This window comes from Vespa mandarinia, chromosome 3, assembly GCF_050613455.1.
Source record: "Vespa mandarinia isolate Hongniang chromosome 3, ASM5061345v1, whole genome shotgun sequence".
Classification (NCBI taxonomy): Eukaryota; Metazoa; Arthropoda; class Insecta; order Hymenoptera; family Vespidae; genus Vespa; species Vespa mandarinia.
The window spans coordinates 6,595,479-6,877,081 of record NC_140812.1 but is presented as its reverse complement, the minus strand read 5'-3'; the positions used below and the strand labels follow the sequence as shown (position 1 = coordinate 6,877,081).

The following is a 281,603-nucleotide window of genomic DNA, read 5'->3' as shown; positions in this document are numbered from 1 at the left end:
AGAGTCCTAGTTAAAAGGAGTGCAACAACTAGTAGATAGATAATGTCTACGTAACATAAATCCAATGTAAAATCAATTCGATCGTTATTCCTTAGGAAAATTATCGATCCTTCTTTAATATCCAAAATCAACCCTGAATCTCGTAAATAAATATGATGATATCTACAAAATCTGTGTATACACACACATGCATATATATATATATATATATATATATATATATATAGTTATATGTATATAGTATATATGTATATATAAATGCTTCAACAAATTTGACCCAAATTTTCGCAGACCTATAATAGTAAATTATATGAATAATTTATAGGTCGAAGAAACTAACTGTTTGTTCTGATATTAAAAGACGTTTATTACTTTGCACTTTTGGCATTAGCCTGTTTGTTCCTAGTCGACTATAAGTGAACTAACGATAACTATACCTTCTATTTACAGTTTTAAAGCGAACTCGATATAATATTGTCACATTGATGTCTACAATATTATTTTATCTTCTTTCTTTTTATTTTATACACATACGCACACACAGAGGGAGAGAGAGAGAAAGAGAGAATATTAAAAATATAATAAGAAAAGGTGTGGTGTCGATCCCTCTTGTGCTTACAATATCGAGAATAATAAAAGCATGCTTTAGTGTGCCAAAACACTCAACAAAGTTATGATATATATCGTTACGTGCCGACTAACTACTAAGAGTCAACAATGTAAGGAAGTACATTGCTAAGGAATCTGCGATAGAAGATACTTCGAGATATTGTCGATCTTTCTAAAATAAAATAATTTTCTATTTCTCGCCGTTCGTAGATTAGACAAAGATGAAAATTAATAAAAAGATTAATTGGAAGATACTTCGAGATATTGTCGTTCTTTCGAAAATAAAATAATTTCTTATTTCTCGCCGTTCGTAGATTAGACGAAGATGAAAATTAATAAAGAGATTAATTGTAAAACGAATAAAATGGAGAATTTCTTTCTTCAAATTTTTTACCCCAAATTCTTAATAACTTTGGATCTTCAGGGAAATTTCCAAAGGAATTTTCGTCTCGGTCGTGACGTCACAAACGTATTATTATTTGGCACGGTTAAAACGTGACGTCGCAGCTCGATGAAAGGCCGAACATCGAGAAAAAGAGAGAGAGAGAGAGAGAGAGAGAGAGAGAGAGATACAAAAAGAAAGAGAGAAAAAGAGAGAGACAGAGAGAAATAGAAAAAGAGAAAAAGAGAAAGAGAGAGAGAAAAAAAATATGATAGATGGACGTGCGTGGCGATCGACGTGTCAGAGTAGGAGGGATAATTGGATTTTTCAAAAGAACGTCTCTTTGGCAAGCCGAGAGCACTTCCTCGGCTCGAGACAAGCTTTGGCCGAGTTTGAGAAGCGTCGAGCTCGAGAACGAGTCATAATAATAACGTCTCATGCAAGGATTCCGCCGCTTGTGATTCCTATCTTAAATTTAAATAGAATAGTAGTGGTGGTGCCTGTTGGTGGTGCTGATGCTGTTGCTATTCCTACTGCTACTGCTGTTGGTGGTGATAGTGGTAGAAGTGATATTAGTAATAGTAATAGTAATAGTAGTAGTAGTAGTATTGATAGTAATAGTAAGATTACGAGTAGTAGTAATAATACTAGTATAGTAGTAGTAGTAATAGTAGTAGCAGTAGTAGTAGTAGTAGCAGCAGTAGTAGTAGTAATAGTAATAGTACTAGCAGTAGTAGTAGTAATAGTAGTAGTAGTAATAGTAATAGTAGTAGTAATAATGACGGTAGTGGCGGGTCATCGAGTAAAAGGTTAACCGCAAAATAAGATTACGAACTTGCAACTGGAGTTGAACTGAGCGTACATACATATGTATATACTTATATAAATGCTTGATATCTAATCGATTCTTTTCCTTTCTTTTCTCTTTTCCTTTCTGATTTCTTTTTTCTTGTTTTCTTTCTTTTTTTTATTGATCTTCTTTTATTAGTCTTCTTTTATTAATACAGTTCAAGTTCTCTCTCATGACATTTTTTAGTATAGAAATAATTAGTGGAACGAATTTGTTTTTCGCAAAATGATATTTCAAATAATGTTACTTCGTAACAATTGGCAGACTAAACGAATATACTTTTAGACTGCCAACTAAGGAATCATTAATTTATTTGACATTAGACGAATAGTTAATGCGATTACGATTTGGTCGACTAAGTATTCGAATTAGATTCGAGAACATTGACGGATCGTTTGAAAAATTATTACATTATAAATTATACATTATGTAATAAATAATTATAATTATATGAAGAATGAGGTACCGTTGTATTACTTATTAAAATTTACGTTATTTCTTTTCTTTTTTTCTTCATTCTCTCTCTCTCTCTCTCTCTCTCTCTCTCTCACTCTCTCTCTTTCTTTTTCTATTTTTTTAATAATAAATCCGAACTACACGTATATTTCAGAAATCATCGTTGAAATTTTCCTTATGCTCGCACGAATATATATTTACTTATTTTCGTTTATATCAAATTCAACATATTCCGTTTTTTTTTTCTTTTTTTTTTCGATAATTCGAGAGGACTTTGCAAAAGCTACAAAGATGGGAACGATACAATGTGCGGCTGGAATACTGCCAGTACCAACGAAAATCTGACGCTTCTAACGTATGATATTCTGTTATGCTCGTGGCTGATGCGAGCAATGTATAATACAAAAATATATATAAGAAAATGCATTGTACTCGCGAAAATAGATACTTAATGTGTCACAAAGAGATAAATTATAGTTGTATAATTTCAGAACTATGATGTTCTTAAACACATTTTCAAACTCCTTCATTGTAATAATCTTTCCCTTTTATTCTTATTTTTTTCGTCCTATTATTAGAAGATATAAAATAAATATATGCGATTATAAAAATAAGAAAATAAAAAAAAGAACCAAATGTGACAATACATGATCTTAACATCTATGAATTAATTATAACAAAAATAGAAGATCGTTCTTGATCATTGAAGATACTGACTGAAATAATAAATCCTGATCCAAAGATGTTATGATTAGGTACATCCAACTATCATAACGATTAGATGTGTAGATAAAACTGATTTACCTTGTAAACATTTTTCCGTTCCTAGCTATTTCCATGAATCGCAGAATATATCCGTTAAAATGAAAGATTTCAATCGAATATACTAAAAAATATCGAGGACTGGTATGGGCTCTATTGTTATCCGATTGACCAATAATAATTTGCGTCGATGTTAGGTCGCTTACCTCTGCTAAAGATATTTATAGAGACAAACTAACGATGTTTCAACGACAAGAAATATAATCATCATTTTTCATTTTGATAATATTAAAATGAAAGAAAAAAAAAAAAAAAAAAAAAAAAAGAAAAAAAGAAAAACATATTATTTTAAATATCTGTATGCATGTGACAGATATTACTTTTCTTTCTTCTCCTGGTATCACTTTTACAGCTGCTTACTTTAACTTTCTTTTATATTTATTACCAATCAAACGATAATCATTTTCTCGTAAACGGGCTCAAAGAATCGTAAGTTTCTCAAAATTCCAGGTCACCGTAGTTAAAACGTACGAAGAAGATATCACGTGCAACAAAGTAACAATTCGTAAATGCAACGACGAGTAGACGCGACTGCCCTTGGAGAGGATCCAAAATAGGTCTGCCACCTTGCTTCGAAACAGCTCCATACTAAAATATCAATTGCGTATTTAATACCTAATTATGTTTCTCTTCGATGCGCAAGACGGAATAAAATGAATTCGTAAGTAATACATAATACGTGTAAGCGAAGACATTGTTATCTTAAAAAAAAAAAAAAAAAAAAAAAAAAAAAAAAGATGAATTTTAAGCTCGTCTATGAATTTTCTTACCGTTAAACCCATCAATTAAATTCTTTTTAATGTCTATGAACCTGAATTTTTTTTATGTACGGAATCAACAAAAAAAAAATTGTATCTAAAATTTGAAAAATATTATTAAAAATTATTTAATAAAATTTTATTAATCACAATAATTTTTGCTCTAAGCATTTTTCAAAATAATTAAGATTTTAAACGTTAAAAATGTATATAGTGCACATTTCGATTTCTTGTAACGCGGATTTTATTATTAACATGGCGCCATCTAGCAACGAGTTTTTAGCTTTAACTTTTAATAGGCTTTGTTGATACATGATATGTAGAAATGCTAAAGTCAGCGTAAACTTTCATTATCATTTATCGATAAATTAATTAATTTTAAAAGATTATAGAGATATATATATATATATATATATATATATATATATAATAAAAAATATCTGTAATTCGAAAACATACGTGTTTTATTAGTCACTGATCAAATTAGTTACACCCATAAATACATGCATACATATATTATATATATATGTGTACATATATATATAAAATCTTATAAAACTACGTATTTTAAAAATGATTCTATATAGCACGAATTCAAATTTTAAAATCAATCGTGACAGATACGTGTGTTTTGTTAAGTATCTAATAATAAAATAGTTTTATTTATATAAAACTATTTATTAAAAATCTCTATATTATTATAGAGATCTCTATTAAAGAGATTTTGATATAGAACGATGAAACATCCAAGCTACAATTCCGCCGGATAAGAACGCGCTACCACTGTAATAAATATTTTTATGAATAATAAAATTAAATATCCATCTTTATAATTAATAACCAATATAATATATGTACTTACAAAATAAGGTACCTTATCGATGGAGAATGTTTTATGGGATTGTAAGGAACAATATATAATTCTTTGTTGTTTCGAAAATGATTTAAAATATCACGTGCACTATAAAAAAAAAGTTTGGAAAAAATGATATTGAACAATTATAAAATATGTGGTTAATTTAATTTTACGTAATAAAACTTTCGTTAAATGTAGATTCACCAACCTCCCATGACTCGCAACAGCTATGAAAGTACGATTACGCTTGAAAGGTTTTATATTAAAAGATCCAAAGGGAGCTAATTTCTTCGATATCTACATTTTTAGAAATTTAGAATTAAAAGATTTGGAATTAAAAAATTTTGAAGAATTATCTTATTCCATAATGTCTTAAATTAATTCAGTAAGATTTGGTGTACCTGATTTATATCAACATCGATTGGTGTTTTTACAAACAGTAATTGTGGTTTTTCTGTTTCTGGATCCTCACCATCTAGTTTCTAAGAAATTCATAACATTCGTTTTCTCATTAAACAGTTGTATTATTAAATATAATTTAAACAGAACAATTTTTTAATTTCAATTCAAAAAATATATTCTTACCAAATAAAAATTGGAATTATGTGGTAAATTTATGTAATTCATGAACTCTTTTATACCATACACTATACTGCATGGAAATCTAAAAATGATAGTAAAAAATTGTTGTTTAAAAACCATAAAGATAAGTTTCTTCTAATGCAATACACTTACGTTTTTTCTCCCTTTGAAATACTATATATATATGCCATTTTAATAAATATATATGCAGTTAAATATGAATCAAATCCTGCATCATGAGATTTATACACATCTGAAATAAATGATTATATTAAATAATAAATCTATGTCAAAATAAATTAATCAAAACGAACACTGATAGAAATAATTTTATAACTTTATCATAAAATTATTATGTAAATTACCTTTCATGCTGTAACCTGTTTCTATAGTTATTGATTTAGATATATGATTAGATCCTTTGCCTTCGCTAAAGAAGTAATAAAGAGAACCAAGTGTATGTGAAAGACACAAATCTGAAAAAGAACATTTTTATTAAGAATTAAATAATAATAATAATAATAATAGTAATAATAATATAATAATAATAATAATAATAATAATAATAATAATAATAATAATATAATAATAATAATAATAATAATAATAATAATAATAATAATAATATAATAATAATTATAATAATAATAATAATAATAATAATATTATTATTATTATTGTTATTATTATTATAGTTAAAATAATGAGGTTAGAGAAAAAAGGGCACTCCTATAGCAAATAATAAAAATGATTACCTTCTCTATTGTTATCTTTTAGCTGGTAACTTAAACATCTAGTATCAAAAATTTTAGGAAATAGTTTATGTATTTCAGTCTTGAACTCTTTATAGTTTTCTAGAATATAAAACATCTATATAATATTATTTAATAAAACATGATATTTAAGTTCTTAAAATAAAAATAAGTTCTTTTACTTGGTAAAGATTTATAAAATAATTTGTACATATACATCAGATCGAGTAAAGGATTATGTCCAACAATAGGTTTCTGTAGGTCTACCAAGAAATTAAATACTTTTGTAAATCCTTCATATGAATCCAACAAGGCTTCATCTAAGTTCTGTTCTTCTTCTTTTTCTAATATCTTTCGTACCTCCAATGTTACCATAAATATTGTTACCTACAAAAAAAAAGAAGAGAAAAAGAAAAAAAATAACTTTACAAATACATATGTATTTATGAAGATTAATAAATTATATTTTTTATTACTATTATTATAAAAATTGTTAGATGTACCTCTTTATCATTATTTGTTGTCCAGATTACTGGAAAACGATCTCTTAATACTTTCTGCAAAAAGTACTGTATATTATAAGAACTTGTATAAAGTTTTAAAACATCATCATTTTTATTATTATTTTCTAACCATTTAGCTACTTTATCAATGGCCCTTTTAATTTCATTATCATTTTTATATAACATATTATTTTCAACGTTTTTTAATAGCACATCATTTTCCAAATATTGTTTCAATATAACTTTTTCAGTTTTGTTAAGATATGAAATACCATTATAAATTACCTATACAAAGGAAAATTCCTATTATTCACTATATATATTTTATGCATTATTCATATATGACATTTATATAATTAATATATAAAAGATTATGTGTGATAAAAGATTTATATTTAGAAATAACATACCTTGTTAAAGTCGAAACAATAAGAAGATAAAAACTCTATTGCTCCAACCTGACATAAGAATCGTCTATTCTTTGTCGGAATAGACATGGGAAAAAGATAAAAATTGAAAGTTGCAGTCTTATATTTATCAGATTCCAATATTGTGACAGCGGTAATACCAAATTGAATAATTATAAATGATTCAGTAGTTTTTCGTAAATATTCATATTGCTCTTCAATAGTATTGAAATAACTGTGATAAATAGATGACATTATCAATAACTGTTGACTTAAATGATTATTCATAATAATTAAAATAATAATAATTGTTAATAAAAAGTTCCAATCTTATTACTAATATATACTTAATAGATGTAGATTATTTATTAATACTTTAATTAGTTGAATAGTTTTATAAATATCAATTAACCTTGAATTTATATCATCACTGCTCAAACCAGTAAATTCTGAATCAAAAGCAATAAAATCTGCTTCTTTTAAATCTTCCTTTACCATTGGTAATAGTTTCTCGAAATTTTTTTTTGTGACTTCGACCATGATAATAGCTTATTTATAATAATTATATTTATAAAAAATTAATACCAAGAAAGCTTCGTTTACCAGACGAAACCGAAGAAATTATAATTCTTACTAGTAACGTATATTACTTCAGCGACAAAATAACGAGTGTGGACAAAATAAGAACTACAAGTAAGATAGGAAAATATTGTTTCCATGAAATATTTCCCTATAATCAAGCTCTAATCAATCGAATTAGTGTGTAAAAGAAATGTTTGTATATAATAAAAAAATTTTGTATATAATAAAAAAACATTTGATAAAAGCAAGAAAAATATCATGTCAGATTATACTCCTCCGATGATAAACTAAATTGAAAAGTTCTTTACAACTTAATTGAATATTTATCGGGCGAAATACAAAAATAAAATTGAGCATTTCTCTGGATATATTTTGTTCTCTTTTATAATGTTAATGTTATGTAAATTATTTAATAAGTAAAGAAAGATTGAGAAAAAGAGATAATTTAGTAATTGTTTTAATATATTTATTTATTTACTAATATTATTATTATTATTATTATTATTATTATTATTAGCATTCATATTACGACGAAAAAAGTCGTATTGATTATACGAAATCTTAAAAATGCCGTAACTCTTGTTACGAGATACATGTATCTATTTATGCTAACAAGATTTCTTTTTATTGATTAAGCGATTATACAATATGGAAAAATCATCTAAAATTATACAAATAAACATTTCATCACTATCTAATATAGTTTGTTTAATATTTAACGTGGATAAAATAATGAATTTTAATTTATATTAATATACAAATCAAAAAAGCCAAAACAATTATCAGATTTTCATTTTTCATTATCTGATTTATATTGAAATAAATGTTTGAATTTTTTGATTTCAAAAGCATTTATTCACACATTCGTAAAGCATACGTACATTTTAACATGATTTCTCACACACAGGTACACAAAATGCACACATACTTTATTACATAATTTGTAATAATCTAATTATGCCTTTACTTTTAGACTTGCATATTTTTGCATTAAAAGCGATATTTTGGTTGCTGTAATAAGTACATGATTTTGCATTAAGAACACTTTGTCTTATTATTAACATTTTATGATAAATTAATTGATAAGAAAAAGGGGAGAAAGCTGTAGGAATGTACTTTAATATAAAATAATGTTATTAGTTTGGATCAACCTACAAACTGAGACTTTTAATATTATTTAAGTTTTATCGTAATCTGCAATTCTGCTGTTACGTACTTGATTTACTTTTCACTTGTATAGTATGTTTCTTTTTAATATATTCAAATTATTCTTCCACAATACTGAAAGTCTGAAAATACAAGTCATCATTATATTGACTATTGAGGCAATATCAATATAAATTGCAATCCCAATTAATTGGCAATAACTAAGAAAGAATTACATCTCCAGGGCACTTTTCATATTTAAAGGATTACATGAAAATGCAGAGTTCTATCTATTTTTAAGTCTATCACTTATTTCTATCTTCTTTTTTTTTTTTTTGCCTTATAATGATGCTTAATGCATATACTTATAATCATATTTCATTGCTTGACTAGATGTTGTCGGTTTTATTCTTGTTTCTGTCGATTTGCATTATCATTTGCATTTGACAAATCACCATTGGATTGCCGATTTTTTGCCTGTTGTCTCAACTGTGCTCTTTTTAAACTTGTCATTAATTGACTGGATTGATATAGCCAACTGGCCTACAACATTATAACAATTTAAAAGAATAAATATGTAGAGCTGGTTATTCGACATTGATAAAACTATTTTGGGAATCAAGAGTAAATACCTTTAAGATAGTAAAGTAAAAATTATTGGTAAAAAGGAAAAATTATTGATTTCACTTACCACCATGATCATGCAATTCATCAAAATAGGTGTAGAGAAAACTATTGATATAAATAATCCTTTAGAATCAAAGTACTGTTGCCTTGAGAAAACCCTATAAGAATATATAATATGAAACACAAATGATGTCTTATCACAGTTAACAATTCAATGCTTACATCCAATTTGTTGCAGCCACTTCATTGATGGTTTCAGTAAAGTAAACAAGAAGTACTAAAAGCATGACCAATAGTAACAACATTGACACAGATATATGTATATAAATGAAGACTATACTATCTACTCACATAATACAAGGAATAAAATGATTTGAAAATTAGCATGATTTCGTGTCATCAGAGCTGTCATTGTAACAGCAATATGAAAAGTTAATAACAAAGCCAGCCATGGATCTCTCCAATCGATCTGTAATATAAACAGTTGTCGATATAAAAGTGTATACGTATTGACAAAGTACATTTTTATTCAATAAATTGATAATTAATAAAAAGAAAATAGGTTGAAACAATTACCACAAGTATAAAAATGTTAACATTAAAGTATTATGAAATTACTGGAATATGATTCGTTCATGAATTTTCTAATATTTTTAATGAGCATAAAAAATTATTAACAGAATAAAGCAAAAGGGATAAAAGAAAAGAAGACATTCATGTAAAAATAAGATATATTTCAAATTAAAACGGTCGTGATATCAGAGTCGGTTTATATATATATATATATATATATATATATATATATATATATATATTAATAATTAATGCCTTCTTGTTAGACAACGAAAGACAATAGAATTATAATAAATTATATTGATGGGTGAATTACGACATATTAATGCACACCTATAATCAAACTGATCGTAAAACATTACGACTATTGGAAAATTGAGAAAATACGTTGACAATAAGTGTAACGATCGATAAAAATAATGATAACGATGATAAGAATTATAAAAATGGTGACGACGATGACGATGACGATTGGGGGAAAAAGAAAATATCAAGAAGTTAAAGGGTGGGAGAGTAATAAGAGAATTTATAAAGTAAACATTAACGTGATCGCCTTTCGCTTTCGAGAAGCGCGAATGCGAGAGAGAGAGAGGGGGGGAGAGAGGGAGGGAGGAAGAGGGAGAGAGAAAATAACGAGTGAAAGTGGATACAAATAAACTTACGCTCTTTAAAAATGGCCAGATTCCGTCGATCATGTCTGTGGCTATGGGATCTGACATCGTTTTTCACGGATTATTTGTACCGCAAAGAAGAGAAAGGCGCACATTCGCAAAATTACACGTTTATCCTCCACCTCCTTCTCCTCCTATTCGACTATTACCTCCTCCTTCTCCTCCTCTCCCTTTTCCGCCTCTGCCCCTACTTCTTCTTTCTCTTTTTTTTGCTATCCCCTAACACCCGTTCAAACCATCCAAATGTATGTGCTATGCACAGAAAAGACGGACGGATTATGTGTACTTACGAATAAATGACTTAACGCTAAATGCACATTGAGAGAGAGAGAGAGAGAGAGAGAGAGAGAGAGAGAGAGAGAGAGAGAGAGAGAGAGAGAGAGAGAGAGAGAGAGAGAGAGAGAGAGAGAGAGAGAGAGAGAGAGAGAGAGAGAGAGAGAGAGAGAGAGGCAGATAAACACGAACGTTTTAAAAAGAGGTAAAAAAAAAGGATATACTGATCAATTCAATAATGGAGGAAGTAAGAACGTTTTTCTTTACGTATATAATCGGTATGAATCGCAAAAATGAGGATAAAATAACGCTTACATTACTGACGTCGCCTGTATTGGCTATGAGCCTACGACGATGGCACGCGATAGGAGGACACGCATACTCTTTTTTACTTATACTATCGGAGCACTTCGGTAATCTTCGAGAAACCTCGGTGATCGTCAACAACAGTCGTTAAATTTCCCGCCGGACATACACTGTCCTCCTACGGTTATTATACGAACTATATTGACTTATCGGTATTACAGTTAACGTTGTAATCAATTACATTGTCAGCTAAATACAACGTGATATATCGTGATATATCCTCTATATATCTCATTCCTCGTTAGAAAGAGATAAAAATTGAAAGAATTCAGATCTTGTTTTATATATAAACTTTTATAACATGTTATTACAACACATCACTGCTTTCTGTTAAAAATATCTTTGATAAAATAAATGGAATTGGAATATGAGCACGATACGATTGAGGATTTAAATGAATGAGGCGTCGTACCGCGATACTATCCAGTGAGACGTATAATTCGAATGTTTTTGTTTTTTTTTCTGTTTTTTTCTTTCCTTTTTTTCTTCTCTTTTTTTCTTTACTTTTCTTTTTCTTTTTTTTTTTACAAGTTTCATGTTTACTCTAATATAGTCTTTCATTCCTTTTTTTTTTATTATCTACAAACAAAATGAATAATTATAAATGCATTATTTTAAATATCACGCATAATAAAGACCAATAAAGTATAATTTTTTTACGAAGCTAATAATACTTATCATTAATTATCTTTCAAACATTGAAAATTGAATTCAGTTTTTGTCCTATTAATTGTTATCATTTAATACTATATATGTATCTTTATATAAATTCGTGTACTTTGTATCCATTGATTCATTTCTTTTCATTATCCTATTACTCATTTGATTTGCACTATATGAAATAAAAAAAAAAAAAAAAAAAAAAAAAAGAAAGAAAGATAAAGAGATAATACACACATATATATATATATATATGTATATGTATATATTTGTACACATATATATATATATATGTATATGTATATATTTGTGTATAAATTCAAAGTTCTATAGATTTTTTTATTATCTAAGAAATGCATCTGTAATCATTTTTAATTATTCATATTTAAATACGAATTTAAAAATAACCAAACAAATTGAACGGTTAAAAATCGATAAATATTATTCAGACTCTTTCATTGTTTTCTTTCATTCATTAACGTACAAATAAAAATAAAAGATCGTCTGAGAACTTTATTTGAATTGATCAATGAAAAGCGTTCAATATCATTTTTAACGTCATATTTCTCAATGTCTTACAAGAAGAAGGCTGATTGAAGAAACAAAGAAATGACAGAGAGAGAGAGAGAGAAAGAGAGAAAGAGAGTAAAAGAGACAAAAAGAAAGAGACGTATCTTATAAAAAATAAGAGTAAAGTTTAGTCGAGTTTTTTATATTTATTTTCATATATGATGATTAAAATTTATACAAAGACAATAATGATAATAATGACATGATCCCATTATATTATAAATGAAGAAGGAGAAAGAAGAATGAAAATCAGTCATCAATGTTTGGAGCCGTCGGTAAGAATTAATAATGTGAAAAACATTAACAATAATCACGAGTAATGATGTCGCATCAAATCGTAAGTTTGTCGTTTGGACTTTGAACGGTCAAAGATTATATCATGTTGGTGGACACAAGAAGAGGCTTCCTTCTCCTCATGTAAAGATATATCGAGCCAGATATATCGTGCTCGTTCTTGCGTGAGGTGTGTTCTTTCCCATTTCTTCTACAATCTATTAAGGGATATTGATATCGTCGAAATTTTGTGGCTCGATAGAAAAGAGGGAAAGAGAGAGAGAGAGAGAGAGAGAGAGAGAGAGAGAGAGAGAGAGAGAGAGAGAGAGAAAGAAAATAACAAAGAGTTCGTCGATTGTTTTTATTTCGAAGAGAAAGAAAAGACACTTGAAGAATGTCCTTCGAATTAGAAGAATGCCCTATCGATTCGGATACCAAAGCTCTCGCAGTAAAAGAACTCAGAGAAACCGAGGAAAATGTGAAAGATGGTATCGAGACTTTGAGAAAGTATATCGAAGGTGAAATATATTTTAATTCTTCATTTTTCATTTTTAATTTTTCATTCTTAGTTTTATATTCATGTATGAATTAACAATTATTAATATTTGGAAATATGATTAAAACATAAGGTATCTTTGTTTTAAAAATAGAATCTATTAAAAGATTCGTTATTGTATACAATTCGTTCGGGCATAAATATTTACTCAATCCGTGATCTTAAACGAAATCGAATAGTAGAAAACAAATGTTTTCACATGGTCCACATATCAAAGATTAAAACAGGCAACACTTGATACGTTCGGAAATGAGGGGATCACAAATGTCCGAGATAAGAGCGTTATCATTGTATTTTTTTTTTCTCGTCTTATTATAACTCGGATCGTACTTGTAAGATATTTTTTTTATTATAAGAAATTTTTCGATTCTTCCTAAAGGAAAATATTTATCAGAAAGGACACGATTATGAAAATGATCATGTGGATTAATAAAAATTTTTTTCTAATTAATATCTATATATAACATAGAAAAACAGAATTTTTTTTGTACTATCTAGCATTATGATAAGACAATTAATTAATCTTTAATCGATGATCTTGATGTAGAAAACTGATAAAAGTTGGTTGATTTGTTTGATGAGATCGATTTTTAAACATCAGGATTTATTGACAATTAAAGGTATAAGAGCATATTATATGTCCAATACTCAAGCAATATGATAGTGTTATTATTATAAAATTAAATATAGTTTATCAATTTTATAGAATTGTATTTTTTGTTTTTTTTTTTGTTTTTTTATTATCGTTTCTTTTCTTGAATTCATTTGATAACGGACGAAGCTAATTTTTTTTTTGAAAATTTCCTCTAATCAAATTGACCGGGGTAATTTACAAACGGTTAAGGAAACATTTTCAATCACGCAATGCTATTTTACATCCTCTGTAATTGAAGCATAGCCAAGCGTAGTCGTTTCTTTTGATTCTTACAAAATTTCAATTCTTATTCTCAGAGGATAAAAAATTATACTTTAGAACGGATGACGAATTCCTTATAATCTTTCTTCGACCATGTAAATTTTATCCACAAAGTGCTTACGAATTGATAAAGAGAATCGCTGACTTTAAACAAAAGCAAGCTGCTCTTTTGGACAATTTAATACCTTCCGATGAAAAGAAATCTTTTCTCGAGTACAATGTTGTCAATGTGCTCAAAAATAGAGATGAAAAAAGACGAAGGGTATTGATACTTAATATCAACAAATATTGGGATCCTTCGAAAGTGAGTGCCGATCAATTATTTCGATTGCTTTATGTCATCCATGAGGCTGCTATGTTTGAACCTGAAACACAAGTATGATCACGGTCATTTATATTTTTTCTTTCTTTGTTTTCTATTTTTTGTCATTTGTTTCTCAATAAACTAGAATAATAAAATTTCGTTCTTTCTACAGGTACGCGGTTCCATCGTAATAATGGATTTCGATGGTCTCTCGATGAAACAAGTGATGGGTTTGACACCATCTTTTAATATAAGACTTCTAACTTTTATACAAGATGCCTTACCGTTTCGATTGAAGGAGGTTAGAATATAATCATGAATAATTCAAATAGATACGTCGTTTTTGTAACGTTATTATTCAGCCGTTTGTAAATTTTTTGGAAAAATTAATAACAATTTGCGTCATTATTAATGTCTTAGATTCATATTGTAAAACAGCCGTTTCTCTTCAATATGGTCTGGCAAATGTTTAAACCGTTCGTTCGTGAAAAATTAAAAAAACGTATATTTTTCCATGGCACGAAAATGTCCTCATTGCATAATTACATTGCCTCTAGTCATTTACCCAAAAATTATGGTGGTGAATTACCTGAAATCGATTATACCAGTGCCGATTGGTATCCGACAATTCTTCAATACGAAGATAGAATAAAAGGTAATAACTTTATTAACTAAACGTGAAAATAAAATGTGTTTTCATTTATGTATATAAATCACGATGTTTATCACTATAGGATGAGTATATTCATAAACCATTTTCTAATCAATTTTATTTAAAATTTTTCTTCGATTAATTATGTTTTTACATTTTATTTTTCAGAATGGAATTCATATGGGTATCGCAAAAATGAATAATCTCGATCTCCTATAGGGTATTTGTTTTCTTTTTCTCAAACAAAATCAAGTCTGGAATATTTTTTTTTATTAATCGTTGTTAATTAAAAAATAAATGTTAAAGATTATATATTTCACTCTGAATTTTATTCGAATTGCATATTTTATATTTTATATTTTATATTTTATATATATGACATATTTATTTAATCAAGTTCTTTTTTTTTTTTTAATACTTTCTCAGTGTGCGTATATATATATATATATATATATATATATATGTATGTACGTATGCATTTTATTAAACGTAATCGCCTCGCAAATTTATTAATTAGATTTACCTAATATATAAATATTATTGCATATGTATATGTACATATTATATACATATACACATATACATGTATATATAGGTTCTATACATATATAGTTCAAGCATAATTCGTTATCGTAGAAAATCTATACTGATTTATATATAATATATAATATATATTTTTACCAATATTGAAACATATTTTATTTTATAGATCTATTTTAGGACATTCTATTATATAAATCTCCAATTGTTGTATGATGAATAAATGCTCTATGAACTTTATCATGACTTGCACTTTTTCTACGATGTATAATAAGGTGCATGAACTGTCCTTTTGACTTGCAAATTAATGGAAATAATCAACAAAGTTACATTTTAATTTAAAATATAACGAATTATGAAAGATAGTACTTTCACTTTTAAAAGAAATAAAATTATGAAAATAAATATATTTTGTTTCTGGACAAAAGATGAAATTCGGGCGAATGTTATTCTCATGAATGACAATTTATTTGCGATTGAACGACAGAGTCCGCATCTGTGGTTCTTTAAATAAATAAAAAACGAAAAAAAGAAAAAAGAATACGAATTTCTATTACCGATTATTATCATGAGATATATTTCATAGATATGGCTTCTATAGAAACAAATATAGAGACGAAAGGGAAATACGTACACGTATATATTTGATTGGAAAAATATTTAGGTGACAATTGAATTTTAAATATTTATATTTAATTTTTATATTTTTATAGTAGAAGATTATAAATATTTAAACGAAGTATTTGTAATGAAATCACTATATATATATATATATATATATATATATATGTTAATAATAATGTCTAGTCATTGACTGTACTTGACATTTAGACCTTATTTTAAATAATGTTGATTTATATATTCATATAAGTTACCTTGAGATTTATACTTCATATAGAATTAATAAAAAGAAGTGGGAGATCGATGTAATCAATATTCAAATCCGATATTAACTCTACTCGTTGGTTCATCACTCTCAGTTTAACTTCGTATTCGAGCCGTACTTCATCTTGTCTTCCTGTTTTTGTTATTTTATATTCCTACCCAGAGTGATTAGAAAGTCTCTTGGTTAAATACATAAGAGATACACAGTCGGTTGTTTGATTTCTCTCGTGTATTATTAGTGAACGTTAAGAAAATCAGATCTACTCGACGAAACGACTTTTATGTTCGTTGATAAAAATTATAAAGATAACATCATTATATTTAGGTGAGAAATAATTAATTTAATTGTTATAATTTATTGTTAATTTAATTGTTTCTATCTCGTAGAATGAAAATAGAACATTTAAAATATCAAATATTACATATCGTCAAATCGAGAATTGATTTAATGATGTTTATTCAAAATAAATTATAAAAATAGAAAATAAATATTTATCATAGATACGATGTTTCGAATTAATATCAAAGAAAGTTAAAGGATAAAGATTAAATTTCCACAAGTATATTAGTTTTACGTAATACATCAGATAAAAAATTTTAAGCATTAAGATAAGGAAAATTTGATAATACAGATATATATTTTATTTAACAGATATATATATTTGTTATTTACTTATTTATTTGCATCGTCAAATAAATCGTATATAGAACAATAATGGAAAAATCAACGTCGTGTTCAACGAGAGAAAAAGATGAGTCAAGCAAAGAACTTTGTGACGAATTTCTCTCCGAGACTAAAAGTGAATTTCGCGAGGAAATTTTATCAAATGAATCAAGTAAAAAAGATTTTATAAGTCAAAATAAACTAAAGTTTGCGCCATATTTAAACGTGTATGGAAAAGAACTGAAGCCCCGAATTACCATCGATGATGAATTTATAGAAAAGGCTCGCAAGGAACTTCGTGAAACACCAGAAGTAGTTGCTGAAGCCCTGAAAACTATCAGGGAACTAGTAAAAGGTATTACAATGTTTTATTTTTATATTTCATTTGGTAAAAGATTATCTTCTCTTGAATATTATTTATATAATAATGAAAATTATCAGAAACATTTTACAGTTGGCTATTATAATGCATGTTGATTAATTTTATTAAAGAACATTAATTATATTAAAATTTCGAAAATGAAAGTTTCTCTGAAACGAAAGATATTAACTATATATATATAGTATACACAATGTGTAAAAATAACAATAATTAGATTAATTGTTCTATATTATAATCTTTAGTATAGAATAATTACTTTAGATTAATCGTAGCATATCGAAATGGATAATGAATGATAGATAAAAGAGAATATTATTTCTTTAATCGAAGTCACGCATCTCTTCATATGTTATGCAAAAATCAGACATTAGATAGATAAAACAAGCAAAGTAAACAGTCTAGCATGAGATAAAAAAAAAAATGCAAAGAAATGAAAAAATAACCAAGAAATTCTTCCAATGAGTGTATGTGTTCGTTATCTTCTGTCAATTCGATTATATCTGATTCAAGTCTTTTCATTCTCTTGCATTTTACACATATAGAAAGTGCTAGAAATTTTTATTTGATTCTTATCTATTTCGAGAAAAAACTGATATAATTTTAATCAAACTTAACGTAACACAATGATGAGAGATCATTTTTTTCTCTTAATATATACCTTCATTTTTCGTATAATATACTAGATTTTATTTAAGGATGATCATAGAAATTAATCAACAGGTTTGATCTTTTATTAAAGTATGATTAGTAATAATAACTAAATAAACAACCAAATGAGAAGATTGGTAGAACAAATTAAAAAAAAATAGACTTATTTCTTAGAAACTATACTTATTTAGGAGATAGCGACTTATTCATACCGGATCATGACGAATTCTTTACGATATTTTTACGACCATGTAAGTGGTATCCAACTAGTGCGTTTCACATGGTAAGTTTACTTGTTTAACCAGTAAGTTAAATCCTTAAATACAAGTTTTTTGATTATTTTCTCATTCCTTTTTTAATTTTACCTTATTCGTTTTATCCTTCAATATAGATGCAAAGATATTATAAATTTCGTTTAAATTACCCGTACATGATGCAGAACTTAACACCAATGAATATGAAGTATTGTTTTTGTGCGGATCTTTTGGTACCTCTTCCGATAGAATGTATTGACGGTAGTAGACTTCTGCTTATGTACGGTGGAGCAAAATGGAAACCAAAGGAATATAGTCCCTACGACTTATTAAAATGCTTAATGATTATGTTGGAACTTGTTATTAAGGAACCCGCAACGCAGGTAGATGCCTATTAAACGTTTTCTCTTACCTACTTGTTATACATTTCACAGATCTATCTGTAACTGTCATGTTTGTTATACGTTTCACAGATCTATCTGATCGTCTATATTTTTTTCAGATCGCCGGTATACAAATTATCATCGACGCGAAAAATTTACCATTAAGTCACGTGGCTTACATCACACCAAAATTTGCAGGTATTATGACGGAATGGATTCAAAGATGTGTGCCTTGTCGCCTGAAGAATATTCATATTATCAATCAGCCTTTCATAGCCAATGTCATCTTTACTATCTTCAAACCTTTTTTATCGGTAAAAAGAAAAAGAAGCAAAAAAAAAAATATAAGAAAAAAAAGAAAAAGAAAAATAGACGAATTAATTGAAAAGAGGAAATATCTTTACGAACTTTTTTTCATTTTGTGTAACAAATTTTTTTGTTCAGGAAAAATTCTATAAAAGGATTCTCTTTCACGGGACAAATAGAGAAAAGCTGATAAATATGATAGGTAGAAAAGCGTTGCCTAAAGAGTACGGCGGTTTGGAACTGTCTGAAAGTCCTATCGGTGAAGATGTCTGGAATTACTTCTGTCACTGGCAAAAAGAATACGAAGGTAATTGAATTTTTTTCATTAGTTTATATATAAACAAAAACATAGCAACATCATCTTCTTTTCAATATTTTGGCTTAAATCCTACGGATATATCGCATTTTAGATATTTTCGATTACGTTTTAAAATTGACAATGTGTATTTCCATTCGTAATTAAATAGTATAATAGGATTATTAGAATTAGAAGTTTATTATCAAAAAGAATTATCATTCTTGTTATAATGACTTTACTGATGATTCTCCTAACGGAACAATAAATCTTTTCTTTTTTTACAGATTCTCTTAAGTACGGATACATTAACAAGAAATGAGAAGAAATGTTAATTAATTTGAACGTTCATTTTCATTTTTGTCGTATCATTTTAATGCTACGTAAAATATTTTAATGAGAAACGTTCATCGAAACTATTTTATGCATATAATTTCTTTGTTTTTTGTTCTTTTCTTTTTTTTTTTTTTTTTTTTTAATGTTTTATATTACAACAATCTTTAAAGTTTGATTTATTAATTAATTCACCAATTATAAAAAGGAATATTAATTCGTAGTCAAATTTTGATTTATATATTCTCTTTTGATAAAAGTCTTATTATCTGTAATTTATCAAAGAATAAAAAACGACGACATTGTATATAGAGGAAATAATAATTTTTGTGATAAGCGATAAACGAACTCGCCGATTTCTCGCATTATCAGAAACTTTGCAATGCCAATGATTAACTGCGGTTTGTACACCAAAAAAGTTATTGTTGTTATATAAAAAGTGATTTTATATTTTGATGAGCGCACAATCAAATCGTTTTATAACATGATATAAACGAAGTGTAACATTAGTGAATGATCTAACAAAAAGGAAAGGTGAGTATAGAGAGAATAAAAAAAAATTAAAATTATAAATAAGACACTTATTACTCTCTTTGTGGATAATGACATCGACGAAAATCATGTAACTGTGATTTTCACAGCCGTCATTGTCGATCGAAAGTCATCGCCAAAGACGACTTCGGATCCGATACTTCTTTCTCTTTATACAAATCTTTCTTTTCTTATTATCTTTTCTAAGATTCATGGATCGTGCTACTTGTTGTATCCATACGAGTTTATAGCTGTAAAAGAAGAAAAGAAATTATGATTAAAAAGTGATCAATTGTATGATTTAGCAAAAATATAAACATATAATTTATCTTTATATAAAAATATAATAATATAATTATATAATAATATAATTTATCTTTTGAAATTTTAATTAACAAAAAAAGAAAAAGGAAAGAAAAAAGACAAGGCTGAATTTAATTTGCATTAAAAAATTATTTCATCAAAAATTAGTTAAACATTATAAATAAAAAAATTTATGTTTTATAATATTTTTTTTGATATATTTCATAATATTTTTTTTCTTTTTTAACGAAGCACGCAAATTAGCATTAACTCTGCAAAAAATCTGCTTTTTTTTTTGCAAACTCATGTAACAATAACGTTACATGACTTGCATATTCAAAATTATCGGTTTTAAACGAAACCTCTTATAAATTTATGAGTAACAATATTACCAAATCAACGTTTATTATCGAATTATTTCGTCATATTTAAATAAGCTACGATATTCAGACCGCTTGCAATTTAAAAAAAAAAAAAACGGAGAAAGTTTACAATTTTAATTTCAAATATATTCTACTCACCTTCGTACTCTTTATCACATAATGATAAAAGCTCTAACCATTGAGGTCCCGAAACTAGAGGAAGTTGTAGAGTGCCACCGTAACATTCAGGCAAACATTTTGGTTGTATATACTGATGTAAAGATTTACGATCAGTACCATGAAAGATTATCTGGAATAAAAAGCAAAACAAAAATAAACAATTTCGTGAACAATGAAATTTATCGAAGAGATAAATAGTATATTGACGTGTTTAATCGATTGGTAAAATAAAATACATAAATAAAATAATTATTTTAAAATAGTTTAGGGCTATTTATAGGCTATTTGTACGATAAGGCAACAGACTATTACAAGTTTAAGTATGTATCTCATATCGTTCATAGATATAATAATATATATGCTTTTAAAAAAGAATTACTAGTTAAAAAGAAAAATAAGAAATATATATATATATATAAATATATTATACTCGTATATATACACAACTCACTCTGCTTTTCAATTTTTCCCTGAGAAATGGTTTAAAGAGGGCGAAGACCATATTGAAAATATATGGCTGATTAATAATGTGAAGATTTTTTATTCTCAATGGCATGGCATCTTGAAGTAAATCAACCAATCTTTTTGCAAACGGTGGAGTAAATTGCCACGTCTGTTGTAGAGAGAGACCGTCCATATCGAAAATAACGACAGCACCGGCAACTTGTGTAGTTGGTTCTAACATAGCCGCTTCCAGGTAGAGCACACAACCTTTGTAGATCTCATCGAGACTGCATTTGTTGTGTTTCCATTTCTTTCCAAGTTGGACAATTAATATTCTTCTGCCGAATTGATCTCGATTTGGTAAAACTGTCAGAATGTTTTGTTCGAAGATATTTTTCTCATTGGTTGGCTTCAAGTTATCGTAGATGGCTGCATGTTTAATCTTGAAATTGTAATAATTCTTCACTAGTTTTGTAGCAGAATCAGGGTAATATTTACAAGGCCTAAGAAATCTAATGAGCCAGGCATCGTTATCCAAGGGACACTTTAACTCAGTTTCGGCTAAAAAAATTTTTAAAAGAAACGAAGAAAAATAGATTAAATTTAAAAATACTAAGATGTCATATATTTGAAGATATATTATTCAAATCGATAATACCTTTCAATAATTCTTTAAATCTTTCCATGGATTCCTTTTGAAGTTCCGATGTTTCTCTGAGTTCTTTTCTAGCGACTTCTTGCAATTCCGGGCTGAGTGGTCCAAGCTCGAATTCTAAAGTGAATTCGCCGAGCTTAATAGCCGGCAATTTATTCATAGTAGTAAGCATCACGTCTGAAAAATAATTTCGAAGAATATCGAGATTTTTTTTATCGACAAATAATTTCACATGAATTATTAAGCCTAAGAAGATCTTCCATTCGAATTACATAGGGACACTGGCTAATGTAATTAACTGTATTTAAGACAACAAAGTTATTCTTTTACATGTGCCAACATTGTTTGGTAATCAAATTATAGATTAGAATGAATCTAACCATATTATCAGACAATTTTCCTTCTATTTGTCAATGTTCATATCACGGGAAAACTCAGAAAATGCAAATCATCTTCGACATATTTTCTTCTTGAAGACAAAATAACCCAACTTTGTATTGTTATACTTTGTTATTTATAATAAGAAAAATTCGCATGTACATACATTTAAATTGAATAATCGCCGTAATTAATCAAAGTCTTCAAGACGGTAAGATATAATAAAGTAGAAAAAGAGAGCAGAAAATAATATTAAACAATGAATAGGAAAAGAAGAAAAATAAAAAAGAAATGATAGCTGTTACTGAAGGATCAAGGTTGCTGATTCGAGACAACTGATAATTACGGTAATCAACTTTTGATATTTTTGCTACTATAATCCGAGAAAAAACGAATAGAAATCCAATTGCGACATAAGAAAAGTGAATAATCATCTCTGTTTATATTCAACGAAAAACACAATATCGTAAGGTAACTTTATTTTAATCTTATATTTGCATACATATACTATTTGTATATAATTAAGAGTCGAGATGATTATTTATGTTCTGTCGAAAAAAAAAATATGAAGAATAAAAAGATAAAGAGAGAGAGAGAGAGAGAGAGAGAGAGAGAGAGAGAGAGAGAGAGGGAGGGAGAGAGAGAGGGAGAGAGAGAGAGAGAGAATGAGAGAGAGAAAGAGAGAAAAAGAGAGAAAGGGAGAGGGAGAGAGAGAGAGAGAATATATATATATATGCATCCATGTCCGATGGATTCACCAATGAGAGGTGGACATTCATTTTTACTTGTCTCTTTTTCTCAAGTAAACAATCCGGTCTTGTACCGAGAATTTAAAAGGTAATGGGCTACGAATAATCACGAAAATGTCACGAACGTTCGAACGATATTATATACTTGTTATTTCAAGAATGTTTTTTCTCAAGTAGATCAACTTTTCATTTGATATTATCATGGCCAGGTAAAAGATAGTGAGTTCAAAGAAGCCGGTTTTTCTCGATTCGAGGTGAACCTCTTCGTTGAACATTTTTGGATGAGCCTTCGCTTTCGAAAATGATGCCAAACGAGTCGTTTGAAAGTATGCGAAGCTCTACGTGAGCTGTATGGAAATATACTTAAGTGGTGAAAGGAATGTCGGTCAGGAGGACTTTATCGGTGTTCTTCTGTTAAGATGTATATGTAAGTACGTGTACGCGTTAGTTTTCTATCTTTTAAACTCGTATTTGATTTTCTATATAAAATTTGATTTCTTTTGAGTATTTCACTTTAATACATCTCGACGTGATATATAAATAATTATTAATAAAAAATAACTTCTCTTATTTTATCGTAAATTTACTTTATATTCGAAACGTTTTAATCTACATTGTATTTATTACCTACATTGTATTATTTTATTTATTACCTACATTGTATTATTGTATATTAAGATATTTATTTACCTTGGTTGATGTTCTTTATCATTATATTAATTGATGAACACTTAATAATTCGAAGAATATCAATCGTAAGGAGGAAAGAGAAATATATAATACGTACACTGAAAATATATAAACTCAAATAGAAACGCGAATTCAAACGACTTACTTATGTTCTAACAGTAGAAAGGCCGAGAAGCTACTGACAGATATCGTCCTCGTACAATTCTCACGTGACAAAGATTGAACATTTCTATATATTAGTGTACCCGGAATGGAAGTAAAATAGTAAAAGCGCCGATAGCAACGCCATCGAGCATACATTATAATAAAACTAAGTTTTCAATACTCGATTATTAATGCTGAATTTTGAAATAATAATTTTAATAAATTCATTATACGGCGTGTTGATTCATTTAACATCATTAAAATCATTACGTAACAAGTGTATTTATTTTTATTTTTGAAATTAATATGTATAAAATATTTCAAGATAAAGTTACTAAGCGGAAAATAATCATGAGATCATAAAATATATTGAGATGTTCTATCGCATTTTAATTTTACAATAATAATTTTTACAAAAATTTCAAAGAAATTAACAAATCATGAAATTTTTGATATAGCCACGATAAAATGTCATAATTAAGTTTATTAAAATTAATCTCACAAATAAATATCATAATATAATATTAACATAATAATTAAAAAATTTTAATATTAATATATTAACGAAAGAGAATTGTATTAACAGGATGAAATCTTTGCTATTCGTGATTACATTCTAATAAAAAAAAAAAAAGACGACATGATTAAAAAATCGAAAGTCGAAAAAGTCGAAAGTTTATTCTTTATTCTAAGCAAATATATATTTACTTACTGTTTTCTAAAGCCATACTGTTCTATGGAACACGTCAACACGTTATGATAATAAAAATATTATTCAAGACACAACTACGTTTGTTGAACAATCGAAACACTTAATTATATCGTAGAAATGTACGTCCTCGCTGTACCGAAAAGTTAACGAAAATGCAGAGGATACCGGTTGGCAGTCCCACTCTTATATGAACGAAGGCTATGAGTGGAGGACTCCCGAATATCTCCGATGCTTTTCCGACGGGAAGTACGTGATACAATATAATTTATATTTTGCGGTTAATCAACAGTTGCATATACGTTAATCAAATAAACAAAAATATATTTGTTTTATAATATGATATTTTTTATCCTCATGTTACCTTTCACAGCGATGAACCAGGAAGAGAAATACAGAATAATAGATAGAGAGAAAGAGAGAGGGAGAGAGTTGATCGTGTTAAAAGAATGTATGTGTGAAGTAGTTAGACCGTGAATTCAGCATAGTAATGTTTTACGGAAAATATATGCGTCATGTACTTTTATCACGAGGATTCGATATTAAACATACATATATACGAACGTGATTTATTAGAAACACATGAATATGAAGCTCGATTGATACAATACGTCTCGTACGATCGAACAATTTCATCCGAATGTTTGTCAAAAATATAATAGAAAAATACATACACATACATATATTATCGATTTGTAATTGTAATCACACAATATTTACAAAGAAAATATGATCGAACAATAAAGATCATATTTCATTAAAAGGTAAGTCTTCCATGAAATAAATTACATCATTCGATATGTGAAAAAACGATTTGATTAAATATTTTCAAAATAACGATGATTTGAATTTTTGTTTTATAATAATATATTTTAAAAGAACACTTTCACACTCACCGGTTAATGATTACAAGTCTTTTTCTCTTTTAACTTTCCTGCTTTTGCTTATACGCTAAGTAAGCTAATTTTTATTATGAAAACAAAATTGTTTGCGAATCAAATAATATGAAAATGACGATATGTACAATACAAAATATCACGTACAAATGAACGGTGAAGAAATAATGCCTTCGGTTCTTCTATATAAGCTAAAACCGGTTAATCTGTTATGTTTGAACTTTGACCTCCGTTGAAGGCTCCCCACTTTTCAACGCAATGCTCATTGCTTTTCGCCCTGATACATTCGATTATATCTCCCCACTTTTTCGATCGAGACTGGAGCAATTAAAAATCTTGTCATTTATCTACCTACGTATGTATATATGTATATATATGTATATACATAGAAATACAAGCGTGCATAAATATTGATATTTTCTTTCTGAGTCAATACGATCACGCCTATAATAGTCTCGTAAGAAATTTTCTATTTTTATTTATTCGTATTTGATTTTTTTTTTAAATAATATAAAAAATTCGCAACAACAATTGTTATAATATAATTATAACAAAGTATAATAATTATTAACTATATATATTTATCTTTCTATTCTTTTTTTTTAAATTAATTTTATTGTGTAATCAAATAGATACCTTATATTAACGAATGATGACAATCTATTCTAATGAAGTAGTTAAAATTCTCTATCGAATTTGTTCGCTTCATGAAATACGATGTGTCATGATAAATTTCTAAGGAAAATCACTCAACCGTCACGATCGTTGTAACGTGCCGGCAAAAAATAAAGATTTAATAGTATTAGAAAAGCGGCAATTGTAGCAATTACAATGTAGCAGGAGCGATGAGATTTACTTATATGTTTTGTAAGCTGTATTTAGACTAAGATACTTTAACTTCTTGATTGTTTGGCAAACAGTACTATATAAACGTGCGTATACTTTTAATGTAATGACAACACGACTATTTCGTGCCAATTGTAAGAAAATATTTTCGAACAGACGAAGGAATATATATGTATGAAGTAATTAACATATTAGAAAATTAATATATTTGATATATTTTTTATTAGGAATATAAATTTGATTCTGGATTCTCTATTTTGAGAATTTAGTTTTTCTTTTATATATATATATATATATATATATATATATATATATATATATATTCTGAAAGAAGATTTCTCTTGGCTTATATAATAAAAGTTCGTCACGCCCATAGTTAGATGTCTTTAGAATCAATTAAGGTTCGATTATGCTTTTAAATTCTGCATAAATATCATAAAAAGCTTCGAATATAAAACAAGCATGATCAACGAATATTTAAACCTGTTTATCAACTAAACCGTATAATTATTAATGTAAAATTAATCTTTGAACAGAACCATGTATTATTTGTTCCATAATATACATATGTAAGTACCTATACCACTCATTATTTTTTGTCAACTTTTCAAATCACCAACGAGATAAGAAAAGAAATATACGAAGGATCAAAGATCATCATAATATTCCAATGAATGACGTAAAGCGGAAAGGATCATCAATGTATATTTAAAGTTAATATTTTTTAAAAAATGAAAAATGTTTTAGACTTAATCTTTATTCATTATTAATATCTTTAAATCTTTATTTTTTCTCGTTAAAAAAGTATGAAATCAAATATTTTTTGTAACTATTTGATTGTGGTTTTGAAGTCATATTCCCGGAATTTTCATCTTCATATTGACGGAATAAATCTGAATAATTTTATAATCGAATTTCATAAACATTATATTTGGGTCAATTTCCATGGCGTTCAATATTTCTTCGTGCTCTATAGACATTTATATTTGGGTTAATTTCCATGATATTTAATATTACTTTCATATTTCTAATTTCTTTCCATACAACATTACAGGAATGATGTAAATTTTTTAATGATAGCAGGACTTTCCAAATGGTTTATCTCTTAACTTGGAAAAAAAGCGATGTACAGCATTCCGTGCTTGTTCTTATTATTAAAATTGAAATCTCGACATTTTGTAAGGTATCTACCAGAGATCTTTCTTGTAATTAAATAAGTTTTTAATAAAAATCTATTGCTAAAACGGTCTTCAACGGATATCGTAGCATGTCAATTTCATTCATGATGATAAAATAATTTAAATTTTATATGGTTATTTAACAAACTAATAATAATCTAAATCTAATTAAGCTGTTTTATTACTCCCTACAACATTAAATTTATGATAATATAAATCAAAATTAAGCTGTTTTATTACACCCTACAACATTAAATTTATGATAATATAAATCAAAATTCTTAGAGGCTTATTTCTTAAATAAAATTAACGTATATATAAATATATAATTATGAAGAATTAGAAGAATTAGAAGAATTGTTCGTTTAATATTATATTTAGAATAGTATAGGATAGTGACAACATGGAAATTAACTGTCTTATATATCATGGACTTTAACGGAACACGTGCTCAAGATAAACATTGCTTTTTGATAGCGACGATGGTGCAAGATTGGAAAATTCTACTAACAATTTTCTTTGGTAAGAAAGTAAAAGTTGTTCTTCCTGTATTGCGTCTACAACTTGTCTTTCATATATTAGTAATATATACAAACACGATCTCACCCATTCTCTTTCTCTTTCTCTCTCTCTCTTTTTTCTTTTTCCCTCATTGGCACATTCGCTTACCTAGTCATTCACTTATGTACACATAGTCTTTATGTACGGTAATAGTGTCGTATATATTTAAAACCCAGTCGTACTTCCGAGTTCAGATAAATCAGAGTTTAAGCATTGCCGAAGATTTCTCTTCCTATAACTCGATTCTATCAAATTATTATTTATCATTTTTTTTTCTCACTTTTTCTACGGAAATTCTCAACGAGATTTCTTATGCCTGTTTTTTTCTTTTCACTTAAAAAATAATCATTATAGCAGGAGTCAGCCATTGATAAGCAAGAACAAGAATTTTTACAAATAAGGCAGGATCACCTTGAACTCATCGTATTCATTATATTCTCCTTTAAATTTTTCTTTTTTTGACCATCATAAAATGAAAAAATGGCTTAAAGCTAAGCCTTGGTTTTATGGACCGTGAATAGACATTTACTCAATTGACATTTTGACATCGTGGATAGACATTTACCCAGTTTGATCGATTAACTTTTTTTTATTTTCTGCCGAAGAAAAGTCTCCGTTTTTCTCTCTCTCTTTCCTCTCTCTTTCTTATTGTCTCTTTTAAATCGTAGATCTAATAGATTTGTAATGTAATTAAGAAGTTCAATCGTATAAGTTACATCATCGAGTATACTAGGTCAAAATCGATTTGACTTTCCAATTACTCAGCATACTTGAAGTTTCATGAGAAGGCAGGGACAATCATAGCATGCGACGTGTTTAGAAAGTAATCTACTTGGAGAAGAACGCTCGCGTGTTACTGGCAACACAGCAACACCGTGGCCTGGTGAACTCGACGATAACGAACGTGAATTTAGTCGTGGTCTGGTTAACCGTTACTAATTATTTATTTTCTCTCGTATTTCTTTCTCTTTTTTTTTCCTTCTCTTAATGAATTCTTTTGTCTAAACAAATTCTGTTGAAACAAAAATAAAACGACCATCTGTATTCCCCTGAGAAAAATGTCAAGTCTTCCATAATGGTGAACTCTCGAACCGTTGAGAGAGGCGATTGTCCTAGACGCCGCATGCGGTCGTACAACTTTCTCGCGTGCGGAATTACAGACGCGGAAGAAGGTTGAAAGTGCTTGTAGCTTCGAGTGCTGCGATATCAGCGATGCATCGACAGTACACCTAGGATCGTTGCCTCGTGAGGTTCATATTTGTTTTTATCGAGGGAACTTTTCTCACAACACCTTTACGGTAAGTTTGCTCCATTCGGTCTCATTAGCGAGAACTTTGCAATGAAATCGAGAAAAAAAAATTTTTCCAAGAAGAAAAAAAAAAGGAACTCAAAAGATACAAATATGTCTATCTTGTTTCCACATATAATATTTAATTATACGTAGAATTTATCATTCGAATCGAAATATCTCAAAGTTCAATTCTCAATATATTTATCTTCCAAAGTCCGATTTCAAAGTTCGCTAGAGTTCGTTCATCAATAAATGTACTATTAATTGTGAATTTAATAAATTTCACTTATTTCATTCAAGATGGTTCTTCACACTTGAGTTCTTCAACTTTAACATAAAGCCTCAAGGTTAGGAAAATTCGGAATATTTCGCTATAAATCATAGTGAATAATGCATTTTCATTATATACAGCTCGTAATCATGATTGCCACGTCTCCGCTTTCAGTCCGGAGATTTCCAATTTTTTAATTAATAAATCTTTGGCGTCCACCGGTTTTATAAGAAAAATCTTTCAGATTGTAATAATTATACTTTCGTAATTTTCAAAACTTTAAGATATAATAAAAGTTTAAAATTATTTTTTTTTCTTTTTTTTAAATAATTCTTAATACGCATTGTGATTTGATAATTACGTCATTATCTTTCTGCAATGAGAAAATATTTTTCATACATTTTTGCTGACAAGTATTAAAATTTTGTTTCTGTAATAAATGATTTACCAATATTTATTGTTTTTGTTTGTTCGATATCTTTTTCTTTCTTTCTTTCTTTCCTTCTTTTTTTTTTCTTTTTTTTTCTTTTTGCTAATCAAAATCTTCGGGTTAATATTGATTAAAAAGGTCGCAAATCTGTTCATGACATACATATATGTCTGATATACTTATGTAAAGTAGAAATCTTTGATAAGTATAAATTATTATAATATGTTTTGTCTGATGAAACATTATAAGTAAGTATTAGCATGATGACATAATAGAACTCATGTTCTTTGTCTTTTGCGTAACGAACATCACGACAGAGAGAGAGAGAGAGAGAGGGAGAGAGAGAGAGAAAGAGAGAGAGGAGACGCTTGTTTGCTTTTTCATCTTCGATATAAATATAATAGAATACTTTTATAGCATTTTAAGGTATACATAAGTCTACAATATTTTATAGCGGATGTAATCATGTGAACTGTTCTCTATATTATCAATTTAAATGTATCACGTGTGAAAGAGCTACGATATTTTTCTCTCTTCCCCTTCCTCTCTCTTTCTCTTTCTCTTTCTCTCTCACTCACCCACTATTATCACTCGCATTTCCCATTGTTTTTCCTCGTACTATAGAAGTACAGATCAATTTCACGTCGAAGTAGGTCGAGCGATGAAACTATCCTTCCTTGAACGTTGCGCAATTGTATTACATTGCTTACAAATTCAAGGACACCCATTAAAAAGACAAATTTTTATTCATAGAGCTTATTATACAAATGAAATTGTATTCCTTATTCGTTTCATTTTATAAGATTTAATTTTGAACCGGGACAAATTTGAATCGATACATAGCCATTATTTAATTACAATTACATTCAATCACGAAGACTACTTATACCTTATTATTACAACGCGAAGCGAAACGAATGAAAGAAAATAAGATAAAAAAAAGAAAAAACAGAAATAAATGAAAAAAAAGAAGAACAAAGAAAAAAAAAAGAAAAAGAAAACGCACAACCGGAAGATGCAATTTTAAAAATGACCTACAAACTTGTAAAAGCGAATATAATTTTATGACTTCATACGAACGAATCCTGTATATATCATTAACGATAATAACAGCGAAAAAACAAAGAATTAAAATGGCATTCCGAAGTTACATTATTCGTGATGTAATTAGAAAATTTCTAGTAACTTTATTTAACCGCTTTCGAAAAGAAATATTAGGGTAATACGCAGGATATATTTTAAGATAATCGAAGAAGCATATCGGTCTTATTTTGCGAGTATTACCGCATATTAACCAGCATTACAGTTGTTAGTGAAAGCACAAAACCATAGAAGCAACAGGATGACCCTGACCACGTTTCGCAAGAGATATATATACGCTCTCTCCCTCTCTCTCTTTCTCTCGCTCTTTTGTTCTATCTCTCTCTCCTTTTCTCTGTCTGTCTGTCTAGCAGTCTGTCTGTCTATCTGTCTGTCTGTTTGTTTGCCTGTTCGTCTGTCTGTCTGTCTGTCTGTTTGTCTGTCTGTCTACCTGTCTACTTTTGTCTACTTCTATTTTTCACATGTAACGCTTAGATGAGACGTAAAAAACTTTTATTTTCATTAAAATCATTCAAGTCGTTGGACTCTGATCTGCAAGATAAAAGATGACAGAGCCAACTTCGTTACTTTTTATTTTTTCTTTTACGTTATTACTACAAAAATTATATCGCGGTGTGAAATGAGCTTAAACCTTGCGAATCGGCAGAAAGGAGGAAAAGAGAAGGAGGTTAGTTGTATATCATACGAGAGCGATAGTCGAAGATAAACGTGAAACGTGAAGTATTCGTTGTAGACGGCGAATGTGTCAGAGCGTCACTCTTGTGCGGTTGCCAATTTATCATAATTTTTTTTTTTTATAAGTTTGGAAATTTTAAACTTGTATTCAATGTAATTTTTATTAAGAGGAAGAAAAATGTATTCGTCTAACGATAGAAATTCAATTACGGCGCAGACTAACGACGAGAAGAATCTTAAGAAAGAGGATAAAAGGGAGGAAAAAGAAGAAGAAAAGAAGGACGGTGTCCACAATTTGTGTCATCAACGTTTGAACAAATTCGACGAAAGGAAGGACGAGGAACGACGGGAGTGCGTTAATGAGAGAGAAGATTCGAGGGCTTCCAAGATGCCGGAACTCAAGGACGAGCTAATAGAGCCCGACGACGAGATCGTTAACCTCGATCTCGATGAACCACCCCCTGATGTTATAGAGTATGCTAGGAGAGAAGTTGGCGAGACGGACGAGGTCAAATGTCAAACCTTGCAAGAATTACGCGACTTGATTTACGGTAAATTAATGTAAATTCTAAGATCGTCACAAAATTTCCTTAGAAAAACTTTTCTTCGAAAAGTTCGTATCCTACCGACGATCGATTAATTCATATTCTTTTTTCTTTTTATTTCATTTTTTTTTCCCGTTCCTCATTATGTTTCAATATTATAATCTTACCGAGAATTTTATGAATCATCTATATAATTTGAATAATATTAGTGAGTAACATAAATTGTTTGACCTTCTCGCTAATACTTGTATCTTTGCGGCGTATAAAAAAGGATTAATTAACGACTATCAACGATATTGCCTCATTAAAAATTTCATTGATCTTAATGCCAATCAGACATTAACGATTTGCAATCAGGCATTAATCGATTCACACACGATCTTTGTGATAATAGAAGTAACGTGTAAAAAATAATTTACATAAGCTCGAGGTTAAAAATTATAAAACCTCTAAGCAATCTTTAAGAGGTACATGGATAAAGCATTAAATGAATATGTCAGGAATGAACAAAACAATGATTATATGAGCTCATCGTATTCAATAGCTTTCAAAGAAGAAATTTTTTGAATATTCGAAGCTAGTCGAAGTTTCAAGCAAACTTATCAAAAGTATCCTAATCGTTTCTTCAAATAATCATACAAACTTTACTTTACTCGTTATCGCTTCTTTCATCGAGATAATTATCAAAAATTCAATTGATTTTCATTATTCTCACTTTTATAATATTTGAAATAAGTAAGTGTGAAGAGACGAAACTTATATTAAACTTTTAATGATTTTTTCCTCGATTTCACGTTTAGAACAAGGTGAATGCATACCGCATAGAATGGATGATGATTTTCTGATAAGATTTCTCCGTGCAAGACATTTCGACGTAAATCGTGCTCATCGACTGGTGAGTCATCGTTAAATGCTTATTTTTATTCTTTTAATATAACATAAACAATTACAAGTTGAATGATGATAGACCGAAGAAAGTTATTACGTAAAATAAATATTAAAATTTTTTATTAATTGTTTCTATTAAGAAAAATTACCTTTAAAAAAACGTCAATCAATATATATATACATACATATATATATATATATATATATATAATGTTTCTCGATACTGTCCTCTCTCTTTCTTTCCATGTTATCCGGATTAAAAAAAGAAACATTCGCCAGTGATTGTAGTTGAGCAATGATGCCAAGGCAAACCTATTGCTGACAGTAACGAGTAAAGATCGATGGCCTAATGTTACATGCTTTCTGTCGTTGCAACAAAAAAAAGAAATGCAATGCTTAGCAATTTTAACCAAACCGAGAATGTTCAACACGAAATCTGCAAGAAATCGATACTGCACGTTATTTCGTGTCTGTAATTTCTCTGGATCTTTCTCGTTATATATATATATATGCCATACGTATACATATATATATATATATATATATATATATATATATATACGTATAGCATACGTATATATATATATATATATATATATATATATATACGTATAGCATACGTATAGCACCAGACATGGACTCTGAAAATTCAATTTTCTTTTGTACATAAAAATTTATCCACTGAAATCCTTCGATAAAAGCATACTCTCTCCTATCTTACAAGAGAACGCGCTCACTACAATAGAAAAGTTTTCTCATGGCTGAGAATGTACGTGAAACTTTTTAAGGTCTTTTTCGTCGATTTACGCGATTCAGGTGTATCAGCCGTTTGTCTCATGGGATCTTTCGATAGGTAGTGAATTACTACAACTTCAAGGAAGAACATCCAGAGATACATCAGGATGTATGTCCAAACGAGATGTGCCATATAGGCGAGGACTATGTAGTTACTGTACCGGCTTATAGAACTGAATGTGGCAGACGGATGATGATTTATCGTATGGGTAATTGGGATCCTCGAAAGTACCCTGTCGAAGAGATTTTCAAGGCTACAGTTATTATACTCGAGCTAGGTATTCTCGAGCCAAGAGCTCAAATCTTAGGTGGCATCGTCGTTTTTGATCTCAAGGATATTACTATGTCGCATGTTTGGACGGTAACACCGCAGGTCTGATTCTTATTTTATCGCATTCATTTTTCTTTCCTCGCAGATTGAAGTTCTTTTTGAATTTTACAGGTTGCTAATATGGTCATGGCTCTGATGGTAACGGCCTTTCCCATAAAGACATACGCAATTCATATACTTCATCAATCCTGGATATTCGAAGCGATTTATGCTGTTTTCAAGCCACTTTTAAATACTCGAATGAAGAACAGAATCTTCTTTCATGGCGACGACATGCAGAGCTTTCATAAACACATTTCACCTAATTACTTGCCCAAGATGTATGGTGGGACTCGCGAAGAAGTACCTTATTACAAGTGGATTGAGTCATTGATAAAAGTACCGAAAATTGTTAAAGAAATGGAGCAGCTAGGATACGTAATACCGAAAGATTTTCAAATACCGAAGAGCTGAAGATTGATTCCGAAGGCATTTAACGATTCTGCAGTATCATTATTCTCATTGATTTTTCCTCTTTATTCTCACATTATAATCGTTGTATCATTAATTAATTTACGAGATAGCTCTTGATTAATATTAGCTATTAAAGCACATGGTATGAATTTTATAAAATTTCGTATTGTTCCAAATTTTTATTTCAAAGCGAAATGCTATTTAGGTCAATCCGTTTAATTATATTCGATATATTTCTTCCGTATCATTATATCCTAATTAACAATATCGATAATATTATGAAATATTCTATAGATATTGCTGAACTTATGTACACCCAATTACTTAAATATAGGCTCAAACAATTATTTTTCTACCAAAGTAGAAAAAAAAAGGGAGAAAAGAAAAACAAAGAATCTACTGACCCCGGTAGGAAAGAGCCGAATAAGAGAATCACACTGAGTTGAAGAAAAAAAAGAAATATTTAGACAAAAGCGAGTACATATGTAGGTACATAGGTATATGGTCGAGGAAAAGCGATAAGAGGATTTTGCGAGTGGAGATAAATAGGTCATTTGGCAAGAACGGCAGATAACCGGTAAATTCGAGTTACCGATTAGCATCTAATCTCAATCCATGTAGATACGTATTCAATACACATGATATTCTAATAACAATTAACCTAGGACAATTTATTGATCTATATCCTTTCTAATCCATAATTAAAGAATTAAACAATAATAATAAATTGATTGTTGGACTATATGAGTTAGGAAATTAAGAGAAATAATTTTTTATTGTGTTTCTTTTTTTTCGCGTAAGACAATGTTCCAGTTATCCTTTATAATTTTTCCCTCGGAATAGAGTTAGGTTTCTAAGTAGATAGGTAGGGCAGAAAGAGGCTCAGGTAGGACTCAGCGTCGACTGCTGGGTTTTGTGGTGGTTGATATCGACCCGAATCGCGAGGGTCGGAGCTGTCAGGGGTTCGCATGGCGCACGCCTAGACTCGATGCTTGGAAAGAGGTGGTAGTGAGAGAGGGTGCGCAGAGTGATAAAGAAAGAGAAAGAGAAAGAGCAAGAGAGAGAGAGTGAGTGCGAGGGTGAGAGAGAGAGAGAGAGAGAGAAAGAGTTTCCTCTAGCAGAGAGAAGAGAAGAGAAGAGAAGAGAAGTCGAGGAAAAGACAGGAACGGTAGTAGCAACCTGGGCAGTTCCCCGCGCGCGCGGGTGCAGGTGCACGTCGAAAAGGAGGCCGGCCCGGTGCCGTATGTGTGTGTCTGTGGGTGCATGATAATTCAGCGTGTGTGTTACTTGATTTTTTCGTCGATTGGTGCGTGAGTAGTTAATCAGAAGAACTAAAAAAAAAAGAATAAGAAAGGAAGGAAGGATAAAAAAAAATAGCCAAGACAGGAATATTAAAAGATTCGAGTCGAGTCAAGTGAACGAGTAAGAGAAACAGAAGAAAGAGCGCGCGCGCGAGAGAGAAAGAGAGAAAGAGAGAAAGAGAGAGAGAGAGAAATAGAGAGAGAAAGAGAGAGTGAGAGAGTGAGTAGGACTTGACCTCGCCCACCCTAAATCTAAGTAAGCTAGCGAGCGAGCTTTCCCAAGGAAGACAGCTCAATGAGAATCAACGAGAGGAGACCTTTAACTTACAATAGCAACGTATGACGACTGGAGTCGTCGATTACGTCCTTTTTATTGAGAAACGAAAGGGTGAAAGGACAGAAAGGAAAGAAAGATGCGGTGCGTCTGATAACGTGAACGATTCCCGGCGCCATGTCCCAAAGACTGGAGACCTCGAATGAGGAGTCTTACCTGAACTCCGGCAGGCCATCAAATTTGTTGAGAACCAACTTCAATAACGTCAAGCTCGAGCGACTCTATCGTGCTTCGTCCCTTCAACAGAGACGCGGTGGCCTTCAGTGCTTCCTTCTATCAGCTGTCCTTTACGGGGCTTATACGGTAGCCTCGCCTGAGCCGGAACTACCGGCTCGAGGACTCACCGCTGTCTTCCTCGGTCTGAACTTGGGTTTACTGGCATGGGCGGAACACGGAACACGGGCCAGAGACGGCTTGTGGGCCGCCGTTCCCCACGTGGCATGGTGGCTTTCTACGGGACAGTTGCTCGCTCAGCTGTTTCTCAAATCGAGCGAGGTCACGCCCAGGGACGGACTAGGATGGCTCCTGCTCTTCCTCTATCTCTTATTCGCTACTCTACCCCTTAGACTATCTTTCTGCTTCTTGTTGGCGATTGCTACGGCTGCGGCTTATATGGTCACCGTCTTTAGACTCTCCAGAATGTCGATCATCACGTTCATCGACGTTCTGGTAGGTTCTTAATAATGTCACCTTTTACCTTCATTTTTTCTTTTCTTTTTCTTTTCTGTTTTTCTTTTTTTTTCTTTTGTTTCCTTTTTTTTTTCTTTTATTTTCTCTTCGTCATATCGATCGTTACGAAAAATTACAAATAATTCCTTGTCTATTAAATACACTTGCCTATGTAATAGGGCAATTAAAACGAGAGAAGTAGAATGTAAACAGCGATAGCGTGCGTGTGTGAAACAACTGTTGCTCCCACTACTTCCTAATTTCTTATCAACCTACGCTAGTCTTATCTTTTGATCGATTACATATTCACCTTTATACATACCTCGTATGGAAATTTTAGGGAAGATCACGTATATACGTTGTAGATAGACTCTATTTACGTGCCACTAATCGGTCCCCTTACTTCATACTAATTTATGCGAGGTTGTACTTCGTTCATCGATCCAATCGCGAGTAGGGAGCTTCGCGTGAAGTCTGACGGAAGAGAAAAGAAAATATTATCATGCAGAGAGAGAGAGAGAGAGAGAGAAAGAGAGAGAGAGAGAGGGAGAGAGAGCGTCTATTCCTTGCAAAAAGAAGAAAAGTTTTAATAATTACTTCAAGGACGATAATCAACGTGCTAGATAATGAAACTTTAGAAAACATTGAAGAAAGTTCATTTATAAGATATATCGACTTAACGAAAGATAAGAAAATTATCGAGTAAAAATTTGAGAAAGTTGTTAGCATTAATCCTTATACTCGATATAACCAAATTGGATCAACATATCACTGTAATCTTATCTTATGCGTTCGTTTACCTTAAAGAGTTCTATGACCGATGGACGTAAAAGTATTATAGAAGGATCGACATAAAGTTACAAACTTGTTGTTCGTGGAGTACACGAAAGCGAAAGCTTCGGCATACACACGTGTGCACATGTGATGCTGTCGTTAGTGACACTCGAGTAGAGTTCGGTCAATGGTAGTTTAAAATAGAGAGATAGAAGCTCGCGCGCGAGACAGAGACGGACATATACGTGACATCGTCCAACGATGCGGCACCGTCGCCTTTCCATGCACGACATACCATCGTTTTTCAATGAGAACGACTAGTAGCCTTCATTGACGTGATATTCTGGACCGTCGGGAAGAATGGAACGTTGATTAAAAGCCCGTGAAACCTACGCTAACGTGTATTAAATTGTACAAATCGTTTCTATCGTCGTGAAAGTTCTCATTTTTTTTTTCTTTTTTCTTTTTTCTACGAAGGATATATCGACACGATCTTCGATACTCTCTTTTTCTCTCTCTTTCTCTTTCTTTCTCTCTCGTGAAGCTAAAAAAAAAAAAATAAAAATATCGAGAAAAACACTTGCCTTCTCATTAACGTTGTACCTGTTTGTTAACCCTTCGGTGCGCGACATTTTGCGGTTCGTATCTTTCCGGATGAGAAAACTGATCGACAAAGCGAGCATCGAAGGGTTATCCTTTTTGCTAATCGGTTAATTCCTGCGTTATTGAAAAGCTTGCAATCGTAAGAATTTAGCATGAAAACATCCTATAGATCCTGACGGTGACACTCTCGGCCGGCGTCGCTATTTTGGGTGCTTCCAGCTACTCCCTGGCGGAGTTCCAGCAACGTCGAGCCTTTCTCGAGACAAGACAAAGCTTGGAAGTACAGTTGGTGATCGAGGAACAAAGTGCTGAACAGGAGAGGCTACTTCTAAGTGTCCTGCCGGAACATGTGGCCGTTAAAATGCGACAGGATTTGGGAGCGTGCACGGACTCGCAGTTCAAGAAGATTTACATGTCAAGACACGAGAATGTTTCGATACTTTACGCCGATATAGTTGGTTTCACAGCAATATCATCGACCTATAGTGCGAGCGAATTGGTCAAAATACTTAACGAGCTGTTTGCACGATTCGATCAACTCAGCGAACGGTAATTACTACTTTTCCATGATATATTATTTTATCTACATTAAACAACCTATATAAATTCTAAACTGGCTTAATAAACTGGAACAGTACGATTGATCGATATCTCATTAGCTTTAAATTCTTCATTGCCATTCAAGTACATATATTATCTGGAAAAAAGAAATGTTCTGACTTGTCTCTCATTTGTTCTATAACGAGAAACTCATTTCCTCTTCGGAAATGATCGATCGGGGACTCTTAATGAGTATTCTTCAATATCTGTGCAAATTAGTGCCGCTTTTTCGTCTCCCCTTATTCTTTTTTCTCCTCGGGATATCCTTCGAGGTGACGATTATGAGAACACGTTGGACGATCGATAAATGTATTCAGGATGTTGATAGCGGCTTTCATTAAATCTCGTATTTGTCATCGTATATGTGTGTTCGCAGGTATGAACAGTTGCGCATCAAAATCCTTGGCGATTGCTATTATTGCATAAGTGGTGCACCCGTTGAGAGGCCGGACCATGCGATTCTTTGCGTGCACATGGGTCTCTCGATGGTCGAGGCAATAAAATACGTTCAACAGACAACCAACAGTCCCGTCGACATGAGAGTAGGCATACATACAGGCGCGGTCTTAGCTGGCGTTCTTGGTCAACGGCAATGGCAATTCGACGTTTACAGTAAAGACGTTGAACTTGCTAATAAAATGGAGAGCAGCGGAAGAGCCGGGTAAGATTTCTTCTTTTTCTTTTTATTTCTTTTTCTTTCTTTTTTCTTTCGAGTTCTATCGATAAAGATAATTATGTTAAAGACTTTGAGATAATGTCTATCACCCTTGTACGCGATACTGGTTTGGATCATTAAACGTGACCGGCGCAGTTAGGGTTCTTGAATCTCGGCACGTACCAAGGGAGCTATTCGTTCGAGCTTGCGTTCCTCTTAACCTAATTTATTCAGAGGCCCTTAGGTGGGGATAAACAGACAAGGGGCGCGACGAGAATTATGAGAACGAAAAAACTAACGTGTCTTTACTTTTTCAAAACTTCTCTTAACTTCTCGCGAAATTTCACCATGCAAGATGAAGATAATGATATCAAGTTCTTTGCGCGTATTTATAGAGATCGTTGATTATGTAGTGGAACGGGATTAATTATAAACGGTATAGGGAGCGGGAGGATATGTGTGATTAAACGTAATAAATTTGGTTATAATTAGAATAAAAATATGGGTGGGTTTATTTTAAGGAGAGTTCATGTTTCCAACGTGACACTGAGTTTCCTCAACGACGAATTTGAAATCGAGCCGGCGTTTGGGGAGAAAAGAGAGGAAGCACTTAAGAAGGCTGGAATCATCACCTACTTCATAGTCAGAGCCTTAAAACCTTTCAAACCGGCGATAACGAAAAGTCTGGCATCGTTGAACGATGAAACTTCTCGAAGAACAATGGATAATAGTCAGGATAGGAGAAACAACAAAGAGGACTCCGAGGAGTTCAGGCAAAGATTGAGAAAGGAACTTGATAGCAAAGGTAAGTGTTTATCGACCGTTTAGTGAGAATGCTTCGATATGAGAATAATCGATTCATGTAATCTCAACGTAGGTGGGGGTGCCGACCTGAAGGGTCACGCATCGTGGTTGACGTTGCGTTTTAAGGATCCAGTTATGGAAAGGGCCTTTCACAGGGCCGAGGAAGCCTTCTCACCTTTATCATTGTTAGGTGGACCTTTGGTAGTAATGTGTGCATCACCGGTATGGAGATTACAACCATGGGGACCTTTCACTTGGGGTGGTGTAGGCGTGGTTACACTCTTTGGAGTCGTTCTAGCAGGTGCCACGTGTCTTGGAAGTGCAGTAAGAGCGACATGGTTAAGGAGAACCCTTGCGTTGCTAATGATCTTCTCTCTCATCGATTTCTTAATTCTCGACATGGTATCACAATTTTTTTTCACAATTTAACTCATATATTATATATATATGAAAGGACTCGAGCGAATATTGTTCATTCAGGGTAACTGTGCGGTCATCGAAGACGTTGAACCAAAAGGAAACAATTCGAACTGGCCGCGTTGTCCTTATCCTTCCTATTATTCTTACATTGGTGTGCTTGCTCTGGTAGCGATCTCTATGCCAACCTATATTTGTTATCTTGGAAAGGCATCGCTGATGTATCTTCTGGCCAGTTTACAATGCTGTATCAATATAGTTTTCATCGCACCTAGCCTGGAAAGAGAGGATATGGTAGCGTCACCACCTGGTCCAGTCTCTTTTCCTTTAAAATATTCCTTGTCGGCTACACTGCTCACCATCGCTACTGCTTTGGTCATCGTAGCTAGATACGTAAGTAATTATTTCACTCGATTGAAATCGAACGAACGACCATGTCTCTTGGGTAATCGAAAGTTGATTATCCGGGGTTATGTGTGCAGAAGTTAACTGCTGCGTGAGGCGGGGCTAATCGAGTGGGGGCGGGGTTAATAGGTGCGGAGGATGGGTTATTTTCGCAGGCGCTAACAGCGCAGCTGTGGCGCTAACCGCCCAAGGAGAGTGGCAAATCCTAAGGGTGGGTGTGGCTAACCTAGTAGGGGGGCAAACTTTCTAGGTGTCGGGGCTTATCCAGAGGGGGGCGGAGCCAATTTCCCTAGGGGCGGAACTAACCAGGAAGGGGCGGGTTTAACCAGGGATGAGATTAATCCGGTGGGGCGGGACCAAACCACCAGAGGTGAGGGGCTAATCCGGCGGAGGCGGGGCCAAACTCCTCCGGGGCTTACCTAGTGGGGGCGTGGTTAATTCGACGGGGTCGTGACTTACCGACAGGAGGCGGGGCTAAACTCCTTCGGGGGCGTGGCTAACTACCAGGAGCGGGGTTATCCAGAAGGTGCTGGATTACCCAGAAGGGGCGGGGCTAAACTCCCAAGGGCGGTGTCAAACTCCCCTGAGGGCGGGTGTAACCTATTGGGGGCGTGGCTAAACTCCTCAAAGATGGGACCAAACTCCCCAGCGGGCGGGGCGAACACCTCAGGGAGGGGGGCTAAACTCCCCAGCTGGCGTGGCTAACCTAGAGGATCGAGCGAAAGCGTTGCATCTCCGTTCGATCCTCGGCGCGGCATGGAAACGTCCCATAACAATTTGCGGATTGCTAGTTTTTGGTGAGAAATTGAGTCGACTTTTATACGGAGCGATTCGAGGAAACTTTTATCCGTGATTTTAATCGACACGAAATTGTCACGTTAAACCTCTTTGATTTTATTTTCGATCAATACGAAAAAAATATTGTGGAAAAGTAAAATGAAAGAAGAAAGGGGTAAAATAAATGGGGGAAAAAGTGTGGAAGAAAAAAGAAAAAAGAAATAAATCGAATAAATTTCATTCGTTAGACCGAGAAAGCGAGGAGAATGCTGTATCTTCGTGGTCTAGAGGTAGAAGCTCAGAGAGAAAGAGCCGCCGATATGAAACGAAGAAATGGCGCGTTAATATACAATATTTTACCGCCTCACGTGGCAACCTATTTTCTCTCAAGGGCGAGGCATCACGATGATCTCTACAGTCAAAGTTACGCCGAAGTTGGTGTATTATTCGCTAGTATGCCAAACTTTGCCGATTTTTACAGCGAGGAAAGTATCAATAATCAAGGACTCGAGTGTTTAAGGTTCCTCAACGAAGTGATCTCCGACTTTGATGCTGTGAGTCGTATATGAAAATATTTCCGATATCGATAGAATATTTAATCAATATGTATATTCTTCTCTTTGATAGATCTTGGATCATAGTAAATTCAAGGACATCATTAAGATTAAAACAATAGGCTCAACCTATATGGCTGCTTCGGGTATAACAGAATCTATAAAGGCCGAAGATAGTCCAAGATGGGCTCATCTTTCAATCCTCGTAGAATTTGCTTTGGAATTAAAGAAGGCTCTTTCGAGTATCAATGAACAGAGCTTCAATCATTTCGTCCTAAAAATGGGTATCAATCATGGCCCGGTAACTGCCGGTGTTATTGGTGCTCGAAAGCCTCATTACGATATTTGGGGTAACACGGTAAACGTTGCTTCGCGAATGGAAAGTACAGGAAGGGTTGGATGTATTCAGGTAAAAATAACCATATTACATTTCTATTATATTCTTATATAGAGAGAGAGAACGATTATCAAGATTAAAAGTCAATCAATTGAATTCTAGGTTACAGACGAGACTAGAATGATTTTGGAACCGTTTGGATTCGGTTTCGAACAACGTGGCCTCGTCTTCGTCAAAGGAAAGGGTCAACTGCTCACGCACTATTTGGTATCTAAAGATGGAGTATCCCTCGAACTCGATAGCGACCTTCCTGTCGAGCCAACTCATCCGATTATTTATCAGTAACGAAATTGGAGGCACTAATGTCGTCAAAAATTGATCGTTCGTTGATCGTTCATCGATTGTTCCGAAAAAAACAAAGTTACAGGGATAGTGCATATCTGTTCCTTTCTCTTTTTCTCTTTTCTATATTCTCTCTCTCTTTCTCTCTCTCTCTCTCTCTCTCTCTCTCTCTCTATCTCCCTTTCTCTCTTTCTCTCTTCTACTTGTCTCTCTCGCTCTTTTTAATTCATTCTAGTCTTTCATTAGAACTTGTAATTCGTATTCGTGTTCATAAATAATTACGGTTTAAAATACTTAAACAAAAGGGTAAAAATCCCAATATAAAATAATCTCATTATTTAAAGAGACCGTAAACTCGAGCTTCCTCTAGCCGATGTAATTTATTTTTTTACACCCCAAATCGTCGAGTTTATCATAGCACAAAATGACACGAGTACGTGCAACGCACAGAGTATTACATTAAGGAGAAAAAATAGAAACAGAGAGACGGAGGGAGGGAGAGAAAGGGAGGAAGGGAGGGAGAGAGACAGAGATACAGAGAAGGGAGAAGAGATAGGAGAAGGTGAGAGGAAGAGGGTCGGAGAGTGAGCAGAGAAAAAGAGTGGGCGGAGGTGGGTGATTAAAGGACAAAAGCAGGTAATAGAAAGTTTGCAGGAAAAAAAGGAACGGTAAAGTACGGCCTAAGCGCGAACGAAGCGAATAATTAAAAAAAGAAAAAAGAAAAAATAGAATGATACTTGAAGAAAGAAAAATGTTAAAAAAAGAAAAAAAAAGAAAAAAAAAAGAGAGAAAAAAAAGAAAAAGAAAAAAAAGAGATGGTCGAGTTCTCCAGTAGAAAAATAACCTAAATTCCTGATTTATATGAATCGACTTCCTTCGAACGAATTCACGATTTTTCCGAATGGAACATCGTGACTCTTTTGCTGCTACTACGCTGACGATAAAAATTATTCTCTAAATACATTGTATTGTTTAAACGATCGAAACAATAATAGGAAAGGAAAAACAAAAAAAAGCGAAAAACAAAAAAAAAACATAAAAGTATAATAAAAAAAGGAAAGATTAAGAAGAATTGATCATACGAAAATTGATTGATTGACTTCGACGTTTCTCGTTGAGGTCATGCACGATGAGAAAATGAAAAAATACATACATACTTCCACGTTCTTTCACTGATCGCTCTCTTGTAAGCAGTCGATGACGTACATACATACATACATACATACATACATACATACATACATACATACATACATACATACATACATACATAGGTACATACAAAATATACACGTACATACATACAAGATGCGCTTATATCGCGCATAATGCGTCTGTACAAAAAAAGGAAAAAAAATAAAAAAACAAAAAAAAAGAAGAAACAAATGGACATGTAGGACAACACAAACGTACATATACATATACACAGTACACACATACGTATTACATGGAAACGTAATCGCGTGTGAAAGATACTTATGCCGGATTTCTGTAAAGTAGCAATAAATGGAGTTTCGTGTAAATAATCGATTTATCGATCGATATAGGTCGACGATTGAGATGGTGGTCGGAATATAAGTACATACTAGATGTCTTTCGATTTCGAAGGGAAGAATGTAATGAGAAAAAAAAAGAAAAAGAGTAAAAAAAAGAAAAAAAAAAAAGAAAGAGAAAATCTAAGAGCGAGACAAATTGTATGTATAATCATGTACGATCAATAAAATCACTGTAGATATATTAGCACCTTTAGATGTGGAGAAAAGATCGAAGATATGATCGAACACTTGTAATTTGAGATCCTCAGTATTATCGAGATGAGAAGGAAAATATGAGGTACGCATTCAAACACACACGTCATAACCGGATACAAAGATATATGTACACAGAGGTTGAAAATAGAGATCAACGGTGTGTAACAACCCCGTCTCTGAATCTGATTGAAATAAACAATATATTACCGGTATACAACAACAACAACAATAACAACAACAACAACAACAACGACGACGACAAATACAGCAAAAAAATAACAATAGCAAAAAGAACGATTACTTACGAGCATGTTAATCTCCTCTTCTTGTTTTTTTTATTCTTTTCCTTTATTTTTCCATCTTTTTTATAATTTTGTATTGTATTTTAATTTTTTACTTTTCCAAAACTCCATTCTATTTGACGTTCAATTTTCGTTTAATATTTTTATAAGATACAATTCGTTATTCTTAACATAAAAATCATATCGCCGATATATCGTAAACATATTCATATGAAATTTGTAGAAAAATATCTATGAGTTAAAATTATTCATCTTTGAAATCTCTATGATGCATTGTTGCGAAGGTATAGCCATTTAAAATGGATACTGCACATTGATTGTCATTAATGGATAAAATTATTACCTACCTCTACGTTGGATCACGTATATTTTTTGCGCAAATTTAAATTATCCAATCGAGGCTAATTAAGAAAAAAGAAATATGCCTAATTATAAAACTCGTCGCAGAAACGAAACTTCAAGACCTAGTCTTTCTATGTTAAAAAAGAAAAAAAAAGAAGATAAACAAGGAAAAAGAAAGAAGAAAAAAACATTCTTTCGTTTCTTCTAAAATACAGGGATGGGTATCGATTTTTGAAGCAAAGCCTGCTTGAGATTTTCTTATGACGTATATATTGTTATTTATAATAATAATAATATATATATATGATATATATATATATGTGTGTGTATCGAGGCAACGTCATTGCAACAACGACGTAATCGATTATAAACGAGACAGGATATTGGCACAGTGAAATTTAATTTCAATGTTCTCCAAGTTACCTCGTTCGATAAGATTTTCGATTTTTAAATGTGTCTTTTAGTAAGAGCTTTGCGATAGTATTTTATATGTTCGAACAATTTTTTAAGACACGATAACGCAAATAATTTCGTTATCACTTTTAAGTTCGTCCTATTAAAGATACAGAAAGGAAGAGAGATTTAAAGAAAACAATAATTAATTGTACTCAATAATACTTCAGAAATTAAAATTATCTTTAGAATGACGTTCTAAAAAATATATATATATATATATATCTATTATATTATCATACATGACAACGATAAAACCGACAAGATAAAGAGAGTAGCATTGTTACCAAGAGAAGAAATTTTACGAAAATTTCTTTACTTAAAAATTTCGTTGCTTTGTACAAAGCATTGTGTCGTGTAATATGGATCATGACACATCTTTGTATAATAACACTTCTATTTATTTGGCCAAAATTTTTATTAATTAACGGTAAGTATTTTGTTAAATAAATAATCAGTATGTATGAATACTTTGATCAGTACTTATAATAAAATATCAGTACATAATATAATTGGTCAATATAAATAATTAAATGTCAGAATTGCATATAAGTTTATTATAAATACCGACTATATATTTAAAATTGAGACAAATTATTTTATTTACAAATATTTTAATTAAAATATTGAGAGTTCATTTCGTAAATTAATCGGCTCAATATTAAATCACTTATATTATGTACTGATATTATATTATAAATATTGACCATTCATTTAAAATACTGATTAAAAATGATTGAAAATAATGGCCAAATAAATAGCAGCTGTATAATAATAATATTATACTTGTATGTACAAGATATACCTAACGTATATTAATTCTACAAGAGATGTATTTGAAAATTCGATCTCCTCCTGGTAAAACTTGGTCTTTCTTTTTCGTAATTCTTTTTTTCTTTTTTTTTTTTAAATCCATTCTAATAATCTGCGATCAAATTTACTCGAGATTAGAACAATGCTGATTTATCAAAGCGAAAGATAAATATGAGACAATATTCTTCGAGGGGACACTTCTCTCTTCTACTTCTTTATTTTATTTCTTCCTTCTCTTTGATTTTTCAGCGAGACATCAAACTAGTCGATAATATGACTCGAAGGTTATGCCTGTTAATAATGATGTCGACCGGATCGATCGGATTACTTTGAACTTATCGTAAAATCTTCTCCCATACTTTTTTGTTAAATATGTCTATGTACTTTCGTATCACCCTGTACATTCATGGAAAGTATATTATTATATGTACATATAGTAGATAATTATCATATGTGGTATCTCAATACTTTCGGTTTTTTTTTTTTGCCGATTCATTGTAATTTCTTATAGGAAAGATAATCTGTTTCGTGATACTTCGGATCGATTTTATGACGCTCTATTATATATGATTATCATTGAACGATTCCGCTTATCATTTTGTTCTTTCTTTCTTTTTTTATTTTTCATTTTTTTTCTCTTTTCTTTTTTTCTTTTTTTCTTTTTTTTTCTTTTAATTGATAAATCTTTCATTACTTGGAGACATAGAAGAAAAGATTTCACGTTCATTTAGAAACGTACATATGCACATACCTTATTGAAATCGACGTGTAATATGTTTTAGAATTTGCATGACGAAGACGCATTAACGCGTTCCGTGCGATTGTCATCGAGAAGTAATCGTATAAACTATAAAGCACTTGAAGAATTCTATTCCTTTTTTGTTTTATTTCTTTCTTTTCTTTTTTCCTCTTTTCTTTTTTTTTTTTTCTTATATTTGGGATCGTATTTCTTTTTGATAATATTTTGCGTGTACGCGTGCACATTCCTAATCTTCAATGCGAACATGCACGGACAAGGCACTGCAAAGCAATGAAGATGATTGAGTTGTCCCTTGATTATACTTTTTATTTTCTTTTTCTTTTTCTTTTTCTTTTTCTTTTTCTTTTTTTTTTCCTCCTAATTATTCTCACGCGATCGTCCAAAAGCCAGCGCTTCTAATTTTTTATGTAAAAAAATTCACTAACCCAAGAGGGGAAGATTCCAATACGAGGACCTTGTCCGAATCGTGATAAAATCGAAAACGAGGACGTAGTACGCATCGTTCCCGACAAGGAGGTGAATCATTTTCTTCTTCAAAAATCCTGAAATCTTTTAATATCGTATTCTTTATATCTTTATATCATACATATCGTTTACCGTTTGATCAAAATCTTAACGAATACCATGGATTTCTTCACGAAAGAAATTCCTCGTATCTTGAATTTCATTTAAATCGATTAAAATAACGCTTTCGCACGGAAGACGAAAACAAAAAAAAAATAGAAAGAAATGAAAAGAAATCGGTCATACCGATTATCACTTGTGCTTTTTTCGTTAAGAAGGCCTTATGGATACATTTAATGCTCGATTCATGTCAAAAGTCGCCAATAATTCGTCCTTACATCGAATCTTTGATAAGGAGGAAGGCTAGATTTTCGAATGGATCGGAAGAAAGAGATGCAATAGACGAAGAGAGAAAAAGAGAGTGTTAGAGAGAAAAGGAAGAAAAAAGAAAGAGATCTTTTGGCGAACTCCTGACATCAAGATTGATCAGGCATTATCGTCGTAAGACTCGCTGGCACCCAGCCGATTATTAAAGTCCTGATTGGAACCAGGATGTCGATCGGGTACCAGTAGCCATCCTCACGTCCTAGCGAATTTATAAACAACACCGAACACCAAGACGCTGACTAACATGAGGACGAGAGCTGTAACAACCTTGGCGAAGACATTCAGTCCACTTTCTGTATGTTGTTGAGGTCTTCTAGTAGGTACACTCTGTTTCGAAGCTAAACCACGAGCCAATGCGGGAAAAGCAAGACTTTGTGTGAACGTCAACTTGTGCAAGGATTCTGAAAGAGAATAGGGCCCTACCGAACCCCTAGCAGCGGCTCTCAAAAGAGCATATTCCAAGTCCAAAGCATCGAACATGCTGTATCTGTGAAAATAAAAGACGTATTTTTTTTTAAGATTTTAATTTATAAACAATGTATATATATATATATATACGTTTCATTAAACAGATGAGAACCAATAACGACGGTTATGATTAAAGGCGTAAATAAGAAAACGTCAAATATCATGCCGATAGACTCTTATGAAATTTAAGAAGACAGTACATTTTGCATCTTTGTCTTAATAAAAGCTGTGAAAATAATTAATGTCGACGTTTTCGTTAGTCGGCGTCCTATGATCGACGAAAGAAAGAAAAAAGGAAAAAAAAAGAAGAAAAAGAAAATAAAGGAACTGGGTCTTTGCCAAAAGCACTTCGACGCGCTAACTTTGATTAAGGACTAACAGCTAATCATCGCTATCGCTTTTATATTATTGTCGAATATTTTCGTTAAAAAATTCTAAAGCTTGAAATATTTCTGAGTTCCGAAATCGAAAGTTTTAATCTACTAGATCTAGTTTAATCTACTTTAATCTACGTTATTTCTCTTTCTCTCTCAATCTCTCTCTCTCTCTCTCTCTCTCTCTCTCTCTGTCTCTCTCTTTTTCTTGTTCATTGTAAAATGAATGGCCGGAGGTATCTCATTGGAATGCTCGATAATTTATAATCAAGTATACTTCGAGAAAGAAAGATCTTTGTTGCCGTGATCAAAGATTAAAAGAAATTGATTATAATTTAGTATTCTCGAGTATACTCTTCTTTAGTATTCTATGATGATGTTTCATTCAAAGAGAAAGAAAAACAAAAGGAAGAAAGGAAGTAATAATATTTTTAAGGAGGACGTGATACGAAAATGCAATTGGACGAACGATTGCACACGTCATAATGAGAATTTCGATCGCGCTAGATGTGCAATATTCCAAGATTGATATATGTACATAGGTATATTTACATTGTGCCAGGGTCGCTCCTTGACACGGTCGTCAAGAGATCGAAAACGAACAATTTGTCCAAAGATATCGTTCGAAGGGTTATTTCTGAGGCTATGAAATATCTCGAAACTCATGATATTAGATTCCTAAGAAAAAATCAAGGTAGAACATCGCATGAAGTTGGCATCGTACTCGTGCATGATCCCTATCGCATACTATATATATATGTGTGTGTGTGTGTGTGTGTGTGTGTGTATTCGTATTAAAATTATTTTAATTCATATCAAACTAGTAGATCAATGCGAAATTGGAGCGCGACTTTCACTTAATAATCTGAATTACCGATAAGCTTTAATTAATAGCGCCTTGTACTCCTTTTTGAACTTTTTTATTATCGAAAAATGAAAATAAGAAAAGGAAGAAAAGGAAAAAGAGAAAAGAGAGAAGGAAAAAATGCTCTACTTTTTCGCATTTTCTGTCGTCTTGACTACTACTGGATATCGTACTCGGTCACGGCAATTATCGGATCTTTCGAATAACGTCGGTAAAGGGTTGGTAATTTAATCATATAATCATTTCTTTGGATTTCATTTTCAAACATTAACACGCAAGATCTTAGAAAGAGAAAGGATTGAGGGAAGGAAAGGGAGGCAGAGGCAGAGGAAAAGAGAGAGAGAAAGAGAGAGAGAGAGAGAGAGAGAGAGAGAGAGAGAGAGAAAGTGAGTAGCAAGCTAACCAAGACCTGTTGATTCTCAAGAGACTTTATCACGTGGAAATGCAAAGAAGATAAGAATAATTGGTCCGATCACGTGTAATTCTTGATGCAGATTTACCTGCTGCTACGCCGTCTGTCTTGAGAATGCATAGATGCGATCGCTGAACTCGGCATCGATCGGAGACTACTCGTCGTCGTACTAGAAGGACTTGGAGGTACCGAGGGCGGATCTTCGTCGATCGATGTTCTATCTTGAGTCGGAGGACTTTTCGAGCCTGAATTATGGTGATTGTGATGTAAATGATGCAGATGAAGCCTCGCGTGATCCGGATGCAAAAGACTTGCGCGACGAGATTGTTGTGGTGTCGTCGCTGGACTGTTGCAAGCAGCTTTACACGGCGACGGCGATGCCTAATTAAAATTATTTCTAATATTTATTTATAATATTTCAAAGTCATAATGTAATCGTTAAAATCTAATCGTACCGTTAAAAAAATTATCTCTCTGATCCTATAGAAATATAGTGTTTATATATATATATATATATATATATATATAAATGTAACATATATATATATATATATATATATATATATATATATGTTCAAAATCGATAATACCAATCATTTTGATATAAAAAACGCATAATCTAATCAGTCGTATTAATAAAGAATATCCTATTCAAGTTGATACCTGGATGGACTCGATTCCACTGTCGTTAACGTTTTCCTGAACGTCCGGAAATACAAAAGCTTGTTCCTGACTATCGACCTCGCGTCTCGGCGAATCGCTTGGCCATACTTGCAAAAGCGGAAGTCCACCGCGTGTCTCGGTGCATACTTCCGCCGTCACAACGTTACTCTGGTCTTCTGTACCAAGGCACAATCGGCCGTATTCTCTCAGTGGCTTCTGCTAAACGGCAAAAGATTCATAGAGAAAAATGATTAAAATCTTCTTTTTTGTTATTCTTTTTTTCTTTTTTTTTTCCCTTTTTTTTCTTTTCCTTTTTTTACGGACTCGATCAAAGATGACCTATCGAACGAACAAATGATATATTATCCATGCCAATAAGCAGAATCTTGTGAATATTTTATTAAAGAAAAACAAAAAAAAATGGATTTTGTAAAAACTCTATATAATCTCTATAGTTATCTCTCGAATCTTGTTGTTCACCTTTCCACGCACGAGCGTCATGATTAGACGTCACGCTTGCATTATTAATTTAATACGAGAAGATAATAATACATGCCCATAATAATAATAATATTAATAATAACGCACAGTATTCAATATAAGGAAAAAGTAATTGCGATTTCACGGTGAGACGTGATGACAAGCTACGACGAGCCAACACTGAAATTTTTAACGGTTCACTGCTTCTAATGTAACAAGCGCAGAAAGGTCAATTCTGATCTTATACAAAAAAAAAAGAAAAAAGAAAATAAAAGAGGAGGCAAGACGGATGAAGTAAGCGATATACATGAAATCGATATCGCGTAGGTATTTAAGTTAAAAATATTCACGTAGCGATTTCGAATGAAATAATCGTAAGAAATCGAAATCGAAATTTTTTTGTTATTCCCTTGTTATTACGGCATTTAACGAAGATTTCATATTGCTTAGCAATATGTAAATAGGAAAATGTAAATTTTGACAATTTTTCATCACGAGAAAATTTATACGATCGGCATTAGCGTAACAGTAGGTCGTACAGTCAGGGTGTTCGTGACCGTGACAGAAGAATCTCACCTTCTTGCTTGGCCTTGGCACAGGCCGGTCGATGAAGGGAAGAAAAAGACGCGAATCGGTTCTCTGGCACGGTGCCTTTCCCATGTAAACACAAATACCATTAACAAGCTTCGCCCTTTATCTTCGTTACTTAAAAAAAAAAAAAGAAAAAAAAAGAAAAAGAAAAAAAAAAGAAAGAGAGAAAAGACAAGAGAAGAAAACTTGCATAAAAAAATTCTATTTATCGCGTAATAAAAACGATTAGGTTACAGAAACTTATCGTACACGTGTTTACCACTCTCTATACATTCACCTTCTATGTCTTCGCATATTATAAAAAGAAAAAAGTTTATTATTCCCTAACCATTGTCCAATGGAATATACATATTAATATCTATAAATAGATATATACTCATATAAATGTTTTATGAAAATCTCATAAAAGTTAGCCTATTCATATTTAATTACCGTGAAAAATTATTCATTTCAATGCATTCATTATCTGTCCTTGGCCCGGAAAATCTAAAACACTGTGAGACTCGGATACGCACAGTGCATTACTGTGTTAACATAATAAGCAATCTTCACGTCCGGTGTGTGATACCATTGTTTACAGATCAAGAAGATCAATTATCGGCGGTGTCAATCATCGCTAAAAGATCAGCAAGAACATTAGCAATGAGGAATGAATATCACATAGAAATCCAGAAAATTATATCTTAAAGTTTCGTTCAACTAAAGATCATCATCAACATCATATTTAAATAATAGAATGATTAAAGACCTAGTAAATAATATACAAACTTTTGGATTAGTCCGGTTGACGGATAAGGATTAACTTTGACTCGAGAGAAGAAAGGTAAACAAAAGAGCGAGTCCTATCCTATTCTTCGATGAAAAAGAAAAGGATAAGTTGGAAGCAAGAGGATGACCCACCTGCATGCTTCCGCCGGTCGCATGGTAGTAGACGACATTGGCACAGTCCAGCGAGGATGCCTCTTGGACGGAATCCAAATGTCAATTCTCAAATGCAAAAACTAATTGTTCTATTCTGATAAACTAGACCAGATATCGGCCTTGCTCGCGGCTCGGAGAGCGACTGCAACAAAATCCGGTCGGTGCCGATGACGGTGTCGAGTTGGTGGTAGTGATGGTGGTGGTAGAAGAGGGTGAGGATGAAAAAGAGGAGGAGGAGAACGCGTAGACGACGTGTGCGCGTTCGAGGCACCGGCGCGACGTGTTCGAGGTCGGACCTGTTTTCACCCGTTTTAGCTAAAACTCGCGAGCGAAGAATCAAAAGCGGAAAGGAAAGAAGGTGAGCATGATACTGAAGGGCGAAAGAAAATCAGTCGAGAGAAGACGGCGTCTAATCTAGTTGTAAGTAAATGACGAAAAGAGTAATGAAGTTGGTTATTCAAAAGCACGAGAAAGATAAGGAAGAAGAAAACGAATAAGAAGAAGAAGAGAAAGAGGGGAGGAGCCGAGAGGGCGTGACGCCGGCGCGAGAGGAACCCCCTAGGTCAAGGTCGCATAGTAGAAGCAGGAGAGAAAGGGTGCAGCAGCCTGGCGATACAGCCCTGAGCCCCATTTGGCCATCGGAGGCTCGTGCAGGACGATCTTCGTTTCACCTCTCCCATTCTCTGCCTCTCCCTCTCTCACTCTTTCTCTCCCTCTCTCTCTCTCTCTCTCTCACTCTCACTCTCTTGTTCTATACACACCTCAACCCCTTTTTCTGATCGATATACCTACCCCAGACACATTTTCTCTCTTCCTATCCTCGACAACCGATGGCTCGTTGAATTGTTCAATTAATAGAATAGTTAATTAAATGTTACTCAACTGATAATTAGGTCCTTACCATTAACCCATATCTATAATTATTTTAACCTTTAGTTTGTTAAATATGCTTACTTATCCTCTTACATATAATATATTTCATTCTTTTTTTTTCTATTTTTTTTCTATTTTTTTTCTACTTCTCTGTGAATAAAAATTTTTGTTTTTGAATTTTTCTTCTCTTTTTTGAGCTCTATATAATTTTCCTTTTTTGCTCTGTCAAAGCAGTCTATCCCAACAGACTATATATATATATACGCATCCCGCTCTTTTATACTCCCTGCGCCTTACTGCAGATTTCACTTTTGACATACCTCCTCCGTGAAAGTAGTAGTAAACATGTATAGTCCGACGAGCAGCTGGACATAGTAACTAGAATATATCCCTGCTCGGCCTCGGCCTTGCAATGATCAGCTAACTATTCTACTTTACCCCTTTGCACGTTTGTATTTTCGTTACACACTCCTTCAAGCTCCATTACGTCTTTGTATCTTCCTACGGTCTCTTTCCAAGCGACCTAATGACCAATGGATTTCCTAATAACTTTGTAATTGTCCGATCGCACCAACTCCTTAATTGTCCTCCATTCTATTATTCGTACTTTTTAGGAGATTTTCGTTTTATCAAGCTTAATTATCGTCAATTTAAGAATCCAGATTAAAAAAAAAGAAAGAGAGAGAGAGAGAGAGAAGGAGAAGAAGAAAAAGAGAAAAGAACTGAATGAAAATGTATTCGTGAACATTTTAAGACGATAACACGAAAAGTTTAATAATTACGAAATATCGAAAACAGAGAGATATGATTAGTTGCCTTCGTCATACTACGAATCATTCATGCCTATGATCAATTTTATCTTACGCTGTCCTTGTGAACATTAATACTTAAACGTACTAATAATAACGATGTAGAATAATATGTGGAGTCTGTGGTTAGAACGACGAAAGCGATATTACGTGATTGGAATGTCGTAAACCCTCTGGAGGCCTACTAAATTGAATTCCAAAGAAGGATGCGTAAATCCTTGAAGAAAAATATACAAACGAACTTTAGCTATCCTTGGATACAATTTTGGAAAATCATGTATACATATTGAATATCATATTACGTAAAGTATATGTATATATGCATGTATGTATGTATGTATGTATGTGTACACATAAATCCATAAAAGTTTGGCATTAGAAACGAACGCACAAGCTTTTATCGTTTTTCAGGACATTAGGAAGGGGAAAAAGAAAAATTGTAGACATATTCGCAACGTACGATTCGAGGATATAGAACGATCGTTAATGGAACGTAGATGTTCGATAAACGCTCGAGACAATAGTCGCTATCATCAACGACTTTGTTTTATCGTGATTCTATCGAAGCTCGAGAAATTTCTTCAGGTTCCATCGTATCATAGCGTCGCTTCGCACTTTACGTCGCTTCGTATTTTGCGTCATTATTGGTTTTACACTTTCATCTGATAGTTATCATTTACGTTTGAGAAATAAACATATGTATATACATTGTTATGATAGTTTAATAATTTCATATCGAACAACATTCTCACGATTGAATTGCAATCATTTATGTATGTATATATATATATATATATATATATATATATATATATATATATTCCAACGAGATATTATCTTGAAAGATTAAAAGGGATATAAAGGAAAAAGAAAAATAAAAAAAAAAAGAGAAAAAAAGATAATATGCGAAGGATAATCAATGTTTTTGATGTACCTTGAATTTATAAAACATATTAATATGATATAAGTAAGATATCGATTTCAGACCGCGAACTTTATCAAGGACAACTTGCTTCGCGTCTCTGCAGATGCAACAGATGCATACTCGGGAAGAAGAGCTTTCCCGATGACGTGCAACACGTGTTCTATAATCCTCTTGTAAACCTTGCCTTTTCTTTTTTATAAGACGGTAATGATATTCGCGATCGCATATCGACAAACGGTTAGCTTTATGCTCTCGTAATCATCCGATAAAAAGCCAGCTAAGCTTTTACGAGCCCTTTCGTAAAATCGATGCGTTTGCGAGGGGTAGTAGGGAGGAGGGAGTTTAGAGAGGAAAGAAAAAAAAATAGAGACCTCATCGGCGCGAGACTAAATTGAAAAAAAAAAGGGGAAAGGAAGACGTGTCGAAAGATGTTAAGAGAGGGCAGCAGTTATAAGCGCAATGACGTTTCATATCGACCTAACGCGATAAAATGGAATCGTTAATAATTTTTAAATTTCCCGGTTTATTCGTATCAACGAAGGTAACGATCTGATTGGGGATACGAAAGCGTGCAAATCAACAAGATTTAACGAAGGACTTATTTTAAAAAGTTAAGAAGGATAATTTAATTGAGCGTGAGATCAAAGTGAAAATTTGACTTAATTAGTTCTGTACTAATTAATCCAAAAGCCGAGAGCAGAACGAATCTATTTTATTTATTTTCAACCGATGATCTTATTGATTTAAGGAAAAGAAGAAAAAAAAAAAGAAAAAAAAAGAAAAAAAAGACAAAAAAAGGAGAAAAGATCCATCGTTACGATTTTTTTTTCGCAATCACACGTCAATTGATTTGTAATAAAAGTAACGTTGTTCATGATAGCTCGATCTACGCTCGATCGTTAATGAAATGATCATGATCGTTAACGGTGAACGACCGAAGTGATCGTTAAATCGGCGATAGATGGAGCCTACTGTATGCTATTGGCCGCGATCGATGGATTTTATTTTCTCGTGGCAGCGCTTGGCCGCGGGCAGGGAAAGCTTCTCTTCTTGGAGACTTCGCACGAGCACGGCGCCATTGCCATTCCTCTTTCGTTGATATTACCGCTACTACTGCCTCTTCTTCTTTTCCTTTCACCGAGGAGGCATATGTCACTGCAGGGCCGCACGATTTCTTCGAAACGATACCTCTTTCCTCACTTCCTACTCTACAAATATCTATTTATTCTTCTTCTTCTTCTTCAAAAAAAAAAAAAAAAAAAAAGAGAAAACCGTTCGTTGGTTCGTTCCTTTTCTTCTTTAATCAAATTAAAAATAAAAAGAAGAATCATGGTTAAAGCAAGAATTCGTATTTTGCAAATAATTTCTTTATCAAATATCTTATCAATTTCTACAAAAGAAAAAGGAAAAAAAGCGATGGCCCAACCATCTTGAAATGATATTTCGATTGCAAGATTTATTAAAAGGAAATCAACCAACTCCCGCTGCGATCGAAATTTATTCCTCGTTACCAACGACAAATAAATCTTTGATCTTGATAAAAGAGCGACCCGGTATGGTATAACAATTGTGGGTCATCGATGGAGAAAATAAAATGTTTCCCCGTGTATTCAACTTCGCTACGATTTAATAGAGGAATATGTATTTGAACTATGTATTTGAAATACACGACTAATATGTCAGAGATAGTCACGAGTTGTTGCCGATAGCTAGCAAAGGGTAAATTCCATCGGGCAAATTTCTCAATGGATTCGAGTTGAATAATCAAGCGTATTTTTTTAAATAAATTAAGAAACACTCATTATTGTAAATCCATTAAAAATTTTCGAACTGATCTACAATAATCAAAGAATCATAGCTGGAAATCTTCTTTACGATAATAAGAGACACACAATCCTTTAATAAATCTGTATGATAGACTCCGACACATAGTATTCGAATAAGGTTACACCCATGCTGAGTAGACGTTGTTCTGGCAAAGGAGTTGGAAGATTCGCAAGAGACTGGCATTCACTTCTCTTCTTCTCTCTTTATCTCTCTCTCTCTCTCTCTCTTTCTTTCTCTCTCCCTTTTTTCTCTCTTTTCTCACCGACCTCAGCGGGACACACGAGATGGTGCAATAATCGCGTTTTGCGTACACTAAAGTCGTTTACGTCGTCCAAAACTGGCAGATGGAAGTACTTCTTCCTCTTATCACTTTGACATTTGAAAAAAAGAAGAAGCCCATCTTCGAAATCGTCCTTAAGTCCCCATCACATTGAGATGTGATTCGATTAACAAACATGCCATATCAAAATTACATAATTTATATAAACGTTGTTTCTCTCTCTCTCTCTCTCTCTCTTTCTTTCTCCCTCTCCTTCTCTCGTTCTCTTCCTCAGTCACATGGACTCTTTCTTACTCGTTTCGCGGCCAGGATATTCAACGTGATCGATGAACGAACACGCGTCAGGTGACTCGAAACCTCGAACCTTGAAGTTCAAGAGTTAACAGGCGAGTCAAACAACGAATTGATAATTCAATCGTTGGTCATGCAATTTTTTTAAGTAGAACTCAATTATATAAACCCCACTGTGGATGGAATTACAATGAAAAAGGAAACTTTTGCGAATGAATAGTTATAGTAACTCTTGGCCTTCCAAAAGGGAGGAGGATCGGTCGAGTTGTTTGTACGTACCTGGATAAGAGTCGACAGGCAAGCAGAAAACGTGTGCGAAGCTAGAGAAAGAGGGGACCAGAAAGGATTGTAGTGGTGGTAGCAATATAAGGCCCAACGAGTGGCGGGCTTCAGCCAGTCCGTGAACGGTACCTACACCTTCAAGGTCCGCGTCCTTGAAGGCCATCGGCTCTTACCCTCGGAAATACGATCATCTTCAGGCGGTATCGTCGACCTTAGATCCTTTCGAGCGCCCGCGAGCGCCTCTAACAAACGTTTATTCCAATCCAAAACATCTTCAAATATCCCTCCTTTAACCTATTGATATCCTCAAGAATCATCAAACCAGAAGTGACCATCTTCAATCGAATCTAAGAAAACATTCATTATTCGCAACCCTCTCCTCCTCCAATTACTTCATTTCCGAAGTGATCGTGGCAGACAACAACAATAAAAGACAGAAAAACAAGAGGAAAGACAAATAGAATACAGAAGAAACGAAGGTGATAAAAGCTTGTGAAACGAAAGGACAAGGTTTTCCCCAGGAAGAATTTTACTGTGCTTTAGAGTTCGAGGATGAGGTCCTCGTTGGTTCTGTTCTTCGCAGTGGCAGTCTTCGCTTATGCCGGTGAGTTTGAATCGTCGATCAATGTGATTCGTGATAAACAAATAGGATCGATTTTTGATTAAGTAGACTAATTTAGGATGACGAACATCTGTTTGCTCGATCGGTGAATAGATTAATACTTTTAAGCAACGATAGATAGTCGGACGATTGTAAAACGTTAACTCGTTCACGATTTTCACTATTACCTTTTCGAAAGTTAACCATTTCTACGGGGAATATTGAGGAAACACTGACGCGAAACGCATCGTTTGGATTCAAAATGGCGGAAATAAGTATAGGAGTCAGTACCCTCTTTGAATTTCCCTGCACTTCGACGAAGTGACGCGTTCGAGCACTTTCCTGATCGCTCGCTCGGACTTTCCGGCTTCAATCGAGAACTCGAAAGCGAGAGAAAATATCTCGACGCGAATTCTGGCGAGTACAAGACGTTAAGTTGCATAAGAGATTAGAGCGTGAAAGCCTCGGTCGGTCCCGGATGGGTGACGTCACTGCCGTGCCCTGCCGTCTGAAAAAGCAGCAGTGGGGGACAACTTTCCCCGTTTGTCGCTTTGCCGTACGAGCTATACTCGAGAACTCGTGGAACCAAAAACGCGTAAAACGCGATACGTTCACCGTGGAAGGTCGCTTTACTTTCGGTTACGATCGAAACATTCTCACAAGGATTTTTCTAACGATTGTTATCATTATCGAAATACCTTAACCTTGAAATATCTTCGTAATAACGAACAAACGTTATTAATACCTCTATCTTTAGAGGGCTTCACTCGAGTGAAGAGACAGGAAGACAAAAAGGAAGAGAGTTTTGAAAACGAAATCTGCAAAGAAAAGGAGGCTGGAGAATGGTTCAGATTGGTAGCAGGCGAGGGCGACAACTGTCGGGACGTTATTCAATGCACGAGTTCCGGTCTCCAAGCTATACGATGTCCGGCTGGTCTTTACTTCGACATCGAGAAGCAAACATGCGATTGGAAGGACTCGGTGAATAACTGCAAGCTTAAAAATAAGGAGAGGAAATCGAAGCCGCTTCTCTACACCGAGGAACCTCTCTGCCAAGATGGATACTTGGCCTGTGCCGATCAATCCTGTATAGAGAGAGGATTGTTCTGTAACGGCGAAAAGGATTGTACCGATGGATCCGACGAAAATATTTGTGGTAAGCCTAAGTACTCGATTCTCTAATTAAACTGTTTTCTAACGGATCGAACGATGATCCTACGTCATTAATTTTTCATTCTTATCACAGACATGGACAACGATCCGAACAGCGCGCCTCCTTGTGACCCTGCCGTCTGCGTACTTCCCGATTGTTTCTGTTCCGAAGATGGAACAAGCATACCCGGTGATCTTCCGGCCAAGGACGTGCCGCAGATGATTACGATAACCTTCGACGATGCCATCAATAATAACAATATCGGTCTCTACAAAGAGATCTTCAACGGAAAACGCAAGAATCCTAATGGTTGCGACATCAAGGCTACCTTCTTCGTCTCTCACAAGTACACTAATTACTCGGCCGTGCAAGAGATGCACAGGAAAGGCCATGAGATTGCAGTACACTCGATCTCGTAAGCAAAAATACTTTTTCTAACCAACGACGATGCACGTTATAGTATCACCTGTAACTCGATGACCCCGATTGATTGCTAATAATTCTTTTTATTTTTTTAGTCACAACGATAACGAGCGCTTCTGGTCTAACGCTACGGTTGACGAATGGGCTAAAGAAATGGCTGGTATGAGAGTCATCGTCGAGAAGTTCGCCAACATAACTGACAATACCGTCGTTGGTGTCAGGGCACCGTATCTTCGAGTAGGTGGCAACAATCAGTTCACGATGATGGAAGAACAATCCTTCTTATACGATTCAACGATCACCGCGGCACTGAATAATCCACCACTCTGGCCTTACACTATGTACTTCAGGATGCCTCATCGTTGTCATGGAAATCTTCAGCATTGTCCGACGAGGTGAATTTTATATTTTATGAAAAATGATAACTTAAAAAAACAAAGGTAATAACAGAAAATATAATGAGTAAATGTTTATTCAGATCGCATGCTGTTTGGGAAATGGTGATGAACGAATTGGATCGTCGCGAGGACCCACAGAACGATGAATATCTTCCGGGATGCGCTATGGTCGACTCTTGCAGCAACATCTTGACCGGCGATCAATTCTTGGACTTCCTTAATCACAATTTCAATCGTCACTATCAACAAAACCGCGCGCCTCTTGGTCTCTATTTCCATGCTGCCTGGTTAAAGAATAATCCTGAATTTCTTGACGCTTTTCTTTATTGGATCGATGACATATTGGAAAATCAAAAAGACGTTTACTTCGTAACGATGACTCAAGTGATCCAATGGATCCAAAACCCTCGTACTATCTCAGAATCTAAAAACTTCGAGTCTTGGAAAGAGAAGTGTGTCGTCGATGGACCACCAGCTTGTTGGGTTCCGCATACTTGTAAATTGACCGCGAAAGACATCCCTGGGGAGACAATAAATCTTCAGACCTGCGTACGTTGTCCCAACAACTACCCCTGGATCGATGACCCCACAGGCGATGGTTTCTACTTGTAAACGAGTATCGTTTCCTCGTTCCTTCTTCTCGTCTAAGTCAATTCTTCTATCCCTTTCTTACGTTCGTCCCTACATATCCGTCCTAATTAGCTCGTTCCACATCGAATGTGCCTTGCCCTTTCCGAATTTCGTGATGGAACGTGTGGCATCTGGACGATCGCCGACTGACATCCCTGCGTGTTGAGACTCCTACTCCAAGATCAAACAATCACGAGATCATAATAATCGATTAACGATTGTAACATGGAATTCTTTTCAAAATCTCAGAAGAAAGAAAGAGATAAAGATAAAGATAGAGATGGTATCATCGAGAGAGATTAATCATCTTTCGATCGGCTACATTTTTTAATGCGCGCCAGCGTCAGAGATCTGTGATAAATCCTCGAACTCGTGTCCTTGAGATTTTTGGAAAGACCAAGACCAGGATATATAAAAGACGGCGACGAAGACAATGACGAGAGTATTTGCGGAATTCCAGCCACGTCGGCGACGCTAACATAATTTCTTTCCTCCCACCCTTCTTCTTGTTCTTCTTTTTGTCCACTTATCCAATATCCCAACCTCAGCGTCTTTCATAGTCTTGAAGAGAAACTGCGGACCCATTAAAACAGTTGGGCTCTACGGCAACGCTCGATGTATAATATAATAAGACGCACGTCCTTGTCTTTTCCTAAGAAATCCTTTATTTTCTTTATTCACTTCTCCCATCTTACATCTTTCGGAGAGAAGACCCACCCCCTTTCACTCTTTTTAATGGAACATCCTTACATTTTTCTAAGGGTCGACCAGATTATATATATACATATATATATATACATATGTATGTATATATATATAAATATTAAATATTATTGCGTATGTATATTTTTAAAGAAATAAGTGATAGTACCAACATCGTATACAAAAGAATAAACCTTTAATAAAAGATCCCGATAAATTTGAATGAGTCTACTTGCCGTCTCAACCCTTTCCCTTCGATACTTAGGCAAAACGCACGTGAGTGGATAAGGTCACCAACCAGCCTCGGCCTTAATTCCATCCTCCTGGTCAAAGAATAAATCGTATTAAGATCAAGGCCATTCTCTAACTAGGATGACTTATTAAAAATTGAAAATCACTTACGATCGCGGTTAGTAGGTAGTATTTGAAAAAAATTTCAATGAACTTTTTTTCTTTATTAAAGATACTTACGAAACAATAATTTTATCATTTGAATTCGCCCACGATTAAATAGAGATTAATAAGAATTCTAATGAATAAAATCCACGATAGAAACTCATTTCTTCGAGTTAAAAATATTATGCTCGATCATCGGCCAAGATTACCTCTCTTTTTTTTAAGTAGATAACTACCCACGATACATCTTATTATATTCTAAAATAAGATGTCTAATAAAGTAATTAATTATAATTATAATTATATTTTTATGAAATGAGTTACACATCATGTTGCGAAACCGGAGGAGTACAACATTCATTTGAACTCGCTTAAGACCGAGGATACCATGAATGCTTACATTACGCATTCCACAGAGATACTTGCATTCGTCTATCCTTAACAGCAACTATTTATTATTGTAATGTAGTACGCAAGGCACTACGGCACTTGTTATTACAATCTCTGAAAGTTGTCAAGTTATGGCTAATAAATGAACGTCTTAATAATCGATCATAACGTAAGAAATCAAAGCGTCTAGTCGTAGTTGTAAAACTCCTTATGTGGATAGAAAGGATAATCGTTGGTTCATCCGTATGGAATTCCATCACTCTCCATGCGAAGAGAAGAGATAGTTAAAGACAGAGAGAGAGAGAGAGAGAGAGAGAGAGAGAGAGAGAGAGAGAGAGAGAGAAAGACAAAGAGAAAGAGAGAGAGAGAGACAAAGAGAAAGAGAGAGAGAGAGAGAGAGTGGGAGAAAGAAAGAGAGAGTGAGAGGGAGATGACAGTGCGGATGAAGGTAGGACGAGAGAAAAAAATATCCGAGTAACTTCGTGAAATACCAACCAGCCGACACTGCTATGTAGTCTCACCAACGACGATTGCATTCCAATGCAGCCTTTCTTCTTTCGATCCTTTAAGCGCCATTTCCACATACAGGACACAAATAAGGTGTCTTTTAACATCCAACATTTTTTTTAAGTCTTCGCACGCGACCGACCCCGTTTTGTATGGTTCTATGTAACTTTGTAATTCTTTTGATCATCAATGTGAAAGAAAAAGAGAGGGAAAAAGAAGAGATAGAAAATTGTCTATCTAATATCTCTTGAATATATTTTACATATATATATATATATATATATATATATATGTATATATATATAATAAATGACAAGAGAGATGTAATAAACCTATATGATCATCTTCTCATCAATGCTAGCCATCCCGTGATACTCTCGTAATAGAAAGTTTCTCTCCGCGAAGTAGCGTTCTTCCGTTCGCACGCACTTACGTGACCATTGCAAATCGATTTTTCTTATCTCGTGCAAATGTGACATCCTACCCACGATGAAATTCCTTTCATGAGCCGACGCATAAATTTCATAACGTTATTCATTTTGCATCTCGATTGAATAGAAGCGGTAGTCATATTCCCTTTCTTTCGATCATTTTATATATGATATGATAATACAACTTTCTCATCTTTATTTGTTAATTAATAATACATAGAATTCACGTTAAGTTTCATTATATTTATAATTAATTGTAATATTCCCATTAAATAATTTTTCCAAGAGAAACTTATGCATGACTCGATGATTCGAATATTATTATTCGAATCAACTACGAATATGAAAAATAGCGAGCTAACGAAGCTCTCGCGGTATAGTCGGAGCAATGGTTACGGTTGGACCTGAAAATCTCGCGCAAGCGAAAGTAGAGAAAGCTGACTATCTTGGTATAACGGCAAGGCCGTTCCCGGTTATAAGTCGAAAGGCGCGTTCGAAGCCACTCGAGATGCCAAAGAGATCACGTGCGATGATCTGTTCTCATGCACCATCATTTATTGATTCTTCTTCTCTCATTTTATTGTTCACTTAGAACAAATTCGATTCTTTAAAATTCATCCGTAACCTTTCACAAAAGGGATATATTTAAAGGCTCGTATGTACTTAGAAAGTTAAAAAAAAAAAAAGAAAAAAGATTTTTCAAAAATATTTTTATCCGATAATATTATTCTTTCAAAATATTCATTAGGAAATTTTAAAAATTGACGAAGTTACAATTGACCCCGCCAAATTCGACATTAATAATGTATCTTAAATTTCAATAGCTGTTTTCTCAAAACTATTGTTATATGGAAACTACTGAAACGATTTCAAAATTGGTATGATTATTTTTCCATACGGAAATTTTTTTAAGGCTCGTAGATCTTTTTTAATCGTTAAAAAATAATGGAAATTTTTTATCAAAAATCATATGGTAAATTTGATCACTCAAGTTTTTTTTATTAAATACAAATATTAAACATCGTCTTTGTGAAGGACTGATTTTTTAATATATTTTAACAGCTTTTTGCTTGTTTTCATTTTTTGATAATACACAAAGAAGATTTTATTCTTATCGCAAAAGCCACAAATACAACTCTGCTTGGTTAAATATCGATTCCTCTAACAAGAGAACAGATAGTTTTAATTTTTTTTTTTTTTAAATATATTCCTCAAAATATGAACTATTAGAAATATTTAATATTTTGTTATTAATGAAATAAATTTTTAAAAAATCATAAAAATTGTCTTTCATATAGGTATATTTAACCTCTTAAAAAGCAATTGAGATCGAGGCAAATAATTTTCAATAATTACGTATGCATCTAAGATGCTACGTCGACATTCGTTGTGTCCCAGTCAAAATGTATGCCGGTGAAATTGACATTCTACTAGGTCAGTGGGTGACTGAAGTTACCTTTTATAGAAATTATAAAGGACAATTATAATATATTATATCTCTCCCCTTCTATAATCTTCATTTTTTGTCAAATTATACGAATAGACCACATGTATATTTACTTTATCTTTCAAACAGCCTCTATCTTATTGATTGAAAAAACAAATTTTATCATTTAAAAATATAATAATATTATATTTATATAATATATTAATAAGACTTATAGAATTAAATGAATATGACCATCGTGATTCTGTCTTTTGTAAAACAGTATAGATAATGAATATTTTATTAAAAAAATAAAAAAAATGAAAAATTGGAATAATATCAACAAAATAAAATTATTCCTAAACTAAGAGAGAACAAAATTTAAAAAAAAAAAATAAGTTTCCTTCGAGCCGGATTTGAACCAGCGACCTATGGATGTCCAATATCGATTAACCAACTACAGTCCACCGCTCTACCAACTGAGCTATCGAAGGCTTATGATTTCTGGTTGTAAGTTGACACATCATATGCAACGTTAACAATGTATAAAATAAAATAAAAAGAAATAATATAATTATTGTTTTGTAAGATAAAGAAAAAAATATCCTTCGAGCCGGATTTGAACCAGCGACCTATGGATTTCCATGCACACTTTATATATAAATTATATCGACTACAGTCCACCGCTCTACCAACTGAGCTATCGAAGGCTTATGATTATTCGATTTCATTCGTCTGTATTTTATTACAGAGAAGTAAAATAAAATATATATTTTTTTATGATTTAAATAAGAAAAATAATATCCTTCGAGCCAGACTCGAACCAGCGACCTGTGGATGCCTGTTCTAACACAAATATTGATTTTTCCAACTACAGTCCACCGCTCTACCAACTGAGCTATCGAAGGCTTGTTTATTAAACAGTTATTTCACCCCTAAGCCAGCATCTATGTTAAAATTAAAATAAATAAAAATGATTATATACTTACGCATTTTATTTCAAAATGTTTCTTCGAACTTTAATTCAAGCCAATGCAATGGATGTCTAATTATTATATATATATAATAATTTACTACATTCCACTGTTCTATCAAATGAACTATCGAAGAATGTTGTACAATTAATTTGATTTACTTCTCATTTTTGATTCATCAATTGGAGAACAGAATTCATGTATTCAACGTCTTAAGGATAAATTATATGAAATAACGATATCTTTAACGGCAATAGCATGAGTAATATCCTTTTCTTTTTTTTTTCCCCCATTTATACGATGTAATAATCGACAGAAATATAACGATTTTCATTTTGCTACCCGACATTTAACACAAAGTTCGTTCCACCTGGCCGAACATAAGTTCTCTTTTCACTGCACCTAATACAATAATACGATTGTCGAGCTCACTCGTGTAAAGTAACCACAAGAATGACCATTGCATCCGCTTCTCGGACTTAATGGAAAATAAATTACATGTGGGAAAAACAATTAGTTAAACATGTTTATAAATAAGTAAAATTTAAAAGATGAGATACACCAACGATCATTTTAATTAATATAGATACAAACTAAAAGGATTACAGTTTAAGACGTCAGTTATAACAAAAAAGAAAAAATAAAAAAAAGAAAATAAAAAACGTGAATTCGTTATTGTTGCTGAGGTTGGATTCAAGGAATCTGATTCTCTCATACAACCACCATTCATTTCTTTTTTGCATCCCCATAACCTTGAGACGATTTGAGAGGCCGACGAGTCACGTCCTTCATTATAAAAAACAAGAATCAAATTAACTCGTCCACCACAGACAGCATATCTGCAAGTCGAATTACCTTCGATAGAAATTCACCTTGATTATCGTGTAACCCAATTAAGTCATATAAAAAAGTAACGGAGTATATAAGTTCAAATTTCAAGAGTCTATTTCTTAAACCAAGCCAAAACTCTGTATTCAAGTAATTCGTTGCATTATTCTAGAGGTATGCACCACACCTCTTCTTACACCCACGCACATACCACTGCCTTTCCCTTCGAGGAAGTCATCCAAACGAGTTCCACTCATAGAGAAGAACTCGTCTTACTCCTATCACTGATCAATCATCGATTGATACAGAAGGATTTACGTATAATAGTGTAAAAAAAAAAAAAACAAGAAAAAAGAAAAGAACTCCTACTACATACAGTTGAGAAGTTTTCTATTTCATCAACGATCACACTAATCATTTTTAATAACCACAATATTTCTCGTAACGGGATATTTCAGCAATATTTTAAGACATTATCTCATTATCTCTGTGTATACGGGGCCATTCTCATCCTCACGCACCAGATTATATCTTCGCGAGATCGTAAATGAGAGTTCCCCTTCTCCCAAAAAAAAAAAAGAAAAAACCGACGATTCTGCATCCTCCCTCGCGAACCCGGCTTACATGACATACGATATTTGACAGTGAAAGTTATCTGCGTTTGGATATACAGTTGAAAAATAACACGTACATACGTACATAATACATATATGTACGTATACGTTATATTTACCAGTTTAATAATTTAGAACACTTATGACGAATAGTGAAATCATTATCATTCATCAGAGAACATGTTAATGCCTTTTAATCTCATAAGTTTCTTTTTATTATGTATAAATTAGTGAATTTATTACTAACCAATTAGTATAGGAGTATGTTAGATATCAAACTGAATTGGTAGTAGAGATTGCAGACAAGAGCCGAGTCCATTGGAAAACATGGAGCCAAGTATCCAAGCGGATACTAACCAACCGTCCGACCCTGTGGACGAAGAACCGGTGAAAGTGACAAGAGGCAAGGTCGTCCAAAGCGAGTCGTTACAAAATCAGGAATTCCTCGAAAACAAGCGATTCTCGTGCGATCTTAACCGATCGTTCGAATCCTAGCCTATCTTTCTATCACTCAACTGAACTTGTCTAAATGTCACAAATTAGAAATTACTAAACGATCTTTATCTACTTAACCTTTTCTCTTTCTGTCTTTTTCTGTCTGTCTCTCTCTTTTCTCTTTCTAAAAAACTTACATGTCTCCGAGCTATAAAAAAAAGAAAATCTAAATGCGAATTGATTTGCTAATATGGCGAGACAACAAAACGGAACAATTTTGAAAGATCTTTAGAGATTATAATAACGATGATTCGTCGGAGAAACGAAAAGAGAAGAAGTCTCGCAATGAGATTGCCGGAAGGAATGAAAGAAAGTCTTTTCAACCGACCCGAATTTTACGATACACCTTTCTAAATTGGCCTTCGAATTTTATTAATCGTTTGAAACATCAATAATTTGAAATTACAAAATTTCCAATTTTTCTTTGAAAATCTCACAAACTCGCGTTGCATCGATATTATTATCGATATTATAAAAGTTATTGGTATTGGGGAAGGAGAAATCGTAGGAGGAATTTTCTAAGAACTCTTTGAGCTGCAGAAAGTTTTACGAAGAAAATGAATAGATATAATACTTTCAAGGTAGCTAAAAGACGAGTCATCAGTTACTTAAAGTCTTTGCACATGTTGTATTTTATAGACATTTATTTGTATTTATTTTTTTATATTAAGATTTATTTGTTAGTTATATTGCGTCTGACCGTGATATCATTGATTACGAGGAATAACGGAAGGCTGTTTTCACAAGGTTAACCACATTTTTTCTCGCTTATGGACACATGTTATCGATTGGCTTAGCATATTAGACAGAATTTCTCTTATCGATAATTCTCCGGATGAACTGGCATTGTTTAATCTATTGTATGAACGATCTTGGACATTGTCGAGGTGACTATCTGAACGAGCAATCGTATTCGCGTATATTATTCATCACACCTTCGCTTTAAATATATCATACATTGTTGCACTTTACCATTCTAATTCCATTTCTAATCACGTCCATATAACGTGGACACACGGCTTCGCTCGAAAACGAATGCCACGGAGAAATAACGGGAAAAGTTACAACGGTAAATCGTTCTTTTACAAGGAATTAATATCCTTTTCCTTTTTTCTCTCTTTCTCACTTCCCCTATGCGTGACAAATCAATTGCTTTTTACGTAAACACGAAATGTAGAAATCGCGTATGTCTTTCAACTTAAGGAAAATCGTTCCGATGATAGTTACTAGATTTTAGTATAACTTTCGTAAACTTCTTTAAAAGAAACGAATGGATAAGCAATTATACAATATAAGCGACTCATCTCACGTAGCTAAAGAATTTCTCTTTCGATTAAAGTCAAAATCATGGAGACTACTACACGCTGAATAATTCAACAAACAAAATAAACGACCCTCAAATGTTATCGTTATGTTTTATATAACATTGTTTTAAATCATCAAAAATTTATCGTTTAAATTATTTGATCATGGTATATATCAATCTAGATAAACTTGTTCGTAAGAAGATTTATAAAATCACAATAATTAATATTAAAATCATTTGATCCTTTTTAAAAATATTAATTAAATAAGTTTCAACTCAACAATTTTTCTTGGTAGTTTTAAAATCGAAACAACGGAAGGCTGATTCTACAAGGCAAACCACCTTTCTTCTCAACAGTGATGGCATGCTGTAACGCGATGTTTAACTCAGCTACAAATAGTAATTCGATACAAGACTAATCGCAAACTAGTCAAGTATAGAATAGGGAGACATTTAATTCCATCGACACTCTTTACTCTTAGTGGGATCTCCGTACTCGTCATAATTGAGTTTCTCCTTGATTTTTTATCAGAAAATCTGTCGAGTCGAGGCAACGCGCTCTCGAAATGCAAAAGGCTACTTTCAGACTTTTTCCATGCTGTGAAGTCAATGTGAATTGAACAAATGCTCGAGAAAGTGAACAGAAGTGAGAATAATCGAATCCTCATCGTCGCATATACAGAATGTAAGAAATATGGTGAGTTGGGTATACCTATACAAACTTGTTTTACTCTCGTTGAATCGTTCCGAAATCGTATATACATAGATATAAAACAAAAAAAAAAAAAGAAAAAAGACAATAAAATCTTGCTAAAGTCGATCGACGTATGATAATTTGAATGAGTAGAACGTGTCGTACGTAAGCAGCCCACGATTTTGGTTACACTCTGTATACAAACGTTGTGTCGGCGAGAAAGAGGTAAGTTTCGAAATACGAGATGTGCATAATTATATTCGCCCACTTACATATTAGTATTATAGGTATTATACATGCATCAAGAATGTAACGAAGTTTCATTTATTTCTGACACGCCCTAAACTACCTGCTTATTCTATGGTGGTCACTCTTCACAACAGCTTTTTTAAGTTTGAATAAATATACTCTTTTATCCTCTCTCTTACTCTCTCTCTCTCTTTCTTTGTTTCTCGAAATACCATTCACGTCATCGAAGGAGCCTCGGCATTTCGATTCGTTCTCATACGATCGAGAAAATCTGAGGAAAGGCCAAGTAAACGGGTCAGATCGTTGTAGGTGATGAAACGAATCGATTCTATTCGAGTCACGCGACAGAAGCAGAGGACTCGTTCGCATGAGCGACTCGCAATGTCGTCAACATGATTTTCACCTTGACCGTGTACAGGTCATTGTCTGCTACTTTTCGATACTTTAAAGCGTTCATTAAAAGTCAAGCTCGAATGAAATTTGAAGCAAGTCATCACGTTGGAATATTGTTTAAAAGGACCATCGATCGACTGTATATCATTTGTCGATATAATCGATATAAAATATAATTGTCTCTAGAATTTATAAATATTTCCTTGTAGACGTATTGTAAAGAAATAAAGAAATGTATAAAAATTATTGAAGAGGAAAAAAGAAAAGAAGAAATAAATGTCCAAGCTAAAAAAAGTCTCATCTTAGGAAGAATAACAGGAGGTTAATGTGCCGTGGCAGTATGGCGCTTGCAAAGATGAAGTAGACACCATTTTAAAATGCCGACTGCCAATTGACATTTATCCTCTGCACGTAAGACTATCTACGTCGTCACCGTTTTGTCCTAGACAAGATAGTAACGTATCCTCGCGATCCACAAGATCTAATCCGTCTTTCGTAATAGCTCATCGGCCATGCTCTTTAACCAAGGCTCATGAGTTAGCATCTGGTGACTTTTAAAAAAAAAAGGAAGTAGTTACCAATACTACAAGGACCTCTCGCCTGACGAAATGAATGACGAAACTAAATGCGATTTCGACGCTTGATTGATTTTCGTACCGTTCAAATATTTAAACACTTTCAAATGATACTTTTGTGCGGTATCAATTTCATAAGTCATATAATAGATATATCTGTAATAATAGGCTCTCTTAATATTAACGAAATCTTTTGAAATCATCTTCAAGAGATCAAAGATAAAAATATCAGATATGTAATAACATAATAAAGTTTATTATGATGGAAAGAAGTTTACTTCTAAGGGTTCTTCTCTGTTAGATTCTCTGTGAGACTCTAAGATTCTGAAAATCATTCTCAGGCTCGTTAATAAGAATTCAACTAACGTTCGGATCAAGGTTTCACTATACTTTCTCGACTAGCGCGATTTTCGATGGTTTATGTCCTCTTATATCTTTCTCTTTCAACATAGGTCAAAAGAAAGAGATAGAAATGAATTTTGGATAATCAAATAAAGGTATATCGAAAGAGAAAAGAAAAAGCTATATATAAAGGCGAAAAAAAAGATGCTGGCTGGCTGAGAGAGAGAGAGAGAGAGAGAGAGAGAGAGAGAGAGAGAGAGAGAGAAACAGACAGAGAGAGAAAGAGAGAGAAACTGCACACAAATCACTGACTATTCGTGCTCTACGAAAACTGGTTTTCTGCTTCTCTTCGTGATTATTGTATGGTACGCCAGTGAACGTGTGCCCCCATTGGCATCCCGACGCGTGCATCGCGCCAAGGACTTCACGACACGCGTTTAGAAATGCCTCAAAGTTGAATCCTTATGGAACCGTATGCCTATTAACATATACTTATACTTTTCACTTACGAATCGTTGAACATTTATTGTCGAGTGAATTATTCAAAAGATTCCACGATATCTAACAATCAGATCGATTGGCATGCACTTCCTTTAATGAATCTTCCGCGTTCTGACATTGTTTTCTTTGAAATACTCTCGTAAAAGACGTCGAAAGAGAAATAGAGACAAATATGGTGTCTCTGGTCTTTGATATAAGCGTATCGAGTAATGCATATACGAGTATATCGTGTTGCAGTCTGGTAGCAGACGATAATTATCGATCAGGAAATAAGTATGTCTCTATGTATAGCCAACTCAATAACTATTCCCATATTTTTCTAACAATTCAATTTTATAGAATCATTGTTACTTTCGGAGTAATTTCTATGAACTTTACAAGTAACCAATGACATATTAAACACATTGAAACGTCTTAATCACAAATGTCGATATTGTTAAAAAAAGATATCAGTATGAATTAGATAGTATTCCATAACTTAATGTAAGAGAAAACAGCTGTCTCGTTTAACAAAACGTTGAAAATACGCTGCCTTTCGAGACATACCATCGCCGACAACGATGACCTTTATCAAGTAAGCTATAAATTTATTGACTGCTTGATCGTGTAACGTTTCTCGATAAGTGCGTTGCACGAGTATCGTGTCTTTTAACAAAGACTTCCTGAGTTTTCCATATTATGAGATTGGATCTTAGCTTTTCCATCAATCTTCCGATAGGAGATTGAACTTCATGAATTTTTAAAAAGGAAAAAAAAATTCATTTCCATTGTCTCTTTCCAAATTTATCCTTCGTTAAATCGTCTTGTCTACCTTCCCTCTTTATTCTTTTTGGTTACTTTGAAATGGAATACATTTCTTGAAACACCTCCGGCATATAATATATAAACGTTAATCCATATGTTAGCTAAAAGGCAGCTTTTATGGATATGGCCTCGATAATGAAATCGATTCCAACGCACACTCTCATAGTGTGGTCTGCTTTTTCATAGTGTGGATTCTGCTGCGCATCAATAATATCTTTCAAGCGTGAAAAAAAATGATTATCCACATTACAATGAACTAACATTGCTGGCTCGATACGATATAATTAACGACCAACACAAAGTTTTTGATAAATTCGATAAAAAACCTTCCAGATCTTTACGAAATATATTGACTATGTTATTTTCCACTCGTCCGTTATCTTATGCTATGTCTTTACAAAACTACAGCTCGATCGGACGTTTGCAATTACATTTGCTATAAAACGTTTTCTAAACCTCAAAATGAAAGGCAAATCTCTGTACAAAGCCTGTTTACGACATTAACAAGTAGTTTCTAATATTTTCGAACGATCTAGAAGCTAAAATGAAATTAAAATCACTAAACAGATACAGATGATGACCTTGTTTTAATTTTAGATAGAAGACTCACGATTCTTTCATTTTTTTTTTGTTTCTTTTTTGCACTCCGATTGTCCTTTCTGATATCCTTGAACGTTGATATCGCTGAACGTAGAATATTTTTGTAAATTAAAAAATCTATTCGGAAAATTGTCGTAAATCTCGACTGTACAATCTTTTCATGAGTTCAACACAAAGTTCGTTCAAAGAAGAGTACCATACATGAAATGTAAGCCAAGAATCTTAACAATATTTCTCGAATGCTAGCACGAAGGTGGCAGCACGATCCGGAAGGTGAAAGTTCTTACAAAGAAAAGGGAAGGAGTGGTGGTGCATATATAGAGGGGCGAGAGGGCGCGGCTTGTCCAGACGCTTTCCATCCTGACGACGACGACGACCACGACCACGACGACAACGACAACGAACAATGTCGCCGAGGTTGATATTCCTCTTAGGAACCCTCTGTCTATTCGCCGGTGAGTACACCTCGACATTTGTCATCATCCTTTACCAACACATACGTCCTCTCTGTTTCAAAAATCTCTCTTCGTGATCATCTTTTATCTTAAAACATTAATTTTTCTTAAAAAAAAAAAAAAGAAAAAATATGATCGTGAACATTTAAACCAATCTTTGAACTTCCCTCTTTTGTACTTTTCATCTTCATATACTGAGAAAATTAAATATCATCTCGAAGATAATTAAAGAAGCATAAGGATAATATTTTCCGATGGAGACTTTAACGAGTGGTAAAGACTCACTTCGATACTTTCCTCTTTCCGAATGATATTATCTATTCGTTTTATCGAGCTATAAAATAATGGAATATTTAATTGTTCAAACACGAGTATTATTTTTGTTGTTGTCTTTTATGATCCCTATTATTTCGATTAATAAACGTTTTACCGTCGCTCGTTAAAATATCGTTATCCTATCGAAAGAGATATGAAAAAATAGAGATAAAAATAAAGATAGATAGATAAATAGATAGAAAGAGAGAGAAAGAGAAAGAGAGAGAGAGAGAGAGAAAGAGAGAGGGAGAAGGTAAAAGAGAAGGAGAAAAGAACATACTTCGGATAACCACCATCGCTTTCCCCGTGCTCGCCCTGACATTTCCAAGACTTTCTACTTCAAGAGTTCGTCGACCTATCCCTAGCGTCTCCGATTTAAGAGTCGCACAACACGATCGCGACATTTTCCACAACTCTCGATCGTGATGTCTCCTACATACGAATGCCACGATATCGACGAAGAAATCGATATTCGTAACACGTATGTAAGTACGTTGAAAATAACAATGGAGAAGATGAGAAAGATGAAAAACAAAGGGACTTGAAGTTACAAAGGACATGTGCATGCCAATTAAAATTACTTCTCAGAATATTTTTATTATTTTATTCTTTTTCCTTTTTTCTTTTTCTTTTTTTCTTTTTCTTTTTTTGTTTTTTTAGATCAACTCAAGGGAAAATCAAAATCGTATCGAGTGTATAATTAAAATTTTGTTCATTTTTTTGCCGATTTGAAAAAAACACAATTACGTTTTCGTGACGTTTTTATAACAAAAAAAAAACAGGAAAAGAACTAATTAATCTACGATAAAGTTTCGATCGATAATTTTAATAGAGGATTTATTTGCTTCCAGGAGCACAAGTAAGAGCTCAAGATGACGAAGGAGCTGATGAACTCGACGCAAATGCCGAAGAACTTTGCCATGATAGACCAGGAGACGAGTACTTCCGGTTAAACGTTGGAGGAGACTGTCGCGATGTCGTCAGGTAAATTTATAAACACATTTATTAGTTCTATCTTGTAATAAACATTAGCTCGACAAGTGATTACATATCTGTGTACTGAATATTCGATGTTCTATGGACTCTTTTAAATCATAAATGTAGTCTTTATAAACTGTACCAAGTCGGAGAAAGTTTACGACTGATTATAACTTTCGAGATGGTAAAATATTAAAAAATCTTCAAGTAACATAAATCTTTGTTGAATTAATGAATCAATTGTGCAACATTAACGAACTATTTCAAATAGAAAGTATGATATACGAATTTAAACGAAATAATATTTTCTACGTGATTTTACACTTGTAAATAAAATACTGTTGCTTAATGTGTGATTTATCGATCGGCATCTAATACACGTAAAAATAAAATAAAGGAAGCTACAAACGAGTAAACTTACATAACATGACTATCCAAAGAAACTGAAATAACAGTTTATGTACTTGCTTTCCTTTTCACTTACGATTAATATCCGGTATATATGATGTTTCAAATAAAACTAAATAAATTTTGATTTCTCGAGCGAAGAAAATTTATAATATGTGTAGGATAACTTTTTCGAAAGATTTTCTCGAACAATTAAGACATAGTCGGCAACTGCCATTTGAAATTTGCAATTATGTCGCATGCAATCTCTTTGAATGAGCTTTCTACAAAAGATGTTGCGTGCACCGATTGCTTCATCGTGTAACGAATTCTACTTACGAGAGTTCACTGTAATCCGGAATAGACAAAGTTCTGAGAACATTGTATGATTACATTAAATATATTTATATATTTATATATATATATATATATTTCTCGAGTTTCTAATACCGAGTGGTTTTCTTTAAGTTATTTGATCTCCAAGATACAAGGGAGTTACGTTCTCAAGGACTCTAGATTAATTAATTATAGAAAGGAAACGAAAAATATATAATATTTCGAAAAAAAAAAGTATATCATCCTGTACAGGCCACCGCAATGATGATTTACATGTTTATGAGATATTTAAATAATGAACGTACTATTAAAATACGATTTGGGTAAAAATAATCGCAGGTGCGACAAAGCCAGTGAAATCGGCGTTACCAGGTTGGCAACAGTAAGATGTCCGACCGGTCTCGCTTTCGACATTGAACGGCAGACTTGCGACTGGAAGACAAATGTCAAGAACTGCGAACAACTGGAGAGTAAGCGAAATTCTTTTTATTTACCCCCTTAGACTGAAACGATTCCCTTTTCTGCGTTTGCCAGGTGTACAAGGTCCGGGCTGAAGCAAATCACGTGTCCCAGTGGGTTGGCCTTTGACTTGGACAAACAGACCTGTGACTGGAAGGGCAAAGTCACCAACTGTGACAAGCTCGAGAGTAAGTCGTAGAATCGGGTGGTGAGAATCGGAGCGACTTTATATTATTATGGTTCTTCATCTACGATGCATCGTGTCCCTTGTTTTATTTTATTTTATTCTCTTTTTTTTTCTTTTTTTTTCTTTTAACCTTATGTCAAAGTAAACACACTTTTCATTCGGGAAATTTTCTATCTATTCGAATTCACACTGAACTATCGTATCTTAGAAGTGTAGGATTAAAATATTATTGCAAAATACTTACCCACGATGGAATCGTTAACCTCTCTTGCGTAAGTCAATGAAAGGAACGCGAGAGAATCTGAAGAACCTAGAAAGCTCCGGTCTCTTTGTAGACTCATGACGTAGCACGCACTGAAAGATTACTAGCACTAACGCACTATAATCCTCGAATCTCTCGAGAATGATCAACGATCTTTCGATGACTCTAAGAAATTTTTTCCAAAAAAAATCTGAAAACCTACGTAAGAGATACATATATCATTTAATAAAATTTCGCAAGACGATAAAACAAACGATTAGAGCAACAAAGATCGGAGGAGATTCTCAAAACAAAACAAAAAAAAAAAAAAAGAAAACGAAAGAACAAAAAAGAAATATATAAACATCATAATAACGCATACTCTAAATTCATATTTACTATTTTCTACATCTTTCGTACAATCTTACTAAATCATGCTTAACACGACTAATCAGTAAGAAAGCATAAGATTACGATCATTTGTATCATAACTAACATTAGCTTGTCGTCGAAAAAAAAGTCGATGAAAAAGAAGTTACTCAATTCAATTGCGTGGCACTACTAAAGACGGAACGAAGAGTCAGACAAGATCGTTCGTGACTCTTCTCTTTGGACTTTGATCGCGTTACGAGTTTGTCGTGATTTCACGGCGAACGATCTAAATTAGCAGTGGCACGCAATGATTTTCTAACGTCGAACGGCGCACACAAACGCTCCTTTCTCCTCATGATCGCTCCAGGTACGAGGTAGCACGCACTTATTTACCGATCTGTCCCCCTCTCTCTTTCTCTATCTCTCTCTCTCTCTTTTTCTCTCTCACACATTCACTTACTCACTTACTCACTCTCCACCTCTATTTCCTGACATCCAGATCGGTTTCGCTCCGACGATTTGGCCTCCTTATAAAAGAGCTCGTCGTTACTCAGACACTTCGAGTTCGCTTTTACTTCATCGAAAATCCTCCTTCGTACACATCTGATCAATCATTAATCGAAGAATAATTTGACATCTGGTTCATCTGGACATTTCGTTCTCTCTTTCTCTCTCTCTCTCTCTCTCTCTATCTCTCTCTTTTTCGCAAACACGTTATTGCTCCAAATTGATTCTTCAATCTGACTCGAAATAATTCTCGAGCAACATTCGTTTCGTTGGATATCCAGCATGCACAATGTTTTCATAAGATCTTTAATATCATCAAAAAGGAATAGTCAAAAAAAAAAAAAAAAAAGAAAAATGGGGAGGAAATAACGTGTCAAGACAGCAAAGACCGCATGTCAAACAAAGCTTCTTCGTTCATGCATCGGACGCGAGAGAATATGTGATTAACACATCGTTCTCATCTGTGTGTGTGTCTCTCTCTTTCTCTCTCTCTATCTATCTATCTATCCATCTATCTATCTTATTTTCCATTTACTTTCTGTCTTCTTTTTTCTCTTTCATTTTTTTTCTCCACGACCTTTCTCATGAGAATACAAAATTCAAAGAACAGTCAAAAAGCTTGCGTGCGTCGTCGTGAGCCGACATAGCACTCGAATCACAACCACCTTCCTCTCGAGTGAAAAATAAATGCTTATGACTTTTGAAAAAGGACAAACGATATGACGAAAACACGAGACGAGACTTAAAGTCAAGGCTCTTTATATAGCTAGGATTTTATTTGAACGATTAAAAAGAGAAAGTAATAGGAATGTGAAATTTTTCGAAAGGAACCTGCCAGAAAAGAACAACCAAATCCTATGTATATATATACATAAACAAGTAAAATTAGTATTACTACTACTGCTAATGCTAATACTACCACAACCTGCAACGTTCTCCCTGGTTATATACATATATCGGATAATTATTTCTTTTCGTAAAATAATTGAAAACTGTCGGTAAAATTGTTTTCGGTAAAAGATAAGCTTTGGAAATGGGTTAGAATTAATTTAAGCACGATGTCTAAGCTTCGTAAAAATACAGACAAATATTTTGAAAGAACGGTATCCATGCCTATCGCCGCTCTACATCGAAGCGTCGATGCGTGTAAATATAAAATGGGAAGTACAAGTAGTATTGGGCCTTGATTACACACTTCTTACAACGATGTATTACACACTGGTGACCTAATTCGAAAGCCCGCCGCTGTAGATCGGACCTTTGAGTTCCCCTCTCGAGACATTATTAATCGAGAGTTACGTTTGCAGAGCCACGTAAGGTCTTACCCATCTTAAAAACCGACGAACCAGTTTGCCCAGATGGAAAGTTGTCCTGCGGAAACAAAGAGTGCATCGATAAGGAGCTCTTCTGTAACGGCAAGCCTGATTGTAAGGACGAGTCTGATGAAAATGCTTGCAGTAAGTAATAATTTCAAAAATTCCATTTATTCAAAATAAAATGAAAAAAGTGTGATCTAATCGAGATCGATGATTTCAGCCGTCGAAACTGATCCAAATCGTGCACCAGATTGTGATCCAACACAATGCGTTTTACCAGATTGTTATTGTTCCGCTGATGGTACTCGTATTCCTGGTAACATCGAACCCCAACAAGTTCCACAGATGATTACAATAACATTTAACGGAGCAGTAAATGTTGATAACATCGATCTTTACGAAGAAGTTTTCAATGGTCAACGACAGAATCCTAATGGTTGCCAAATACGTGGTACCTTCTTTGTCTCTCACAAATACACCAACTATTCAGCTGTTCAAGATCTTCATCGACGTGGTCATGAAATCGCAGTTTTCTCTCTCACTCACAAAGATGATCCACAATACTGGACTCAAGGTACCTACGACGACTGGTTGGCTGAGATGGCCGGAGCTAGACTTATCATCGAACGTTTCGCTAACATTACTGATGGATCCATCATCGGTATGAGGGCTCCATACCTCAGAGTAGGCGGTAACACGCAATTCGACATGATGGCCGATCAATTTTTCGTTTATGACGCCTCCATCACAGCTTCCCTAGGGCGTGTACCAATCTGGCCATATACTCTATATTTCCGTATGCCTCACAAATGTAACGGTAATGGTGGAAACTGTCCGTCGAGATCACATCCGGTTTGGGAAATGGTAATGAACGAGCTCGATCGTAGAGACGACCCAACCTTCGATGAATCTCTACCCGGTTGTCACATGGTCGATTCCTGTTCCAACATTCAAACTGGCGAACAATTCGGCAGACTTCTCAGGCACAACTTTAACAGGCATTTTAACAGCAACAGAGCACCACTCGGTCTACACTTCCACGCCTCGTGGTTAAAGAGCAAGAAGGAATACAAAGAAGAACTGATCAAATTCATCGAGGAAATGCTCGCTAGAAGCGACGTTTATTTTGTTACTATGGTTCAGGTGAGATATGAACGTAGTTTACAAAGTCAAATTTAGAAAAATAAATCTTTAGAGAGGAAATATCTTTTTTTTTTTGTTTTATGTTAACGAATCTCCTTTTGTTACTCAGGTTATTAAGTGGATGCAAACGCCGACCGAACTGTCGGCATTGAGAGACTTCCAAGATTGGAAGGAGACTTGTGATGAAAAGGGTCAACCTTATTGTTCCTTGCCAAATGCTTGTCCACTTACAACTAGAGAACTTCCAGGCGAAACTTTGCGTCTTTTTACTTGCATGGAGTGTCCTAACAATTATCCATGGTTACTCGATCCGACTGGCGATGGTTTTGCTGTAAAGAAATGAACAATGGACTGAAAGTTGCTCGATTTTGCGTCGAGACGCGCGATTTTTCAACGAACGAATGAAACAAAAAAAAAATAATAAATAGAAAAGTAATACAAGCAGGGAAAATAGGTCTCCGGAAGAATCTTCGTGTGCATTTGGAAGCAAGCTCCGGTCGACTCGGAACTCCCCTATAGCGAAGAAAGTTAAAAAACAAAACAAAAAACTCTCTCGTTGCATAAATACGAGACTATAGAAAGTTTTGACACAGGACATTTAGTTGAAACCATTCCGATCTCATCGAACTCGTGCGATCATCTTGCTCTTCTTGCCTGATCCGCGCCCTGGCTTCGTATTTTCGTACTTTTCCTCTTTTTTTTCTTCTTTCTTTCTATTTACGACATATCGTGCACAGTGTATCGATAAGTTAGCGAAGTGAAAAATTATTTGTTGAAAATAATATGTATTTATAATTGTACATCATCGTGAATAAAGCGTAAAATCAATTTCCTGTTATTTTATAAATAATGACTCGATGATTTTCTTTTGTACATTTTAAAATAAAATTTTATCGATCCATCGCGAAAATATTTTTGTTCGAATTAACTATATGAATGAACGAAATCCACGCAAAATACATACACGAATCTTTCATTATCTATCTGATATGAAAAGAATTTTAATCTTTATTATTTATTACTTAAGAATTTCAACGATGGCTTCATAACATTCATTTACATAATGGGTATAACTGATTAAAATAAAGGTTCTTCAAGAATTCGATAACGTCATCTCCATGTTTAAATTTTCATCTATAAAATAAAATCTTATTCATCAAAAGCGATGAAAAATTAGACCCATATTCATTGTTGACTGATTTCAATAGTTTTTATGAAAACTTTAATAAATGACAAATAATCAATCTACTGTTGACTTTCAAGTAATAATCATTGCAGCTATCTTATTTACTACTTACAGATCAAAATGAACAATACCTTCTATTATTCAACATTCATTTAAGATTTGCATAGCAATGTATTGTACTCTACTAATATAAATAATTACATAACAATAATTTTTAATAACTAGATCTATAAGATACAAATCGATTGTTCGTTTAATTGTAAGAATTTATTAATATAAATAAATAAATATATATATATATACAATCATATTAAATCAAAATTAATAAACAACATACCAGAATAAAAAAAGTCAATTCTTTTATTCTATTTCAAAAATATTTCTTGTTTGTGTATTGTCAACAAAATAATAACAGAACAATCGATAACTAAACATAGGCATACATATACATTTTAATGCTAGATAAAGTAAAATTCACATACGAAAAAAAGATCAAAAACATATATCCTTCAAGAACTTATATTTATCAATATTTTGTCCTATGATTTGTTTTTATTTTTTTTTTTTATAAAAGGATACTTTTCTTAGTAATTTCAAATATCTTAATGTACTACTTTTAAAATTCAGAAAGATTTTATGACGGTTCGTACTAGAACAGATTAAATTCCCCGAGATATTGAATAATTAAATTATTAATCCTTTCATATCGAAATCTAGGATATTCCTGACAATGTACTTTTATTATAGTGTCATTTGATAGAGGACGCGCCTGCGCATTCACTAATCCAGTATTACCAACATATAACTTTACACAACTGTTGAAAGATATTCGACAAGGATATTATTAACCTATAACAACTAAAGTTTTGACAGATTTAATCTAACTAACCATCATAAAGACGTATAAAACTTCAAAATGCCTATTTTGGACAAACGAAAAGGTGATGACATCTTAGCTTTGGTACCTGCTTCAAAAAGAACCAAAAATGAAGTCGTCTTCAGTAGCAGAGAAAAAGCAGTGGTTCAAAGCGTGAGTTTAATTTCATTATCTAATACTCTTATGTTCTCTTAGTTGATTTACTCAGATTTTCATTTAATATATGATTGTATAACTTTTAATGTAATTTTAAGGGACCACCACGAACATCATCGTTAATGGCTCCTATCATGCTTTTGGAAGGACATCAAGGCGATGTTTTTTCACTTGAGTTTCATCCAGAGGGCCAGTATCTTGCATCTACTGGATTTGATCGACAAATCTGTATATATACTGAATTATTATTTATTAAATATATATATATATATATAATATTATTTTAATGAATATACTAATATATTTTTCATTTTTATGCAGTTATTTGGAATGTTTATGGGGAATGTGAAAATATCTCTACAATGACTGGTCATAGTGGAGCAGTAATGGAATTGCATTTTAGTCCGGATGGAAGTAATTTGTATACGGCTAGCACAGATATGACTTTAGGTTTATGGGATATAGTGGTAGGCACAAGAATTAAGAAATTAAAAGGACATACATCTTTTGTTAATTCTGTATCTGGAGCTAGAAGAGGACCTACGCAATTATGTTCAGGTAGCGATGACAGTACAATACGCGTTTGGGATCCAAGAAAAAGAGGACAATGTTATACATTGAATAATACGTATCAGGTATTGTTTATTAAAATCTATTCAATATTATATAAAAGAGATTATATATTATTTGTAAAACTTATCTTATATCATCTGCAGGTAACTTCAGTAACATTTAATGATACGGCAGAACAAGTAATAAGCGGTGGAATTGACAATGATATTAAAGTATGGGATTTGAGAAAAAATTCAATCCTTTATAAATTGAAAGGACACTCCGAAACTATTACTGGATTAAGTCTTAGTCCCGATGGTTCGTATATTCTGTCAAACGCCATGGATAATACTTTAAGAATATGGGATGTAAGACCTTTTGCTCCATACGAACGTTGTGTCAAAATTCTGTCTGGTCATCAACATAATTTCGAAAAGGTATAAAAACGCAAGAACTATAAATGGTATATAGTTAATAAAAATAAAATTTGCTTAATTGAAATATTGATTTATAGAATCTTCAGAGATGTGCATGGTCTCCAGATGGTAGTAAAGTATCAGCCGGATCATCAGACAGATTTCAATATATTTGGGATACCACTAGTCGTAGAATATTATATAAATTACCTGGACATAATGGTTCTGTAAATGATGTTGATTTTCATCCAAAGGAACCAATAGGTAATATTTTATTTGATCATACACTTTAAAAGCATATATATATCAAAATATAGAACTATGTAACAAAGTAATTATATTTTTCAGTGTGTTCTGGATCAAGTGACAAACAGATATATATAGGAGAAATCGAAACATAATCAATATTTTATAAATTATACTTTTGTATATATAAACGAGTATTTCGATTTGTCTTTTATTGAAAAAAATAAACATAAATTAGTTATCATCGCATATAATATACATATTCGTCAGTCGATAATATTGTTTTCTTGTTTATCATCGGCGCAAAAATTTCGATTGAATGAATGTGATACTGACATCTGTAAACGTAGTTCTGTACCATACACTTTGAGCTTTATTGCATTTATTGTTATGTTGCTTAAGAAATAAAAATAATAATAGCCCCATAACATAGTCGAAACTTTAGAGTTTATATAACATGTGTTTTACCCATTAAGAGACATTATTCCTTTAGGAGACATTACAATGAAACATTACTTTGAGAAAAAATTGTTTCACTGCGATCGTATGAGACAAAATAGGATTGAATAGGATCGAATACGACAGAATAAGATCGCACAGAACCGAATAGATACGAACAGAGTCGAATAGATTTGAATAAGACCGAATAAAACCGCGTAGATCAAATGGGATCGAATAGGTTCTAATAGGATCTAATAGAATCAAATAAGACCAAATAGGATCAAATAGAGGCAAATAGAATCGAATAGGTTTGAAGAGGAGTGTTCAAACGTACAGGATAAATAGGACTGACTAGGATCGAATGGAATTGAATATGAACGATAAGAATTGAGTAAGTTTGAAAAATAGATACTGAAAAAATCGTCTCTGATCGGGATAGAATAACTTTGGCAATCTTCGAATATCTTTGACAATTTTGAGATAAGACTGACAGTACCCAAAGATTGCCGAAGATCCTAAATGCAACCTTAGACCAAACTCCGGATAAAACATTAGACAAAATCTAAAACCTCAGACAAAAATTCGGACAGAACGTGAATCGAATTTGATCGAGCCGGGCTAAGTTGAGTCAAATCGGGCCGAGTCAAATTAAGCTGAGTCAAGTCGAGCCTAGTAAAATCGGGCCGGATCGGACCAAATCAAACTGGGCTAAAATGAGCTGGGCTGGATCGGGCCGAATCAAATCGATCCGATTCAATTCAATCCGACTCGATCCGATTAATTTCGACCCGACCACAGAAAATTTTACGTCCTTTTCTTTGACTTGATACTATTAGCTTTTATTCGGTTCGATTGGGACTTATCCAATCCTATTTTGTCCTATTCGATTCTCTTCGATCCTATTCAATCTTATTCGGTATTATTTGATCCTATTCTATCCTCTTCAATTCTATTGGATCCTATTCGATCCTATTTGGTTTTATTCGCTGTTATTCGATTTAATTAGAGTCTGTTTGATTCAATTTGATTTTATTCAGTCCTATTCGATTTTGTTCTTTCTTGTTCCACATTTTTCGATCCTACACTTCCTTGTTCTATTTTGTTCAAGTATTATCCTGGATTTTTTTATTGGTTTTCAAGGAATTGTTTCCAAATATCACACTAAAAAAATATTTCTTTTTTGTACTTTTAATTCTTAATCTACCTTTCTGAGAACTATATGTAGCAGAACTAGCTTGTGGCTTTTTTGTTTTGTTTCGTTTAAATATCTTCAATAGTAAATGAGAAAAAATTGATAAAGTTTAGGATTTTATTTTTCATATTACTCTTAAAAGAAAGATTAAAGATTTGAAATTTTCTCAAAATGATGCTTTTGGCAAGGATCATTGTTAAAATAATGACAACAAAAATTGACCCAATCCACTTTTGCGTGCTAATCCTGTTAAACGATTTATAGATATTTTAACAATTAAAATATATGCAGTTTTTCAAGCGAATTTTTTAGTTTATTTTTTTTTTTTTTTTTTTTTTTTTTTTTTTTTAATATCATTATTATCAAAATTATATTCTAAAATGTTTTAAATTTACGAATATATTTTAGTTTTTATTGAAATTTTAATTTCAGTGAATAATGATGGAAGGCACTTTTTTTGCACATGATAAGTATACTTATCATAAAAAAAAAATTGCTATCACTTCATGACGAGTATACTCGTCAAACACGATGACAGCTGAAGTTTTGTCAATAATATAAACGAATTTAAACAATAAAATTATTAATTTTTTTAAAACACCAACTACCATTTTTTCATTATAATTGAATTCAATTTTACAATAGCTGCATATACTCTCTGTTTGACAAATATATTCCTCATCTTTTAATTTTTATACAACGTAGATACACATTTTTAAAATGCTATGCAGTTAATAGGTTAACCGAATTACATAGTTGAAATTATTAGATTGGTCAAATTTTCTATTCGATCTTTCATTTTTAATTGAATGTATAGATCATACACATTATAAAAACGTGCATTTCGAAGTACCTGTAACACTACGTGCATCAAATAGAGTCATGTGTTATTCACTATGGTACCTATTAATGACTACACGTATTCGAGGATCACGCGAAATTTCGAAGTGCCTTTTATTAACACTCGACGAATTCTCTTTCTATCTATCTCTCTCTATTTCTGGAATACGCAGTCGTTCATTATGCTTCTGAAATTATATATTTGTTGTTAGGAAAATGTAATTATTCATCGTTCAACGTCAAATCCCATGTAATGGACTCTACTCCATTCTTATGGGAAACTATCTTTCTACAGATTTGTCTAATGTTTGAATATATTGTAATTCTTTAATCATTCTGAACAAATATCTTGATCCTATGGTTCATTTCCGCGCTACAAGCCCTGGAACATCGTTATCCAAATCAATAAGTGTTCACTGAAAAATTATGAAAATTAATGTTATTTTATTATTTTCATGCTTTTTTTGTTACGTAATTAAAATTTTAAAATAAACATTCGTTTTGTTTTTTTAACTCATATTTACTTACTACATAAAAGCAATATATATACTAGCTATATCTATTTAATTAGTTATTATTAATATTTACCTACTCTATAAATTAATCAAAGTATTCCGTTAAAATTTTAGGATTTATAAAGTCATAGGAAAAGTTTAGGAAACTCTGCCCTAGAAAATCCAGATTTAACATATCAGATATAGGCTTTTCGACTGGATTTATGTGACCTTCAGTCGAATGTGCTTGCGCAAATGCGTACATGCGTACATGCGTATGTGTATGTATAAGTTTAATATATTTTGATACTATAGTTTATATCGAGTGTTCAAAATGAAATATTACAAATTTTTATATAATAATTTACATAATTTTTACATAAATTCCTATAAATTTTTATAAGAGTTTATATTTTTTATAATGGCAATTATAATGTTATTTATTCTACATAAAAAAAAAATAAATAAATAACTTCTGTTCGAAATTTATCCATTCTCAATTTTCTGAAATATTTGACAAAATATCTCACAATTTTTAAGAAAAAGTACAAAAGATAAAAAATGTTTCATATATAAACAAATTTCTTATATTTATTTATTTATACGCTTTAATGTTTACATTAACATGCACACACATGCATTTACATGACAAAAGTAGGAAATAATAAACACAAATTAAACACTTCGTGTTTCATATACAATAGTACACAGATAATCCTAAGAATTAAATTTATTAAATTTAATTATTTTAATTATATATATTATTAAAACATTTTTTATCTCTTGTACTTTTCTTTAAGAACTGTTGGTTATCGATATTTTTTAAATTTCAAAAGTGTGAAGATGTTTATTTGGTTAAATATCTCGAAAAATTAAAGGTGAACGAAAGAAGATATTTCAGAAAAAAACACGTTTTTTTTATGTAGAATATATGAAAGATGTAGATTCTAATGTAAAAAAAAAAAACAAATGAAGTTGATTCACAAATATTAATCTTATATTCTAAGATTTATTACTTATCAGATATTATCAGATTAGAAGAAATCTCGTACAAATAAAATCATTTTCATGTGATTATAGAAGGTTTTGCGATATGAACGTATTCTTCTTATCGCAACTCAAAATCGGAACAACTACATAAAACATCATATCTAACATTCTCCTTTAACACAATAAAATGAATAAATACTATTCAACACATAAGAAAGTCTGATCATTTTTTGATAAATAAATAAAAAAGAAAGAAAGCGAACTTCGGTCCCAAAGACAGAATGAAAGCATAACTACGTAGAATGAATAGGCGGGACGAGAGGTAGAGATTGGTGTCGTCGACAATTTGGAGGCTCGCCGTGTGTCTCCTTGATTGTACGACAAGATGATCGTAAAAGAAGAGAACGTAAATACTAGAAAATGCGAAGCAAAAGAAAGAAAAAGAAAGAGAGAGAGAAAGAGAGAGAGAGAGCGAAAGAGTGAGAGAGAGAGAGAATGTGTGTATGTGTGGACAAATAAGAGGGAGGAGTACGAAGAGGGTCGAAGTTACAGGATGCTCGAGGCGTTTGGGGCATTCGGGGCGCGCCGTGACGGCATGACGTATCGAGCGTGCGCGGCACGCAGTGTGACGTCATGATCACGGCCTCAGTCAGGTCGCGAGCACGTGAACAACACGCCTGTGATCACGCGTTGAACGACTGATCGGTCTTACAGGATTGGTCGAATATGGCGAGCCCCTCCACACTATTGGCCAACAAACTACACGGCCACATGATCAGACGCAACTAACTGAGCACACGTCGGGACTACCGACCTGAGAAAGCTTCATTGCGCTACCAGACGTCCGTTAGATTGAGTTTGCACTCTCATTTTGTACTACGCGAGCTCATTACATTTCCGTAAATGAGAAAACGTTGGTGCATTGCAGAATAAGCTTAGCGTTAATTTTGAACTTTATTATAAACGGAGCTAAGAAAAGATGGACGCAAATCAAACTCTCTTGTCTCCACCAGCCTCGCCCCAGTTTAAGCACGTAAGTCTAAGCAAAATTAAATATACCGCCGTATAATCTGTCGACCGATGCCCGCGAAATACGAACATGTTTCTGAAACACGTTTTCGATGTCGCGTAGTAATACGGATTTTCATTACTCCAACGATGTTGAATTTTATTAACGCTAATTTCATTAACTCATTTATTTTTTCCTCCTTGATATTTTTGTTGTATTTTATATATTCTGGTTAAACTATATATATTTTTATCCTGCGCTTATTTATTTCTAATGATTTTAAATCTCCTACATTTGATCAAATCGAGAAAAAAAACAAAATTTAAGATATATTCTTTTATTACTACGTAGAAAGAACTCGGGTAGATATAAATTTCTCTTTCGTCGTTTCTTTCTTCGTCGATAAAAAGAAGGAAATTAACTCGTAAGAAATGATAACTTATATTCCCATTTATTCTTGCAGATCGAGCCACTACAGTCGTCATTCAGTGTCGCAGCTTTGTTAGGAGACAAGCTATTGCAAAAGACGGCGATGACCGCAAAGGCGGAGGTGGCGAAGGCGGCGGAGGAGGCGGCAATGACGATGGCAACCGAAGCGAATGCGACAAAGCGCGATCATGAAAATCCGCAACTAAACTTGCCTCTTACTCCTCAGCCCTCCGATTCGGAGGAAGATGAGCCGCCACGGAAACGACGTTACGTTGAACAATGCGAATTGGCCAAGGTAAATATATATGTAAATTTAATAAATACACAAATGCTAATTCTTGATGTCCAAACATTTATTTGAACTTTGAATACATAAAGAAACTACTTTCTCTAAGATAAACTTTTATTCTTACAGTTGCTTCTTTATGGAACACCACCGCCCAGTCCCGAGGCAACTCGAGTGTCAGTCATAATGCGCGCCAATCGTGACGGAACTTGCAGTCCAGCCAGTATACCTACGAAGCTGCCCGATTCTTGCCCGTCTGAATGGGTACCGAGTACGATAATACAGCAACGTACCGTAGAAAGCAACAGTAAGAGTTCGGACGTGCGTCCGAGCGGTAACTCGACGGAAGTAAACGTCTTGAAAAGTCTCAAGTTTAAAATGAGCTTGAAAAAGGAGGAGATAATCGTGAATAACAAGAATACCGATCGTGAGATCGGTCAGACCAAGTTGCAACCACTTGCCCCAAAACCAGCACCAATCATGGTAACCGGAATTTTAGGATCATCATTGGTATTACCACAGACTCCGTTATTGTTGGTCACTGCGAGCACGTCAAATCGAGCTAATACCGTAGGAACAAGAGGAAATGTTCACTGCAATGAATCAGCGGCACGAAGACGCGTCTATGAATGTGAATATCCTGGCTGCGGCAAAAATTATTTCAAATCTTCTCATCTGAAGGCACACATGCGCACTCATACCGGAGAACGTCCCTTTCCCTGTCCATACGAGGACTGCAACAGACGTTTTTCACGCAGCGACGAACTCTCCAGACACAAAAGAACTCACACAGGAGAAAAAAAATTTGCTTGTACGATTTGCCAGAGAAGATTCATGAGGAGCGATCACTTAGCCAAACACGTTAAACGTCATACCAGGGAAAGGACTTCCTCCTCATCTTCGAATAGCAATGGTAGTAATCAAATACAAACGGCATCTGGTGTTAGGCTTAGTATCTTGCCTGTTATAGCACCAAGAATAACACCGCCGGCTCATCGAATTCTACCGCCACAGCTTGCAGCCTGACAGCAGCAAAGTTGATGTTTTGTTGGAATACTTTTTACAAAAAAAAAGAATCAAAGGGTAAAGAAACGTCGAATATGCGTTTCCTTCTTATCCCTCAAATGGAAGCTATTTGCAGATAGTGGTAACCTTTTCGGGTTACCTTCTTAAAGTTCAAAAATCTGACGTCGAAAAATCTTGTCGGATAATCTTTCTGACGTGCTTCTAAAAATCTTTCATTCGTGAAGGAATTATAAAATATGAGAAGATGTACTTAATGACGAAAGTCAGAGAAATATAGAAAGAGAGCGAAGTAGAGGAGAAGAGTATTGAACCAAGTACCTAAGTGTGTCTGTGATCTGTGATCGTTGTCTTTGACTGATCGTGAAATAAAGAGTATTTATTTAAAGGAAATAAACGATTTAAACGATACATGTAAATAACGGATATGTTAACGAGCTATGCCAATATTATGACTTTGTTAACGATCGTCGATAGGCATTATAATTATAGATTATATATCAGCGCCCAAGGAGAAGGTAATAAAATACCTTTTTTTCCTTGCAACAATGTAAGACTTCTTTAATATAAAGATAAAGAATTTTTATACACAAATGGAAATGAATTAAATTACTTCTATACTTTCATAAATCAATGTAGTTAAGGATTTTTTTTGCCGCACCTTATCCTGCTTTTTCCCAATCGATAGATCATTGTTTTCTTTCGATGATACTTTTAACTATACACTAGATAATGTATAAATTATCTCGTAAAATATTTTTGATGGAAATACAAAAACAATATTTTATTCTATTAAAAATCGTTTTGAAGTTTCCAAACAATCCAATATCTTCATGCAACTCCAGTAATATAAAAAAAAAATCTAAGATCCCCACGCCGTATACTTTCTTTACATATAATAAACACGTACGTCATCATTAGGTACATACATCATGAATAAGGAATATGCTAAATACATTTATAACATTCATTGATGATTCATAAAGAAGTTTGCCGTAGAAAAATAATTTCCCTTTTATTTTGTATCAGCCACGAAAAGTTTCCATCACGCGTTATGCGAACGATCAACAATTTTAACGCGCGTGGATACGTAGGTACTACATATGATATCGGACATCATCGATTAATATCCATATGACTCAAATTGAAGATATCCGAAAAAATGATCAAATTGAAAAAATACATAGTTATGCAATTATTTTCTTTCACAACTAGATACTAGTTAAAAATGTGCATTACACGCGTGAAACAAGTTTCGAAAGAATTTGATATTTCAAATAGAAACTTTCTCTTTATATATATATATTTTTTTTTGCTTTTATCTTCCTTTTTTTAATTATTTTTTGTTTTGTTATCAAGAGAATAGAAATACTTGTTATAAATACGAACGAATGTAAAAGTAACACGATACTATACCGAGCCAATGATAAGTTGTTGCGTACATATTTGTGCATATTAATAAATAACGCTGATAAAATCGTTCGATAACATTACATAACACGTAACACTAATCGAATTCGATTGTATATGTTGAGAGAAAAAGTATATTATTAATAGCATATAATCGCAAATATAAACAGAAGGTAGTACGAAAGTCAACATTTTTTCATTGATACGTGATCGGAATGACAGCTATTTTCGCCCCATAATCACTCATGTCTCCAGACCTTAAACAATGTCAATAGAATGTTATCAGACGATGGTGCGATAACAAGTACGAATACGTGTTAAATCTATTAATTGTATTATATTTCCATAAATCAACCGACATACGTCGAATTATTATATAAATTTCAGAAAGTATTTGCTTTAAACTGATCATTACTTCCTGATATTTCTAAACGACGGTGAATCACGATTATGTTCCGTTTTTGTCTTTAAAAGCTAATTACATATGTCTATAAATAATATGTTTTGGTGTTGATAATTACAGATCTTTTATCTTCTTGCAAGAGCTTGAAAACGAACGTAACGATAAAAGAAAATCGATAAATTATAGACTTCGGAATCTTTGGTAGTCGTCGAATCTATTTTACTCTTGATGTTCTTTAGTTTACTAGAATAGAGTAATAATTTACCGGTCAAACGAGAGAAATCTTATCAAAGGTATCTCATGAAATCTCCTGCTTTCTTGCATCAGCCAAGGACTTGGTCTCTTTTAACGTCGTATATATTATAACCAGGCACAGGAAACTTGTAGATGATGCAAAATGTCTTACCGATTACCTGTACACATTTATATATATATATATATATATATATATATATATAAAAATATATATATATATATAAAGATTTCTTTTTATAAAGGTTATCTGTAAGAAAAAAATTTATGTAAAAAAAAAAGCTTTCCATAGCGTTAACAGATTTTCGATGAATAAAATTATATACTTTGCAGATGTACCATACTAAAGAAAAATAGATATATAAATTAATATAATTGCTTAAAAAAGTGTTATATATATTAAAAAAAAAATTTTAACTGCAACATTTATTATAAGTACGAATAAACGAAAAAAAAACAGTTATTTACTCTTCCATAATTAATATTAACATTTAAGATAGGTAAAACGAGCTCTTCTTTTTAACAACGTGCACTTAATTATTCATGAAAACAAAAGTGCAATACTCTTCTGATGTTGCATCAAATTATATTTCCGTCTTTACGTATGTATATTCATACTGAGGAAGTAAAAAATATATACAAAACAGGTTTACTGACATTGCTATGCGATTAATAATTGATTCTCATTTACAAGCATAAAACATTTATAAGATATTGGTAGTGAATGCATTGAATAATCATATTTCTAATAATTATATAATAAAATAATAGTACTATATTTCATTAGAATATATTTTCAATAAACGTGTATATAGTTTATTAACTTTCTACAAGAATAAATTTATTATAATTTGTATATACACGTACATATGAAAAATACATAATAATATAAGATGATCATATAAAAATTACAAAAGATTTTATAAACTATATAACAGTATAAATTGCTTTGTTAGATAATAAAATAGCAACTATAATGTTTAAACATACTGTAAATAGTTTGGTAGTATGTAGTGCACATTTGGAAAATAAATACTCGTGTATTTAATTTTAAATAAATGTTAAAAGTATTAGACATTTTTATTATTTATAGAATTTTTTCGTCGAATCAGATGCCATATCATATAATGTTTGGCACGGTTTAAAAGCAAGGCCATAATGACTTTGGAATTCTTCCATTTTTTTCACCAAATTGTGTGCTCCATATGAATCTACCCATCTAAAAGGTCCTCCAGTGAACGGTGGAAAGCCTAATCCAAAGACAGCACCCACATCTCCTTCCAACTAGAAACGATTAAAGTTATGCGTTATCATATAAAACAAATAAAATCTTATAAATTATTAAAATTACTTACAGAATTTGCTAAAATATTCTCTTCTAAACAAAGTACCGCTTCGTTGACAAATCGAGACACCATTCTCATTTGACGATCTTCAAAGGAAGTACTTCCTTTAGATTCACTTGCATACTTTTTCAAAATATTTAATGCCTCAAGATTAATATCTTTGTTCTTCGTATTCTTTTCGTATACAAATATGCCTTTGCCCGATTTACGGCCTAGTAATAAAAAGATATTTTATAATTTAGTAAATTAATAATAAAATAACGATGAGCAAACAAATGTAAGCAATTACCAAGGAAACCAGCCTTGACCATATCTGACATGATATTTGGATTTCCTCCTGTAAAACGTTCACCCAAAGCTTTTCGTAAATACACACTAATATGTGCTCCTACATCGATACCCACTTCATCAGATAAAGTTGCTGCACCTACAGGAAATCCGAATGATTTGGTCAACTTATCCAAAACTACAGGATCAACACCTTCCTATATCCAAATATTACATTATTCATACAAACATTATTAATTAATTAATTAAATTAATTAAATTATATAGAATTTTTAAACAATTAAGCAAACAATAATATTTCTTCACCTGCATCAATCTAATTGCTTCTGAGATCATGGCAGATAGTATTCTTGTGGTATAAAATCCAGGTCCATCTCCAACCGTGATAACAGTCTTACCTTGTTTCAAACCAACTTCTACAGCTGTTTTTATAGTTTCATCTGCTGTACCTTTATGAGTAATTATTTCCAATAATTGCATCTTATCTACTGGTGAGAAATAATGCATGCCAATCACCTATATACAATAAATATATTATTATATATTAAATAAAAAACCATTTAACTTTATTTCATAATAATAATAATAGAAAGTATACTTTTTCTGGTCGACTACTTCCAGCAGCAATCTGCGTAATAGGAATCGCAGATGTATTCGTTGCGATAATACAATATTCTGGAGCATGAGCCTCAATTTCTTTTATGACTTTATGTTTAATAGCTATATCTTCAAATACTGCTTCAATAACTAGATCTGAATTTTTGAATGAATCATATTGTAATGTGGGCACAAGATTAGCCAAAAATTTATCCTTTTGAATTCTGAAAGATATGTTATATTTTTAAATTCTTATTATAAAATATTATTTATTTTTATACAAACTTTGTAAGACGGTGTCTTTTGACAGCATTATCTAAACCCTTCTGAATTTGACCCACTCCACGAAACAATCCAGCTTCATTAGTATCTTTCAAAATAACATCATATCCTTTATCAATGCTTACTTGTGCAATACCTGCACCCATCAAACCAGCACCAATAATGGATAATTTTCTGCGCATATATAATAAACATTATTCTCATAAATATGAAAACTAATTTATAAAATAAAGACGTACTTAACAGCATTCTTTGGTACTCCAAAACGATTTTTTTTACAAGCAGTCTGCCCGAAAAAGAGATTTGTAAGACCTTTGCACTGTGGAGTAATTGCTAATTGACCAAACGCCTTAGCTTCTGCTTCATAACCTACAGTTAATCCTTTATCTATACCCGCACGAACTACTTCTAAAATTTTCAAAGGTGCAGGATATAGTCCTCCTGATATTTTCATAACTTGATTTTTTGCTCTTTTAAATATTTGATCTTTTACAAACTCAAAAGTTAGAGCATAATCCATAATTTTTTTTTGTATTGATTTTGAATTACGATCAATTTTTAAATTTCCATTTGCTATATCTTTTGCAGCTTTTATAGCATTTTCTTCCAAATAATGTATAGTACTGTAATAAAGCATCCATAATCATTCATATTTTATATTAAGTTTAAATCATATATATTTAATAATATGCACAATTTATATATGTTTTATGACCTTCCAGTTATTTTCAACATACTTTTCTTCAGATGATGCCACACCTGGACCAAGGCGGTTAACCAGCATATCTACTAATCCAATTGTTTTAGCTTTCTTTGCTTTAAGAGTTTTGCCAGTAAGAGTCATATCAAGCGTGTTTGGAATAGAAATAAGTTTAGGCAAACGTTGTGTACCGCCTGCACCCGGAAGAAGGCCAACCATTACTTCTGGTAAACCTAGACCAGTTTTGGTATCATTAACAGCAATTCGATAATGACATGCCAATGCAACCTACATAAAAAAAAAAATTAAAATAAAAATTTCAACAAAATGTTTTCACAATCAATATTTTTTTCTATTTAATACAAACAAAAAAAACTATTAAATATACCTCTAAACCACCACCAAGACAACTTCCTTGAATAGCTGCTACAATTGGTTTTTTACTTTCTGCTATATTATTTAAAATTTGTTGACCAGTTTTAGATATATCGTAACCATCTTTTTCAGTTACACATTTTTGTAACATAGTCAAATCTGCACCTGCAATAAAACTACCTGGTTTTCCGCTTATCAAGACAGCAGATTTAACAGCACTGTTATTCTCTATGTCTTTCAAAATTGCAGTTATTTCTTCCATTACTTCTGAGTTTAATGTATTTACCTATTACAAATATCTAAATTATTAAAATATTTTAGTTAATTATTAAAAAATTATATAATACTAATTTAGTCTCCATTAAAAATTTATCATATCCTAAATTAATATAGTATTCGCAACTATATTTCATATATACCTTTAATATTTTTTTTAAATATTTGAATAAATTCTACAAAAAAATATAAGATACAATATGGTACCTTAGTTCCTGGGGAATCTAAAATAATAACTGCTACATTGTCAACAACTTTACATTTGAAATGCTTTTTGCTTGACATGCTTGTAAATGTTCTCAAAGGTTGTATTGTCGCTGCAAGAGTATTAAACAATAAATATAATTCATTCAAATACAAATATAAATATTTTTTTAATATATAAATATTAATTTATATTAATTATAAATATTAATTATATTAATTATATATACATATATTAATTTATGCAAAAATTTCTTCATTTTAATTTATTCATTAAATTAAAATGCACATCAAAAAATTTTCATTTCTCATAATCACCTGCATATGAAAGATTAATGTTTTTACGTGAAAAACGGGTAAGTGCTCCAAAAATTCTATAATTAGCCATGTTTTCTTATTCCAAACTGACTGTACTACTGCTATTCACAATCGTGCAAAACAAACACCAACAGCCCTAAGTACAAAGTTCAATGGAATTCAATTCTATATTGGTCTAGAACCTGCACGTAATTAAAAATGATATTACAACTGATAAAGAAATTTTTTTTTATACTATATACATAATCCACCGAACAACGATAAAATTTTCGTAGATAATAACGTGGCTTCGAATACTTTTATATTAGTTGATAACCGAAACATTAATTTTGTCCTAAATCAGAAATATGAATTATGAAATGATAAAATTTAATATCACTAGCATGATGTATGTCTGAATATATATGAAAATATCTATTTTATAGAAAATATACATTAAATATAAGCTTAGCTCTATACTATATTATTATATTATATTATTATATATAGATAAGAAATTTTATTATATTATTTATTTAAATATGGAATATTGACAATTCCGATATTATTTATTGATCATTCCAAAGGCTTAAAAAGATCAAACATAAAAAAAATAAATTGATATTAAAACTTCAAGATTTTATAATTTTTAAAGTATTATTAAATTTATAAAGTAATATTAAAAATTTTCTACAAATTTAAAAATTATACGATAATATAACAATAAATATACAATAAATATACACAATAAATAACATAACAATCGATGAAAAGTGATTAATAATTAAAAAAAAAGAATATTTATTGTTGTTAGTTTAGTTTTCTTTTGTATACCTTGATCAATTTATCTATATAAATTTATCTATAACAACTACTTTTCGATAAACATTCAAGAGAGATGATAAGAATATAGAATATTTATGAAATTCGTTGAAATAAGCATGCGAAAAGTATCTTTTAGATCGGTACAATAGATGGCGCCAGGACGGACTTGTCACCACGTTTCACATAAAATACAACTTTCACTCTCGTACACGTCGTTGATTAGCTGATCGAATGAACAGCGAGCAATGACCCTAGCCAATGATCAGTCCATTATTTATATAGGTTAGTAAAATAAAAGAGAAATAAACTAGTAAAAATAAAAAAGAAATAGGATAATAAAAATAAAACAAGTCCAATCGAATTAACGCCTTTATTTTAAATACATGCAACGATAGTATTTAAAGTATTGTAATTCATTTATATATTTTTGAAGTGAAATTTCTTAGATCACGATAATGCGAATTAATTAATTAGGAATTAGAATGAAACGAAAAATGAAACGCGTAGAAAAGTTCCACTCTTCAATATAGTGTATATGCTTGGTTTTATTTCATTTCATGGTTTTATTTCCATTTCATGCTACGCTTATCAATGAACTGGTATTTGAAAAGAGACAAACGTATTTCACATTTTTATTTCTTTCTCAGTTCGTCTCTACTTTATGTAAAGAGATAATAGAGCGAATTATATGCGTTTCGTGTAAAAATTTCTTTCCTGTATATTCTATTCAATCATACATTATATTATTTTCGATTTATATTAATTGGCAGAATTAAAGCATTCCATGAAAGATAGCGTGCCCAAAAACATCCCAAAAAACTTAAAAAAGTACCCTACAGCGTTTAAAGGGATTTCAAGCGCGCCAAAAGAAAAATAAAATTGCATTAACATTAACAATGTCAACCATTCAATCATACCTTTGTGTTATAACAAAATCACTCCAAATAAAAAACAAAAATATAGATTTGAAGCACCATTCAACAACAATCGCTAAACAACAATCTTAAAATCCATAATAAAAGAGGAACTCGGATTTGCCGAATATGTTCGATATTACATTTCTAAATTCGAAATTCAACTTTTATATGAATAACAATTCGATAATGTAGGACTATAATCAACGCAGTATTCACCAAATATTTAAATGATCTGAAATCTGCAATTTATATATCATATTTTACTTATCATAATCCAATACTCCCATTGTTTGATTATAAAAGAGTGAATATGTCCAAAACATAATAATATGTATAAAATATATTGTATAATGAAATATAAAAGAAATATGAAACTGGTATGTGTAAATAAATATTCTTATATTCAATTTAAATATTTTTATGAAAAAATAAATGTTAATTAAATTAATTAAATTGATTCTATAGATTTCACTTTTAATGCATGTATCATTTCTCTTAAGAGAGGCCACAATTAAGTAGATAAATACATTAGAAACGAACAGGCGCCATTCTTTATAAATTTCTGCCATTGACAGTATGTGGCTAGTTGCCACACTAACAAAAAAAAAATTAATAAGTGGCGCTACTTTTGATTTTCTTGTACTTTGGAGAAAGGAGAAAGAACTTTATTATCACATTATATATTTCTTTTATCAAAGTAACTGACTATGACAAATTCGTATATATATATATATAGACAATAAATATTATATATGTATAATAAATTAAAGAAAATGTTTAATTTCTAAATGTTAATAAAAAGTTATATAAATAGAACTTTTTTTTATATTTTTGACAGCTATTAATTAAAAAGTGTTTTAACTTCAACATCTTTTATCATTTTTTTCTAATTAATAGATTTAAATAATTTAAATCAGACGAGGAAAATGATATATTTATATATTTATAAAATAAGTAGAATAAAGAGTAAGACAATGTACCCAAAAAATTACATTTATTATTATTATATGTTATATAAATATATACATAATCATATATATATATGCATAAACAATTAAACATATTACATTTATATATACAAAAATAACTATTTGCAGATATTAAATATTTGTAAGCATTATTCTCTATTATTAACATTATTGTATAACACATTAAAATACTAATATTGCATACAGTACAAATGAACATTTAAATATGTATGATAACTACAAGTGACTGCATAAATTTGAAGAACTCCGAATTTTGAATGCTAATGTTGGCTGTTGTTGACTTTCTTAAGTGATATAAAATGGACGAAACCCGATAATTATGTATAGTACTTTTATTAAACAAAGATTATAAATATTATTTTACTATTGTTTTAAAATGAATAATTAAATTATTCTAACTATAAAACCTTTTTCTGAAAAATATAATAAAGGATGTATATACTAAGAAAGCGTTTCTACAATAATTACTTACTTATATTTGCATTAACTTTTGTTTTTGTATTGTTCTTTTGTGAATATTTTATATATTATATAGTGCTTACACAGGTTAGTGAAACTATATTACATGACAAACTTTTATTTGGTATTGCAAGTAAACTGAGTGATTTTTGTGAATTAGTGTAATTGGCCATCCTTAGACTCACATAAGACTGTTTCGTCTGTTGATTCATCAAAGCATAATGAACGTCCTGTACGAGCAATGTTTATTTCTGATACTCATTTACTTGGTCCAAAAAATGGTCACTGGTTTGATAAATTGAGAAGGTAATAAATAAGCATAATGTTTATGTTTATATATTGTTTATATAAGTTAATGTTTATATATTGCAACTTAATTTAAACATTTTATAAATTGTTAATAATTATAGATTGCACTTTTAATTGTTATTTTATCATTATTACCAAATAAATTTTTGATATTTAATATTATTATATTCAATAAAAAGTAAATAATTTGTTTTCAGAGAATGGCAAATGTATAGAGCATTTCAAACGTCAATAGCAATTCATAAACCCGATATAATTTTTATTTTAGGTACATAAAATATATATACTGGTATCAATAATCAAGTTATACATATAACTATTAACAACTATTATAGGTGATATATTTGATGAAGGTGATTGGTCTAATGATAAGGAATTTGACAATTATGTATCAAGATTTCGTTCACTGTTTTCTGTATCAAATGGCATTCGCCTTTATACTGTAGCTGGAAATCATGATATAGGATTTCATTATGGTATTTTTAATAATTACATTTTATGATAACTATTTACAATAATTACTTTTTAGAGCTACTTATATAGCGTTATTAAGTAATAATATTTTAATTTAAGTAAACTAAAATTTTTTTAGCCATAACACCTTACTCAAATCAAAGATTTGTAAATAAAATGAAAGCACCCAGTGTTCGAAGAATCAGCTCAAATGGTAATCATTTCATCTTAATCAATAGTATGGCACTAGAAGGAGATGGTTGTTTTCTGTGTAAATCTACAGAAATTGCAATAAATAAAGTTGCTGGTAAGCTTTATAAATTTATTATTATACTAATTAATTAAAAAATTTTAATTATTAGTAAATTTGGAAAACAAATAATACTTTTTTAGATCATTTAAAATGTGCGAAAGGAATACGTAATAATTGCACTAAAAGTGATGAATTATCCATATACAGTCGGCCTATTCTTCTTCAGGTTTATAATATATTTATGAATATACAAATGAAATTAATTTCAGTAGAAAATAAAAAAAAATTTTTTTTTTTGTTTATTACAGCATTATCCATTGTATCGTATATCTGACGAAATATGTAATGAACTTGATGAAGCACCACATAAAATAAAACGTTTACAATTTCGTGAACGATGGGAATGTTTGTCAAAGGAAGCATCTGAACAAGTAAATAAAAAATTCTAAATGTTATCTGTTTTATTCTTAAGTATATAAAATAGATGAATTTAAAGCTTTTAGATATTTTAAACCCAAGACTGGTTATTGGTGGTCATACTCACTATGGTTGCAGAAGAATACACAGAGATGATATTTTGGAATTTACAATCCCCTCTTTTAGCTGGAGAAATATCAATAATCCATCTTTCCTGTTGGTAAGTTTTGTAATATATCAAATATTTTGTTAAACATAATAGCTCTCCAAGAGTTATTTGAAATTTTGTTGTAGGGTATATTCACTCCAAGCAATTTTTCTGTATCAAAGTGTTACATGCCAGTTGAATCTACTGTGATCTTAATATATAGCATAAGTATAGTATGCTTTTTCGTATGTTTAATTATAAAATATATACCTAAAACAATTCTAATTGTATTTTTGAAGGTGAAATCATAATATTAATCTGATCTTTTATAAGTTCCTACATATTTATAATCCTATTGTTTCAATATTCTAAATAAAATACAGAGAAAGGAAATTTTATCTTTACATTGTTTAATAAATGTATGAATATAACCAACAGTATTAAAGAAATTATACATCAACACATGTCATGGGCAGATATGTTATTTACATCATTTATAGTATAAAAAAGAATTTTCTTTGAACTATACAAGTTAAGATATTTTACATATTGTTAATATCGAATATATGTTATTAAATATATTAAGCCATATTTATAAATTATAACAACTATATTATGAATAAAGATTTATATAATTTTAGTAAAAAAGATTATAAATTGCATTAATATTAAACAATAATTAAAATTATATATACTATTAGATTGCCCCAAAAGTTTCTTTTGTTTTATAAAAAAATAATAGATTAATAACAGTTTATCTTTTATATTATTTTATTGAATTACGTACGATCCATTTTGTTTTATTATCCATTTCTCTAAAAGCCGCATAATGTCATCTTTCCAGAACTTCTGGAATTTGCTAGCAAAATATCGTTCTAGCATTTTTATGTCATTTATTGTATTAAAATTTTTGTAAAAAATTTGGGGCTTGGCGTTATTGTGAAATTGCTTCCTTCAATTTGTCCAGTTGAGAACAATATTTCACTGAATTGATTGTTTCACCTTGTGGAAGGAATTCATAATAAATGATACTTGATTAGTTCCGTATTCATATTAGATAGGTGTTCTTCATTTTTCAAATTAAAATTACCAGTTACAAACCTTCTAAACCAACTGAGAACTGTCTGAACTTTTGTAACACCACTTCCACATACGGTGTAAATCTCAGTTGCGATATTTTTAGCACTGTTGTAATATTAAATATTGCAAATGTTTCCTTTGATTTACTATACTTAAAAGCGTATAAAAGACTAATGAAATGTGTTCTATGATAGCTAAACGATGATTAAAGATAATGGCCACAATGTTTGATAAATAACATTTCATGTTTGTATAAACACTGCTAAATAAAGCAGTTGCGTGCAGATAACTAAAAAAACTTTTGGGACAACTAAATACTATACTAATAACGAAAAATACATATGATGTGTATAAAATTATTAATAAACAAATCATATATAAATATTCATAATTATATATAAATTACCCATGACATATCAAATTTTTATACTAAAGACTAATAGTTCATATATATAATTAATTCAATCATGTATCATTACATTATAATAAATAATAACTAATGCATTTTTTCTTGATTTTCACAATTTACAAGGATTGACAAATAATACTTCCTCTGTTTCTATATATCCTAAGTATTCCTATTCCTAGTACTCCTATAAAAAATCTAAACAAATTAGGTTTGAAGGAAACTTAATACTTTTATAACATTTTTGTGATGCATGAAAAAAGTGTCGATTTTTACACTGAAAATAGCTTTATAGATTCATATACATATAATGCATGTCATATACACTATGTATAGTTTTTTATAAGTTATTAATAGCATTTTGTATTATGTATGTAAAAGTTGTATTATATGTATGTTTGCATGAATATACATACATATGGACATAAAATGAATTACTTCAGATTTTGTTAACTCTTATTTTGTTTCATAATTTAACAAGCAGATATACTGCTTTTCTCTTAATTTCATAATTAAAAAATAACCTAATACTCACAATGAACAAATAGATAAAGTTACATTCGCACAGCACTCAATGAGTTCATTTATGACAATTAGGACTAGTCTATTTAACTGCTGCATATATTTTTCGAATGAAAGCGTATGCAGCAAAAAAGCCAACTGTACCAGTCAACAACCAAAACGTAAGCACCATTAATGCTGTATATGCAAAATACATCAGCGTTGGAACCAATTCTGTTATTTCTAATTTGGTCATAAAGTAAAAAACCGAATATGCTAGCACATATATAGCTGATCCACCACTAACCATAAAACTTCTCCACCACCATCTGTAATCCTGTAATTAAATAAAAATTATGATTAATTATTAATTAAAAATATAAATATAAATATTACAAAATATGTTATAATATACATACTTCTGCACATAACTGCAAATATACCAGAAATACAGATATTTGAGCACATGAAATGAGAAGAATACAAAATACTAAAAATAAAAATCCAAAAAGATAGTAAAATTGATTTTCCCATAATGCAGTCAAAATGAAGAATAATTCTATGAACACCGCACCAAATGGTAGTATGCCTGCCATCAATGTACTGAAAAAAAAATGTAAATCTCTCTTCTACATTAACATTAAAAATATGATTATAATATAAAATACGTTTAAACTCTTACCAGAATATTGGATTCATATACCATAACTGATCTGGAATTTGCCTAGGAATTTGGTTTGTTCTCACAGGATGTGTAAATGGATGTTTACGATAACCAAAGAAATATCCAAGAAATACTAAAGGAAGTGAGATACCAAACCATAGACAAAGCAATGCTAACATAGTAGTAAATGGAACTGCTCCTGAACTGTGTTTTCCCCATATGAAGAAATTTAAGAAAAAACATGTAGTAAACACTATGCCAGGATAAAGTGTTGCTGTCTACAAATTTCATATAATAATTTGTCGACGAAATAAACCATATCATATTACTTATTATATTTTAACTTTATTATAAATTTTATAAATATATTTATCAACTTACCAACAGTGCAGCTCTTCTCCACTCTCGTCCTCGCACAGTTTTATAGAGACGTGCGGAAAAATATCCAGCGATTGATCCAGAAAATACAAATAAAAATATAGCACAAGTTCCTAATGCTCCTCTACTTGCTGGTGAAAGCATTCCAAGCATGGCAAAAACTGTAAATAGATAATATACATTTAACTGTAAACAAATTTTGCAGTAAATATATTTAAGACATTTATTATTATCTTACATATTGTAATTAGTGCCATAAAAAATATTTGAATGCCATTGCCTATTACTGCAGCGAACAAACGTGAATTAGGAGGTGGTCTGAAAACATCTCCATGAACTAATTTCCAACCAGTTTCTTCAGTAGTTTCATCTAAATTAGCTAGACTATCACTGTCACCTGCATTATAACGAGCTATATCTCTCTTAAGAATCCTTACCATGATCGTTGTAAGAATACCTGTCGATAAATTGTTTAAATATTATTAACGGATATCATCTTTAAAATTATAAGTTATAAAGTTATAAAATAAAAAACTAAAGTTATTTCATTTACCATATAGAAAAAAAACTACAAGGAGCGAATTTATAATAGAGAACCAATGAATTTCAACGTCATTCATTTCTAAATATGTGTCCCATCTGCTTGCCCAACTAACATCTGATCTTTTCCATTCCACAGAATATAAGAATAACAATCTAGTACTTTTAGGATTAACAAATTGTGGGCTTGCTTGAGAAGGTAATATACACGTATTTCCTTCATATTTCAATCGATTTATATCCACTGATCGAGCTTCCACTTCAAATTCTACTACTCTAAATTGATTTCTACAAAGAAGCATATAAACATTGATTTAGTATATGTACAAAATAAATTATATATGAAACAATATAAACAATACATACTCTCCATGTTCATGATATCCTAATTTCAATATCAAATGATTATTAATATAAACTTGATCATCTATAACACCTCCTAATCTATATCCATGATAAACTACTTCACTTTTAGTTCCCTTATGAAATTTCTTGGTAGCGGCTGGCAAATTATCTATTAATCTATATGTAACATGCAAAATATGACATAATAAATCAAAAATTGCTAAATGAACACAATATAAACGATGTAAACTTTATCTTACAAATGCACAGAATAATCATGCTGAATACGTTCTATTGCACATTGAGATTCTTCTTCATTCCAAGTCATTGGATTATTTTGTCCATGACATAAAAGTCTACAGCTTATATCTTGTTTCATCATAACTTCATATGGTGTATTTACAATCCTGGAATTAAAAACAAAAATTATTGTTAAATGTAACAAATATTTAACAAATTAATTTAAAAAAATTACATAATTCTTAAATTTTACCTATCACCACGTAATACTTCTCCTAAATTTTCTGATTTATAAATAAGTGTTCCATTCTTTGGTCTACAAAACTTAAGAGAATAATATTCATATGGTAATTGTGTATGAGTACTTGTCATTTTAACTGCTTTGACATCAATTTTTTGCCCTTTCTTAAATTCAACTGGTGCAACACCCGGTACATAAAAGCCATTTGTTTCAATTAAAAAAGATATTATCATAAGGATAGAAACATTCCTTTTTATTCTTCCCTGTTTGAATAAAGATTGATCTATAATATCATACTTAGATATAAAGGAAGAATTAACATTAACGAACATAAATTATATATATACACACACACACATATATATATATATATATATATATATATATTATATATTATACATATAACGTACAATGACATATAGAAAATATAATATTTTTCACATAATTATATATATATATATATATATATATATATATATATATATATAACTAATTAAAATAAGTGTCACTTCATTTTATTCGCAAATGCAATAAAATTTATAACAACACTTTGTTTATATACAATCAGCATAGGATTTTTAAAATTACAGATATCAAACAAAATTAAAAATATTATTATTATACATTGTGTTATCCTATATTAATATTTTCTAATAAAAGAAATATAATGTATATATGCGTCGTCTAATTTAAAGGGACGTTGCACAAAACCGTTCCTACCATTCCTATAACTTTATATTTATTAAAGGGGCGTCACGCCGCTCACAAACTTGGAACTTGCTTCTAACCACTCACACTATTCACTTTCACGTCAAAAATGATATTTACTTATACTTGAAGTTCTTCGCGAAACATCTGATAAGTAAGGCAACGATGAGAAATATTTTTATAAAAAAATCCCTAGAATTTGTTACTTTCCTAACCTTTAGTATATTGCAGTATTGCAGTATTGCCAAGTATCAGAAGAAGTGCGTAATATGATATATACTAATATTAAGAAGATATACGATTTATATATCAATGTACATAAGTATTTCAGAGATATTTCCGAAATTTATGTCTAAAGTCCAATATAAATATAAGAAAACATGTAACTACAAATATAAGGATCAAAATTAAAATCATCCTTTATCATAGATATTATTATATATTTGTATTTCTATTAAAACTGCTTCAATATCGCGTATTCCATTTCTGTATTTATTGAACTTACTTATATCAGGATCTTCTTGTATGTTTTTTAAAATTTTAGCTATGAAGATCATACTTTATTCGTGCATTATGTGGCAGTTTACTGTAACCATATCAAAAAAATTTTATAAACGTCTAGATTGAAATTCCCGCATTTTTTTAATACCCTTAGATGAAGGAAGTAGATTCAGCGTGAAGACACTTTATTATTTAAGTAGATAAAACATTTTGTTAATTGTATTGTATAAATTTATATTTTAGAATAGTATTTCTATGTTCGATAAGAGTTTATGTTTATGAAAAGTAATATTTATACGATTAATTACACAACAGTTGGTGTTTTGACCAGGCTTTTCCAAGAGAAAAAATATACCCAGGAAAAGTAAAATAACGTCCCACGTGGGGACTCGTTTAATTACAAGTTACGTTGTTTAGATATGCATTTATTCGTTTAATTTTTATTGCAGAACAATGGTACAAGTAAGTGCAAACTTTTGAACAAATTACATTGATGAATTTTTATTTCTTATTCCTAAATGAATGCATTTTTCTGTCAGTTCTATTGGGAATTCTTTATTGTTTTTTTTTTTCCGCTGTCATCCATTAGTAAATAGGAAAGATGGCAGCAGATTATTGCGCTTTTTTCCCATATATTCGCAAGGCAGACATTTTTCTAAAAACTAAGTGTTTACTTTAATATTTCTGTTACATTGTCTTTGAACATAGTGTACATCATAATTTCCTGGATGAAATTTTGCGCGGTTTTCATTTTTTAAATGGGATGTAGTGAATATTGAAATAAACATACAGTGAAATTAAAATTTTCAATTTTAATTATCTTTAACATAACGCGTGGTGTGTTCTAAAGGCGAAAAAATATTTATTAAAGTGTAAACAAACATATGTGAGATATGAAAGTACGTTTCTCATAACAAGATATACATATATATTATAACATATAATTTCTTTTTGTTAGTAATATAAAAACATTATGAACAAAGGGTTATTTTAAATATTGTTTTCAATATATTTTTTTTTTATAATTTTTATAATATTTATTAAATGTCAGTTTTAATTTAATTATTGAATGTTATAAATTGTATTTGTAGGCAATTGATGAAATGGAACAAAGGGATCTCCCACAGGCTTTTCGCCTGCTTGGGGAAATGAATGCTAATGTCCTACAAGTAAACCAACTTGTAGATAATATGTTGGTTCGTGTAAAAAATGGAGAAATTTCTACGGATAAGGGTCTTAGTTTCTTAGAAATGAAATATCATATGTTACTTTCATATCTTATTAATTTAACTTACGTAGTTTTAAGAAAATGTTCAGGTGAACGTATTGAAGGTGACCCCTCTATCGATCGCCTTATTGAAATCAGGACAGTCCTAGAAAAAATCCGACCAATAGATCACAAGCTAAAATATCAGATAGATAAACTTGTTAAGACTGCAGTAACTGGTACCACTAACAGTAATGATCCCACTAATTTTAAAGCAAATCCTGATGCAATAATTGCAAAAATTGATAGTTTTGATGAAGAGTCGGATAGTGATCAAGACGGTGATGAAGATGGTTTTAAATCATCTCAAAGCAGGAAATCAAATATCTATGTGCCACCAAAACTTGCTGCTGTTCACTATGGTTTGTAATAGTAGCCATTAATAATGTACTTTTTTTTCTTGATTTCTTCTATAATACAAAATCTTTGCTTTTATAGATGGAGATGAAACAGCAGCAGAAAAGATGCGTAAAGCTGGTGAAAGAGCCCGTAGACGTGCAGTCTCAGGTGCAGTGTTAAGGGAATTGAAAGAAGAATACCTAGATGCACCAATAGAGGATGCACAAGGCTTAATTGAAAAACAAGCTAGTTTGGGGCGTGAGAACAAACGAAAGATCGAATACGAAGAGAACTACATGACACGTTTACCTGTTACAAAACAAGAAAAACATAGACGCCGTCAGATAACAACTCTTGGTACTCTTGGTGATGAAATTACTAGTTTTGGAGAGACTTCATCTGTACCAACTAAAACAAGAAAAACTCAGAAAAAGGGAAAAGCTAAAAGAAGTAAAAAACTTTTTTTATATTTAATTATTAATTATAAGTGTATATTTTTTAACATAGAAGTTATATTGTCATGTATTTATAGGTTTTAAGAAAAAACGGCACCACTAAATCAGCTTTATAGTAACTTATAGAGCAGAGTTTCATACAGCATTAATTATTAAGGTAACGTGCAACAAAATTTACTTAACTTCTTCTTGACAACAGCAGATGCCACTAATACTCGTTTACTAAATAATGCTATAACTCATAACATCTAGTAATGAAAGACTACCATCGATGGTGAAGTAAAATAGCACGATGGTAATTTATTACTGTATAAGACATACTAATGGTCGTGTAATTAATACTTATAGTTAATACTGATTTTAACCTTTAACTGTTGTATGAAATCAATTTTTATCTGTGGAGTTGAAATATTCCATCAAAAAGAAGAAATAGTATATTGGTATGAGAGGAAACACAGTTCCAATAATATATGTGAGATACATACGAGCTTAATTTAATAAAACAAAGATTCTCATCATGTATATGGTTAAGAGACTAATGGATTTCGGCTCCAAGATCTAAAATTGTAAGTTAAGCATAAAAGTTGAAAGTAGGCAATGGGTCTGCTTTATTTTGAGATATTCTCCAGCTATAAATAATGGAATCAATAACATAGCAGGAGGAATGATATTGAATTAATTGTTACAAAAGCGTAAAAATCACAAGACATTCAGTGCAAAGTTACGAAATTCGTGTTTAACAAGGAAGAATACTGTTTAGGAACTGCAAAAATTTTGCAACTTCTACGAATAATGATTCATTGTATGATATCGCATGTCTTAGGATTTTCTCGCTGTCTAGTGTAGTAAAGTAGTTACTAGTTTAACTATTAAATGTATGTTTCGTTTGTGTTTTTCCCCTGGTGAACTGTTGAGGCTATTACATCTTGATGTGAATCATATTTTATGTTAAGTTTCTTTTGGCAATGTATTTATACATTGTAATTGTTATTTTAACTAAAAATTAATTTCATTAAGTGGTTAAACTTATATTAAATATAATATAAGGATAACATAATCGTGTCAAAATTCAAAATTGATATGGTAAATTTCTGTAGTACTGTTTAAGTTTGCAGTATTTAGTTTTTAAGGAGGGGGAACATGTCACGTCGAAGTACAAACTAATAAAGGAAGACTAGAGCGAAAATCACTTCTGCAATAGTGAATAAGACCTGTACAATCAAATCGCGGGATATATTTAGCTCTTGCGCTTGAATAGGTTCCATTTTTTAAATATTACTAAATGAGATTACAGGGTGACTTTTTCATATTAAAGGAGAACTACCTCCTTTAAAATAAAAGAAATGCAATATTGTGTAGATTTCTAACACAGTTCACGCTTGGGTATGAGTGTCCATTGCTCGTTCCTGCAGAAGTGGTCCGCATTACCTTTGAGAGTGTTAATTCGCTATATGCTAACCAAGAGCTCAACCATCCATAGATGTTATATTTTTTACAGAAGTGTTCATAGATTGAGCTATCTTGGTAAGGCATGATGTTACATGTGCCTCCTCTTTTCTAATCTGTGAAAATGATTAAAATGTGATAAATTATTCATGAAATAATATGTAAAAAAAAAAACTAACAAAATAGCACAATTGCTGGGCATTATTTACAAGTGCTAGCAAGCCTAATGTCAGCAGCCTTGTCGTATTTGGTAATGAAGTTGAAATACCGAATAGCGGAAAAATTTTGAGATAATTTGTGTTATAACACTTGCGTGTGAGCATGAATGATTGCAAGTGTATGTATAATGTTGCTCTACATTTTAAGGAAACAAAAGTATAAACGCAATTAGTTTCAAGATTTGTCCGTGATTTGGATTTTTCATACTCCATGCATAGACGATAATTTTCTAAGCACCCTTACAACTAAGAGATCTATGAGCCCAGAACAAATTTATAGTATACACAGTCTGTTTCAATCAATCAACTATTTTCATATCAACACAAACTATATATATATTATATATATATATATATATATATATATATATATATATATATATATATATAATATATATATTTATATATAATATATATATATTTACGCCGAAAGAAATATTATTTACAATAAAAATATAAACTGGGAGACTTGTAGAATAGTATAAATTCAATAAGTTTTGTTTTAAATACTAGCAATATAATCGTCAATGTTTTGGGCTTGTAGTAAGAGAGTATGGGTGTAAAAAAGATATTCATATGAGACACATATCCGCACACAACATATAGCAGCAAGATAATAGGATTATATTGAATACACTACCTCAAATCAATAGAAATATGGAGTTACAGTAATGAAACTGTAACAGTTTCGTTTACATCACTATGTCATTTTTTATTATTTAAATATTTACTAATACTGAGGTTTTTTTAGTAAAATTCTTCAGCTTGTTGTATTATATTTAAAAAATATATAAAGTTTATTCTATTTGAAATTGAATTCTTTTCATATGTTCTTGTATCTACATAGTAGATAGATATGATTGATCAATGTACAGAAAGACTTAAGGAATGTAAACGTTACTGTAAACAGTGATTTTAAAGTAGTTCTTCAAATCCAACAATGCTGCCGAATACAAAAGAAACAAAATATCTTTGCAGCAGAGTCAAGATAGGAATAATTTATTGACTACATTCATAGTCTGAGAAAATATAATGTTTCATTTATTGGTAAATTTTCTATAATTTATGTATTATGAAAATTCAACATGTAAGAGAGTTTACCTGTATATTACAAATGGTTATTATGAATGAATTATTATGGATTAATACTATCATTACTACTATTACTGCAACTACTATTACTACTATTACTACTTCTACTAATAATAATAATATTATTACTATTATTATCGTTTGATAATAATAGTAATTTATCATCGTCATCGTCATCAGCATCGTCATCGTCATCGTCATCAACGTCGTCGTCGTTGTCGTCATCGTCATCGTCATCAAATTGTCATCATCGTCATTGTCATCCCGTCATCGCCATCATCGCGCGATAAAGTCAAATCAAGTCATAAGTCATCGCCATTTTCATTGGCATCAGTATCATTATTATAATTATTATTACATTTTTATCAACATCAACATCATCGTTATCATCGTTTTCATTATTATTATTATTTTTCTTTTTTATTACTGTTCGTATTATTACGATCATCATGTAGAATGCTTCTTACAGACTGAATAAAATGTTTTCAATGTCATACTACGCATTTTATATACAAATACCTTCTATTAAAAAAAAAACATCCCGATTCATATGCATTTATATAAATTCAAAAGATTTTAAATATCTATTCTTTTTTTTAATAAGGACAATTAAACACAATTTGCCACGATTAATGTAATATTATATTACTAAATGTCGCAAGAGAACGATACATTTGACGTTACTTTGACATCAATATATTATAAAATACAAATTATATATAGTATTAACGCTACTTATAAATCGTTTTCATAATAGTTTAATTTTATATACATTTCTTTAACGTACCGAAATTCTATGTCAAAAATAAGAGGCTACGAAAATATTAATATTTTATTCCTGTACGTTAATTTATCCGGTAAGTTTTCTGTGTTATATTGGCATGCCTTCGCCAGTTGGCACTAACTTTTCGGTGGATGTCGACGACACGTCTTACCGATTTCTACGAACATACGATTTGCCCGTCGTTGATCCGTGGCACGAGAGAAAAGGTGGTAGGTGATTTACGATTAAAAAGTGTGAAGCGTGTGAAGTTTAACAATGTTTGTTGTATATTTAAAGAACAATTTATTCCTCTTCAAATGTCAAATGTTATTCCTCTCTTTCAATTTGACACATAGCTGAAGTTCTTTCTCCTAACTTGACACATTTTGTTCATTCTTAAATTTACCTAAAAAGGTTATATTATTTTTAAATAATTTAAGTAGATTTATAGTTACGTTTGTATAATTGTAAAATAAGGGTGAAGCTTTCTTCTCTTTCTCTCTTTTTATATCTCTCTCTCTCTTTCTCCTTCTCTCTCTCTCTCTCTCTCTCTCTTTCTCTTTCTCTCTCTCTCTCTATCTCTCTCTCTCCCCCCTAACTCTCTCTCTCTCTCTCTTTCTCTTTCTTTCTTATCTCCTTTGTCGACTCTCTACCCCTTCTCACTCTTAATCTTAATGGCTCGCCCCCACGATGTTCTCTCTTTCTCTCTCTCTCTCTCTCTCTCTCTCTCTCTCTCTCTCTCTCTCTTCTCTCTCTCTTTTTCTCTCTTTCTCCTGCTACATCGTGCATGCTTTCCCTCTCTCTTTCGTTTGCATCGCTCTCTTTCTTTTCTTCTGCATGTCATGGCCTCACACACATATGGTTGTAGCATAAATTATTTTTATCGTTACGTATACCTCAACGACTTACCCTATCTGCATAAAACAGTACATTTTATCGATGTTATATCATAGTTATCGGGAGCATGCGAGAAATAATCTAAGTTGACATATTTAACGAATATCTTTCTTTCTCCCATGCGTAATCGTTAATTCCTAAAACCAAAAGCGTTCTTGCGTTCCTCTTTTTCACGGTTATTTTTAAATCGCGCGCGACGCAGAAGTGCGTCGTCTAGAGTCGACTACGAAGACTAGATCTCGAATGCCGCCTTCGCATAAAAACGATCGTGTAATTCATTTTTCCTTCTCTCGATAATTTCTCTTTTTATTTTATTTCTTTTCGCTCATAATACAAAATAATTGACAATATCATAAAGCTTATAAATCGGTTTTTTTTTTAAATTGATAGAAATTTTATTAAAATTTTTACGAGTATTATTAGATTTCCTCGCAAAGTAAATAAAAATAAAAAAATATAAAAAAGGACAGATGTTTTTTTTATTTGTTGACTTTGACGTTTTCAATGTACCTTCGAATATATCGTTCAATTTAGATTAACAGTTAATTATTTGAAGGTAATAAACAATGGCCACGACACAACTGAATAGGGCACGAACAATCAAGAAAATCGAAAAACCTCGGCCACTCAAACTTAATCAGCGCCATACGACCGTCGATGGACGGATCACGACAGGTATACTCAACATTTTTTATATTTTTATTAAAATATAAAAGCTTTTTACATATATATTTAATATTTGAAATGTAACTCCAATTTAATAATATTTTAGTTTATATGCTAAGTTCTATATAAACAATAGTTTTTTGTTCTAAACTCTATATAAATATAATTTTATTTTTTATATCAAAAACATTCATATAATAAGTATTATGTATATGGAGATTTTGTAATTTTTAGTATTTATTGTAAAAAATTATATATTCTTCTAATAGTGGAGGACATAGTGTCCTTAATCGACAATGTTACGATGCAATTAACTAATGGCTTCCATGACCAAACGCTGCAAATGAATGTGATTACAATGTGTAATCATCTCAAACTTTATGCACATCAGTTAGAAGCTATTTACAAAGGTATAATTTTTCTTTTCACACTTTACTTTTTACTTTTTTTTTTTAATTCCTTATAAAAAAGATTGAAAAGGGAAAAGAAAGAATTTTTATTTTTAAATATTATTGTTGAATTAATTTTGAAATAGATAGTATATTTGTAATCTGTATTAAATATTTGTTGTTTGAAGATTGAACTACATATCTAAGTTTCTATTATTTCTTTGCATAATTTCTATTTTTAATGCTTGTAATATTTAGATCAGCTGGACAGAGCTTTTGTCGCAATAAGGAATGGAAGTCAAGACGAGAGACTAGATCTGACGACTAGGGTTCATTTGCTGGAACTTATAGAATTGCGAGCTAAACAATGGCGTCACACAGACTCTATGGATGTATATTATACTCATAAATTATCGCATCTTGATAATGTAATTGAATTACTTTTGCTATTTTTTAATAATATTCTAATCTCATATTTATAAACTGAAATTATATTTACAGACAGAAGGAACTCTAGAAACACTTGCGAATCCATTGGCTTCACCTTTGACGGTAGTTCCACCTACTGCTACATCTATTCTGGGTCCTGGTGAAGTAATAAAAAATAGTGGCAAATTTGCGAAGCCTACTCGGATTCCTGGTAAAAATTATTGCAAGGATGAAGTTGTTATACGTAACAGTGATTCTGGTAAAGGTAAATAAAATTCATGGTTTTCTAATATTCGTAATTATATATCAAAATTAAAAAATGGTATGCAACTGACTACAAATTTTATTCAAAAAATCAAAATTATGATTTATCATAGTTATTATATATCAATTGTAAGGTAATATGAGTATGTGCTGCTAGTAAAACGTATTATATGAGGATACCATGTTAGCTCTATTTAAAAAAAGACATTTTTTTAGGAATTTTCTTTTTTATTTTAAACAGTAGTATCTATTTTAGTTTAGTTTAAATATTACTTATTTTGCTTATTTTATTACAATTTTTAAGTTCAATTTTTCAAATTTAATTCTTAATATAGTTACAATTTAAATTAATTTCGTGCAGTTTATGTTTATCGATTCATTTTTAAATTATGTACGTAAAAATACAGTGATGGGAATAAAAGGGCGTCGTGTTCACATGATCGAAGAACTGAGCCAGACGATCATCTCCTTCCAGCGAGGTAAAGCAATGATCTGCGATTGGCTTATCAGCATTGTGCTCGTGCATTATAAGAATAATACTTGATGAATCAGATGACACCTAATTCCTTACCATATCCTAATATTCTAACATTTGTGAGTTTAATCACATGTATTTAGATTGCAATTATGAATAATTCAATCCTAATGTCTTATAAGCAGTTTGATAATTACTAATTTATCTTTAATTGCAAGCATACTACATGCATCATTTACTAAGAACAATTGCAATTTTGCAAATAGTTTTATGAAACAGATATATAGATTTCTGATAATATCAGATGTTCCGCATAACTACATAATGTATGTTTTAATCTAAAAATATCAAAGTTTTGATTGTTTTTATTTATTATTTATATAATATAAATTTTATTTTAGATTTACGACAAAGTTACATAAAATGATTTTTTAGCTTTGATGTGATCATCTTAGGTATATATGTATATACATTATTTTGCTGTAATATAATTATTAATTTCAAGCACGCTACCAAGTGAGTTGCTACCAAGTATTAATTACATTACAACGTTCAAGACTTGGATATCAAGATGTTCAAATCATTGATATATTGATTTGAAGGTCAAAAACATAAGGTTATCTGAAGGTCACAGTTATAAGGTATATAGAAAATTTGAACACGTTCTGCAGAAGCTTAATCTGTTACTATTTCTTTATCCTTTAAATCATCATGGCATGTGCCACTGTATGTTCAATGATGCAATATATAACTGTCATGCATTGTGCCTGCAGCTTTTTAAATAATGATTAATCAGAGTTATAATTATTGTGAGATACATATATTATTAGTAAAAGCTGGAAATAATCATTTGTCAATAAAGTTACATACATAGCAATATAATTACCATCACAAGAATGATTTAAAAATGTTATATTACTATCTGAAATATTAAAAATTTTTACAATAACATCAGTTATATAATATCTATATATCATAGCCAAATATACCACATTGTATTCATTTCAACAAATTTAATAACAGATCAATAATGACTTTGTATTTATAATATATCTGAGAAAAATTGTTAAAGCAATATTTAACACCAATAATTGATTATATTTTTGATTGGAGTTATATGATATGTTGTAGCATTTAAAATGTTACCATCTTGTAATTAACAATCTTGTATAAGTATAAGACAGAAGTTTTTAATTAATAGAATAAAACTTACATCCAAATCTAGTAATTATAATGTATATAATAATGTGTAAAATTTTTTTTTTTTAGTAAACCCTGGGGCTAAAGAACGACTTGTCCAAATAACTGGTACTTCCGAGGACAAGATACAGTGAGTTTATATATTTCACTGTTATAAAAATTCTTACAAATAATTATTATCTTTAATACATTTCTTTAAATAATGCCTATTTATACTAGTTATGCGAAGGATTTAATAAAGGATACGATTCAACGAAATGCATCTCCGGTACGGTTGGAGCAAGGTGGAGGAGAAAAAGGAGGTATAGGAGGTTCAAGCTCTTCTTTAAATAGTAGTGCATCTGAAGAAAGTAATCGATTGCAACAACACCAACAACAGAATTCTCGTTTGAGAAGTTCACTCCTTCATAGCTTCTCCACCAACGACGCCAGTATTGGCGAATATAAATATACAGTTACAGTCGATAATCAATCCCTTAAGATTACAGGAACAAATTTGGATCTTGTTAGGGTACGAATTTTTATTGTAATATTTGGATTTTATACATTTCTTTTTATGTATACTTAATATTGCATTTTTTACTTTTCTTAGACTGCAAAATTAGTGCTGGATGAATATTTCTTAGGAGATTCTGAACAATTTGGAAGTGGAATAGAATATTTTACCTTTGACGAAAAACCTGCTTCATCTGATAATAATTTGTCACAAACACCATTAACTCCAAGTAATACCGTTTCATTAGGACGAGAATTAAGTATGGATAGTGCAGCTACTTCTGAAAGTGAAGAAACATATAAATCACATCTTGCTACAGAACTTCAGTCATCTGATCAAGGTACTTAATAAGAGTTCAAAACTGTTTAAATAATTCATGTTTAATATTTTTTAAAGAAAAGTTAAGTTATAGTCAAATGATTTGAAATAAAATTTCAGATCCAGAAATCAGAGAACTCACTTATGAGTTCTTGCTGCTATGTTCCACAGGCCCTTATGCAAAACGGCCTCCTGCAGATTGGGCTCGTATACAGAAGGAATGCCCGAATATTGTTCGTAAGGTAGACATCTGTGATAGTAATGCTAATCATCTAATGTGCACTATTTTTAATGCTAATCTTGCTTGCAAGATGACTAATATTTAATATATCAATACTCTTTATGCATAGATTATTTTTCTTATAACAAGAAAGTGAAATTAACAATAAGACGATCGACATCTTTGTGTTATGTTTTGATGCACATTCTGTGTAAAATAATATGTAATATACGTTATATCATATATTATATATTATTAAATAATCTAATACATTAGATACTTAAATAGAGTCTATTACCATGGAAATAATTGCCAAAGTATCGCATTTAAGCCATTTTTCATAAAAGTAAAATAATTCAAAATATTATTCTCGTTAACTTTATTTGATTAATAATTTCATTGTTAATGAGCTTTTTGCTTTTAAAATACTATTGTTAAATTTAACATGTTAACATTAATATTATTTTATTATGTTATTAATACTCAAATTTATATTTTTGTTATATTTCATATCTTTATTTGATGCTTGGTTATGTAATGTCGATAAGGAACCATTATAAAACTGCTGCAGATATTACTCGATTTAGTAAATAATATTAAGCTAGATTTGACTTAAGCTATAATAAACTTCTGTGGCTAAATTAAGACTGATTATAAAACAGTAAATATTTTACGTTTCTATTTTTTCTTGTATTCCATGATAAATATTATTTACTGAGATTATAAAATTTTGTTGTTTCTTATTATAGTTATTGCTTGAAGATTGTTTAATGTTTATAATAAAAATAAATGCTTGTATCCAGTATGAAAGATATTAAAAACGAAATTAATAATGTGTGTAATATTATATAAAACCTAAAATTTCCATAATAATAATTAAACTTTAAAGTATAATAATTTTATGACAATAACAAATTATATATTATATATATGTAATAAAGTTATATTATTGTTTCATAATATATGAATAAAAATGAAGTGAAAAAATATTGATTCACTTCGTTTTTTAATCATAATATATTTAGAATTCTCTGTACCGTTTAAACCATACATATATATATATATATATATATATATATATATATATATATATATATATACATACAAATTAAAAACATAATTATAATACAAAAATATGTTTTGGATAAGTTCTTGAATTAGCATGATTATATTTGCATTGGCAGCATAACATTTAGTAAATTTAAAGCATGCTGCTTTTAGTATCATTTACAGGTAAGAACATATTTGTTTTATCCTACAATGGTTATTAAATATAATAATTTTATATTAATTTATGTAACCTTCACAGGCACCGATTCGCTGGTTCGAACCGGAGACATACAAAGCAAAAGTAGCAGCAGCTGGTGTCATTGCAATATTACCTGCTGGTGAAGGAGAAACAGATCCTGAGTGAGATTATATTTTCAAATCATCCTTATATACATTGCACATTTAGAGAAACAAAATCTTCCAGTTTATCTCGTGCCTTCTTGCGAATGCATTGTGATAATTAATATGATGGCAGTAACAAAGAACAACTGTAAGTTACACGTACTTTTACAATTGTATTAAAATATGTATTGTGATTTTATGGAAATTTTGCAGAAAATTTTCATTATTCAACATTTCATTACAACAAGATCACGTAGATATAGTTATACTAATAGTATGATGTTCTTATATACAAATGCAATTTTGAATCTTACAAAGCATTTATGCTTGGTACAGATATATCGGAACAATGCAAAGTTGTATACATAATAAAAATTCACAATTAGTTGGTCATAATTAATATGACACAATTTAGATTTGTAATAAATATCAAATCTAACTTGAATTGTCATCTGTGTTAGTAATACTATAAAAAAACACTATTAATGTGGACTGGCTGGGACCATGTCAAACTAATTACAGTGGAAAATTAAATATAAAAGATATTAAAAATAGTTTTCAATTACAAATATATATCACGTGATTGTTTCTATATTCTTTGTTGTTTAATTTTTGCATCATTAAAGCTTGTTAACACGAGTATTGCTATATCATTTAAAGCACTATAATATTTGTTTAATACAAACAAAATATATTTAAAACAGAAATTTTTTATATATGAATTAACATAATTTAACGAAATTTTGTGTATAATAATGAGAAATGGCAATACTTTGTGTGTTTATGTTATTTTTTTTCTTACTATTTTTATCTTGTTTATTGACAATATTGTGGCAGTTTGTTAATTACAATGATGATATTATATGATTTACACATAAATTTTGTACTATTAAATGAGATCATATTTGCAAATGTCCTTGTATTAGCAGAATATGTATAAAAATTATATCGTGTAAATCTTCTTTAGATAAACAAATCAAAATCTGCATTGTTGCAATTTGTCTGTGAATAGAAAGTAGAAATATCTTTGTTTCTGTGAACACATATTTTCTTGCTATGCAAAGAAAAAATGATCGTACAGAATAGTGATTTATCATAGTCTAGTCTATTTATCATATATAATGAAAAATACGTAGAAACAGAGTTTATTGATATAGTAATTATTTTGCTCTGACACATCAACCAAAATGTTTATAGTCATACAGATTTTACATTTTATAAACTAAAATGCTAATTATACTTGCAGTACTGATTATGTCAACGTACTAAAATATTTCATTGTCTCTCGAGTAATGCAGAAGAATTAGTATTAATATTATAATGTTACCAGAGAATGAAAATTATCTCTCTTTTATAAATATAGTAAATATATAATATATAGTGAGATAAATGAGTACCATTTATCGTACGTTTATAGTACGCAATGTAATCATGCTGCATAGTAATTATAATGCTTTGTTTATAAGTTTTTACACTATTTAATATTTATTATAAATTTGATGCACTTATTTTAAATAAATTATTATGAAGGAATATAATAAGGCATGTTAATTTAATTTTACAAATCTTAGCTACATCATTAGTATTTAATTATACTTCGACATTTAATAATAAAATAATAAAATAATAAAATAAGAGATACTGAATAATACATATTTTTACTGATTTCTGTTACAGATAAATATTAAAAATTTTCTATATTGTTATTTGTGAATATGACAATATAATAATACATATGTATTTATATTGCTTAGTATCATGTATTCTTTCCGTATATTCTACTGAATGAATTTAATGAATACAACCTGTTTCTTTCAATACTGTAGTTTTTTATTAGTTCAGTATTGTACAGAAATGATTGATAATGTTCAAAGATGTACATTCAAGACCTACACTTTTAATTTGTGCAGGCTCGGCTGTATTTTGAACGTCAATTATATTCTTATGTTTTGTAAAAGTTAAAAATTTTATATTATATATTATTGTGTACATAGAATCGGAAATCTATACACTGATTGCATTTTATAATTTGTCCTGACAGTGTCTTCTATATTGCAATTTTTTTCCAACATCTATGATTAAGTAATATAATATTATCTATATTCATATACAAATTAATCTAAAGAAATATTTTAGTCTGAAGTGTACATAAGCAGTCCCTCTCTCTATTTAATATTATATTAAAAAGAATCCTTATACTTGATGACATTAAATACAAAATAACGCATAAACAGTTACTATCTAAATGTGCAATTAATGATTAAATATAATGATTAAATATAAGAACGATAGAATGTACATGTACTTCGAGAAACTGTTATGTATGACTTAACAGACTAATTAATATGTAATTAACAAATAAATTGGCAGTTCTGCAAAGTCAGAATTGCTAATACATAGTTACTTAAATTGAGAAAATATTTCCTATATATTTAAGATATATATTGACACATTGCCACACTTCTTAAAATAGGAATTTGCAAAATTGTTCCATTTATTCCACATAATACCATTTGTATATTGCAATTTGCTGCTTAGATAAATTATAAATAACTAACTTTGTTTAATTGTGTTTAAAAGGAAAAAATATTGAGATAATTAGTCCTATATCAACTCTATTTAAATGAGATGCTCTTTTCATCAAAACAATTAAGAAATAGTCTTTTACAATCGTCATTACTTGAGTCCCATTATCTGTTATCCAGATATCAACATCTATCAAGTTTAAATTATGGAATTTTTTTTAATACAAATAAGTATGAAAACATGACGTTTTACAATATAATCTTGTAAAATATGAGTGGTGACACATATATGCTATATTTATGTATATGTAAATACACAGTGTCACTTAACTATATTAGGTCACGTGAAAAGAACACTTCCAACGTTAAATAGTAAAACTTATTTTTGTCAATGGACTATGAAGTATAAATAATGTTTTCATGCATTGCAGTCAATGTATTTTCTAGAATCATTGTCACCATTGTGCATAATGTTATCACGTATACAAATGATGTGAAAAATTAATCATACAGGCATACATTATGTTCACATTTATGATAATCTACGTTTTTTTCTTTTTTTCTTTTTTATAAAACATAGATCGCAAAAGCGATAATTTATTTAAATAGATCGCCATACCAATAGTTTCTTTAAGGGATTATATGCAAATCGTGTTTGCAGAGCAATTTTGCGTTCTAAATGTTATTTATACCAAAAAAATTAGCTTGTTCTACTAAAGTCTACTTTTCTAATTTATAATGAGAAAATGTTAATGACTTGAAATGACATTATTATATATGTACAAAAAAATCAAATGAAGAAAAGAAATATAAATTGTCTATTTGATAGCTGCATTTACATAAGTTTGATGCACTTAATTAATTGTGGCTGTCAACATTTTCGACAATATACTATTTACAGTGCTACAGCCCATACATAAAATATTTATCTAAACTTAGAGGTTAAAAGAAGATTATCTTATAAAAGCATCCGAAATATCCTCTAAATTTAGACTCCGCACAAATTTGATATTTGTCTAATTCACACGCATAAGAAATTGTCACCTAATATATCTTACTTTTTTATTTATCAAACTATTCATTTTTCTTGATTATTTACGAGACTAATTGAACGCTATACGCAGATATACAACGATCGCTAAAATTTTTATGCATGATTGCCAGGCGATCGATTTGATACTGCTATTAAGTATTAATTATATACTGAATATCAAGTCTCCTCACTACAATTTTAATATTCTATATAAAATGTGTCCAGCCGTTCTTATATTTATTTATGTAAATACAAAAAATTATATCATTCTTGTATTTCCCTAATAAAACAGAAATTCACTAAATACTCTTAACGAAAAATATGTCGTTACATAAAAGCAGTGTTTTATGGGGTTAAAAGACATAGTCTGGTCCAGCCATGTCTATCGCCCATCTGAATTTATCCCTTTGAGTTTTATTATAAATTTTTTCGATTGGGACATTATGTTTCTTGCACCTAAATAAAAAATAATTATTTTATATTTTTTTTTATCTAAAATATGCACTTATATATTATTATAAAACTCTAACATTTACCATGCAACAGAAATTCTTGGATCTAAATAATTAAGTTTAGAGGTTCCTAATGCAATTTCTTTATTTTCTTCTCTATCAGTTGCTTGAACCTCTAATTTCGTCAATTGTTCCTTCAAACGTTCTAATGTTTTCTTTTTCTTCTCATAAACACTATAGGGAAAAATAATACTTAAATATATATTCTTGATGTATATATATAAAGGAAAATATTACAAATAAAATATTACATACACTTTTTCTTTAATTGAACCATGTTTCGCATCACGTTTTGCATCTTTTACTTGTAATTCTGCTTCAGTTATAGCTTCTTTTTTAGCCTCTATTTTTGCTTTTAAATTTTCCATAGATTTTGCATGCGTTTTTGGCACAGAACGTTGATGATTACATAATATAGCAACAGCTCTATTAGCTCTATTATATGCCAAAATTTTTTCTGCTTCTGTGTCATCAGGATTTGTTAGCTTATCTAATTGTTGTTGCAACGTCCATGATGCATTGTATGTCCTAAATACTTTAGCAGTAAGACCTTCCATTAATTCATTCAGATGTTTATTCATGACTGTAGTGTTCAGTCGATCAAATAAATCATCATTAGGAGATTTATTTTCCATGAATAATTGCAGATTTTTGAAAACTCGTTTTTCTACTGGCACTTCGTTATAATATCTTATAGAATCTTTACCTAAAATAAAACGGAAAAAGGATGTATATAATTATACATTAAATATTATCATTAATATAAAAATTCTTACCTAAGAAATCAAATACAACTACATATTCTTTTCCATCTTTTTGTTCATGCAATGTGATATGCTCAACACGCAGAGAACAGCAACCTACAGTATCTGCTTGATCTTCATCTTTCTCATTACCAGCTCTAAGTGCTAACTTATCAATAAAATATAAAGCTACAGCTCTTTGTCTAATACGCATTTCTTTGCTTTTCCAGTCTTCTCTATATTCTGCACGAATTTTATCAATTGATGCTGCTAATTTTCTTGCAGTTTCATACTTTTGCCAATCTTTTTCACCTTTCAACTTACTTGAAGGATTAAGCATAACATACTTAACTTGTCCTTGGATATTTTCTGTCCAAGAAGCCAACCAAGTTACATTAGGATCGTGTCTAATTTCCTTCCACTTATGGCCATCTGGTGGTTTCGGAATATTAGAATCTTTCGAACAATTAATAAGAACATCTTCAGGCAAAACTCTCTTTTTTAACTTCCCCATTTTTGGATGTTCTCCCCGACCTCTAAAAAGTCCTGGAGGTTCTATTTTAAAATTACCTATTTTTTCTTTATGCCCATCAATAATACAGAAACCATATTCTTTTTGAATTTCCTCGTTTTGCTCTTTTATTTTCTTTTTTTCTTCTTTCGACATTGCTTTTCTTTCTTCACTTTTCTGAACAAAATATGCATGTAGTTCTTTAAAATTACATTTACTCAAATCAACAATTTTATTTCTTTCAGATTCTGTCATTACTTCTCGCCAATCATGAAAGAAATTGTTATTAAACGCTTCCTTGGTCGTATAATCATGATCCAACATGCGTGCATAAAATGTTGCAACTTCTTCTGCACCTTCACTTAATTTCATTTCTTTATTATTATAATAAAATTTAACACTAGGAGGAAGTGGTTCATATGGAGGTGCAAAAACTGGTCCTTTGTGTTCCAGAAAAGTCCATTTTGTTCCATCATTTTTCTTTTCTTCTTCCCACCTAAAATAATATTTTATTATTATTTCGTTTTATAAATCAAGTTGTGATTCTTTAATAATTTAAGTTATAATAATTTAAACAGAAATCAACGTTTCAATAAATGTGATCTAAATAAACATAACCTTAAAAGAGACTGAACATTTACACATTTAGATTTCTTGTAATAACGACTATTATTAAACGGAATTCTTATTGAATATAGCATCACTGTATGTATAAATCGTTTCATTTTAATATTATATATTAAATTAATAAACAGATAGATCAGTATTTTCATACTAACTAAAATCAATTAGTAATATTTCCCGTGAGATTAAACATACACGCGGAAAATACAACAGAAAGAGGTTAGGTGATCATATGATCATGCACCAAGAATAAACCAAACTAATTCGAAGAAATGTACCACATATTTTACCATTTCCAAACATCTTGTTCATCTTCTTGCTTTTTCTTTCTAGGACTAGTTGTTTCGCCTTTTATAGGTTTATTACTTTTCTTCTTTGGTTTCTATCAAACAATATATATTCAGTAATATAATACATAATACACATATATTATACATATCATATATATATACATATAATAGAAAATATTAATGAATAATTTACCTCATCTACTTCAGATTCTTCGTCTTCATGTTTCCGTTTCTTTCTTTTTATCTTTGAACCAGTTTTCTTGGTTTTTTTGCGGGTAGAGAGTGGAAGTTCTTCTTCATCATCTGATTCAACTTTTCTTTTAACATTTGGTGTGGACATTGATCTTGCAAACTATACACAAGTTAATATTTATGTGTGTTATTGTTATTATAGAAAATAAACTGTTATAAACTATTTCTTTATATAGTACATAAAATCTAATGTAAATATTATCGTATAAATTGGACAAAATTCATTGATGTATATATATTTAGATATATATCTTAATATTTAAATTAAGATTAATATGTTTACCAATGGTACATCTTCCTCAGATTCTTCTTCAGTTTTAAGAGTTGTATTATGAAGGTCTGAGAGTCTTGTGTCATTTCCATCTGTTGAATCCATACTAGCTTCATCTTTAATAGGTTCATCCTCATCTTCTTCCTTGATAAAAAGATGTGGTTCTTCACCACTATCATCATCATCATCATCTTGCTCCATTTGAGATATTTGTTCCTGATATATGTTAATGCAATATGTTAAAGAAATATGAAAGGAAAGAAAAGGAAAATTCTATTTTACCTCTTTTATGTCTGGTTTTATATCATGATTATAACAAAAACTTTCATTTATAAGATGATTGGGTTTGACTTCTACATCTTCTTTATTTCTAACTTCATCTTTTTCTTTCTCCTTTTTATCTCTTTCTTCTCGGTGTTTAGCTGTAAATTTTTAAATATAAGAGATATAGAGAAAACAATCAATTATTTGTTAAAAGTATAATATAACCTACATTTTTCTTTCTCGTGCCTATGACGATCTTTATCTTTTTCATGACGATGTTTATCCTTAGTTGATGAACTATGTTTATCCTTTTCTCTATCAGAAGAACGATGTTTCTCTTTGTCTCCAGAATGAGAACTGGAATGTCTTTCTTTATCCTTTTCCGATGAATGTTTTTTATCTTTTTCTTTATCCTTTGCAGAATCTCTGTCTTTATCCTTCTCACGAGAATTTGAACTCAATGAATTATGCCTATGCTTATCCTTCTCTTTGCTTCTTGAACTTTCTTTATCTTTATTGGAGCTCTCTTTATCCTTGGAAACATTATGATATCTAAAATAAATTTATAAAAAATATATATATATTTTTTTTTTCCAAAATATACAAAGAACCTTTTTTTTTCTTAATACCTGTCTTTTTCTTTTGAACTCGAACTAGATTTATGATGATGATCCTTATCTTTACTTCTGTCTTTTTCTTTATCTTTACTAGATGACGACCCACTATGCTTATGATCTTTTTCTTTGCTCGTTGATGAACCACTTTTTTTCTCCCTGTCTTTATCCTTGCTACTACTGCTACTATCATGCTTTTCCTTATCTTTGGAGGAACTAGAACTATGTCTATGCCTGTCTTTATCCTTCTCCCTGTGATCACTTTTGTGACTTTTTTCTTTTTCTTTACTTCTGTCTTTATCCCTATGTTCTGACTTATGAGATCGCTCCTTTTCCTTATCTTTATGTTCAGATTTATGTTCCCTTTTCCTATCAAATCCATTAGACATGCCATTCATATGAGCATCTAAACAAAAAATATAAATTTTGTAAATTGTACTTGGGTTATATTTAAGTCTTTACATCATTATATAAACATATAAATAAATAGAAACAAATAGAAGTTATATACATAAACCTATTTATATGGAAAATACATTTGCTCTTTTATAAATATAAAAACTATAATCATCATTACTATAAAATAAAATTCACATTCAATCGACATAAATAATTTTCTTTCTTATATCACTTATATAACTTAATTATTTTTTATATTTAAATTCTTCTTTTTATATAATATAAACGTAAGCTTACTGAGCATCATTATAAAATAATTTATATATATATGCGTTGACGAAGAAAAAAATAATATTTAATATAATATACATTTAAATTTTGTAATACATCAAAACTTTAAACATTTTATCTCATAACTATCTAATTTTACTTATCTTCGTAATAAAATGGAACATAAATAATTTTCTATGGATAATATATTACATAGCACCTATTATATATAGCCAACTATGTTGGCAATATATACCACCATACGTGTACGTATACGATCGAGACTTTCATTTCCGATCATATTCAATTTCTTTCAGAGAGTACAAACAACTTGTCTCGACTCGTAAAGCTCGGAAACGTGTAAAAAGCTGTTTTTACTCTCGGCAGTAATAAAATGTGATATGAGAAAGAAAAATGAAAAAGAAAACAAACGAAAAAAAATGAAGTTCACATCTTCGATATAAAAATTGTAAGTTTCGAAGGCTTCCTCAGAGTGGAAACACGTGTCCGAGCGCTTGGGTCGTTGGCAGGATAAGTTGGTCCGTTCGCTTCTCGTCGCATCGGAACTCGACTGTTTGCCTCCTAAATCGCCCGAATTTCATGATCTCTCGTACAAGAGAATACGCATACTACAGCTGCGAATAAATCAACTCACCATTATGATTACCCACAACGCTACTGTTTTCCTTCGACCGTCTTTCCTGAAAGAAAACAAAAAAAAAAATTGTATTCGATCATTCAAGCAAAATTATACACGATGATCGTTTGAAAAACAATATAAAAATCCTAAGGAGAATGCACAACTCATCGTTGGACTTAACGTCTGGATAGGTCGCTCGCTCATGATAAAGTTGGACTTAGTCGCAGACGCCATTTTGGGACTTAGAAAAATTCCGCGTCTATCCTCGATAGGTATTACCAAGAGAAAAGTCCCGTTAAACGAGAGTAAATTGAGAAACAATACACGTACGTTTGAATAATTTTTTTTAAATATACGAAATCATAACTTACCAGATTGGAATTTGTTTCCGATATCGGCTGCTCGAGATCCATTTCTTGCCGTATCGAAGCTTACGGCTGATAGACTCTGGCAGCGCGAGACCTAACAGAAGCGAGAAGAGCACCGGGAACGCACTCACACAGAGTACTGACTCGGCTACAACTATATGTTTCGTGCGTGACTTTGTCTACAGAGTCCTCACTAGCATAGAAGAGCAAGACACAGCAACGGTTAAGTATCAAAAATGCGTCATTGCGCATGCACCTACCTGACTCCGCCCCTTCGATCCCCGGTATGACCCTCCATCCGACAATTCTCTCTCCCTCCTATTTATTACTTTTCTTTCTATCGGACGTATGCCACATTCGCTTTTTCATCTGTCATGTGCTTTATTTTTTTCTTTCACAGTTATTTCTTCATTTTTCGATAGATCAGGTTAGATTTTTTTACACACTCATAATTTATATTTAATTATTGCCGATTTTATCTTTCAATATTATTTTCAATTTTTCCTTTGATATTTTCTTTCATCGAATGTTAAAAAGCTTTCTATATATAAAGGATCAGTGCAGATAAGGATTTTGAGGATGAAAATGTGAAAGAATTGTAAAAATATTTCAGAAATATTATTTTTATGTTTTATCGAAGATGCGTTTAATACTGAAGTCATTATTTGTTTCTGGCTACAAAAACTCATTGTCAGATATATCATGAAATTTGTATCTATATTTTAATCAGTATAATGACAAAATTTTTTAATATATAAACAATTATACGAATGAAGAAAGTAAATTTTTATTACTGTATATTATGGAACATATTTTTATCTTAATTCTATTGAAGGAAACATTTTTGAAAATGTCTGTGATTGGAGACTAAGTCTGATTATATATATTTTTCTATGGTAACAAAATAATTTATATGATATAAAATCATTGATCATGCATTGTGTAAGCCATTAATAATGTCATTCTAAATATTTTCATCGTGAAATAAAGAACTTCTTTTGTAGCTTCACTTATCCTGTCTTATAATGGCTTCATTGTTGTTTTCATCCTCTTGTTCAACTCTAGTCTACTTCTTTTTTTTGAAATGCAAATACTGCATAAAGTGCTGTAAAAATGATTAGTTTATTGAAAGTTCACAAATTCAAGGAAATATATGCAAAATATATTTTTTGTCAGTTAAAGTACATATTTCTTTTACTTACACGTAACTTCCCATTCTGCTTGAGACAACGTGCCGATTTTACGGTGGCCTGGTAGATTTTGCATATAATTTATAGCATGTTGATAATCTTGTAAAGGTTGTCCCAATAATGGGCTTTCATGATACGGAGGATAAGTTTCCAAAGCTTGCATTTTACCCAGTAAAGATTTGCCTTCATTCTTCATGCGTTCATAGTAAGTTTCAAATCTACACACATAAAAATACATGATTATATTATACAAATAATATTATGAATTAAAAAAATTATATTTTACAATTTTTTAGAATATTTATATTACCTTTCAAACATTACTAATTCAAGACCAAATTTATAAGCTAATTTGCAGAGTGTAGGGAGATGAACAAGAAATTCTGGGCAATTAACTACACCTTCAAGATGAAAATTATATTTAGCACCAAAAAAAGGTGGTTTCAACTTATCTTTACATAAAAATTCTACGGTATAAACATCATTTCCAAACTTGTTACCATCACACTTTTGCCATCTAGAACTAATAAGAAAATTTTACAAATTAATTTGTAAATATATATATTATTTTGACCATTAATTATCATTTATAAAAAAAAATATATTTTATTTAGAATGAACTGATTAAGCAACACAATATTTATACATACACTAAATCATAAGCATCTGGAACAGTTCCAATAAAATAACCACCTGGCCTTAAGCATTCACTTGCATTTCGAAGCATACATTCTGTTTGTGATAGTGATTCAAAACTATAATGAAATGCAAACTGACAGCTCACAAGATCAAATTGTATAGTAACATCCTTGTATTTTTCCCTTAGGCATACCTAAAACTCGCTTTTATAACCAATCCCATTGACAAAATTATAATATAGAACATCAAATTTTTAAACATTAAAATTATATCATAAGCCAAGTATAAACAGTTCCCAAAATTGTAATGACTAAATACCTTTGTACAGTCTGCTGCAATAAATTCAGCAGTAAAAATAGGTGCAAATCCCCTTACTTTGGAACTTTTGTTTAAAATATCACTATATCGATTTTTACACTGTTCAATTGATATTTCAGCTATATCGGCACAGATTAAATGACTAATCTCTCCTTTTTTCCATTTGAGAAGATCGCCACCTTTACCGCAGCACATATCAAGTACCTTCAATGGGCTGTTATGATTTTTGTTTTGTTTTATTTTAGTTAAATATTCGTCTATGAAAAAAGAAAAAATACATATATACATATTAATAGAAAAAAATATATTTTAAAATCATATTAAATAGTGAAGAAAATATACTTACTTATAAGCATACTTTTGATCCAATTGTTAAAATTTCTCATGTACACAATACGACTTTGATTCCTTTGTGAAAGATGTGTTTCTTCAATTGCATTGTAATGTTCAGCAACTAATATAGCATTATCTGCTTTTTCATTGTTTGAAACATTACGACTATCTCTACTGCTTCCAATAGACAAGTCTGATGGCCTGCTTGAATACTGTAATATGTAATATTGAAATTATTAGAAAGTTTATTAACATTAGTTTTAATTACTACTATTTATGTTCAAACAAACTTACATATGATGTATCTTGTCCTGTATCAGTTTTTAGTTTATTTTTCTCTAACAAATTACTTTCTTTTTCCTCCATTACGGACATTTCAGAGCGAAGTAAAGTAATATAGGTTATTGAAAAAAGTTGATGTAAAAAACGTTTGTATAATTCTCAGATAATATTAAAATTATACTCCAAATGATATTAAACGAATCATGATTACATTCCAGAATGAAACGATAACAAATCTTTCATTAATAATCATACAGATGCCAATACTTACAGTCAAAGTTCATTGTTATTAAGTAGATAGGAAACTATAATGTTGACTTGAGTACGATTATTGCGCATGTGTTATATGATTCACATTGATTGGTCATTATTTAAGCAATTGTATGTACTTAAATCGAGTATATAGCATATTAAAATTTATATATTAAAATTAATAATAAGTAATATTTATTTGAAATATACTATGCTTAAATATGCTTAATACTATTCTTAAAACTATATAAATAAGCTTAAACAGTTAATTTATAAATTCTTTATAAATATTGTTATATAAATTTTTGACTAACATCATTATTTCTATCAATACACTTTTTATAATTTAAGAAAAATACGTTTTTATACTATGGTGTAAATTATAATATTGAATATATTCTAATTAAATTATGCTGCTTGAATATTTTCAGTTATAACATTTTTTCGTCTATCTTTAAATAAAATAGAACATTTAAAATTGGTTTATTTTAGAAACTGTACTAAAAAGAAAAGAAACTTTTTTATAGTTTTCTTATGAACATAAAAAAAAAAAAATAAAATCAGTGATTTATACAATATCAAAATTTCTTTATTTAGTTGGACATCTAGAAACTGATTGATCTTTATTAAAGTTCTCGTTGGTAGAAACACGAATTGTGAATGGCCGCGAAAATGGCAGCGGCAGAGTTAAAAGAGAAACATGCTTCATTTGTTGGAATTGCGAAAAGTAATATATCACAAACAGTTTCACACAGAGAAATCGAATGCTATCAGTTTAAGATAAAAGATCTGTTATATTATTTATGTTCTATCTTTTTTCTTTTTACGGATACTATAACAGGTGAATAACGAAAGCGTTATAACGAATGTTTCTTGTATTTGATTAAATATTTTTATTTATTTATTTCTTTATTTATTATATTATGTAAATAAGTTTTTAATCACCGAATTATAGAAAATTTTGGTCAAATTATATTCTGATTGTAACAATTTTAATTTAATGTACAATATGAACAAAAGAAAATTTTCAAATTTGGATAATATATTTTATCAATGATATATTACAAAAAGTTTAATATTAACCATTAAAGCATTACTTTGAAAAAATATATATTTCCAGTAATTGTAATATTAAATGAATGGTATTTGATAATATTATATTATACACAGACAGCTTTGTATTTGTGCAATATCTTTTGCAAGGATATACATTATGGGGATGTTTATCAATTAGTTTTACAATTATACCAGCTGGTATTATTCAGTTATTCAGTTTGAGATGGCAACAAAGTGATGGCTCTGTAAAATTAATTCACTGGATATCACATATTTTTTTCTTAGGAGTATTCCATAGGTGAATATATTTTATATTTATACTGTGAATTATATTACAACTTAAGTTATATATTTTTATACTTTTAATTATTGTTTATTGTACTGATATTTTTTATTTTCAAAATATATTCAATTTTAGTTCATAAAAATTTTATTTTATTTATTAATATATTAAATTTTGCATTCAGAGTATTTTTTAGTTGCAAATCTTTTTTTTTTGTATCAATAATGATTCTTTTTTCTGTAGGTATTTGATTTTATTATATACTGCTGTGTATTCATTGAAAAATAAACAATTTATAAAGGATAAGAAGTCAGTATATAGAAAAGAGAGTGATATTTGCATGTTACAATTATTTAAGTCTTTCATGGGAGCAGCACCACAACTTGTATTACAGTTATACATTATTGTCATATTACACGATGCACCTATTTGGACAAGTAAGTTTGTTGAGTATAATTTATTACAAAAAAATATTAACCCTTATATACATATTTAATATAACTTAATATAAATCTGGAAAGTAAGAAAATAATTTAAAATCTTTCTCATAAATTTTATATATTTTCTGAAGGAGTAATTTTGGTATATTTTCTAAATATTTTCTCAACAAATTGCTAGTCGTGCGACCATATGGATTAATATTTTTAAAGCCACTCTTTTTGTATAAATAGTATTTTAATCCAGTCTCTTGCATGAAAAAGCGATGATCTTCTTGAAAAGTTTCAAATTTGAGAATATAATCATAATGAATCATGCATGGTTTGCAAGTATCATAATATGGAGCCCAGTGTTCATCAAAATACTTTTCATGCACAATAAATTCTAAAAATTCTTCAAATGTAGGTTCTAGTTTGGTTCTAGTTGAATTTTTGTGTTTACGATATTTATGTGTAATGTGCCGTCCAAATCGTTTATAATAATATTCCCTTCCATTCATATGCTCCAACTTATCTCTATATGCAGACAAGAGACGCTCGAAAGGATGTCGTACAATTAAAAATTTTTTAGTAGCACGTAATTTCTGTAATATAAAATTTCATAGCTATATAATTCAATAAAATATTATTAACAAATTATTTAACAAAATCCATTACCTTAAGTGTTTTATTTAGATTTAAATCGGAAGGAAATGCTTGTTTAACAATAGTATTCATTTGAATTGCATTTTGATGAATTAAATTCATGGTTGTATCTGTTAAGATACCTGCAAGTATTGCAAAATTCTTCATCCAGGTTGAACTACCCACCTTATATATAGGACACCATGATATACCATGTTTTCTAGCGATCGTATGTAAAATATTAAATAATAAGTTTATTCATATGAAACATTGAAGTATATTACTTACATGTCATGTATTGATTATAGCCTTAATACTTACGTATCAATAATTATATTAGGAAAATTTCTATTTTGTTGTAACTCTTTATCAGTATAATTTTTACACATATTCTTTATTTTTTGTCTTCTTCCATTTAATTCTATTCTCTTATTAGTCAGTTCTGTAGACGATAAAACTATATCTAAATTACTAACAATAATTTTCTCAAGCTTTTGATCATATTGTTCTGTATATTGCTGTATATCTTTTGCAATGCTGTATGCTTCTACTTCATTATTTTCTTCACTCAAATTATTCCATGGCTTTTCCAAAGTTATTAATAAGGTAAATAATATAGTAAAAATTATTATTAATTGTAATATAATTTTTTTCTATAAAAGGTAAAATATTTATATTAATTAATGTAATATTAGCTTCTTTGTATTATTTGTTTCAATACTAATATCTATAATTAATATTACCTGCAATAATATGGTTTTGTTTTTTATATAAAAATGTAAGAACTTCATAAATTTTAACCATAAGTTTTTATTATCTGTGTAATGAACCATATCAAATCTTGCGATTAAACATAAGTTTGTATTGAATACTTATTATGAAGTTAGTATATTTTCACAGCAAAAAAGTAACACAGATATAAAAACACATTTGTTTCATGCTATGTTATATGAATAATTTTATAAGTATCAATAAAAATACAATATAGGTATGATATTATTTCGGTATAATATTTAAACTATTCATTTTTAAAAACTATGAAGAACAGTAGTATTCATATGTTAAATCAAGTTTGAGAAGTAACAACTAAACTAAACTAAAATGATTGGGTCTTCCTTCCTTACATCCTTTGTCCCGCCCCCAAAGATAACAAACTTGGATGAGTATATCTCTGAAAATTTGCTATCTATTCTTTTATAATATTCTTAGCTATACTGATATAAAATCTATGCATGGAACACTTACTTTTCAGTTTTAAAAATACATTAGACTCCTACCACTGTGATCATTTAATAGGCTAAAAATAAGATACTACAGAAGCTATAACAGAACAAAATATGTAAGCATTATATGTATATATCCTTCAATCAACCATGTATTTTTTATTGTTTTTGAATATTTCATTATGTATTACTTTTCTATTACAATTGCATTTATAGTAATGAACTTAAATATTATTAATATAGGTATGTCAACTATGGCTTCTCTTTGTTCTTTAATTTGGGCCATAGGAACATATATAAAAGCCATGCACAAAATTAATCCCAATCACAATAATGAATCTTGGATATCACTGATGCTTCAATATCTTTGGAGAGGTGGAATGTTAACTTCAAGGCTAGCTGTATTAGTATTAATAGCAATTTGTTTGAGAAAATGGTTTTCCTTATTTCTTGGTGAGTTTGTTTATATCAATTTAAAATCTTATAATAAATTCATATCATTAGATTTATTTTTTAGAGAAATAATCAATTCTCTTATTTCCAGGCTTGCATTGGTTATTTATGACTGTTTGGGTAATTCTTCAAAACACAGACTTTTGTTCTACTATTTGGGAAGAACGTATTTATAATTGTATTATAGGGCTTATTTATTGTTTTGATTTTTTTAATTTATGTGAAGGAAAATCTCGTTATAAGGTATTTGCATTTTATTTGATAATAGTGATCGAAAATTTATCTTCTTTAGTAATTTATATGTTAAATTTTAAACAAACAATAACAATCGATATATTGATATTAATGATATTTTTTATTGTTGGGGGTATGCTAATCGGTCTTATAAGTATGTTATTATATTACACTAAATTTCATCCAACAAGACACCTAAGTTTAGATAAAGTTAGTAGTCAAAATTCAAATGTTATTGTCATTAGTAATACAGATACTCCTCGATCTTTTAAGCAATATTATTGTGATCCATTACCACAATCTTCAAATATGTCTACAAGGATGATAACTGAGGAAGTAACAGCTGACAAACAATTTTTGTTAACTAACATCGTACAGAATACTGATTGCTTAGAGGAAGGTATTGTTAATGAAGCTTATAAAATAGAGAATGAAATAAAAACCGCTGAGCACATGGTTTCTAAATGCGAAAAATCACCTAATTCTTCGTTGAAAGATAGGGAAACTTTATCAGTTCACAATAAAGATATATCGATTATTAATTCATGTCTTAAATGTAATAGAATAGTTCGTAATAATTGTAAGGATACATTTAATGTTATCTGTAATTGCATTGAGAATACTATTCCTTTAGAAAATAGTCTTTCTACAATTCATCATAGGAAACGAAGAGGTATTTGTTTACCTGTTATAGATGATTTAGATAAGGAAAAAAACTTCACTGTGATAAATTCCAATGTACATATTTCTTCACAAAAGCGTGGGGATATATGTTCTTCAGCTCAACATACACTTGCAATCGATACAGATGTAGAAAGATTGAAATCTGATTTCAAGCATTGTGAAATTCCTATTGCAAATTCAGACATAGATTTAAAATCTAATAAATCTGTAGATAATAAAAAGTTTTGTTCCTTGGAAAAAACACTCAGAGACATTAATGGTGTTTTAAATACTATAAGAAATAAAGAGGAATTACAAATTGCAACAATTTCTCATGGTGATAAAGATTCAGATACAAATAAATTATCTAAAGATTTGCAACAAAAAGATGAAACAATGAGTTGTGTTACATCAATTCATGATTATGAAAATGTATGTCCATTAGGAGTTGCAAGACCACCATGGTGTATACGTAGTTGGAAGGGTTATACAGACATAGAAACTTATCTTCATGATGATAGTGTTGTCAGAGATAGACGTAGAGATACTTTAACAAGTACAACTACTGGAACAACATATAGCTCAGATTTTTCTGATGGAACGTGTACAAGTTCCTTGATAAGAAGAATTTTAAAACAAAATGATTATTTAGATACTTTGACTTATGATATAGTTGATTCAAATGAACTTAAAGTGAAATGCAATAATGATCTATATACATCGTCGAACACAGAGGAACAAAATGCCACATTATATGCCGCAAAACCGATAGTAATAGACGATACAGGCGGGATGTTTTCGTTAGATACTATTGTTGAAGAACATGATAATGATGACGATGACGATGACGATATTTTCTCTGTAACTACAAAACCTACAGAACCAGCTTGTACATCAGTGAGTTCCCTTGTAAATACTATAGATCAAATCAGAACATCGGCAGCTGAAAATTCACCTAGACATATTTATCACAGAACAGAATCGCATTGGAGTGATATGACACAAAAAGATTTATCATTTACAAATATGTTGTTTTCCAATAAGTTTCATGATACTCTTGTGGATGATGTAAGTTTTGCAAAATCACCAGATAAATCTACAGATAAGATTGCAGAAAAATGTGAATTAAATACAATTAGAGAATTGGTAAGGTCTTGTACAATAGAGTCAATTAAAAAAACTCCTTTAATTGACGCTATATTGTCTGACTCTCCAATTTTAGGAAATAGAGCCAAAATTCAAAAACAAATGAATGGGACAACCAGTTCTCATGTATTTAATTCAAACGAACATGACTTATATATTGAAATGAACTCTTTAATACCTGTTGTTAATTTAAAAGATACATGTATTGACATAATAGATGATAAACCATGTGATCTGAAAGTTATTGCAGAAAATAGAAATTTTAATGTATCAACATCTATATCAGACAAATCTGTAAAAGAGTCATCAACATCTGTGTGCTCTATTAATGATGTTATTAGTGATAATCATTGTAAAAAACAAGAAAAAACGATTAGTTACACAAAAAAAAAATGGTCATTATTAAAAGAAAAATTTGAACCAAAATCACAACTTGTATATATGGTTACACCAAACAAAGGAATAACAGTAGAACACATGAACTTTACAAAAAATTCAGAAACATTAACTAAAAATGTTTCAATTGTTTTAAAAAAAGCACCCAGTTTATCTTTTACTCATGATAAAGAAAACTTAGCTCCAATTTCTACAGTAAAAGATAATATTACTAATAAATATAGTGATGTATATTTAGAAAAAAGCAATAACATTTACGAAAATGAAGAAACATTATATAATGTACAATTTAATATGAAAGATAAGAGACACGTTTTTTTAGAACAAGTTTTAAAGAGAAAAAAATCTTTTATACAGAATATAAAAAACTTGTAAAAATTATTTCATATTATTTTTTATTTTAATTCATACAAATTATTTATAGTCCGTTGCAACTTGATATAAGAATATTTTAAATTTTATTGAACAAATATATAATTTTCAGTTCTAATGATATATAAGGATCAGTGGTTATTAACCACATTAAAGTTATATTATATTTTAAATATTTTATTTGTTATATTCAATGTGTAAACATTAACAATTAAATTCATAATACGTATTTTGAATAGTATATATATAGAATAATTTTATTTTTATACTCTATATATTGAACATATACACACACATTTCAAAGTAAATTAAGTTAATATACAATTATATATATCATATATATATAATACTTTTTCCAAAATTTTTTGTTATATACAAAATGAATTGTATATAATAAAAATCTTTTATATGTACAATTATAATGTTTACTACTAGCAATATTATTCCTTGACATGGACTACAAATCAAATGAATAAAATAGAAGAACAAAATATTTTGTAAATATATTAAGATTATTTAATTATTTCCCGTCATAATAATTATAGACATAGTTATTCTGTTAGTTGGAATTATCATTAGTCACTTGCACAATGTAATTTAATGAACTTTTAACTGTCAATCCTACAAATTAACTAAAGGTTAATTGAGGTTTTCTTTCTCTCTCTCTCTCTCTTCTCTCCCTCTCTCTCATCTGTTATATATATACAACACATAAATATGAGAATGCAGTATAATAAGATAAGTTGCATGAAGTTCTTTCTAAACTGCTAGTCATGGAGTAAATATTTATTATATAATCATAATGGTAAAAGTGCCTTTATCACAGATTAAGCTGAGGAAGAATTAATATAAAAGTTTTCATTTTAACATGTTTAGTGTCGCATCACCTTTTGCCATAGTTGCTTGTTAATGCAAATGAGTAATGCGACACTCAACGTATTAACAAACCAAAGAAAGATCAAACATGGAAAATTTACCAGTGTTTGAATCATAATCGAATAATAACATTAGCGACATTCGTTTGCTTTATTTTTCGTTTATTTTATATTGTAACAATATCTTATATGAAATACGATTTTTGAATAACATATAATAATGTAAATTGTAGTAAATGCTTCTTTACATATTAATAAAATCTACTGTTAAATAAAATAGTAAAAATTTAAAGAATGTGAATTTATATACATATTCATAATGTGTATATAAAAAAAATAAATTATCTGATATGTTTAATTGACTAGATTATACACAAAAATTTAAGAATATTTTAAATTATCATACATTTTTAACCAGCTTTTAAATTAGAATGCTCTGTTTCTTACTTGTAGTATTTTCATACTTTTTGATCCATTTGATGTGACAAATAAGTGGTAAACTATACACATTTTTACATAATCGTGTAACTATAGAAATTTTATTAAGTTCTTGAGCTACTTGATGTAAAGATTTTCCTTTTGTTTCAGGAATAAACAAAAAGATATAAAATATGGTGATTAGACACATAAAGCTATAAAATAAATAAGAACCAGCTAAAGTCATTGATTCTGTAAAGAAAAATAATAGTAATATTAATTTTTCTTTCCCAGTATTGATTAAAATATTTAAAATATACATAAAAACATATGACTTACTTATAATTTTATTGACAGTTTCAATAGTTAAGATATGAGTTGTCCACATAACAGTTGTTGCAAAACTAGCACATTTACCACGTATTGATACAGGAAAAAATTCGCTTAGATTCAGTAAAGGGACTGGGCCAAGCCCTAATGTATATGCTGCTTCATATACAAGTAAAGTTGTCACTGCTAAGATACGTAAACCATTTGTGAAACCTTCTGAGAAGACAACACCTTGAGTCTGTAATTTATATAGTTTATATACATGGTACAGGATAACAATATATGTTTTTATAGAACATTATTCTTTTTTTGTTATAATGTAAAATTAATTACAGATTATAAGCAATAATTTTTTAGTTACCTCACAGGATGCTTTTATTTGTGTCCAAGTTTCAGGAGTTGATTCAATTACAGCTAAAGGTGTAGGTAATAAAGGAAATGGTGGTGGAGATCCAATTGGTATAATGTTCTGTATTTTTTTTTCAGTAACAAGTTTGCAATGTGTATCTTCAATATCTATATTGTTACTATCCCTATCTATTGTTGCAAGTAAAGATAATAATGATATAGTTGTCATACATATTGTAGCCGATGTTATTAGAGCTGTACGTCTTCCACATTTTTCTACTATCACTAATGACAAAATTGTACTGAAAATTTTAACGATTCCCAAAGATAGTAAAGAAGTAACTTCTGCTGTATCTAAAATTTTACAAAATAAAATATAAATTTACATATATTTTATTAAAATGTTGCAAATGAATATTTTCATCTAAGACTCACTTGAACAAATTCCCAAAAGTACAAATAATCTTGGTGCATAATATAAAACTTGTTCTCTGCCAGTTCCTTGTTGTAAAATCATCATAAAAACCATGATTGACAATATTTCAAAAACTGTATGTTTTGAACCTTTAGATGTTGTTTTAGAAATAACATTTTTTGTTCTTTTTAATAATAAAAATGGTGGAGATTTCTGAAGAAACAGAACAGTAATAATGCAAGCTATTAATGCAGAGATAACGGTTATGCCCAGCGAGCACCGCCATTGATGATCCAAAGTTGTGGAAAAAGCAGCAATAATAGTTATTAAAAATCCTATAGCTGCACCTAATTGATACAATATAATGTTATATCCTCGTTTATTTGACTCTGATACTTCAGCCATATATATGCAATGGGATATTGTAGATACTGTACTAGAGTAACCACAAATAATTCGAGAGATTAATAACAAAACATAATGATTAACTAATGCAGATAAAATGGTACCAAATATTAAAAACATCAGCATTAATATCATTGTCCAACGTCTGCCAAAAGAGTCTATTGCAATGCCTATAAATAAATAATGAATAAAACTACTAATAATAAAATGTGCAATGCAATTTATTATCACTTAATATGAATTTTATATTTACCACCAGTTAATCCTCCAAGGAGTGCACCCATAAACCAAATACCAATAAGAAGATTTACTTCAAAGCAATTCAACTCAAATTCATTTTTGATAAAAGGTGCCATTGGTTTTATTATAGACATATCGCAACCAAAAGCTATACCTGCTGACAGTGCCACCATTGAAATTAGAATATTTTGTTTTCTTGATGTTATATTTTGCAATGGTATTAAGTTATCATTTTGTTTTGGAATTTGTTTTTTTAAATTTCTCTCAAGAATACATTGATAATCTTCATTCACTGATTTATTTGCTATTGATTCAATGTTGTTATTTCCATGATTTAATAATATAGTAGTATCCTCTTCATCTGACATTTTTGACTAAAATAATGAATATAATGAATACGATGAATAATAAACTTATATAAATTATTTATAACAAAAACTTTAGTAGCAATATTTTTGATTACTGTTACATGACGTGCTCTAAGAAGAAATTTTATTATTGATCTGTTACAAAAAACAACTAACCGCCAAGTTAGTTGATATGCGCGCTTCTGTTTATCTTACGTTTTGACATTTACTTGCATTTAAAATAGATATGCATTCCAAAAATATCACAATCTATAGATAAGAGTCTTTAGCCATTTGCGCTATCTGGTGATTAAACTACATAACAAATAGTAAAAATACTTTAGTATTTGAAAAATATTAAAGTTATTAGACAGTCACAGGAGAAACTTTATTTCAATGCGTTGCATAATCCTTGATAAAAGGAAATATAAATAATAATAACATTTATAAAAAAATTCTTGAGATGATGTAAATAGGACAAAGCATATTGCGGTAGATTAGAATATACTGAATATCGTAAGAAATTGTTAATAAATATCGTAACATTAAAATATAGTAATATATATAACATAAAATACAATATAATATACAATATATATTAAAGATTTATTTATATATGTAATAATTAAATGTCAGAATACGTATTCTGCGTTATTCCCAGATACTGAGATTCGTGTAAACTTATATGAATTCATTTGAAGTTGATAATTTTCCCGTTGATGTCACTAGTATCTACTTCCGTTGCGTAATCGTCTTACCCCTCGTTGTAGCGATACCGCCACCGCCCTGCGCTGCCCTTTGTGACGCATAGTCGCGCCCGGTGGACGCGCCCTCGGTAATCGCTAGAAATGCGTTTTGCTCTACAACGTTATTGTGTGTATATTCACGATGATGACGATGATGCGTTAATGATAAATGTAAGTGGTACTCGAATTGAGAGCCACTGCTTTCCTTCATACACAGCTAGTGCATATTTAAATAAAAAAGAGAGAAGTGCGAGGCGTAGATGTGTGATATGTGGTTAAATTCAAAGATTTTGTCGGCGTACAGTCGATCGCGCTTGGATTATATTCATTGCGCAGAGAAGCCTGATTATCATTGTACAATTCATACATTGGTGAATCTTCGTCGGACGTCGTCGCCATATCCATCCCGAGGACGATCTCAGCGCAGGAGTGCCGGTGGGCACTTAGTGGTCAGTGATCAATGAACTCTACTTGTACTGTGTTTTGGCTAGTGCTGTCAGTGTACATATCTAATGGATCGACGACAACGTATGTACTTGCAAGTACATTTCAATGTAATATAATCCATAATATAAGTATGCGGAACCTCTTAAAGATTTTATCCGATTGCCGCCCCGCCTTGCCCAGAAGCGGCATTTCGTTCTTACGAAATCTTCGCCGACGCGCATATTCATCGATACCCTTTCTTCATTGGATTTTTTTACAAACTGTACAACCAATAGCGTTACTTCCTATCGTGACGATACGCACATATTCGCTATATAATATGGATTCGTATTTACATGACCCTACCCTTCGTGTTACATCGTTGGTTGGATGAATGCTTTTCTATTCTTGTCGATCTTCGTCAATTTAATTCGATTGTTTCATTAAAAATAATTAACTACTCGTACGTTCCAGATAACGATAATCATCGTTCTGATTTAGATATTTAACGAGAGATCTAATATTTACAAGGAGAATATATATTTTCTTACGGTCCGTTGCTTCATTATTATGTAAATATAATCCAATAATCAAAATCTCATCTCACTTTAAAAGTATTTAATATTACTTTTTATAATTCTTTTTTTAAATTTGCAAGTTTATGACCTTGAAAACTCTATCAAGTGAATAACAAGCTGTTAGTTTATAGTGGCATGTAATTTTATTTCTTAAGGAATTAAAGATCATTAGGAATTCTTATAGGCATCTATCACATTTATGTGATATGATAGTTAATAAATTTAATTTTGCATAGAATTGAATTATTTTACAGATGACTATTTAATACTAATAGTCGTATGAAATTTTCCAAAGGAAACAAATGCAAAGTATTGCTATAAAAAATAGCATAAATGAGTGAAAATGAATGATATAGACAGCATGAGCATGAAGGGCAGTGGAGGTTCCAAAATGCCTCATAGTCATTCGACTCCAGCTGGTGTTGATGGCGGTAGTCGAACACCACCTACAACACCCAGGAAGGCGGGGAAGATGCTTGCAGTTCGTGTACAAATGTTGGATGATACTATTACAATGTTTCAAGTACAGGTAATAATTATGAATATTCACTTGCTTTATAATCAAATTCTTAAATAATCAATACAGAATTATGAGATAATAAAAATACACGAAATAAATAGTTCTATTTAATACTATAGAAAAAATAAAATTTAATTTATTATTTTTAAATACAATTAAATTTTAATTTAACATTATACTTCATGATTGTTCTTGTTAAAGTATAGTATCTTTCGAACGAATCAGAGTATCATTTTAATTCCTTGATAGAAGATAATTGAAGTGCTCTTTCAATAGGAAGTTTAACAGACATAAACGGTTGTGTAATGGAAGAGTAATTGGATATAAAGGTGATAAAAACTTGATTGGTGTAAAAATGATATTATTATTATTATATTTATATTATTGTAAAATTAAAACATTTAGATCTTATTCTTTTATAATTATAAAATATTAATTTCAATCTGTCTATTACTAAACATACTATGCATGCACATTATAAGTAATTAATTATTAGTTGTATTAAAGTTGAGAGTCATTGAATATAAGATCTTTTAAAATAATCTTTCTAAAACCAATTACTTTATAATTTTAATATAAGAAGCAATTATTTTTTAAATGCAATTATATATATATATATTTACAAGTATAAAAAATTGTAAATAAATATTATTGATTTTGATTGCGGATTATTTTTTTATAAATTCATTTGTTATTAGTATAATATACTACTTTATTAAACTTTAGTAGCAGCATCTTTATATTTTCTTCTTATTGTATATTAATCACATCATGTACTGTATGCATATATAATACTTCCACAAGAATGAACTATTGGAGCACATAAAATGTATCGGTAAATATGTATATATCAAGCACACATACAAGCTCATGGATGAAAAGAATGTGCATCAATTTATTGATTCTTTATATAACTTGCAGTGTGTGATATGTTCAGATAATTTTATTTTTATGTAAATTCCCATTAATACCAAATAATTTTGTATTTATACTTATAACAATATTTGATTATATTTGCACATGTATTGTATTTATTTCAGGCAAAAGCATTAGGTAGAGTATTGTTTGATCAAGTTTGCAAACAGTTACATCTTTTAGAAGCTGATTATTTTGGTCTTGAATATCAAGAACCTAATGGGACAAAAGTAAGTCATATATAATAATTATAAGTTAATATAGTTTTATTCATATATTTAAATTGAATTATGTATAATTTGTTTTTACAGTATTGGTTAGATTTAGAAAAACCAGTATGTAGGCAAGTGGGATTATCATTGGTTGATCCTCTTCTCAGATTTTGTGTTAAATTTTATACACCAGATCCTGCACAACTTGAAGAGGAGTTTACAAGATATTTATTTTGTTTACAAATCAAACGAGATTTGGCTCAAGGTTTATTACAATGCAATGATAATACAGCAGCTTTAATGGCAAGCTATATTGTACAAGGTTATTATTATACTAACATAAAATTGTTAATAAATAATAATTTATTTTTAATATCACTATGATATTTTATATAATAATATAACAAGAATAAATATCATTAATCTATTTTTGAAATAAATAAAATGCTTCTTTTATTTTAGCTGAATGTGGCGATTACGTTATAGAAGATTATCCAGATCATACTTATTTATCAACATACAAGTTTGTACCTCATCAAGATCAAGAATTAGAACGACGTATCATGGAAAATCATAAAAAACACGCGTAAGTAATATAAATATTTTTTTAATTTATTAATTTCAATGTACATCAATGTAAGTATATAAAAATATAATTTATTCGTAAAATATACATGGATATTTACAGTGGACAATCTCCTGCAGAGGCTGACCTTAATCTTTTAGAAACAGCACGACGTTGCGAACTTTATGGAATAAAAATGCATCCAGCTAAAGTGAGAAGATTTTAAGTTTTCATTATAGTTTATTTACAATGATAATAAATATTGTATGGTATTTTTATTAGGATCATGAAAGAGTATCATTGAATTTGGCGGTAGCACATATGGGGATAGTAGTTTTCCAAAATTATACCAAGATAAATACATTTAGTTGGGCAAAGATCAGAAAGATTAGTTTTAAACGAAAACGATTTTTAATTAAACTACATCCTGAAGGCTATGTAAGTATATAAGTTTGTTTTTCTATTAAAATAATTTAATACAGTATTCCAGATATACACGTTATTGTATAATGTTTTATATCATTTTAGGGATATTATAAGGATACGGTTGAATTCTTTTTCGAGGGTCGCAATGAATGTAAAAACTTCTGGAAAAAATGTGTAGAAAATCATGGCTTTTTCCGTTGTTCTGTAGTTAAACACGTAGTACGACAAAAAACAAGGGTTCTTAGTCGAGGTTCATCGTTCAGGTATAGTTAAATGTGTTATATCATAATTTCTAATGTAATTAAATAAGAAAAATAACGTACTAATTATATATCATAGGGTATTTACGAATTTTAAATAATATTAAATACTTTATATCAACATCTCTTTTTATGTTATCAGATATAGCGGAAAGACGCAAAAACAAATTGTTGAATTTGTTCGTGACAATTATGTGAAGAGACAGACATTCCAAAGGTAAGTTTTATTGATGCTTTAGTAAGTTAGCTAATTAAAAAAAAAATTGGAAATCCAAGTAATTCGTAGCTAGTGCTGCATGCCGTTGTGTATTGTTTTCCTAATGTTATTTTGTAACCTTAAGATTTTTATTAACCAACGCACCAAACTTGTGAATAAGATAGGAGGTGGCACGGTCTTGCTTTTACCGGGATATTAATTGGTATATATACCTGATTATTCCACTTTCTGTAGAATAAATGATCTACTGTGTTCGTTTTTTACATTTACGTTTGTCAGTGTTGCCTGCTTGGCAGGGTGGCGGGGAGTCAGGCTCACCATCAGGCACGATTGAACCCGAATGATCAGTGTACCCTTTTTCAATAGTGTGATTACTAATTTATCATTGTAACCTAAAAATATATACTGCAGAGTATCACATTTCACTGCCCTGACGGTTTTAACCAGCATTATACTTGTCCATAGCAGTAGTCTATTCTACAACAAAAAAATAGTCTGCTATCTTCATGACACTTCATCCTTGTACATACAACTGGCGAGTGTTAACATATCGTGCGATATCGATGCACGGTTGAGAAACGCCGTCGTTAGTATTAGCAAAAGCAATCGTAACTTCATAATTAGTTCAATATCATAATCCTCATAGATCAATATCAATTAAATACAAATTATTTTCTTATTGAATATACAATGAACATAATTATTCACGTAATAAGATATAACAGTACTTGTTAGTAGTAAAGTTATATTGAATGAATTATAAACTGAATGAGTTAAGAATTCAATAATTATTATGTACTACTTTAAAGTTTTATTAGTTATCTTTTGAAAAACAGCATATAAGATCGTCGATCGTTATAGCTTACTTTTCAATTAACATTTAAATTAAATATTATATTTTAGGATATAAAAACGTAATTTAGAAGGGTTTATCGCATCGCGTTGAAACGTTATATATATAAATTTAAACTGTGATGGTATGAGCACTTACATCTGAACATTTAGACTCTCTGTCAGAAGAACCAAGAAATTTATTCTAAAACAAATAGCATGTACTTATGCATCTTATGTATCATTTATTTCTTTTTATTGTTAGTTTTTATAATGAAAATATGCAGAAAATTTAATCTGCTAATAGAATTATACTTTTGAGGTACATATATATGTATATATATATATATATATATATATATATATGTATATATATATACATATATACACAAATATCTATATATATATTCGATTCTTTTATATGTTACATTACCTTAACTATATATATAAGAAACTACTCCACAATTTAAGGTTCTGCGGGGATATAACAGTTAAATAACAGTTTAAAGTTTTATTAAGAAAGGGCCAGTTTTGTGTGAATGGTTATTATTACAGAAACTTATTCAGTTCTATTATTTCATTCAACTGTATTATTCGTTAATCATACACTATATAGAAAGTATAATGGCGACATTGACCGTGTATCGTATCAAAAAACGCGTTGCAGTGGTATTTCTTTTTTCGTTTAATGATTAGGCTATTCATATTTCAGCACTGACATTTAGAGCAGATTTATATTAAAATATATTTTTTCTCTTCAAAAAGGATAATGTTTTATATTTGCCTATTACATTAGTAAGAGGAAAACAGATAAATTGAGCAGGCTTGGCATTTCGTAGCCTAAGTCTGATGCTGAACTTGACTCTCTCTTGCTCGCAGGTCCAATTCGTTCCGGCAGACTAGCGGTGGTAGGGCATTGCAGGGCTCGGAGGGGGGAGGCTATCGTGGGGCCACTCCGAGCAGCTCACTTATGGGCAGCTCCAGCATCTCTGCCCACCCCCTCCTGCCCCTCGGCGATCCTGGTATGTACCATGACCGATACCAACCTCCAAAACAGCTTTCTTTCTATTTTTGTGCCTTTTTTTTAGTCTTCTTTATCTCCTTCCTTAAATTTTGGTTATATTTTTTTTCGCAGTATTGTATTCGAAGTATTGTAACGGTAGAGTAGATTAGCGTATTATTATATATAGGAAGCTTTTCGAAACTACACAAAAACGAAAGAAACTGTACAAAAATTATTTTGGTTATTTATTATATGATGCATTATTAATTTTCAAACGAGATATATAAAATTATGAAACTATATCTATTTGTCTACGTAGTTTCGGTTTGATTGTACATGATTTACATTATGATTATATAGATTGAAAGAATTTACTTTATATATCACATTAAAATTTAGCTTACGAGAAATTCATGTTGTGTGTATGATATATACATGTATATTACGAATAAATGTTTAGCCCTGGCAACCCCAGCTCTGTCTCTATCATGCGGCTCGATGACACTGGATTCTCCGACGACTGTGACGAGTGTCTCGATGGGAGGGACGATTCACCGTCGCGACGACACAGCTACATCGTTTCGGACGCTCACCTCTATCGACGTCCACTCGCCAGCCACCCCCAGCCAGGCTCCAGCACAGCGGCAGACGCTTGCTACCAATCAGCAACGGATTTCATCAGCAGGTCGTATCAGCCCCTCTAACAGCAGTCCTCCCGAATTCCCAGCACCGCGACCTATACCTAGGCATCCTTGGCAACGATCTGCCAGTTGTCGCGAATTGTATGCATCTAGCTTCGAAGATTCTGGCAAGGCGCGACCAAAGGATCAAACGAATAGCGGTGAATCTGTTTTAGAGCCCTTCCAATTACCCTCTCAGGGCGAGTTAGATAATCCTGTAACGCGTTACGACGATACCAATCGTTCGTATAGTGCCGCTAGTTCGAAATTACCTTCCTTAGATCATGATTCCGTACCCGAACGCGTATACAGTAGCTCCTATCCAGGAACATCGTCGTTATCTACCGAATCGGGTCACGAAGAGTCTGGCCCAGCTGGAGATCTTTCACACGATGATCTCTCGCACGATTCTTACGAGCTCTTGGAACGCGAGCACGAATTTGAATATCCGGAGTCTTATTCCAGCGCTCACGAGGATAACGAACCGCTGTCCGACAATAGCGACGAAGGAATCGAACACGAAATGTTCCAAATAGATTCGGAAACCGATTCTTTTGTCAAACACAGATCAGTCAAGCCTTCAGATAAGCAATTATTTAAATCCGTGCTCGCAGATCTCAAGAACACTAAAACGAAATCCATCGATCGGTACTCAGCTATAACCAAGGCGGACGGTGATTACGTTATTACTGAGTCTAGGATACAACGGTCGAATACACAGATAGAACGTAAATTTGAAACTAGACACGCTGCTTCCATAGAACAACCTAGTAAAACTCCTATTCCTCACCAAGATTCCAATCGAAAGGATCCCATCGTTTTGCAAGTGCAAAAGCAAAAGGCTTCCGTTCTTAATGAGCTAAAGAATTTAAAGCCAAAATATAAGATTACTCACGTCGATTCGGAAATATTACGCGACGAGGGTATTATGCGTCCGAAATCAAGAATCGATGATGATTTGAGTCCCGTTGATACCGGTAAAGTCGATTATAGTGCAAAAGCGAGAACAGTTAGGGCGCGAAGTATCGCCAGTTTGGAGGATCACATACCGCGTTTGTACGACGAGACGGGTAGTTTAGGACGTGGTTATAAATCTAGGGATAAAAAGGCTAGGGATACCGAGGAGAAATCTGAGAAAGTAAACTCGAAGATACAAGAAAAGGAACGTAAAAGTATCGAGAGGGAGGAGAGAAAGCGTGCCGAGAGGGAGTATTCAAGAGAATGTAGAAGAATCGATAAAGGCGATTCTAGAGAAAGGAGATCCATAGATCGTCTTGATTCGCGCGAACGAAGGTTCGATCGACGTAGTGTAGATCGTAATGACGTGAGAGAATTACGTAGAAGTATTGAGCGATTGGATAGAGATCGAAGTTTCGAACGTTTAGATTCCAAAGAGAAAGGTTCCTTGGTTTATGCAGATTTTTATGAAACTAGAGGTAAGAGTGCCGAACGTTTAGATTCTCACGGGTTACGTAGTAGTGCCGAACATTTAACGAGAAGTCCAAAGGAACGAGGTGTTTATCGTCACGCAGAGTCGAGAGAGCGCGAACGTAGAAAGAGTGTCGATCGTATCGAATTGCGTGAAACCAGAAAGAGTTCTAGCGCCAGAACTTCTTCCTTTGATTACAATCAAAGACATACTTTGGAACGTTTTGATTCCGGTAACAAAAGTCCATTCGAACGGTTTTCGTCAAAAGAGCAACGCGGTAAGAGCGTCGAGAGACTTAATTCTCAGGATAAACCAACGTTCGATTTCGATCCGAGGACGATCGAACGTTTGAGGTCGTTAGAACGGAGTTTCACAGATCGTTCGGATGTAAGATATAATAGAAGTCATGATAGGAAAGGAGAATTCAGGAGTATGGAACGTAAAAGTTTAGAGAAGTTAGACTCTGCCGAACGTAAGTATTTAAATAAATTAGATTCACGCGAGGGGAAGAGTCTTGAGTGTTTGGATTATGAAAGCTCGGATTGGAAAAGAAGTTTAGAGAAGATCGATTCGAAAGTTGTGAGAAAGAGCAAAGGTAAGTTGGATAAGTATAAATCCGAGGACAAACCTCGTGAACGAGACGATTGGAAGAGTTTGGAAAAAGCACGAAAAGACGATGAACGTCGTGAACGAGAACGTCAAGCAAAATTATCGTTGGAATCTCGAACGGATACTGTTATTGGTGTACCTCATGAGATGGACAATTTCAAATCTAAGACTGTCTTCTCCGAATACGAACCCAAAGTTATTGGTGGTGTAGTACTCGGTTTCGATGATACCATGTCTGGTCATACTCCCGTAGAACGTACGAAGAGCGATCCTAATCCAGCGCGTCAAAGATTAGGTTCTAATAGTAAACGTCACATGTTAATGCATCAAAAGTCTATAGACCTAACACCCGCCGATTCCGGAGATGAAGATCCATTTTCGGACGGTGTAATGATTCAAAAGTCCAATATTGATATTCCTTATACATTGCACAAACGTCACGTTATGAATGGTACTGCTTCTGACGAAAAATCCGAGTCTGACAGTAGTAAAACTTCGAAAAATTCAAAGAGTATTATCAAAGATTTGCCAAAATTACCTTTGAAGATGGTAACCGACACTTCGTGCTTCGATCTATCGAAACTTACGTCCATAGATAAACCAAGTCATAAGCTATCGCCGGATAAAATAAAAAATTCTATCAGTCCTACTAGACCAAAATCGATATTAAGTCCTTCGGATAAACCGAAAAGTATTTTAAGTCCAACTTCAAAATTATCGCCTACGGATTCAAAGAGTATCGTTTGTAGTTTATCTCCAAATAGAAGTCCTTCAAAGGCTATTTCAAGATCGCCAGATAAATCCCCGAAGAAAGCAATGTCGTTGGACAAAGGAAGAACAGAAATGGGCCTCGACGAACGGGTATGTGTAAAATCATCAAGTTTGGATAAGAAGTCTTCCAAACTATCTCCAGTTGAGCCAAATATTACTATCATCTCGAGTATAGAAAAGAGATCACCCAAGATGTCACCTACGGATCCTAATGTAACAATAATTTCGGTAATACAGAAGAAGAGATCACCGGATGCACATTCAAAAAGTCCTACCAAGGCTCCAAAGTTTGTTAATCTAGAAATGAAGCCAAAATTAGAACACAAAGTCGAAATTGTGAAAGAAATGAGATCTCCAAAGGATAGCCTTAAAACACCGGATGATAGTTTGGAAAAACAGGATAGTATAGAAAAGATACCCTTACCAGATATTCCTAGTTCAGCTGCAATTACAACAGACGAGAAACAAATTACGATAAAACATGAGGAAGTATTGATAGAACAAACGACAACGGTCGAAGAAAGTTTGGTAGTTGTTGACAAGACAGATCAAATTGAGTCTGCTGAGTCTGCTGGTAAGGACATTTCTAAGAAGACCGATAAACTGAGTGAAAGTTCGCCCGTGAAAAAAGCTGAAATGATCGAAGAAAAACCTAAAGTTCCGGCTAAACCAAAATCATTAGAGAAACCAAGTATACCCGAAAAAACGAAACGCATATTAGAACGCATAGAATCGAAATTTTCAGAAGCCAATAAAAATTCTGCTACAAAAGTACCAAGGCCTAAGATCATCGATACCGGATTTGATGATTTCGTCGAGCCAGTAGCAGACTTACCTTTAGATGAAGTACCCGTGAAACCTGCATTGGAATTAGATAGTTTAAAAGTGCCAGAATTCGTTCCGTTTATGCTTAGACCTCATGCCGAGCCATTAAGATCTAAATCATTATCTTTGGCTGAAGAAAAGGCACCAATCGATACTTTATTGTCGCCTGAAGTAGAAAACAAGCATATAATTCAAGATATATCACCGAAACGAGCGAAGAAAGCTAAGTCTGAGTTAAAGAAGGACTTTAAGAAGCAATCAAAATCTTTGGAAGGAGATAAACCGCCATTGAAAAAAGCTACATCCAAAGAGGTAAAGACACCGACGACAAGTACCAGAATCGATAAATCTAAATTGAAACTCGGAGAGATGCCTCAGGAAATAATAATAATCGATTCAACGGACGTAGTCCCGGAGGTTAGTATCGTGCAAAAGGGTAGATCAAAGTCCGTTACTAGACTATCCGACAAACCATTTTCAAGTTCAAAAGAGGAAAAAGATGATACGAAAAGCACGCGTACAAAATCAGCTTCGGTGGACGATGAATTGATCAAAGGTCCTGCGATTAAAAGCGATAAAGTGAGACCAAAGTCTTTGGGTATATCTAAAAGTTTAGGAAGTACAGAAAAGAAAGATTCCATTGAAAAGGTGTCACCGAAGAAAGCAAAAGGTACCGCTAAAGTGGATGTCAAAAGTGATAGTAAAGTTATTGTTACAAAAGATATCACTAATAAATATGAATTAAAAGCCACGCAACCGAAAGGAGAGATCAAAGATGATTTAGATTTAGGGGAAATAACAAGTGAAGGCAAACAAGAGATTGAGCAGAAAGATACAAAAGACAAAGAGAATGATATCGAGGATGATCAATCTTCAGAATCGAAACGTATAAGTGGAGAGACGTCTAAAGACTCAAAGAAAGTTCCATTTACGCAAGATTTAACAGAATCTCCTATAGTACTACGTAAACGAGGACAGAGTCCTATACTTTTCGCACGTGCACGTCTTGGCTTGTCAGAGGGTAGTGGTATTGGTGCATTGCAACGTCAAAGTGCAACGCAATCACCAACTTCGCAAAGACGTGCAAAATCTTTAGATGCTCCTGTCATTTCCGTTCACAGACTTCCACCGGCTAACGCATTTTCTAGCAAAGACGATACAGTTGACATGTCGGAAGACGTTGAAAATCAAGATAATATAGCCGAAGAGAGTATTGGTACCAATATATTGTCCAAGCCACAATCGATGCAGATAGAAGCTTCGCCGAATCATAGATCTGACAGCACCGATCACACAACCGTTCCAGAAATTTGTACAGATTCTTTGTCCGTAACAGAAACTTCCGCACAATATTTAGAATCACCTTTAACAGAATGCAATGAAATAGCTACATGTGCCGATTTAATTCCATATGAACAAGAGAAAACGCAATTACCATTCTTAGAACATGCAACTGATAAAGAAACAGCAAGTACGATCGAGATCGTCAAAGTAGATGAAAGCACGAGATTTATCGATCAAAGTTCCGTCGAATCTGCTAACGAGCAAGACATTATAGGTTACGCTAAAAGTGATCTAGTAGAGGAGACTGACGTTCTTAATATTTCAAAGTTTATTACCAAACCGATAACTCCTGAATTCTCCGAAATTACTTCGAAGCAGAATGTTGAAACTTCGAACCAAGTAGAAAAACCAAGTGAAGAAATGAAAGATCTTGATAAGAAGATACTTGAGACGAAGGCGAGTCCTCAATACCAAAAAGAAACTTTGCAAGATGTCAATGAAGCCGGTCAAAAAGAAGATGAAATTTTCAACGTGAGCGTTAAAGTGGTTCACGAATACGGAGATGTTTTTTCGTCACTGAATGACTACGACGAAGGATTGAATATGGTTAAATCTCCTATACAAATTTCGATCGAGGAGTGTTCGGATGAAGAGCTTATGGAGAGCGATGAACAAGATGAAGAAATAGAAGATCGGGAGTCTGTTAGAGTTGATGGTGACGATATGCGACCATTAGATTCTGCCGATACAAGTGAGGATACACTCGATGCATTAGACACGCAAGTACAAATGCGAGGTGCTGATAGCGAGCTTAGTTCACCGGATTACGGTGTTGATAAAATGGACGAAAAAACATTGGTCGAGGTTGAGCTAACTCCGGAATATTTAGAAATGAGGAAAGATGACGAGGAAGACACCGAAGAATTGCCAGAAGACGAATCAATTAAGGAACAAGTCGAGGAAGAAAGTCCAGCCGTCGAGCATTTTATGGTTGACAAAAAACTCAGACTCAGTACCGAACGTTCCAGAAGCGAGGACACAAACACATGGACTCCCGATAGGGAGGACGCTGATTCGAGTTCTTGCTCGATCGCTCGTCCTTTGGGAATTGGTCAGATTCAATCGATAATCGATCGTCGAGAGATCGAACAAGTAAAAGAAATACGTAAGGAGGGGTCTTTAGAAGAGGACAGTAGTAGTTCTCAGCCAGCACCAAAATTAGAAATGAGTTCAACATGGAAACCGTTTCCATTAGAAAGCTCTGGTAGTTCGAGTTTAGAGGATGGTTGGATACTTCAAGACGATAACAACGCTCAACAGTCGCATTCCGAGGATAGTAATGGACAGAATGAAGAGAGTTTTCAAGAGGATCTGGTCGATGTACCAGGTGGTTTCATTTATCCTATTGGACCAGAGATTCTTGCAAGTTACGGTGCCTTTTCCTTATCAAGAACACTTTCACGAATTTCGGAAAGATCAACTACTTCTGAGCAAGATAAGAGCGACTTGGAGGATTCATTTAAACCCAGCTCGAGATCTCCGAGTCTTGACGACGAATCTTTAATATCGAGCGATCATCAACCTTCTTTATCGTCAGACCCTCCCTCGGGTACAGCCTTACCTTCCATGTCGGATGATCGTAGAACATCCGCCGAGCTTCCAGATATTCCTATAGATGTAATGGGCACTCAAGAGGAAGATTCTAAGTCGCCAAAGACGAGGAAATCGAAGTTGCAATTGCAGAGTTCCGAAGACTGGCCCTCGCCACCTAGTTCACCAATCTTTGACACTCCTGTGGTGAGTCATGTGGAAACTTTTTATATGGAGATCAAGCCGGAGGAAGCTGTTAAGGTGACAGTAACAGACAGTACAGAAACTCCGGGTTACGTTGGACATGATAGCGATTCAAGCGACGAAAATAGGACTCTTCACGAAGATCTACATTCTACTCTCTTAGAAGATGGCCAAAGTTCAACGTCCCCGACGACGATCGATGGTACTGTGAAGATAGCTGTCAAACCAAAATCGAATTCCTACATAACAGGTTCCTCTCATAGTGAAGATACGTCTATGGGTTTATCGATGTCTGAATGGTCCAGCTCAAACAACACCGTACAGCAATTCTGTCAATATTCCGGTACGAAATCCGATGACAATTCTTTAGCAGAGCTTGGAGCTTCGATCTCAGATTGGTCAGGTAGTACGACTGTCATACCACAGCAATATTACTCTACGATGACGGTAGAGAAGAGCCAAAGCGACACGACGACGTCGGACAAGAGCGTAACTAGTATGCGACCGAATTCAAAATGTCAGTCAGCTGAAAGTCCACCCCTTCCACCACCATCTCCACCACCTCCTTTACCTCCACCTCCTCCACCACCTCCACCGCCACCGCCATCGGAAAGCACCGACGAATCAAATCGAAGAGAGGATATGCACGATGATAACGTCAGTAACATCGATGAATCTTTCATCTCTATTCTTTCATGTGCTACCATTCCTTCCTCCTCCTCCATTCGTGGCGGTGACGAGAGCGAGCCCGTTCGAACACGTAGGGATGACTTTGATGAGGCAAGGAAATTTATCGAATCTCAATTCGATCAACACCGTCGTCTTAGTCGTTACGACGACGATCAACGTGGTGGTCGTTCAGGTTATACCGATATCTCACCACCTCGTATTACTTTTCAAAACGAATACGATGAGACTCTGGAGGAGGAAGACTTTCGTTTAGATCCTGAGGTGGTCGATATGGGTATCACCGATGTTCCTCTTCCTATACCAGAGGAAGACGAGGAGGATCAATTGTACGACAATGTACCGGCTATGAAATATTCCAGTGGTGATCAGATCAGGATGGACGTTGCTCGTGGAGACAGTTCCGAAGACATGCATGAAAAATATGCTGATTTAGCATTAAGAACGAGACTAGATAAGGACGAATGGTTGATGGGCGAGCACCGCGATGTTGTTACGTCCGATGAAAAATCAGTCAGAAAGAAGATCGAGCGAGGTTATTCGGAACCTTGCTCGCGGGAGCAAGAAAGTAGAAGGTATCACGGTACAAGGTCCACCGAAAGACCGGTTCTCGTGCCTATAAGAGCGAAATCTACACCGTATTATTCGACAACGAGTCTTAGCGGCGAGTCAACCACTTCCAGTCCACCGATGCAGGCTAGAATGCAAATCAGAACTAAAACTATGCCTTATTCCTCAAGTAGAAGCCCACAAAGCGAAGGTGACACTTCTTCCAGCATGGACAGTCCTGCTCATACGCCTGACAGAGGTCAGCGTGCTTTCCGTCGTAAGAGACAACAGAACACGAAGAGGAGACATCGTGTTGCTGTCGATTTTAAGATCAAGGATGGTCAAATAGTTTCAAGTACCGACTCTAGCTTTGACGTTACGACAATACCACCACCACTGTTTACTGAAGCTCATAGTATCGATGTATACGAAGACGAGGACGAAGACGATGAGTATTCGGAAAGTAAAGATGACAAAGAACAAGAACAAGATTGTCAACAACATCGAGAATGTCCTGAGGAGGATGACGAGCTCTGAGATACGCCGATGGAACAATGGCTTGACTCGAAATTGTATTCGCCTATGAGCGATTACATGGAGTACGAAACTTATTCATCGACGTAACGGAGAATTCGTAAAGTAAAATATTTCTAATCTTTGGGAATTGACGCACTCGACGAATTGATAGCGATCTTTTCTTACACGTAAAGTTCTATTGAATGAATCTAAGTGATTAGAAAAAATCGAAAGGATTGTCTTGCATGAAAAGGAAACAGTAAGAAATAAAAGAGATTTACTTCTGAACGGAAAAAGAAGTTTAGTAATATCGTTAGCTATACATATATATATATATATATATATATATATATATATATATATATATTCATATATATGTATATGAAATGATCGTTACACATTTTTAGAGATCCGATTTACTTTGATATTTATTATCATACTTAGAGTTGCCGATCAGTAGGTGATTTCGTAGTGTGCATTTAATATCCATAAGAAACGTGATAACTCGTGATCGCGGGGTGGATATGTGATATATTTAAAGGAACGATACTCGCGCAATGCTATTCTAGTTATGTATTGTATAACGTTGAAGAGAAATGGAGTAGTAGAGATGAAAACGAAAAAAAAAAATGAAAGCAGGACATAGGGGTTTAAGGGTAATTATATAATTATTATATGAAACAGATGCAAGAGTTGGTTGGTGATCATTAATTTTTTCTTCGGACACTCGTCCCCGGTTGTCAAAGAATGACAATTTAACTCTATCGTTTTAAGTTTTAGAGGTCGACAATCATCGCACGCAGAGTGTCTCTGGCAAAAATATTGAAACGGAGTAGATATATCGGATCTTGTTTCTACTTCGGTTACGAGAAAATAATGTATAAATAATGTATACTTTTATTACAATTTCCTTAGTATTCGTATTAGGATAGTGTTGGGAGATCGTGTGCAATTTGTCTCATGTAATTTAGAGAGTATTATTATTGATGGCAAAGAGTGGAGTGGTTCGTAAAAGAATTGACATGCTCGAATATATATGTATATATATATATGAGAAAAATACGGGCGAAGTATTGGAATGAATAAGCGGGTCTTTAGAATAAATCACGTAAAAGGAAAGAAATGGATGGAGGGTTAAAGGTATTTTCGACAAACTCGAAAAGAGAACACATTCAAATTGGTTTCAGCTTTCATCGTGCCTAGTTTTTATACCACATTCGTCGCGTTTGCACTTTAATATAACACGAAAAGTTTGAACAGTATTTCACATAGCTTTCCTCAAAAACTTCATTGTTTCTTGTCTAAGGAAAAACAAAAATAGATAAACGTTTGGTACAGATATCGAATGGGAATGAATTGATGAGAAACGTGGCCCGTCGTACTAAAAAAAAAAAAAAAAAAAAAAAAAAAAAAAAGAAGAAAAAAAAGAAAAAAAAAAGAAAAAGAAAAAAAAAGAAAAAGAAAAAAATATATAATATATATATATATATAAAAAAAAAAAATAAAAAAAGATTAATAAAAAGAGACAAAAAAAGATTTAAAAGCAATAACGTAGCTCGTACGATAAACTGGTCTCTGAACGTGTGACAATTGAGACGTGCACGGAGGATGCGATCAAAAGGCACCCAAGACTGTAATTTATTATTTTTACATATGCCATTGATTTTTTTTTTTTTTTTCGTTTAAGCTTAATACGCGGATTCATTTTATTTATTTATTTTATTTATTTATTTATTTTATTTATTTATTTTATTTATTTATTTTTCTAACGCTTGAGATAAATGTATTATCTGTTATGCAATAATCTAATACTCATTCCGAATTTCCCTTTAACCATACAACCAAGTACATCGGAAAATGGAGTATAACAATTATGATAATTACGATAAAACGATAACGATCGATTTCGCATCGTTCTCGAAGAATTTTCAAATAAAATGTTGATCATTTCAACGAAGTAACATTCACCAAGATTTACAACACTTTTAGATATCGAGCCAGAATACGAACAATCTAGTTCCTTACATATACAATTTTATTATCAGAATGTTTATTCGTTTTTTGCGATTCGCGCTACCGTTAAATAATCCTTATCATATGTACTATTTATAGGTACGAACGATCATTGATAATCACGTTACCGTTAATAATCATTAATTATTATCGCGATCACTATTGCCGTCATTAATCATTATTACTCTATTAAGGCTATACACAATTATTGTTACTATTAATGGTAGAACACAGTGAAAGTTAATACGTATCGCATACGCGTTATTATGTATGTATAAAAGTACGGGGCGCGATTGCTGAGTGCCGATATACGATGGATACTGTATTATTTTTCTCGATTAATCGACGATATCGATTCGTATGAACGTAAGAAAGCAATCCTTTGTCTGTCTTCTTTAAATCCGTATTCTTTAAAGATTCAAACTAATATTTTGACGTATCATCGATTTATAGCTTTGATAACGATTTTCAACTTTGCCCGAAATATGTAGACATGTATATCGATCCATCAAATTTTTAAATACTATTTGAAAAACATTTGCCAAGATATATTTCAATTAAGTCTTAATAATTTGCAAGTTAAATTTTTTGATTTATCCATCGTCGTCATCGTTAGTGTCGAGAAAAATAATATTCCGTTCATACTCGAATAGAGAGATAGATTGTGATGCAGATTTATACGCACAAAATCGAAATGAGAACTTGAGGACAACTGTCGTCGAAACGAACGATTGTAAGATATCGTTCTATATACTAATAGACGATGGATCTAATTTCCCGTTGAAAGCAAAAAATGTTTCATCTAATTTTCGATTTATCCCTTTGCATGCGCATTACAAATTAACCTTTGACTCATAATAATAATCATTGCGATCATTTAATTAAGCTGTCCCTACCCCGCCCATGCCCCCTTCCTCGGGCGTGGTAATTACCAATCATTTCAAAAAACGTAATGAAAAACTTTGTTTCCGCACCGCGAAAACTGAAACGGCACTGTCCTGACACTTCGCTTTTTTATCCCAATCTCTCCTAATCTTTAAAGAGTATCATCGTATCCTCAGCTCTGTATCGATTATTTTTTGACTTGTCATCGTTTTCGTTCAGAAACGAGCATGTATTGTAAATTGTCTATGAAATATCCGACGTTCTTCCATGTCCGTAATCAATTTTTTGATATTATATTATAATTTCCAGTAGATAAACTTAAAATACCTGCTCGATTCTGTTTCTTTGGTTTTTGCATTTGTGCATCGTCAATTTGTCATCCCATGGTTATCAACACACGCACGCGTTTTTTACGCACTCGTTACAGTATATCATTTTCATTCATTTCGATTATTCATATTAAATCATTTCTTTTTACATTCATTCATACATTTCGTTCGTTCATTAAACAATTCTCTTTTTCTTCCCCCCCCCCCCCATCACCACTCTCTCCTCCACTTTCATTCTCTCATTTATCCATTCATTCAATTTTATTTCTATTCTCATTCATTTCTTCCCAAGTCTTTTCTATTTATTATTGTACAAACATGTTTGTACGATCTTTTGACAAATGTAAGACATGTAAAAGAGAGAGTATCAAGTTTTACATGATATCTAATGTATTTGAAATTTCTTTAAAATTTTGTATGCAATTTGAATATTTACTTTTTAATTGACCACATTTATTTGTTTCTATATTTTTGTTGTTTTACGCAACGGTAAATAATGAATTAAAACTTATTAAATTCAGATTGAAATGTCAAAAAAGACGTGCAAATGTATTTGTAAAATAATTTTGAAGCCACAAATTCGTCGTATCGTATTTTCGGTTATCAGTATCCTCGTTAATTCGTACGCGTGCGCGTGCGAGTGTGCGTATATTCCGTGTACTCACGCACACCGTACTTGACAGATTACTTGTTATTGATTATAAAAATGAATTATTAATGGGAAATATTTGATGTAGCCGCGAAAGCGTCGAGAGCGTGGCATGCGATGAGAAAGTTGATCGGTAATATCGACAATTAGCAACTGACTGAACACTGTATTCACTAACGACTAACTATATTACACAAGTACACACATATACATATACACACGATTTAGTCTAGTCATAACAATTAGTATGCAAAGGTCGTGATACCTGGAAATAGGGATCAAGGTATTAGACGTTAAAACGTAACACGGGTAACTCGTACGGTTATCCAAATTCATCGTAATTAAATCTATCTGTCCAATCTTTGTAACTTTTTTTTTTCATATCTTTTGGTCCCATCTGCTATTCGCAGATTTTCATATTACGCGTGTAATCAAAATTGCTCGTCAGAGAATAATTAGAAGTCAGTTTCAAGCGTGTTATATTGAAAATGGACTGTCTCCTTTCAAAAACAATTTCAAATCTCATTTGAAATTGTCAATCAAACCAAACGGAGATTCGCGATAAACGACATTCTAAATGATTTTTCCTGGTTAAATGTGTCAGCATATGAAACGTTAAAAAGAAAGAAAATGGAAAAGGCCAAAAATTTTACGTTAAAGAATCTGCGTCATATACGAATAAGAGACTCGAATCATTTTTATTATCTCGCAACATTCTTACATTATTATTATCATTATTATTATTGTTATTATTATTGTTATTGTTTCATAGTTCTAACACGTTTTGTAGCTTCGTAGATACTTGATGTTTTAATCTCCTATTGCATATTTTAGGACATTTGTCATACTTTCATTTCACAAAAAAAAAAAAAAAAGAACAAAAAAAAATTAAAAAAAAACAAAAACAAAACCAGAAAAAGAAATATAAATTGAAACCGATGTCATTTGGGACGATGATCAGAGAAACGTCGAATGTGTTTCAGTATATCGAAATGTTGCAAAGTAAAAAATAGAAATCCTAACGCCATCCACACCAACACTCTACGTATGCTTCTCGACAGGTGGTGATATTAATCGGTGGAGCTACACAAACGGATACGTGAATTCTCCGGCATGGCATGTGCCGTTTCGTGTGAACCCGGTGCGTAACGTATTGGCTCACGCGACACCTCGCTCCCTGACCAATCGATTCCTTCCGGTTTACCCACGTTGAGAATCGAGAAACGGGGCCAATCTTGCGAAATGCGAAAGTGACGTACCACGCTGCAGGTCGGATTCGACAATGATTAATCAAAAAAGAATCGTATCTTTTTCGAAAAAAAAATTTCGCGTGGAAAAACAACCGAACTTCAATTCTTCTTTTTAGTTAATTATTATTATTATTATTATTATTATTATTATTATTATTATTATTATTATTATTTCAATTAACAACTCGTAATTCCTTTGAAAATAAGCGGAGTGTTTAATCGTATGCAATTACATTTAAAAAATTATATACATCGTAGGTGTTATCAAAGAAGATCGGATTGAACGGAATCCGCTAAGAAGATTTGTTGACGCAACGATTGTTTGAATAATTTTCAATGATTGATTACGAATGATTCTTTAGATTTATTTTGTCAAAGCTGAAAAAGGAAAAGTTGTTAACGATATTATTCGTTGATTCAACAAATCAACTCACGGCTGAAGATTCATTTTTTCTTCACGCTATTACGCTGCTGCTCTTAGCCATTTTTCTTTTTTTTTTTTTTAGCCGCTACACGCCTTCTTACTTCTTTATTCTTTCATAGGAAAAAAAAAAGAAAAAAAAAGAAAGAGAAGAAAAAAAACCTTAGTAAGAAACGTCATTATTAGCCATTACTGGCTACATTAGCGCGATTATAATTTCCATATTCACTATATAAAAGCGATAGATAAAATAGTATACAATATTAACGAATGGATCGAAGAAAAATTGTGAAATAAATATAAAGAACGCTGGAAGAAAAGAATGGAAACTTAAAAATTATAAATTAAACATGCAAAATTTCTATGATGTTGCTATCTTATAATTGTTACATTCGCACTGCACACTGTAGGTGTTAGCATTAGAAATAGCGGTATGTTGGTTTGCTAGAAGATCAACAAACTTTTTTTTTAGAAAATGAACTTACTTTGAATCGTAGTATACTTTGTGCGAAAGAAAAATATTTTAAAGATTTTTTATAATTTCTTATATAAACTTTCTACTTCGAGATCGAATTAACTTTTGAATTGTTCGTCAAATTTGGTAGGTTATTTCAATGAGAAAAAAAAAGGAAAAGAAAAAAAAAAAGAAAAACTTTTTATGCTTGTTCAGTTAACCTGGCTTTGGCACTTCGACATTAAATCACGAGAGCACCCTTTTGCACTTTGTTTACCTTGTATTCCGTTGCGTTATCTCATTAATTACATTGCCTCATTTAGTTTTATGTTGAAATTTGTAGTGAATGGAATTTACGATATTTATTTAGCCATTATAGTTTTATCATCTGTCACGAAAGACATCGTTATGCCTCATCATAGTGTACCGTTCAATCCTGTCTCCCGATGTTGCGTAGAGATGTGAATTTTGGAAAATCATTGCCACGAACGAATCTATCAAATTTCTATTCTCTTGTCGAATATCGTTCCGTGCGTTTCAAAGATGATCGTGACAAATAACGTGTGAAAAGCAAATCGACTAAAAAATTTTAACACGCTTACGATTTTTTTATAAAAAATAATAATTTTTCATTACAGAGATTCTCAGGAATAGTAAGATTTAATGTGCGATTAGAGACAATAATTGCTACAATATTTTATCTAAAAATTGAATTGTGAAAGCGATTAAAAAAAGAAAACAAAAGTTGATCTTTTGTTTATCAAAAAACTGATCAAACTCACATCTCTAATTGCAGTGTGGTACTAATCTTTCCTGCATCATACACACTCGTATTATACACATGTCAATTATCAATTATCTGCCGTTCTACTCTTAGGTACCTAATAATCATTGCGTAGCGTTCCCTTTTCACGATATTACATAAATCTATTTATTACCACCTGTCATGATGCCCTACCACTATTTATGTCTCTACATCATTTTTATATAAATACACACAGAGATTCGTGTGTCATTCGTTCTGTTTTCCTTTCTCTCTCTTTCTCTCTCTCCCGCTCTCCCTCTCTCTCTCTCTCTCTCTATCTATCTCTCTTATTCTTAATCACTCTCACTCTTAATCGTGTGTTTCATACGGGTAATATCATAGTATTTTTGCAGCATATGTGTAAAACACATATACACACACAAACACCACATGTCCTGGAATGAGCCTTCTCTTATTAATCTTCTTTGATCTTCTATTTAATGTGGCCTTCTTCCAGGTGTTCAAGCCCGTTGTCATTAAATATGTAAATCAGTGTTAATCACGGATAATAATAACTTCGTTATTATTAATGACTAAGCGAGACGACTATTGTGTCATTATTGCGACATACGATGACTCTTATTCTTTATCCTTTTTAAAAAAAAAAAAAAGTGAAAAAAGAAAAGAAAGAAACTTTTTCGAAAATAATTGCAAGACGGTTTGTCTTGAGATATTTACACCTGTAATAATTGATTAATAGATGTTATGTTTATTACTTCCTCTATCGTACATTCCCGATTATTATAATCATGTGCCAAATTTTTGATAGCCTTCCGCTTGTGTTTCGATGCTCGAAAAAATTTCATATTGTTAAACGACTGAATCCTTTTTATGCTTATAAAGCCATTTGTTCATTAAGTGTTCCAAAATTAATCTTTTCCAATAAAAATAAAAAAAAAAAAAAAAAAAAAAAAAATAAATAAATAAATAAATAAATTAAAATAAAAATGAAAAAAAAATTAAAAATAAAAAAAAATGAGAAAAGAAAAGAAAAATAAAGCAAGGAAAAAATAAATATGTACGCAAACAGATTCGACGGGGATGAATATCGTTCCGATAAAGGATTTGTTATATCATCGCGATATTTTTTTTTTCTCACAAATGTCCTTAAGTACAACGAACGCACGATAAAAGTCAGGAAATTCGAAGTTTAAAGAGCATTCGTTGATACTACAATTGACTTTATACGTTTTAATTAGAAGCGAAAAAGAAAAAGAAAAAAGAAATGAAATTTTGATCTCGTTAAGGGACTATCTTTTTCCTTTATCATCATGAGCGTCTTTAAATTAAGATATTTATAGGAGAAAAGGAAAGAAAGGTTTTATCGTGGGACGAGTGTTCGTCGTGTCTACTCAATGCTCCCTCGTTTATTCTTTGTGTAATTTTTTCGATCGTTTATCGATATACCGTACTTGTTAACTCTACACACACCACATGGACACCCACGCACATATATACATACATATATACATACATACAATTAACACGTACGTGAAACCTGCTATCCGCGGCGGTTCCCCTCGATAAGGATATTTATGGATATAATTGTCCATTAAAATTCTGCTATTACTTCCTCGAAAAACCACAAAAGAAAAAGTAAAATAAACAAACAGATAAAAAAATAAAATAAAAGAAAACAGAAAAGAGGGGAATCACAGCGTTAGAACGGGGGAAAAGCGATATTCCAGGCGTAGGAAGTCTATTGTACATTGATTATTGATACTTAATTATGATAACAATAAATTATATACAAAGTCACTTGAAAAGCCTCTGTAATTTCGTCTTGCTTTAGTTGCTTCTCTCTTATTTACGATATTCGCTATTAGTCATTGAGTTTTTCAATTTTTGAGGTTTCTTCTCTTCTTTTTTGTTTTGTTATTATTATTATTAATATTATTATTATTATTATCATCGTTGTTGTTGTCGTTGTTATTTATCGTGGGTCTTCTTCCGGCCACTCGTTCTATTCTATTCAATTCTATTCTATTCTTTAAACCCATGTTTCTTTTGGCGATCAGAATCCTCCCTCCCGCCAGGGTACGTGATCTTTCCTCCCTTCTATTTTTTCTTCATATCCGTATCTTTTTATCGCACTCTCGGATTCGTTGGTCGACCGGATGACAATACTATGTGTGAGTAATCCCTAAAATGCCTATCTTAACTGTCAAGATTGTTGACTCTTTTATCTTCGTTTTTATTCGATATACATATAATATACGCTCGCTAAATGCACTTCCGTCTGGTTGTATTTTTCTTTCCTGTTCCACGAGTTTAAATCTCGCAAGTGGTGTAAATATTTGCGATAGGATGTGTGAATAATTCGATGAAAAAGTAATGGCAAGATAATAAGAAGAATCCTTGACTTTCGTATATGCACCACAAGTGTAAATTCGTGGACGATTGTTCTTCTTATTGAGAATTTAAATGGAATGGCTTTGCTTGCTTCGAACATTTTTCGTCGCACTTATTAATTTTCTTACCTTTGAAAGACCACGTTCGTTTATCGGAAAAAAACGACCTCTTGATTGATTTATTTAAAGCACACGTCTGATATGACGACAGGGATTATCGAGAAAAAGCATGCCGTATATAAGAAGAAATCATTGCACGAAGTAGGAAGTTTCGTTATTCTTTATGTTAACATCAAAATGCACATCGGTAGTTTTTAATGAATGTGTTATGATTGCTCTCGATAATAATACTTTGAAATGGAATTTTCTTTTCTTTTGCAAACGTATATGTATATATACGCATATACGAATATATACAGTACGCTGGATATAATTATTTTATAGTAAATATTTTATAGTATAGTTATAATAAAAACCAATATTACTTGATAATTAGAATACGTAGTTGCACGTACTTGCATTTGTTATGTTGTACGTGATAAGTTGTTTAGAATTGAAAAACATCGTTTTGTACGTTTTTCCTACCAAATGTACACGTATAAATTCCACGTTATTTTTTTTTCTTTTCTTATTTATAACAAACCCCCCTATACTTTTCCTCGAGCATAATAAAAAAAGGGGTGATGCGTTGATAATTAGGGGAAAAGATAAGAGCGAATGGGTGCATCGTAGCATGCAATATTTAATAAATACATCACTTATTCCTGATGCGCTCATATACTCTTTATTTTTTCTTTTTTATCGTATTACTTTTATAATACTCGAGTTCTTTCTTTTCTTACCGTTCGTCATTTACAGATATCGAAGGGAAAAAGCAAGATGAATCATCTAAACAACAACAGGAGAATAATAATTCGGTATTTACTACCGAACTGTCGCAAGAAAAACGAACGAACGGTGTTGCGGAAATGAACAATGCAAGTATAGTTAATTCGCCTGATCTTAGTCCGGTGAAGAATTTACGAAATGGAGAGATCGAGGAGACTGAAGTTCGAAAAACGAAAGTATGTTCCTGAAATAATTATTATTTTTTATGTCATCAATTTGTCCTTTATTAATAGATCTTTTTCTTTTTTTACAGAGATGGCCAACTGATAAAGTTTATTATATCGCCAAAGAACTTCTTATGACAGAACGAACATATAAAAAGGATTTGGACGTTATCAATGTGGTAAATATTTATAAAATAACGATAGAAATAATGACAATAGTCTTAAAGAGTTTCTCTTTCTTTCTTTCCTTTTTTTTTTGTTTCTTTTTCTTTTTAGTGGTTCAGAGAGGAAGTATCCAGGGAAGCAGAGTTAGAAGGGGACGTGGTTGTTTCGTTGATAGAGCTATTAGCAGATGCCCATGGTCCGTGTCTTCAAGAAATGGAAGCACGTTTAGCACGATGGGAGAGTAACGCGCGCCATAATATCGGAGATTTTTTATACAATACGCTTCTCAACGTCCTACCTCTTTACGATCAATATCTCGAAAATTTAATCTCCGTTCTCGAGAAAATGGAGTATTCCATGCGAACATCACGACGCTTCGATCAACTTTGCAGGGACTTCGAGTCGCAGAAACATTGTTATTTGCCGTTAACGTCATTTCTTTTGAAGCCATTGCAACGATTATTACATTACAACAATATTATTGATAGTAACGTATTATTTATTTATTTTTTTTTTATGAATTATTTATTATCCCTGAATATACATTTATGATATATATATATGTGATATATTTTTTGATAGTATTGTTAGATCATTATCCAAAAGATCATACCGATTTCGAAGATTGCTTAGCTGCTAGAGATAGACTCGGCGAGACGTTACTCGAAGGTCTTACAGTGATAAACCAAGCAGTAAGGATATTTCATGTAATTTTGTATTACCAATTATAAATTTCTTAATACATTATTGTTTAAACATTGTAGGAAAATTTAGTTCAATTATGCGAAATGCAAAGAGATATTAGCGGCTTTGATAATTTATTTCAAGAAGGTAGGAGATTTATTAGACAAGGCTGTTTACAAAAGTACAGTCGTAAAGGCTTTCAACAAAGGATGTTTTTCTTGGTAAATATATATATATATGTATATATATATATATATGTATGTATTATAATATATAAACAGCTTTATAAAATTCAGTTATATAAAGAATTAATTTTTTATTACATAGTTCTCGGACGTATTATTGTATACATTCCGCACTCAACAACCAACACAATGTTTTCGTGTGCACGGTCAAATTCCGGTAAAAGGCATGAAAATTCAAGAAGGAGATAATAAGACTGGTACCGATCATGTATTTGTAATCAGTGGATATGAAAACCAGTAAGTTTTTGTTAATGAAAATATCTCTCTCTCTCTCTCTCTCTCTCTCTCTCTCTCTCTCTCTCTCTCTCTCTCTCTCTCTCTCTCTCTCTCTCTCTCTCTCTCTGTCTCTCTCTTTCTCTCTCTCTCTCTCTCTCTCTCTCTCTCTCTCTCTCTCTCTCTCTCTCTCTCTCTCTCTCTCTCTCTCTCTCTCTCTCTGTCTCTCTCTTTATATATATATATAATGTCATAAAACATAATAATTTTTTCAACTTGAAATATATATGTCATAAATAATCCATTATAATAGATCCTTAACAGTAGCAGCGTGTAGCGAAGAGGAAAAAGAACGATGGATAGAAGATTTAAACATGACTATTGCTCAAGCTGATGCACAAGATGCAAAGCTACCATATTTGAGTTTAAAGTCATGTAAGAACTAAACAATTATTTCTAATGGATTAATTTTAATAATAATATAATTAAATGTTTTAATCGTTCAATTATTAGCAGGTTCTGCCGATGAAGTGGGAGACAATGTAGGATTAGAAACAGACAGAGGAAGTTGCGCTGATGTGAAAGCTTCGCAACGTAGTAACACGACCGTTCACGTGTGTTGGCACCGAAATACTAGTATTTGTTATATTGACCAGTTACGTGCATTTCAGGTAAAATAAGACAATTATTTATAGAGTTATTTTAATCTCTTGATTATACAATACTCGATTGGAGTGTTCGATAATTTATTGAATTATTTATTGCAGAACCAGCTTAGTGGGTTTCTATTACGGAAATTCAAGAATAGTAATGGTTGGCAAAAGTTATGGGTAGTATTTACTAGCTTCTGTTTATTTTTCTATAAATCACACCAGGACGATTTCCCATTAGCAAGTTTACCTTTATTGGGATATACAGTATCAACTCCGTCGGAAACAGACGGTATAAATAAAGATTTTGTATTTAAGCTCCAATTTAAAAGTCACGTATATTTCTTTAGAGCTGAAAGTGATTATACCTTTGGACGGTAAATATTTAAATATTTTTCATTAAAACTTTATTTTAATTTACATCTTATGCCATTAATTCTAATTTTAGATGGATGGTAGTGATCAGAAGCGCAACCCAGCAGAGTTAAATATCCAGTTATAATGAAAAAAAAGAAGAATGTCAAATATGATTTTTCATTTATGAACCAATTTTGTTGACGATACGGTTAACGAGAACAGCATTTAGTTTTATTTTTAGTAAATAATGAAGAAAAGATCAGAATATTAATTTTAAATACATTACATTCTTGATATTTACATTGGAAGGAGAAAAGACGAATAATTATTTTGCAAATTTATATTTAGTTCTATTTGTTGCTTTATTGTTGAAGTATCGCAAAATAGTAAAAATTAATAGTTAAATAAGAAATTTCTAGTAAAATAATTTATAAAAGTAATAATTACTCATATATAGAATAGAAAAAAATCAAATGTTACTGCCTTATTCAAAAGATAAAATCGCAATAATATTCAAAAAATTAATAAATAAAATAAGCAGGTGAATTGTACAATAATAAAAATCAATCAGTATATGGTAGTATCTTAAGGAGAGAAAAAGTAAAGTTTATTGATATTAGATAATTCAAAATTATCTCATTTATATATAGTTTTATTATTATTATTATTATTATTATTATTATTATTATTATTATTATTATTATTATTATTATTATTATTATTATTATTATTATTATTATTATTATTATTATTATTATTATTATTATTATTATTATTATTATTATTATTATTATTATTATTATTATTATTATTATTATTATTATTATTATTATTATTATTATTATTATTATTATTGCATCCTTATAGGTTGTCTTTATTAGTTACATCCAAATAAATTCGTAATATAATATCATAAATAATTATGTTAAAAATATTTTCTCATAAGTGTGATAATTACAATTTGAGTATTATATAACAGCTAAATTTAATTGTTAAAAAATCAGTTATTAGAAAAGTATAGTTTTATATGGCATGTGCAGATATGTACACATAGAAATATATGCAAAAATTTGATACATGCTCATTAGAAAATACATTTCTTTTTATTAAGATTTTCTAATATTCTTTATTGTTAAAATATGGTAATGAAGTTTTGATATTAATGTTGACAAAAATCGTATTAACATTTATATTGGACCATTTTTATAGGCTAGTCTGCTGATAATCTAAGTTATTGATATATTTAAAAAGACAATAATTTTGCTAAGTGTTAATATGTTTACTATTTCTTATAATGCAATTAACGTGATCAAGAGCTACAATGAAAAGAAACTATTTAATATTAAAGACTTTATAATCTTGGCATTTTTATATTTAATTATATTTCTCAAAATATGCGTGTAATTTATTTTTACAATTACCCATGTTGATCGTATTCGTATTGTATTCGTATATTTATAATTCGCTCGACAAAATGATCTTTTTTAATATCTGAAAAGAATCATAAACCGAACAATACATCTTTTACAAATAAACAAATAACGTAGATATTCTTACGACCAATATTGATATGTACTATTGCAGCCATATAATACAATAAATCTTGTAGACCAATTACATATTTATCCTTTTATTCAACAATTACCTGTCTTGTTAAAGTAACGAATTTTGAAGGAATATACGACATTAAAAAATATTAAGTAGTCTGAAAGGAAATGATTCTCTATTGTTCCTGATATAAAAAATTTTAATTACTATTGCTCGCTTTGTAGTCTATTTAGTTTTTGTGCACGTAAATCGTTACAGTGTGACAACCGTGAGAAAGATGCAATTTCTGTATCACGTATTTTTGCATCCCAAGGCATTTCAAATTCTTCTAATAATAACATAATGTTGATAAGTTCAACGAGTTTGTTCGTTTGAGATTATATAAATTTCGTAATATAATTTTTTATTTCGGAACATTTACATATTTTATCGTCATAATTGGCAATTAAATAAATAATTATCGATCTATATAAAGTAAATATTTCTATAAATATAAACTTACGTTATAAAAGGATCCAGAGTATTAGTAGTAAGCGAGTGATATTAAATTCCGTTTTTTATACAATAAGAGATGCTTGGAAATACCCGAGCGCAAATGTAGAATTTAACGATAAAAATATTTGCTATCTCGATTCTGGTACTGGATAATTGTTTCTACGATATCAGTCAATACGATCACTCACTTAACGTTTAATGATCTATGATAGATGAAGATATGGTCATGTAATTAAAATAACAAGGATTTACAGCGAATTATTTATATTACAATACATCGATTAAATTAAGCAATATTTTATTATTTAAAGGGGAAAGATTTCATTGAAAAGAATTTCAACGAAAAGAATTTTGTATTTGATATATACAAAATATTAAATTGATTCGATATATAATTTCGTAATATTATATATCTTTTCCTTTCTGCGAAATTAAATATATTTCCTTAATGCAAAATTAAATTTAACGTAATGTAAACCTATTGAAGATCGGTCAATGTTAATCGTAAGCAAGGGGTTATCAGAGATTTTTTTAGATATATTCTGGATTAAGATTATTGTTGTTTCTTTGAAAACATTTGCAATGATATATGACCTGTAATAGTAAAATATGATAGGTTTTGAAGAATATTCTGAGAAGAAAATTTTTCTTCTTCACCAAAACAAACTTTTATCTAAAATACTAATTTAAAATAATTCCATTTGATAATTGTAGCGTGAAAGATCTCAATGTTCATTTATATTCGGTATTCGTTCAATTACATGAACGTTGCGCGTATTTTCCAGATTTTCTAATAAGATCTAAAGAATTTTTGTATGAATATAATAAATTAATTGCTCTAATGCTGGAAATAATTATATATTTGCTTATTATATTAACATATTATATTATAATAATAATAACTTATTATATGTATATATATATATATGCTTTGTTATAAAAATTATTATAATTTACTTCCGTCTCATAGATCAAATTCACGAACTTCGACATTATCCTTAAAAAAAGAAAAGAAGAAAACATCTTTTTACATACGTAAAAAATAACAACCATTCGAGTTTTTTTACAATGAGCAATCTATCAAAATTTGTAATTAAGTATCTGTCGTTAATGCGTTTACGTTGAAATTTTTAAGTTCAACGACGTTAAACCTGCTCGAGACTTCGGAGAACCGAAAAAATATGGGAATGATTGGATCATCAGTTGGCTGGATTACGTGTAGCCATCGAAGATTACCTTAGCCTTGTGCACACGTTCGACGTTTTTTTTGCCCTTCTTACTTTACAATCATATGTATATGCGTTCGATGAAACGATGGTATTTCAGGAAGAAAGATAAAAGAGTGGGAGATCGGATATAAAGACGTGTCGTGCTTCGCGAAGATAGAAACCGATTTCATCATGTGGGAGTACCGAGCTATCGGCCTTCTGGCCTTGTTGGCCATTCTAGTGTCCGCTCATGCTGAAGGTGAGACCATCTTTCTTTTTTTTTTTTCATTTTCTTTCATTTTCCTTCAAATAATACTTTGTACATCTTGAGAATCATTTTTCATCTTTCCAGAAAATTATTATGTAAAAAAGAAAAAAAAAAAGAATATAATATGAAAATCATCTTCGTGAAATTTAAAGCAACCTATACTTAACGAACATTAATTTCAAATTGCTGAATTCAATTTATTTAATCGTCATCTCGGTACTATATTAACAATAAATGAACAATAAATTACAGTAGATCTTCTTAGATCTTCCTAGATTGAAAGCGTTCTTTTAATATGAAAAAAAAAAGTTGACAGCTTGTCTATTAATCAGCTATTTATACCTATTGATTATAAGATAGTTAACGGTAAATGACTTTGCGAACTACTATCCTGTCTAACCACTTTTATAGATGTAATCTCACGATGATCGAACATATCTGAATCTCATAATAGACACTGTAACTTTAAAGCAATGTCATATTTGACCTTGGTTTCGGTATTTCCCGCATGTATTTAACTGCGCTTATTGGAATTCTCGTTTGAATACATATATGAGAATGCTAATTTGAGACATTACCAGTGGCTAAAGGTGTAAAACAAATACAAAGAGAATAGATATGATGTAAGAATTGAGTGTTTAATTTTGTATTTTTAGCACGTTACAATCCTTAATAATCACAATATCCTCCGTACGTAAATAAATATTAGGGATGGAAATCCCCATTTATTTCACTTATTTTTTAATTTATTCATAAACTTTTATTCATTTACATGAATAAAATAAATCAATTCGTTTATAATATATCGCTTATTTATTCTCCATGCATCCATAATTCTTATGTAAGTCATTTTCTAGATTTTATGCATAATTTAAATTAATAAATATGATAATCAATTTAAATTCATGTTAAAAGAACGAAGCAAGTCGATTCTTTTCTCATCGACCGTTTGTTTACTCTTCATGCATAATAATTCTTATGTGATTAATTCTCTACTTCATTTATTCTTTAATTTGTTTTCGCATAATTTGACTTAATAGATATGATAATTACGATATTACATCATATCATGTTATTTTGCATTCATTTATTGAAAATGATATAATTATACAAGGAAATAAAATGTATCTTACAAGCTGAAGATCATTCAAAGCATAATAATGAAAGAACGGACACCTAACATTAGTCTGAGCAAAATGGATTGTCTTTTAAGATATAACAAAATTTATGGACTTATATTTATAATATATAACAGAATTTATTATTATTTAATTAATTTATAACAGAACTTTATAAGATATAACAGAATTTATTAGTAATTTCTGACATACTTTTTAATTCTCTGTCAACAGTATCGTTTCTTTCTTACGCGAAGAAGATCCATGATCCAGTGATAATTACTCTTCGCGAAAAAAGAGGTGCAGGATACGGCGGAGGTTCAGGTTCATTCAGTTCAGCAAGCAGTTCTGCCAATGCTAATGCATATGGTGGTGCCAATAGTTATGCAAGCTCAAGTGCACAAGCCAGTGCACAAGCCGGAGGAAAATCGTCAGCCCTATCCACTGCCAATGCCAACGCTGGAGCAGGTGGATCAGGAGGCGGTGGTGGATTAGGAGGAGGTGGTGGATTAGGCGGTGGTCACGGAGGAGGATTAGGAGGAGGTAGTGGATTAGGCGGTGGTCACGGAGGAGGATTAGGCGGCGGTGGTTGTGGATCTGGTGGTTGCGGAGGTGGTAGCGGACCGGGTGGATATGGAGGTGGCGGCAGCGGAGGCGGTGGATATGGAGGTGGCGGCAGCGGAGGCGGTGGATATGGAGGTGGCGGCAGCGGAGGTGGTGGTTATGGAGGCGGAGGAAGCGGATTAGGCGGAGGAAGCGGATTAGGCGGAGGTCATGGAGGTGGTAGTAGCGGAGGTGGTGGTTATGGAGGCGGAGGAAGCGGATTAGGCGGAGGTCACGGAGGTGGTGGTAGCGGAGGTGGTGGTACCGGAGGTGGTGGTTATGGAGGCGGAGGAAGTGGATTAGGCGGAGGAAGCGGATTAGGCGGAGGTCACGGAGGTGGTGGTAGCGGAGGTGGTGGTAGCGGAGGTGGTGGTTATGGAGGCGGAGGAAGTGGATTAGGCGGAGGTCACGGAGGTGGCGGAAGCGGTGGTTATGGAGGTGGTGGAAGCGGTGGTTATGGAGGCGGTGGAAGCGGATTAGGCGGTGGAAGCGGATTAGGCAGTGGAAGCGGATTAGGCGGTGGTCACGGAGGAGGATTAGGCGGCGGTGGTTGTGGAGCTGGTGGCTGTGGAGGTGGTAGCGGATCCGGTGGATACGGAGGTGGTAGTAGCGGAGCCGGTGGATACGGAGGTGGTGGTAGCGGAGCCGGTGGATATGGAGGTGGCGGTAGCGGAGGCGGTGGATACGGAGGTGGTCCTGTAAAAGGCACACCAATTGGTGGAGGTAAATAAAACAAATACGATATTACTTGTGTATAAAATAATTAATAATGTAAACTGCATATTTATAATCGAAAAATTCAGGTTACGGCGGTAGTGGTGGTGGATACGGAGGCGGAAGTAGTGGCTCCGGTGGATACGGTGGTGGATCTGCAGGTAAAAAGTCTAGGATGTTTTATGTATTAGCTTTGCAGTATAGATATGTTTGACATATTAACATTAAAAATATTGAATATCTGCAGGTTCTGGTGGATATGGAGGAAGTAGTGGCGGAGGTCATGGAGGAGGTGGAAGTGGACATGGTGGAGGATTAGGTGGAGGACTTGGCGGAGGTTTAGGTGGAGGACTTGGTGGAGGACTTGGTGGAGGACTTGGTGGAGGACTTGGCGGAGGTTTAGGTGGAGGACTTGGTGGAGGACTAGGTGGAAGTGGCGCAGGTGGATACGGAGGTGGTAGTGGTAGTGCTAGTGCAAGTGCAAATGCACAGGCTAGTGCTAATGCAGGAAGCTCTGGTGGAGGTGGTGGTTGCGGCGGAAGCTGCGGTGGTGGCTATGGCGGTCATGGTGGTCATGGCCCTGGTACAGAGTAAGTTATTGATAAATCTACATCATAAATAGATAGCATTATTTATGCAAATTTACATATTTAGGAGGCATGATATATATACAAAAAATTCTACAAAAAAATATTAACTTATATCATTAACATCTTTACGGACTTCTTAGAAATACAATCGGTCAATTCAAATTGTTTTTGTAGATTGTAATTTCTTAATACATTCATTTTTATAATTAACTTGTGGATATTACAATTGCTAAATGTAAAGTTATTTTTATCCAATGACATCTACCTTAAAGAAATTCGTTTATGTTAATTATTATTTAATATTTCACTTTTTGACGTATCACAATTATTTCTTTTCAATTTTTAGTATTTTCTCTCGTATTGGTGGCATAGAGGAAGGAGCAAGTCAAAGTGGTAGTGTGCACGGTGCAAAAGGTGTTTACAGCAGTAGTGCCGCAAATATTGATTCGACCGGTAAAGGATCCTACAAAGTATCTGCTGGAAAAATCCCATGAATCACCTAAATGGATATTGGAGAATTCGCCGAAGAATTTTTAAAATTTAAGCAACTATCTTTTTAACTCGACACAATGCCTGTACTTATATATCTTCATGATTTTCGACGCTAGAAACAAACTAATAAAAGCATAATGATTTTGTTATGTGATATTTTTTATGATCATATTAAAAATACTCGACCAAATACTCTTTAAAAGTAAGACACGTGGAACAATAATTTCTTCTATAAACCTAAAGAGTTTCAATAGATTCAAAATTATAATTATAACATGTCTTTATAAATTAAATACACATTATAAAAAAAAGTTCACATTTTATTTTTGTATTCATAAATAATTATTATGTCCCTGATAGCATTTCTTGTCCCTAAAAATATAAATATTTTACATGCTAATCAACAGAGTTTTATATGATATCTTCATTTTCTTTCTTCATTTGGTTAAATGAACAAATAGTTTTTAACATATATCATATCAATGAGTAGTTTTTTCAAATTTTGAACTGTAAATAATAAGATAGAGTATTTTATATTATTATATAGAGAGTTATATATATATATATATATATATATATATATATATATATAATATAATATATATATATAATATAATATATATATATATATAATATAAATATATAATATAAATATTATATATATATATTTTTAACATTAATATTTTGAAATGGGTATATTGTAAAAATAATTTTTCTCAATTCAATATCATATTTATGTACATAATACGTAAATAACAATGATTTGAACGACTTAATTCTACGTAAGAAATTATAAAAGTTTTGTAGGGTATAAAAAAACATGCAATTAGTTAATTATATGTATATATATATATATATATATATATATATATATATATATATATATATATATAAAGATATTTTCCAATTCTATCTAATTCATTGTCTGTATATTTAACAATAATAAGCAATATATAACGATACTTATAATTAAATGTAAAAATATGTTTAATCATTCATTTTAAATGCAAGAAATGTATGATTGATCACGTAATTTATACAAACGTAAACCTATTTAAACCTTGTAATGATTTTCGTTTTGTGTACAAGTACGTGTTAACATGCAAAAATTTTATCTAAAACAAGAAATATAAAATGAAAGTAAAAGTTCAACGAATTCGATAGAACATCTACTAATAATAACTAATAAATATTTTTCTATTTCCCAAAATAGATGCAAATATTGTTAAAATAATTATTATAAGAAAAACATATTTGTAAATATTTAAAAGGATCTTAGCAAAAATTGCTCTTAAAAATGAAGTCATTATGTTAAGAAGCATCAATTTTTATAAGTATCAAAATATCTCTGATGGTGCTTTTTTTATAACTTCACAGTTTCATTTTACTTGGCAGAAATATTCATGCAAAGTATTTTTTTATTTTATGATAATACTTTTAATTGTGTTAATTTTTACTGTTACTTTTATTAAATATTAATCAGTGATTATACGCCGATATTTTCTATTTGGAGGAAAGACGTCCTCATCTTCTTCTTTATTAGCAGAGAGAAAAGGATCATCATATGCATAATTTGGAGCCCATTTTAACAATAGCTTTTCAAAGAATTCCTCTAAATTACGTGCTTCTTGATATACTTGTGATTCCACCTAAAAGATAGATATTTTTTAGTATATTACTTTAATTAAACACAAATTATGAAAGCAAAGAGAAAATCTTACAGGGTTATAAATAAAGGCGTTTTTAAACATCAATCTTATATCCGTCATGACTTGTCTTAAATCTGTATAATGATTTGGATGATCAGTTTTTAACTTATCTTTGATTACATCCAATGCAATAGGCTTCTTAATGATGCGATGGTAATCAACTATCTATTTAATAAAATAAAATATTTTTAATTGTATTCACATATCTATATAAAAATGTTTATTAATATAATTTATTTATTATTTATTAATTACCTCTGGAGATACGATTTCCCGAAAAGGTAAACTTTGCTCATATTGACAATATAGTTCTAAAACGACTCTTTGGGCTATTCTTAGCTCCTTGGCACTCATAGTATTCGGCTTTTTCTCTCCAGGTGGATCATCTGAGCAATCAAGTACATTTGTACATAGCATACATTGCCAAGTTTCACTTTCACTAAAATAATTTTAAATTGAAAAAACAATTTATTATATTTATATAATATAAAATAAGTAATGTATGTAAATATAAGTTTTATAATTAATTTAAAAACTTAACTTACTCTGGAAATGATTTCAAGCTAGGGATATGACAATAGAGATGGAAGACTTTTGGACATTTATCGCAACACAATACTGCATCTCCGCCATCCATACATACTGCACACCAGTCTTCATTTGGATCGTCCTTCGTCATGGATGCTGTAGTATTTTTTGGATTATCTGTTGAATGTATATTCAACAAACGAGTTCGCATTTAAAAGATTACAAAAACAAATTATTTTAGAAATTTGTTTCTGTTTCACAATATTATTTATGATAAATCACTAATAGTTGTAATAAAATCATGTTATACTGTACACTAATATTTTATTATGTCTGAACAAAGTAAATTCTGACCTGAAGAATTTTCTACCATAGCATTCATTCCTTCGTCAGTGGAACTGTCCACTTGAGCAGAATCCATTTGATTTTTTTGAGCTTCTGGTATTACCACAATACCATTGCTATCTAATTTCGCAATTGTGAGCATTAGATCATTTAATGATTTTTGACAAAATTTATCTAAACTTTTCTCTGTTTCATCTGTTTTGCCAGGTGGCACAGGACTGGGTGTTTTAGGTACTGACGAACTTACTGCATGTCCCACAGATACTGCATTTTGAGATTGTGGTGGCATATCTGAATTAGTAGTCACACTGGTATTGGTGTACTTTTGATTATTTGGTTGTTGATTTTTTAATGTTATCTTGTATGTGTCATTAACAGGAACTGTCATAAGTGGTGCAGATTGATGTCGAGATCCATAAAATGGAAGACATACATTAACATTTTGAGGAATATGCCATCGTGCTGCGGGTTGCTGCATTGTGTTATAATTTATATGTTGAGTTGATGGAGAAGGGGGATTACATTGCTGTAATCGTATACCTGATACTACAGGTGTATTTGTTGGTTGGTATGTATGTGGTGGTACAGGTCTCTGAGAATTTCCAGCAGGATATCGATATGGTAACAAACGATATGGTACATTATTAATAGAAGGTCGAAATGGAGGAGGATTATGTGCTAAAAGACCACGTAGACTTGTATTTTGACCAAGTTGCTCTATATGCACTTGTTGATGTGGATGTGTAGATGATGTAACTTGTTGATGACAACCACTTAATGGACGTTGTGGCATCATGAGTGGTTGTTGCAATCTGCTATTATAAGGATGTTGTACTTGTGGAGATGAACGTGGAGGCATATTGTGCGCAGAAAAATGTTGCATGTAATTTTGAGCTGGTGCTTGCTGTTGTTGAGTTGTTAGATGAAGAGGAACTTGTTGATAAGAATTTTGTTGTATATTGTTGGACTGCTGTGTTACAATAGGAAGAGGGGCACTAATAACTGGATTTTCCATAGGTGTATTTATAGAAGTACTTGTTTGCTTCTGTTCAGACTGCTGCTCGTGAAATGGTGCACATGGTGTACCTGAACTAGCAGATGGAGACATTGAAGGATATACTCTTCCATCTACAACTATTGCTCCAATAGATGAAACAACTACAATTTATAAAAACATTATGTAACATTTGATATTATATTTAATTAATATATTTATATCAAATATTACTAACTTTACCTTTTATTAAATCTGGTACTTTTTCAAAAGACAAATGTATTCTAACTGGTATTTCTGGATTAGGGATATCAGCACGTCGGCTTTTTATGCGTTGTAAATGACTTGTAACAGATCTGCAATTAACAAATAATTAAATAATCAATATATGTGTGTATATGTGTATATATATAGTAAGTAATTACATACTTTTTACTATACAAAAGTTCCATATCTGTACCCTTATTCAAAGCATGACTTACAAACTGTATACAATGATCTGTAAGTTTAGACAATTGATCCAAAGCTACCTTCTTTTCATTTAATGTGTTTTGTTTCTGATCGCAAACTTCATTTAGGCGCATAACTAATTGTTTACCTCGTGTATTAATAGCATTTGTTAATCTAAAGAAAAAATCAATCGATCATGGAAGCAATCTTTAAATAATATAAACAACTAAATCTGTCTACTTACTGTACTACCATCTGAGTTATATCTTGAACTAAATTCTTCTTTTTTTCCAAAATTAAGATTTGTCTATCTTCTATAACTTTCATAGCACTTCGTAATAAAACTCGTTTATAACTAAAAATAATTTTAATAATTACGGTAAGTCATAAGAAGAAAGATAAAAATTTAAAAAAAATATTTAATTTTGGAATTTATAATATTAAATTAATTAACATTTACGTGTTATTAAAATAGAAGACATAGACAAAATAATACCTAACTTCCTTTAAAAGAGTTGAGACAGAAGATCTTGTTTCTGCAGCAATTTCATGGATGAATTTATACTTATGATCGCGATGATCACTTAGTTGACAATCCCTACAAGTTAATCTATCGCAGGTCTGACAAAATAAGGATAATTGTTCATGAGGATGAATAGTACAAAATAAATAACCAGGTATTTTTTTAATACCCTTTTTAATATTATCTCTATCATTTGCAACTTCTTCCTTTGGTTTGATTGTATGATCTTTTGTTATTTTTAGTCTTTGATGAGCCTTAAATAATAGAAAAATTATATGTTCATCTTTTGAAAAATTAAATGAATACATCATGTAATATATTTATGTAACATAAGTTATAAGATAAAGCAATCACCATGACACAACTTTGACAAATGAATTCCTCACATTCCACACACCAACTAGTAGCAATAGCATTATCATGACAACTAGTACATTTTTTCTCTTCTTCTGTTTCTGTAGATTCGTCATCTGTTCCCATATTAACATCTTCTTCAATAATTTTTGAAATAAATCTATTCTCAATTAAATTTTCTATTTGACTGGTAACATTGCAGACTTGGCAAGCAATAACATTGCTTTCCACTACAAACATATAAATAATATAAATCTATATATGTGTGATGTACATTTTCTTGTAATAAATTTCAAAATAAAGTATAAACAATTACAACAAAATCACTTAATTATAACAATACTTACATAAAATATCAACATCAACAGATGTATTATGATCTGTAATTTTATTATTAACACATGTAGTACAAGCTGCATGTAAACACTCCAAAAGTTTAGGATCATCACCGATGGTAAATGTTTTTCCACAAAATACACATTTTGATAAAAATGCTCGAGTTTCCGTCTCTTGAGATTCTGTGGTACATTCAATACGCTGTTCACATTCTTTTTCTGTACAAGCAGTCTGTACTTGGGATTGCTGTATATCTGACTTAGCATTGTTTTGATCCAATGGTTCTGTTTTAACAGTTACTTCTGGTGTTTGTTCGTTATTTCTGGCTTCCATAATAGTAATAACCAACAATGTGAGAACTATAGAAATAAATACTTTCATAATTTATAAAAATTATTATTTTCCATTATACTGTACTTATCATTATTACTTATTTTAACGATTAAGAGCTTACCTTCAAGGCAGCATGTACCCAAATTATAACAGGAAAAGACACTAATTTGAGGCACTATTTGAGATGTATTACTATACTAACTTGTCCGTATTGCTTTAGAATTATATAAAATTCCACTCCACCAATGATATGTTATAAACATAACAAAATTGTAGCAGTAAAAGTAATTAATTTATAGCATTAATCATAAGGCAATAAGAAATTTACAATTTATCAAAAATCAAAATTCTTTTGTATATATAAATAATTATATGTATGTGTGATTAGCACGCGCGAGTCGTACTTCCAATTTGAAATTTAAATGTCTGGATTAAAATTATATCTGGTTAACAAAAATCTCTTAACCTAATTTATCTTAACGAAGAATTATTAATTAATCTCAATACTACATTACAGAAAAGTAGATACTATTATTTTCCCAACAAACAGTAAAGAAAGGTTATGGAGTGGTAAACTCAATAGTACTACAGAGAGTAGAGTGGGAGTGCAGGAGTGAGACAGGAAAAAAATAGATAGATAGAATGAGAGAGAGACAGAGAGGGAAGGTGAAAGAGAGAGCAATGTTAGAACCCTGAAGTAAGCAACGCTAATAGAACGTATCTATAATCTAAAACTTTATAAATTGACATTATTACTTTTAATTAGTTTATTATTGTCTATTCTTTTATTTTGTTGTATTCAATTTTTTTAACAAATTTTTTTAATAAATCAGTAATATAACGAATAAGCTTAGAATATAATAAAATCTCTTGGAATTGTGTTTATTAATGTAATAGATTTATTGTATATATACTATATATAACAAATATACTTCTACACTAGGGCTTTTACTATCACTCGGATTTATGAATGTAAGTTTTGAGTATAATTCGAATAATTCGATATCCGGATATTAAGAATGGTATTATATAGAATTTAATAAAATAGTAAATATTAAAATTAATATTATAAAAAACTTTAATGTTTTTTAATTATATAAAGATTTTTATAATATTTGTTTCATTACAATTAAATAAATAAAAACTCAAATAATTAAATAAAATTATTCTAATTACTTTATGTATCATTTAATATTAATTAATTGGAAAATTGAGTACTGTTCGACAAATTATTTTCAAGGATTATAATGCTAAATTAGACATTTTCTAACAATTTCTTCTAATATTTGTATAACTATAATTATATATTTGTAAATTTCATCTTATTATTTATTGTAGATATTAAAAACATATAGAAAATATAAATTCAAACCGACATAAGTAGAAATATATTAATATCAAATTTTGTGAAATCAGATTTTAATTAAATGATCTTACCTGATATTCGTACCGACCAACAATGGAAAGACAGATCTTTTATTAAAATTTAGATACAATATAAATTTTTATAAAACCTATTAAAATAAATTTATAGCAACCCATGCTCACGCTCATGCTCATGATTATACTCATGCTCTGGTTCTGTTGTGATTTATGATCTATATTTTATCTGGTTATTTTACGTGAATTTTTCCAAAGTTGAGATCTAGCTAAATCGCTTTCTTTGAAAAAAAAATCATGTCAAAGAACGATATTTTTCGAGAATAGTTTACGCATAAATAAAAAGCGTTTTCAAAAATTCATGAAACATATGTCCTAGATAAAACCATTTGTCTTTAAAATGAGAACATATCCATCAAAATTAGTCAAAAATTACGTCTGTTCTCATTGTCGACATAAATGCTGTTTTCGACATTTTTCACGTAGAAAAGTTTTGTATTGTGGCGCCCCATGAAATTTACGGCAAAAGAGAAGAAGCTTATATCCCCACTACTGATTTTCATATCACGTTTAAATGATGTATGTTATGTCTGTGAAGTAGCAAATGTATGCTGTTTGTGCATAAATAGCTGATGCTAAGATTTTCTAAACATTTCTAAACCCAAAGAAATGCGTTTCACAATGCTCGCACAGAGAAACTACAGTAACTCACTTGATCATTCTTTGGACAGATGATTCTATGGCAAAAATAAAGAAATTCGTGTCCAATGTCACAAAGATTGTTACACGCGAGAAACTTAAAATAATTTTAATTTAAAGTTTCAATATTTTAAAAAATTTTCATTCCTGGGTAGTTGACCTTACGTAATATAACTATATACGAACTTTTTATTAACTTTGATATTTACCGAGTCAGTTCTTTTTTTTGTATTGTGGCGCCTGAACATAGAAACTCTCACTATCCAAATGTAAAAATTTATAAATTAATATTTTATTAACGAATATTTAAAGTAAGTATATTTTTATATCACACATTTCTTCAATAATTTATATAGTTTCTTATTATAACAGTGATATTAATAATTTTGTGTTTATTTTTCTTAATTTCAGAACATCATTGCAATTGCGCTCGAAGCGATGATGTAATCGAATGTTTGTGTCACTATTATAAAAATATCGCAAAGTGAAAACAGTATTTATTCGTTTGCGTTTTGCGATTTAAACAACAAGTATTTTTGCATCGATTGCGTGCAATTCAATCGTAAAAGTCAGTGTTCGCTCGCAAAATATTTTGCTTTTTTAATAGTCGCATAGACTGTATTTATAAAAGACAATAGAATTTCTCGAAGTAAATTCAGTGATTGTTCGTTAATAAATAACTAGAGTCAGTGCACCATTGAATAGGATCTCGACTAACTTCGATACCGACCTACTTCATTTTCAACCAGCTACATTTTATCCACCCTTAATTTTAATCTAAATCGCGGACGAGTGTTTTGGAGCCGTCGCAGAACTTCTAAAGTAGTAAGTAAATTTTTTATCCATTTTTATTATTAAAATCGAGACATAAAGTTTGCACTTTTTCCTTTCCTAAAGTTCAGTTAAATTCATAATTTTATTTTAATAAAATCGAGTTTTGTATTAAAGTCATAGCTATGAAACGTATATGACAATTATGGGGACCACTAAAAGTGCACTGAATAAAGATGCACATGGAGCTGAAACAATTATGCTGGCATGTATGCCAAATTCTTCAAATTTCACCACGCTTTACTAAAATAATATTTCTTTAAGAGAAGATACCATTCCTTTAGATTAGTATCCAGAATTTTTCATCTGTTTTTACTTTTCTGAAGTTAAATTAAATTAAATTCAAAATTTAAATATTTAAATAATAGAACATTCTTAATAACATTACGAAGATCGTAAGACACGATCAACATAAAATAAATTTAATTTTAATTTTCAACAAACATAAATCACAAACTCGAGAAAGAATAATTAATAAATAAGATTGCATTACTAACATTTAAATAATGTACGAGATAAATGAATTAGAATAAATTAATATTTAAGCAATAAAATATTCTTAGTAACATTATCAAAATCGTAAGACCCAATTATAACAAATTAAATTAAATTTTATTTTTTGACAAACATTATTGAACACTTATGTAACATTCAAACAACGTACGAAATTCATGAATTTTAACTAAACATTAAAGTACTTACATTTTATATTGCAATTAATATTTCAATAAATAAATAATTAAATATAGTAGAATTTTAAAATATTTTCTTAGAGAAACGCATAGAAAATTTTTCTACCGCACTTATGTTCGCTGTTATTCCTATTTATTCTTATTAATTATTATTCATGAATTTCGGGTCGAACCCATAGGTTGGGCCCTTAAATGTGGTCCTTTGGGAGGGACCTTGAGCGGGTCTCCTTCTTTCAGTAGGGAAAAATCGAGCTCAATTTTGGTATTCTGATTTTGATCGGGTAAAGCGATATTCAATATGTCCACTTCTTGCTCTGGGTTTCGTCATTGTCACGTGCGTGCTCGTGACACGTCCGGCTCTTTTTTCTTTTCTTTCTTCACTTCTCTTTTCTATCTTATATTTCTTTTCTTTCTGTTCTTCATCTTTTCTTCTTCTTTTCCAGGGATCATCGAGGGATCAACGAGGGATAGACTTATCTACGATCGGATGAGTCCGATGTATTGTTAAATGGCTCGGTTCATCGTCAATTTTTATGCGATAATACGGGAAGAATAGGGAGAACACTAGCACGTGTAGGACGGCATATGCATGGGTGTTAGTGGACGCGATTAAAAGTTCATTTTATTTATTCGAAAATTCAATTAAATAACCTCGCGTGGGTGTCTGGTTTGGTGGGTGGGTGTCTTGATTAAAAGTCTTACCATGGATTTCATTGTATTATTCGAAATTTGAAATACACGAAAGATTCTACTTAGTAGTAGAGTACATGTAGTTACCGATGTTGCAACGGTTCAGTTACCCATAAGCGGAGACTGACCCTTCTCTAGATAGTGTTGAGAGCCAGAATTCTCGGTTAGCTCATGTCACCTCAGATTTCAACGTAGAGTCAGCGTGATTCTAAACACTCACGTGAACGTTTTAAACACTCACGGAGACTGACCCTCCTCCTCTAGATAATATTGGGAGCCAGAATTCTCGATTAGCTCATGTCACCTCGGATTTCAACGTAGAGTCAGCGTTATTCTAAACACTCACGTGAGTGTTCGCGAACGCAATTAAAAGTCCTACCGGGAACTTTGTTTTATTTGTTATTGAAAATTCGATTAGATTATTTCGCGAACGCGAACTTTAGAACAGAGTCACCGTTAGCCCGTTGGTCTCCAGATACAGCAATTTGCACGTAGTGAGACTTAGGTCGATAGTACTTGTGATATATTGAAATCTAATTGTAAATCACGCAATGCAACTTACCGGACGAACGGCTGAATATTTCAATGCATTTTAAAAATCCCTTCAAATTAATTCTGATTAAACACTAAAGTACTAATACTTTATATTGGAAATAATACTTCTATAGACAAATAGATAAAATATAGTTAAATTCAAAGATAATTCTTTAAATTCGCAAATTTATATACTAATTATCATATATGTTAATTACATTTATTATTTTTTATGCTTTTATCGTGAAATAAATCCAGTACCAGCGTCGCATCTAACATGGATCATTGCAAGACCCACGCATCATATAGAAAGATATACATATGAGAGATTGAAAAGAGTGAGTTTACTATCTACTAAATTACTTACTCTATCCACACAAAACCAATTATTATATAAGCGCGAAAGAAGAATAACCATCAAGCTTATATACCGATACAATAGACGTATGGTAGAGACAGCGTTCCCCGCATGTATTCGCAGTTCATATTTTACCTGTCGCTAAAGTCACACGCGCTTTGAACAAAAGGTATTGAAAGCGCGCAAACAATACTCGTAGTACCAACTAGTAACAGGAATTAATACTACACACTTTAATGTAAAATACTCATCGCACCATCTAGCAGCGAGAAATTATACTATAACATTAAGTACAAAATATCCATTGTACCATCTAAGAAATTGATACTAACGAAATAATACAACTTATCTGTATTCCCATTTATCGATTCAATTAAAAGAATAAAATTTCTCAAAAATCACCTTATTTACAATGCTTTTCTGTTATCAAAATTCATTTTTCGACGGATCAATTAACCATGTCAGAATTGTATATATAAATACATTAAATCTCATAAATTCTTTTCTTTAATTATTAAATGCTTTCTATTTATTTTTATAGCATACAATTCTAGAAAGATTATAAAATTGTCTATTAAAAATTATTTTAGAATTCTATTATATTTAATTTATTTATTTATTGAAATATAATTTACAGTGTAAAATTAAAATACTTTAATATTTAATTAGAATTAAAAGGAAAATATTTCGGAAACACGCTGAAATATATTCAGCCATTCGCTCGAAAGTATTTGCATTATATACTAATTTAGATATGTTTTAATATGTCACGAAACTATCAACCCAAATCTCATAATATGGAAATTGCTGCATATTAAAATCCACAAACTGAGATGATTATAACATTACGTATCTTGCGAGTTACGTATTTTGTCTAAGAAAATATATTATTGTTTAATAAGTACATTCTACATTGTTTAAATAATTATAAAATCATTGGAACTATAAGATGATTAAACGTAGCGATACGAATGATAGTATTTCAATGTTTATTTCTCGGAATACGAAAGAAAACTAACAATTATTTTATATTTATTATGAAAAAATACTTTGTAAAATAAGAAACAAAAACATCTATTAATAACCATAATTAAATTTTTATTAGATTTAATTGTTATTATTAGATATACAATCATTTTTAACATAAGAATTATATATTAGTATATAATATAAATTATAAGGTATATATTTAACGAAGGTAAGAATAAACTAAACTGTCAGATAATTAAAACATAAACAAGACTTATTTCTAAAAAAAAAAGAAAAATAGAAATTCAATTTTATATATTTAATATTGTATTATACAAGTTTAATATTATTTCCTTGTACAGATAAGCAAAATATTTGTAATAAGAACACTCAAATATAAAAATATAAATGATATGCTATTTACGTTTATCTTAAGTTCAACTAAATAAATGACAGAAAAGTAATCGTATCTCTCTTTACATTTGTTCTTCGTAATAGAAAATTAATTCTATGGTGTATAAAAATTCGCATTACTAATATTACATGTCGACATATTAGTAACAGAGTTTATAACGGTAATTGGATATTATACTAATAAGTAATATATGTACATACATATAAGTTTTAATATTTTTATAAGAATGTAAAGATTGTTTTATGATGAATGTACTAGCTTAAGTCGATGAATTTGAATTATTACTCTGTCCTATTTCACCAGAAGGCTCTGCTGTTCGAACTGGAACAGGACCATATTGAAGATAGTAATGTTGCTCTGGAACCGAATACCATGAATCGTGTATATTTTGCGGCGGTAAACCACCATATGCTGCTGTCTGTTGAGGATGCATATATGGTGAATATACAGATGGATAAGCTGGAGGATATGTTTCTGCACTTGGATAGAAATATGGTAAAAAGGAATGCATATTATTTGCATCCACGACATCAGAATTTGGGATGCAAGTAATATTAGGGAAGCCTCCTTGAGACAAGTAATACGAGCCTCCGTATGTATCTATTTCATTCTCGCAATATGGTATATTTGGATATGGTGATTGCTGCATATAAGGTATATGACAAGAATTTGGCATTCCAGGAGGTACATGTACTTGATTTAAAACAGTATTGACAAGAGGTGTTTGCATATCACCGTTTTGTAAATTTGGAACATTTTGAGATTCGCAAAACGAGGGGTTGTGTTGATATTGCTTAGAAAAATTCTTTTTGTACGGATACATTTGTTCGCAGTTATTATAATGTTGATCTGTAAAGAAAAGTAATACATTAGTTTATGAAGAGTATTGATATAAAATAACTTATATTACTTTCTTTTGATCAAACATACCTTTAGGTGTATTTTTTTTAAATCGTGGTGCTGTATTATTAGCTCGTTGTTTGTCTTTATTGACATTCTCTGTATCTTTAATATTCTCCTGAGCAAACTGTGATGTATTCCTTCCATTTTCCATCTTTTTTAACTTGTCTTTTTGTAAGTCAGTTACATTATTTACGCACATATTCATTGTCTTCTGTGCCAGTTGTGGGATAATAGTATTGTTCGCATTATTGTCAGTATTTTCTTTTTGTTCTATTGGTTTTTCATTTTCTGGTATGCACGTGTTAATATTCTGTACTTCTTCCATATTTTGAGATGCATCTGTAAAAAAGTGAAAAATATTTTTAATAAAATTATTGAATACAATATAATATGCGTATCATGTGAGTTTGTGTGTGTGTGTGTGTGTGTGTACAGAATTTATAATACTATATAATATTTGTATATTGTACAAAATATATAATACTTGTATTTGATGATGCAATAGATGGAACAGCTATACACCAAGATTCCGGAGGTGCTGACTGTCCATTAGGACCATAGTTCCATGCATGATTGACGCGGAAATACTATATAAATACAATTCATACGATTATATTTTTATCTCATCTAATATTAATATTCTTCAAACATATATGTCTCTTACCTCTAATCCTAAATTATAGAAAAATTTTAATGTAGCTGGATCTAAAACGGATAATTATGTATAGATTTGTATAAAATAATAACTTAAGTTAGATTAGAATACATACCTGACAATGGTAAATCACAGCTATTTAAATCCATACCTTTTTGAGTCAAATTATTAACATTTCGTAATGTTCGATTCATTTGATTAGCAGGTATTAATTCACCTGTATAACCAGGCACGTACGAAACAGCAGGATAGGAATTACCATCCGAAGCAACATAATATAATGATGAAGTTCCGGTTACAACTTGTGAATTATCTAAAAAAAGTGTTACAGATATATTCATATAATCCATTTTATAATTTATAAATATTTAATTTATACATACGAATTCATCCTACATTAAGCCTAATTTAATTATAATAATTTTACTAAAATAATCTTTGTTTTTATATTACTAATTATTATATACTTTGTTATTAATGTATTTTTTTTAAATGCCAACATACCTTCTCTACTATCTTTTGTTGTATTTTCATCCATATCACCCTGTCCATGAAATTGAAAAGTATTATTCTGGAAAAATAAGAATTTATTCTTTACATCAAAATCTATTTTTCATTTTTTATAATATAGTACATGATTGTCGTACATTTGTAGTATAATTTTGTAATTTTCCCAATGTATTTTCCCCAAGCACTTGACCTTGATTTTGATTATTCCTACTAACATAACACTAATTTATAATATTTTATATAGAATTATTGTAGAGTCATAATACGAGCTGATAATGTAACATTTACCATTCTTGTCTTTGCCATTGACACTCTGAAAAATCTTCTCTTTTTATATTTTCATTATTATTGTCATTATTATTAGTAATTATCATAACAGGTGCCGCAGTGCTGGTAGTTAATAAAGGAGTAGTCACATTAGTAGTATCAGAAATACAAGTGTTACTGGTAGTAATGGAACACTTGTTATTATCAAGATTTTTTTCAGGATTATTAGTAGATGTAGAATCCATACGATTTATTTGTTCTTTTGTTTTGTTTGAACTAGCATTAGAAGATTTCTTATATTTTTGATCTAAAAAAATCATACATAACGTTCATATATAAATCATTGAAAAGAAATTAATAATAAAATCTTATTTAAATTGTACACCAACTGGAATCAATCAGCTGGACATTTTTTTTACATGTTGGTGCCCAATTGCTCTGCTTATTTTTTCGTAAGGATAATGGTTTGAGAGAAGAATATGGTACAGTCTTTTTTTCTCCAAGTTCTTCTACAAATACTACTACGGAACCTTCGTTTTTACTTATTTCTTGAATATGTCCACAAAAGATTGCAGGATTTTGATCCGATTTTTTTTGTAATGTCTTTGTTTCATTACAACCTTGATTGTCCTCTGAAGTGGCTCTTGTATTAATATTAATTCCATCCAAGTCATTTTTATTAAAGTTCATTTCAATTAAACATTTATCTCCAATTTGGAGACCATTACTGTTATATCTTGTCCAACCAGCATTTTTTATTTCTGTGTAATAATACAAACATTAATTAAATATTTGTAATAATGCAGTACACATAATGTAAACTACATACCTCGTCTAATTTCATGCCATACATCGAAGTCAATATTTCTATAAATATTAACATCAATAGCTTTAGCAACTCTATAAGGGAACGGTGGTACACCTTTGGAGAAACAGTACATATCCCCTGTTGTCTCACAGCCATTTTCAATTCTTTTATATATTTCTGCAGACAACTGTCTAAAAAGAGAGATATAAGGAAACATGAAGTATATACTATACTGATTAGAAGTGTTTCCTAAAAGAACTTACTCTCTTATCTCGAGATTTCCTTTCAAGAAAAATTTATCATGTCTCAGGGTAGAACTTCGATCATGTAGCATTTTGTGAACAGTATTATCCACATTTTTCATATCAAATACATTTTTATACAGAATTTGATACATAATAGCTATGAATATAAAGCCAAATGAAAAATAAAATATTAAAATGTAATTGTAAAATGGATACTACTTACATTGACAAAAGCCAGCAGCCATAACAAAATTTTTATTATATACGCTTTCATACTGTTTCTGTGGCGTATGACATAAATATATATGATTTGTAAAACCATTATTAGTCACTGATTTACACGTTTGTTTCTGTCCATTAAACAAAATTATATCTTTTTTGTAAAGCAAAGATATAGCTTGAATTTCATTCGGACCACCTGATTCTGTGAAACATGCCATTTGTTCTAGGTAATTATCAAATGGAATTGTTATAGACTGCAAACAGAATTTAAATGATGTTTATAAATACTGAGTTAATACTTATCTAAAAGAAATCTTATAACATTACCTCTTCAAATAAATGCTTCTTTTGTCGCATGAATTCTACGCATTCTTTTCTTACTCGTATATGATAGTATTGTGTTAAATAAACTTGTTCGCTAACAGCTCTAAACAAACAAGTTGGGTCCCTAGGAATATGCTTTCGAAAATATCCTTGGCTTTGTAACCATTCATCTACATGTTCTTGCGTTCGTTTTGAAGATTTTCTGGGAGATATTTCCATAATTCTTCAAAAAGAAATCATAAAAATATTGTATACTTATAAAAAAGTAGAGATTAAAATTTTGATAATCAGTTTGATTTGCATGCATCATATTCCTTTTTTCTTTTCTTTTTTTTAAATTTATGCTTAATATAATTTATGTAAACGAAATTCATGACAGATGTATATATACATGCATTTCTATAAATACACATATGATCTTTGTTTATGTAAGTAATAAATGGAACTTATACTAGTTTCCATTTATCGGCAAATATATGACAATCGATAAACAATATGATATTAAATATAAAAAGAAGAATATCTACTTTAAATAATGACAAATGATAAATCCTGATATATAATAAATAGAATGTCGTTAAAGTATTTTGTCTTAGAACGATTGAAGGATGATGATTGATTTTACTTACGTGGATTATAAATCGTTATTGATATATCGATTTTTTGATCAACAAAATTAAAGAATAACTTATTCTAATTGCCTGGAAATAAAATTAACAAAAAAAAATTATTGTAAATGTTAAATAAAGAACAAAATAAAGGATAAGAAAACCGTTTACTACAACGTGTTCGGAAAATAAGTTTCTAAACCGCTATTGGTTAAACGAAATCTAAAAATCATTGGAAGATCATTAATTGGGTAAAAAACTTTTTATACGCGGTCTTATTAAATATAAAATATTACAATTTACCACATATATTTCTCCTTTTTACTTAGTCAACCAATGAATCAGTGATTACTAGTTAAAAAAAATTAACATAAGAGGCAGAGAACATACGTTAATCTTGCTTGACGATCATAAACCTCAAGGGCGGGTCCTTTGTTCTGTTTCTGTTCGAAGTCGGTCTTTGTTTTCTTCTGATGCGCGGTAATTTTGAGTGAGTAAACAGAACTATTACACGTATTCTATTAAAAGTAACTAAAAGCATTTAATCTTACATTATTTGATAGAGTAAATTAATATTAAATAAGAATTTATAGTAACATTTTTGAAAATCGGTAAATGATTACTATGTCTGACAAAATTGGAAGAAAATTTTGTACAAATGATTTTTTTATTCATCGTAATAATTTCATTGGAATGACAATGCGTTACGTACGAAATATTAAAAAAGTACAATAGCCCGTTATATAAAATATGATTTTTACACAAATATAAAGTCAATCGGTGTAGCTCTGCGATATCTATAACGTATGCAATGCCACCAATCTTGCTGCTATAGAAAATAAAGTTTTACTTGCGTGCAGCTTTTTTAGTATAAAAAGTACATCCTTTGACGAGTATCAAAATATTTGGATGATAGCGTCTTGAGCCTAAAATGAAGTTAGTTTGACAAAAAATATTAGGACTCGCATCGCCACAATATCTAAGGTTTTCTTGATCGTAATAGAAAACCATTTATTGCGTTTAGATATCGCCAGAAGGAACGTTTGTGACGGTAGTATAAGTATAATCATGAGATTACATTAACACAGTGTTTCGCATTCACATTTTTGTTGGCAATGTATGAATTATTGTTATACAATGTCATGATATAGAAAATGGAAGAAATGACAAATTGCTGCTCTTTCTCTTCTTCATTCTTCTGACAATATTCTTAAGCAGCTATTTTCTCAGCATCGATTGCTAAAATACAAAAAATATATATATATATATATTTCAATCTATCTTTTTGTTTCTTTTTTTAAATGTTTCAATAAAAATCATACAAACCTTCTTTGGTAGGCAAAGGATTTTTTTCAAGCGTTTCTGCATGCTTGAGTTTCGCTGGATCGAAATTTTCGATTCCAGAGATCAATTGTTGTTTTCCCTTTTCTTGCTGAATCGCTGTAATAGATAATAGCAAAATAAATTATAATTTATACGTAATGTTCTTATTTTTATATAAATGCAATTAGATTTTATATAATTGAATAATAATAGTAAGCGGTAGAAATGGTGAAATAATTGGTAAAAGTTATTGCAATTAATTTAAATGTATATTCACCATCTTTATCAGGCAATGGATTCTTCTCCTGAGTTGTAGTATGTTTCAAACTAGTTGGATCAAATGTTTCAATGCCAGCGATCAGCGTTTGCTGAGTTTTTTCTGCTGCAACATCTGTAAACATTGAAAATAAATTATAACAATACAATAACAACATTCAATGAGTATTATAATGTTAATAAGCATTTTTTTTAAAGACGAAGTTACCTGAAAACAATGATGAAAACACATAAGCATAAACATATATACAAACATATGCATGAAAATAACTTAGGACGTATACATATTAATGAGTATGAGTTCCATGATAGGAATATTGAAACATAGCCTGTTCTATATAATCTCAGTCTATTTTTTTGCCCGATATTCTTTATGAAAAAGCGAAATTTTGATTGAGTTTATCTCCAAGCAAGCTTTAAGCTTTGATCTTAAAATCGATTTTTTGATTATACTGTTACCAAAATAATGTAGACAACTTTTCGTTTGTTCGAATGTTCTACTTTCGTTTCAATACCTTTGGCATTTGGTAAAATAATCTTCTCTTTTGTATCTGCATGCTTCAACTGATGTTGTTTAAAACTTTCCACGTCATGAATCAATTCGGAATGTTGTCGCTCTTGTCGTACGTCTATATATATTTTTAAATTAAAAATAATCGACACTTCTTTTTTAACGTGTACTAATAATATAAAACTTGTAAAATCTGATTGATCATAACTACAATTATAACTTCTTCGATATTATTCGTACGATCACAAAAGATAAATAAATTATTGCAAATCATTTAAATCGTTTAAAATACCTTCTGCAGAAGGCAAGACGTTTTTCTCCGCAGTTGCTGCCTTCTTCATACAACCGTGATTGAAGCCTTCTAGCTCGCTTTTCAAATCTAGCGCCACTTTAGGTAGATCTTTTAACGACGGGCTTGACATGATGCTGCGTTAAACTTCTTCAATCTGAAATAATGCCATATACTTAACAAATTGGAAATCTCTTTCTTAATCTTATACAATATATAGATATATATCTATATATATCTATATATATATTTTTAATTACTTGGACTCTGTTTTCAAATATTATTATTCTATAAGTATGTTATCTGTAAAAATTTTTGGTTAATATCGATTCGGAGAAACGAAATCGAATTTCGATTCTCGTTTGTTCCATTTGAGCGAGTATAATCAAATGACTACGATAAATATTGATTTTATTTGGGCAAGTAAAAAAAATGAATTAATCTATACCACATTCACGGGGAGAACGACTAACTTTGAGCAGAAAGAGATTATATATATGGGGGGGGAGGATTCGAGATCGCTATTCAGTGCCGTATGCGTTATTATCGTATTCTTGGACCTCGGCGCACAATCTACTTTCGGCTAATGGAGTAAGTGAATTTATGCACGCGGGCTCCCTCTGCTGACTGTTTGCCACTGTTTAACGGCGTGGAGAGGGCAAAATGGGCGTTCCTTCAGGCGGGATCTGACCAAACTGGACGAAATGTCTGGTCGTTCTTACCATGGAGGTGATATAGTTGAATTTCAAGAATTCTACAATCATTTTTTTTTAAAGGTGCATACGTATTATATGAAAGATATCTAATAACATATATCTGTCAGCAATAATTCTTCGCATGATTTCGATATACATAAAAAAAAAAAAAAAAGGAAAAAAAAAAATAAAAAGGAAAAAAAAAATAAAACGTTGAATCGGTATTACGATCGACGTATTAATCATATGGACATAGCGCTTGACTTAAATATTTTTTTTAGAAATAATTTATATAAATCTGTCACATGAATTTAATAAAACGATTATCAAGGCATATACGATCATTCTTATGAATCATTATATTTATTAATTCCGTCAAATTCAATGAAGTAAAAAACATATAACGAGTTTATATTACATTATTTACGCTATGGATTTTATTGTTTTTTTTAACTTCTATCATAACTTGACGAGATTCTGTTTATATATACACCGTTATCAATACTCATTGTCGGTCGGTCATATAGACAGTTACGTCGGAAATATACATTGAAATAAATCGTGAAATTGAATATACATCGTTCAATATTGAATCATGACTTTCAGCAAAATTTACTCGTCTGCCCTTTTTTTCCTAACTCTTATTTAATGGTAACCAAGTAAGCTATACGTTACGAACAGGAAATAGCGGCGGCTTGCTACTTCCTGTTTAAGCTTCCTCTCATCACTTTATTCGTTTTGTTCCTGCATAATTTTAGAATTTCTTTCCTTGAATGACATTAACGTATAGTTTCCAATTAGATATTTTGTTTTATCATAAAATTAAGAATAATGGATAATTAAATTCATATAAAAATACAATTGTTTTAAATTACGTATTCTTAGTTAAAAAATTTCTTTTAAAAAGACATTTTGTGGGTGATAAAAAAAAAATATAATTATTAATTTTCATTAATTTTCTTTTTTATTAATTTTTTTATTAATTTTCATTAATTTTTCTTTTTATTAATTTTTTTTATTAATTTTCATTACTTTTTTTTTTGGACGCAAACGAAATTACGTTCGCTGAAGCTTCTATGACAACTTTTGTATAAACATCTTCTGATATAGTACACCAAAGCCGTATCAAATCGTTACAAGATCGTGTAATGTGTCTTACATGAAACCGCAGACACATATGTGCGTTCATCAACGTAATATAAGTATGCGAAAACATGTATTCTTAATCGGTTATTGTGTAAAGTTTACTGGAGTGTAATGTAGGAAAAAAAAAAACAAAAATGATTCTTAAAAGGCTTCGCGTCTGTCTAAAATAGAATATTCGTGACAGAACTTTTGAACAAAGCCATGTTGTAAATATCGGGAGTACGAAAGACGATCCTCGAAGACCGAGAAAGAGTTTCGAGGGATATGCTCTCTCTCACGAATGGTGGGTCAGCATCGACAAGACTGTATAGGTCCTTATATGGTAGTCGCTTGTATGCCTGTTATAGACAGAAAGAGAAAGAGAGAGAAAGAGAGAGAAAGAGAGAGAAAGAGAGAAAAAGAGAGAAAAAGAGAGAAAAAGAGAGAGAAAGAGAGAGAGAATCGAAGAGAGGCATTATATGCGAGGCAAGAGTATGTTCTTCGTCCTTTAGAGTGACTCACAAAAATGATCTTATACTGTTTGAAATTAAATAAATAGATTTTTAATCATATAAATCATATCACATACGTTTCTTGCTTTTCTCTTCTTCTCTTTTTTTTTTTTACATTTATTTACTACTTCAGAATGTTAAAAAAAAAAAAAAAAAAAAAAAAAACACTCGATCAGTTCGAAAGAATGCAGAATTATTTTCAGGTGCCATTGTATATACAGTTGGCTGTACATTGCATATTTTTCCAAATATACGTGGGTGTCGATATTACGTGAATGTGTACGTTTATCTCAGGTGTATTATATATATATATATATATAAAAGTGTATGGAATAATATTGTGTGTATGTATGGTTGCATGTAACGGTAAGACGTAAAGACAAGCGATATCTTGATAGCCTTACGGTATACAAGTGGATAAAGAAAAAGTAAATCTCACTCGTACGAGATAAATATATTTATATATTTATATATGTAAAAATTATTTTACACAATTTAAAATAATCATAATAAATAAAATATTAATATTTCTAAAAAACTGTATAAAATAAAAGTTCAGTCGTTTAATAGTTAATCTATAATTTAGGACATAAGAAGATGTCCTATTTGATTTAATCATCTTGTATATCTCTCCGTTCTAATGATAAAGATTACCTTGGAAAAGATCATTTTGTATGTAATCATATTTTCATCACGTTCGAACCGTGCAATTTGTTTCAGAGAGATTTATCCGTGTCATCAAAAACAACGAAGATATTCAACTCAACTAGGACACCTAGCGTACATTACACAGCAAGTTTCTTTCGTTTTCTCAACGTTAAATAAAATGTCGACAAGATGGTAATATTATTTGATGAAGATCCGGAGAAATCATTCTGCAAGTTCATGCGAATTTTCTCGGTCAAATGCATCTGGCGAGGAAAGGAGAGCGGCAAGTTAATAAGGAAACTAGGTTGCACGGAACGACAATCCATGCCGGTTTACAGGACGCTCGTTGCTTCGGTTGAACGAGTGAATCACCCTCTTCATCCTTAAATATGAACGGCCTACTGCGCACTTTACTGAATCTGAACATCTCGTTACTTCCATATTCGTTGTATAAAGTATGCGAGATCGTCTAACATAAGAGATACACTCGAATCCATATATCTTTTAGAGTCGGTCGAGAACTCCAAGTAATTTTTACGTTATGTATATATATGTGTGTGTGTGTGATGGTACGCGCGAAGGCTTCGAAAAATATTATCGAAGAAAACAAAAAAAAAAACAAAAAAAAAAGAAAAGAAATAGAAAGAAAAAAAGAAAGAAAGAAATATTTGGAAATAACAGGTACATCAGGCAAATGAGATCTTACAGCTGGCAACCAACCAGTTTACGCGGCAACCAATTAACTTGGGTAATAGCATTTAATGCTGGACTTCTTCGACGTACATTGAGATACGTGTTTATACCTATGTATAGTTTGTTTCATATTATTCACTTTATATTACCTTTTTCGGGATTGAAAATATATGTATGTATGGCGTTAATTGATACGATATTAACCAAAATATACGTATGTAAAAATATGCATGCATATATATATCTATATATAAATATGTAAGGAGAATGAAAAAATGATATCTTTCCAACTTAATATTTTCCATGGCGTTCATTATTTTAGTACAAATTCATTAATCCGTCGTATCGTCGTTGTAGCGACAGGGCGTGGCCACTCAATGTATTTTTATCTTTTTTCCCCAACAGACGATCGAATTCAAACAGTAATTAAGCATTGAAATAAATCAAATTGTAAATTCTATTGCAATATGTTAATTTAATTATATTTAATATATCATATATCTATGTAAAAAAAAAAGAAAAAAAAAAAAACGAAAGGATGAAAAATCTTTAATGTCATAAATGAATGAAAAGGGATAACGAAGTGAATTTAGAGTTCGTTTGAAACGGCCTGTACTTAGGTAAGCACACACGTTTATATCTTCATATATACGCGTATCGACCGGTGGGTTGAACTATGCATCTATATATATATATATATATATATATATATATATATAATATATATATATACACACATGTGTATGTATGAAAAAACCAGAGAGAAAGAGAGAGAGAAAGAAAGAAAAAAGCATATACACGTATGCAGGATACACGTATATACATACATATGTGCAAAGATCGTCGTTGCATGTAAAATAAGAGACGAAACGTTAATGTTCTTTCTCTCTTTCGTGCGCGACCGTGACGGCTAACGAACCCTGGAGTGCGCGCACGCGCGCCGTATCGAACGGTTCTGCGAAAGCTCAGGTACGTATCTAGCTATGGGAATTTGGAATGATTCATTCACTAAAAAATATATATATACATATGTCTATGTATATGTATGTATGCATGTATGTATATATATGTATATATATATATACAGAAAAAAACATCTAAATTTAGAACGGTCCTTTTCTTGAAACTACCCCAAAGATCGTTAAATCGTTTGAGTTCAAAGCACGCTTCGATAGAATTTCGATGTGGGGGAGAAGAGGTGGTGTTCTTCGAGAGGGGGCCAACGACACGACGCAGACGGATTCATCGATTGGCATAGGGTGATTCGAGTAGTGGGGTTCGTCGACTCCATTTCGACATATATATATATATATACACATATACACACATATTCCCTCTAGTAAATATACGTGTATATGTGTATATACAGGATGTTACATCTCGATAGGTTCATAGAAATATAATCGATTTTATTGAAGTTAGCTGATATTTGTAAAAATCTTGATAATTTCAATTAATTTTTAAACTCTCGAAAACTCTTTTATATTTATTCTTAAAATATTCTTTTATATTATTAATAATTTTAACAATAAATCATCAATCATTGCCGTATAAAATGAGACACCGTGTATATTTACTCGGACTCCCTTTTCATGGTCACGGTTAACGCAGCGGCCTCGAAATATATTCGGCTAAATTTATAATTCCGTTCCGTTTGACAGTAACTCGAAAGGAATTCATTTGAAATTTAAAAAAAGAATATTCTATTATATGGCATCGTTGCCTTGGTAACAGTGCGCCTATGTAAGCTGGAAAACGCATACGGAATTTAAATTTTGAAGAAAGAAGAAAATAAGAGAATGGAGTATTATCGACAATAATATATTTTAATGCATCGATGAAAAAACGAATCAGTATGTTTGATAGGCGTTCTTCTGCATCTGTCAAAACCACGCCCTTTCGCATTCGACCGTCTTTGTCCGATAATTTCGCGCGGAACAATTGGTTTATTGAAAAGAAAATCGAATGAGACGGATCAAAAATATTACATGAGAGACGAATTGTAAACTTCAATACGAAGCTTTTACTTGATACTTAGTTTTATATGATATCGACCACACCCCTCTCTCTTTTTCTCTCTCTATCTCTTTCTCTTTCTCTCTCTTTCTCTTTCTTTTTTTCTTGTTCTCTGGTTAAACCGGCAAATCTTCGCTTTTTAATAATAAATTATTTACATATAACATCGATACTTTAGGAAAAATTTAAGAAGGGAAGGGGGTAAGAGGAACAACGTAAAAATATAATTACTTTTCACCGGCGTAATAAACTCGATATTTTTAAATATGCCGGCTCGAGCCGGTAAAATGTTAAAAGGAGTAAATGATGATTCGTTGTGAATGATTAAAACAATAAATATGAGAAGTAGGGATCACTGACCTGTCGTCGTCGATTATCACTGCTATAAGACTTGAGACGGTGTGGGAGAATACACGTAGGCCAGACGAAAATTCAAGGACAAGAACTAAACGGCACGCCGACTGATCCGTTAGTGTTTCTGCGTGACGCCACGCAATCAGGTACAGCGGCCGAGGAGAGAAAACTTCCACCACTCCTGCGGGCCCCGTATCCCCATTCTTCTCTTACGAACCAATCACCGAGCGTCTACGATGCTCCCTTCTTCGTTCTGCATGCGATAGTGCTGCCATTGTAACTAATTCGATAACTATGATTTATCTTGATTTTATCTAGAGATATGTATTTAGATCATTTATTTCGACATATTATTCATTTCACGGAAAATTAACATTGCTACTTTTATTTAATAGTAATAATTTTTAAAACTTATTTTATTTAATTAATTTGTTATTTCTGCAAATTTCAATCTATATGTCATATAGTACATTGAGATTATTATATACTGTAATTATCGATCTTTTGAAGATTTATACCATTATTATGATCCTAATAATAATAATAATATTGATATTTTATGATAGGAAATTATTAATAAGTATTATAATTTTCAATGATATACCATTATTTTATATGAAGCAGAGTAACATCATTTCTTATTATATGTTGTTATTCACAATTACGTATTGATAAAATAAGAAAGTGATATGCGTAAAAAGAGTGGAAAAATCTTAAGAAAATATTTTCTAGAGAGCTTGATGCTGAGTATTATTATAGTCACTAAGGGTTAGTATGCATTCATTGGTACTCTTTTTCGCTAGATTTAACTTCTCGTTGCTAAGGGCATGAGAGAAACCGTTGTTACTATTTGCGGTATACAGGGGGATTTCAGAAGATGAGGGTTGATGGCTTGGGATGACTCACCGCATCGTCATCGTTCCAGCTGCGCGTCATGTGGCAGACTGCGGGGATATCTTGGTTCACAAAAATGCTTATAGATTATACCGTGAATAGTGAAACAAACACATTTTCTTAATTAACTTATTTCCATAACACAATTTAACTGCGTATGTATAAATATATTTGTGTATTTTTAAATCAAATACTTGTATTTCTCAATAAATCAAATAAATTTATATAAATTTACATGATAATTGTTTTTTTAAATATATGAAATCATTACATTATAACCATTTGTAAAATGTAATCGTTATATATAGTTAATTATATATAGTTAGTTTTTTATCTTAATTTCATTTTTACTTAAAATTGATTTAATTTTTGACTTTATGAAAAAAATATGATACTAATAGGTTACTAATAGAATACATTGACAAAATAGAAGAATATTATGCACTTTATTTAAAGTATTTTCACATTGAAACCAAACTACATTCGAAATGAAGAAACATAAGGGAACACTTGCGAGAATATTTAAAAAAATGGATTGACACAAGTGCTTTATTGATAATCTGATGTTTCTTATTTCTAAAATTTAATACACATCACATATTATCTTCTTAGTGTAAAGTAACTCTTAGCAATATATACAAAAAGCCATTATAAGGGGTTCCCTATGTTATGTATACGGTGATACATCCAAAATGTGTAGAGACCGTTTAAGGTACAAAGAAACCTTAATTTCCTAGATACTTGTGAGATGGCTTATAAAATGTTTTTGTGTAATTTACAATAAACAGAGAACCAATGATACTGAATTGGTTTAATTAAATATAATATTACTTTCAAGCCAATTATGTAGGCGATTAATGCTGTAGCATTTAATATTTTTTTTTCTGTCGAAAAATGTATAGGACACATTTTTTTTCGTCATGTACGATGTTTAAACACCATGGAGTCTGTATATTCGCTATCAATTAAATCAAATCGGCTTCTTGAATATGAATCAATATAAAAAAAAAGAAAAAGAAAAAGAAAAATAACGGAAGATTGGCGTTAAGTTCCGTTTAAAAATCCCTTCATCATTCAGTCAACAACTTTTTGTTTGTTGCTTTCTGGTGATTTATCTCCGTTCATAGGCGAATGGGAGGGACTGTGACTTTTGCTATGTTTGCTTCCTGATCGAGATCGGGACCTGTCGCCTCTCGATCGTTCACGGCTGGATCTATCCCTATAAAACAATATAACGAAAAATGTATAAACCAAAGGTTCATTTTAATTAAAACACAACATTTTTATTTCTTGCGCTACTAGAATTGATTTAACTATTTGCATTTCTCTGTCATACATTTTCAACTCGCTAATTTAGTTCATTACGTTACAATAAAGACACGGAAACGCAAAATTCAATTTAGCGAGAAAGACTCACTTTGAGGGAGACTTGGCTTTTGATTTGGACTGCGACCTGGATTTTGACCTCTCAGCCTTGGACCTAGAACGAGATCTGGATTTGGACTTTGACTTAGATTTCGACTTTGAGCGGTCTCTTGATCTGTAAAATTATAGTTCAAATAAAGAAGAGAAAAACTTAATGAAATACAAAGGAACTCTTTTTCCAAGCTTGCGCATGATGATTGATGCGCATTATATGTGAACAAGCATGAGAGCTCAAGGCATGTACCCAGCCCAAAGCACTGCCAATATCAGAATGGGAATATGAAGTTATCAACAAGTACGCAAGAAATGAAACAAACAAAGACAAATATATGAACGGATAACACGATGTGATTTGATCTGATAAAAATTCAAATACGAAAGCTAGACGTCAAAAAGAAATAATTTGATACTCACTTTGACTTTGAACGTGAGCGACTACGTTCGGGGGACTTGGATTTGGATTTTGATTTAGATTTTGAGTGTGCTCTTGATTTTGAACGACTGCTTCGTCGGCTGCGACTACGAGAGCTTCTGCGGCTTCTGATAATCAAAGAGATACAATAAGTCCAATTAAGGACAATAATTTTTACATGGCATACATATGTCAATGTAAAGAAATTAAATGGCACCTCTAGAATAATTACTTATATACTACATATATATGTATGTATATATATATATATATATATATATATATATATATATATATAAAGAAAAAAATCTACTTATATTATTCAGAATATAAGCAGACTTGGATTAAATAAAGAAATTATATATATATATATATATATATATATATATATATATATACATACATATATACAGAGACACACACGCACATATATATACATATACATATATATATATACATATATACATATATATGGTGTATAATTAAAATATTTGGGATTCTAATGTGATGATAAACAAATATGTAAAATGTAAGGGATAATAAATAACATAAAAATAAGTAGGAGACTTGTATCGCCCCCGACAGTACCTTGATCGGGTTCGAGAACGACGATTATACCTTGAGCGGGAGCGGGATCGGCGACGAGATCGAGAGCGCGATCGTGATCTGGATCTCGAACTCGAAGATCTTGAACGACGACCGCGCCTCTTGTCTTCGATAAGCCTGATTCTACGTCCATTCAATTCTGTGTCATCTAGTTTATCTATAGCGTTTTTCAGGTCTGAATATGTAGCAAATTCTACAACTCTGTAATCAAAATAAATATTTTATCAATCACATTCGAGATTCAAAATATGCATGTCAGTACAATAAGTGTAGGATTGATTTGTAACATTACCCTTCATTTCTGCGTTGTTTGTGTGCATCTGCGTAAGTTACTTCTCCAGCTTGTCGCATATAATCCTTCAAATCCTAAGCGTTACATAAAAAAATATAATCAATATATCGCAGTAATTCAAACAGTTGCAAAATTTACAAATAATAATTGCGATTAAACTTTACTAGAATGTGTTCCTAGGTTGATTTATCGCAAAGATTAATATGTATCCTGTGCACTGTTACATTATAATCCTATTAGAGATCTTCCCATTTATAAAGGCAACCTAAATATAATCCTAAAGAAAAAAAACAATGTATCATGACCTATCATCTATCTGTATCTTCACATATGAATTATGTTGAAGATCACGTGCTCGAATTTAGTATCTGCATTTGATGCAACCTTTCTTTTTATGCAATTCAATGCTTTATACATTTTATTATTATTAATTTTCTAAATATCTCCACTTTGCAGAAAAAATTTCTTGATCTTATTATGTAAAAACTTAGTTTTTTTTCAGTCCATTTAAATCATATAATTACATGTATAATTTCATTGAAATTTCTGCAAAGTGGCTCACAGTTGATCATACATAATAATATAAATTACAGTATCCTTTCTATCTATAGCCATATGACAAACATGATGCAGAATCTCTTCTATTACAAAAAAAAAAAAAAAAACCTGTGGAGTGTCTACACAACAAAATTTAAGGATACAGCATTACTATTGTCTATTCAAGATATACTGCTTTGCAATATCACTGAAATACACAAAAATATGAAAATGAATGTTTAATATTATTACAAAAAAATATTTAAAAAAGAAGAAAAAAAAAAAAGACTAAATAAAGTCCACCGCACCAGTGATCGCTCCCAAGTCTATATCTTATATCGCAAAATAAAGAAAAATCCTCATAACGGGAAGATGATTATAACACCGGATTCTTGTTACATCGACGAACATCGCCCAAACGTAGACTCCGAAGTTCCAAATATCGTTCTTTTGAACAAGTCAAACTTCATTGATATTCCCTTGGTGAATGTTATATGATGGCAGCTTTTGTCCATAGAATGACTTCCCTCTTTTTTTTTTTTTAATTCGTAATTCCTGCAGTTCTTTCTTTGATATTCATAGAAAATATTAGTAGCATCTTCTCATCAGGTAACTCATCGATATCTGTGCTTGTTCATATATGTGGGAACCAGGTACGGCTTAATGCTGTAGGTAACTCTTGTTCATGAACACCAGTAAATTTTCACTGTTTCTAACTTGGGGTCCTTGTGTATCCTTGGATCCACGATGTAGCTTCTCTTTTTCAACGACATCATACCTCTTTGTACAAATGGAAGACAGAGCAATGTAACGAGGGAGTATAGCCAATCCTTTCCCCATTTTGAGATTCATCTATATTTTTCTTTCTGAAATTACCTTTGTTCTTATTTATATTATTTAAAAACTTGAATTTCTGTCGTTAAATTGTCTTGCATAAAGAAAAGTTGGTATTATTTCTAGATTTCAAGTAAAAACTTTTGAATAATCTTACACGACTGAATCAGAATTTAAAGGGTAAAATTTGTGTATGACAACAGTATACGATTATCAGGAATATTCATATACATAATCAAGTCAAAAAAAAAAAAAAAAAAAAAAAAAAAGAGAAAAAAAAATGATAAATAAATAAGACAGAGAAATGAATGTAGTTAACACGTGTCTTATTCTATAACGAATGGATGCCTAATTTCGAGCACAGTAATGTCATAGCTATGTATAGTCTCCTGTCTCCTGTCTCTTGCGTGTGCAGGGCTCCAAATTCCAAAAACTATCAATGGATATATCTATGTACATATGCATACATGTATATATTTTTATATATGCATATACATGATATATAACGATAGCTGTACTGAACTATGGTGCACAGTAAAAAAAGTTAATGAGACAATGTATATGAATAATAAACATTATCATGTGTGTAAGTGTATATAGATATAATAGATATATATCTAAGAAGAGTACACTCGTTTAAGGTGACGCATTTACCTTGGGCCCAGGCACCACCTTGCTTACGGACAGAGAGAAAGGCCAGACGCAGGGCGCTTGGTCGGGTCGAACGGATCTGTGTGGCGCAGTCGCGGTTGGTTCGGGTTTCGGCCCGCATGTATGCCCTCTCATGGGTGGCTGCTGCCTGACTTACTAGATGGCTAGATTGGTGCCGTACCAGTAGCAGTAACAGTCGTAGAAGAGTAGTACCAGTGGTAATGGTGATGACGATGATGATGTTGGATGGGAGTAGTAGTAGTGTTGGTGGTAGTGGTGGTAGTAGTAGTAGTAAGTAATAATGTCGGTTTTGTAATACAGGATAAAATCATGACTCGTTGGTGATAAAGGTGATAATAAGTAAAGACTGAAGAGTAAAACAGTTATTTCCAATGTATAGAAATAAATAGGTCAAAGGCATGTTCGTGCTTGCAGACGGACGAACGGACGCTCCCCCAGTGGTTACGATGAAAGGATCGAAGTATGTAAGAGAATATATCACTGGGGCGTATCACTGGGTTTCACCACGTATCACTGTGCGCAAGTAGTAGTAGGTGGTAGATAGGTAGTAGGTGTACCCAGTGTCTCTCGCGGCTCTCTCTCTCACCCGGGACACACCTCAGAAACCAATCTGGTGTCACTTGACCTCAAGGCGGGCCCATTGTCATCTTTATCATCGCACATCATCAGTCTATTGGCCCTACCGGTCGCCCCTCCTCGGCGAAGAGGATATGGCTCTTCGGAAAGAAGATCAATTTTATTGTTTTTCCTCAACTGCTGGCCGAACGTAAATAAAATAATAAATTGAAAAAGTAACGTCCGAGAGTTATCAAAAACCGACCGACCGATCGAGAATTTTTTTTTTTTTTTTTTCTTTTATATATATATACTTTTTTTATTTATTTATTTTTTTTCAGCGAAAGAGACAACCAATCATCCGGAAAGTGCAACGATAGACGTATATTTTATATAATGTAAATTGATCAAGTAAGACTTGGTCCATATATATATAATATGTATATATATATATATAAATACGCAAAATGATTTGCGTTTTGCTCGTCTCCCAACATTTCTTTGAATAGAATTTTTCTTGGCTTAGTTTTGCAACATCTCGAATGCGTCCTGGTATTTCCCACATCGCTTGCACACTTTGCACACTGCCCTTGGCAACGTATATGAATCTTCTTCTCCGTATGGTTTTCCTTAGCCTTGTTTCTTCGTGCGAAGAAAGCACAGAACGTCTACGATGCGTGAGTTATATTATCCTCTACTAGTATTTCTTTATCTGTAAAATATATGCTCTTCCATAGATCATCTCTATATAACGATATATTCCTTATCGTGAAAAATACTCTTCTTTTTCCTTCTCTTGCAGCTCCTCTTATATCTCTGTTTGATGTAACTTTTGCGCGCGCGCGTGTCTTTTTTTATTAAAGTATCGACCTCGTATCTTGCGTTGAAATGTTCATCCATATCTAAGAGATCTCATTTTGAATGCCACAGACTTACTTGATCAAAATGTACATCTTTGAATACGAGAAAGAGTTCTTTCATGTGTAATCGAACATAAAAGCGATAAAAGAAAAGCAAATATAAAATATTAATACTAATGCAGAAAGTAAGTTTGGTTCGACTCGGGATAGAAAATACAGAGCCTTGTGTTATGATATAACGAACACATCGGGTGCACTGCTCTATCTGGAACCTCGAGTAGCAATCAAACTCACGTTGAAGTATTTATAAGTATGAAAATTGTAAATATACAGCTTACCTGCCAACTGACACGACTTGATAGATTCTCCACGGTGAGGCGATACTCGGTGCGTGTTGGTGGTCCATATCTAAAAAAGGAAAATAAATTGGTATTATCTGCATGACTCTTTTAAAATAAGCAGGTTTGTCTTGGACCTGACTTTACATTAATATAGCGAAAAATTTAACGAAAAACGCAAGAATGACGAATAATGCAATATTACAATAAAAATTGAATAAATAAAGATGTATCTTTAGAGCGTAACATTGGATGTATGTACCTGGGCAATGATTGCTTGTAGCTAGATGCAGTCCTCGTGTTTCTGTTCACACTATCTCTGCAAAAAGGGATCTTATGTGAACAGAAATAACGGATCGATGGTAAAACCTTCAGCAAATAACTACAGATTTGCACTCATTGCTCAGGCACACAATCAATCACCTGTTCCAATCGAATCAAATCTACTCAAAATGCAGCAATAGCGTACCTGTCGTGCCGCATATCGTCTCGGCTGTAACAAACACAATACCACACATCTATTAGTCGCCAATTATATTCTTTCATCCGTCTCTGTCTTACGCACACTCTTCCCTATCTCGTTCGCTTCACACAAGCATACCACATACATACATATTCATACAACATACCATCTCTTTTTTTTATCAGCCTTTTTGTCCATCTATTGGTCTAGTCGATTTGATAGTCTATCGTCTGTCAGTTTGTCATTATTTTCTAGTTTTTTTGTTTTAAATTAATTCATTCACTCTATCATTCTTACCCTCTCTTTCTCTCCCACGCTCTCTAATTCTCTTCTTTATCTACGAGCAATAAACATAATGTCTGGGAGGGTATCACTAGGCATTATGCTATATTACGTGTGCACACTAGCATCAAAGCGATTATTCGACGTACTCGGGAGAGCAGTCAAATCCAAGACAACCGATTTAAAAAAGTTGAAATTATTGACTAAATGAATTTAAAAAAATTTTTTTCTTTTTTTTTTTTTTTTTTTCTTTTCTTTTTTAAAAAGCACAAATGTAACTTTATGTAATAACGCGCCACTGTTTGTCACTATGCTCTCTAAATTAGAGCTTATCATATCCAAGGTTACGTTCTTCCCTGTACGGGCTATGTGCGAAATCGTTCATTATTGTTAGTTAGTGAAAAAGTAATAAAGCTTGAGAGAAAAAAAGAAAAAGAAATATAAATACGAAAAAGAAAAAGACTTGTTATATACGTATATAAATGTGTATATAAATATATACAAGGAAAAAACTGCAACGTATTCAAAAGCCAAGGCTTAAAGGCTTTTCGAGATTTCGCACATTTTGAGTTGACTGCCTGCAGGGGAGGAGGGGATTATGATCGCTCTGATAAAATAAAAAAAAGGATAGCGTGTCTTACGCAGATCGCCTCGAGTCCCCATAACCACCACGGGAGTCACCATAGCGCCACTGGTCACTACCCCTAGGTGTCCCCCGGGCCCTCTCTACAGTAATTCTGTAACAAGACACATTGGATATGCTTACTTGTCTCTCCAGGAGCGTGAGCGTCCGTAGCCACGGTCGCCTCGCCTCCCTGAAACACCCCGTGCTATCTCCACCGCCACTCTGAAACACACCCAACAAAACCCCGCCTAAGTCCTCAACTAATTCTTACTCTAAGGCTGCTTCCTTCCTTCCTTTTCTTTCCATTCCTCAGCCTTCTCTCGATATCCGTTCAATTATAATCCAACTTTCCCTTTTCTCTCTCTATCGTCCAGTCTCTGAGGCGCTGTCCCCTTTCACGCTTCTCTCCGTCCCCCTATAATTCTAACTGCTTTTTCTTCTAATGCAACTTATGGCCGATCTAAGTTCTTCACTTTTTAATCATAAGGCTTTCTCGTAATTAATCGTGATCCATTGTCCATAATGCTATGATGTTTAGTCCTCGAGATATTTTGCTTTTCCTTTTTTTTTTTTACACCATTGTTCAGGATCACAAAGAAATTATGAAAAAGCATATCTAAAGTCTTAATCTATATTCGTCTGTTCTATAATATCATGCGATATGCATTACTCAAAGGCTGATGCATGTAGGAAGAACTTTATAATCGGGGAATTGATGGAAGTTGTTCAAAATGGCGGCAAATCACATCGGCTTTTAAGATGCACTCTTATTATGGAATAAATCCAATTAATAAGTTGGAGGACAGACGCCGTTTACTGAAGATGTAAGCTTATAAGCAAAAAATCGTCCAATGAGACAAAATAATTACAATTATATGCCTGTATTTTGCATTATGCAGAAGCAATAGCACATTGTTTCTATATAAAATATTGTTTTAATTATTAATGACTTTTTCAAATTAACTTCATTTTAATCAATTTTAATGCCATTGCTTCTTAACATGAATTCATCTATTTTGATACTACAACATTAGCACACAAATGTACAAATTTTATATGATCAAGTTCATATTATATTACATACTGAGTAATTTTTTAAATATTACTAAAAATGTTTAATAATTTAAAAAATTTACATATATATTACTTTTAAAAAACTACTAATGTTGTAGCTGTTTATATATATATATATATTGTTTATATAGAAGATACATATATTACCAGAAATATAATTAGATGTAACTTGAATGACGTTGATTATGATAAATTCAAGACGTGTAACAGTTAAAAAAATTATTAAAGAATATTGAAGCTGTAGTATTTATATAAGTATTTGTCTTAAAAAGTTTTCAAATATAGGAACTTCAACAATTGTTAGAGAACAGAATTATATTTAAAAATAATTCATTCGTGCAAATTATGTCACCTTCACCTCTAATTAATAATTAATTTAAATTTATCGTGCTTGCTTTTAAGTACACTCATAAGAAGATGACTACTGCTGTGTCTATTACCTTTCTCCTAATAGCTCTTTTCCATTTAGTTCATATACAGCATCATCGGCATCCCTGTAGTCGTCAAATTCCTGTGAACAAGTTATATTTATTGATAATGACTAATACAATATTTCCTCTTATTATTTCGAGATGGTACAATTTTGTGAAATTAAATACTTGTAACATAATTTTTATTTGAAATTAAATAGAAATATTATTTATATCTGTAGTTTATAAATGTAATTCCATAATATTCAAATTGAAATTCTAACTAATATTATGATACTTCAAATTCGAAATTACTATTAAATAAATTTGTAAAAATTGAATCTATTTTTAACTTCTTCTTTCTATCCATAACTTACAAACTCTTTGCAGAATAATCGACGAAAAGTCTTCCACTCCACTAAACAGCCATAGTGCAAAGCTCGGGACTCAGGTCAGGTCTCATTAACTCAGACAACTGAGTTATATTTATAACTTAACACATTAAACTCTTTTTGGCCCAGAAAATTATACAAACTTATAGAAAAAAAATAAAAAACAAATAAATAAATAAATGTACTTCAACACAAACTAATTCCATTTATTTTCTATATATTATCAAATGTAAAATAATATATTTGCTATAAAATGTAAAATATTAGAAAATAAAGATAAATGAAATAACACATTCTAATTAAATATCACATTCAAAGAAATATCTAATTTTAATAAGATTTTATTATTTTGGACCAAACTGAGCAACAAAGTGTAAGAATTTCTATGTTTTACTTGATATGTGTACTTACAACAAAACCATAACCATTCTTGATAAGGACATCCCGGAAACGACCGTAGCCTCTGAAAAATCTCTCAAGGTCTCTTTCCCTGGTACCGTATGGAAGTCCCCCAACATAGACTCTTGTCCCTACCATACTGTAAAAAAAACAATTGTACCTCATTAGACTTACCACAAAGGCAAATCCATTCTTCATAGCGACCTCCTTGATTCTACCATATTTCCGGAAGAACTTCTCAAGGTCGCGCTCTCTCACCCGGTATGTTAATCCACCAACGAATACTCGGGTGCTCATTCTTAAAGGAAAATATAAAAACACCATACATAACAGGCTTCTTTAAAAACCTGCTATTTATTCATATGACAATACAAAGACTGTAAAAAATATCTTTTTCCTTTTGTCTTTTTTTTTTGTTTTTTATTTATTTTTTTTTTTTATTTCAATTCTGACTGAGAACTGCAAACTGTTATTTTCATATGATGCTTTTAAAAATTAAGCACCCCAATTTCTTTGTTCAGTGTCCTACCTTAACGAATTTGTCGTACAGGTCTCTCACTTTACAAACATAGTCCCGTTTGCTTTACACAAGCACAAACTTGTTACACTAAAGAAGTACAGACACTACAGAAAAGTTATTCACAAAGCAGTTCATATACGATGATATAGATATATAAAATGATTATATACCAGTTTGCATAAATAAACATGTTATGTATGTGCTATTTTATCATATATATCGCATTCTCCATTACTCAGCATATTGATGAGCGAATATTATTTTAGAGTATAAAAGTGAATAATGTTTAAGTACTTGAATGCTTGATTATTATTTACTTATATACTCTTGTTTCATATTATTAAAATTTGTCGATGATAAAAGATTAGGCGGGAACGCAAGTACCGTTAATCAAGTTATCGTACATAGTAGTAGTACTTTCAACGTAACGGTACATATCTCGGTTCTTTTTCTTCGATACTAGAATTATATATATACACACACATATGTATCTATTTTAATATACAGATACGAACGATCACAAATATGTGGTACGTACGTCATACTAGAATGGTTTACAAATAATCGAAGTCAGTTTAAAATCTCCAGAAGAAGTAAACAAAACATTAATTGCGTCTGTGTGTTCCTGTTGCAATCATGGCTACGAAAAAAAATCTACGATACTATTAACAAAAGGAAAAGAAAAAAAAAGAAAGAAAAAAAAAAAAAAAAAAAAAAAAAAAGAAAAGAAAAAAATAAACTTCATCATACCATTACTTGGACATCGGATACGAAATAATTGACAAACTAAGCTTAAATGCCAATAAAAAAAAACAATATTAAAAAAATATTAACGATTAGTATTCGGTAAAATATTGAACATGGCAATAAAGAAGAGGCAAGATCAGCAATAGCTATGTATATCGGCGAGCATAAGGTCGAAATAATTGGAACGAATTGTCTATTTCATTAATTTGTTACGTTCAATGTTTAAAAAGAAAAGAAAAATATATTAACTTACCTGAATATTAATGGAATGAACTATTACTTTCTAACACGGATCTCAAGCAATTTTTACGATACAACGCCACTGAAATTACTGGAAGAAGTAATGATCGGCGTCTGAAGCGAGACGGTTCGTTGTAACAACGGAAACAAAACGGGGTTCGCATAACGGAAAATGAAGCTACACCCAACCTATAACCTCGACGACAGACACCAACATCCGGTTAACGATATAATTAGCGCCACTTTTCTACCTTAATATTCAAATATAATAATAATTTAATAGAAAAATAAAAATGTATTTTATTAAATGTTTATTATGAAATTAAATATTGTTCGTAAAAATATTATTAACTTGTCTTAATTAGAATTAATTCTTTACTTTAATACTGCGTCATATGATTGAATATACTTCCTTCTTATTATAAGATTATCAATCTTTTATTATTTGATATTTCTTTATTCATTTCTCATTAGTTTATTAATTATTATATTTTTATTATACAAAATATGAAGAAAAGAAATCAATTATCTGTTTCATAAAATTACGGAAACGTATTCAATGTTCAAGGACATACGTAGTATGAAACAAGCGCGAAATTCAATCCATAGAAAGTTATGAATGAAATGAAAATTATTTTAATAGAAGCTTCCTCAAAAAGAAGACAATATTAAAAAGATATATTTTCAATATATTTCAATTATATTATTATTCAAAATCAATAAACTATGTACCATCCATAAAAAAGATATTGAAATACGATAAAGTAGATTTGACGATCGTATATAAAAAAGATGGCTATAGAGGTCGGTAAGGTATACCAGGTTTCTGGAAAGATCGATTCTTTGTGAAGTTATAGTATATCTAATGAAGAAACATCATATATTGTCGATTTTATATACGATTATCGACTTTTATATGAAAGTGTATGACATATGATAAAAAATGTAACTTTGTTAAAACCTTCTTTCTCTCGTTTTTACCAAATCTTTATTACAGCTTGTCCATGGTCAAGAATCACCGACATGTCGATTAAATTAGCGCCATCTACTGAAAACAAAAATGGTGGCTAACAATATGCCCTATCCCTGCCCTGGTTTTATGGCACGGCAAATGTCTGCGTTCTCTAGGCTTCTTTCTATTATGCATTTCCCTTCAACCGACATATCCAATTTTAATGTGAAGAAGGGGAATCATTACCTTGCTGTTGATTCTATATCACGTGTGAAATAAACGAAGCTCTTCTAACCAAACAGAAGGTGATCCAAAACTATCGAATATTTCGCAAAATTATAACCGCATCTATGCAATTCGTCATGTCATTCGCCTTATATAATGAAATTAGCGACACACGATCTCTGTGCGTAAATAATACGCCTTTAATATGTTCTGTCCATTACAGGAAATTACAAAAATACGTGTAACGTTGTGGCAATACAGTAAGGGGTAAACGCATAGTTGTTTCTCCTAAAGCAAAACGGAAAAAGAAATCTTATTTTGCTACATGAATCTACAAGTTACCTAAATATTTTTTATGGCTACTGAAAATGCTATGATGCAGAATCATCAATAGTACTTATATTATATACACTGAAATGCAAAATAACCACAGAGATTTGTATAGGGTTTGTACAGAAATATATATATGCATATAAATTAGATAAAATATTTGCATTATCTTGCTACCTGTTTTTTTATCTTGCTCTTCAAGAAATGCAGAAATAGAATTAGAGTTATATAGACGGTTAATAATATTCCATACATTTATTCAATAAAGTAATTTTATTTTTAAATATATTCATATATAGTTGTATATTCTTATAAAAGAAATTTATGAAATATTAATATTTTGTCAATTCTAACTTGTGTATTATTATCATAGAACGTTGGATTTTATACGGATTGGTAATGACAGATAGAACGGGTACAATGAGGCTAGAAGCTGAAATGGCTGCTCCATTGCATTTGCAAAGATTAGAACGTAGCTTGAATATTCAACCATTCTTAAGACAGATTGATGATCTGTTTCAAGAGCATGCTAGGTATGATTTTATTTTTTTAATTAGCGTTTAATATAAGAACATTATATTCATTATTCTTCTATTTTATTGTAGCGAAGATGACAAGTCCATGTCTTCTGATTCCTCTGACGGATCTGATGCTTATCTTGATGATGTACTGACACGGAAAGAAGGTATTAATATAATATTAAATTAAAAAAATTAATATTATATTCATTTACTGTTTAAATATTTGACATTGAGCTTAAAAACTGTTTCTAGAAGAAAGAATCAATAAATTAAGATTGTATAATATGTCAAGCGTGGGTGAAGAAAGAAGGTGGCTGCAAGACATATTGTTGAGTGATTCTGAAAGTTCAGCGTCTGGTTCTGATACAGATGGTCCTATTACGGAAGAAGATTTTCAAGAAATGCTTAAATTTCATATATTGCGTAAAAAATATCAAGGACGTTTTTATCAAAAACCTGAAGTAAGATTTGAAATAAGTAATGTAATAATATATATATTGAATGATAATAGTAAAGTGATTTTTTTTTTTCAGAATATACAGTATCAATATTATAGTGCCGGTTTATTATCTAGTTACGATAGATTTTTAGAACATCAAAAATTAATAGTTGGCAATAAAAAAAAGAAAGATAAGAAACCAGAGAAAAAAGTTATGAAAATTAAGAAAGAAAAAATTCCTCGCCATAGACCATCTGAAGATTATCATGTATGCATAACCTCATATTTATTGCTCTAATATTTATTAAACTATCTATCATATAATAATCAATAAATTATTTAGGAAGGTGATTATTTGGATGAAGAATGGGATCGTACGATACCTAAAGAGGAAGAATTAGATGAAGCTGAATTGGAAGCAATAATGCGACATCAGCCTCGTCCACGAGGTCGCAAAAAACATAATAATAAAAGTCCTGAGGTCATGGCAATTAGAAGAAGAAAAATATGGGTTATGATGTCTAAAAAGGAACTTGGAAAAGTGCAAAGAGCAAAAACTAATAATCATAAGGAAATGTTAATAAGTTGTAAAAAAGTAGCTCAACATTGTATGAAATATTGGAGACAAAAAGCAATGCAGGTAAAATATAATTTATCTTATTATTATACATTGTTATTTTCATATTGTTATCATATATAAAATCATTTTACAGTCACAAAAAAATATGAAAGAAACTATTTGGAGAGCAAAAAGGTTGACAAGGGAAATGCAATCTTATTGGAAAAGATATGATCGTGTTGAGCGAGAAACAAGGAGAAGATTAGAAAAAGAAGCCGAAGAACAACGTAAAATGGATGTTGAACTTATAGAGGTGGTGTAAAAATATTATTGATTAATCTATCCTTATAATATGAAATGATTCATAATATTTATTTCACGACAGGCTAAGCGCCAACAAAGAAAATTAAATTTTCTTATTACTCAAACTGAATTGTATGCCCACTTTATGTCTCGGAAATTAGGAAAAGCTTCTCCAGAAGAACAACTCAGAATTTTAAATCAATTAGATGAAGAGAAAAATCCTAGACTTATTGGAATAGATGACTACGATAGGTACATCATTTAATAATTACTTTAAAATAGAAATATTTGATCTATTAATTTTTTTTGAATTAAAAAATATAGTGAAGCTATGAAACAGAAAGCAAAGAAAAATGCTACTGAGGCATTTGATAATGAAAAAGCAAGAACAAAACAATTTGATACAGCAGCTGCATCCCAAGAATTACGTCTTAGTGATACACCCGAAAATTTAGAACATCCTCAACCTACTATTTTTAAAGGAAATCTTAAGGGCTATCAATTGAAAGGAATGAATTGGTTGGCCAATTTATATGATCAGGTCTGTTTCACGTTAAGTTAGAATGTACAAATTGCTAAAATATTAAAAAAATTTTTAATACATGTATATCTTCATAATTTGTAATTAAATAATTAGGGAATTTCTTTTTGTAGGGCATCAGTGGAATTCTAGCTGATGAAATGGGATTAGGAAAAACTGTTCAATCTATAGCTTTTTTGTGTCACGTTGCTGAGAGATATTGTGAGCATATTTAAAATAAAAATTAAGAGTTTTATTTTTTTCTGATATGTAAATAAATTGGTAATAACAATTTACAGCTGTATGGGGTCCATTTTTGATTATTTCACCAGCTTCTACTTTGCATAATTGGCAACAGGAGATGGCAAGATTTGTACCAGTTTTTAAAGTTGTACCATATTGGGGAAATCCACAAGAACGAAAAATTTTAAGACAGTTTTGGGATACTAAGGATTTACATACAAAAGAAGCATCATTTCATGTAGTAATAACAAGTTATCAATTAGTTATTACTGACTATAAATATTTTAATAGAATAAAGTGGCAGTATATGATTTTAGACGAAGCACAAGCAATAAAAAGCACTAGCAGGTATGTTATACTGAATTAGAGAAATTTAAAAAAGTATATGAATAATGGAAAAACTTTGTAATGTATTATACATTTTACGTATTTTCTTTCCAGTATGAGATGGAAGTTATTGCTTGGATTTAGTTGTCGTAATAGATTACTATTAAGTGGTACACCTATACAAAATAGTATGGCTGAATTATGGGCTTTACTACATTTTATAATGCCGACTTTATTTGATTCTCATGACGAATTTAACGAATGGTTCTCTAAGGACATTGAAAGCCATGCTGAAAATAAAACTGGAATTGATGAAAGTAAGTCATTACTTCGCTTTATAATTACTTTTAAAGATTAAAATTTCTATTTGATGTCACATGATCTAATAAATTTTCTTCTACATTTCTATTGATTAGAGCATTTATCGAGATTACACATGATCTTAAAGCCATTTATGTTACGAAGAATTAAAAAGGATGTTGAAAATGAGTTGTCTGATAAAATTGAAGTAATGGTATATTGTCCGCTTACAACACGTCAGAAATTACTTTATTCAGGTGTGTTAATTTTTTTTATATTATAATTAATTTGTTATATTATTTTATGTAAATCCACTTTATAGTGATATATTATTTTTGTTTTTTATAGCATTGAAGAAAAAAATTCGTATTGAGGATTTACTTCATTACACAGTTGGCGGTGGTGATACAACTCCAAACGACAAAAATTTTACTTCCAATCTAATGAATCTAGTCATGCAGTTCCGTAAGGTACGTACACAAAAGGATTAAGTATATATTATAAAATTTTAAATAAAATCCTATTAAAATATGTTTCATAGGTCTGTAATCACCCCGAACTTTTTGAGCGTAGAGATGCTAAATCTCCGTTTTTTATGTGTACACAATCTTTTGAAATGCCAGCATTATTATATACAGAAGGACTTTTGCACCTTGCTTTACCATCCAAAGATCATTTATTATACAATAAACTGTTTATATTTGCTACCGAATATATTCACAAAGCACTTCATGACGAAAGTCAAAGCAATTTACATGGAAATATTTTTTCATTCAGCAGATTTATTGATATATCTCCAATGGAATTAAATAAAATATTTATAACTGGTATTTTATTTAGGTATGTAATTTTTTAGTTAAATTAATGAATATTGTTTTAAACAGATAATAGATAGTAAAAAATATATTGATTACTTTATTACAATATATTTATAAACAGATTATGTCTTACAACGATTATGGAAAGAAAGATGAGAATGATACGTTATTGGGATGATTGGTATGTAGATGATAGACCAGCAACACCTAAAGATCAAATGTTGTTGTTACCTAGAAAAATTGAAACATCATCGCAAACGATCAGTGATATCATTTTTACGGAGAAAATACTTGAAGGAGAAGGTTTATATACACATACTACACATACTATCCATTCAATGCCAGAAACAGTAGCTCACAGAATATTGCGTAGTAGTAAAAAAACTGCTATTCAAATATTAAAAGCAAGTATATTTAAATATTGATAATTTAATGATAGTTAAAATAGAAAATGTGTATAGTAATCCCATCATTGTTATTTGATTATAGAAGGGAGTGTCTTCAACAAAGGCAGAACAGGGAGAAGAAACGAAATTAACATTGTTACCTGAACATCCTCATCTCCCACGTCCTTTAATTTTTAGATTTTGTCAGCAAACAACTATCCCTGCTTTCGTTTGTGACAATTATCCCAAGGTTAGATATATATTTATATTGACATATAAGAATCAATCTGTATTGATTACGAAATATCTTATTCCCTTTTTATTTTGGAATTATAGGTTCAAGCAAATCCTCGTAAGTTATACGTTAGCAATAGTTCTGCTGCATGTGCATGGAAAAGGCACGAAGATTGCGGTGGACCATTTGGCCAGACTTTACTTTGGTTTGGTTACGAAAGAGCAATTTCTCTTTCTGAATCACAAGATAATTCAAATATGCGTGTAAGACATAGAACATCTACATTCTCGTATGAGCCACTTGGTGGATTATCTGCATGTAATCCAATAAATGGATGGTCTAATATTATTGTGCCAGGCATGTATATATATTAAAGATATTCATTTATATGTAAGTAATAGTAAATTATTTATATAAACTTTAATATAAACATTCTCACATTGTGTATAATATGTTTTAGACAAACAAACCTTAGTAACGGATGCAGGAAAACTTTCTGTTCTTGATAGCCTTCTTCGGCGTTTAAAAGAACAAGGTCATCGCGTTCTTATATATTCACAAATGACAAAAATGATTGATCTACTAGAGGTAATATGAAAGTTCAATTTTTATTTTTCTCTTTTTTTTTAATTAATTTAATTAATAATAAACTCATGAATCTAATTTTGTAGGAGTACATGTATCATAGAAAGCATACGTTCATGCGATTGGATGGTTCTTCAAAAATTTCGGATCGTCGTGATATGGTTGCGGATTTTCAAAAGAGGTAAACAGAAATAGAGTTTACATTAATTACAAACATTTTTAGTTCAAAGCAAAAGCAGTATCTTATGTTTACTTTTTCAGAGCAGACATATTTGTTTTTCTCTTGAGCACTAGAGCTGGTGGTCTTGGGATTAATTTAACTGCTGCCGATACGGTACGTAATAACTTTTTTTTGTTAATTTTTTTCACTTTTATACGTTTTCTTAAAAGTTTCTATTAATATATAAAATAATGTTATAGGTAATATTTTACGATAGTGACTGGAATCCAACAGTAGATCAACAAGCAATGGATCGTGCCCATAGATTAGGACAAACTAAACAAGTTACTGTTTATCGATTAATTTGTAAAGGAACTATCGAGGAAAGGATATTACAAAGGGCACGTGAAAAAAGCGAGGTTTGTTCAACAGATTAATCGATCTACATTCTGCTATTTGTGTGTATGTAGATATATATATATATATGTTTTTCTAACATACATTTTCTTACAGATACAACGTATGGTAATAAGCGGAGGGAACTTCAAGCCGGATACTCTCAAGCCAAAGGAGGTAGTTTCACTTTTGCTGGATGATGAAGAGATTGAAGCGAAATGTAAGTATAATTATAAGTTAAAAGAATATTCTTTAACATTTTTTTATTATTGTGTCTTTTCGTTTATCATTATATAAATATATAAATATATATATATATACACACACACACACACACGATAGAAATATATCTTATGTTATACATCGTGGATCGTTGAACGAAAAATGATAAACGAATAAATTGGGTGGAAGGTTATGCACAATAGTATTATGCTCATTAGGTTATGCTAATGTCTTACTAACGAATAGTAATAAGAGGAGTAACGGAATGTGGTACATATCTATCTATAAGTTTGTATCTATATATTTTAGATAGCCAACGGAGCGAGGAGAGAAAGCCGCACGTGGACGAGGCTCGCCTTGAGTCGAGCCTGCACCACAAGGAGAGGGACAGGAAGAGGAAGTTAACCACGTTTCCGGTCAAGGTGAGACAGACACCCTTACATTATTATCACCCGCACTTCTTCCCATTATATTTTCTTTCTCTTTTATCGCTTGTACGTATATCTTTTCCTTCCTTTTTCCTTTCTACATGCAATTACATGCTATCTTTACTACGTCCTTATTCTAATGATCTTTTCTTCAAAGTCACTGATTTCGCATGATGATTCGAAGAGATTATGTTTGATGGATACCAATGGCGATAAAGTCACTGATAATTCTCAAGTTAATTCAAATGACAATAAACAAGTGATAAATTCGATACAAACGCATCATCAGAACAATCATCAACAAATCGACATTCCTGAAGAACATAGCGTTCCTGCTAGTCCAATCAAGTCAGAGGTTTGTATAATGAAACTGATTCACAATGAATACTTATTTCTCATTATATAAGAAATTAATTTTTAATGATAGGACGAAACGAGCAATGAAGGATTAGTCGTCGACGTGGACGGTCCTGTGATAGGATCGAATGCTGATTCTAGACAATCTTGCGTTAATCAGTTTGGAGAATCGACAAAATCTGGACATCTTGGTCACAATTTTGTAATGAGTGGAAATATTAGCGGACGAATGCGACCGAGCGTTCGTGGTACTAGTAAAAGAGGAAGGCCACGGGGTTCTCGAAGAGGTGGACCAGTCGGTGGAAAAGGTAGAGGCATTTTCCTGTTTCATTCTTCGTCGAAAGGTACAGGCACTACATCTCAATCATCTTCAACGACAACTAGCAGTGTGTCTTCTCAGGGTGATCAATCTTTGCAACATGGTAAGATTTTATTCGTATTAAAAGAGAAATTAATTAATCGTTTAAAAAATTTCTCATTAATTATTAATATATCCTTTGGATTATAAAATGACAATTTAGGAAGGAACGAACGAACGAACTCATAATTATAATCATATAAATTTACATAATTTAACATACTTGATAAAATCAGTTTCGTGAAAATGGCTTTTCGTGACGCACCCTCGTTTTAATGTAGGGTTAATCCCTGGCTGACTCTTCTGTACTCTATCAGTCCCTTTGCTTAAGTCCCCTTTTCTCTCTCTCTCTCTCTCTTTCTCTCTCTCTCTCTCTCTCTCTCTCTCTCTCTTTTCTCTCTCTCTCTCTCTCTCTCTCTCTCTTTCTCTCTTTCTCTCTCTTTCTCTCTCTTTCTCTCTTTTTCTCTCTCTTTCTCTTTCTCTTTCTCATCTCTCTTTCTCTTGTTCCTTATTTCCACACTTGGTCAGGTTCTCGTGGGATTTTGCAGGGCACAAACGAAATACGCCCATGGGCCCGTATTCGCGTTTATCCCTTCGATAGAAGTGTGGATCAACGAAATTCCCTCGCGAGCACATGTGCGCACAAGTGCCGAGGGGGACGTTTAGAGTTTAGCGATAGGGCAAAATCCGAAAGTACCCTCTCAAAGTCGGTCCATTTTCCTCTTACCCCTATGGAGAAAGTGTCATGACTCATCCCTACAATCGTATTTTTCTTGTTCCATTGAAATAGTTCGCTTGATCCATATTTTTACAGTAAAGAAGAGTAGATAAACTCTTGAAAATCAAATTTAAAAAGTAAAGTAACAAGTGAATAATAATAAGGATTAAATAAAAAAAAAAATAAATAAATAAATCAAAGAGAAGCTTTAAAGGCATAAAAAAAGAAAATAAAAAATAAAAATTATGAGAAGTTTCCGAATGGAAAAAAATCAATGCATTTTGCGAAAGGAATCGAATGATGATGATGTCGTGGCACATGTTGATGCACTCGAGATCAACGCAATCTTATTTGTCAGCAGACTTTGTTCTCGGTGCATCGTGTTATGAGCGGCTGACTCGAAGGAGGAACAAGACGGGTAAATGATCTCACGTAACGACACGTGGACCGAAGTTGATTCGGTATGCTGCGCGTATGCTCGTGCTACATACACGAAAAGGAAAGGGGTCGGTTTCTCACTTGTCGTTGACTGGAAGGCGAACGGACAATAGCAGGTGCGGAGCGAAGGCGACAGCTGTGATCGATGCTCTTCTTAGGTTTTCGGAACTTGCTTACATCTTTCCCAATTTCTCTCTCTCTCTCTCTCTCTCTCTCTTTCTCTCTCTCTTTCTCTCTCTCTCTCTCTCTCTCTCTTTCTAATTCTCTTTCTCTGATTCTCTTTCTCTGTATTTCTCTCTATCTTCATCAATGTTTTCTTTTATTTATCTGATTATGTTAAGCTTTTTAAAATCCGTTTTTAAATTTGATCAGTCATTTAAATTACTTTTGATTGATCGCCATTAAACAATTATGAAATAAATATTTTAATATTAATTTTTATACTGGAAAAGATACAAGTTTTAAAAGAAGCCGAATCAACGATTGAGACACGTTCATAGTTCAAATACCTATCACGAACAACGTCCTTATCGTGACCGCTTTATTTACGTAACCCTTCATATTGAAATGTATTGTCGTGATGCAAATAAATGTGAAAAAGTTATTGGATTTGCGAATTATTCCGTCGCGTTGTGTCGCCAACTCGTACCATACCGTATCGTACCGTACCGTGCCATATCGTACCGCATCGTATCATCGTACACTTCGATTTTATTATTTTTCTATACCGGGCAATGAAGTAAACATATGTATGTAAGTATGAATGTTTGAAGAAAGAGATATTAGAATGAATTAGGTTTGACACGAAATAAAAATAACTTTCACAAAAATTAAATAATACAAGATGATAAAGAGAAGAATTAATCTGGTAAGTAACTAATTAGTCGCTAAATTTTATTAGACGCGCTTGGACTATATATCTGTTTCTTTTTCTTTTTTCTTTTTCTTCTTCTTCTTCTTCTTTTTTTTTCTTATTTTATTTATCTCTCTTTGTATCGGTACGCGAAGACCAGGAGAGTTCGATATAAGTACGTGTGGGCGAAATTCTCGCGTAGCGAGATAGAGAACGAAGGACACAAAGAAGCTGCCGGTGGATTCGACATAGCTGAAAGCGAATGGAACGCGAGGATTCGCGGAATGCCGCCGGTCCGGCTGACTCAACCCTTCCTTATCCTATCCTTCCACTATTATCTCGTGGAATCTTAACTGCGTTCAATCATTGATCACAAGCTCCTTTCCCACCTTTTTTCTCATTCTCTTTGTCTAATCCGATAGTAGCTACTTCGTTGTTAATTTTTCACAATTACAAACGTTGGCAAAACAAATATCGCTTATTTTCTTTTATCCTTTTTCTCTTTTTTTTTTCTCAACTAATAAATCGCTCTATTAAATCGATTTAATGTAATCGGAACAAGGAGTAACATCGATCCGTGCTTTCATCGAAAATTCACGAATTCGTATTTTTCCTCTTTTTCCCATCGTCGAGTGTCCACTTTAGAGTCCTCCAGTCGAGGAGAACAATTTGAATGGGATTGGGACGTGCCATGGAATGCGTAAGGATTTGGATGGGAATAAGGAAGAAAGGACTATATAGAAAGGAAAGTAGGGAAGGAGAAGGCAGCCGAGACACGTTTCTTCTATGTCCTCGTGCGGCTACTGACCTTCGACCCTGTCGCTCCACCCGCCTTCCTCTATCTTCGCTATATTTCTCAATCTTTTCTTTTTATTCCAGACTATATCTTGTCTCTCCGGACCTTACGAATGCTGAGAAAAGATGCCTTGGCACGAACCAAATGGTTCTACAATATTTCTTTTCGATGAATAAATTGATCTGTAGACTGATATTTTAAAGGGGCTACTGTCCAGAAAACTGACGTTGCAATCTTCAAAATTATCATAATACAATCTCGATAGTGTTTAACAGATTTACATAAACCTATTTACTTATCTTTTACCAAGTGATCAATATTTTTGGGTGATATTATTAAAACATGAAGTACCTCGTGATACATCATAAATATTTGCGAATCGGTTATTGTTATAGGATCGCAAGGATGTACAGGATCGACTGACGGTGATGGTCCTAGCACTGTAGGGCCCTTAGGACCAGTCGGTTCTTTGGGTCCATTACCAGGTAGAGGCGGAACCGCAGCAATTCGTCGTGGCCCAGGTCGACCTAGATTGAGACCAAGTGGTCCGGGACATCAAGGTTATCGTATCCCGAGTGGGCATCATCATGGAAAAAAAGTGCAACGTCCTCTCCCCGTTCCCCTACGATCTCATCAAACAATCTCGAGTGTAACTCAACATAAATCATTGCAAAGAGTCGTTGGTTCATCTGTACATTCGCCAACATCAATGTCAGCACCAAGTACAACGACGTGTTTTTCATCTACATCCGATGATCCGCGTCCTTTCGGATTTTATACACAGCAACAACAACAACAACAACAACAGAAACAACGTGAACAAACACCTGCCCGAAGATTGTCCTCCTAATTATTAGTGAGATTGTTGTGTAATCTTCGTTCAATGTGACTATTAAGCATGACAGATCCTGGAGTTAAAACATCGATTATTCGATTGGTTACAGGGATAGAATTCTTGCCAAATTTCTAAGTTCTCGTATTGTACAAATTAGTACGAGGTTATTCGGCAATATGTCTACTTTAATGTAACCGAAGTTAGACGTTCCTGTACACGTATTTGGGGTATAGTGTACAAGGAACGCAATACTTTATTGATTAGGAGGGAAAAAGTGATAGTCGTGAGCGAAATGTTAATCGTTATGATTGAGTAACGATGAGGAAGAGTCCAATTTTTGTTGTTCATTCCCTTCCATTCGCTCATGACTCGTCGTCGATCCGGACTCGTTAGTATCGTTTTAGCAATATTCCGTCGCTGGTCTCGGTTGGCCGATATTTTTTACGCGTGTTATGCGAGACACTACTGCGCAAATTCGACTTTGTAAAAGAAAGGTATTTATATTAGCAATAAACGAAACAGTCTTCGCGCGCACGCGCGATTGTACATCGTACATCGTATTTTATCTGTTGACGTTTCAATTTCTGCGTCCTTTCTCGTGCATTATGCGCATACATTTGTTCGAGAATTTATTGGGTATAAAACTGAATAAACAACTACGCAGATTATTTCGTATCAGTCGATAATTCATTGTCTATTTATTGCAGGGATAAATTGATCCAGGTTAGTAGTGATCGCGAATGTACCGATAAATGCATTTGCGAAGCATCGCCTTGAATATTCTCTTTTATCAATAGTAGTAATAGTCAATAGGCTGTCAGACAATAGATTTCACATGTCGCAATATATCACTAATATATCATATTTTCTTCGGAACAAAACGTAATAATCTTCTTTCACTTTAAATCGCTTTCTAAGCAACGATAATAACGAATATCAATGTGGAACACATAGTACAGCAATCGTTATAGTTACAAATCAATATATCGTTAAATTATTAGCTTCGTGTATTTCACGACTTTATCACCAATAATTTTCTATAATGACTAGACGAAGATTCGAACAATTTTAATACGTACGTATATATGTTTTATTTTTGCAAATTGAGTCACATTATGGCCTCGAACTTTGCAAGTACAAATCCGTACATTTACTGGTGTGACAGCAAAGGTCCGAAAGCTGGAGGCAATGTTCACTGATGCGCAAGTACGAAGTTGCAGCTGCCGGTGAAGCAGCGTCGTCATCTGCGTGATTGGATTCAAGCCGATCGTATGCCGGATTTCGTCTTACGTTTGATGCCTGATGGTGGCCCTAATATTTTTCCTAACCCCACTAGTACTTTACCTGTTTATTAATTGTTTTAAAGTTCTGACGAGTTTTGGAATATTTCAATGTTGAAATAAAAATTATTCGAAAATTTTTATTATTATTAAATCGTTAATTTCTGAATATATACGAAAGGAAGATCATATATGTACGTGTGCGCCTGTCTATAGAGATATAATACGTAATTACAACATCCTTATTCACTTTTCCGAAGGTTAATCTATGTCAAAGGTTGCAATGAGAGGACGAAGAGAAGGGAGAAAGAAGGACAAAGGAGAAAGTTGAAGATAGCGGGTGCATCAGGAGGGTGGAGACAAAGAAAGGAAAAAAATAAGCCGAAATGAACTTGGAAATCGAATTGCCATACTTGATCGGCTTAATGTCCCCTGTGTACAGTGCATCGGACTGATCGTTGAGAGGTATTGCGGGAGAGAAAAAAAAGCGGTGAAGAGAGAAAGAGAGAGAACAGAGACCTTGCGACGCACCTGCTCTCAGGTGCAATGCCTCTTCCCCTCCTTTTCTCTTCTCTCACTCTTTCTTTCTCTACTACCTTCCTTATTCTGTGAATACATATGTATGTACATATATACAGACGTATATGTCGACTTTAATCCTCGACCAATTACTTCGAGTATCATCTACACTTGCATCTTTCATCTTGAATATTTTTACTTATGCAGGGTGAGTCACCTCACGTCCTACCCTGAAATATATCTCTTTTTGATCTTTTTTTTCTTATTTCGTTTTTTTTTCTTTTTACAAAAAATCAAGATTATTCTCTTTCGTCAACGCTTCGACTCTGTCGATTCGATTTTATATAAATCAATAAAACTTGTTATACATATTTTAACATGAATTTATTTGAAATTGAGTATTTATTATTGATTAATTTTCTTCGTTAATTTTTTCGAATTAATTTCTTATCGATCATAGAACATTGTTCTTTCTAATGCTTTCGATATCTTGAAAAACTAAAAGTAATGTTTTAGGGAAACACGTTAGATGACTCAGATCAAATACTCATCACGTGAGATTCTTAGCTGGCAATTCGTAATGTATCCGATTACGAATAGACACTTGAAGGTATTATGATCTAATTTAGAGGTATTCATAGCCATGCCTGTAGGCAAGGTCGTCCACCTCGTTCTTTCCGGATTTCTTTTCGAGTCGTTCGAGTGTCCGATATTACACAAACGGACGTTATCCTGGTATCCGCGATATTCTTGTTCGGTGTATTAAAAGAAAGTCGTTACGTTCCTTCGAGGAAAGTTGTGGTGGGAGTAACGGAGAACACACGCGAGACAATGTAACGCGCTCTTAAATTAAAAGCGTGACGAGTAAAGAGAACCGATCGGTTAAAATACGTGTATAAAATTTAGAACGACTCTTCGTAAATGTATAATTGGCCGAGATTTACCAGCCGTGCAACTTTCTATGTTAATTTTTCTTTTGCGAATATGTAACGTTGTTTTTTTTTGTATCTCTTTTTTTTTTTCTTTTCACAAAATAAGATATCAATAAAATCGTACGAGTTTTGGTGTCGCCGATTTAAAAAATAAGAATAATAGAGGAAGAAAGACACCAATCGGTAAAATTCTCAAAATCATGCCGAGTTCACAAAGGCATGCCGATCCTTATGATCGAAAGTTCGAAGAAGTAATCTAACGGATTATATCGCGCTTTTAAAACTTTGACCGGTAAGAATTGGTGCTCTTGTAATTGGCTGAATTGGCCAATGAAAACATGCTCAGAACATTCCAGTAGCGGACGATTCACCTGTTGATTCGCGAGAAGGACTTCCTGTATCGCTTGATTCTCGGTATTTCATTCGGAAAGATCGTAATCTATAGTATACTGGAGATTATATGGTAATATATAATCTCCAGTATGTTTTGCGAAGATAATTAATTGGTTTTTATCATTATTCCTCATTTGCAAGGTTTTTGTCGATCGCTAATTGAGAGCGAGTTATCATCGATCATGAATGAAAAATAAAAAGAGAAAAAAGAAAAAAAGAAAAGAAAGAACAACAGTGACAACGAAAGAAATAAAAAAGGAGAGGTAATAAGATAATATTAAAAATCTTGAATTCGTTGTAAACGAAGTTTGAAGGTTTTTGTAATTATATATATTCTTCAGGGGCAATTAGAATGTTCCTCGTCGTCTGGCGATCTCTTCCTTCGATCGGCCGGTAGAGAACCGTGCTGGAATCGGCCGTGCGAGTCGAGTCGCTTGTTCGCTTCGCATCGTCGGTATCTATACCAATTACGAACGGCGGCTGGCCAAGACGAAATTAAAGCTTTTATTTCGGCGTGCGAAGGGAAAGAAGTAACGTCGGCGGAGTCGAACGAGCGAGCGAACGGAATTAGCCAAGTGAAACGGTGAACCTCCGACCCTTCTACAGCTTGAACAGGCTCTCTTATGGTACCTAACATGTGTATCACGAGCGTATATACCGTAGATGCGTAAGTATACGTATCTTATGTAGACAAGGGCCACACGCGTATGGATATTCTCCTCTCTATGTTCTGTCACGCTACGTTGTTGAAGCTTCGTGCCAAAAAATGAACGCCTTACCGTTCCCCAAAATTTTTAGTCCATACGTTTCTCTTCCTCTGCTCGAATCCGTCATCACGCAGCGCATATTTGTGGTTTTCACGCATTCGTGAGTGGATATGATTTACTTCTCCTTTTTTTTTTTTTTTGGTTTTGTTCATTTTTTTCTCTTTCCTCTTGATTGCAGACACTCAAATCTGTGTCACCTCGACAACACTTATTATTGTTTTCTAGTTTCTTTTTTCTCTTTTTTTTCACAAATATGAGTAAACCTTTTGTAATACATTGTAATAGTCACTTTTATTGTATTACGTGGCAAATGATTTGAAAACCGGACTAAAAGTTTACGTTTCTTTTGAAATCTAAATTATTTCCATCGAAACAGTAAAGTACTTGAGAATTCTGAAACTCGTTCGTAATCGCAAAGTAACATTTCGAGGGAGATTCGTAAATACGTAGATAGAACATAATGTTTCCCGTACTTAGGTTGGGTTAGCTAATTTACCGTTGTTGGGAACGCTTTCGATTCAGCTTAAGTAAAATTTAGTGCACAGACAGAGCAAGCTGTTTAGAAATTCAGATCTTTGAGATTACAATGAAGTATCACAGTGAACTAATTTTGTCCGTTAACATGCTTTCTTCATAAGCATTTTATTTCTAGCATTAATATACTTGTTAAATAACACAATTGATTAACGATATAACAAACTCTGTTTTAATACTAATTACATTTTAAAATAATCTCTGAATTTCTCCATGATCCTAAATACATGAAGGAATATGAATTAATCTAGGATGCGATTGAATGGATGAAGAAGAATTATTAAAAGGACACCGTTAAAAGAAACTTTATAGCTCTTGGCTAGGACTAAAGACATCGGCGTCGTCGGCTAAGTCGGCGTCAGCGACGGCGAGGCACCGAGCGTACTTCCTGCCGCTTGACCGGAAGTCGCGAGTCAGAGGCTCGGCTCTACGTAGGCGTTACGCTTCCTTACGCGTATCTACAGTCTCGTGGCAACGAAACAAGCAGTTTCGCCTCCACTTTGCTTACTATTTGCCGAAGAAAGCAACCCTTCGTTTTGGCCTACCTCGTGGTCCAAATAATACTTGTCAAATTTATATACTTCACTTTCGTTAACACATACAGATTTACTTTCTAATCAATTTCATATATGCAGTGCGTTTCAGAGCATGTGGGTATAACTTCGCTAATGGATTCAATACATTAAAATAAGAAAAAAAAGTTCATATGAATATATTTCCGATATCAACTTATTTCTTAGATAAAATCGTTTATGTATTATATTAATTTTTACTTGCCTTTACAGAAATTGTCCGAAGTGATTACCTTCGGTGATCGAGGATCGATTATGGAGGACCAATTAATTGGTCGTTGAAATTAAATTCAATAGAATTTTATTTGTGGGGACACTTAAAGCAATTAGTTTATACAAAAGAATAATAAATAACGTTGAGATAATCCAGCAATGTATTATTTTATTGGGCCAATAAATTCCTACAATACCAGATAACTTTGAGCAAGTCAGAATCTTAATAAGAGGTCTAGAAATTAATATTCGAATTGAAGGTAGTCACTTCGAGTAATTTCTTATAATGGCAGGTAAATAATCGATGTAGTATAAAAACAACTGTTTGGAAACAATCGGACATAGGATTATGTTGGGCATATTTTAATATGAACGTCTTTTCTTATTTTAACATGCTGAATTCACCAGTACAGTTTATGTTCTGAGATATACTCTGTATAAATCCATGTAGCGCCTTTAATAAGTTTATTATCATAAAAAATACATATACAGAAAAATAGTCATTTTTACAAGTGTAAGAGACAATATTTTACGACTCCTAAGGACAACTGGCAATTACCTCTTTTATTTGAACTGGCAATTAAAAGAAAGAACTGGTCTATTCAAAATGGTATCATTTAAAGGAACAGCTTTCACAATGGGTCTACGCGGTGAAATGTAAGCGCCTACGAAAGCCATAAAAGTTACAAACCTGGACGATCCTCGTTTCATGTAGGTTGAACGCAGAACGAAGGGGAATACCTCGAAGAGACGGCTTCAAGCGTACATCCGGATGATATAAAGGAGAAGTCCGACTTTGCTCGGAGGAGCCATTAAATTTTATTTCTTTTATTTCACATTCGGTATGTTTTAATAGATGTTAATCTTTCCTTCAATTTCTATCTTCGAAACTTAATAGATTAATATTTATAAATATAAGTTCAGGAACAGTATCGTTGATACTGTTTCTGAATAGAATAATATTTTAACTGAAAATGAACAAAATTCAATGATATTTTTAAATTAATGAGAATAAATTAAAGGTAGAAAATTCATTTTTAAACGTTTATTCGGCCATGTTGGCAGAAGGAGAAATTTCGAGGAGGAAGAAGCGGTATCGTAAGGAAGAATAATTCTTCACTGGTAGGACTTAGTGGCTTGGAAAGAAATTATCTTCCGGTCCGTGCACTCGGCAGGAAACCTAATGTCAGTCTTCCTGTCGTGGGAATGTTCGCGGTCCGTATCAAGGTCTGGACGAATACGAATCGAATGAAAGCAACTCCTCCGCGAATGAACTTTTCATTTGATTCTCATTATCCCAGGATGAAAAACTAACCGTTCATCTATACAAGTTATCCTGACCTTACTTAAAATATATTTCCTATTATCCAAAAGAAAATAAATTTTCAAGCTCTCTTGCAATTTAGAAACCATTTAAAAAAGAGAAACGTGATCGAGAGGACAGCTTAGAATTTAGGAATCGAATAATCGGAAAAGAAATTCCGTCCACGTTTGTCCCGAAAGGAAAAATTCAATGCTCCTTTTTCCTGACGCTCGAACGAACAGCATTCGTTCGCATCTTTCAAGAAATTGGAAGGGGAGAAAGCATTGTCGTCGTGACAATCGGACGTGGCGCGCGTGCCACGATAGAAACGTGCCTCGAGTGGCTCCATCAATGTGAAGAGAAAAAAGAAAAGAAAGAAAAAGAAGAGAAGAGAAGAGAAGAAAAGAAAAGCATCCGAGGAGAAATCAAATCGCCGGAAAAGCTTAGAATCCCGTAGATAAAAGGAAATGACGGCTCGCACGTGCGATCACGAGATAAAGAGAGAAAAAGATATATAGAAAAGGCAAAGAAGACGAAGACGAAAACGAAGAAGAAGAAGAAGAAGAAGAAGAAGTGGAAGTGGCGCGTGGCATCGCCGAATAAATATCCGATGCCGCCAGATGTTGCGGTGAAGCCCACAGCTGCCGCGCCTCGCTGCCCTCCTTTGCTTTTCCTCGCGGTTTTTTTCATACTAGCAAGCAGGTAGACACCAACGCTTTCGTCCACTGGTGGTATTCGATGCTTTCCGACCTTATTTAGTCTTCGCATGATCGCTTTCCAAACTATCTGATCTATCCGGATCCAAGTATTCAGATTTTAACTCTTTTTCCTTATCTTCTTCATCTCATATGATGCACATTCTGATAGAAATGTAAGTTTACATTTTTTCTTTCCTTTTTGTTTTTTTTTCTTTTTTTTTACAAGTCTCATAAAAAGTAAGACTCTTCTCTATTAGAACATATTTATATAGATTTATACTATAAGCGTAAGTGTTCGTGCATCAGAGTTTGTAGAAGGATTCAAGACACGAGCGCTTTTATTGGACATCATATACCATGCATACTACGTATGTACGGATTCACGTATAGGTGTGTGTGTGTGATCATACATTTGGCAAACCGTACACGTGTATGGATTATTTCAATGGATTTTTTTTTTCAAGAGGAATCATCCCTTTCTCGACCGTACCATGCGTACATTATACTTAAATAAACACGTGTAGGTACGTATGAATTTATTTTAAATAAAGATTATGTATATACTATAAGATGAAGAAATAAATTCATGATTTTTTCTTTTGCGCTCTTTGCCGTAGAATATATCCATACCCCCCATCCCTTACCATTAGGATACCCCCCATCCTCTAGGATTTAATAAAGAGAAAAATTTGAAAGGAGATCTAAAGAGACGCGAAGAGGATGATTTCCGTATCGGTTCGTAGAACGAGACACATGGGAGGAAAAGGAAGAAAGCGAGAAGGGGATTCTTCGTGCGAGAAGAATAAGATGGGAAGGAAGTGGCGGTGGGGGTCGAAAGCGAATATCCTTCCTGCCCGGGAGTTGTAAACAGGCAGCTGCTCGGATTTAAGCACGTGCTACCACCGTGCTACGATGGCTGCGTCATTGCGTGGATAGGTAGGTTGGTAGGCAGAAAGCTAGGTGATTCTCTACTATACCGCTTAGCGCGCGCGAGATACGTGTACTCGCACACGATTCGTGTATCCACGCGCACGATATACTCGGGCACGCATGCGTGTCACCCTCCGTTTCTGGAACGTAACCAAGTTCCCCCCTCGATTTACCATCTACGAACGGTTCCTTCAGCCGTTCCTTCTGCCGTTCCTTCGTTGGTATCCTTCAAGTTTTTACGATAAAACGATTTTTATGATGGGATGGACAATAAAATGACATTTAATTATAGGTATGTTAATAGATGAGTAAATTTCATTATCGTAGATACGTGATCCGTCGAATTGTAAGTATCGATGATGGTTAATCATGGTTACAGAATCTGTGCATGTATACTGTGAAAAATGAATATAATCGTGGCGAATAATGAAATCGTTCTCTTTTTTTTTTTTTTGTATTTCTTTATTAATGGAAATTATCCTTATTGGGATTTTGGTCGTCTAACCAAAAGAAGTATGGTTTAACGAATGTGAAACTCGATTTGAAAGAAACCTGTACAGTCGAAGATCGGGATCCCTTCTACAACTTAATAAGATTCACCCCACGGAATGAAAATCTGTTCGTACATACACCCGTGCACAAATTGGATCACGATAAATTGTACGAATGCGATTTTACAAGTTATCCTTTCAACGAGGAATGTTTCTTAACCGAGCTCGAATGAAAAATCTCAGATGATTGATGGTTATTAATTTTCCGAAATTTGCAGGTGTATTCTCGTGAAATTCGCTATCGAGCTGGTACTTTAGCAGTTCGTGTATCTTACGAGATGCGCAGGACTAGAATATTACTGAGGATATTTATTGGTCAGCCCTCTCGTTGCCATACCTGATAATCATGCGACACCTGTTACGACATAACACTTACTTAATTGGAGGCCTACAAACAGCTGCCCACACGCCGAACCAATCACGGCGCTTTGCCTGAAATTCTTCGTTGGTCGTGACATCCCCTGATCGCGCACCTGTTCCGATCAAATATTCTCCCGTGAAAATCCTTGACCAAAATTTTTTTAACAGGGAAAGTCTACGAGGTTCCCAATGTACTCACAAATTCGACTTACACTGATTTCGGAAACATCGATGAAAATAAATCACGTTTATCAGGTGCTGCCTAAACTGCACCTGTCCGCACTAACCAGTCAGACTTCTCGATCGAGTATTCTTAAAATTGCGAAATCTCTATTAATTTGTGATGTCTACGATATGTATGAAATACTTTTTATTTCATCAATTTATTGTTAGCAGAAATTTAAGTTTCTGAAAGTCAATAGTAATACCGCGCACGTATTACAATAGAGAACATATTACAATATTATATAATAAATTGATCTATTTTAGATAGTATAAGTAAAGCATTGATTGAACTTAACAAAAGTCCATTGTTGTTAATCGCGTATTCATCGCGTGAACAATTGAAATACAATAGTAGCGATCGAATGTCGATCTTATGATTTCCACAATTAAGAAAGTGATCATTGATTTTGCATTATATTCTATCGGTTCTCGATTTACAATTGCATTGTACGTAAACGTTCATTCGAGTATTTACAATTTTTAGTGTTAAATTTGTCTCATTGAACGTCCCATTGAAGAACTTAATCGCTTGACGAATAAGATAGTATAGTTAGTTCGTATAATATTTATAATGAACGGATCGGTTAAACTAGGGCGTTACCGATATTCAAACCATTATTCGAAGCACAGATGGTTGTCCTCCATCAAAAGGAAAACTTTTCTAGGTCGAAGGAAAAGGAAAGGACACCATCCGGCTTAGCCGAGGCTCAGGACGGTGTCTGGCTTGTTCGCTGATGGTGGTAGGAGGGCATGGCACGTGCCATGAAGGAAAGACATGCAGCCTGACTGGCAGCGATACTTTTCTGTAGCTATAGCATCCGCGAGGACGATCTTGCATCTGTTGCTTTTTTCCCTTCTTAAGTTCCGAAAGCCGAAAACGGCGGTTCACTTAAGATACGCTTTATCTTTTTGTACCACCTGGTTCGTGAACCGATAACAAGATCGATGAATCTTTGTCATGTAGAAAAGAAAAATGAAAAAAAAGGAAAAAAAAAGAAAGAAAAAAGAAGCTACAACGCCGAAGAATCTCGCGAAATTTGACACTTCAGAGTGACCAACATTTTTCAAATCCTTGACATTCGTAAAATGATATTCAAATATAACTAAAATCGTTACCATATGACGCGTAGAGAGAGAAAGAGAGAGAGAGAGAGAGAAATATAAGTAGAAAATGCAACGATGTCAATCGATGCGTCCATTCGAGAACGGTAGAGCAGCATCCACACGTTTCCATCGATGGGTACCATCTGTCGTTCTTTTTTTCGCTTCTTTCTTTGCGCAAACAATTAAGGTCGATCGAATTTTACGAGAAGAGCTCGGTTTCCAACTTATCAAGCACGCACGCGTCGCCTCATTATTCGTGCACTTTTAAACACGTCTTATCTCAAATTTCTCTCTCGGATGGAGAGACACACGTTGTTCTCGACGAACCTGCTCTTTCTTTCTCGCTCTCGTTTCTTTTACAAACGAGGATGAGCGAACGCGTGCCACGAATTATCATTCCGCATGTTCATGAGCGTTCGGTGGCTGACACAAGGTAACAACCTGAGTACCCTCTCTCATAATTCACTGACCATTAGTACCTTACATCATAATGGAATAATGTTTCTACTTAAGTCGTTCGTATACATGAGGTGAAGGTTAATTAATAAAATTATTTAAACAGATGATTGATCAAAACCGATGATTGATCATTCGATGTATCAGACATCTTGATGACATAAAATCTTTTAAGAACACTTTCTGAGATTTCAAATCCGAGAGCATTAATAACATCGTTTTAAAAGAAAATATACAATCGGAGTTGGATAAAAATTTTATAAAAAATTAAAATCATCCTTTAGACACCTAGTTTGATATATAATATTATTTATATATGTGTACTTTCAATTATCGTAATACCCGTTTAACGTGACAACACGTTAGATCGTAAAACCTAACACTTTAGCGTAAAAGTAGCTTGACGAAAGGAGGGATGTGGTGAGTAGAGTCTCGAGAAAAAGGGGGAGAAGCCAAAGTAAGCTTGTGGCATTTTCGATAGCAATTTCGTATCACTGCTCGACCGGCACGCGGTACGCGTACGCTTTGCTCGAGATAGGTGAAGGGAGGAGAAGGAGGAGGTGATGTTGGAGGGGAGGAAAAGAGGAAAGAAGAAGCGCGAAGGGGAAGACGAGAAGGGGCAGATGGCATCGTCTTCTTCGCAGCCAAGTGGCAGCGGGCACACGCCAACCGAGTCGAAACATCTGCCGCTACTTCCCAGGAGTACAAGAGAACCACCGACTCGAAGGCAGCAGGCCCCTCTAACAGGCAGTCCCTTGGACTTGGAGACCCGAACTTTCTTATTTCGTATCTTTTCCAACCACTGTTTCCTCTCCCACCAGTTCCATCCCACTCTTTGCGAGCTATTTCTTTTCCTTCTTCCTTTTTTCTACAAACTTTTGTCGGACGTGTACAGCACCTTTCCCTGCAGAACTTTTTCGGCTTTGCTATTTTCACTTATGGTTTTCACAGATCCCAAGTTATATTTAGTTATTTTCTGATCTACTTAGCACCATTTTTTAAAAAACTAACGATGGATCGATCGGATCTTGAAGACATCTTATCGACGGTGTCTCATATATCCAAATATATGTAAGTATACATGCGCATCAGTGAGCGGATCATATAGAAAGTGATCTTGATGCGATAATTTGTTCTAATCCGTCAGGTGTCAGCAAAATGTGACAAAATCTAAAAGAACGTAGTGCTATAAATTTATATTGAAAAAGCTTGTGACACTAATCTACAGAACAGAGAAAGCTGAATAAAGGAAACGAATATCTCTGCTTCCCCCTTCGTTCATCTTCTCGGCATCTGGCACACCAGTAGTCCAAACATTCTTTTATCGTGAGTACCTATCCTTCTGTAAGTAAATGGCTCATACCTGCCGACGATGGGCCGGCAACGAACAAGCGGCAATGGCCCAACGCCGGCTGCATCGTGTAATATTCGCGATACTTGCCGATCAACGCCAAAAAGCACTTGCCTCCTTGAGCCCTTGCAACGCGAACGCTGTCGCACCCGGTGGAAAGTGTCAATAGGATCTCTGTACACGTTGGAATATCACCGAGGCAGCTGCTACGGCAAGCAAAGAAATCACAAGTGCGATAGGAACGAGTATAGTTTAACAGTGTTCGATTTCTATGAGTCAGCAGGTCACGGAAAACAAGGTGTTTAGAAAAAAGTCACGTTCTCGAATTTCGTGATACTAAATTTTTGTTCTCCTACGTAGGGTAGAAAATTTCGTTCGAAGGCCACCGGTTGAATAGCTCTGATATCGACAAATCGGAGCACGTACCGTGAACTTGACTCAACTATTTATTCGATCGTTAGTACGTGTGTGAAAGATCGATTCAAGGTTTCCCGAAGGATGAACGTGTGATTTTTTTTATCGATGCGACGTGTTTAAGAAAAGATACGGATATATTAAGAGATACAGGGATTCTCTTGGTGATCTGAAAAAAGAAAAAAAAATACTTGGTCGACTCGTGAATTGGCTAAGGCCAATTATCGAGGCTTCTGGGCGTCTCACCGGTTTTGGAAAATGTTCTCGATTCGTTAGAAGTGAACCACTCGAATTAACGAGGCCGATAACGGTGCCGGCAGGTGCCACGTGCTCCAAAATATCGTGGACTACCCGTCATTCTTGTTTTCTCGCTTTGGACTCGCGATATTTAGCATCGTAAGTACGAAAGTACTCGTTTGAGAGAAAAAGAGAAAGAAGGAAAGAGTGTGAGAGGGAGAGAGAGAGAGAGAGAGAGAGAGAGAGAGAGAGAGAGAGAATGTCGATCGAATCTTTATGGAATAAAAAGTTACTTGTGCGGGAAAGTGACTTATCTTAATTTCTTGTAATGACCTGTAATAACCGTATAGAAAATGTGAAAAATGACTCGATATATATATTGTTCAATATCGATATCATTCTGCCGGCTGTAAACTTTATTAAAAAATCCCTTCGGCCTCGCATTTCAAGCGTGCATGAAATCTTTTTGCCACGCTAAATCATTGCGTCTTTAGCTCGAGGCCATTTTTTTCTCTCATTTCCTCTGAGAAACAAGGGAAACCCTCGTCGTTGGAAATTTTGGCAGCTGTTCGGGATACGGAAATGACCCTGGACTCTCGGCTTCTCTTTCTTTATAAAAAAAAGCATGCAAGGAAAGAGGAAAGCGGAGAAAGTAAAAAAAGAATGATCTATTTGTCTCTATTCATTTATTAAAATGCGAATTTTGAAAATACGATGTTTAAATAAATAACTATTCTTTCTCTTCTTCTCTCTCTCTCTCTCTCTCTCTTTCTTCTTCTCTCGCTTTTTCTTTATCCTTTTATAGTAAAGAAGGCTATTAATTATTTTTGATCCAACTCGAGAGTAATTGTCGATTTCATTTAGAGTGTCTAATTATGAGAGATCAGAATGTTGGATATACTTTCTTCGTGAGATACTTTCCTGTGGAACGAATTTGTGCGTGGAACAATGTAATGAGATATCGATTTTGCACCTGTTGCCTAGATATAAGTAATGAGAAAGGTCCGATGATTAACCAGCCACTGTGCATGAAGATATACATCGACGCAAATTAATGATCGTTCTATGTTGATTAAATTTCCTTCGATTGTTCGACATCCATAAATTATTTTATAGAATTTCCCAATTGTATTCCTCATTAATTATATTATTATAGAATCGTACGAGCGTTCATAAGTTACGTTTGATACGACCCGTGATTTGTATTTGATTAATTCTGATCGTAAATAATGGTATTTATTATTCGTTGAACGTTTAGCAAAGAAGGCAAATCGACGACATTCGGTTGTTAATCCTATGATTTATCTTCTCTGTGTTCCCTTTTCTTCCACCATTTTAACCGTTGCGTCTCTTTTTGAATCGTCAAGAAGAAGATCTGAGAGGTGGTTCTACGTTATGATTCAAAAGATTCTCTATGGTCTTCGGGGTGTCTCGCAGCTGTTCCTAACCTTCTCTATTTTCTCGATGGTCTCCTAACGTTTTTCGCTCTTCCAAACGTCTTCTTACCTAACTGCCACGGAGTACCAACTATTCCTCAGAATTATGCTTATTCATTTTTCGTATCCAACCTCATATAAAATCCGTACTCAAGGTGTCTTCTGCATAGATCTAACGATTCTTTAAGGAACCTACATCGAAAGATTGATTGAGGCCGGATAAAAAACATTTTCGAAGGTGGTAACGATCCCTAAAAGATTTCGAAGGGTTCGAGAAAAAGAGAATGGATGGTCGACAGATTGCCGGCTTCGATCGTAGTCTTTAAGGTTTGCCAGCCGGCGAACCTCGGCTTCTTCTGCATGCTTTTGCCCGCTTCACGACTGACTCCTGCCATCGAAGATTTCACCCCGCGAAATTTATCGAAACAGAAGGTATTTTACATTTAAGAAAAGCACGGATTTTCCATCATTCCTAAAAGAAGTCAACTTATAAAACATTTGTTTGTAGTTTAGTTTGTTTCTTTACCTCGACGAAATTTACTGACTGCGAGAAAGCATGACTATTATTAACAAACAATATTTCATTGCCAAAAGATTAAGTACTTATATATTACTATAAGGATATTATATTCTTGTCACGAACTCCCGATAACTGGACTTGGGATTCCAAATTATGTGATAATAGTGAAGATACATATTGATAATATTGAAAGATATTGATAAGAGTATCGGTAATAGCAGGACTTTTATCGTCAGCAGAATCACTACCGTCACCACCTCCGTTACCACCACCTTCATCACCGCCAACACCATCACCACCACCACCACCACCAGCAGCAGCAGCAGCAACAGCAGCAGCAGCAGCAGCAGCAGCAGCAGCAGCAGCAGCAGCAGCATGAGCAGGAGCAGAAGGCACCAGCACTAGCACCGGCCCTCACGACCACCAGGTGCTACCCACCTTCGGTACCTCCCCGTTCTCGTTCTTGAAAAAAACCTTCTTCGTGAGTTCGGCCCTCCCTTTCTTCGCTTCTTCTCTGGCTTTATTCCTCGAGATTTCCACCATCTGCAGCTTCGTGCCACTCCTCACACACGGAGACGCTCGGATATCTATACGGATACAACAGACGCGATCCACCCTCCCCTCAGCCCCTCCTTTTTCCCTTCCCTCACATACTCGTTTCCTCAAATTTGCACGTTATCCCTTCGCTCTTCCAAAATAATCGTAAAAACAAAATCCCTGCCGAGTATGTATCCCAAGAAATCCTTCTGCATCTAATTTCCTCTTTTTAATGTCTGTAATTAGTCACGACGATTATACGAGTCTAGTCCTAGCCATTTGCACGATTAGTCGTTTAACGGGGATCATTCGCGAATTCGAGGATCTCTCCTCTTAAATGTCACCTGTAAAAACGCGTTAATGGAACGGGCTTGTTATACGGCAAAATAAGGACAGTCGAATGGAGAAGGAGAAAGAGAAAGACATACCATCGTCCCGCATTCTTCGTATTTCGCGGGACAACGTGGACTCCATTACGATTGTCTGGGAATGCAAAATGGAATGTTTTTACCTTTCTTGAGAGACACAAATCGAGAGGATAAAATTAGCAAGAGAATATTGTTAATTTATGTTTTATTGAATGTTTTGCGAAAGCAAAGGATAAACAATTACACGAATTTCTTTACCATAAAATTGAAGGAGAAAATAATAATTTTCTCGACGGATACGTCAGATCGAAGTTGTGACGAGCGTAAAAGTTACATACTTACGTTGTTGCGGGCTTATTAAAAGTGAAGCGCGACCTTCCTCGTTACGTTACATCCATCGACGAGTTAAAAAGCTTCTGCTTTCGCAGCTGCCTTGTCGTTCGAAAGTTGTTTACACTTTTGCGAGCATGCATATACATACATACATACATGAAAACATATATACATATGTACATATATATGCGTATAGATATATACGAATTTATATATATATATATATATATATATATATATATATATATATATAAATGTACAGACGCTAGGGAGAGGCATCTCTCGAAGGTATTATCATTGGCGCCGGAGAGATGGATTAAGAATGTTGTGTTGTCGCAAGAGAGAACTCCAGGACAGTACGCACTTTCCTGAGAATATCTAAAGTTTGTGCAGGTGATGCGGCTTTACTTTTTTACTTTTAAAAGTCCTTTAAAAATAATAAAATTTCGCAAAAGCTTGAGACAGTTTTTCTTTCTTTTTTTTTTTTATTTTTACGATTACTTTTACTATTATTATATAAATCGTTATTTTTAAAGGAGCTTTGAAAGGTTTATTTTTTTCTTATCGACTTATAATATTAATAAGCACGTAATAAAAATAAATTGCCAATATCTCTAGCGGAAATAAGCGTTAAATAAATTTTCTTTTTTCTTTACTTTAATTTAACCTACACCATTTCTAATAATAACAGCTTATATAATTGTCGATAAATTTAAAATGATACATTTTTCTTTTCCCTTTTTTTTTTCTATAACTTTACAAAGTGGCAAATAGTAATGTGAAATATCCAGAATGCAGTTCTTTAGGCGAAACTTTCGAAGGTAATTAATCGCGAAGCGTATTGTTCTTTCTCTTTTCAGATTAATCGAGAAATCGATTCTTCGCAGTATACAACGGTCTCGCTTCGGCGATAACTCGTTTGATTTAACTAGACTAATTTGACGTCTTGCTTTCGTTTCCAGTGACTAATTAACGAGCACCATCAACGTTCCTAAATTAACATCGTATCTAACGCTCTCTATTAAACCTTTTTCTTTTTTTCTTTCATTCTTTCTTTTTTTTTTTTCTTTTAAAAAGCGAAAATAATTTCTATGATTTCGTCGTAATGTCATGGGAATTATCGAATCGAAAATATTTTATGTGATACGTTGAAACACCTTCGCAATATAATACGCTTCATTACCTTTTGATATAATATCATGCTCTAATTGTTTGCTCGTTCCGTAAATAGCAAGAATACAGTGCTAAAGTTCCGTGTCTCGTCGTAACACTATAGGTATATAAAGTCATGTTCACTTTCTATTTTCATGAATTTATTGTTTAATGTATTTTTAGATATTGAGTTTGCTTCATTCAAGTTGCTTACGAACGGTTATCTACAGGGAAACATAGTGGAAGCTATTTTCAGGAGCAACCAGGAAAAAAAGAATCTCACGGTTTTCGAGGTTCAATAGGGTTAAAAGGAATTACATTATCTTGAAGAGTTTGGACGAGAAAACAAGAGGACTCGCAAAAGGATCTATTTCGCTTGCTGTGCACCCGTTGCACACCCGTTGCATCCATTAAGTTTCTTTTCTTTATTTGCCTTTTTTTTCTTTTTCTTTTTTTTTCTTTTTTTCTTTTAATTCTTTCAGATTTATTCTTTTTTATTACGATACGTCAAAATATAATGTCTTACAGAAATACATACATGTAAGTACTGAAAAGAAATGATCATTGAAAATTAGATACTATATACATACGTATATATTATCAGTTCGTTAAGTATACATTGAAACATAAACAAACCACTGTTCCTCTTTTATAAATTAATTAAAAGTACACATTAATTTACATTGATTCATTTTAATCAATAGAGCACATATACACATTCGATGGTACGTTATAATACAATTTCAACGTGCGATTGTGTGTGAGTCAGGTAGTAAGGTGGGTAGGTGGTTGATAGGTAGATAGGTAGGTAGGTAAGAAGGTAGGTAGGCAAGCAGATAGGTAGGTGCACACACATAGCGTGGGAAGGTCCGGCAGCTGAGAGTTGAGGGTCCCAAAAAGCGGCTGCAAATCTGTCTTCTCGCTCCCACTTGTACTCGTGCTTCCTTGCTCGTGGGATTTCGTCCTTTGGATCGACGGACCATATGAAGAAGGAACCCTCCAGGCGACTTTTCACTTTTCTCTTGGTGAAGAAAGAATCAAACCTGTTTTTTTTTTTCTTTTCCTTTGAAAACCCAACATACATAGATAGGATACATAGATAGATACATATATAGGTATCTACATCTTGGCTATAATAATAAATAAGCGTTTTGACAAAATAAAAGAATATGCTGAAATATCTAAGTTGTATCAGTAGAGTATTTTTATCAAGTTTTATTGATCATCGATGGATTCGATGAACTTCGTGTTTGTTCAAAAGGAACGTCCGCATTGGGGAAGAGGATGACGACAACATCCTGTCCCCGGCATTGAAAGAGCCAGCAAGCATTCGGTAAGATTTCATTATGAATTGTTCGAGTTCCTGTTCAGACAGTGAGATTAAATCCGAGAGGAACTAATCCAGCACGTAGTTGCGACCCTCTCTTTCTCTCATTATACCTATCCCACGAAAGGACACGCTTCTACGTACATTGGTGAGAGAGGCCTGTCCTGGGACGGTGTGAGTAAATAGCATTTACGTACGTACACGCACGTTCATCGGTATAGCTCGATCCTGAATTCGAATACGGGACAGGAAGCTTCTGCCTCTCCAATTCTCGACTCCAACTTGGCCGCAGGGACGGGTCTCTACATCTCTCTGTCTCTCTCTATCTCACTTTGGGCGAGGCTCTTCGAAAAAAGACGCACAACAAAAATAATAAAAAGTGCTTCCTTCCGTTTCTTCTGTAGATCTTGCATCTGGCTGAAAGCCGCCGATCGCCCGTCATGTTTCATCTTCGAAGCCCACATCTAAGTATATTTCTGTATACATATCTATGTCGGTGTATATTTATACGTTATATGTATTGTGTATCCATGTACATGCATACTAACTCCATGATTTTTGTATAAAAAACATAAGATCTTATAGCATTTATTTATGTGCCATTAATAGTTATATAGCTGAGAAATATCTAAAAATTTCACTTCACTTCATAAAATAATATAATATATGATAATTTTTAGTACGATTTTAGTATGTATTTATTAAGAAAAAGATAAATAAGAGCGAGCCTTTGATATATGTACATATAATTTCAAATGGTTTCGAATATAAACGTCCTCGTAAAACTAGCGTGAAAGTAGAGCTTGGGATTGTAAAGAGTGGATTCGTGGATTGTGTATATGGCAGCGACAAGTAGTACTCCGAGAGAACGGAGTGTTGTTTGCCTGCGTGTGAGAAAGAACTCTGTGGGCGGAAATGGCCCGTACAGAGAGGCTGCAACCACCTTGGCTTCCGTTATATTGAGCCTTAGCGATACGCATAACAACCTTGTTTTTTTTTTATCCTTTTCTCTTTCTTATATTTCCCTAAATCTTTTCTTCCTTCCTTCCTTCCTTCCTTCCTTCCTATACCGTTCGACCTACCGTTTTCAATTATTCTTCCTCTTCTTCGAACTTCTGTTTTCGCACTTTCGTTATTCCACCTTGCATGCAAATTCTTCCTTTAAAATCTGATCACCTCTTGTTATTTTCATCGTCTATATGTATACTGTCATAATAATTAAGTATTTGGTAAAAAAAGAAAAAGAAAAAAAGAAAGAAAGAATATTTGTAGAGATCTTAGCAAATACTGTTATTTTGATGTAGCCATATTTAATAGATATTTATTATGATATAAAATTATATTAATTAAAATTGTGATCAAATACACGAAAAATTCTGAGATAATAAATTATCGAGTTAGGACACATGATATAGGTCCGACATGAATGATCGCAGTTAGTATTTGAAAAAAAAGAGAAAAAAAAAAAGAAACAGAACAAAATTTATTTCCGAAAAGAAATATTTTGCACATCAAAAAAGAACATGCTTAATTTATGAACAACGCTGCGTAGTATTAAGTAGGTCGTTATAATTAATGCAGTAGCCACTTTTAATTTTATATCTTGTACATCAAAAAAAAGATACGCACGAGGACAGGCCATTTACCTCGAAAGAAGAAGCGCACTTTGGGAAAGTCGACGTCGCCGGTGGCGCTTACACTCACTTTGCCCCCTTTCCCCCTCAGTGTACAGATAAGTCACAGTAAGCACGAACGTATTCACGATACATAGGTATACTGAATTTGCCGAAGTAGTGAGCCAACGATTAAAGCGACGATACATACATACATCATACATACATACATATATACATATATATATATACATACATACATACACCGATTGAAGCGTTTCTTTTACCATAACAATACCGTGGTTCGTCATAGCCGTCGTAAATGCGCTTCGGTCGTATTGTTCTATGGTTTCCCACACGCGGTGCGTACGTGACGCGAATTCATCGTCTTAATGGGACTGCGGAGCGAGAAGGAAAGAGAAAAGAAAGAGAGAAAAAGAGAGAGAGAGAGAGAGAGAGAGAGAGATACGTTAAAAGTGTCTCCTAAAAAGTTTCATCTAAAGCTTAAGAAATTATTGCAGAAACGTAAGTTTGATCTTTTCTTCTTCCTGTTTTTCTTTCTTTTATATATATGTATATATACATGAAAAGAAAAATGAATTTTTTTTGAGGTTTCGAAAGTTTTGAAAAGATTGTTCGGTTAAAATTTTGTTGAAAATTTTCTTTTGTCAGTTATAAATCAAAGACGACAAATTGACGAGGGACGGAAGAACTTTTTTCAAAGATCCCATTGAACCTTCTGGTCCCCTTTCTTCTCCCCTTATCTTCTAACCCTTTCCTTTCCCAACTAAGAGATATAACCCTTTTACCTCCCTTCCTTTTCTGCGTTCTTCGTTTCACTCCCGCGCGTCTTCCGACAGACCAAAAGCGAGGAACAGATGCGGCTGCTGCTGTTACTGCTGCTTCTTCTTCTTCTTCTTCTCCTTCTTCTTCTTCTTCTTCTTCTTCTTCTCCTTCTTCTTCTTCTTCTTCTTCTTCTTCTTCTTCTTCGAAGAATTCCATCCGTCTGCTTTTCGATTACTTTCATCTTGCTAGCTTTAAGCGAATAGGTACTGCAGGTAATACACTCCCAGGAGCTCTGGGCGTAGTAAATGGAAATGTGAGCTTTTTCTATTTCAGTATGCCGTATCTGGGAATACTGCTGGGTTTAGGTGCATTGTTATTTTTTCAACCGGGAGATGCGACCGAGCGCACATCTTCCATTTTTGAGAAAAATTTGAAAGAGAATTTTTAGATGAAAAGGACGAGCTAGAGGGTATTGCCAGACACGATATAATAACAACGTTCGACTCATAATAATCATTTGTAATTTTAGAAACCTAAAAAAAATAATGAAAAAGTATAATAATAATTTAAAAAATCTGCACTTTTTTTTTTTAATTTCATCCGACCGGTCTGTGGGCGAGTTTCGACAGAGCTCCAAGTATATCTAACATTTTAATATTTGTTTAGGAAGTTAATGGGAAAGGACCAAGAGAACGTAAGCGAGATAAACAGGATGGAGAGACTCGGAAAGAAAGAAAGGAAGATGGAAGGAAGAGAAGTTAAAGAACGGAAGGAAGAAGGAAAGAAAGGAGGTCCGCTTTGGCCGGGAGAAACAGCAGCTGCAACACTCGATACGTATCGTGTTGGGACCGAGGGGTTGTGGTGGGGAGTATACCCGCCGGGGTCACTCCAGAGAGATTATTATCGTTCGTATCGAGAGCTTCGTTCGAATTCGCTAACATTCGGGAAAGTTCGGGCGCGTGGCACGCGTGCCGTATCCCCCACTATCGAACAGAGCCACAAAGTGGACCCGCTTCTTCTCTGACCCACCATCGACGTATTCCCCATAACTTCGATTTTTTATCCGTATATTCTCTACGATCTATATTTATCATTCCGATCAATATCGATCGAATTATATTAATCGATTTTTAAGTCTTTTATATATACGTATATACATTTAACAATACTGTATTGTATGTGTATATATATGTCTGCATATGTATATGTATACAGGGTGTAACTGAATAATCTATACAAACTTTGGAAATAAGTTCCAGAGACCTAAACAAGTAAAAAATATTCTATAAATATGGAGTTGAGAAGGAGGAACGGAAACATTTGAGTTTTTCTGCAATGGCTGGAAAAATTATCACATCAAATCGCATAGAAGTTATAAATTGTTTTTTCTTTTTCTTTTTTTTTTTTCTTAGTAAGGAATGCAGGTTAAAGGAAAATAGAAAAAAATCACAAGGGATTTAGAAAGATGCTAAGCTATTTAACGTGATAATTTTTGCCGACCATTGTAGGAAAATTTCGAATCGTCATAACTCCAAAAGCAAACGTTTTCCATGCTTCATAGAATATTTTCTACTAGTTCACGTTCCTATAACTTATTTACGAAGTTTGTTGACAGATCATTTAATTACACCCAGCATATATACCTGTAATACGATCTCTAAAAAGCAGACGATAACTGAAGTACTATATTCACGGAATCACGTTTTCGAGAAACAATGCGACTTCGATGAATCACAACGTGTTCAAGTTTATTATTCCGAGCGACGCCTTCAAGCGTGCCGATATACGAATGCATCCTACGTTTCTTGGTGCTTTCTGTTAAAGAAAGTGTACTCACATTTCCCACGGTGGTACGAGATTTGAGATTCGAGATTTACCCCTGTCCCGTCTGCCCTTGATCGTTGTTCACGCTTTTTAATCTCTTGGCGTCAATATTGAAACAACGTTTAAAACGAAGAAAGAAAATCTTCATGGAAGAAGTACAAATTTGATTGTTTTTTTTTTGGCGCCAAGATTTCAATTACTTGAGAATAGGAACAATATTCATCAGAAGTTTATATTTGTCTCGTTTTTTCCTTTTTCTTTACGATTATCGTAAATTAGAATATTGTTGATATTGATTTATCTATAATGTTTGTGAATTAATTGTAAATTAGATGCGAAGAATATAATTTTCTTCATTCATTTAACAATTCTGAATGGAACAAATTATGTATAATAATTTAGAAGGATTATTTATAAATAAATTGGCATACACAGGCGGAAGAAGTTTCGTAAGAGAAAAGATTCGTCTTCTACAAGATTTATGAACTGACAGAGTATTTATATATTATTAGTAAATTATGAAGTGATAAAAGACAGGGAAACATTGAATATAACGTAAAGAATTTAACAAATAATGTAAAATCATGTGAAAATACATAAATTTGAGTAACATTAATCAACAAACTGAAATGATCGATGAATGATAATGAAAAATGTGACTCGGTTATAATAAATGTTCTCTAAGTTGAAAATAAATTATGTATATATATATATTTTTTGAACATTAAAAATAGACAATTTGTTGGCGAGTTTTCTTGGATAATCTTGAGTTTTCACTTATGTATGAACGAAATCCTAATTCGTAACGACAGTTTAACTTGGCTCTTGGGCGATTCATTGAGTCTCGTGCAGCCAAGTACATACATATATAGTGTATACAGTCATACGGCAAAGAGAGCTCGTATGTTCGCGATCTCACTCGTAACACAACAAGCCCATATGTATGTATGTATGTATTCGCAATCGGCCGTATGAATGAAAGACCGAGGAAGGAAGGAACGAACGTAGAACGAAGGGAGTCGCGTGACGGATCCACGTGTTGTGTGTGCGCCAGTTACGGTAGAACGTAACTACGTTTACTGCCAGTGTATACGTACATCAACATATATGATACACATATATATATATAAATATATATATATATATACATATATATAAATATATGTGTAAATGCACGCGCTCGTACTCATACGTAAGGAAAGAAGAAGGTTTAGGTCTTTACTTGTACAGGTTACATGTGCGTGCATTACCGTGCTCCTGCATGCAAGAAGGATGGAGTCAAGTGACGCAGTGAAGAAGACATAAAGAGTGAGGGGTTGAAGTTAAAGAAAGAGAGAGAGAGAGAGAGCTCGATGTGGCGGCGAAGGTAAAGAGGCCGGAAGTGGTTCCATCTGGCTCCCCCGTTGGTTTGACCTGTTGAACCACTCGTGACCGGAAGTATAGCATACACCTACGGGCTCCGTGGAGGCACCGCTTCTTTCTCGCGACGAACGATACGACAAAGGCTTCATTCTACTTTACGATACCTTATCATTTCGGAACCTGGCGTTATTTACCAGGTATAACGGACGCAACCGTGATTTCTTACAAGTCGCATCGTTATTCCTGCACAATTTCTTATTCTTTATCGTTGAGTAAATATAATCGCGTAGACACTGACTGTTGTTTCCGTTCTTTATTATTTTTACAAAGTGGATGATCGTTAACGATCGATAACGACTCAGCATTGAATTACGTGCGTTACCATGTATTTAAAATCGAATCGACGCTCTCCCGTCTCGTTACAGTGGAGACGTAAAGCGACACTTGGCGAAGTTTATGGCGGGGGTAGCTTGTAAAAGCTAACACTGGGGAGAAAGAGCAAAAAGTGCGATTCGTTTTGGTGAACAATAGATCGCATCGATATGTGCTCGAGACAGGTCCAGGGCATTATATTCCGAGTACAATACCTTGAGCGGGAGGCAGTATGTGCACCGTAATAATCTGTCACCCCCGAACACTGGCGCGTATGGAACACGTTAGGGTTCACCGCACCCCTATTTGATAAATATGACGTCACGAACAGAAAGAGAGAGAAAGAGAGAGAGAGAGAGAGAGAGAGAGAGAGTAAGAGAGAAAGAGAGAGAGAGAGAGAGAGAGAGAGTAAGAGAGAAAGAGAGAGAGAGAGAGTAAGAGAGAAAGAGAGAGAGAGAGAGTAAGAGAAAAAGAGAGAGAGAATAGGAATCTTTTCATATTTCATTCCGATCGTAGAAAACTTCAGATACCATGCGAGCTCGCGAAATTGAGACAATACGAAGTATAATTAAAGCTACTTTTCGAGTGAGGGTTAAAAAAAGGGGTAAGAATAGAATGTGCGAGGTGAATCGGAAAGATTAGTCGAATCAGAGAGGAGGGTCGAGCGATTTCACGCATCGTCGCGAGTCTCGCTTCGCGTAAGAAGCGTAATTCGCTGAAAAAAGGAGGGGAGTGTGACGTCACGAAGTGTAGGACGCGGCGCGTGCCAACGGGTCCAGAGAGAGAGAGAGAGAGAGAGAGAGAGAGAGAGAGAGAAAGGGAGAGAGAAAGGGAGAGAGAAGGGGAGAGAAAGAGAGAGAAAGGTATGGGGTACGTCTGGTAGTAAGCATAGGGAGGAGAGAAAGGTAGAGGAAGGGAAAAAGGGCGAGGTGGCCGGGGTGTCGCGCGGTGGAGGTAGATCGTGGCATGGTGGTGGGGGTGGGCGCGTGCAGCCGGCCTGCAGCTGCCTTCTTTCTCTCCCCTCTCGCTCTGCGCACCGGCCAGAGTCCCTACGGTCGCACTCTGCCACTGACGCAGCCGCTCCGTGTGCCCGTCACCCCTCTAGCGCGCGCGTTCTGCCACGCAACCCCTCTCTACGGGGAGCCGGCGGGACCACAATTATAAGTAGGGGTGCTCCCGGCTTACTGCCTCCAGTCGAGGGTTGAACTCGCTCTTGTCACGCTCGCGTACACGTTCGTCCTTCGTAGAAAACCCGAGGAGCACGCGCACCGAGGGTTGTTTATGGACGACAGACGGACGGTGTTTTTGTCACGAACGGGAATAAAAGTACGCGTTTATTTACGCAAGACAAACGATAATAAAAAGAAAAACGAAAGAGAATAGAATAGCGAAAATTATCGGCGAGTAATCTCAAAAGAGTAGTGAGTTTCGCGCGCGATACGTACACGCACGCGCACATACAATCTCGCGGCTCGTCGGTGGATCAACTTCGCCATCTGCCGGCGTCCCAATCGGATACAGTGTGTGCCCGGAGAGTCTTCGTTTAGTCAATGTCAGGGTGCTTTCCGTTCTCTCCGTTGTGTGGCGCTGACGCAAATATTTTTTTTGAGATATTACGAGAGGAGCCGAGAAGAGGGAATACCGTCTTCTCAGCTAACGAAAGGATAAGGATACGAGCGTACGAAGAATAAGAAGAGGAAGAAGTAGAAGAAGTTACTTTCACGCGATAGAGGAAAATAACGAGTGTATAGAGGAGGGCACGTTTCTCGCCGGTGAATCCGGTGGTACTTGGTTCTCGAAGAGTCGACTTTCGTGACTCGTCTTCTCTCCTCTCCTCTTTTTTCTCTCTCTCTCTCTCTCTCTTTCTCTCTCTCTCTCTCTCTTTCTCTCTTTCTCTCTTTCTCTCTCTCTTTCTCTTACTCGCTCGCTCACTCTTTCGCCTCCCACGAAAAGTCATTCCTCCCTCTTGGAAGTCCCGCCAGGAGCGAGAAAGCAGGAGCTTTTCTCTCTCCCTCTTGCCAACGCTCCACCTCCAGCTTGGTCTTGCTAGTCCTGCCCTACCAGCGACAACGCACCCTTCTCTTCGTTCCTGGGCCTTCTCTGGCTCTCCCCACCATCGCCACCACTACTCGCCCTCCTCTCTCTCTCTCTCTCTCTCTCTCTCTCTCTCTCTCTCTCTCTTTCTCTCTCTTGCTCTTCCTGCCGCAAGGAGGGCATACTCGGCGGCTCGTGTCAGTAGTGTGTGCGAGGCAGTGCGGCAAAGCAGTACGACGAGTCAGTGCACGGCGACTCGTCGTTGTGTTGCGACGGTTGGCGCGGAGGAGAGTGTCGAAGAACGTGTGACCCTTTTTTCTCTCTCTCTCTCTTCCCCCCGGTGCTGCTAATCGCGTATATCTCTGCAACAAAGTATGCTCGTTGCGAATCGTCGTCCTCTTTGTGCTGTTTCTTTTTCTTCTTCTTTTTCTTCTTCTTCTTCTTCTTATTATTATTATTATTATCCATCAATCTTTCGTGGCCGACGTAGTGCCCTGTGCTACTACTGCTACTGCGTTACGAGCTCCGAACAATCGCGTTGAGGACCTCTTTCTTCTCTCGCTATCTTTCTCAGCGTGGGAACGACGCAACAGCGAGGAGGAGACATCGAAGAGACCCCCTTCTTTCCTGCTTTGACCCTCCCCCCTCTTGTCGAGGCGTCGTCCTTCCTTTATCTTCGTTTATATCTATATATCTATACATATTACATATGTGTGTTTTGGATCGCGTCTCTCATTCTTTCTCTCTCTCTCTCCCTCTGTCTCTACAGTAAGCTAGAGGAATAAATGGAATATAAAGTGTTATATATCGTCGGGGGAGTGTGAAGTGATCGAGTGTTCGAAATAAGAAAGAAAAAATAAAAAGAAAAAAAAAAGGAAAAGGAAAAAAAAGGGGAGTAATAAGGCGATTCCCTAGAAAGCATATTAAAAATTCTACGATACTTTGGTTTTCGGAAATTAATAAGAAGAGTAAGTGAAAAGTGCCGCGAACGGCAAGTCGCCGCCAGCCTTCGCGAGTTCGCGAATACCGGGCGGTGTATACGTATATATAAGAGGAGGAGGAGGAGGAGGAGGAACAACAGCAGCAGCAGCAGCAGCAGCAGCAGCAGCAGCAGCAACAGCAGCAACAGCAGCAGAAACGTTAGAGCAAGGAACGTTATCGGTGGCTATGCAGCCTCGCGAAGCTATTACCGGAAGAAGATAACGCCGACAGTAAGTCGGACAAAAGACGAATCACCACGGTGGTCCACGCGCACGAGAGACGCGTAAACATTCGGTGGCTTCGATTAGCCAAAACATGTGGACCACGATGTTAGTGTGGACGGTCGCCGTCGTTCTTCTACCGTCACCCCGTGCGGTAAGTTAAATTTATGTATACACGCATTTACTACCCTAGTATTATTATATATCCTTAGAATGAGTATGCCGTTTTGCTCTAGACGCCCTTTACCACAGACACAGAAACTCTTTGCATTAGAGAAACACTCGATCGAAGCCACAGTAAACATACGGTTAGTGAATGGCGATGTAAACACACGGGCTAGAATAAATAAATAAATTGATTACGTTCGTTTCTCCGATGAGAGAGCAGCCATGCGTGTCCTTCCCTTTGAAGTTCTATCGCGGAACGTCGATGAGGATTAGGTTATCTCTTTTTCTTAAGAGGAGATTCCTCGAACTTTATTTCGCGTTACGCACGAGGATCCCTTCTTCTTTTCTTCTTTTATATGGCCAGCTGGATCGCAACAAGCTTATTCTTCCTGGGAGATGTTTCTTCTCGATTTTCTCTTCTTCTACTTTTCTCTTCTCTCTTTTTCTTGACTCTCTCTCTTTCTCTTTCTCTCTCTCTCTCTCTCTCTCTCTATCTCTATCTCTGTTTCTCTTGCCGTGCGCCGGCAAGAGGCGGGGGAAAAAGTATCGAGATACGCTGCATGCAACTCTAAATCTGGATCCACTCTTTTAGAAGTGTCTAGCCTCTCCTCCCCCTCTTCGAGACCGTTCCAGGCGCAAGCAGCTTCTCTGCTGGTTAGAAGAGACCAAGCCTCGCACGCTACACCAATGATGATCGTCTCTTCCGTTTGACCTTCATCGAAGGTAGTATCGGAGTTCAAAGGTTCGAACGCGCTTTTCTTTGTTTGAAAGATGCCGCTTTTTGAGCAACTGCGAGATACCATTAATAAAAAGATGCACGTCCTTTGAAATGATTTTGTGACGAAACATACCGGCGGTGCGTTCCGAAAATACGCAACGGCGGCCATTCTCGTTCCTTAAATAACCTTCCAGCGCGCCAAAAATGAGAATTTCTCATCGAGAGATATCTTCCCGGCGCGTCTACAACCCCTCTTCCGATGAGATTACATTTGCCTTAGTAAGGACGTTTCCAAGAAATACGAGCTATGAAATACAGGCATGTTATTTTTTTTTTTTTTTTCATTCATTTAACATTGACGTCACGTACGTCATCGTAGGAAAGATTTCGAAGCGGTGAGAGAGTCATCGGGAGATATTAATGAAAAGAAATTGACTTTTTCCTCCATCTTTTTCAGTGATAGTTTTATTTAAATATTTTAGGCCGTATGAATTGCACTTACGCAACAAGTATCATTTTTATCTATAAATCGAAAGAAATCTTCATTAGTTCCTCCTACGATCGATGATTTTAAAAATAATATAGGAAGGCATTTTAATATTTTTTTTAGAATTCCGAGATGACGTAGTCGAGGGTGGGAAGGTGTCTCGTGGGAATGCTAGTTCGTTCTTTCGACGAGTAGGTGCGGACGTGCATCGAGCACGTGACCGTTCAGAGCGACCTCTTTGCAAGTTCAAATAGTCGAAAGGCGTGTGTATCGCGCCTATCGCTTTGTAACAACCACTGCATACTACTCTATTTCCGTCTTCTTCCGTAATACTTGGCACAAAGTCGTGTTTCCTATTCGGTAAAAGACTATCCTTTTTTTTCTTTTTACGAATCAAATTTGTTAAACCTGCTGGGTTTAATGAATGTCCCGAAGGGTGTATAAACCAACATAAAATGTAAGAAGAGGAAAAACTTAGACGAAGACGAAGAAGAAGAAGAAGAAGAAGAAGAAGGAGAAGAAGAAGAAGAAGAGACCGGTCCCTTGATCGTTTACATACCGTGGAAGGTTCGCCATTAATTCGTTAGAGGAGGGAGATAGCGCGGTCTCGCGTGTTAATATATTTACGGGGCCACATCTTTCCTCTTCTCTCTCTTTCTCTGTCTTTTTTTTAATTTTTTTCAATTTTTTTTTTTATTTACACGAAACCGCCCACTCGCGAGAGCACCATGCGCGCGTGCGTACATGCTCCGAAAAGGCACTTTTTTTCCTCTCTTTAACGCAGAACTCTGTAACGGCCCTCTCTCTCTCTTTTTCTCTCTCTCTCTCTCTCTCTTTCTCTCTCTTTCTCTCTCTTTCTCTCCTTACACTCTCTGCTTCCTGGGAGACGCGGTTGCGCGCGCGCACTTGCTCTCGGCAGACGCCATACGCGTGCGCAAAAACACGCGCGTGCTTCGAGCCTCGAGACCTTCGGTGTCTCGTGCCTTCTTCGCGACTATGTCGTCTCGACCCCACGTCGTGGGTTCTGTCGTTTCGATGGGACCACAAGCGAGCCATGTTTCGCCGACAGATGTTGTCTCCCCTTTTTCTTCTTTTTCTTCTTCTTCTTTCATCGAATTTTGACTCGAAAGTTATACATTAAAAATTTTATGATTCTTGTTAAAACATACGGGAATTGCGTCTTAGTTGAACAAATCGATGAATCAATAATAAACTTTGCGATATTTTAAATGATAAAATGAACGAATTTGGTTTTTTTTTCTTTCAGGTTAACGCTTCGGGGGTGTTCGAGCTAAGGTTAAAGTCGTTCGTCAACGAATACGGAAAGGATAGTCTGGGTAAGTGCTGTTCAGGCACTACCTCAAGGACAGGCGAATGTTCAGGTGTTTGCAAGACCAGGTTTAGGGTATGTCTGAAGCAATACCAAGTGAAGATCGACACAACAACACCGTGCACTTATGGAGATGTTGTTACACCTGTACTCGGCGAGAATATTGTTAATCTTAGTCCAAATGTCGCCTTGCCCAGTTTCACTAATCCCATCAGATTTCCGTTCGAGTTCACGTGGCCGGTAAGTTATTGAGTATTTATTTAGATTTATCTTATTTTCAAACGCTATTAGCATCATTTTATTATTTATATTAGCTGTCATTTTTATATTTATATTAGCTGTCATCGTATTCGTATACTTAAGTCGATCGTATTAAACAAAAAAAAAACAAATAAAAATGAAACGATGCCAGATGAAAATCATTCAATGAAAAAAAGAAAAAAACAACAAGAACGATAACATTTGTCTTCCCTTTTAACCGTTCCCTATTTTTTATTCCCCGTTTCTCTTGTTTTCGAAAGAAACTAGTTATTTACTGTAATTTGCCATAATAACAGATTACATTCGGGATAATTGTCACGTTAGTACGATCAGGGAGCATTGAAATGTAACTTGAAAGACTGCGTTGAATGGTGCCATACATAGAGTTATGATCGTTATGATGGAGGAAGTTGTTCGTTATAGGGCCCACCGGTTTGGGTATCCCTGACCCTACGATATATGACTATTGACTTTAACGAATTTAAATTCGTGCTTGACAAAATTCACTAGAATTCATAATAAATAAATTCAATTAATAACAATTAATAACAAATTAACATCTACGGGATGTTCAGAAAACGACATCCCATATTTATATGATAAATAGGGCACATCATACTACGTTAAAAAAACCTAAGTCGAAAGTTCAATCGTTTTTGAGATATAAACATTTTAGTATGTTATCATCATGATTGTCCGATATTTACCAAGAAATTGTGATAAGCTACGCCTAAAAGTTGATTTTAGAGTATTACAGAGTCAATGAGATGATCTCGAATATTGCCCATCCAAACATCTAACGAAAATCTGTTACGGTGGTTTGTTTGAATTAATGCGTGAGTTTTTACTTTCTATACATGATAAATTTGTTATTTCATTTCATATAAATGTAGCTTCATTAATAAATAACAAGATACGAAATTTAGATTTGAAGAACATTTTACGAGTAGCTACTATAAAAAATATATTCTTGCTTGATAGTCCGGTAGAGTGAGTTGAATATGGTATGGGTAGAGTAATTTCCCACGAAGCATTCTTCAGACAGTAGTATCGATTCTTACGGCATCGGGTATCCTTCTTATGCTAGTTTCGGAATTTTCTTCTATGTATTATCCTTAAAACTCGATTCTCCATATCGAACGTTAATACAGATTTAGACATGCCAGAGTCTTGACGATGAGTTCAATATGAGCCTAATGAATATTTTCGAAAAGTGTATTAGTGAGAACTCTTCGATCAGGAAATTTGTTCATGTAAAAACTTTATCTAACTTTAATACTTTCATATTAGCACGATCATACATAAAATGTATATCTGTCATTTCTTCATTAGAATAATATCTAGACATTTTCTGCGGAATACTTAACGTAAACCTGTAATCACTTAATCTTAAGTTTAATCATGTAATCATCAAATCCTCAATTGCCAATTGATGACAAAATGTTTATATCTCATAAATAACTAATCTTGCGATCTTCGTTAATATAGGTTTCTTTTTCTTTTTTTCTTTTTTTCTTTTTTTTTCTTTTTTTTTTTTACTGAATATAGTCTGTTCTATCTATAATATAAATATAAAATGACTTTTTTTTTCTTTCTTGAACACCCTGTATATTTGGAAGACAGATCAAATGTATGATGACTATGCGTTGTAGATTTCTTTAACATTTAGATACTAGCAAGGAATCACGAGTATATATATATATATATATAAGGTAGCTAACATTATGCATCCTAGGATTAATACTTTGATCCTATCAGCACTTCTCACATAGCTCAGACTATCTGGTAGTGCACAGTGTGCCACTGGCAGATGGCTAGGCCTTTTGTGCTTCTATACGTCCCTCGTGTTTGCCCCACCTCTCTCTTTTTCTCTTTCTCTCTCTTTCTCTCTCTCTTTATATATATGTATATATATATATATATATATATATATATATATGTCTCTCTTTTTCTCTCTTCTCTTCCTTTCCATCTCATCGCCGTGCCTCTCTTGCGAACGGAGTTAATTTTACTAACCCATATGGCGCCCCCTGCGCGCACTCGCACGCCACACACCAGCCAGTCTCTTTCTATCGCCCTCTTCGTCTTGCACAAGTCTACTTTTCCGTCTTCCTCTATACTCTCTGTCCTCCTTCGGGCGCGTTTATATATCGCTTGGCGTTACGAGTCTGTTATGTCGAGCCTGAAGTGACAGAACGCGCGTTCCGTATGAAAGTATCAAAAAAAAAAAAAAAAAAAAAAAAGAAAGAAAGGAAGGAAGAAAGAAAAGAAAGTAAGATACATAATAAATCGTATCTTCAAATCAAATAGAAAATGAAATCGCAAATTGAATCTGAACCATTGATTATAATATTCCAAATAAATGATAAAAATGACAAGATATGAAACGGTAATAAGAAAATCTTGCGTAAGTAGTTCCGATAAATTCGAAGAGTCCGGTGAGTACTCATTTTAATCGGTCACGTCGTCGTACGTTTGCCTCGCCTCGACAAGAATCGCATACACGATCCGTTCCTAACTCGTATTCAGGTGTGCGTGTACTCTTTGCGCTTTTTTACGCCTTTCTCTCTCTCTCTCTCTCTCTCTTTCTCTCTCTCTGTGCGGCAGCCAAACGATTCAAAGAAATACGGTATTTTTAGAAAACGGAGAGAAACTCGAAAGCGAGAGCCTCGTGAGTTTGCACATTTTTACTCTTTCCTTATGCCTTTTTTTCTCTATCCCTTTCTCTGTCTCTTTCTCGAAGTAACGCTATGTGCGTATGTACAACACGGTATGATGTTCGCGGAACGTGCGTTTGCTTCAAAGGAGAATAAAAGAAAAAGAGAGAGAGAGAGAGAGAGAGAGAGAGAGAGGATGCGGTGTCAACCGAGTGTGGGACGGAGAAAGAGAGAAAGAGAAAGAAAGAAAGGAAGAACGAGAGAAAGAAAGAGAGAGAGAGAGAGAGAGTACGACTAGAGAAGGTGGGCCCAAAGGGAAAGAGAAAGAGAGAGACGAAGAATCGTGGTCCCACGGCCGAAAAGGCTGCGTGATTCGCGTCCGGGAGAGAAGAAGGAGCGGAGAAGGACGCCGAATGAATGGCTGACTCGGCGCACGACGATGCGCGACTTCCACGACGCGAAACGTTTAGCATAAATTACTCTCCTCACTGCTATGAGAAAGAGGAAGACGAAACGCTCTCGCTCGCAGCTCGATAGACTCGTCCGTTCGGCTTCTAAAAGTCCGCGCGAGCGCGTAGTTCCGTGTATTTTTAGTAGTTTCACCGCGAGCTACAAAACTCACGCGATCGACCTCTTTTCTCTTCTTCTTCTTCTTCTTCTTCTTCTCTTATATTCTTCTTCTTCTATTTCTCCTCTTATATTATTTTTCTTCTTCTTCTTCTTCCTCTTCTTTTACTTCTTCTCTTATATACTTCTTCTTCTTCTTCTTCTTCTTTATCATCATCATCATCATCATCATCATCATCATCATCATCATCATCATCATCATCATCATCATCATCATCATCATCATCTTCACTCCCTCGACCCCTCGAGCTACAGGCGCCACCTTGCGCGCCCATTAACGATAACACGCTAAACCCCTGCTTATGATCGGTTTCTGTTTAGCGGCGATATAAAAGATAAAAAAAAAACAAGCAAGCAGGATCGATGATCTTTCTCCTCGATTTTCTTTGCGAAAGGATCAGCGAAAGGAAGGAGAGAGAGAGAGAGAGAGAGAAAGAGAAAGAGATAGAGAAAGAGAGAGAGAGATTGTGTGGCACGAACGGTGCTCGAACGTTCGACGAAACTCGTAGAAGAAAAGTACGCGAGGAGATATATAACTGACATAGTGATCGGTGCAAACGCACCACGGGGTCATCGAGCTCGTATTATAAATCACCTGATATATTATGACCCATAGAAATATTTTACTTTTTTAAATCGAATAAATTTTTTTTTCGTTTCTTTATTTTTTTTTCTTTTTTTCTTTTTTTCTTTTTCTCTTTTCTTTTTGTTAACTAGATAATTATATAAGTATAAAGTAATTAATGTGTTTAATGTGTGTGAAGTGTATGAAGAATTGACAAAAGAAATTGTTTTTCTTTTTTTTTCTTTTAGCAATAATAAAAAGTATTAAATCCTTCTTTATACAATTTCTTATCAAAAGCTTTTGAGGAAAAACAAATGTATGGATTACGTAAATCTGATTATTTTATGTGCATATTGTAAATATCATCAAGTCCTATAACGAGTTACATTTCTTTTGAATATTAATAAAGTCGCTATAATATCATTGAATTACATCGCAAAATTCATCATTTTAACACGATCGTAAAAATCATTTAAAGAAAGAAAGAAAAAAAAACTTATTTTCTATGTTCTTGATATATTTCATGTAGCGGATTAATTGCTTCATAGTTACACAGAATTTCAGAATTTTTTATTCGATCTAAACAAAGTTATTCAATTTAAAATAATACCTGAATAGTTCTTCCATGGGCGATCTTTAAGCACGTTTAATCGTGAAAACTAGCTAGCTAGCTAGCTAGCTAGCTTGCTAAGGATCCACCAGTTCGATCTCTCTTTTCGGATCGGACCAATTTCACGTTCATATTACCATAGTCTACCAGACTACTAGCAGACTTCCTCAGAGCATTAACGTAACACGTTATGTCTGGCCGTAGGCAAAAGGATACATTGGTGTCTCTTGCTTCCATCATTCTCGTACGTTTACCTCAGTGATTTGTTTCCTCTACCGTTTTACTCGATGATTATTAATAATAATAATGACGATGATAATAATAATAATAATAATAATAATAATAACAATAATAATAATAATAATAATACAACGTGTGCGTGTAAAAGAAAGAGAGAAGTAGTTAAATAGAAAGGGGGAAGCTGAGAGAGAGCCGAGATTGGAACAGAGAGGGAAAAGAGAGGCCGAAAGAGGAGCGCACTGGCTCCGAGAAAGAGGGACGACTGCTACTACCTCAAGGAGAGTACAGAGAAGAGGGAAAAGAGAGGCGAGAGAAGGTGGAGGTATGCCGCGCAGCCGTGGGAACAGACTCCCGAGTGAACGAGCTCTCTCGCCCTCTCTCTCTTTCTTTCTCTCTCTCTCTCTCTCTTTTTCTCGCTCGCTCGCTCGCTCGCTCGCTCGTTCTTACTCACTCTCTTACTCACTCTCTACGTCTTGCTCCCACCACTGGTGTTCACCTGTTTCCGTCTCTCTCTCTCTTTCTCTCTCTCTCTCTCTCTCCTCTCTCTATCTATCTATCTATATATCTTTCTTTCTCTTTCTTTCTCCTTCTCTCGAGTTCGAGTCGGCGAAGCACCGTTCTCTTCTTCCTCTTTTCATCTTGCGCCTATCTCGCTACCTTCCCCTCTCCCACCTCCCCTCTCTCTCTCTCTTTCTTTCTCTCTCTCTCACACTCTCTCTCTATCCTTCGCTTGCCTTTCTCATTTTTCTTTCTTCCTCCGGTTCCATAGCTTCTCTCTTCTCAACTTTGGTCGCGAAGAGTTCTCCTCCGCTAACCGGACCCCGAAACACACACCCAACGAACGCACATTGTTCTCCGAATACCAAGCCGAGCTTTTTCAGCTTTTTTGCCGGCATAATTTCGATCTACGTAATAAATTAACGGGCGATCATGGTGGCATTTGTCTCCTTGACAATTTATTTCCTTCCCTATCGGCGACGTTTACCTCTCTTCCTACCTACCCCCTCGTCCTTGTCACGAGAGAAAAGGGCGTTCTGCTCCTTCTCTCTTTCTGTCTGTCTCTCTATCTCTCTCTCTCTCTTTCTCTCTCTCTCTCTCCTCTTTTCTTCTCTTTTCTTTTCTTTTCTTTTCCTCTCCTCTTCTCCTCTCTTCTTTCCCTTTCCATCCACTTTCGCGAAGAATCTCAGAATAGTTGAGATTCTGCCGGTACGCTAACGGAATCTTTTTGCGGATCGGGCATCTCTCCCTCTGTCTCTCTTTCTCTCTCTCTCTCTCTCTTTTCCTCTCTACACGAGTAGTCGGTGCCAAAGACAAATCGCACTGTTAAAGAATATAGCCGGTGACGCTCGAACGATCAAACAGTAGAGTAGAATAAGGTGGGACTGAATTACTGTAATTTAATCCGCGTGGTAAGAATCGCTTAATAGAGCGCCGAGATGCTTTTCAATATGGACCGTTTCTAGTTCCTCCACTCAACCACCCCTTTACCCTTTTTTTTTTGTGATTGTTTTGGATTTTACGATTAATTCATATCGTACTCATAATATTAATTAGCAAAGGAAATTATTCGGAAACGGTTTCATTCTTCTTTCTTGCTTTCCTTTTCTTCTTCTTTTTCTTTTTTCTTTTGTTTATTTATTTCTCTCTCTCTCTCTCTCTCTCTCTTTCTCTCTTTCTCTCTCTCTCTTATCTTTCGTCGCTTTAATACTTCGTGCATAATGTGTATTATCACAGGGCTCACTATTATCAAAGGGGATGAAAGCAGCTCGTTTACGCGACGTCGGCCGGATATAAACATTTATTATTCAACGTGCGGCAGCGACTAACGAGGTCGTGTATAATACCAACGTCTCTCTCTCTCTCTCACACTCTCTCCCTCTCCCTCTCTCTCTCTCTCTTTTCATACGTGTGACGTTAATAATTAAACGTCGTATTATCACCATGCACGTAGCAGAGTAGTCGTACGTGTAGTGCACGTACTCGTTACACAATATGTACCGTCGTATGTTACTCTCCACGGCATCGTTACACGCCATACACTACCGATCGTAAACAGATTTATGAATGCGCAGCACTCGCGCCTATGTACGTCGAATGATTACTCTCCGACGATAGTCAAATGCAGGGGAAAATGATTATCAATCTCGACGTTTTTATTTATTTATTTATTTATTATTCTCTTTTTTCTTATTTTCTCTCAAAATCAGAAAAACGCGATAAATATTATATGTCTCGCTATGTTCTTTTCTATTTTATTACAAGCATTACGATCGACATGGACATTTTAAATGTCGCAATAAAAAAGAAACTTAACACTGTTTTATACGTATCATAAATAATTGAACAAATTAAATTAATTTCTTCTTTATTTTTGCAGGGCACGTTTTCCTTGATCGTCGAGGCCTATCACGATTCAAACAATACAACTCATCATTCACCCGGTGAGTAATCTTTCTTTTCTCTTATCATTATTAACATTCACGTATCACACGGTGTTAATTAGAGAAAGGGGTAATTAATTAAGGGGTATTCAAAAGTGAGCTTGCGTGTGCCTATGGATGGTTCACAAAAAAAAAAAAGAAAGAAAGAAAACAAGGAGAAAAAAAAAAGAAAAAAAAAACCAAAAACAAGAAAAGAGAGAAAAAATATAAGAGACAAGAGAGAAAAGGATTATCATAAAATTAGTCGTCCGACGACGCACGAGCCCTTGATGCGTGACACACGCTTCTGCCTGCCTGGCAGAGTTCTTGACGATAGATAGATAGAAAGAGAGAGAGAGAGAAAGAGAAAGGGAAAGAAAGAGGAAGAGAAAAAGACGCGGGCATGTGCGGTCCAGCTGCCCTCCTGAATCTCGATGTGTCTTGCATCGTGTCCGAACTAGTCGAGAAGCGACTTCCGGCCTTGTCACGACATTCACCAGAGACGTAACCTCGGATCTCTTTTCCCAGCAACAACCCTCGACTCTTCTGCCTTTACTCGACTAGTCCGTGCTTTTCGTCATCGAACGCACGGAAAATGAGCCAGACCTCTTCCTCTTTTCTTTCTCTCTCTATCTTCCTATCTCTCTCTCTCTCTCTCTCTCTCTCTCTCTCTCTCTCTCTCTCTCTCTCTCTCTCTCTCTCTCCCCCCTCCCGTCGCACACACATACATACATACGCACACATATCCACACACTTTTTTTCATTTTTCTGTTCTTCTTTTTTTCATTCTTTTTTGTTTGCTTCCGTTCAGTGACTTTGGAAAAATAATTTATACTCTCTTCCACGCTTACATAGCGTTCCTCGGTTAATGCTTCTATGACCTGTTTTCATTTATATTCGCCATCTCAGCGAGGCGATTGTTACCGCAACACATCCACGTGCGCACGCACAAAGTACATCTCGATGAATCCTCGTCCTCTTGCAATATGCGCGGAGGATGAAAGAGGAGTTGGAGAGGAGGACGTCCATAGACACTAGTGTTTCCTTCCTGTGTAATCGTAGCAGCCACCTTCCACTACTCGTGGTTCGCGCGAGTAACGCGATACCCTTCGTAGACTTATACGTTAGAATGCACGTCGTTGTATTACACGCACTCGCAAACACGCTTAAATTATCTCTGTACTTTTCGTGCTCGACGTTTTGAATTTTTTCTTAAAAGAGAAAGAAGAAAATGATACAAAAAAAAAAGAAAAGGAAAGTAGAACGATCGAATTTATTTAATTGATTGATCATCGTCGTTCTGATGTCATTGTAAATAAAAATAAAAAAAGAAGAAATAATGAAAGAAAGAGAGAGAAAAAGAGAGAGAGAGAGAGAGAGAGAAGGAAAGAAACTGAGAATCTAAAAACCGTTGATTCTCTTCGTATACGCGTGTACACGTATTCATACGTATATGTGCGTATGTGTCTATGTTTATGTATATATATATATATATATATATATATATACATAAACATATATGTGTATGTATGTGTTGTGTATGTGTACGTGTCGCGCATGAGAGCACCGCGCGGCCGCGTGTAACTTCCGCTCTCGCCGCCCGCACCGGTAGATTCTAATTACCGACGGTAGGACCTCGAGGAAGAAATTAAGTGGTCGCGCTCTTCTTATTCCGTTTTTAAGCCCGGTCCTGAGAGTGAACATTCTCGTATGCCGTTGGTATATTCAAGATGAGAAACGAGTCCTTCGTGTCTAACTATGTAGGAACCGACATGAGAATATATCCTTAATAACATTTCACTCTTTTTACTTATTTTACGCGTGTTACCAGACAAACACGACGTCGATGAGATATTAATGGAGGACTACTCGCCCTTTATTTCCGCCCTCGCGACCGTGTAGATTTTCTATGAACGGACGGATGAATGAACGGGCCCGTGTGTATATATGAATGAATTCGAATACAAAGAGGGGAGGTACGGACGAGTGAATGAAACGGAGATATCCACTGTGTTAATTCCCATTACGATTATTTCTTGAGACAGTAAATAAGAATAATAAGAATTTAACAAAAATAATGATATAGATTTCATATTTTATCTTTAAATTTTTCTTTTTCTTTTTTTCTTTTGTTTTTTCAATGAAAACAGTTGACAATGGATAAATAGGATGTGATAGAAATTCGTCAATGATCGAATAAATAAGTATATGTTTAGAATAATTTAGGAAATAGAAAGTGGAAGTTAGTGCTTTTTATATTTTTCATTTTGTACGAAGATCGTTTGGATTTCTGATCTTTATCACCAAGATATTAAATCGTATACCGTTTTGTCGATGGTACTCTCTTTCTCTCTCTCAAACTCTCTCTCTCTCTCTCTCTCTCTCTCTCTCTCTCTCTCTCTTTCTCTCTCTCTGTCTAGTGTGCCTCGAGCATAATATAATACCCACAACGCGGAGGCGAAGCGAACCCTTTATTGCCGTGCGCTGCTCGGATGCTGCTTCCTTTCTCAGGCTCACACCCCTTCTCACCCTCTGTCTACTCTTCTCTCTTCCCTCCTCCACTTTTCTCTCCCTCTCTCTCTCTCTCTCTCTATCTCTTGCACATATATAAACGAATACAAACACACATACACACATACACTATATACTCGCTTTTCGAGAGGCTACAAAATCTCACACAAATAATCGCATCCTTATTTAGCGTAGCTGTAAAAATTGTAGGTGAGTTTAGAAATATAAAATAGCTATTAGGAACTTAAAATTATCTAATCTTCCTTTCCACGATTGGAAACTATAGTGATATCCTTATAACCCGTAAATATACAAGCAGAGAGTCGCTTTGTCGACACTCACAAGGCTTACGTCATCGTCGATCATCGACCCTCTCTGTCTCTGTCTCTCTGTCTCTCTCTCTCTCTCTCCTCGTTCAGTTTCGATGAGGAGACAGTTGCGGTGATATGCAAGTCGTTCCAACACTCACGATGCACTCGACTCTCGAAAAGATCTAACCAAAACGAGAAGTTTAATCGATCGTTTCTACTACGTTCTTCTATCAATAGCTTTTCCTTTTTTTTTTTTTTATGGTACATCAAGATAACATAAGCAGCAATCGCCCAACCTTCTAATTCAATTCAATGTACTTTGACAACAGGTTGTAGAATAAATTTGGGTCTAAAAGATGAAACTGTAACGGTTAAATAGTCTCTATTGCATCATTGTTTAACTAAAGATAAGCTCGTTAAAGGATGTAGAAGTAATGCTACTACTGACTACCTGCCAGCTTCGGGCTATGCTTCGGCAATCGGCCGTTTCTGAATGAACAATAGAAAATTCCGGCTACTCACGGCACTCTGCCGTCGTTAATGAATACTTTGAATCGGACTGGCCTCGAGCTCACCGGGTGTTTACGAGCGGCGTATACACTGTGTGTATACATCCTCGCGGTCAATGGTCCAAGTTGTAAAAGATACAAGAAACAGTAGCTACGACAATAGAAATTTTGCTTCCTTCATTGTAAAAGCGATCAATGGCGTTAATACACATTGAGTTATTTATCTTTTCGATGTATTTCTGTTTAGAATTACAATCGTTGTCAAAGTATTGATCGAGTGTTTACTAACGTAAGTGTACTTGAGGATCGAAAAACAATAAACAAATTTGTAAATATATACATATAGTGTACGTAATAATGGTAGCAGACGATGTTGTTGGATCCCATCGATGTTTTCGGAACTCGTAAGAACATCACCTGGGAAGAGGAGATGGGCCAGTAAACTGCTTCCCTGACTCCCGTTTCGCCGGCAACGAAATGCTACTTTCCTTCTGAGAAGGAAGGCCGGTTTCCTCCTTTAACTATCCCAGGACACGCCATCGGGCAAAGTGTTTGTTCTTTTGTTGGGTTTTAGCTACCTTCAGTGGCGTAGCCAAAAGATCGATCTGCCTCGGGTCTCTTACAGTACTATTACATTTAGTGTTACGGAACGATTCCCCCTCCCCTCTCTTTCTCTCTCTTTCTCTATATCATCGAAGATCGATGAGAATCAACGAAGCCAGCCAGCTGGCTACTTCTTGCTAGGTTCTTGTTCTCGTATTGTTGTTAGTGGTGGTAGTAGTAGCGGTAGTTAGTATTGGTGATAGTAGTAGTAGTAGTAATCCCTGGCCCCCGCAAGATCTGCTGCCGTGAGACAAGACTTTTTTCGATGATGGTGCACCTGATCGAACCATCCTAATCTACGTGGCTATTATGATAATACGTTTAGACGGAAGGTTATACGCGGGGCCCGTTTCTTCTCCTTCTTTCCTTTTGCACGCAGAAAACAGGTAACCAAGTGGGAGGAAGAGGAAGAGTGAAGAGAGAAGGACGAAGAACGCCTCTTTCCCAGAGGCAGAGAGCCAAAGAGCCACAATGTTCTCTGTCTCTCTCTTTTTCTCTCTTACTCACTCGCTCACTCACTCTCACTCTCTCTCTCTCTCTCTCTCTCTCTCTCTCTCTCTCTCACTGTGGTATACGCTTACTCTCTTTGTGCCGGATGCGCACCGCCAGCAGAGTAGCAATAGCGGACGAACGTCCGGCCTCTCCTCTCTTTCTCTTCATCACGCCCCTCACTCACGTTACTACTCGTCTTTTTCTCTCTCGAAGGGCCGGTACACTTGGAACGCATCATTGGTCGTCTCTCTGCCCCTGCTTGGGCTCCGCACGGCTAATTACCTCTTCTCTCTTTCGCTTTCTCTCTGTCTGTCTCTCTCTCTCTCTCTCTCTCTCTCTCTGTTTTTCTCTCTTTCATACATTCTACCGTACATCGCCAAAACTCGTCGTTAATTTGTACCTAATAATACCCAAACATAAACATGTTAAAAGGAAGTTAAAGGTTCCTCTTTTATCATTAATCGATATCTATGTATTTTGCAGAAAAGGTACTGATCACCAGGCTGACTACACAAAAGTGGCTGGACGTGGGCCCAGAATGGATAGAGGAAGAACATAGGAGTGCCCATTCACGAATGGTTTACGAGTATAGAGTGACGTGTGCAGCGCATTATTATGGAAAAGGATGTGAAAATCTTTGCAGACCTAGAGACGATAACTTCGGTCATTATAGTTGCAGCCCTACCGGTGAACGTGTCTGTCTTTCGGGATGGAAGGGCGACTACTGTGCTACTCGTAAGTCTATCATACTACTCGTCATCTGACTTTATTCGTATCTCTCCCATCACGACTGCACGCGACTGGCGCAACCTTCATTCTTTTTGTATTTCTCTCTCTTTTTTTTTTTTCCTTCGATCGTTCCTACCGCGATAAAATGCAAATCGTATGCGGTTCGTTTTGTTCGCCGCTTACGCAACGCCATACTAAACTGCGTTCCGCGTTTGAAAGTAAGAGTAACCGATGGTACTCGTAACGAGGCCCACCAGTTGATCTTGGTTCGTCTAGGCGGAGATTCACGAAATGAAATCTCCTCCTCTTCCTTTATTTTCTCGATCTTGTCACGTTCGAACGAATCCGAAAGCGAAGCTGTGCGCTGACGGCTTAGACCGCGAGAGACCAAACTCGGCGATGTCGGCGAGATTCTACGGCTACGGCATCGGCACGACTCGGTGTGTCGGCGCACCGGTGCAACGCCGGTGCAACGTCGGTGCAGCGAGCTGCTCGAGAACGTGCAGCAGCTTCCCACGCTTGGCTAGCGCGTGTACGCGAGACTCTCTCTGGTCTGGTCTCTCTCTTTCTCTCTCTCTCTCTTTCCCTCTCTCTCTGTCTCTCTCCTCCGTCTCGGCATCCTCTTTGTTGCTCTCCCGCTCACTCGCGTACCTGAGCCTCCCGTCGAGAGCGTACGACGAAGGCGTGCAGCCCTCGCCCCCGCCCCCGCTCTGATCCGATCCTTGCACATGCACGCGCTCCGACCTTTCTCTCTCTTTCTCTCTCATACACACATATACACGTCAGAGTTCCTTAAGAATTGGCCGCCGAAAGAGATGCGCTGTATTCAGCGTTGCCAGTCGTATTAGGCATACCTTTTGATGGTGGATTCCTTTTTCTCCGAAAAATATTTCTCACCTGGTTCCAAATATGTTCTTTTACGACAGAGCTTTAACTCGAATTCGAAATCTGATAGGAGGATTCGACGATTCTTTCAGTTCCATTACGACCTTGTAATTTTCTCAAAGTCTCCATCTTATTTCGTACGCAGCAACCTGTTCTTTTTTACTGTTTATTCAGCTCATACACGTATGTATGACCGTATTGGGCTCGTTCTAGTGTAACGGTTACGTAGAGAACATTGAGTTATAAGAACGAATAGGTATCTCATATCACGAGGGATCATCGAGGCGGAACGCAATCTCGTTTTCGAGGTTGTTCCTCGAGGCTGGAGACCAGCCGTTGGTAGCCAAGTGCCAAGGCGGAATCCAAAAACGCGAGGCTACTTCGATCTCACCCTTGATAGCTAAGTCAAGCTGAAGAAAGGTCTCCGATCGTGAACGTTGGCTATCGGTCGTTGCACCCTTTTCTTCTCGAGGAGAGCACGAGTCGACCGGTCGGCAAAGTTTGCGCATTGATTACTAATAGACTACTTACTCTCTTCGTTTCGTTACATTCCCCGGCATTCGAGGAATCATGAGTTCGTGCTCGGTTTCGCGAATCGGAACTTTCAAGAATCGGAAGGCGCGTCTCGCTTTTGTCACGCACTTCTTGTGCTGCGATCGGCCGATCTTTTCTCACGTCTCTCTCTCTCACTCTCTCCTTTTCTCTCTCTCTCACTCTCTCTCTCTCTCTTTCTCTCTATCTCTTTCTCTCTCAATCTCGAGAAAGAGAGAATACATAGATACATACTCACACAGGCGCATGCGTACCTATACACGAGATCTCGATAACACGATTGAACTCTTTGGTTCTAAGATTCTTTGAAAGTCTCCTCGATCGACGTGAGAAATAAAATAACGATCAAATAATATCGATTCGTTAAGAAAAAGAAAGGAAAAATGAAAAAAAAATAAATAAATAAAAATATAATAATTTATTGTAAAGAAAGACTCGTTAGAGAAGACATGTTAAATTCTAGAGTCCACTTTCCCCTTTTATGAAGCACATTCGCGAAAAGAATTTCGAAGAATGTCGAACGAAAAGTGGCAAGACGCGTTCTTTCGGAACGCATTATACCAGAACATCGAACTTTCACTTGCTAGCTAGAGGTGCTCCTCGATGTATAAAATCATCAATCCTCCTTCTGTAGTTTCATGATCGAAGGAAAGCGTGCTTACGAGCCAGAGAAAAGAGCTTGTTCGCGCACGAGCCATCATAAACTCGTTCATCGTTCTAACTCAATACTAAAGAGAAGAGACACAAGAGCAGCTGAGGTGCACGTGAGTTATTTTCCCCTTTCGACTTATCGTCGTAACAGCTACGTTTCTCGTTCGGGGAAGCGTCTGTGCACAAGGGGTTAACGAGATATAGAAAGGGAGTTAGAAAGGGTAGGGGTGACTAGTAGTAGTTCGAGCTTGCACCACGAAGATAGCTTTCGGCACTGCAGACGGTCTCTTTCGGGGGTACTACGACGTTACATGGGGATTGCGGGGAATAAAGGCAGCTGCAACGCGAGGCCATGCGCGAGTGGGCCTGACAGCTGCTGCGAAGGTCGGTGCTTTAACCAACAGCTGCACCAAACTCACGTTCACAGTCCATTTCCATTGGCAACCTCCTCCCTTTGCTCCTCTTCTCTCTCTCTCTCTCTCTCTCTCTCTCTCTCTCTCTCTCTGTCTCTCCCTCTCTCTCTTTATTACTCTTCTTCTTCGATCCCCATACCACGACCTCGTCCTGCGTCCTTCCTCTTTGGGCGACGATATTTTTCCAAAGTCTTTCTCCGTCTCTTTATTATCTTCATCTACCTGCACAACTTTTCAGGTCTTTCCGCATTCGGCAAGTTCCCAACGAGCAAGGTGTGCAAGATATACAATAAGTACCCTCTCGGCAGGTAGTTCGATGAAAGAAAAAAAAAACTGGTATCTGTTTTTCTCGATTTTCTTTCACTCGGAAGCACTGATTCAACGCTTCTCAAAATCGGACCCCGGGTACCTCGTTGGTTCTATAAATACAATACCGTGTTCCATCATGGCGCTTCGACTCGTTGTTTATTTTGCTCGAGCTTCGCCGAATAGTTCTATCTTGGCGTTTTACTCGGTGCCAAGGTTACGGAACTCGGTGGCCCTGTCTCCGATCATCGACTCACCTACCTTCAACCCTTCCGAGCCGTTTTCTTAAGATGGATGACCCCGATCGAGGAGGGAACGTGCACGCAAATACGGAACTCGCGTAATCGAAGTAGTCACTGCCAACCACTCACAATTCCGCAAACATTTGCGGTTAGCCCATTCAATGTATACATATCTTTAGGAGTGTTCGTTCCAGTTCTTTAAAAAGAGTACGATCGATTAGGATCTTATTTCGCTGATCTTTTATGGCTCAGATACTTTATGGCTGATAGAACATTTAACGTCTAATAATGTCGACTCTTTAAAAGAAACAAGACTGAACAATCGAAAGATTTCAATTCTCTTCTTCAACATTCCGTTCCATCGTAAATTATCCAACTCTCCGGTGACTACCATACGCGTGTGTATATGCATCGTATATATCGTAGAGTTGTACGTATCGCTCGTGCAGTCGTGAGGGACGCGATCGACCTCTCGCGGAGCGTTGCCTTAACCTTTTGGATTTTTTCTTACTCCTTTCAGCCCGCTGCCTGCCCGGATGCGACGAGCAGCACGGACACTGCAGTCGACCCAACGAATGCATGTAAGTATCTCCGCATACATACGTATGTACACCTAGTTTGCACGTTTCTCTACATATATGAGTGTGTAGATGCATATATAGGATGAGTCAATAACTATATTTGTGGAAGGAATTTTTGTTTACTTATTTTAAGAAAAAAGAAGAAGAAGAAAAAATTCTAAAGCATTTCGTGTAATAGACAGGAGAAACCGTTAAAACTTTCTTATTGAACATTTTTTTTTTTAAGTTAATTCATGTTAAAATTAAAAAAAAAAAAGAAAAAGTAAAAGGAAATAAAAAGTTCATTCATCTGGCAATAGTTATCGACTCACCCTGTATATACCGACTTTCCTATACCAGTACCACGTTTCTCCGGGCTCGATGTTCCTTCCAACTTCTATACGCATTCTACACACACATGGACTATACATGGACACACGAACGCTTCTTCATGCTCGAAGAAGAAGAGGACGAAGAAGAATTCGAAGCGTTCGGCTCCTTTCCGTCGAACGACTCGGCCCGTTCGAAGGTGCCGATCGTTCCTAGCCAACGAGACGATTCTTTCCCATCCCCTTTCATTTTTCATTCTTTTTTCTCCCTTTTTCCTGACGTGTCGTTGAACCTCGCTATACATTACTCGCTATTTTCGAAATACACTTATTTCGGTTAACGCACGAGCGATCGTAACTTAGCGAGGGAAATTAGCGAAGGAAGAGACGAGACAGACCGCGAATCTCGGTCCGACCGGCGCTAACCCGGGCTTTGGAGTTAACTCGATCATCTAATTACTCTACGACCGGGGTTAATTGTCCCGTTAGCCGCAGGCATCGGCTCTCTCTCTGTCTCTCTTTTTCTCTCTTTCTCTACGGTTGACTCAACGTGCCGCCGTTTCAAAACTTTCCCTCCTTCTCTCTCTCTCTCTCTCTCTCTCTCTCTCTCTCTCTCTCTCTCTCTCTCTCTCTCTGTCCCTCATTTTTTATTTTGATCATTTTTCTTATCGTTTTTCTTCTATGAAGATAGATAAGAAGAATAATTTTTCTATACAGAGCATAGATCGGAACGTGCATAGAACATACAGCATCTTATAAGAGAAGTAGAACTCACGATTCGATCTGCCAAAGAAAAAGAGAGAAAGAGAGAGAAAGAGAGAGAGAGAGAGAGAGAGAGAAAAAAGAGGAGAAAGAGAGAGAGAGAGAAAGAGAGAGAAAGAAAGAGAGAGAGAGAGAGAGAGAGAGAAAGAGATCGAGAGATTCTCGTGTCCCTATTAGATTGCGAGCATTCACGAGAATGCACTATGTGGATGATGCGCGCATCCATGGCGCCATGCAGGTATAATGTGCCAGCTCGATGTTTCCCAACCGTAATTGGGTTAATACGTTTTATACGAACTACGTACACGCATTCGTCTTTGTCCTCATCCTCTTTTCCATCATCTGCCTATATATACTTGATGATCGAACGCCACTGTAATTTTGTAATTAAGGACAAGAAGTAATGATATTTTCTTTCTTTTTTCTCTTTATCTCTCTTTCTCTCTTTCTCTCTCGTTCGCGCGCGCGCGCTCGTAACAACGAATTCATTTTCGTGTGACAATCGAAAATCTCGATATCATCGAAAGCGATTGCCGTGAGAGAATAAGAGAAAAATAAAAAGAGAGAGAGAGAGAGAGAGAGACTCGTGGGATATCGGCCCCGCTCGTGATACGTGAAAGAATCACGGCTATGGTGTCCCATTGAAATTTCGGAGTCCACGTTCGGCCGTGCGTTCGCCAGTTGAATACAGATGACGATGCACAGACTATGCATCCTTGTACGTCCTCTCTTTCTCTCTCTCTCTCTTTCTCTTTCTCTCTCTCACTCTTTTTCCCTCCGCGATTCGAGTGAATGTACTGTATTACTGTGAAACAGACTGTTCTATTCGCCTCGATCCACGCAAAGTGAACGGACTCGAACGTTTAGCATCTGAGCATCGTCTTTTAATCCGATCGTAGAACATTCCAATGGAAACGATCGAAGCGAGAACGGATTTCTCTTGAAATCAAAATCTTCGACGCTTTCCCTTTAAAATTCAAATTTCCCGGTTTAAATCGGAGGCCATCGGATTTGAACGTCTTGTACGCGACGCGACGATACTCTCGAATCTCATCGTTACACGGAATTTGTTTAATGGTAGAGTCATGCGATGTCCGAAGTGCGCTCGCGCGGCCGCAGCTCGACAACCGTGCGCGGCATGGCGCAGATCGCCAATATATATAGGCGGATGGGTATTAGTGGGCAGAGCGAGGCGCGCGCACACGCACACACAGGAGCGTAACCTTTCCTTGACCCGCATACTGAACGGCTGTGCCGAGGCTCGAACCGTGGGAACACTACTCGACGACTCATCCCCACTCTCTTACGAATTCTACCTTCTCTTCTGTCTCTCTTCCTCTTTCTCTCGCTTCACAGATCCTCTCCCCACCATCACGCCAGCCGCCTCCACCGTCACCGTCTTCGTCATCGTCGTCGTCGTCGTCGTCGCTGTCTTCGTCGTCATCGTCGTCGTCGTCGTCATCGTCGTCGTCGTCGTCGTCGTCGTCGTCATCGTCGTCGTCGTCGTCGTCGTCTTCTTGAACGTCGTCGTCGTCGTCGTCGTCGTCGTAGTCGTCGTCGTCGTCGCCGTCGGGACTCTTCTCTCCTCGCCTTCCCACCTTTCATCTCGTTCTCCCACTCTTTTTCCTCCCCCTTCCTCTCTACTACTCGTTGCCTGACCGGCTGGCTGTCCTCCTCTTTTCATCTTTCTTTCTCGCTCTTTCTCCGTATAACCCCTTGGACAACGTAATGGCCGACCACCATATACCTCTTCTCTACCCCTTCCTCTTCCTGTACCTTCCTCGTCTCTCTTCACACAGCCTTTATCCACCTTTGTATGTTCTCCGATATATGTAGGTACCTATATTTTCACCCTTTACCTCCTCCTGCGCGCGCGTTCACATCCACATATACAGACATACAGACAAACACACAAAGATACTTAGCCTCGTACACAACGTGCGCTTTTCCACGGCAGTAGCTATCTCGAACACTCGCTTCGTCTCTCTTTTCTGTCTACCTCCGTAGCGTATTTAGATACGATTTCTTCTCATACGTGAGAGCACGAATTCTCTCTCTTTAAACAGGCAAACGAGTTTTGGAGGGATACCATGAGTTTTGATAATAACCACTAAGGAGATACATATTTATGAAAATGATATATCTAACGCGAATCTTATATTTAATGAGATGAATTAACGAGCATATACTTGATTCCTTTTTTGTTTTTAATTGCAGCTGTCACAGCGGTTGGAAAGGAGCCTTTTGTGATCAGTGCGTGAGATATCCCGGGTGCCTTCATGGTAGTTGCCAAAAGCCTTGGGAATGTCTATGCGACGAAGGCTGGGGCGGACTGTTCTGCAACCAGGATCTAAACTACTGCACGAATCACAAACCCTGCATGAACGGTGGCACCTGCTTTAACACCGGCCAAGGATCGTACACCTGCTCCTGCGCGCCGGGCTTCACTGGTACGGACTGCCAGACACAACTTTTGGACTGTCACTCGAAGCCATGCTTGAATGGAGGCTCCTGTTCGATGGAAGCAACGTACGCAAACTCGAGCGTATCCACCAGTGGCGGCAGCAACACAAACGGCAATCATCATCATCGTTCGGGTTCTTCCTCTTCGCTCGATAGCTCCTCGTCATCGAGCAAGTTACAACGAGCAGCTTATAGATGCACTTGCCCACCAGGCTGGAGAGGTCGCCACTGCGAGATGACATCAAGATCATGTCGAGACTCGCCCTGCTTGCACGGTGGTATCTGCGAAGACGATTCATTGAACGGCTACGTTTGTCATTGTCCAGCAGGATATACGGGTACCGATTGCGAATCCCAACTAGATGAATGCTCACCGAATCCTTGCACAAATGGTGGCACCTGCACCGACATGGTGAACAGTTATCGTTGCTCCTGCCCTCCTGGCTTCGCTGGAGATCGCTGCGAGATCAATGTCGACGATTGCCAAGGTGATCCCTGTCTTAACGGTGGCACTTGCGTTGACTTGGTGAACCGCTTTAGATGCCAATGCGTGCCTGGATTCGTTGGTAGACTCTGCCAAGATAAGGTCGATTATTGCCTGGCGAAACCATGCGCGAACGGTGGTAGATGCATCTCCGGAACGAATGATTATCGTTGCGAGTGCAAGCCTGGATTCACGGGAAAAGATTGCAGCGTTGACGTCGATGAGTGCCGTAGCGCACCCTGCAAGAATGGTGGCACCTGTAGGAATCGAGTGAATGGTTTTCTATGCGAGTGTCCGGAAGGATGGTACGGGGAAAGTTGTGCGGAGGAGGTGGGTCTCGGTGGTACAGCAGTTTTACCGGTGGCATCGGCCGCGAGTTCGTCCAGCGAAAGTGGTACTGCTATTTTACCCGCAGCTGCAGCTGCCGCTGCGGTACCACCTTCGGGTGCCAGCTATTGGTCAGGAAACTTATCGAAACACGTCACCTCAGCAGCTGAAGCTAGAGATGCCGGTTTGACAACGGAACACGTAGTAGTGATAGCAACTCTTTCAACGGCCGTGCCAGCTTTTGTCTTGGTTGCAGCGCTTGCAGTAATGTGCATGAAGAGGCGGCAAAAGCGTGAACAGGCAAAGGCGGACGAGGAGGCGAGATTGCAGAATGAAAGGAACGCGGTACATAGCAGCATGAGCAAACGCAGCGGAGGTGTTCTTGGAGGCGGTAGCAACAGCGTCATCGGTTCAGCTGGCGGTGGTTCAGCTGTTGGAATCGGTAACGTCGGACTTCTGAGTGGCATCACTGGTGGTTGCGTTGGTAGCGGAGTTACCGGTGGTGGAGTCGTCTCGGGCGGAGGTACGGTTTCTGGGGCTGGATTGATCGGCTCGGCCGGTGGAAGTGTCTGTACTCTTGGCACCGGAGACGCCCACATGATTAAGAACACATGGACGGCGAACAAGAGTGTGAACAACGCGAGTAGCGTCCGACAAGATGACCTGGACTCCTCGTTCCAGACTGATGTTACCCTGGATAGTTCCTGCTCGGGCTACAAAGCAGAACCGGTGCTCCAGGATGGTAGAACGAGAACAACGAAGCAGTTGAACACCGAGGCTGCAGCCCATCGAGCGTCTCATCTCTTCCAGAAGGAGAAGGACTGTTTGGGTTTGGGTTTAGGTCTTGGTGTCGCTGTACTCGAAACCGCCAAGAGGTCCTCGGTCTTTGCGAATACTCCGAGTGACGCTTGCTGCGCGGCGGAAGCGACCCTTTTGAAAAGGCCGACGACGGTAACGGAAAGTTCCGGTCCACCCGGAAGTGGTGGGGGTGGCGGCGGTGGTGGTGTCGTCGACAGTGCCTGCGGTGTTTACGTTATAGACGATCATTACAGGCATGATGCGACCACGCTAGCGACGACACTCGCGACGGAAGTGTAGCCTTGAGTAATACTGTGACACATAAAGGAACGCGTGCTTGGGACACGAATCAATTAGACCACGCGCGAATCACGAACTTATATTTTCTTTTCTTCTTCCCTCATTTTTCTCTCGTTTTACCCGGCGCATTAAAGATCGTGTCGATTCTCATTTTTCTTTAAACGTGAATCGATGCGTTCGTTGAAACAACTCTTCGAAAGACTTACAGATTCTTCGTTCGTGTTTCCTCGACCACGTCTTATTTATGACGACGAGGGAAACAACGATGACGATGACACTAACGAAGACGACGACCACGACAACGACGGTGAGATAATCATTAAGATCTCTCGTCGAGTCGAGCGACGGACTAACTAAATAGAAGCTCGTGAATCGAGTTAATAAAGTAACGATATGCTGTGGGGGCGGTTGGCGTATTAGCCACTTACCCGTCTTTAGATGTTAATAATATTGTCATGCTCGAAACAAAACTTTGTACAGAACTAATTTATTATTATTGTTATTTACTATTATTATGATTGCTATTATTATTATTATTATTATTATTATTATTTTTATTATTATTATTATTATTATTATTATTATTATTATTATTATTATTATTATTTTTATTATTATTATTATTATTATTATTATTAATATTATTATTATTATTATCATTATTATTATTATTATTAATATTATTAATATTATTATTTTTATTTTTATTATTATTATATTATCGACATTATTATATTGTATCGCATTATCATTGTTCCACTAGTTCTTTTTTCAATTGCGTGACCGTGCTTTGTCCTATCTGCGACGCGATATGGTAACGGAGAACAAGCTTGTATTAATGCGTACGTGTATGATCGCGAATATTCGCGCGTGTGTATGCGTGTGTGCGTGTGTGTGTATGTGCTCGCGCGTGTATGTATGCATATGAGAGGAAGGAGAAGAGGTTTGCTACGAATTCGAATCAAAATATTCGACCTCTTGCTATATTCGCGCGAATATGGGAAA

At 33.2% G+C, this 281,603-nt stretch overlaps 32 protein-coding genes, 3 long non-coding RNA genes and 3 other non-coding genes across 111 annotated transcripts in view; 20 read left to right on the top strand and 18 right to left on the bottom strand.

Annotated features, from left to right (window-relative positions):
• Window positions 1-3,762, top strand: part of LOC118449507 (uncharacterized) — a 7,523-nt gene extending 3,761 nt beyond the window's left edge. For 2 of the 4 annotated variants that reach the window (XR_014981990.1, XR_014981989.1), the window contains one exon: window positions 451-2,298. Coding sequence is in view for 1 of the 4 variants with exons in the window: in XM_085656063.1 (XP_085512189.1) it covers window positions 1,260-1,551; window positions 3,570-3,583 (306 nt within the window). In the remaining 3 variants the exon portion in view is untranslated. Of the gene's footprint in view, window positions 1-450; window positions 2,299-3,569 lie in introns of those variants that run through there. The other 2 variants (XM_085656063.1, XR_014981991.1) reach the window with 2 other exon arrangements.
• Window positions 3,763-4,416: 654 nt separating this feature from the next.
• Window positions 4,417-7,635, bottom strand: LOC118449499 (pre-piRNA 3'-exonuclease trimmer). 2 transcript variants are annotated; one of them, XM_085655750.1, is made up of 12 exons: window positions 7,390-7,635; window positions 6,981-7,212; window positions 6,571-6,624; window positions 6,250-6,454; window positions 6,071-6,169; window positions 5,681-5,791; window positions 5,469-5,568; window positions 5,319-5,397; window positions 5,135-5,215; window positions 4,942-5,030; window positions 4,740-4,838; window positions 4,417-4,660 (listed from the first exon to the last, which is right to left on the bottom strand). In XM_085655750.1, the coding sequence occupies exons 1-12, from the start codon at window positions 7,515-7,517 to the stop codon at window positions 4,591-4,593; spliced, it is 1,347 nt and encodes a 448-aa protein (XP_085511876.1). In that variant the 5' UTR covers window positions 7,518-7,635; the 3' UTR covers window positions 4,417-4,590. The 2 variants fall into 2 exon arrangements, with proteins under 2 accessions (XP_085511876.1, XP_085511875.1); XM_085655749.1 differs by having other exon boundaries at window positions 4,418-4,660; window positions 6,571-6,855; window positions 7,390-7,632.
• Window positions 7,636-8,174: 539 nt separating this feature from the next.
• Window positions 8,175-11,305, bottom strand: Tmem18 (transmembrane protein 18). 2 transcript variants are annotated; one of them, XM_035884160.2, is made up of 6 exons: window positions 11,165-11,305; window positions 10,568-10,828; window positions 9,684-9,801; window positions 9,555-9,609; window positions 9,397-9,490; window positions 8,175-9,248 (listed from the first exon to the last, which is right to left on the bottom strand). In XM_035884160.2, exons 2-6 carry the CDS (start codon window positions 10,622-10,624, stop codon window positions 9,111-9,113), a joined length of 462 nt encoding a protein of 153 aa, XP_035740053.1. In that variant the 5' UTR covers window positions 10,625-10,828; window positions 11,165-11,305; the 3' UTR covers window positions 8,175-9,110. The 2 variants fall into 2 exon arrangements, with proteins under 2 accessions (XP_035740053.1, XP_035740052.1); XM_035884159.2 differs by having other exon boundaries at window positions 10,568-10,883; window positions 11,165-11,183.
• Window positions 11,306-12,726: 1,421 nt separating this feature from the next.
• LOC118449537 (retinaldehyde-binding protein 1) lies at window positions 12,727-15,465 on the top strand. Its single transcript, XM_035884243.2, has 5 exons — window positions 12,727-13,236; window positions 14,226-14,566; window positions 14,667-14,795; window positions 14,915-15,149; window positions 15,315-15,465. Exons 1-5 carry the CDS (start codon window positions 13,113-13,115, stop codon window positions 15,347-15,349), a joined length of 864 nt encoding a protein of 287 aa, XP_035740136.2. The 5' UTR covers window positions 12,727-13,112; the 3' UTR covers window positions 15,350-15,465.
• A 1,187-nt stretch (window positions 15,466-16,652) lies between these two features.
• On the top strand, window positions 16,653-20,043 carry LOC118449533 (alpha-tocopherol transfer protein). Of its 3 annotated transcripts, XM_085655627.1 has the most exons (8): window positions 16,653-16,896; window positions 16,959-17,131; window positions 17,224-17,590; window positions 18,457-18,548; window positions 18,657-18,902; window positions 19,022-19,216; window positions 19,347-19,515; window positions 19,791-20,043. In XM_085655627.1, the coding sequence occupies exons 3-8, from the start codon at window positions 17,287-17,289 to the stop codon at window positions 19,823-19,825; spliced, it is 1,041 nt and encodes a 346-aa protein (XP_085511753.1). In that variant the 5' UTR covers window positions 16,653-16,896; window positions 16,959-17,131; window positions 17,224-17,286; the 3' UTR covers window positions 19,826-20,043. The 3 variants fall into 3 exon arrangements, with proteins under 3 accessions (XP_085511753.1, XP_035740122.2, XP_035740124.2); XM_035884229.2 differs by lacking the exon at window positions 16,959-17,131 and having other exon boundaries at window positions 17,280-17,590; XM_035884231.2 differs by lacking the exon at window positions 16,959-17,131 and having other exon boundaries at window positions 16,654-16,896.
• LOC118449534 (alpha-tocopherol transfer protein-like) lies at window positions 19,775-26,045 on the bottom strand. Of its 3 annotated transcripts, none has more exons than XM_035884236.2 (5): window positions 25,878-26,045; window positions 22,315-22,488; window positions 21,664-22,217; window positions 21,192-21,342; window positions 19,775-20,618 (listed from the first exon to the last, which is right to left on the bottom strand). In XM_035884236.2, exons 2-5 carry the CDS (start codon window positions 22,481-22,483, stop codon window positions 20,590-20,592), a joined length of 903 nt encoding a protein of 300 aa, XP_035740129.1. In that variant the 5' UTR covers window positions 22,484-22,488; window positions 25,878-26,045; the 3' UTR covers window positions 19,775-20,589. The 3 variants fall into 3 exon arrangements, with proteins under 3 accessions (XP_035740129.1, XP_035740128.1, XP_035740127.1); XM_035884235.2 differs by lacking the exon at window positions 25,878-26,045 and adding an exon at window positions 24,985-25,147; XM_035884234.2 differs by lacking the exon at window positions 25,878-26,045 and adding an exon at window positions 24,129-24,267.
• On the top strand, window positions 23,345-26,027 carry LOC146873125 (uncharacterized). Its single transcript, XR_014981910.1, has 3 exons — window positions 23,345-23,865; window positions 25,100-25,230; window positions 25,355-26,027. It is a non-coding gene; the product is annotated as an uncharacterized LOC146873125 (long non-coding RNA).
• Window positions 26,046-29,614: 3,569 nt separating the features above from the next.
• Window positions 29,615-35,684, top strand: LOC118449532 (alpha-tocopherol transfer protein). Of its 4 annotated transcripts, XM_035884228.2 has the most exons (6): window positions 29,653-29,760; window positions 30,054-30,100; window positions 32,448-32,781; window positions 33,576-33,670; window positions 34,517-34,831; window positions 34,901-35,684. In XM_035884228.2, exons 3-6 carry the CDS (start codon window positions 32,619-32,621, stop codon window positions 35,240-35,242), a joined length of 915 nt encoding a protein of 304 aa, XP_035740121.1. In that variant the 5' UTR covers window positions 29,653-29,760; window positions 30,054-30,100; window positions 32,448-32,618; the 3' UTR covers window positions 35,243-35,684. The 4 variants fall into 4 exon arrangements, with proteins under 4 accessions (XP_085512150.1, XP_035740121.1, XP_035740120.1 ...); XM_085656024.1 differs by lacking the exon at window positions 30,054-30,100 and having other exon boundaries at window positions 29,615-29,760; window positions 32,429-32,781; XM_035884227.2 differs by lacking the exons at window positions 29,653-29,760; window positions 30,054-30,100 and adding an exon at window positions 31,922-32,222.
• A 364-nt stretch (window positions 35,685-36,048) lies between these two features.
• On the top strand, window positions 36,049-47,058 carry Ac3 (adenylate cyclase 3). Its single transcript, XM_035884224.2, has 9 exons — window positions 36,049-37,546; window positions 39,093-39,472; window positions 39,900-40,184; window positions 40,700-40,983; window positions 41,056-41,384; window positions 41,463-41,792; window positions 42,830-43,135; window positions 43,209-43,544; window positions 43,635-47,058. The coding sequence occupies exons 1-9, from the start codon at window positions 36,995-36,997 to the stop codon at window positions 43,815-43,817; spliced, it is 2,985 nt and encodes a 994-aa protein (XP_035740117.1). The 5' UTR covers window positions 36,049-36,994; the 3' UTR covers window positions 43,818-47,058.
• LOC118449535 (uncharacterized) lies at window positions 39,129-59,315 on the bottom strand. Of its 5 annotated transcripts, XM_085656025.1 has the most exons (7): window positions 59,185-59,315; window positions 53,880-54,042; window positions 52,965-53,039; window positions 51,909-52,127; window positions 51,334-51,626; window positions 49,394-49,613; window positions 39,129-39,260 (listed from the first exon to the last, which is right to left on the bottom strand). In XM_085656025.1, the coding sequence occupies exons 2-7, from the start codon at window positions 53,883-53,885 to the stop codon at window positions 39,252-39,254; spliced, it is 822 nt and encodes a 273-aa protein (XP_085512151.1). In that variant the 5' UTR covers window positions 53,886-54,042; window positions 59,185-59,315; the 3' UTR covers window positions 39,129-39,251. The 5 variants fall into 5 exon arrangements, with proteins under 5 accessions (XP_085512151.1, XP_035740131.1, XP_035740133.1 ...); XM_035884238.2 differs by lacking the exon at window positions 39,129-39,260 and having other exon boundaries at window positions 48,110-49,613; XM_035884240.2 differs by lacking the exon at window positions 39,129-39,260 and having other exon boundaries at window positions 48,110-49,613; window positions 51,909-52,124.
• A 333-nt stretch (window positions 59,316-59,648) lies between these two features.
• On the top strand, window positions 59,649-62,616 carry serp (chitin deacetylase-like protein serp). The gene is made up of 5 exons (XM_035884226.2): window positions 59,649-59,791; window positions 60,546-60,944; window positions 61,035-61,356; window positions 61,460-61,759; window positions 61,843-62,616. The coding sequence occupies exons 1-5, from the start codon at window positions 59,740-59,742 to the stop codon at window positions 62,372-62,374; spliced, it is 1,605 nt and encodes a 534-aa protein (XP_035740119.1). The 5' UTR covers window positions 59,649-59,739; the 3' UTR covers window positions 62,375-62,616.
• Window positions 62,617-66,645: 4,029 nt separating this feature from the next.
• TRNAY-GUA (transfer RNA tyrosine (anticodon GUA)) lies at window positions 66,646-66,738 on the bottom strand. Its single transcript has 2 exons — window positions 66,702-66,738; window positions 66,646-66,681 (listed from the first exon to the last, which is right to left on the bottom strand). It is a non-coding gene; the product is annotated as a tRNA-Tyr (tRNA).
• Window positions 66,739-66,848: 110 nt separating this feature from the next.
• TRNAY-GUA (transfer RNA tyrosine (anticodon GUA)) lies at window positions 66,849-66,954 on the bottom strand. The gene is made up of 2 exons: window positions 66,918-66,954; window positions 66,849-66,884 (listed from the first exon to the last, which is right to left on the bottom strand). It is a non-coding gene; the product is annotated as a tRNA-Tyr (tRNA).
• Window positions 66,955-67,047: 93 nt separating this feature from the next.
• On the bottom strand, window positions 67,048-67,152 carry TRNAY-GUA (transfer RNA tyrosine (anticodon GUA)). The gene is made up of 2 exons: window positions 67,116-67,152; window positions 67,048-67,083 (listed from the first exon to the last, which is right to left on the bottom strand). It is a non-coding gene; the product is annotated as a tRNA-Tyr (tRNA).
• A 7,759-nt stretch (window positions 67,153-74,911) lies between these two features.
• On the top strand, window positions 74,912-82,139 carry verm (LDLa and CE4_CDA_like_1 domain-containing protein vermiform). 2 transcript variants are annotated; one of them, XM_085656022.1, is made up of 6 exons: window positions 74,912-75,074; window positions 76,241-76,373; window positions 77,625-77,737; window positions 80,164-80,313; window positions 80,393-81,315; window positions 81,425-82,139. In XM_085656022.1, the coding sequence occupies exons 1-6, from the start codon at window positions 75,026-75,028 to the stop codon at window positions 81,656-81,658; spliced, it is 1,602 nt and encodes a 533-aa protein (XP_085512148.1). In that variant the 5' UTR covers window positions 74,912-75,025; the 3' UTR covers window positions 81,659-82,139. The 2 variants fall into 2 exon arrangements, with proteins under 2 accessions (XP_085512148.1, XP_035740118.1); XM_035884225.2 differs by lacking the exon at window positions 77,625-77,737 and adding an exon at window positions 77,430-77,560 and having other exon boundaries at window positions 74,916-75,074.
• A 1,147-nt stretch (window positions 82,140-83,286) lies between these two features.
• Window positions 83,287-85,164, top strand: LOC118449519 (U5 small nuclear ribonucleoprotein 40 kDa protein). Its single transcript, XM_035884185.2, has 6 exons — window positions 83,287-83,531; window positions 83,633-83,762; window positions 83,856-84,169; window positions 84,251-84,523; window positions 84,601-84,766; window positions 84,851-85,164. The coding sequence occupies exons 1-6, from the start codon at window positions 83,418-83,420 to the stop codon at window positions 84,901-84,903; spliced, it is 1,050 nt and encodes a 349-aa protein (XP_035740078.1). The 5' UTR covers window positions 83,287-83,417; the 3' UTR covers window positions 84,904-85,164.
• A 4,318-nt stretch (window positions 85,165-89,482) lies between these two features.
• On the top strand, window positions 89,483-92,082 carry LOC118449512 (uncharacterized). Its single transcript, XM_035884169.2, has 3 exons — window positions 89,483-89,738; window positions 90,178-90,438; window positions 90,559-92,082. The coding sequence occupies exons 1-3, from the start codon at window positions 89,685-89,687 to the stop codon at window positions 91,453-91,455; spliced, it is 1,212 nt and encodes a 403-aa protein (XP_035740062.1). The 5' UTR covers window positions 89,483-89,684; the 3' UTR covers window positions 91,456-92,082.
• Window positions 92,083-94,332: 2,250 nt separating this feature from the next.
• On the bottom strand, window positions 94,333-98,869 carry Mtpalpha (monolysocardiolipin acyltransferase Mtpalpha). Of its 2 annotated transcripts, none has more exons than XM_035884172.2 (12): window positions 98,717-98,869; window positions 97,904-98,039; window positions 97,589-97,698; window positions 97,119-97,391; window positions 96,768-97,018; window positions 96,270-96,653; window positions 96,034-96,204; window positions 95,750-95,972; window positions 95,458-95,667; window positions 95,153-95,348; window positions 94,873-95,075; window positions 94,333-94,801 (listed from the first exon to the last, which is right to left on the bottom strand). In XM_035884172.2, the coding sequence occupies exons 2-12, from the start codon at window positions 97,971-97,973 to the stop codon at window positions 94,601-94,603; spliced, it is 2,292 nt and encodes a 763-aa protein (XP_035740065.1). In that variant the 5' UTR covers window positions 97,974-98,039; window positions 98,717-98,869; the 3' UTR covers window positions 94,333-94,600. The 2 variants fall into 2 exon arrangements, with proteins under 2 accessions (XP_035740065.1, XP_035740067.1); XM_035884174.2 differs by having other exon boundaries at window positions 97,904-98,085; window positions 98,717-98,806.
• Window positions 98,870-100,891: 2,022 nt separating this feature from the next.
• PGAP5 (Per1-like protein PGAP5) lies at window positions 100,892-103,162 on the top strand. Of its 6 annotated transcripts, none has more exons than XR_014981955.1 (9): window positions 100,892-101,159; window positions 101,233-101,378; window positions 101,579-101,649; window positions 101,717-101,857; window positions 101,974-102,141; window positions 102,228-102,313; window positions 102,396-102,518; window positions 102,607-102,724; window positions 102,799-102,934. XR_014981955.1 is itself a non-coding variant. In XM_035884263.2 (9 exons), the coding sequence occupies exons 1-9, from the start codon at window positions 101,046-101,048 to the stop codon at window positions 102,961-102,963; spliced, it is 1,167 nt and encodes a 388-aa protein (XP_035740156.2). In that variant the 5' UTR covers window positions 100,892-101,045; the 3' UTR covers window positions 102,964-103,162. The 6 variants fall into 6 exon arrangements, 4 of the variants coding, with proteins under 4 accessions (XP_035740156.2, XP_085511986.1, XP_085511987.1 ...); XR_014981956.1 differs by having other exon boundaries at window positions 102,778-102,923; XM_035884263.2 differs by having other exon boundaries at window positions 102,572-102,724; window positions 102,799-103,162.
• Window positions 102,678-107,926, bottom strand: TM9SF4 (transmembrane 9 superfamily protein member 4). 5 transcript variants are annotated; one of them, XR_014981952.1, is made up of 12 exons: window positions 107,768-107,926; window positions 107,060-107,310; window positions 106,827-106,973; window positions 106,588-106,743; window positions 106,235-106,509; window positions 105,920-106,138; window positions 105,685-105,842; window positions 105,322-105,581; window positions 105,059-105,242; window positions 103,754-104,976; window positions 103,440-103,654; window positions 102,799-102,922 (listed from the first exon to the last, which is right to left on the bottom strand). XR_014981952.1 is itself a non-coding variant. In XM_085655859.1 (10 exons), exons 1-10 carry the CDS (start codon window positions 107,768-107,770, stop codon window positions 104,743-104,745), a joined length of 1,887 nt encoding a protein of 628 aa, XP_085511985.1. In that variant the 5' UTR covers window positions 107,771-107,926; the 3' UTR covers window positions 103,339-104,742. The 5 variants fall into 5 exon arrangements, 1 of the variants encoding a protein (XP_085511985.1); XR_014981954.1 differs by lacking the exon at window positions 103,440-103,654 and having other exon boundaries at window positions 102,678-102,823; window positions 104,674-104,976; XR_014981953.1 differs by lacking the exon at window positions 103,440-103,654 and having other exon boundaries at window positions 102,788-102,922; window positions 104,674-104,976.
• A 645-nt stretch (window positions 107,927-108,571) lies between these two features.
• LOC118449547 (neuroguidin) lies at window positions 108,572-113,567 on the top strand. 2 transcript variants are annotated; one of them, XM_035884265.2, is made up of 5 exons: window positions 108,572-108,718; window positions 109,348-109,885; window positions 109,962-110,312; window positions 110,395-110,474; window positions 113,228-113,567. In XM_035884265.2, exons 1-4 carry the CDS (start codon window positions 108,710-108,712, stop codon window positions 110,418-110,420), a joined length of 924 nt encoding a protein of 307 aa, XP_035740158.1. In that variant the 5' UTR covers window positions 108,572-108,709; the 3' UTR covers window positions 110,421-110,474; window positions 113,228-113,567. The 2 variants fall into 2 exon arrangements, with proteins under 2 accessions (XP_035740158.1, XP_085512229.1); XM_085656103.1 differs by lacking the exon at window positions 108,572-108,718 and adding an exon at window positions 108,780-109,155.
• LOC118449548 (uncharacterized) lies at window positions 110,409-114,878 on the bottom strand. Its single transcript, XR_004840435.2, has 3 exons — window positions 114,746-114,878; window positions 113,861-114,242; window positions 110,409-111,879 (listed from the first exon to the last, which is right to left on the bottom strand). It is a non-coding gene; the product is annotated as an uncharacterized LOC118449548 (long non-coding RNA).
• A 407-nt stretch (window positions 114,879-115,285) lies between these two features.
• Window positions 115,286-121,101, top strand: mxt (Eukaryotic translation initiation factor mextil). 2 transcript variants are annotated; one of them, XM_035884256.2, is made up of 10 exons: window positions 115,286-115,408; window positions 115,669-115,809; window positions 116,047-116,216; window positions 116,290-116,482; window positions 116,889-116,960; window positions 118,226-118,286; window positions 118,376-118,667; window positions 118,749-118,992; window positions 119,091-119,212; window positions 120,500-121,099. In XM_035884256.2, exons 1-10 carry the CDS (start codon window positions 115,300-115,302, stop codon window positions 120,602-120,604), a joined length of 1,509 nt encoding a protein of 502 aa, XP_035740149.1. In that variant the 5' UTR covers window positions 115,286-115,299; the 3' UTR covers window positions 120,605-121,099. The 2 variants fall into 2 exon arrangements, with proteins under 2 accessions (XP_035740149.1, XP_035740152.1); XM_035884259.2 differs by lacking the exon at window positions 116,889-116,960 and having other exon boundaries at window positions 120,500-121,101.
• A 1,168-nt stretch (window positions 121,102-122,269) lies between these two features.
• Window positions 122,270-130,139, bottom strand: Top1 (DNA topoisomerase 1). Of its 2 annotated transcripts, XM_035884246.2 has the most exons (12): window positions 129,902-130,139; window positions 129,546-129,591; window positions 128,237-128,627; window positions 127,837-128,159; window positions 127,626-127,765; window positions 127,356-127,559; window positions 127,014-127,172; window positions 126,821-126,912; window positions 125,429-126,402; window positions 124,908-125,358; window positions 124,677-124,826; window positions 122,270-124,596 (listed from the first exon to the last, which is right to left on the bottom strand). In XM_035884246.2, exons 1-12 carry the CDS (start codon window positions 129,941-129,943, stop codon window positions 124,494-124,496), a joined length of 3,075 nt encoding a protein of 1,024 aa, XP_035740139.1. In that variant the 5' UTR covers window positions 129,944-130,139; the 3' UTR covers window positions 122,270-124,493. The 2 variants fall into 2 exon arrangements, with proteins under 2 accessions (XP_035740139.1, XP_085512228.1); XM_085656102.1 differs by lacking the exons at window positions 129,546-129,591; window positions 129,902-130,139 and adding an exon at window positions 129,342-129,457.
• A 538-nt stretch (window positions 130,140-130,677) lies between these two features.
• Rnmt (RNA guanine-7 methyltransferase) lies at window positions 130,678-132,967 on the bottom strand. The gene is made up of 7 exons (XM_035884260.2): window positions 132,673-132,967; window positions 132,392-132,590; window positions 132,046-132,302; window positions 131,739-131,920; window positions 131,399-131,611; window positions 131,101-131,306; window positions 130,678-131,003 (listed from the first exon to the last, which is right to left on the bottom strand). The coding sequence occupies exons 1-7, from the start codon at window positions 132,751-132,753 to the stop codon at window positions 130,960-130,962; spliced, it is 1,182 nt and encodes a 393-aa protein (XP_035740153.1). The 5' UTR covers window positions 132,754-132,967; the 3' UTR covers window positions 130,678-130,959.
• Window positions 132,968-133,549: 582 nt separating this feature from the next.
• Window positions 133,550-139,802, top strand: LOC118449552 (uncharacterized). Its single transcript, XM_035884288.2, has 5 exons — window positions 133,550-133,753; window positions 134,083-134,266; window positions 134,495-134,688; window positions 136,779-136,988; window positions 137,080-139,802. The coding sequence occupies exons 1-5, from the start codon at window positions 133,573-133,575 to the stop codon at window positions 139,800-139,802; spliced, it is 3,492 nt and encodes a 1,163-aa protein (XP_035740181.2). The 5' UTR covers window positions 133,550-133,572.
• On the bottom strand, window positions 134,682-136,178 carry LOC118449516 (carbohydrate sulfotransferase 11). The gene is made up of 4 exons (XM_035884179.2): window positions 136,056-136,178; window positions 135,634-135,965; window positions 135,346-135,532; window positions 134,682-135,272 (listed from the first exon to the last, which is right to left on the bottom strand). The coding sequence occupies exons 1-4, from the start codon at window positions 136,143-136,145 to the stop codon at window positions 134,754-134,756; spliced, it is 1,128 nt and encodes a 375-aa protein (XP_035740072.1). The 5' UTR covers window positions 136,146-136,178; the 3' UTR covers window positions 134,682-134,753.
• Window positions 139,803-140,905: 1,103 nt separating the features above from the next.
• Window positions 140,906-143,620, bottom strand: LOC118449554 (solute carrier family 2, facilitated glucose transporter member 10). 2 transcript variants are annotated; one of them, XM_035884302.2, is made up of 6 exons: window positions 143,293-143,620; window positions 142,843-143,203; window positions 142,205-142,759; window positions 141,783-142,123; window positions 141,431-141,659; window positions 140,906-141,343 (listed from the first exon to the last, which is right to left on the bottom strand). In XM_035884302.2, the coding sequence occupies exons 2-6, from the start codon at window positions 143,195-143,197 to the stop codon at window positions 141,096-141,098; spliced, it is 1,728 nt and encodes a 575-aa protein (XP_035740195.1). In that variant the 5' UTR covers window positions 143,198-143,203; window positions 143,293-143,620; the 3' UTR covers window positions 140,906-141,095. The 2 variants fall into 2 exon arrangements, with proteins under 2 accessions (XP_035740195.1, XP_035740194.1); XM_035884301.2 differs by having other exon boundaries at window positions 140,907-141,343; window positions 143,354-143,619.
• A 302-nt stretch (window positions 143,621-143,922) lies between these two features.
• Window positions 143,923-172,142, top strand: LOC118449553 (FERM, ARHGEF and pleckstrin domain-containing protein 1). 5 transcript variants are annotated; one of them, XM_035884292.2, is made up of 21 exons: window positions 143,923-144,371; window positions 145,181-145,455; window positions 146,487-146,591; window positions 146,673-146,895; window positions 147,036-147,159; window positions 147,262-147,349; window positions 147,421-147,576; window positions 147,667-147,827; window positions 147,967-148,041; window positions 149,752-149,894; window positions 150,336-150,560; window positions 169,035-169,240; window positions 169,318-169,407; window positions 169,505-169,880; window positions 169,976-170,085; window positions 170,158-170,298; window positions 170,405-170,559; window positions 170,849-170,970; window positions 171,049-171,206; window positions 171,303-171,562; window positions 171,634-172,142. In XM_035884292.2, the coding sequence occupies exons 2-21, from the start codon at window positions 145,270-145,272 to the stop codon at window positions 171,671-171,673; spliced, it is 3,144 nt and encodes a 1,047-aa protein (XP_035740185.1). In that variant the 5' UTR covers window positions 143,923-144,371; window positions 145,181-145,269; the 3' UTR covers window positions 171,674-172,142. The 5 variants fall into 5 exon arrangements, with proteins under 5 accessions (XP_035740185.1, XP_085512285.1, XP_035740188.1 ...); XM_085656159.1 differs by having other exon boundaries at window positions 143,923-144,450; window positions 169,318-169,404; XM_035884295.2 differs by having other exon boundaries at window positions 143,923-144,450; window positions 171,052-171,206.
• Window positions 150,566-159,331, top strand: LOC146873124 (uncharacterized; the record flags this gene model as incomplete). The annotated part of the gene is made up of 3 exons (XM_085655604.1): window positions 150,566-151,751; window positions 151,797-152,439; window positions 152,497-159,331. Coding segments are annotated over 3 exons (8,373 nt in total), but the record flags the coding sequence as incomplete, so codon positions are not given.
• Window positions 172,143-174,746: 2,604 nt separating the features above from the next.
• Window positions 174,747-178,892, top strand: LOC118449492 (uncharacterized). 16 transcript variants are annotated; one of them, XM_085655772.1, is made up of 7 exons: window positions 174,752-175,052; window positions 176,414-177,262; window positions 177,299-177,382; window positions 177,413-177,505; window positions 177,586-177,657; window positions 177,744-178,086; window positions 178,433-178,892. In XM_085655772.1, exons 1-7 carry the CDS (start codon window positions 174,986-174,988, stop codon window positions 178,578-178,580), a joined length of 1,656 nt encoding a protein of 551 aa, XP_085511898.1. In that variant the 5' UTR covers window positions 174,752-174,985; the 3' UTR covers window positions 178,581-178,892. The 16 variants fall into 16 exon arrangements, with proteins under 16 accessions (XP_085511891.1, XP_085511893.1, XP_085511894.1 ...); XM_085655773.1 differs by having other exon boundaries at window positions 174,759-175,052; window positions 176,414-176,848; window positions 176,879-176,950; window positions 176,996-177,505; XM_085655778.1 differs by having other exon boundaries at window positions 174,766-175,052; window positions 176,414-176,950; window positions 176,996-177,037; window positions 177,149-177,505.
• A 935-nt stretch (window positions 178,893-179,827) lies between these two features.
• LOC118449511 (E3 ubiquitin-protein ligase TRIM33) lies at window positions 179,828-184,799 on the bottom strand. Of its 3 annotated transcripts, none has more exons than XM_035884168.2 (12): window positions 184,272-184,799; window positions 183,829-184,176; window positions 183,482-183,711; window positions 183,101-183,381; window positions 182,849-182,959; window positions 182,584-182,778; window positions 182,398-182,510; window positions 181,170-182,318; window positions 180,833-180,971; window positions 180,543-180,726; window positions 180,300-180,452; window positions 179,828-180,227 (listed from the first exon to the last, which is right to left on the bottom strand). In XM_035884168.2, exons 2-12 carry the CDS (start codon window positions 184,148-184,150, stop codon window positions 180,054-180,056), a joined length of 3,051 nt encoding a protein of 1,016 aa, XP_035740061.1. In that variant the 5' UTR covers window positions 184,151-184,176; window positions 184,272-184,799; the 3' UTR covers window positions 179,828-180,053. The 3 variants fall into 3 exon arrangements, with proteins under 3 accessions (XP_035740061.1, XP_035740060.1, XP_035740059.1); XM_035884167.2 differs by having other exon boundaries at window positions 179,831-180,227; window positions 180,833-180,992; window positions 183,829-184,191; window positions 184,272-184,795; XM_035884166.2 differs by having other exon boundaries at window positions 179,831-180,227; window positions 180,833-180,992; window positions 184,272-184,794.
• A 1,398-nt stretch (window positions 184,800-186,197) lies between these two features.
• LOC118449518 (uncharacterized) lies at window positions 186,198-189,818 on the top strand. The gene is made up of 3 exons (XR_004840428.2): window positions 186,198-186,540; window positions 186,641-187,054; window positions 188,196-189,818. It is a non-coding gene; the product is annotated as an uncharacterized LOC118449518 (long non-coding RNA).
• An 880-nt stretch (window positions 189,819-190,698) lies between these two features.
• On the bottom strand, window positions 190,699-195,630 carry LOC118449495 (uncharacterized). The gene is made up of 15 exons (XM_035884135.2): window positions 195,564-195,630; window positions 195,282-195,353; window positions 194,656-194,875; window positions 194,330-194,582; window positions 194,125-194,263; window positions 193,883-194,052; window positions 193,443-193,814; window positions 193,075-193,360; window positions 192,924-192,993; window positions 192,781-192,847; window positions 192,392-192,589; window positions 192,286-192,326; window positions 192,106-192,208; window positions 191,649-191,960; window positions 190,699-191,567 (listed from the first exon to the last, which is right to left on the bottom strand). The coding sequence occupies exons 3-15, from the start codon at window positions 194,869-194,871 to the stop codon at window positions 190,978-190,980; spliced, it is 2,817 nt and encodes a 938-aa protein (XP_035740028.1). The 5' UTR covers window positions 194,872-194,875; window positions 195,282-195,353; window positions 195,564-195,630; the 3' UTR covers window positions 190,699-190,977.
• A 728-nt stretch (window positions 195,631-196,358) lies between these two features.
• cib (thymosin beta cib) lies at window positions 196,359-203,869 on the bottom strand. 3 transcript variants are annotated; one of them, XM_035884138.2, is made up of 6 exons: window positions 203,709-203,869; window positions 197,663-197,816; window positions 197,375-197,488; window positions 196,861-196,974; window positions 196,587-196,700; window positions 196,359-196,499 (listed from the first exon to the last, which is right to left on the bottom strand). In XM_035884138.2, the coding sequence occupies exons 2-6, from the start codon at window positions 197,790-197,792 to the stop codon at window positions 196,471-196,473; spliced, it is 501 nt and encodes a 166-aa protein (XP_035740031.1). In that variant the 5' UTR covers window positions 197,793-197,816; window positions 203,709-203,869; the 3' UTR covers window positions 196,359-196,470. The 3 variants fall into 3 exon arrangements, with proteins under 3 accessions (XP_035740031.1, XP_085511940.1, XP_035740033.1); XM_085655814.1 differs by lacking the exon at window positions 203,709-203,869 and adding an exon at window positions 198,108-198,236; XM_035884140.2 differs by lacking the exon at window positions 197,375-197,488.
• A 1,154-nt stretch (window positions 203,870-205,023) lies between these two features.
• B52 (serine and arginine rich splicing factor B52) lies at window positions 205,024-216,453 on the bottom strand. Of its 17 annotated transcripts, none has more exons than XM_035884278.2 (12): window positions 216,293-216,453; window positions 214,785-214,911; window positions 214,012-214,082; window positions 212,639-212,719; window positions 211,597-211,620; window positions 211,390-211,446; window positions 211,128-211,197; window positions 207,332-207,405; window positions 207,022-207,240; window positions 206,436-206,561; window positions 206,014-206,136; window positions 205,024-205,815 (listed from the first exon to the last, which is right to left on the bottom strand). In XM_035884278.2, exons 2-12 carry the CDS (start codon window positions 214,908-214,910, stop codon window positions 205,671-205,673), a joined length of 1,116 nt encoding a protein of 371 aa, XP_035740171.1. In that variant the 5' UTR covers window position 214,911; window positions 216,293-216,453; the 3' UTR covers window positions 205,024-205,670. The 17 variants fall into 17 exon arrangements, with proteins under 17 accessions (XP_035740171.1, XP_035740169.1, XP_035740165.1 ...); XM_035884276.2 differs by lacking the exon at window positions 212,639-212,719 and adding an exon at window positions 212,514-212,609; XM_035884272.2 differs by lacking the exon at window positions 212,639-212,719 and adding an exon at window positions 212,514-212,609 and having other exon boundaries at window positions 206,014-206,076.
• A 629-nt stretch (window positions 216,454-217,082) lies between these two features.
• On the top strand, window positions 217,083-229,953 carry Ino80 (chromatin-remodeling ATPase INO80). Of its 4 annotated transcripts, none has more exons than XM_035884267.2 (29): window positions 217,083-217,203; window positions 217,277-217,536; window positions 217,680-217,902; window positions 218,160-218,319; window positions 218,392-218,471; window positions 218,563-218,768; window positions 218,841-219,014; window positions 219,090-219,386; window positions 219,460-219,618; window positions 219,691-219,860; window positions 219,933-220,149; window positions 220,263-220,350; window positions 220,428-220,719; window positions 220,813-221,015; window positions 221,115-221,255; window positions 221,347-221,468; window positions 221,540-221,838; window positions 221,938-222,220; window positions 222,306-222,452; window positions 222,539-222,794; window positions 222,898-223,025; window positions 223,109-223,203; window positions 223,284-223,356; window positions 223,443-223,601; window positions 223,696-223,798; window positions 224,110-224,222; window positions 224,386-224,583; window positions 224,656-225,007; window positions 228,144-229,953. In XM_035884267.2, the coding sequence occupies exons 4-29, from the start codon at window positions 218,186-218,188 to the stop codon at window positions 228,596-228,598; spliced, it is 4,944 nt and encodes a 1,647-aa protein (XP_035740160.1). In that variant the 5' UTR covers window positions 217,083-217,203; window positions 217,277-217,536; window positions 217,680-217,902; window positions 218,160-218,185; the 3' UTR covers window positions 228,599-229,953. The 4 variants fall into 4 exon arrangements, with proteins under 4 accessions (XP_035740160.1, XP_035740159.1, XP_035740162.1 ...); XM_035884266.2 differs by having other exon boundaries at window positions 218,560-218,768; XM_035884269.2 differs by lacking the exon at window positions 228,144-229,953 and adding an exon at window positions 226,023-228,134 and having other exon boundaries at window positions 218,560-218,768.
• A 25,158-nt stretch (window positions 229,954-255,111) lies between these two features.
• On the top strand, window positions 255,112-281,139 carry Delta (neurogenic locus protein delta). The gene is made up of 6 exons (XM_035884165.2): window positions 255,112-256,442; window positions 258,929-259,231; window positions 266,329-266,392; window positions 271,281-271,532; window positions 275,096-275,156; window positions 278,444-281,139. Exons 1-6 carry the CDS (start codon window positions 256,383-256,385, stop codon window positions 280,596-280,598), a joined length of 2,895 nt encoding a protein of 964 aa, XP_035740058.2. The 5' UTR covers window positions 255,112-256,382; the 3' UTR covers window positions 280,599-281,139.
• Window positions 281,140-281,603: the final 464 nt, after the last annotated feature.

Coding starts and splice junctions, on each gene's coding strand:
- Rnmt (XM_035884260.2), bottom strand. CDS start 132,753: ATGTCCGTAATGGAGGAAAAAGAAAGTAATTTGTTAGAGAAAAATAAA. Junction 132,303..132,391: donor GATCAAAAGTATGCTTATAA/GTAAGTATATTT, acceptor CTTTTTTCATAG/ACGAATATTTAACTAAAATA. Junction 131,004..131,100: donor AGCAGAATGGGAAGTTACGT/GTAAGTAAAAGA, acceptor TCATTTTTACAG/CACTTTATGCAGTATTTGCA.
- LOC118449547 (XM_035884265.2), top strand. Junction 109,886..109,961: donor ACTTGCTGCTGTTCACTATG/GTTTGTAATAGT, acceptor TTGCTTTTATAG/ATGGAGATGAAACAGCAGCA. Junction 110,313..110,394: donor AAAGGGAAAAGCTAAAAGAA/GTAAAAAACTTT, acceptor ATGTATTTATAG/GTTTTAAGAAAAAACGGCAC.
- cib (XM_035884138.2), bottom strand. CDS start 197,792: ATGTCAAGCCCGTCGTTAAAAGATCTACCTAAAGTGGCGCTAGATTTG. Junction 196,701..196,860: donor TCCATTGCCTGATAAAGATG/GTGAATATACAT, acceptor TATCTATTACAG/CGATTCAGCAAGAAAAGGGA. Junction 196,500..196,586: donor TCCTTTGCCTACCAAAGAAG/GTTTGTATGATT, acceptor TTTGTATTTTAG/CAATCGATGCTGAGAAAATA.
- LOC118449552 (XM_035884288.2), top strand. CDS start 133,573: ATGGCCGCGAAAATGGCAGCGGCAGAGTTAAAAGAGAAACATGCTTCA. Junction 134,267..134,494: donor TTCTTAGGAGTATTCCATAG/GTGAATATATTT, acceptor TTTTTTCTGTAG/GTATTTGATTTTATTATATA. Junction 136,989..137,079: donor ATGGTTTTCCTTATTTCTTG/GTGAGTTTGTTT, acceptor TCTTATTTCCAG/GCTTGCATTGGTTATTTATG.
- mxt (XM_035884256.2), top strand. CDS start 115,300: ATGGCCACGACACAACTGAATAGGGCACGAACAATCAAGAAAATCGAA. Junction 115,409..115,668: donor CGATGGACGGATCACGACAG/GTATACTCAACA, acceptor TTCTTCTAATAG/TGGAGGACATAGTGTCCTTA. Junction 119,213..120,499: donor GCCCGAATATTGTTCGTAAG/GTAGACATCTGT, acceptor TAACCTTCACAG/GCACCGATTCGCTGGTTCGA.
- LOC118449519 (XM_035884185.2), top strand. CDS start 83,418: ATGCCTATTTTGGACAAACGAAAAGGTGATGACATCTTAGCTTTGGTA. Junction 83,763..83,855: donor TGGATTTGATCGACAAATCT/GTATATATACTG, acceptor ATTTTTATGCAG/TTATTTGGAATGTTTATGGG. Junction 84,524..84,600: donor ATCAACATAATTTCGAAAAG/GTATAAAAACGC, acceptor ATTGATTTATAG/AATCTTCAGAGATGTGCATG.
- LOC118449516 (XM_035884179.2), bottom strand. CDS start 136,145: ATGGTTCATTACACAGATAATAAAAACTTATGGTTAAAATTTATGAAG. Junction 135,966..136,055: donor ACAAAACCATATTATTGCAG/GTAATATTAATT, acceptor TACCTTTTATAG/AAAAAAATTATATTACAATT. Junction 135,273..135,345: donor ATCTAAATAAAACACTTAAG/GTAATGGATTTT, acceptor TTTATATTACAG/AAATTACGTGCTACTAAAAA.
- LOC118449537 (XM_035884243.2), top strand. CDS start 13,113: ATGTCCTTCGAATTAGAAGAATGCCCTATCGATTCGGATACCAAAGCT. Junction 14,567..14,666: donor TGTTTGAACCTGAAACACAA/GTATGATCACGG, acceptor TTCTTTCTACAG/GTACGCGGTTCCATCGTAAT. Junction 14,796..14,914: donor TACCGTTTCGATTGAAGGAG/GTTAGAATATAA, acceptor TTAATGTCTTAG/ATTCATATTGTAAAACAGCC.
- TM9SF4 (XM_085655859.1), bottom strand. Junction 106,974..107,059: donor GAAGTATTACGTGGTGATAG/GTAAAATTTAAG, acceptor TTTTAATTCCAG/GATTGTAAATACACCATATG. Junction 106,744..106,826: donor CATGATTATTCTGTGCATTT/GTAAGATAAAGT, acceptor TGTTACATATAG/ATTAATAGATAATTTGCCAG.
- LOC118449533 (XM_035884229.2), top strand. CDS start 16,853: ATGTTCGTTGATAAAAATTATAAAGATAACATCATTATATTTAG. Junction 16,897..17,279: donor GATAACATCATTATATTTAG/GTGAGAAATAAT, acceptor AATCGTATATAG/AACAATAATGGAAAAATCAA. Junction 17,591..18,456: donor TATCAGGGAACTAGTAAAAG/GTATTACAATGT, acceptor ATACTTATTTAG/GAGATAGCGACTTATTCATA.
- Ino80 (XM_035884266.2), top strand. CDS start 218,186: ATGACAGATAGAACGGGTACAATGAGGCTAGAAGCTGAAATGGCTGCT. Junction 218,320..218,391: donor CTGTTTCAAGAGCATGCTAG/GTATGATTTTAT, acceptor ATTTTATTGTAG/CGAAGATGACAAGTCCATGT. Junction 223,204..223,283: donor GTTGCGGATTTTCAAAAGAG/GTAAACAGAAAT, acceptor TTACTTTTTCAG/AGCAGACATATTTGTTTTTC.
- Tmem18 (XM_035884160.2), bottom strand. CDS start 10,624: ATGTCAGATCCCATAGCCACAGACATGATCGACGGAATCTGGCCATTT. Junction 9,802..10,567: donor TCTGGCCATTTTTAAAGAGC/GTAAGTTTATTT, acceptor TTTATATTACAG/ATCGATTGGAGAGATCCATG. Junction 9,491..9,554: donor GTGGCTGCAACAAATTGGAT/GTAAGCATTGAA, acceptor ATATTCTTATAG/GGTTTTCTCAAGGCAACAGT.
- LOC118449495 (XM_035884135.2), bottom strand. CDS start 194,871: ATGGAAATATCTCCCAGAAAATCTTCAAAACGAACGCAAGAACATGTA. Junction 194,583..194,655: donor AGAAGCATTTATTTGAAGAG/GTAATGTTATAA, acceptor TTCTGTTTGCAG/TCTATAACAATTCCATTTGA. Junction 192,327..192,391: donor CTGTGATTTACCATTGTCAG/GTATGTATTCTA, acceptor TATCCGTTTTAG/ATCCAGCTACATTAAAATTT.
- B52 (XM_035884276.2), bottom strand. CDS start 214,910: ATGGTAGGGACAAGAGTCTATGTTGGGGGACTTCCATACGGTACCAGG. Junction 212,610..214,011: donor AAAGAGCTATTAGGAGAAAG/GTAATAGACACA, acceptor GTCTTGTTACAG/AATTACTGTAGAGAGGGCCC. Junction 211,198..211,389: donor TACAAGCAATCATTGCCCAG/GTACATACATCC, acceptor TTCCTTTTTTAG/ATATGGACCACCAACACGCA.
- serp (XM_035884226.2), top strand. CDS start 59,740: ATGAGGTCCTCGTTGGTTCTGTTCTTCGCAGTGGCAGTCTTCGCTTAT. Junction 61,357..61,459: donor ATTGCAGTACACTCGATCTC/GTAAGCAAAAAT, acceptor TTATTTTTTTAG/TCACAACGATAACGAGCGCT. Junction 61,760..61,842: donor CTTCAGCATTGTCCGACGAG/GTGAATTTTATA, acceptor ATGTTTATTCAG/ATCGCATGCTGTTTGGGAAA.
- LOC118449553 (XM_035884292.2), top strand. CDS start 145,270: ATGAATGATATAGACAGCATGAGCATGAAGGGCAGTGGAGGTTCCAAA. Junction 169,241..169,317: donor CTGAAGTTCGAAAAACGAAA/GTATGTTCCTGA, acceptor CTTTTTTTACAG/AGATGGCCAACTGATAAAGT. Junction 170,299..170,404: donor AACAAAGGATGTTTTTCTTG/GTAAATATATAT, acceptor TTTATTACATAG/TTCTCGGACGTATTATTGTA.
- LOC118449534 (XM_035884234.2), bottom strand. CDS start 24,150: ATGATAAAGAACATCAACCAAG. Junction 22,218..22,314: donor ATTTAAAGAATTATTGAAAG/GTATTATCGATT, acceptor AAATTTTTTTAG/CCGAAACTGAGTTAAAGTGT. Junction 21,343..21,663: donor GGGAAAAATTGAAAAGCAGA/GTGAGTTGTGTA, acceptor TTTTTATTCCAG/ATAATCTTTCATGGTACTGA.
- PGAP5 (XM_035884263.2), top strand. CDS start 101,046: ATGTATATACTAAGAAAGCGTTTCTACAATAATTACTTACTTATATTT. Junction 101,379..101,578: donor TGGTTTGATAAATTGAGAAG/GTAATAAATAAG, acceptor ATTTGTTTTCAG/AGAATGGCAAATGTATAGAG. Junction 102,142..102,227: donor TGCAATAAATAAAGTTGCTG/GTAAGCTTTATA, acceptor ATACTTTTTTAG/ATCATTTAAAATGTGCGAAA.
- Delta (XM_035884165.2), top strand. CDS start 256,383: ATGTGGACCACGATGTTAGTGTGGACGGTCGCCGTCGTTCTTCTACCG. Junction 256,443..258,928: donor TTCTACCGTCACCCCGTGCG/GTAAGTTAAATT, acceptor TTTTTCTTTCAG/GTTAACGCTTCGGGGGTGTT. Junction 266,393..271,280: donor TACAACTCATCATTCACCCG/GTGAGTAATCTT, acceptor TGTATTTTGCAG/AAAAGGTACTGATCACCAGG.
- LOC118449512 (XM_035884169.2), top strand. CDS start 89,685: ATGGACGCAAATCAAACTCTCTTGTCTCCACCAGCCTCGCCCCAGTTT. Junction 89,739..90,177: donor CCTCGCCCCAGTTTAAGCAC/GTAAGTCTAAGC, acceptor TTATTCTTGCAG/ATCGAGCCACTACAGTCGTC. Junction 90,439..90,558: donor AACAATGCGAATTGGCCAAG/GTAAATATATAT, acceptor TTATTCTTACAG/TTGCTTCTTTATGGAACACC.
- LOC118449535 (XM_035884238.2), bottom strand. Junction 52,128..52,964: donor TGCCAAGGCCAAGCAAGAAG/GTGAGATTCTTC, acceptor TTTGCCGTTTAG/CAGAAGCCACTGAGAGAATA. Junction 49,614..51,333: donor GACAGACGGCGTAGCAGCAG/GTAAATCTGCAT, acceptor TTATTTTCACAG/ATACAGCATGTTCGATGCTT.
- LOC118449554 (XM_035884302.2), bottom strand. CDS start 143,197: ATGTCAGATGAAGAGGATACTACTATATTATTAAATCATGGAAATAAC. Junction 142,760..142,842: donor CCTTGGAGGATTAACTGGTG/GTAAATATAAAA, acceptor ATTTATTTATAG/GCATTGCAATAGACTCTTTT. Junction 141,344..141,430: donor AACTGTCAATAAAATTATAA/GTAAGTCATATG, acceptor TTTTCTTTACAG/AATCAATGACTTTAGCTGGT.
- LOC118449499 (XM_085655749.1), bottom strand. CDS start 7,517: ATGGTCGAAGTCACAAAAAAAAATTTCGAGAAACTATTACCAATGGTA. Junction 5,569..5,680: donor AACAGGTTACAGCATGAAAG/GTAATTTACATA, acceptor CATTTATTTCAG/ATGTGTATAAATCTCATGAT. Junction 4,661..4,739: donor TCGATAAGGTACCTTATTTT/GTAAGTACATAT, acceptor TATTTATTACAG/TGGTAGCGCGTTCTTATCCG.
- verm (XM_035884225.2), top strand. CDS start 75,026: ATGTCGCCGAGGTTGATATTCCTCTTAGGAACCCTCTGTCTATTCGCC. Junction 76,374..77,429: donor GACTGTCGCGATGTCGTCAG/GTAAATTTATAA, acceptor AAATAATCGCAG/GTGCGACAAAGCCAGTGAAA. Junction 77,561..80,163: donor GAACTGCGAACAACTGGAGA/GTAAGCGAAATT, acceptor TTACGTTTGCAG/AGCCACGTAAGGTCTTACCC.
- Mtpalpha (XM_035884172.2), bottom strand. CDS start 97,973: ATGGCTAATTATAGAATTTTTGGAGCACTTACCCGTTTTTCACGTAAA. Junction 95,973..96,033: donor AAAAGACACCGTCTTACAAA/GTTTGTATAAAA, acceptor CATATCTTTCAG/AATTCAAAAGGATAAATTTT. Junction 94,802..94,872: donor AGAATATTTTAGCAAATTCT/GTAAGTAATTTT, acceptor AATCGTTTCTAG/TTGGAAGGAGATGTGGGTGC.
- LOC118449492 (XM_085655765.1), top strand. CDS start 174,986: ATGTGGGAGTACCGAGCTATCGGCCTTCTGGCCTTGTTGGCCATTCTA. Junction 177,658..177,743: donor ATACGGTGGTGGATCTGCAG/GTAAAAAGTCTA, acceptor GAATATCTGCAG/GTTCTGGTGGATATGGAGGA. Junction 178,087..178,432: donor GGTCATGGCCCTGGTACAGA/GTAAGTTATTGA, acceptor TTCAATTTTTAG/TATTTTCTCTCGTATTGGTG.
- Top1 (XM_035884246.2), bottom strand. CDS start 129,943: ATGGATCTCGAGCAGCCGATATCGGAAACAAATTCCAATCTG. Junction 127,766..127,836: donor TAGGCACGAGAAAGAAAAAT/GTAGGTTATATT, acceptor AAAAATTTACAG/CTAAACACCGAGAAGAAAGA. Junction 127,560..127,625: donor TAAAACCAGACATAAAAGAG/GTAAAATAGAAT, acceptor AACATATATCAG/GAACAAATATCTCAAATGGA.
- Ac3 (XM_035884224.2), top strand. CDS start 36,995: ATGTCCCAAAGACTGGAGACCTCGAATGAGGAGTCTTACCTGAACTCC. Junction 40,185..40,699: donor GAGAGCAGCGGAAGAGCCGG/GTAAGATTTCTT, acceptor GTTTATTTTAAG/GAGAGTTCATGTTTCCAACG. Junction 43,136..43,208: donor TGATCTCCGACTTTGATGCT/GTGAGTCGTATA, acceptor TCTCTTTGATAG/ATCTTGGATCATAGTAAATT.
- LOC118449532 (XM_035884227.2), top strand. CDS start 32,175: ATGAGCTTAAACCTTGCGAATCGGCAGAAAGGAGGAAAAGAGAAGGAG. Junction 32,782..33,575: donor ATTACGCGACTTGATTTACG/GTAAATTAATGT, acceptor TTTCACGTTTAG/AACAAGGTGAATGCATACCG. Junction 34,832..34,900: donor TTTGGACGGTAACACCGCAG/GTCTGATTCTTA, acceptor TGAATTTTACAG/GTTGCTAATATGGTCATGGC.
- LOC118449511 (XM_035884167.2), bottom strand. CDS start 184,150: ATGGAAGCCAGAAATAACGAACAAACACCAGAAGTAACTGTTAAAACA. Junction 180,727..180,832: donor AGCTTGAAATCATTTCCAGA/GTAAGTTAAGTT, acceptor AAATTATTTTAG/TGAAAGTGAAACTTGGCAAT. Junction 180,453..180,542: donor GGGAAATCGTATCTCCAGAG/GTAATTAATAAA, acceptor TTTATTAAATAG/ATAGTTGATTACCATCGCAT.